We start from the raw sequence: 243,793 nt of genomic DNA on the forward strand, positions 1-243,793 counted from the left end.
TTGCAGGGTTTGTATTTTTACAGTAGGTAGCAAAACTTTTTTTAATTTAGGCATTTTGTGGAGGTGTTTACGTGGTGCTGTGCTAGATACAAAAGATATACGCAATAACAATTAAGTACAATTTAGCCGTGAAAACGGTTTCCTTTTTCAATTAACTGTACCTAACCTACATTTATATTTCGAAATGCTTTGAAATAAATAAATACAATAGTCTATTGAGTTGGTAATAACCTAACCGACAACCCCCGACTTGGTCACTTCAAAGTTCAATATCTTAAAAACGGCTTAACAGATTTTGATAAAACATATCTAAGAACCATCGATAGAAAACCTGCTTTCAAATAAAAAAAACGCATTCAAATCGGTCTACCCGTTTAAGAACTACGGTGCCACAGACAGACAGACAGACTTACTGAGTGTTATGGTACCAGGCATTCAGTTCTTGTCTTCTGTCATTTCAGCCAATTTTTTTTTGCACTTTCCTAGAAGGGCGGAGTATACCTACACGAGGACAGATGTCTACACTAATATTGATTAATTCAAGCGTTATTGCGCAGAGGTCCTTATTAATGAACTAGCTAGAACATTAACTTTACTTCTCCATTTTCAACCATGTAAGTACCACAGCTACATAGGTATGTTAACATGCAGAACCTACCTTCCTCATTTATATTTATAAGACCAAGTTTACATGTCTAAAGCAAAATAAACTATTTCATTTCATTTAACATCCTCCTCTTCCACATAAAACAATACATATGCCAAATAAATGACGTTTTGTTTGGCAACAGATGTGTGCTCGGTGTTGGTAGCTTTAAGAATGATGTCGTAGAGAGTTTGAAATGCGTCAGCGTTTTATGTGTTGTTTGTGGTAGTTGGGCCTGTGTGGCACATGTATTGTTAATGGAAGCGGAAGATGGTGGGTTTTGCGTGTTAACTAAAACATAGTAGCTGTGGTACACGATTAGTAGCAAAAATCAACGTAAGGATATTGTAAGACTACACTTTTTTTACGTTCCTATACAAACCCGTACCAAAACAAATCCCTTACAGAGGAGAGAGCGCGTTACTATCTCCTGTTATAGGCGCTTCATGAATCAGTCTATAACTGAAAACGTTAGAATTATTTACTGCTGAGATGTGTCTAACTATGTAGTTCTATAATTTAATCAAGTATCGACCAAATACAAGGAGCAATTAGTAATAACCGCGGTGATTGTAGTCGCCGTTTGTAACGCGCCGACGCTGCCGAGGCGTCTGCGCCAGGATCTGTTTGAGTGGTTTGATTGACGGGTTCTTTACAGGCAATTATCTGGCGGGGAGCTGATGACTTAAGTTCTTAGGGCGGCTTTCCAGCATAAGGCTTTTCCACCATAGAGCTAAACTGCGCAACTGAGGCTGTATAAAATATGCACCTGTTATATAGAATCCTTTATGCTAGACGTTTCATTCAGACTAGTAAACGAATAAAGACAGAAAGAAAGAAGTCATTTATTCGTGACAACGTACGAAGAAATAAAATAAAAAGAAATTAAAATTTAAAACACTACTACTAGTACTACTAGTACTACTACATGTGATATAACCCTTACAGACGTAACGCGTAATGGTTTTTTATTGTGTTGTTTAGGAAAAGTGCATAGCTATTTATCGTGCTCTCTCAATTACCTTCAGTAGGTAGCCATCGTAGAGTCGTATGGTGACAGGCACCAATATTTGTCACAAAAAAGCGTGCATAAATATCTGATACGACTCTCATTTCTAGGTCCGGTAGGACGTGTCAAAGAGAATATAACCACTATGTTTTAAGAGGCGGGACTCCCATACTAGCGAATGGAACAAAGTTTGTACTTATTGAGTTTGCATGGCAAACCATTACCAACAGTACGCCAAAGATCCGTCAAACGTCAAAGAACAATACTACCACCATAACAGACTTCAATAGTGTAGCATGCTAAACGCTTGCGTTTTTCATCGATATCTATAAAATGGTGAAGGTTGAAATATAGGCTCAAGTTAACAATTTTTGACATCAAAATTAGGATAAGATCGAGTCCACATATAAGTTGTATGTCATAGTGTTGGACTTAAATGTAGACCCAAAATAAAATAAAAGGTTTCTGTTGATTTCCTTTATTTTTTTTCTAAGCTCTGTTTTCAAAGTGATCTTCACGTATGTATTTAATACATGTAATTTTTCTATGGAAACGTACACCAAATCTTCTTTCCGCACTAGTTAGAGCCCTGCATCTGAAAACATTTTATCGTTAAAACAGACGTATATACTTTTTAAATTTACGATTAAAATCTTATAATCACTAAACTCAAAAAAGTTGACATAATTTATACAGGCTGTGTGTGTCTTGTCTACCCATGATCATGATACTTGCAACTGCGTCGAAATATCGGAAGCTTGAAAATGCCAATAATTATGGTCATATTGCATGCAAGTTGTCATAAAATTCCGCTTTTTCTTCTTCTTATGTAAAGTAATATTAGTTGCACTGATAAACAAATAAGCCTACAGTTATCGATAGGTGTAGTACACATCCCTAGTGGACAATGATAAGGATATTAAATATCTATTTTCCTTTGTTTATTTGGCTTGCTCCTACAAAATATGGCTAAAAGTATCTAAGGCAATACTTACCGGTTCTCGCCAAAGGGAAATTTTGCCATAAAAATCCTTTTTTCGTGATTATGTCGACTAGTTCGATTTCCACAAATTTCACATGTTATAAACCGTCTTTTCGGTGCCAATTTCACAAAATATGTTTACGTCAGTCACGTGTCACTACCATAGAAAACAATCTAAACAAATTAACGAAGAAAGTATGCGAACCGCAATCACAAGCTAAGCAACATGGCTGACATGACACTCATGACAGTTGACTTGACAGATAAACTGTACTGTCGTTTTAGTTTAGTATTATGGTACTTACTGATTTGCCATGCAAAGTCCATACAAAAGTTTTTTGTTCCTAGTTGCGCGAGACTGGGACGTGTCAGATATTTTGCACGCTCTGCTGTGACAGATATTAATGCAGGTGACTGTCCATTATTCATTTTGACATTTGACACTAAATAATAAACTATAATAGTCACTCATTTAAAATAAAAATAATTGACTGACACTTGAGGTAACGCGTATTCCGATTGTGACCCATTTTCCGATGGAAAGATTAGTCCTTAGCTATGCAGTTTAGCATATCTCTAATGGATGAAGATTTAAAAAAATGCTCCAACTTCATACAAATCGATTTTAAAACAAAATGTACAAAAAAAATAGCTAAATTGAGAAAAGCATTTCCATGTCAAACCCATTCCATGTTTCGACCAGATGGCCTAGTGGTTAGGGAACCTGACTACAAAGCTGAGGTCCCCGGGTGCCATTCCCGTGTCGGGGCAGATATTTGTATGAACAATACGAATGTTTGTTCTCGGGTCTTGGGTGTTTAATATGTATTTAAGCATGTATCTATCTATATAATTATATTTATCCATTGCTTAGCACCCATAACACAAGCTTTGCTAAGCTGACTTTGGGACTAGGTCAATTGGTGTGAACTGTCCCGTGATATATATTTATTTATTTATGTCAAAGTCTTTATGAAATTGGCATAAGATTGATTTTGACTTGTCCTGTGTAAAAACTTTTTCATCACACTTGCTCGTAAACAGTGTCGTAACATGCAGGCCACCTTAGTTGCAACCCCCCAAATAAAACCCTCGACCTTAATGTGCTTGTCATGAAACCCGTGGTCGGTAAATGAGTCATTGCGCGTACAAATTTTCTTGCCATGAAGCCCAAGGTCGGTAAATGAGTCCGCGCCCGTACTGATGGCGCTGCGCAAGCTGCTGCAGGACTACATGGACCACCACATGCACACGCACGTTGCGGCGCATGCCGAAGGAGGTAGAGGGCGACGCTGCCAAGAGCACAGCCTAAGGTATCGCCAATATTTGGAAGAATTATATTTTTTCTTTTACAAATATAAAATTTTACTTGCAAATGTGATGAAAAACATTGTATGTCGCACGGGCGGTACTAGAATTACGAACATCGACTCATTAAAGCTCTCAGTCTTCGACTTAGGGCTCCCAAAAAGACTCTCGTTCGTAATTCCTTATTTACCGCCCTTAAGACACAATGTACTATTTCACTACATCTATACTTACCTCTGTTTTTTTTTTTCAAATCTAATGAGACAAAACGAGACGTAACCCTCCCAAACAAAAAGTTTTTTTTCCAAATTGGTTCATAAATGGCGGAGTTCTGAGACAACTGAAATAAAAAGAATATAATATGTAATCTAATTGAGAACCTATTCCTTTTTAAGTCGGTCTTTCATATACATCCCACTGCTGGACACAGGCCTCCTCTGAGAAGAAGAAGGCTTAGGCCGCAGTTCCCACGCTTTTTTTTAGGTCTCCTCACGATGTTTTGTTTCACCGTAAAGCACGTGGTAAATTTCAAATGTAATTTCCCACGTGAATTTCGAAAATTAAGAGATACAAGGCCCGCATTTAAACCCGTCATCTGCATGCCGCCAAACCACTAAGTACCACCACGCCTTTTAAGCTTTTTTAAATCGATTAATAGAAACCTTTGGAAAGTTGTGGGCTACTAGATATAGACTGGTATGCATCATGCATGATAAGAATCGTCAATCGGCGTGTGATTCTCTCAAGCACGTAAATAGCTTTGTCAAAAGTTATTTCTTCATATGCGACTCTACTTGAACAGCTGCCTTAGGTACTTGCTACCTAATACAGTAGTACGTTTCGTATCTACCTAATATATCTCGTTTTAAATAGTTATAAATACAAGCGGGTTAAAAATTTGATCAAGTCATTTGGTAAGTACAAACCTAGGTGTGTCGATGGGTGTTTTGCTTTTAGTTAGCGGGTCCAAGCTAACCGCCGGGGCTAACTCCAAGTATGTAGTTAATGTAATATGATTGTAGATGTTTATGCGAGTTTTTCACGAGGCGATTTTAGTTGATCAACTTTTAATTGATTAAGAAAAATCGATACGAATTGCGTTCTCACCGATAATCGGACCGAACGGGCAGTTGCTTTAAAATGGCGTCAAACAATATTGTGCGAACACGTCTCCGCGAAATTAGAAATGTTTTAATTGACGAACTGAGACTTAGGGTAGACCGGGACAGTTGAAACAATTTTCACTTAGCCTGGTGTAAATTAGATATCTATTGTATTTACAAAGATGTTACTGGTATTTGTTTAAAGATAGACTATCAGGCTCCTAATTAAAACACACAATAAGGCTCCAGCTCATATAGGAAACCTAAAATAATTGCATAAAGAGGACGGGGCAGAGTGGTTCAATTGACCTAGTACTGAGGACGATTGAACCAGCGTGTAGGGACAATTGAAACACTAATATAATATCAAAACAAGGAAATATCTTTATTCAGCCTCTACAGTTTTTACTACTATTAAACGTAATGAGTGAGATCGTTAATCATTTGTTAACATAAAATGTATTTATTAAATGTATACTATAATAAAGATTTGGTTTCATGTCATCACCAATATTTTATGTCTAAGTTTCCTTCAGTTATTTTAACCATCTTATGTTATAATCTTTTGACGATAAATATATTTCCAGTTTGATATAACATTATAATTGCAAAATAGTATCTTAAACAACAAAAAGTTATTGTCATACAAAAACAACTGTTTCAATCATCACAATGTTTCAATCATAACTTTCAGTTTAACCACCTTGATAAAAGTGAGAAATTAATTAGACCGAAGGAGTTCTACAACATTTGAAAAATAACGTTATTTTAGATATTTATTCATCCCTTTTTAGGGTTCCGGAGCCAAAATGGCAAAAACGGAACCCTTAGTTTCGCCATGTCTGTCTGTCTGTCTGTGTCTGTCTGTCTGTCTGTCCGTCCGTGGCTTTGCTCAGGGACTATCAATGCTAGAAAGCCGTAATTTTGCAAGGATATAAGATAAACTATGCCGACAAATTACAATTAAAAATTTTAAAAAAAAAATTTTTAGGGTACCTCCCATAGACTTAAAGCGGGGTGATTTTTTTTTTCTCATCCAACCCTATAGTGTGGGGTATCGTTGATAGGTCTTTTAAAACCATTAGAGGTTCGCTAAGACGATTTTTAGGTTCAGTGATTTGATTGTGAAATATTCAACTTTAAAGTGAAAATTTCATTAAAATCGAGCGTCGTCCCCTGGTAATCTCTTACCATCAGGAGAACCACTTGCTCGTTTTCCATCCAGTCGAATAAAAAAAACATTTATTAAAATCGGTCCAATTGTTTAGGAACTAGAGTGGAACATCTGATTTTCGGTCACATACATACATGCATATATATTGACATATATACATACTTACATACCTAGACTTAATCAGACTACCCTTCTTTTTGCTTCCCCCAGTCGGGTAATAAAAGCTGGTAGTAAACATGTAAACTAAGGTTGGGGACGTTTGAAGCAACAGGACGATTGAAACGTTTCAACCGTCACCAGACCAGTTGTTTCAAATGTACCCATTCGACACTTTCTACTTCAAGGTCAAAAATAAGTAACTTACATCGTCATTTTTACTAGTCAAATTAAATATAAATACTTATTAATAACTACAGAATAGGACACCATTTAAGTATATACACTAATAAAGAAGATTTATTAGGTATAACAAAAGAAAGACGATGTAAATACTTACTTTTGAGTCTGAAAATCGAAAAAGGATCCCCAACACGACTATGTCGCTCGCCGGCGCGCGCGCTACTGAAGACAGGTTCCGACCAGTCCGAGCCACGTTCAAGCGCCGCGTACCGTTCGTAGGTATTACAGTATTCGAGAAAATTGAGATGTTTCAATCATAACGTGTTTCAATTGTCCCCGGTCTACCCTACCTATTTTGCGGAAGGAAATATTAAGAACAAAACGCTGATTTTGGGAGAGGGCTTGGATCTCAAGAAGGAATCAATATGGAGCATCACAAACGCTTTTATTCGGGGGTTGGTGCTAAAAATTTTCAAAATTGGTGTGACGTATAGATACCGTAAGGTCGGGGTACTTTGGCCCAGAAGGGTAACTTTGGCCCATGGGATTAACTCAGTCATAGTTTTATTATTGCTTTGAGAATATGGCTCTTTGCCATGTGGTTGGTGTTAATTGATCGATCACATTTTTATGTTTTTAATTAGTGTTTTCTTTTACGTTTTTATATGGTTTTTATGTGGGCCTAATTAACCCTCCAATGGCTCCTTATTTGTTTAAAGAAAATAATCAAACAACGCAATACATCATCAAATGGAGTCTACAGCCAACTGCCACGTATTTAACACAATACCATTGAAACAGATGAACAAATGCGTCTGAAAACAAATTGCTCGCACTCACACAAAGAAAAAGTGCACCAAAGTTTTATCTTTCTGCGACGAAACGAGCGAGTTGGGGAACAAAAACTATAAATGTAGCTAGGGGCCCTCACGGCCCGCTGACTTGTCGGTGCGTTCCGTTTGATAATTTCCGTGTTCGGGCAGCTTTAATCGAATGAGTGTATCCCGCGCGGCGGCCGCCCGGGGCGCAAAATTGTTCACCTCGATTATCACGAACAACGAAGACTGCAGGCATTTGGGAAACAACACGTGTAAACAATGACAGGATTTTTTGGAATAATAAAACGATTCCGTCGTGTAAAAATGTTCATTTAAATGTATCAACCCAAGCGTCAATATTACGCGTAGGTAGAGTTATGTCGTAGGTACAGTCACAAACGTTAATTTTGGACCCACTTAAGGTCGTATGACAATTCAAATATTTTTTTGGAGAAATGGGTCCTCGTGACCGTACCCATTATGTGGGTCATATGTATATTATGCAGATTCTTAGAAACATATCTTTTTGTGAAATTACTCATCCGATTACTGTGCATCTGCAATACCCCTGGTGTTGCAGATGTTTATGGGCGGTGGTGATCTCCTACCACCAGAAGACCCACTTGCTCGTTTGCCTTCCAGTCGAATAAAAAAAAATTGTCCTTGGGGCTAATAATATTATATTTTTGCTCACGCAAATAATTAAATGATAAAAGGTGCATTCGGGTAATTCCGAATGAATTTTAGACGAGTTCACAATATGTTATTTTTATCGTCTAGTCAAAATTTGGAAGAGTTTATTTTACCAAGTATAAAATTAGTGGGTCTTCAATGAAATAAACTAAAATATAAACTTAAGACATTAAGAAAAAAAACTATCCTTTCAGTAGCAATAAATGTTTTCAAAAGTAGGTTTAATTTAATAAATAAATAATACAATTTTTTCACTCGAGTCTAATTCTGATGCATGTTCGGGTAATTCCAAATGACATTAACAATTGAGTTTTACTGGCTTATAGCATTATTACTTTTTCATTCGAAATTACTCTCCCAACAAAAATATCTTGGTGTGGGTGCACTGAGTTGCGTAAAGCGAATTATGGTATTCTTTTATTTCGGAATTAACCGACAAGAAGGCAGAAGTTCTCAAAGTTAGGTTATTGCTAAGAAAACAATTTCAAATAATATGGCCTATGTCCAGCAGTGGCGGTAGCATCTTTCGGCTGACATGATGATGAATTTGAAATAAAAGTGTATGAGAAAGGATAAAGGTTTATTTCAAACGGGTGCTCCTTGAGACCTTAAGACCAGCGCCAGCTCTTGAGCGGCATTATGCTGAGGTGGGTCCGTTTCGTGAACAGTAACACTGTTTTCTTTGTCTTACTTTTATGTAATTATTATGTCACTGTTCCGAATAAATGTATTTTCTTTCTTTCCTTGAAATGTTGACAAACTTTTTACTTATTGAATTGAAGTCGGAGATTTTATTCGAATAAAGATGCAGGTGCAGGGAAAAAAAACAATAAGCCATTACGGAAACCTATTTAAACCATGCCATAGCACTAAGTACTTAGTGGCGCTGCGCCCCAAAACAGAGGACGCACAGTTTCTGGCACGCACACATTGAGATGACGTTTACAGGTATTCTCAGGTAGTCTTAAGTACAAATAGAGCACGCTAATAGCGTTTTTCCACCGCCGTCGTAACCGTGACGTCGACGAAAACCAACTAATGATTCAAAAATGGCAGCAGCTTGTCCGAGAATTAGTGGATGTTATTATTTTTTACTGGATCTTGTATAGATTTAAACCAAAAAAAATTTTTTTTTGCACATTGTAAAATGTTTACAAAAATATTATTGAAATAATACTACTTATATAACATTACTGTAAAAAAAAATGACATTTTTTTCACGCGAAACAATGTTGAGAGCCGCTGACCTTTTGTATGGAAAATAAATTTCGGAAAATTCCGAACTATTTCTCATACGGAATTACCCTCGTCGGCTAATTCCGGAAAATAAAAATTTCTTGAGCTACACAGTAACTTATTCAACATTACACAAAAACGAAAAACTACCGAAAACAAAACAATCAACTAAACTTATTATTTTTTTGTTTTTATAACAACAAAAAGTGGACCTAATTGAAGGCATTCCTAGACGAACGCAAAAAAAAACAAATCGGATCATTTATAAATGACGGAGTTCTAAGGTAACAAACATAAAAAAAATACAACCGAATATACCTATATAATCTCCTTTTTTGAAGTCGGTTAAAAATAATGGCGAGTTTGGTAAATTTGAGACTATTAGAATTGAATTGAATGCACCTAACTAAGATTAATAACGTAAAACACGAAGTGATTTTTATATACCTGTCTACTGATTAAATTCTGTTTTTGACAAAGTTTGCAGGTTAATAGAGTGCTAAAAATCATCACCTTTTCCGGCTCTGCCACTGTAGGGTTTAAACATTGATCCATTTAGACTTCTTACTATGTATAAGGAAAGAACTATAGCTAACAAAAGTCAAAGCTCTTCCACGTGAGGTTAACACATGTGATGACTCCTAATGTAGGTAAGTCCATTAATGTAAGCTGTTGTAAACACGTACACTACTGCGATTCGAACAGATAGCATCGTAAACCTTAATCCTGCGGGTTGGCTGTGAGTCAAATGCGATAGTTAGGTAAGTAATAGTACATTGTAACTTGCTTTGGCCATCTGCGTTTATAAAGAGGACTAACGGGATTCATGGAGACAAATTGCATCAAGAATAGTTTATATAACAACCCATTAAGCACTACCTACCTAATAGAGTATAATTTAGACATTAGAATCATCTAAATACAACCATGCACCACAAAGAAACATAAACCTATTTATTTTTAGGGTTCTGTAACTCAAAAAGAAGACTGAATCCTTAATAGGATCACTTTGTTGTCTATCTGTCTGTTGGTTTATCTGTTATGACCATTTTTGTGAGGAACACGTTGAGTTATCAAATTTATATCAATTAGGTACTCAGATCTGCTACCCCTTGAAGTAGTGAAAACCAAACTTCTAATTTAACGTAATCAAAAGATACAGTCTTTAAAAATGTTTCCAAAACTTCGGTAATCAATAAATCTATTGGGTATTTCCGGTTGTCCTAGAAACTTGATATTTGGTATACTTAAGGGCATCTCTTACAGCACCTATTAAATAGTCTAAAATCTAATTTGTTTGTATCTATCTTTTAATGTACCACCATCTAAAACAATCAACCTCTAATATCAACCATCTATAATAACCTGACACGGTTAAACATTTTGCTTAGGAATAGGGTTCATAGATACCTACTTATTTTTACGGAACTCTCGGCGTGCGGGTCTCATTTGGCCGGTTTTTAGATTTAAGAGCGATCTGCTTATGACACACTTAATACCAAACAAACAATAAACAATTATTATGGCAAAATCAAAAAACATGACTTACTTAGTCGGACTTACCATATCCGATTACCACTATCCTTCTAATTATTATTTTATTATATATCTGTTCATTGACATCTATGTACTAGACTGCATGTTTCTTACTTCAAAACAGCGCACAAAAACAGTTCACTATAGTCTGTTGACATCCGTGACACCGGTTGTGTCAAAGTAATATTGATGATTGATGCGCCGCCTTAGAGCAACGCGGGCTTCCTACCGTACCGGTTTCCGTAGGAAGCCCGCGTTGCTTTAAGTGCGCCGCGCGTTTTGTTTCAAACAGCCAGTCTAGTGCCGTATGGTACATAGATGTCGAATTATCTGTTAAAGTTTTTCTCAGTGAAGAGAGTTCCAAAAGCACAAATATTTATAACTAGCTTTTGCCCGCGGCTTCGCCCGCGTGGAATTCGGCTATCGTGCGCTGTTCCCTCGGGAACTGTGCATTTTTCCGAGATAAAAAATAGCCTATGTCACTCTCTGGTCCATATACTATCTCTATGTAAAAAAACACGTCGATCCGTCGCTCCGTTTCGACGTGAAAGACGAACAAACATACAAACACACATACTTTCGCATTTAAGTATAATATTAGTATGGATGGATTGCTCCACAAGGGCGACACTACATCTGTGATGAACTCGTAAATATGGGTGAAAACCAAAACGCACCACCTTAACGCAGGTAGTTAGAATTACCTACTACTTACCTACTTATTTATTTTTAGCTCGAGTCAGATACCATCATACGGTGCTTTTTTTTTTTTTTTTTTTATAAAGCGCTTATAAGGTGCTTTATTACATTACAATCTAGCCTATCTAGGCTAATAAGCAATTTATCTTTAAAAAATTTAATGTAAGAAAATGTCCATTGGCAGTTCTTAGTTCCTTAAGGGGAAGACACTATGTTCATGTGTTCTTTTGTGCTTTATTTATTTGAACAAACAATATGATAGGCCATGAAGCATCACATAGGGACTTTGCACGCAAGTAAACCTGCCCTTGCCTCGCTCCATTAAAAACGAAATATTAAGTAGGTACTTATATTTCATTTCGTTAATTACAGACATCTGAATGTAATGTACTCCAACCTATTTGTGGTCGAGAACTCTTTATGTAGTTTTTAAAACAGTCTTAAGTTTTGCCTTCTTGCTGAAGACAATTATTTTGCTTTGATATCAAGGTGTACTTACATTTCATTTTAGGTATTCATAAAGCAAAACATCGCAGATTATTTTTATCTGAGTGGAGTCTTAGCGGTAAGTAGATATTTGTAAAGGTAGACGCCTAATGGATGCTGTAAGGATACTTTTTACGTTATTTTTTCTCGTTTTAGATCCTTTCTACGCAGTACGCACTAGTACTTATAGGCGGTGGTGTACGTCGTTTCGGCAAAATATTCGCCAAATTTCACTTCCCAAATAACTTATCGCAGTAGTTTCATTTCCCAAAACGAATCTTTAGCATATTCACCTATCCTCACTTTTACTTTTACGCACACTGGCGAGCGCACACACTCACACCCACAAACACACACACACACACACACACACACACACACACACACACACACACACACCAACACACAAACACACACACACACACACACACACATACATACATACATACATACAGTTGCATACACACCTACTGTTTTGGTTTAACCAACCCTCCCCCCCTGTTTTGTCACTACCTATTTAAGTTTTTTCTCTTCTTTTTTTGAAATTACCCAGTGTGTTTAAATTTTAAATTTTAAGTTTTAAGCTAAATCATGTAAAGAGTTTAGCCTAGCCTATAGCCTATAGCCTAGTGTGGGACCAACGGCAATGCAATTTTGTAATGCGATACTTTTTCAATAAACTATTTTTATTTTTATTTATTTTATTTTTATTTTATTTACATTTCGCATTTTATTAATTTGGTTTAATTATCATTTGGCATAATTTTACTTTGTCAAATTTTATTACGACAAACGTTTATTAAGCAAAATACGTTTTATTTTGGCTAATATTGTATTCCAAAAAATGTTTGTTCAAAATGACATTTCGCACAAACCAACTGCTACCAGAAAAATAGGTTAGGTTAGGTTAGAACTTAGAACTGCGTCTTCTACAGAAACGAACTGCTATCAGAAAAGTAGACGAGGATAGACTGCGTCCCCTGCAGAAACGAAATGCTACCAGAAAAGTAGGTTAGGTTAGGTTAAAACTGCGTCCCCCGCAAAAAGGAACTGCTATCAGAAAATTAGGTTAGGTAATAACAAACAGAAGAACAAACCCCACAGAAACAAACTGCTCCTAGAAAAGTAGGTTATTATGTCATGCAATATTTTGGGAAGAATACGTTATGCCAAACGATACATCTAACTAAATAATACTTGTTAATAATATGAAACATGACTAAGGTAATTATTTGTGAAACAATAATTTGCCAAAAAAAATATTAATTAACTGTAAAATTGCGATAAGTTTTTTAAATGATAATTTGAGTAAAATATTTTGGGATGTGATACTTTGGGAAAAGTTTTTTGCCCATACATTAGTAATATTACCTAACTAAAATACCTAATAAATACGATTTTTATTTCATGTGTAATCCCAGTGCCGCTTCCCCCATCCTAATGGTGAAATGAAAAAACGAGTTGACTTTTTGGACTGATTTACGATATTTCGCTAAATAGGTTCAGGTATTGATCAAATGACTGATTTTATTCTAATGGAATTGGAATGGATTCGCCATTATTATATGTATATACCTATAACATCCTGTATAACTTGGTCATATCCCTTAGATATTTGTTCAAATTTGTTTTGGCCATTTCCTTGCGGCAATACCCGTGCAATATGTTGATATGAGACCGATCTAAACTTGTCTCGCTACCAACATAACGATTTATAAAACAATTAAGCTGTGGACGTCGAAATTAAGCCCCGAGGCAGCACTGCATCCGTCGTAATAAAACGCATGCAAAGTTTTTCTTTGCTAAGCGTAGAATGGCCCCAGCAAACGGAAGCGAAGCAACAGGCTTGATTAAAACACGTGTTTACAGTACGCAGTCCGTACCGACGTGTCCTCCCCGGCCAAACGCAAGCAATATAATCACCAGTCCGCAGTTGAGCTAACGCCGTACCGTATTCCTGCTTGACCTATAGTTGCCTATATTTCATTTTAGTTAAAGATAGATAAATTTTACTGTAGGTACCTTACGTACCACGTAGCTCCGCGACGCGTGATGTTAGATTAAGAGCGGTTACGCACTACGTCCGATCCGAATCCGTGAAAATACAGTCCGCCGTAGTCGTACGTAGGAACTTTTGTATGGTATTGTGCGCACTGCATCGGAGAGAAATCAGATGACGGACGGAACCATACAAATAGTTCTACAGCTACTCTGTGCCCTTAGTGTAAGTTTTCGGTTACAAAATACGTCTCGATCGATTTTGTAACGAAAACTTACACTAGGGGTACTGGACCGTATTTTCACGGATTCGGATCGGACGTATTGCGAAACCGGTCTAAGTTGGTGTGGTTATTAGATTAATTGACAGAGATACTTGTCGATATTAGTTAGTAACACAAAGGTATAGTTGACATTATTCGCAGCCTTACTCTAGGACCTAGAGTCTGGGTGTAATTTAGTAGTACGCAGACAATTATTTATTTGGAGGAGAGGAGACCTTAAAATTCGTTTTGCACTGTCCGAAATGGGTGATCTTGAACGTCTCAAAACTATTAATTTTCTTTAACTTATCAAAGTTTAAGAATTTTAAATAATGTTTATTTGCTGATTTTAAATTTCTATTTTTTAGATACCTAATGTATTTTTAGGTAGGTAGGTGCATAATCTGTAATTGTTGCTTATAAAAGGTACTAAGTATATAATAAAGGTAATAAGTAATATTCATTGTAAATATTTTTTTTATCAGACCTCCCGTTTTGGAAACAGCTTACATCCGTAACTTTTCGCGGAACCGCTTCTTTAGGAAAAATACCAATTTCTCAGTTCACATCTTGGTACGTAACACATAAGTTGGCGCATTTTTACGTCTGTAAATTATACTTTTACGATCGAAAATCATTTTTATGTTTTCGGAGGAATTTAATATCACGCCAGCTATGCTCTGCACATTCGCTCTTTTATTGCGCTGTAATTTTATTGTTTTCTCAATTTTTATTAACTATCAACTACCTACTTAGGTTTTGTTATGGCAGATCGATAAGCTTTTACTGCATGCGCCTAATACCTATACTTACGACCGCTGTTTTAATTTAAAAGCTTCGTTTTACGCAGGCAAAGATAATAAAGAATACCTCCTGCATAAAATTACAAAGAAAACAGATAATTGCTTAAAGAGTTTCCCACCGCAGTTCTTTAGGAATAATTTCAAAGGAGTTTTATACACGATGCTTAACCTATACATTGTGTTCTAAAGCTTTGCTATTAAATCATTTGTTCGTTTTATAAACTAAAGTAATTTCCGTTCCGAGCATTTACTTACACTATTTTTAGCCCGCGGCTTTATTCGTATTGGTTTTTCGACTGCAAACAATGTTTTTGGAATAAATAAAGAGTGGCGTGCGTGATGCAATCCATGTTAGCGCCCCGTTATTGAGTTCTATCCGATTATAAACGTATGCATTTATAAACATGCTAGTCCTTTGCGTCACTCATCTATCGCAAAGACAGTTAATTGGTAGGTAATTTGTTAATGTTCCGAAAGTGTGAAATAAATAGGGGCCGAAAAAAGACGCTCGCTATACTCGGATATTGGACGTTAAGCGTTTGTAGGTTATATCTACCTAGTAATCATTTCGCCAGGAGTGGGTACGGGACTACGGGGCAACCACGCTAGAGTTTAATAGGGGAGCAAAATGGATGAGATTGTCCCAGATAGACCCAATTGCAATTGCATGTTTGCATTAGGTATTTATATTAATCGGACGAATGATGAAGTAGGATTTTCGCTGCCAAACTCTATGACGAACACAATTTTAACGCGAGTTGAAATATAAAACCATCTACCGAACAACGGCTAAACTGATACACAGAAAGGAAAAAGTTCTCTAGTCAAGTAAACTTACTTCAGTCAAGATATTTCCTGTTTCCTATATAAGGAAAATAGAAAATACTCGGAGTAAGATATAAAATGTTTCAAAGTAGGTATATTTTTTAAATGAACCAATATAATATTTGAGACAAAAGCATGTTCTCTCGTTTTAAAAAAAATAATTATTGAATCCAAGAGCGCAACAGTTTTGGTTTAAAAAAAATATTTACATTTCATTTGTACCGTTTTCAAGATAAAAATTATTGACTCTTGATTTTACTTATTTTCATTCTTAGCTTGAAAAACTTTAGATAGAGAGAGGTCACATTCTTGCAACAAAACTTCTTATTTCTTGATTAGGACATGATCTTTTTTGATTTAATATTTAAGTGTTTATTTTAAGATCTCTATGATTTTGTGACCAAATATACAGTACTTGACAGCATTGATGTCATTTCTTGGCTTAAATATGTGGCTAATTCATTCTAACTGTTTTTTTTTATTATTTAAGCCAAGCTCTTTAAATTCTTTGTATTAAGAGTAATAGTTACTTGATATAAAAGAGTCTGTTGTTTTAATTGAAAATTACAATGCTTTGATTGAAATATTTATTATACTATAGTGTCTTTTCCAACCTTAGGGTGAGAAAATTAACAAAATCATGGGAAAAAATACATGTAGTTTTGAAAATTGGTACAGTTATACCTTACGGTATCCAGATGAACATATCTACTAAAAGTCCTCAATGGCTTCTATGGCTATGGCTTCCGATGTTGATGTTACACACCCTGTAGCTCCTAAAGTTTTGATCGTAGAGCTACCTACGTCGTAGACCAAAATAAAGAGGACCAAATTTGTCGGACATTTTATGTAGAAACTTTTGTCTGAAGTAATCATAATTCTATTCGAACAAATATTCGAGATATGAGCAAAAACCTCAAAAAAGGTACCTTCAACCCCCCCTCCCCCCTCTACACCCACAGCACAGCCCCCACACTTGAGGACTTTTAGTATGTTCTTCTGGATACCGCAAGGTATAATGTACCAATTTTCAAAACTACACGAGTTTTTCCCCTGATTGCCCATATTCGGCTTTATTTGATCCTATTACCTCGAAATTGGCGCAATCATCGATAGTATCGATGGAGCTATACTTTCAAGAATTGAATTGAATGAAAACCTGGCCTAACTCCAATATATTTGAAACAATGAAACACAAAAAATTCAAAATCTCATAAATCATTTGTTTTAACAGAATTGAATTTTGTACAGTATGTATCTACTTAGGTAATTTTATTGGGTTTCGGGTGACATTATATATACAGTATTTTTAGGAATGTCATAAAAAATTAAAAAGTAAAAATGGGAAATGTTTCACTGTGTCCACAGTGGTGTACAGAATGAAACATTAAGGGCCTGTTTCACCACTTGTCGACTAACTTTAAGTGTCAGATAAAAGTAATGCCGTCTTTGTTTATTCGGACAAAACAAACAGAGACGGCATCACTGATATCCGTCACTTAAAGTTAGTTGACAAGTGGTGAAACAGGCCTTAAATATAATTATTTGGGCATTTTTAAAAAAATTGTGCCTACCCATTATTTTTTTTTAAATTTTGGAAAAAATATGTTTTTCCCTACTCAGAATCAAGAGAACAATCGATTTCGATAGTTTAAAAAAAAGTCCCCAAAAAATTACAGTTTTGCGATGTTTTTTTCATACACTCAGTATGGGCGTGACAAAACTCACAAAATTTTGTATGAAAAAAAGGGGACATTTTTTTATAAACGATCGGAACTGATTGCGCTCTTGATTCTTAGTAGGAAAAACCATATTTTTCCAAAATTTGAAAAAAAAGCAAGGGTACACTTTTTTTTAAAACGCCCATATAACAATGAAACGTGAAAACTGAAAACTAATTTAATATGTTTCAAAAGTTCAAGCAAGACGTATTTAATTTATGTAAAACGTATTTATGTAAATGCACGAATATAATCAAAACAGTTTTAATTACTTTATCTTTAATCAGCCTCATTAAATGTCCCATGCGTAAATGTTTCATTGTTGACTACCTAAGGTATTTTATATTAACCTCGAATTTTTACCTGCTAAATTGTGATTGGTTTTTTGGAATCTTTGTGTATTTTTTATTTCAATTCTAAATTTTTACTTTTACGGTCATCCCGTAAAACCTAAATTGAAAGTACAAACTGAAACATAGATGCACAGAAAAACCAGAAAAATAAATTGCGTCACAAAATCTCTAAATTTGCCCCTAATCCAATCTATCCCAAATCCTAATCTGTCTCTAAGTCTGCTAAATTGTGTCACTTTTACACGTGATCTCCACGATAATCTACGAAATATGTTTAATGTTAGGAAAGTATCAAATATATTGAATTTCTAACCATAATTTAATGAAAAATCTACAAAAAATGCTAAAAATATTTACTTTTGTGCCAATAATACTGAAAAAGCTCCGTAGACACGTGTTCCTCCACGTGACGGCGATGCAACCTGGATTACAGTGGGGGGTTCTCAAGGGTGGCCTTACGCGATATAGTGTACGATCTGGCAACATGGCACTTTAGAAATATCGCAATGTTTCACTGTGTACCTAAGTTTCATTGTTGGACACATAACCCTACTTGTGACAGTTTGTGACTAAAACAAATCATTCCTCAATTGCCTAGCAACGATGGAAGCAAAGTCAACTTCACAATCTGTCATGGCAACAAAACAGCTTTAGGTAGTGCGTTTATTTATTATACAATTATTATTGATTTATTTAGTATTTACTTGATATTTTTATAAGATGGACGGGAAAAAGAACGTGGGAATCGCTCCAAATTCAGATTGCGTGAAAGGTGTGGTCGCGTGCCAGTGTGAATTGGGGCGAGAAAAATTACTGACGGCACCTCCTCCGTACAAGCGGCTTTCCAGCTCGCCCACCGCCGATGATATGGTGCGAATAGCCACGGCTCCCTGCACCAGAGACCTAGAACTCTACAAATGCCCAATCAGTCATATCCTCGTCACTTTTAAGTCGCCCCTCCATCCCAACGAAGTGTTCAGCAAAGTTTTTCCTTCGACTACACCGGTAAAGTTCGTTAAACGCAAACTAGCCAAATTATTATGCGTGTCAAACAATAATCTCCTGCTCACCAAAAACAGAAACGTTTTAAAAGAAACAAGCCTCCTCTCCGATCTGAAGACTGACGCACTTGGGAATTTGTTCATTGATGTGTTCACGAAAGATTCGGAGCCATTCGCTCTCTCGTCTATACCAGTGGAATATTATGTTCATGAACTTCTACAGGCTTTTGGCCCAAAAAAACGAACGATACCGTTTATTGCCATTAAGTTTCGTGTCCGTAATCAAAATGGAACATTTACTCGTTCATACCATTCAATTATGAAAGTGCATGAGATCAAAAAGAACTTGGGTGGTCTTTTTCAAATTGATCCCGATAACTTGGTCCTGCTGAGAGGGGAACGTCCTCTAAACGATCGTATGGCCCTGTTGGACCTCGACTACGATAAATACGGAATCGTGGAGGTAGAGTTACTTACAAAAAACAACGAGCTGCTGAACTTGGATAAGTTGTACAAAGAAATGCCAATCAACGACGTATTATCGGTCGAAGTATGTCTAGGCAGCACTACAAAGCAAGTAAATGTAGAAATATTTTCACTACCAATGGAGAAACCCTATCTGGGTGGCTACAAAAATATTTATACAGGTGATAATCGGACTTTCATTTAATTTATTATTTTATTACCTACCTAAAAGTTATTTAAAAAATATAGCTATGTTAAATAGTTAAGATGCAAGTAATTGAATAGCTAGGTAGCACTTCAGATTTGTTTAACAAATAAATTTTAATATACCTTGTTGAGTTTTCGCCGGGTTTTTCCGAACTGGTGGTAGATTTTTTGACAATCACAAGTGCTGGTTATATCTTATGAAATAAATTTATTTGGACTTTGAATTATTTCTTACTTTAACAGGTTCCCGGTCCCATGAGGCACATGTGCCTCATGCGTGACTTTACTGCTACGTCCATAAGGCACATGTGCCTCATGGCCAGTGATCTAAAACAATCTAAATCTTAAATATTTTCTTTAGTTAATCTTGTTTTTTTTTGTATTTATTCTTGAACCACATTTAGATAGGTAACCAATGAAAATTACTATGGGGACGTTACATTGGGGATATTACATTACTTTATCATCCTATGGGGGCGTGTCAAAAGAATGCTGCACATTGCTTCGGGACAGGGAACCTACCTGTTAAATGAATTTTCTATGATTTCAGGAACGATTTACCATCATGCATACACACAGACACCACAAAAACCGGAAAAGTTGCCGCCTGAAAAAAAATCCTGCCGGGACACGCAGACAGCTGAGGAGAAGGAAAAGATTTATGTAAGCACCATGATCAAGTTACCTCAAAACCTTTAACATCAATCTATAAAAACTTGTACTTACCTTCTCCACTCTTCCAGGACACTCCGTACAGTCGGGCGACGCAGATGCACTCCGACCACGCTAACATTCCGAACGTTACCGACAAAATCATAGTGCCCAAGCCCTACGAAACGTTCGAAGAGATGAAGATCCGTCTTAACCACGACCACTACGCAACCGTAATCCAACGCACATTCAGACACTACCAGTTCAGGCAGAAAGTAGAGCGGTGGCTCAGAGAATGCATGTCAGTATCTTATTCTTTCAGCCGATGACCGTTTTCGTTTTCATTTTAATATGTATACCCAGGTAGGTATAGTCCACCAACTGCTCTGTACGCCACAGAAAAACCAGTGACAAATAAATAATAAATGTCATGGGACAATTTACACCAATTGATCTAATCCCAAACTAAGCAAAGCTTGGACTATGGGAACTTAGGCAACGGATGAACAGACCTACCAGTATATAGATAATTGTATACTTAAATACATATTAAACACCTAAGATTCGAGAACAAACACTCGTATTAATACAAAAATCTGCCCCGACCAGTACCACTACCATTTGTAGATCTACAAATAATTTACGCCGTCGCTATCGAGTACGGTCACTGTCAACTCATGGTAGTGGTACTGCTGGTTACCAAAGTACTCGTAAAAACGAATCAAACGAGTCCAGACTCGATGCGGTCGTATCTAATATGCAGTCTTCTTTTTAAAAACGTCATGTCTACAAGGATAAATAATAATTTTAAAACCAATATTGTGTCCAGGGAAAGAATAGCAAGAATGAAGGAAGAGGATAGGCTCGAGTACGAGGCCATGGAGAGACGACTACGAAAAGACCTGATTACTAAAACCTTCCCAAAGACACGAGAAGATTTTGATCAACTTTACGCTATGGTAAGTTCCCTTCAAACCATCATTAAACCGAATTCTGATATCTTCTGATATCTGATATTGTACTTACTCACCTATTACTTTTGTTGACTTTTAAAGTACCTAATTTCAGGTCGACCGATGGAAGCACGATGAAATATCCAGAATTTCGCAGTTGCATTCAAAAGGGCCTAAAATAGCTGAATTTACTCTTTTACTAGACAAAGAGGTCGAGCTACTCCGTTGCATCGATGCTTACAGAGTTAAAATAAAAGAGGACAGCCGGAAGATCAAAGAAAAACAATTCTTAGATGAAATATCCAAGCCTATCGCATGGTTCGGCAAAGATGACAAATTGATCACGATGGAAACTATCGAAATACAGCGAGCAAGAAAACTAAAAGAGCTTTACAACTCATTTCTTCGCGAGGATATGGAAATAAAAGAGCGCATGGAACTTTTAGTGGACATGAAATTTGCTTTGAATGAATTTCGTCACCCACTAGCTGAGGATATTATCACTCTACTAGATAGAGAGTGCGATCTCCTCGTGAGAAGGTGCAACGACCAACAACTTGAGTTTTTAAGACGAAGAATCGCAGCGAGTGTGTTTCAATTCATCAAAACATCTGAATTGAACTCCGGTGTCACTAAATGTAAGGACATCAGGGACTACAGGAAGATGGAAAACACGAGGCTTCACTACTGCGAGATGTGTAACCAAGTAAAGCCGTACATGGATTTCCCTCTTGATGCAAAGATGAGTTGGTTCCTTGTTTGCAAGTCTTGTTCTTGGAAGGACGTTAATGAACGCCTTTGGGTGGATATGACACCATACAAGTTCATTCTGAGATCGGTTCAACGGGAAGAACGTCGTTACAAATGCTGGGGCTCATTGGCATTTGTTCTACATGAGAAAGACATATTCTTTATCGTGGAGAAACTCTGGCATTCACATTCGGCAATCAGCGAATGCAGTGACGTTACGGAGCTGAGGTTATGTCGCTGGGACATCAATCAGGACTGGTCGCCATGGAACTGCTTTCTGGTGACGGTGCAGGAAATGAAAGCGCACTTGAAGTTAGAAGCGCCGGAAGAGGTGTACGATGAAGAATTGGTGCAGAAGGTTCGTAATAAGCATAAACTGGCGAAGGCAAACTTTGAGCAACTATTGAAGGTGAACAAGCGTTATACGGAGACTGCGACGTGGCAGACCGTTCGGGCGCCCGCCGTCGCTCACGTCGACGCCGTCGAAAGAATATGAAACCTTTTAGAACACCATTTTTTTATGTCAATGTGAATCATGGTTAATCTAGTAGGTACTAATTTTTAATATTGTTGCACGCTTCTAGTGTTCTTATTTATTTATTGTCGTTACACATTTTGTGCTAGAGCACGCTAAATGTTTGTTTTTTACTTAGAAATGGCTTAAAATATGGTATTTTCTATAAGTCAGGTTGTTGTTTTTAATGTTTTCGTTAAAAGGGCGACAATGGCTATGCAAGAAAGTTTAAAATGTCAAGCTGTACCTAAAGACGAAATGTAGTTTTAACAAATAAACATGTTTACTTGTGTTTTTTTTTTTAATATCACGAAAAAAAAATAAAAGATGGTCCCTCCCGCTCGCCGCCTTAATGAAACAAAGGTTTATTTATTTTGGGTCAACGTTCGGCTACTACCTACCGTGTTTTTCTTGATTTCCATTAACTTCGACAAATGGCTCAGTTCATTGATAGAAACAACCTGGTTATTCATTGTTGCCCGAAGTTATATAAAAGAAAAAAATGCATAACGTAAGTTCAGCCATTGTTAATAGGCAAGTTGTAAAAATCACAAACTTAAATTCTTGACCTTTTTTTTTGATTAAATCCGTATGAATCAGTTTCGGACTTTGAAAAGGCGTCGTAAATTAAGAGCTTTTTACATTAAACAGTAACAGTTACGCCACTAGAGTCTATGAGAAATTAACTTCATTTGACGTATTGAATGTTCCCTTTAAAGTTAACGGAATTCAAAAAAAACACTTTAAAATATTATCTAACTAAGGTTGCAAAGGAATAATTCTTCAACTGAAGGTTTAATACAATAAGCATAGCAGGCGTGTTGGACAGTCAAAATAAAATTAGCAAATTTAAATTGTCCTTGTTTTAATAATTACACGTAATACTTTATAACATAATTACACATTACATATACAATAATAATTTCTCAAGATATCAAACTCTCGTGGTATTCTAAAACAACATTACTATATTTAAAACCCAAGTGTGATAAAGGTATATTTTATAACGAAATGCATTTTAAAAGCTACGCTTAGACAATACATACATACATGTGGTCAATAAATTACGTAAATATAATTTAGGCAATCTGTACAACAAACAATGCTCCTATTGTTAAATAAAACGTTATCAAAAGGAGAATAAAACGATATCATCTAGAGAGCGGCATCAGGCCAAACTCCAAAGATCGACATTCTTAAAAATGAAATAAAGCTGTCTGAATTCTGGATTCATATTAACGTGTTCATCACTCTTTACGATCTTCCTAAAATGTAGCAAGGTGTATCTGGTTTTTCAAACTGTAACCACTTTGGCGTATTCGCCTGCCTGCAATGAACTTGGTTTGGTACATACAGTTGAGGAACAAAAAGACAGCCCCCTTCAGTCACCCGCAAAATGTATATTTTTTGCATTGGCAATGGGGCTTTCTTTTAGTTTTCAAACTGTAGACGAAAACGTTCGTGGTCAAGTGGGTGCGCTAGACAGATTAGTCGTCAGGATTATGGTTTCAGACTGGTAAATCACTAGAATTTGTATAGGTACCTTTTCTGTTTTTGGTGAAATATAGTGCCTTCAGATTATAGGCCAAATTATTGTGGTATAGTCGAGTTCATATCATAAACTTGTGAGCAAAATTTGATCAAAAATATCTGAACACGATTCTACGCCGTTAGCAATAGTCGTGTTCAGATATTTTTGATCAAATTTTTGAACTCGACTGTAACAAATGAAATCAGAATGAATAAAGATTCGGACATAGTATTAAAATGCAATGCTTGTGACACCATCTGACGCGTGTGAGTACTAAACAGTCCCATATATTTATTATAGTCAGTTGCAGATAGAGACATGGATCGGACGACGTGGTGTGGCGTCGCATTTTAATAGTGTGTTAGACTTATGTTAATGGTAATAGAATAGTAGCATGGTACGTTATTTTAATTGTATTCGTACATTCCATGATAGTATTGAAACAAGCAAAGAATGCGATTCCGTGTAGGTGGTGGGGTTATTAAAATTTACAGTTTTGATGTTGATGACAAATTTTCGTAGAGACGCGCCTTTTCAATCTAAATATTCTGTAAAATTCTGCGGGACTTCGTACATTGAAGTGTAAAAGAATACATATTTTTGAGTGGTTCGAATATACACAAAATTTTACACTTGACTGCATCAACTACGCGAGATTGAGATTTCAAACTAGCAGTAAGCGGAAGTAAATTCATGTGACAATCACGTTAAAATCAGCCCTATCTTAACATAACTCATTATCTTTACAAACATTTCATGGTGAATTGATGGAGTCATTTTATTACATAAAAATACATTATTTACGCATTAATATATTTAAAATGTGCCTTCATAATTTCAAGAGCAAAACTAATTAAAAATTAAGTATTCGGTGCGCTTTAGCAGCTGATCATTTTATAAAAATATTAACCTAGCCGTCAAATTTTGGAAACCTAATTTCCAGTCTAAATGTAGGTAGTCAGTTATAAGATTTCAAAATGAAAAAAAATGAAGGAATAACATCACCCATTGGCTGCAGTTAGTGCTACCCGCTAGTGTTTAAGTCCGACGGTATAGTTTTCTATCTAAGAAAGTATTGCTTCTCTTATCTGGGGGCAATAACAACAAGTGTTTGTACATCGATTGTTCGCCGCCGCGTCGCTGCGCCCGCGCCACTCAACCTCATACATTTCGTTACAAATAACCGTGCCTACTCTAATTTAGTCAACAGAGACCGAACTATTGGATCTAGTCAAAACTATTTACAATAAAGGATTGTGCCTCGGTAGTACGATACTTTATATTATAAATTTGTAACTCTCTCGGAGCAGTATAATACAAAAAGTGCAGACACAATATTCACAAAAAAGGAATACAATATTATTATACACTTACTGTACTATTTTTGCACTTTTATATTGCCAGTTCAGTGGCTTAAACTCGGAATATCTCAATTTAATTAAGACTCCATAACCCATATACTGATCAACGTAACTAACTATACCTTAACAGTCTGCGAATTATATTTACACAATATTTTAGAGAAGGGAAAGATATCAATACAAAAAGTTGAGGTACTATAGCCGTGTGCAATCCACCTAACGTAGGTATGTTACTATTACAAATGGCATACTCTAATATTAATGGTTTACAATATACAACGATTTTATTCACTTTTCTACTCTTTATACAATGACGACTTGCACGGAAAAACGCTCTGTTATCTATAACACCTAAACAAAAATTACAAAAAATTGTTCGACTATGGACATAACATTTTAAAGGCAACGGCTGTTTTTCAGTGGAACACGGTTTAATTTATCGCTATTCTACATAAAATCTAATATGGTGGAAATTGAACTAGCCGAGATCCTTTATATTCGTCAATGTGCTTTAACTCCATTCAAAAACATCGCACGGTTCAACAACTGTAAGTAACTTCGGTAAACTAATCCACTCGGTGCGTTACGTTCAAAGGAGCATTACTAATTTGATTTCCACCCTACAAACGTCATGTAAACTAATAAAACTCAACTTTTTTTAGACACTCCTCACGCACTTTTGAGCCGCCCTAGAATGTCAGGATTCACGAGGACATTCTGTCGGGATTGGCGTAGTTTATGCTGTAGTTTAAGTTGCTGAGGGACATATCTTGGGGCACGTCGGAGGGCGAGGTGTCGTAGTAACTATTGGGGAAGGCGGTGGAATAGGGCGCGGGCGGCTGAGACGGGCCCTCCGGGGTGGCCTCTTTGTCACTCTCCTCCATGAACTTGATGATGCGATGCGTCGCCTTCACGTGAGCCACGATCACTGCTTCCGCCTGGAAATTGCAATCGTAAACAGTTCAAGTTTTATGAGTGTCATACTGTGCCAAGTTATTTTTGAAGTTTCAGTGAGATAAATTAAGTTAACCTCAAAATTTAAAATAGCTAAGATCGATTATGATGGCAAATTGACAAAAAAAAACTCCCTTTAATGTTCCAATGAAACGTTTGCTTGTGATTGTAGACAAACGTTTCGCAGAATTTGCGAGTCACAGGGTTTTTTCGGGTGAATTCAAAATATTTCAGCAGATGGTGGCAGCAGCAGGTTAGTGGACTTGCTGCGTCAGATAAGTATTTGGCACAACAACAAACAACAAGTTCACCAATGTGCTGTTGACTGAACTAGTACAATCTACTATTGTTTATGTCCAAAATCACGGTACTCAATACTCAATAATTTATTTAAATAAAAAAGCGTCCAGTGTTTAGATAGTAAAAAAAAAATCTGTACTTACACTGGCAGTGAGTGACAGGAACGTGTAATATTTGTTGAGAGTGGGCAGCAGCGGCGCGTAGCTGGGCACGCGCGAGCGCACCGTGGCGCCGTGCGCGGGACACACCACGGCCATGTGCCCCAGCAGCAGCGCGATGTACGCGCCCACCATTGTGTGCTCCATGTGGGTCCCCGCGCGCGCTAACACTGCGCAGACCAACAAAACATCGGTCAAGTGCGACTGCGTACATGAAGGGTACCGTACCTCCGTACAATGTTTTTGAAACTATTCAGTAATAAGTTTTGTTAACAATTGTAATATAAGTTCTTTTGGCCCCTGGTTACCAAAGTAATCGTCAAGACGAATCAAGTAAGTGCAAACTCGATGCGGTCGTGCGTGTCGTGTTATTATGGAGTTCTTATGGCCACCCCCTAGCTTCATCAGAACAGCTCCATGTCTTATATTATCGAAGGTTTTATGAAACAATACTAAAGTCGCAAACTTATAGGTGGGTAAACATTAAAACAAATAGGGTCTAGCAACTGCTGGCTGTCACTTTAGCCGCCTAACAACGCCAAGCAACCAAAAACATCTCGCTACATAGTTTGATATCTTTAAATGTACCGAAGCACGTTATGTCATCCAGTGTTATAGTATCAGTCGTAGGCATTCCGTCTTCATCTATCATCCATCACGGAAACGTCGAACCGTCAAAGTGCAAGTGTAGCACCAGACAATTGTTTTAAGTAAATTAAAAAAATTATAACCATATTTTAATATACTTACGCTTCGCAACGGTTTCGTCGATATCGTCTTGTGACGATTGCTTTTTCTTGTCAGTCTCGTCGTCAGATTCTTTCTCACCATCTAGTAAGGCGTCCGTATTTTCTTCAGCTCTCCTGCAATTTTCATGAAAGTTAATATAAATTTGGCAAAAAAAAAAACAATTCAAAGTCCACTATCCGATTTGGTAAATGATGGTAATTATATTATACTTGATTAAATCCGGTTCTGTTAGTAGTAAAAAGACGTAAGCGCACTTGCCATCAAACGAAACTAAACTAAAAAAGCAATATGCCATTAAATAATGGCAATTGGCTTTATATGGAATTTACTAATAGCAATTATAACCAAAGGTTAAGATATGGTAATAATAAGTTTTATTTTTATTTTACAATGTTTTTGCTGCGACTTCGTGTGCATAGAATTCGGTTATTGCTATCCCTCGGGAATTGTAATTTTGTGGGAGGACAAGTATCCTTTGTGCGTCTCTGGAAGGTCTAACTAAATGAAAAATTTCATCTAAACATGTTCATCCATTTCATCATCATCATCATCATCATCAGCCTATAGCAGTCCACTGCTGGACATAGGCGTACCCCAATGAGCGCCCCATTGTGCCCTGTCTTCCGCTAGACGCATTCAGCTTCTACCAGCAGCCTTTCGCAGATCGTCACTCCACCTGGCCGGAGGGCGTCCCACACTACGTTTGCCAAGACACGGTCTCCGCTCAAGAACTCGTTTACTCCAGCGGTTCAGCCATTTACGTATTCTTAAGTTATTAATAAAGTTACAAGTAAGTGTGTCGCTTACTATTTGTGGTGTACAATAGAGTCATTGTATTCTATTGTACAAGCTTTCACATTTATAGCAGGAGTACTGGGCCAGTGCGACTAGGATTTTATTAACGACTCAAGATGACCTTCGTTGCTACTATTACCAAACGTAATATCATGCGAGTTGCGTATCACTTATAAGTCGAAATGCTGCGCCCCTTGTATCGTAACAAAACTAGCAATATATTTCTGGCATTAACCCTTAATAAGGTAGATGCGGTTTAGCGACCACTTGCATGGAGTTGGAAACTGCACCTTACTAATTTCATAATACGTCACAATTTCCCTTGTAATTATTGAAAATATGACTAGCTTTAAAAATATTCTTTGTTTGGTATGTATTCGATAGCTGCTTTTAATTCTGTGGTAGTATGCTGCAATAAATGGGGCCTTATTAAGGGTTAAGCTATTATTACCTGGCCAAGTCCACCCGTTTGTAGAACAGATCAACTATAAGGTCGAGTGCAGAGACGCTTCGTGATATGACGTCGCCATCGCTGTCCATTCGGACCCGCACATTGAGCAGACGCTGTGTGTTCACCTCGTTATTTTGGACCAAGTTTATCAACAGCAAGAGGACCTGAAAGAGAAGAAACATAGAATAGAATAATAATCTTATTCAGTGACAAAAACAGTATCCAGCTGTGGATAATAAGCTTTATACTTACACAGACACTGAACTCGAAGTTTTTGCTATCTGGTATAATGTTGCCGTGGTTGTTCAGAATTACTAAGCAGATGTCCATCACGCCAGGCTGTTCGCCCACTATTTGTGCTCCCGGTGACACTGTTAAGATAAAATCAGCTAATTACTATGGCAAAATTCTAGTTGGTTTCTAAGATATCTAGTTGACTTGACGAACAAGATATTGAGTTCCAAATTAAGGCTATAACAAGCACTTGTGTCAAAAAATCTACCACAGTTTCGAAAAAACCTCGATCGGTTATCGTTTCTGTATTAAGAAGAAAATTTTTAACAAAAAATTAAAACCAACTCCAAAAGAACAACAAAAAATGGAACCGACTACAAAACCCTTGAAAATATTTTTCTAGATACCTACTAGCTCGAAGTCGGTGCCTTAGCACTAGCGCAGGAGTGGAACAATAGTCGTCTACCTCACCTACTATGGGTTTCAATCCATCCTGCTGGGTACCTAGAAAAATATTTTCAAGGGTTCGTAGTCGGTTCCATTTTTTGTTATTTTTTTGGAGTCGGTTTTACTTTTTTGTTAAAAAATTCTTTAAGTATTTCTCACTTTTTAGTGATTTGTAGCCAAAGTACATCTCACAACGATTCCATCAAGCCCAAACACAACTTAGTTACGTTGTTTTATAACAGAGTTCTGTTGCCTACCTTCTGGCTTCAGCATCAGATCAGTTCGAAAGAATCAATAACTTAAAGCTTCTTCTTATTCGCTTATCTAGGTATATTAATCATGATCGTTTATAGACGAGCGAGCATTACTTAGCTTTAACGAGTTCCATTGGTCATCTATGGTCTCCTTCATCAGGTCCAGGTTACCAAATGATACTTTCTGAATGTAAATGATTATCTTAATGCTAAAAATGCCAAAATCGCTATAGGTGTGCCTATAAAATTTGAGGTTTGCTCTCGATTTCCCCAGGATCCCAACGTCAGATCTTGACTTGGTGACAATGGGACCACCCCAGAAGAATACTCTTTCGAATAAAAAAATAATTTTGAAAATCGGTCCACAATTGACGGAGTAATCGGTGAACATACATAATTAAAAAAAAGCAAACATTGGAACATAGAACCCCCTCCTTTTCTGAAGTCGGTTAAAAATAGTACATCATTGCAGAAGCCAGCACAAGCGTTAGAAGCCCGAGCGTGAGCAAGGCCGTCTATTTATTACACGAGTCAGCAATAGCCTTTCCGGCCGAGGTTTATATACTTAGTGCTGTCCTCAAATACTATTAAATTAAAGGTTTTTTCTTTTCGCTTATTATGCTAGGTTGTATTTTCTTGTTGACATTATAATTTGTAGTTGGCAAATATTTCCATACTAGATGAAAACCCGGCTTCGCACATTTTTTTCCAGTGTAAAGACTGTCGTACCTACTTATCGAAAAATCTGACGTATATTCCCAGCCTTAATATTATCACAAACGTACTTTCACAGCTAACCTACGTATCGGCATTTCACTAGTAGATATTTCTCCTAAATCTTATTTGCCCAAATAACTATGATGTCTCTGTCTCATAATCAAAGAAATTAGACCTAAAGGGCCCCTAAAGGGTAAAAATATACGGTACGTTTCGTCTGTACGATCGATCTGACGAAAATCGACGAATCGTAACGTGTGTGGGGCCCTTAAGAGGTCACGATCACAATGGAGAACGAAATGCAAACCAGACACCTGTGACATGTGATGACGTTGGATCTCCATAGTCCAAGCGTGACACTAACGCCACTTTGATGTGATGACATTGACATGTTTACTTCGCAACGCCAATACTTAGTAATTATTCAAGTTTATATTGAAAATACTCGATAATCCGAATTTTCCGCCTACAAGTTGTCGACTCGGATTGACTATTTTTTTACGCTCTTCAATTTGATGTGCATTTCGTTCGAGTCTACCGTAGACCGGTACGAAATTATATTTCCACTAGATGAAAACCCGGCTTCGCTCGGGTAAAATGTAGACTCATAATATTGTCTGAATTTTTTTTTTGCCAGTGTAAAGACTGTCGTACGTACTTATCGAAAAATCTGACATATATTCCCAGCCTTAATATTATCACAAACGTACTTTCACAGCTAACCTACGTATCGGTATTTCACGTAGATATTTCTCCTAAATCTTATTTGCCCAAATAACTATGATGTCTCCGTCTTATAATCAACCCATATACGGTACGATTCGTCTGTACGATCGATCTGATGAAAATCGACGAATCGTACCGTGTGTGGGGCCTTTAAGAGGTCACAATGGAGAACGAAATACGAACCTGTGACACGTGATGACGTGACACTAACGCCACTTTGATGTGATGACTTTGACATGTTTACTTCGCAACGCCATTATATACTTAGTAATTTATTCAAGTTTATATTGAAAATACTCCATAATCCGAATTTTCCGCCTACAAGTTGTCGACTCGGATTGACTATTTTTTTACGCTCTTCAATTTGATGTGCATTTCGTTCAAGTCTACCGTACCCCTTGACGAAATTATTAATATAGATACATTTACCGACGTTTAACAAATTGAAGACCTAACTAAGCCTCTAATCACGAAATATTGCAGAAGAATTTGAAGATACCCTTAATATATATTGAATGTTTAACCCGAGAGTAAACATTCCTATCACACGGATCAAACTCAGGATCTTATGTTTTGAAGCCAGGTTATTGCCCCCCTGAGAGCCTTCGACATCCACAAGCGGATGTCATCGCCTGAGATCCTATCGTGCAAGCAGGACAGAGGCACTGACCATTATGCGAGAAGGAGTGCGACAGGTTGACGAGCACTTTGACGGCGGGCAGCGCGGCGTCGAGCAGCGCGGCGCGCAGGCGCGGGGCGGCCGCGCGCGCCTCGCCCGCGCAGCGCCGGAACAGCGCGCAGAACGTCCGCGCAGCACCGAGTGACTCGCCCACGAGGTACAGTTGGTTGTCTTCGTTTTGCTGAGTCACCTGAGAAGTCATTATTGAGTCAGGCGTTACTTTGTTACGGATCCATATCGGCTCGCATACTTGTTGAAAGTCTGAATGTTATGTTTGTCAGAATGATCGTTTGTCATAAATCTTTTTTCTCTGAATCCAATAATTGTTTAGAATTATTATAAAACAAACCTAATCTAACCTACAGATTTCTATCGGATAACCATTTTAAAAATTTCTGAAAAATGTTAGGTTTCAGTCGGGAAAAAATTATGATAAACAATGATTCGGACAAATATAACGGTATGAGTAGCGAAAAATATGCGAAATTTGGTGCTCCCCTTTGTGTTCAGCACACCCACACTGTACGAACACACACAAATCACACAAACCCATCTATCACCACCACCATACTACACTGACGCGTTATGAACTCAACCAGAGCTCATCTTCAGAGCAACACAACCGCTCACCGTGCTACCAGATGTTGGACATCTAACACCTGGGAAGGTTTGGATGTCGTGCTGACAAATCAAAATTATCAATCAAAATTATCGCTAGTGCTGCTGCATAAGTAGCGTAGTAGAAATAAGCAACCTGAGATATGTATGCATAGGAAAAATTCGTGTCTAGATTCCTGTCCAGCGGTGGTGTATGGGTTATAGCACGCAGCACGGATTGCTGAGGACCTGGGTTCGATTCCCAGCGCTGGTCTTTTTTTGGTTTTTCTGTGCATCCATGTCTCAGTTTGTATTTTAGATAAAATTATCAAAACAAATTCGCACGCGTAAGTTATACATGCGGCAATAAGACTAAAACTCTGAGATTTACTATTCTCGTGGGAATTCACAAAACTATATCGTGATTCTCATTGTTGTTGCACTTAAAACAATCGTGCCAAATTACAGGACTAAGCCCATTGTTTGAGTTTTTATGATTACATCCCGATCCCGTGGGAATATCGGGATAAAAAGTAGCCAAATTTCATATTTAATCGGAATCCGCATGTAGGCGCTTTAGCATGAAAGAGTAGCAAACACGCACACACGCATGCACGCAACTATAATGAAATCCACGATGTTATTTTTGTGAATTCCCATGGGAATTTAGCACAATCCGGAACTTCAATTCAACTGCTGGATCTAAGCGGGGTAAAATATATAATAAAATTTTAAAAACCACTCATTTAGTCTAACTAACAACGCTTACATTCTCCAACACTCTTAAGCATCGATCTGCCTTCCGAAGCACGTCGACATCGGCGCTGGTCCAGGATGCGGATGGTGCTTCCAGCCGCGCCGCGCAGTCTTGTATCGTGCGCACTATGTGATCCACGCCACCCAAAACCCGCAGTTCTTCCTTGAACCACTCGCCTGCACGCTTCGAAGTTAGAGAGAGCAAGGTCTCCATGGCTAAGTGACCGACCTATGGAAATAACAAAGGTATAATATAAATATCATGGCCATGCGTCCCGTTTTAGCCCTTAATTTGGCAGTGTACAGTACATTGGACACAATTTAAGGCTCGCTTTTTGTTTTTTTTTCGGAAAAGGTAACTATCGAGCCTACTGCCTAGTGGGCAGTAGCACGCTCTTCTGCCAACATCCAACTCCGGACACCAGCACTGCAGTGTGGAAAGCAAGGGGAAATAAATAACCAGACTATTTTCCCATGAAAATCGCCGTTTTTCTTACTAATATCACTGACGACCACCAAGCCAAGAGCGTACCGACTTAAAAGAAAAAAATATTATTTGTTCACTACAATTAACAGTCCTGTTACAGAGACAATCATGGACAGGACAAAAAATGTAGTTGTGTTAAATAGTTGTGATGTATCATTAAATACTTCTAGTTGTAAAATAGTTAAGTTGGTTAGACTAATCATTAAATATCATTGTATTTGTGTAGATCTGTTTTGAAAATATATAGTTCTAAACAGATCCTTCTCAACAGAGGTTGTTACGAACTAGTGGTAGATTTTCACATAGAAAAGTGCTTGTCATAGCCTAAATTCAATAAAGGACGCTTAAGACCTGCTGAGCTGGCAACGTTGCATTTTTGTTAGTTTTTCTACATTAACTTATATAATAATATTAAGAATAGTTCTATCAGACCACATTTTAAATTTTCATTCAATACTTATGGAATAAACGAGAAAAGCTAACAAAAATGCAACATTGCCAGCTCAGCAGGTATAAACGCTCTTAATAGAACCTTGACTTAGCATAATGCAAGTAGTGCTGTATTTCAGTTAGGCTCCAGAAAAAATTAAGTAAAGCTTTGAAACTTTATAAGCACAGGTCATGTAATTTTTCGAGATTTATAGAGATTCATTCCAGACTGGACATTGCCCATATTATTACACAGATTTGTTATTGTAAACAAATTATGCAATGCAAGTTAATTTTTACTTGTTTGTAGTGGTTGGACTGATGTAATTAACATTAGAAGCGATGTGTATTTAGATCTAGATGACAATATAATAAAAGGTGTAAGGTAAACGTCCAGTTGATGAGATGCTGTCATCTCTTTCGCCAATGACATAAGATTATAAATGCCAACTATTGGGACAGTGACGAGCACTCGTACATTTACCTTATGTTTTACAAAAACGCACGCTCTAGAAACTTACCGTAATGTTATCCAAATCTAAATGCTTCGCTTTTCCTTGACTTTTGATTTCTGCGCACAACTCTCGCACCCGTTCTTGTGTTTTTGCCAACTGAGCTGACGTGAGGCCGCAGTCGTCAAGAGCATTTCTGTTAGAAAACCAAATTTCATTTCTGTTAATTTAATTAACAAAATAACAGTACCTAACCTATTAAGTAAAGATAAACAAAGATAAAGCATAAACATGTAATTTATAAACAAGATTTGTAAACTCAAACAAACATGTTTGTTCTCGGGTCTTGGGTGTTTACTATGTATTTAAGTATATATCTATCTATATAATTATATTTATCCGTTGCTTAGTACCCATAACACAAGCTTTGCTAAGCTTACTTTGGGACTAGGTCAATTGGTGTGAATTGTCCCGTGATATTTATTTTATTTATTTATTTTAAACTAGGATCTCTAAATCAATTAAAGAAACAACTTTTAAGTAGGTATGCAGTATCATGGACACAAGAAATTTCAACTTACTTATGTGAAACATCGGATTCTAGTAGATTTAGCATAAGCTCCAGAGACTCTCGATCTAAATCCATGTTGAGTCGATCCTGGGACAACACAAACATGACCGTCGCTGTGCATAGGCCCAAACTCTGAAATCAAAAATTGTATAAAATTTATATACTGATTTGATTATGATTAACCAACATAGTATAAAGTCAACCTAGTTACTAACAAAAATTTGGATTGAATTGTCTGAAATAAATGTTTTTTTTATTATTATTATTTATATATTGCATACTAAAATCTATTAAATATACAAGATCAGATTGATAGACAAAACTGAGGGCTATTAGGTCAAGATATGCTCAATAGATGGCAGCACCTACGATTATAGCATAATGTAGGTCACATAACAGTCGTAACCGCGATAAATTGACGTAGTAGGTGCATTTTGTATAAGTTGAATTTAATGAGTGCAGAGCAACAATCAAGCTACAGCAGATTTTAAACTGAGGCCACAGTATTTTTTTTACTGATTGTTCTACATGTTGTTCTACATCTATCATCGTTCTCCACTTTATTTCATTGGGATAAAAATGTGCACATTTTTATTTTTGACCACATTGAACATAGGTTATGCTGTTTTAAGATGATGTACATCAGCTGAGAAATTTCCCAGGTTACATTAAAAAAAATAGGTAATTAATACTGGCTAACTTAATTGACGAGTGGAGAGATTAAATACACATTGAGCACGTAATGCCATATCTGCTGTTTTCTCCCGCCTAAAGCCTTATTAACACGGTGGTAGAAATAGAATTTTGTTTCGTTACTCTGCGGGGCCGCGCAGCTATGGATTTGGAAGTAATCGATAACCAACCGCAGTGTAGCGCCTATTTCTCGCCTCTTCTAAATATAGCTTTACGCCTTCAGCTATCAATTAAGTTGGACGACTATAATTCTATTTGTTCTTCAATATTTAGGTACCTGGTCATTGGTGGCGTCATGCAGTGCGCTGAAGAACTTTTGCACGGTGCCATGCGCCCGGAGATGCATCCGGAACGCAGGCGCAGTGCATTTGCTCGCAAGCGTGATCGCCGATAAACAGCGAGTTGATATGGGGTTGTTGTCCTGAGGAAAATAGCTTGGTCACAAAATACAGTCAAAACCGTTTATAGCGACACCAGTTATGTTTAATGGTTAACCAACACATTGTTTGTTTGTTTTATAACAATATATCACCAAGAAAAAATCTATATTGTATGTATAATGACATTTAACCACCAAAAATTGTTCTCACTTCGATATCGTTTTAAGGGTTGTGTCTGGAGTCTAATAATTTCTAACAGTGCCCACTGTCTAACTGCCTACAAATCAGTTTAGTCCCGGCGCGTACGAAGGTCACAGGAACTGTAGCCTATGAATGTTTCTTGACGGGCAAAACATAGGCAATATAGCTGAATGGTTTTAGTATCGAGAGGTTGGTTGATGTTACAATCCTGCTTGCGATTAGCCAATCTAAATGAGCCCATTTAGTTATCCAATCACAAGCGTGTCAAACGTCAAAGTCGTCCAACGAATCTCACGTAACTAGCGCCAACTAACCTATTATAGAAACTCTCATTAGCATTATGAGACGGCGACCAGTCCTCTGCACTACAAAAATTACAAGTGCTACAAAGTGACATGATTGTTAACTTTCTCATATAAAAAAGAAACAATTTGTGTAAAGTTGTAGTACTTGTAATAAGTGTTGGTGGTATAGGGGCGAAGCCAGCGCCGCAACATACCGCGTAGTTACCTAGTGACCCTGGATTACCTAAGCAGTTGTTATTATTACGCCATGGTTTTATCTTGAAGGAGTACAGACTAATTACCTCATGTCTTTCATTATGACACCACTAGGCATAAGTAACTAAAATACATAACTGCGTTGTTGGTGCTTTAGTGAGAATGTTTTCAAGTCTGTGGTAAAGGAATAAAGTTCATTGAATGGGTTTTGATTTGCCCATATATAAATATAATCAACCAAGTAGTTTTTTTTTAATGACAGCAAATGTTGCTATTCAAATGTTTGAAGAGTTAAATTTCCCACAATAAAAATCATAATATTGTGCATATAACTATGAGCTTTTACTATAACAAAACAACCAATGAATTACCTGTAATGCGTCCAGAAGATACTCCACATCATCATTAAATTCCTGGAACTCGCCAATCTCTTGAATTTGATGAGCCTTCTTAACATTTCTTACTACCGTATAATACTGTAAGAAAAAAAATAAGATTAATTTAGTAGATATTTCACATTTTATTTATAGTTAGCATATACTCTATGATATGGCAATGACGCAACAGCTGAGTTACATCATTCAGTGCACAATATTTAAATATCTCAAGATATAAGATAGGGAACTTGCAGAAATATTAGTTTAAAACTGCAGGTTGCCTGAAGTGATAATTCTAAACATCTCTCTCCCTACATATTTGTTTAAATATAAAAATGACTTACATTAAGCAAAACTGGTTTATACTTATCATGTCATTACTTGAGATTTGCATTTAGATTGCAAAACAAGCACATAACATAAAAAAACAAGCTGCAAAAAAGAAGGCATTACCACTTCCTATCCTATCATAGACCTCTGTGCTTGTTAGAGTTTATTGGAGTTATCATTATGATGTGACCCACTTCCAACAGACCTCAATCGAGATATTCCCTCGATTGTTTTCCTATAAAAATATTGTTAAAGTACTCAATCCAATTAGTCTGACTATGTAACACTCACTAGTGCTTGAAAACTAATAGGAAACTTTAACACATACAACTATTTAAGCCCTATGATAGCCACACTTTTCAACATTGTAAATAATTTGCCTATAATAAGCATTTTTGATTACCTCCTTAGCCTCTTTAGCGCACTTAACACTAGTGTAGGGCTTGACTGCTTCTGCGGAAGTGGGATCATCCACAATTGGGTCGGGTGCTCTATATCTTGTGACTCGGGTCAGTTCTTGAGGCACCTGGGTGGTGGGATTCCTTACTTCAGGATTCTCAGGCTGTTCTGGTCTGGGAGTCTCATTACCTTTCTGTAAAATATCATTAAGTTCCTCAGTTTATGTAAATAATGATATTATAGTTAACGGTCTTGTTCAGTGATAGATCAGAAGAATCTACACATCTTTGGAAATTTTATGGTATCCATTCATTTTGCAACTATTGTTTAGCAACCTGATTCATTTCACAAACTCTAAAACTGTAATTATTTCAGGATTTATTTCAGGGCCATCATCTAGAACCCCTAAGATTAGGTTAGGTTAGTTTTACAAAAAATCCTTAAATATTTAGTTTCAGAAATATTAAACAGTTGCAAAATGAATCGGGTTGCCAAATGTTAGTTTTTACACATTAGTGAACCAAATTTTACACCATAAATATCACATCTTACTAGCACACTCACAGATATTACACAGAATTATTATAAGCCTAGATTTGTACTATTGCAATTTTGATTGTACATATGACTTAGCAAACTGTAATCTCACTTTTTGTTTCAATACAAAATCCACAAATTTACACAAAATAAAGATAAAAAAGTTCAAAGAATGCATCTTCAATTTGAATGTTTAATTTGTGTTTGATAAACTTGACCTTTTGTTTTGATAGTACCAAAGAAATTATAAACAAATTTACTTACATCATTAGCCCATTCATGTTTGTACAAATGGCGTCGCTTTCTAGCTGGCAGTGGGGATGGATTATCATTGACTAGTGATTTACTCTTGAAAATGGAACCCTTCTTTTTTGTTATAACTAGTTTCACACTTGGCTTATCCTCAACATGATCGTCATCAATGCCATGTGGAGATTTAAAAACATCTTCATGGTGATTCTTTTGTGACTCTTCTTCAGAGAATTCTGTGGGGCAACTGTTGTAATCTGAATCTGTGGCTTGAGTCCCTGGGTTGAGATTGCCAGTATCATTGATGTTTAGATCAGATGCAGTGTCTATCGGTTCATCCTCCAAAGGCATCTCCGTTTCATTATCTTCTTGGTCTTGTATATTTTCATCTTGGGATAGTTCTGCTCCATAATCAGGGCTAGAGTGTTTATTCTGCAATTTCTTGGCTTTTTGCTTCTTATGCAGTTTTATTTCAGGTTTACTATCATTATTTTCTCCAGATAAAATGTCAATCAAATCATTCTTTTCCACATGAGATTCAACTTTTTCTTCAGGCAATTCTGCTTCCAATGCTGATGCTGCAACAGCCTCTAAAACAGCTGCTTCATGTTTCTTTCTTCCTTTCCTACCTTCTTTTTTGAGGTCGCTTACGGTTTTTGAACTTGGCTTGCCTGAACGGACAGAAGTCACAGAATCCATAAAGTCGTCATTTTCATTGTAATTAATGACTTGCCTTGCTCTCCTAGCTCGCCCTGTAGAGCCCTCTGGGGGTTTAGGCTCTGGTGGAGGCTCTGTAGACTGGACATCAGACTTAGGAGATTTGTGTACTGAGCCAGTAGAATCTAGTTTAGCTAGCTGCATCTCAATTTCATCTTCTGCAGATTGAGTTTTATTTTTGAGTTCTTTATCACTGTCATGAGCTGGGGAAGCAAGAGTTTTATAAAGTTCATATGCATCTGAACCAGGCAAAGGTGATGATGGTTTTTTGACTTCCTCATCTGTATTTTTGTGATGTTTTTTATGTGATTTATGATCTTTTTTATCTTTTTTCTTCTCTTTCTTGCTATCTTGGGCATGACCACCAAATTTAATTGTTACTTTTATGCCTTCATGCTTTGGTGAGCAAATTGTTTCCATAGAAGGGCTCTTTTTTTGGTCCAAACCCAGATCTGAATGCATATCCATGGAAGAATGTCTATCAGACCCTGGTGATGTGAAGCCTTCATTGGAATCAGTACTGACAATTCTGGATGTACCTTTAGATATTCGTAGCACAATAGGAGGTGGTTTTCGTTCTTCATTACTATCTTTGCTAGTAGAAGGGCTGACTACCTCTTTACTTTTAGAAGGACTGGCAACATCAACTTTGGGTGGTACTGGACTTGCCACTAGTGGGCTTGTTTTTGGAGATGTAACTCTTGGTGCTAATGATTCATACCGTGAAAACTCTGGAATAGGACTATTACTGCCATCTTCAGCATAGTTTATTATTTTATCACGATTCCGAACCAAGTATCTTTTACTCCTTGGTTCAGCATTTTCAGGTAACGATTCCTCTTTTTTGGAGGCCTTTGTAGCCACTGAATTTTTTCTTGCTTTTGCCTTTTCTGAATTACGTCGAGGCAATTCAGGTGATGAAGAATCTCTATTATAAACCCTACTTCTTTTGGTAGCTTTCTTTTCTTTACTATTTGATGGGTGCTCTGGGGAAAGGGGAGCAGCAGGTACTGGTGGTGCATATGTGATTTGAGGAACAGGCGGATAAGGGTCTGCATTGCGTGACTTGAAGAATTTCTTAGGTTTTGGTGGTGGTTGGTCTGTTTCCACTGCTGGCACTGTCAGCGGACTGTTCTGGTCTTGAACAGGTTTTTTAAGAACATTACTTGTGTATGCTGGAAAGCAAAGATAATTTTAAAGATATATTGTTTACAACAATAAGAATAAGTAAGAACATAAAGTTAGATGCCTAATCTAGAGATAATTGTACCAAGTATGTAGATGTGAAAGTAAGTTAAATTGAGCAATTTGGGGCTTAATTACATCTCTGAAGGTAAGTAGTTCAACTAAAATCCGAAACGTAGATATTGCACAATTTCTGTAATTCACAACAAATGTTTTGAACTTGATAAGCAAAGGGAACATAGCAATAATTCTTACCGTAAGGAGCGCTCCTAATTGAAGTAAAGCTTGTGATTCCCCACTTGCCCACTGTGCCCGCAGAGCGAGCGGCTGTCGGGCAGTTACTATTCTCTCTAAACAGGGCACTGTCAAGCGGCACGGCCACGCTGCCGCCTCGGCCTCTGCCCCAGCGCGACATACTGATAATTTCATTAATAACGATGACACCTGCACCGTTTCTCCGGAATCAATCACCTCTTCAAATGTCAAAACACCAAGCTACAAGACATGTTGTCCTATCATACACAATAAACTTCACTTTTATTCATATAATTGTAACAATCGGTCCAAACCTATTCTTTTACTTTCTCCAAATGATATGAAAACACAATCCGTAAAGATACACCCGCCATTTTTACGGGAACTAAGTACTTCACTCACAGGTCTCAGAAGGACGCATTCGATTGGGTGATCATTTACAAACGTGGCACGATTATGCAACTACCATTACAATTACCGATTTTCTTTGAACGTGTGAGGTAGATAAATTATGCCGACTATAACAATTGATTATGACAAATACGACACAAACTGCGATGTTGTCATCTCAAAGCACAGACGGCGCCATATTGGCAAAACAAGGTGAAGTGAAGTAAGAATTCAGCCAATAGGGCGATGGCGAAATGAATACAAACTTGAAATCGGCTGTCTATGGATGAGCTACATAGACAACACAGACTATAGACAAGTAAAGGTACACTGGAACTTTTCTTGTGGTCGCCCTCAGTGTTCGCCAATATTTTGTGTGCTCGAAAGAGATGCACTATTTCCTTTTCTAAGCTTTTATTTAGTTTCGTGTGGACTGGAGGTTTCATTCATGGTTTCACCTGTCCCGTTGTCCGTCTGTTTGTCTTACTATCTGTAATGAAAGTAATGAAATCATTCAAGTCAAATTTTTAAATTTGACCAACTTCCAGCAGTCACATTGACTTGAAATTTGGAATACCTACTTATCGACGGTTAAAAGGCTATTTGATTCAAGCGCTATTTTGAAAACTACAAGAGAGCGTTTTACGTGAGGTCTCCGAAATGTCAAATCTCATAGTTTTTGGGTGAGCTAAGCGGGTTTATTTATAATTAGAATAATTTTGTGAATATTTTGCATTACTTACCTGAAATTAATTATGGCAATTATGCGTTTTTGTTCTCGGCGTTTTGAACAAAACGCAACAACTCGATATTTTTTTAAGGTGTATTAAATATGATTATATTCTTAACTTTGATTTTACGCCAGTAATAACAGACTTTGAATTGATCTAGTCCTAAACTAAGCAAATGAGGGCTATCGTTTTTTGTCTCACTAGATGGCGTTCTGTTGCGTGAGGTTTTTAAGTAAGTACTTATGGCTTTCAAAGTCTGTTTTACGGGCGTGAAAACAAAGATTAGATTAAAAATCATATTTAATACACCTTAAAACCGCACCATAAAAATATCGACCATGCCACGGTGTTGCATAGTCCCTGTTTTGTTCGGAAAAAGGGAGGACAAAGGTTTCCGAAAGACAAAACTGTCGCAAAACACAGACATTCATTGCCCCGGAACGCATATTTGCCATAATTAATTTCAGATATTACAAAATATTCACAAAATTATTCTAATTATAAATAAACCCGCGTAGCTCACCCAAAAACTATGAGATTTGACATTTCGGAGACCTCACGCTACACTAGCGCCTCTAGTGGCGAATTCCGTCATCCGTTTGTGTTTGTTTGGTCCTGTATTGATTTTTTTCATTCAATTCTGTTAGCTTTTGATTATTTAATTTTTTTCGTCTTGTTGCGATCTTTTCAGTTCATTTTACCTTAACAACTGTTAGGTATATTTTGCAGGCGGGTTTTTTTGATTTTTTAAATTATTATTTTTATTTACTTCTTTTCAATTAAATTATTTACTAGTTCCGTGAACAATTTCATTTTAAAAAGACGGATTCATGAAATTATCAACGACTCTATATTCAACTAACGAAATGAATGCGTCGGTTCGGCACGAGTTTTTGATACTCGTAGCTATAGGACGAAGCCTAAATTATGAGTTGAGTAATTATTTGAGCGTTTCAACCGCTTCATTTTTCTCATCACATTTTTTTCGAATTGGCTGTAGATTTTGATTGTTTGTTAGAGTTCCGTATTTCAACCAGATAACTAAAGAACTAATAACAGAATATTCAGCCATTTTGTGATAGAAAAGCGCCCAGAAACGCTCGAATATCGCCCAGCTATTAGTGTTTCCACCGTATTTAACAGCGTCGCCCTGACGGTGGAAGGCGTGCTCGGCGACAGTCGGTACGAGTACAACCGTTTCTAGTTTATTTGTAGTTGAGGGTCTGGGTCGCTTTGTCCAGTCGGCGAGTGCTCATTCCTTGGCAATAAACATTCATAGAGCTACCCCAGAAAGCTTTGAAGGCTGATAGGCCTATAACTGGAGAGGTTGGCCCGAGGCTTATCGGGTTAGAGGGAAAATGGGAATTTTATAAGGCTGCATTAAAAATTGTGACAAGGAGGGGGATGATGGCCTCTGATAGTGGTAGTTCAAACACCCGGATGGAGACACCCCGCTGCCAGAAGCTTTCAGGTTTTTAAGCTGGTCTCTAATCTCGTCCGCAGTAACAAAAGCGAGACGCGGGTCCGTGGGGTGTTAATTTTGCAGCCTATTTACTTCAGCATCCAAGTATTCGACGTGGGTTTAATTAATAAAATAATAGATTGCTTGCGGTACATTAAGACTCTAGTGGGTTAGCTAAGTATTCTGCCATTTCCTCGTCATCAAATGCTGGACCAGAGTTACCAGGACGGTTCAGCGGGAGCATAGTGGAGAAAGTGTCGAATTTTAGGAACGTTCCCCCATTCTTGTCCCAGTAGGCTAAATTGTTTCATGTGATATCAGATGGGAGTTTAATCCAGGACTCAGGACTCTTCCTGGACTCACACACGCGGTTCTTTGTTTCGTTTTGTGAGGTTCTAAGTATTGTCACGTTGTCTTAATGTCTGGTATTTGGAGTAGGCTCTCTAGTCGCAGCGTTTTTTTCTATTATTACTTAGTAACCTAAGTTCGTCTGGGAGTGGTTGTTTTTTTGTCATTCATGTCCGGTATTACCTCGGAAGCGTTAGTTGTAGTGGTCTTTAGGTATTTTGTTGGGCTGTATCTGATCGTTCCACTGAATCACCACTTTAGATTTATTTATTGACCTTGTGGCGACTGTATTTCCGTTTCCGCTTTTATCTTGAATATTGCGCATGTGCGGATTTTGACGTTGACTTTTTCATTTCGAATTGATACCCATAAATAAATATAATTCCTTTAAAATTTGTAATTATTCCCATAACCTAATTGTTTCCTAAATCACATTGTTCTGTTTTACATAACTATACTAGATAGGTAACACATTATAGGTACAAAAACCGGCCAAGAGCGTATCGGACACGCCCAGGATAGGATGCCGTAGCCGTCAAAATCAAACTTAACATATTAAACAAAGTAATATATATTCTAAGGACTTTGTATTTTGTACGGCATATTGAAAGTAAGTATATTTTACAAGTTAGCGTGCTATACCTATAATGTTCAAGACTGTAACTACTAAGAATTCTCAAACTTCTTCGGAAATCTGTAGTTTGTGGAACGATGGTGGAACGGACTCGTTTAAAAAAATATCACAACAGGAAAAATTTAAAGAAATAAAATCATCGGGAGGGGTGACACTACTAACCGGCCAGGATAGTACCGATATGGAAATACCTACTCGATTATTCGTGTACACGCCCATACAAACTCGTGTCAAAATCGGGTCGGTATTTCCATGTTGGTATTATCCGGGCCGATAATAGTTTTATTTGTGATACGAGGTTGGTAAGTTAGGTTTTACAAATGAGTTGAGTGATAAACCCGAGCCGCAAGGCAACTGTTATTCATCGTCACGAGTTTGTTAAACATTGCCAACCGTGAATCATACGACGTTTTTCAATACATTTGTGAGAAAATAGGCAATTAATAAAAACAAAACAATGCAAAGTTTATTACAAAAATGGCGCGTCCGCAATTCGTATGCGTAAGTTTTGTTTTTAATTAAGTAGGTTAACTAAAATTATAAGGCAAAGTTTCGACGCGCTCAGCCACTGAGATTTTTTTGAATAAATAAAAGGTGGTAATCATTAAAATTTGAGGTAATTAAATCACAGTTACAATAAATTTTGCAAATTCATTACTTAGTTTTGTATATTTATACATTTTCCTACGTATACTTTTTATTTTTGTCATTTAAACTGCTTGTAAACTTTTAAAATGGAGAATCAAAGTAGTATATTTTTTATCGAGGGACTAAAATAAGCCAATATATACTCGAGGTTGGTAGGCACCCGAGCTTTAGCTTTTTTATCCGAGGGTTTATATTGACTTTTAGTCTCAAAGTAAAAACTCTATTTTTCACTTCGATTGCGAGAAATAAATATTCATTTCTGTGAAAGAATTAATGCGTTTCTTATTCCTCCAGTCCATAAATCTTTCATAGGTTTTTAAAAAAAATCTTTCTAGATTTAGGCGGCAAAAGATTATCAATTAGGTATTGTCTTTTGCTCTTTGCTTGACATCATAATTTTCACTAGCACTTGACGACATTATGAGAATAATCAATTTATTTTAATCGTTTATGATTTACGCTCTACAACAATTTTAAAGTTTTCGCGGTGAGTATTTTTTCTAACCAGATACAGATACCTATAAAAAAATTACATCGGGGAAATGGTCCCACACACAAACTGGAATAAATGGAATGGCGTCACTTTCTATGCGGAAAAAGCATAGAACTAAGACCACGTAGACTAAGAACGTAACATTTTCGTCTTGAAAATGTTCCACACACCATCTTATTTTATGCCAAAAACTAAGCAAGTACTAGCTGTTTGAGTTTATCTAAGTCACTCGAAGTAAATAAAAAAATTAATTGCTTTTACTCCCTAGGGACTAAAGTACTCACTTTACTCCCGCCTTGTAAGGCTATATGCCTACTTTTAGAGCATGAGAAGTGAAAAAAACTGTAAAAAATCGCACTAGTGCGGTAAAATGAGTTTACGTGCCATGTATATGTCGGCGGCCGATCGATTCCTGGGTATTTCGTGAAATGGCGCCATTTCATGAATTGGCTAAGGGATATCCACCATATTGTTAAAAACTCACCGTTTAACGATTTGCCTAGTGACGTTTATGAAATTCCTAGGCATATTATCATGAAACGCCGCCATTTCATGATTTGGCCAGTTTAGGCAGATCATGAAATTTCCAGGCATGTCATGAAACGCCGCCATATGGGTTCTGGCATTTCGCCGGCCGCTGCCGCGGCACGCTTGCTTCGCTGGCTAGGCTCGTGCGTTGTGGTCACTTCATACTAACCACTCCTCGCATCGCTCGTCGTACATAAAATTTTCTTTTTAGGGTACCGGAGCCAAAATGGCAAAAACGGAACCCTTATAGTTTCGCCATGTCTGTCTGTCTGTCTGTCTGTCCGTCCGCGGCTTTGCTCAAGGACTATCAATGCTAGAAAGCTGTAATTTTGCACGGATGTATAAGTAAACTATGCCGACAAAATGGTACAATTAAAAATTCAAAAAAAATTTTTTTTTAGGGTACATCCCATAGACGTACAGTGGGGGTGATTTTTTTTTCTCATCCAACCCTATAGTGTGGGGTATAATTGGATAGGTATTTTAAAACCATTAGGGGGTTGCTATCACGATTTTTCGATTCAGTGATTTGTTTGCGAAATATTCAACTTTAAGTGCAAATTTTCATTAAAATCGAGCGTCCCCCCCCCCTCTAAAATCTAAACCGGTGGGTGGAAGTATTTAAAAAAAAACAGGATGGTAGTAAGTATATCAAACTTTCAAGGAAAACTATAACGGCTAAGTTTGCTTGAGAATTATTAGTAGTTTATGAGTAAATAGCAGCCTAAGGTATAATATATACCTAAACTTGGATGATTCCGTATAAAATACGAAATCCTTAGAAAAATATTACTTAATTTTTTCGTAATGGCTACGGAACCCTATTTTGGGCGTGTTCGACACGCTCTAGGCCGGATTTTTTCGGCATATCACGATGTGCCCGGTGTAGAGCTAGGAATATCGACGAATGTGTTGCTCTAATCGATCTGCCGTAGTGTCTCAGGCACATCGTGGTATGCCTTGCCACTATTAGGCATGTCAAGAAATTATTCTTTTCCTTTGACAGTGGATTTTCGAGCAAATGTATTTAAAAGAGTGCTACACAGCGGGAGCAACGCAGCGCAGTCATTGGATTGTTATTATTTGTTTTGTGGTAAATATTTTTTAAGTCCTGTAGTGATCGTGAAAAGCACAATGTAAGTCTCGGCTAAAAGTGCAATAGATGAACTCGTATTATCAAACTAACTGGTTCATCTATTGCTTACTTCCCAGCCTCTACAACAATGTATTATTTTTACAAGCTTTTATTTAGTTTCACCTGTCCCGTTGTCTGTCGGTCTGTCTGTCTGTAATCAAATCTTGCAAGTTAAATTCGACCACCAACCACCAACTCTTCCACGGTTCATGGCATCGACTTGAAATTTTGTATGCAAATGTAATTTGGGTGACAATACAAGTACAGTCAACAAAAAGTACAGTCAGCAAAAAAAGCTTGTATTAAAAATGTTTTTTTTTACCAAAAACTTAGGTTATATAAATAATAATATTACTACTTAAAAAATATTTTACATTTTAAATGTACATATTTAGAAAAGGGAAATAATAAGTGTAGCGACTAAAGTTTTATTTAGCATCCGCAACGGAACACCTGTTTTTGTATGTAAGCAACGGGTTAATAGAACAGCTTCTATTAAAATAATATGCCATCTTTACAATACCAGCAAATTAATTATGCAAAATTGAGCGACAATTTACAAACAACAAATAATATAGCTCGGCTACCGATAAATATATTATCTTCAAAATTGATGATTTGGCGACTAATATTGTAAGTCAGCTACTTTATTTATTTTTGAGCTTGAATATCTGTCTACTATTTTAATCAAAATCAACCCCCAATAAAGAGCATCGTAAATAATGACTTAGCGACTAAATTAATAATTCGTCTTCTTTTTTAAGGCGCGCTTATAGAAGAATTTTCGGTATTTGAGGGGGTGAAGCAGACGACGCGGTGGACGCGAATGCGGGGCGCCTCGCGCGTCTGTCACGCAGCCCGTTGACGGCCTTATTCTGTTTGTATCCGTATTCTGGTTAATATGAATTCGGGATTTTTCCTTTAAATTATAATAACACATTTTTTTGGTTTAATTAAGAAAATCTTCGTTTAATATGAATAGTCTTGGTAATAAACAAATTATTTATGCCTCTTCATGCCCACAGTTAGCAACACACCTCGTGGTGCGCTGCGCGGGAACGAGAGCGCGCACGCGCCGTAACCGGCCGGCCTGCCAATGAGCGTGATGCATTCGGAACACCGCAACGAGTCGTATTTGTTTACAATTAGACAAGATTTAGAAGTGAACGTCTTTAACAAAAATACACTCATTTTTTCATAATAGGTTCGTTTGTTACCTTTTGAACCTCAGAGTAGAAAATAGAAGCGGGGCTTTGTCGACTTTCTGGCGGGTCGCTTTTGCCTTGATACACAACACAACACAGAAGAAATGATGGGTTCGGTTCGGTCGTTGCATTTTGTACCTCAAAGCAGAAAATAGAAGCCCCGCCATAGCGGGGCGTAGTGGAGGAAGCGGAGCGGAGCGGATGCAGCGCAGCGGAAGCAGCGCAGCGGAGGCAGCGGAGTAAAGCGGAGACAGCGAAGCGGAGCGGAGTACCACGGAACGGAGCAGAGGCATTGGAGTGGAGGCAGCGGAGCAGAGGCAGTAGAGCGGAGTGGATGTAGTGGAGCGGTGTGGAGGCAGCGGAGTAAAGCGGAGACAGCAGAGCGGAGCGGAGGTTGCGGAGCGGAGGCATTGGCGTGGCGGCAGTGGAGTGGAGTGGAGGCTGCGGAGCGGAGGCAGCGGAGTGAATGCAGCAGAGCAGAGGCTGCGGAGTGGAACGTAGGCAGCGGAGCGGACGCAGCGGAGCTCCGCTCCACTCCGTTGCCTCCGCTTTACTCCACTACCTCCGCTACACTCCACTGCCTCCGCTTCACTCCACTACTTTCGATCTGCTGCTTCCGCTGCATTGTCTATCGCCACTCCGTTGCCTCCGCTTTACTCCACTGCCTCTACTCCGCTCCACTACCTCCACTCCGCTGCCTCCACTCCGTTTTCTCCACTCCGCTCCGTTGCCTCCGCTCCGCTGCCTCCACTCCAATCTGCAGCCTCCGCTCCGCTGCGCAGTCTCCGCTCTGCTCCGCTGCCTCTGCTCCGTGGTACTCCGCTCCGCTGTCTCCACTTTACTCCACTGTATCCTCTTCGCTACCTCCGCTCCGCTGCCTCCACCCCGCTCCGCTGCCTCCACGTTTTACGTTGACGACGCCGTATAACGTGCACGGCACGGCACCGTGCTGCATCGGCCACCGCGCCGTTGTACGTTCACGACGCCGTATAACGTGCACCGCGTGGCACCGTGACGCGTCGCGAGCCGCGCCGTTTTACGTTGACGACGCCGCAACGTGGACATGTGGCCGGGCCCTTAGTCGCTCATTATTTAAATTCTAACGTATAAAATAGTGGACGTTACGAGTATATAAAATTATATAACAAATTTAGTTGCTATATAACAATCGTCATGCCGATTTATTAAAACGTAGCTCGGATTATGTACACAATTTACAGTCGCTTGAAAATTTATTAGGCGCTTAAAATTAGTCGCTGATTTCTTAATTCAGAAGAAGACAAATAATTAAATTTGAAGCCAAAAATTACAGTTTAAAGAAGCTGCGTTAATTACAACCCTTTATAAAACTATAAATCTTTGTCTTTTACATGGTAAATTAGAAGGTCTCTACAAGGCTCTACGAATATCAACTCGATACCAGTAATTTTTGAATAAGCTTCTTTCTTATTTTAATCTCGCCGAATTATTTATTTTATGACAAATCCCATTGTTGTCGTAATAAAACCATAAATTATTACCATCCAACAATTTCGAAAAAGCAATTTTGCCGCACATAAAACGTTGAGTGCGTACCGTAGGCAAGCATTATGCAAGACATGCAATTTTCTTCCCGGAGTTTTATTCTTTTTTTTATGGCGTCTACTTGAGTAATGAAAAACTATTAAAATGGTCGCGTGGGGATAAACCGAGGGTCGTTGGGACCTTGCCGGTTTACGATGGCCCGGCGAATGGGGACTGAGCTATTTTTACAACCCTGCCAATTTTATGGCTCGCAAAAGATGGCCACGGATGTTGTACCGAAAAAGGAATTTTTAGCTATAGTAGATATTATGTAGAAATATAATACATCTTCGTTCTGGAATATGGATTATAGTTTAAATTGTGTTTTCCAGGAAAAGAAGCTTTTCAAAACGTTTAGTTAGTTAGGTAACTGAAATAGGTGTGTATTATTCATTTAATTTATACTATCTTGAATTTTGAGCTGTGACCAGATAATTTGCTGAATTTTGTTAACCGACTTCAAAAAAGGAGGAGGTTATCAATTCTAATGTATTTTTTTTATGTTTGTTACCTCAAAACTCCGTCATTTATGAACCGCTTCGAAATTTTTTTTTTCGTTCGTCTAGGAATGCTTTCAATTAGGTTAGCACCAAATCAGGATGTGATGGTTGGATCCCAAGGAAATCGGGAAAACTCTTCAAATATTGTGGGAACGCCTAGTGTATTTTCGATATATTTAGGAGTAAGTCGTGCATTTGCTCTTGAAAATCATCATTTAGAGAAGTGGAACTGATGATGAAGACCAAATTTGACCAATGGAGCGACTACTCAATAACAAGTACTTCACGGGTTGAATTTCAATTAATTTAACGCAGTTGCTAGTTGTTGTTGTTGTAAGAATATAAGCTCATCGTAATTCATATGGTGAAATGGAACGGGTGATAAAGCACCAGGACTCCTCAATAATGAACGTTTCTGCATCGGAAAAAGCAATTTTTCGTAAAAGGTGACGAGCAATTGATATTAAACTATTGTATCTTAGATCTTTAACACTAAAAAGCGTGAAAATTTTATAACGAAAAATAGAACCGACTACAAAAAAACATGAAAATAATTTTCTATCAGTCTGAAGTCGGTGCCTCAGCACGAGCCAGCAGGAGTGATTGAAGCCCAAAATACTTGTATAGTTGTAGGTGAGGTAGACGATTATAGGTCTAGTCCTGCTGGCTCGTGCTGAGGCACCGACTTCACAGTGGTAGAAAATTATTTTCATGTTTTTTTGTAGTCGTTTCTGTTTTTTGTTATATATTTTTTTTATATCTGTATCTGACTACGGATTAGGATTTAAAAATAAAATGAAAATCTTCTTAGTGGGTGTCAAGACACACGCAGTGTCGGGTTCCGAACTAATATACGAAAAAAATAAGATTGACATGGTTTGGACCTTCTGCCCAGGAATGAAAATACCTCTAAAGAGTTCCTTGCCTTACTTTCTATTAAAAACATCATATATTTTCAAAATTGACGATAACTACTGAATTAACTAAATGACGATTAGCACTCTCCTATTACTTAGTACTTTGACCAGGTGCTCTTCGCATGATCTAAAGTTTATATGCCCTAAAAATTTTTGCTTATTAATTTTTCGAAGCGGAGCTCCGCCGACTTTGCCTCAGTCGACAAGCCAACAGAACTGGCGAGCAGTATTACCGTGTGTAATTTTACCCGAACCATTTGGAGCCACTTTTGACCCCCTCATAACTCAAAAACTACTTATTTCACATAAACGTGTCAAATTTGGCTCATTTATTAAAACTTATGAGATACATATGTGCTCTAAATTTCATAAACGCACCTTTAACAGTTATTTAGATATTAACATCCAAAAACCGTATTTTTTATCACTGACTCACCTATATTTAGATCAAAATTTTAATCCAGTTCTAGATGACCTAGAAAGTTCAAATTTGGCTTCCAGATAGGTAGTAGCTTTTTAATTAAACTATTTCTGTACAAAAAGTAATGATATCCCATCAAAACATAAATGTGAAATGAGAGCCAAATTCAACATTATGATAATATGCCTTTATTGTTGACTTTAACGACATAAGAAATCTAAGTGGGTGCCATGTGCCAAGGTGCCAAGTTCAATGGTCAGTCCTGATATTCATACAAATCAGTCCAGCCGTTTCAGCGTGAAGGAGTAACAAAAATTTCGCATTTATAATACTTGTGTTTACCCGCGGCTTCGCACACGTTAATCATTAGAACCAGCAGCTGAATTCAAATTTAAGGATTTTTAAAAATTCCCGTGGGAGTTCCCAAAAATTAAATCATGGTTTTCATTGACGTTATATTAAAAACAATCATGTCAAATTCCAACCAAATTTCATGACTCTAAGCTCAGTGATTGTTATTTCCAGATTTTATCCCTATTCCGTGGGAATATCGGAATAAAAAGTAGCTTATGTCATCCGTTTCCAAGTAGTTTCAACGTGAAGGAGTATCAAACATAGTCACTCACAAACTTTCGGAATTATAATATTAAGTAGGATTACAACGTGTCAGTACTTAATCACGAAAAACTTTTTCACGAAAAAACTTTATCACGAATGAACTTTATCACGAAAAGACCATATCACGAAAACTATTTCACGAAAACTTTTTCACGAACGACTTTATCACGAAAACTAAATCACGAATAGACTATATCACGAATAGACTTTATCACGAAAAAACTTTATCACGAAAACTATATCACGAATAGACTTTATCACGAAAAATGTTTGAAACTTCTTCACGCTGAAACGGCTCGAGAGATTTGGATGAAATTTGGCAAAAAGTTAGTTTATAATCTGGATTAAAACATAGAATACTTTGCGGTTTTCACAAGTTTCTTGCGGCGCCTTCTTCTTGGCAATGATGGTCTTTCTGAAAGTGCTGCTTGATTTGTACGAGCGAGCGAAGCGAGCGAGCAACACGGTTCGGAGCAGAAGCGACTCGGATAGGTTAGGTTCAGAAGGCTAAGGCGGGAGCGAAGCGCAGCGTAGCTCCCGCCTTAGCCTTCGCTGTTAGGTTTTTTTTTATAGCAGCCCGGATAATAAAGGAAATAGATAGATTAATAACAGAAAAAAGCAATTTTAATCAATAATCGCAATGTAACTTGTCAATAACACTATTTAGTATGGATTATGTATTTAGATATTATATGTAAGTATTACATAAAGAAAACGGATGAACTAAAACAATTACCTACTTTTGCTCACCTGCGACCTTTATGATAGCTACGTTTATGCAAAAATGTGTGTTCATGCAGTTCCTCCAACTTCACACTGCAAGAACACACACAAATCACACAAATCCATCTAACTCAAGCAGAGCTCATCTTCAAATTCAAATTAATTTATTAGCGAAACAGCAATTCATAGCTAAATATAGAACAAAAATTGGTCAAGTGCGAGTCGATTTTTCTAGTGTTAAAAACAATAGGCAAACATAGTGATGACAGTGCAAATTTGACGAGCGCTTTATTAAAGTTGGCTTCATTGAGGTTTGTGGTTCATTAATTTGGCACAAAAACGAATAAATTAGACAGTCACTAATTGTACTATCGAAACTTTTATAAAACATCATTAAAATCGCAAACCTAAAAGTAGGTAAATATTCAAACGACATAGCTAGCCGTTGCTAGGCGACTCGGCCGCCGACAGACAGACAGACAGACAGCGGAGTCTCAGTAATAGGGTCCCGTTGGCACCCTTTAGGTACGGAACCCTAAAAAAGGAGAAGGCAATAGGAAAACTGCAATGATGTCTCAAAAACCGTTGTTTTCACTTTAAAAAAAATAGAAAAAAAGCGTGTTTTTGCAGGCGGATGGAAAGATCAGCAAAGTAGGTAAGCTTTACAAGTTAACGAGTAAGTTTTCTAATACGTTTTTTCGACTCGTGTAGGTACTTTAATCCGCACATTATAAATACTATTATATATTTATACATAATACCTACCACTGTATCTTTAGATACGTTTTGTACTTTAAGTTGAATAAACGAGGAATACTGATTTATGGTTTAATCCACAAAAAAAACTCGATCATTATCAATCTATCTATAGTTATTCTATGGAGGTATATATCGATAATAATGGCAAAAATTGCATTCATCACAAGATGCTTGTTTGATTTATCGTGCGGTCAAAGTCATGCGCTTTGTCACAGCATGTCCAAACAATTCCTGATTTACGACTAACAGTAAATCTCGAATTAGTGGTTTATGTTCATTTTACGAGGCGTCCCGTAAACCAGAACTAATCAGTTTATCCTGTCCATATCGTCGCTCGGCAGGCAAAAGTACTAAAGCGACACTTTGTCAACTTTACAGGAGAGCGATTTAAAGTTTTTTTTTACGAAAAAAAATCATAACTTTTTAACCAGACAACCAATTTTGAAATTTCCAGGAATATATGACACATAATTTAATAGACTATAATAAGGTTTTAATAATTCAACGCAAAACCCACTGGTTTAGGAGATAAGTGTCGCTTTAGTAAATTGTCCACTAGTCATCGAGCAAATGCAATCAGGCAAAAAGACTAAACGTAAAAATTGACCTCAAACGTCATATTTCAAATTAACTAAAGTGATTTTACTTCTCAATAAATTTAGTATGTTTTTACTAACAACACACATTTTTTTCTTATCAAACTGTTCGTAATGCTGATTTACCAAATCGCAAGGAAAAAAAAAATTCCAAAGTACCTACTGAACAGAAATTATATAAATAATATTAATTAATTATAATAAATATTAATCATCTATGCTAAAATTTCAATAACTAACTTTAACTGTTACTAACACTAGACTTTTGATAATATTATAAGGTAATTAATCACAAAGGCACCATCTGATTTATAACTAAATGCACAAAAGGTTTTTTTTTCACTATTATTTTTTGAGGTATTTATTATTATCATGTCCTAGTATGTTTTGGTGTATATACAAAGCATACGCTTAGGTTTAAGGATGAAATAATACGTAAAATACCTTAATTTATTCTGTAGGTAATAACTTTAATTAGCATTTCAACAAAAAATTCAGAACAATTTTTCTATGTTATACAAATAAATCATTCATTCAACATTATAGTACTTATTAGTACCTAATAAGTAAGAAACCTGAGTAACAAACTGATGCGTCATGGTTGCTATAGCAACTTTAGATATAATATTGGTCTATATAACGATTAAGAAATATAATGCACTATTGGTACAACAACATTTGTTATTTTCTCATGATCTAACTATCCGGTATCATGGACTTGTAATATACCAAACTATTAATATACTAAGGGGCTGTTTCACCGTCCATTGATTAGTGTTAACTGGTGGTTAGGTGTGATGCCGTCTCTATTTGTTTTGTTCGAATAGACGGAGACGGCATCACATTTAACCGTCGGTTTAACGCTAATCAATGGATGGTGAAACAGCCCCTAACAGTAATATGGTATAATGCCAAATGAAACGTCGTGAGACCTTTGCTGAGATTTAAGGACTGCGTTAAGTGAGACATGGCCGTCTTCAAAATTGACCACCTAGACTGAGAAAAGCTGGCGGAAAAATGCAGTGATTGGCACAGACGTGTGTTGGAGGGCCGCAAGTATTGCGATGAAGGCTTGCCTGGCTCAATGCATTTGTTGACAAGAGACAGAAACGACACCAAGGCCGTTCTGCACCAACATTCGCAGACTTCGCTTGTCAGAGATGTGGACGGACATGTCGCTCTCGCATCGGTCTAGTCAGCCACCAAAGACGTTGTGCACAGGCAACACGCCAAAATTCGTCTGGAACAGACGCGCAGGCCTGATTGATGGTATAATGTATGTGATATAACCTATGTTCGATATAACGTTCAGTGGGTATAATGAATTACTAGTATTTATGCCAAATATCTTTTATATCTAGTGAAAGTATATCTAAAGTTGTTATACTGGTCATAACACACCCTGATGGTCATTCGGTTCCACCATGGAGCCGCAGCTGCATTTATGAGGCACGCAAAAATCGCAGCCCAGGCGGAGAGCTACTGCCACCCGCAATGAGTCGTTGTCCAAGAGTGTTCCCAAATAAGGAACAGGCAACGCCTAACCACGTTCCCGCTTTGACTTTTGATGCCGACTTCAGCCTGGCCAAACCCACCCCAGTGGTTACACCCACAGGCCGTGCCAGAGCGTCTCTAGCCACCCTCGTCATCCCAATCTCATTGTATCTGCGGATCCACATACGAAATGGTATTGGTAACCTTTATGAGATTTAAAAATTTAAGAGATAAGGCCATCAACTCCATGTGCCGATCCGAGGAACGCTGGCAAGCCCACATCCGCCGCACGCCGCAAACCGAGACCACCGTTACATATGGCCAAGGACGCTTGGACCCATTGCTCATCCGCAAGGGACACGTTCAATACAGTCTCCTTGTATCTCTCAACGTGACGTCAAAAGAAGAAGTTTACCCGAACACAACCATTGGATGTGGTTTTCAAAAAATAGGTTACTTTTGGAACTGCGAAACACAGTCAAGATGAGATGGGTATTAATACTCTTCAAACGTTACTGGGCGAGCAAAATAGACGCTTCCGGTCTCTAGTGCACTAGAAATGGCCTCTTGGAAAATAGAAGAACCCAAGAGGGTAAAGGTCTCGTGTAAAGCCCTCGCCCTTTGAGACCAGGAAGAAAGATCTTAAAGAAGTTAAAGAAGGAGAACAGGCGGGTTAGCAGCAGTAAACCTGTCCCATATTCGCCTTTAGTCCTATACCTCTCAGTGGGGAATAAGGAAAGCCAATTCCTGCTTTACGACCTTAGGTTTCCCCTCTTAGGTGCCATCATCTAAATACCAAATATTAAGAGGTGATTTTCGAGACGACAGTGCTTCGTGAATAGCAAGACTGAAGGTAAGCGGTCCAAGCTGATCTCCTTGCTGCGCAGGCGCACCCACCTGCGAAAGAATTTGAGAATCGCCGTAGACAAGGTAAGAAGGAGAATGATAGACCTGGTGTAAAAAGGTACAGGTGGGAATGTATTTTTCCACTTCGCCTAACAGAACATCCCTCTCGCCAGTATTGGACGCGTTCTTGAGATCCTACTTCAAGACGACACAGTCTGGATTTCCGGGTTCCGTGACGAAAGTGCGTGTTGTGGATCGTGACCTCACACCCCCTCAGTGTTCCAAAACCCAGCTGAAAATGAGCTGGTCAATTTCGTCTAAGCCCACGGCTGACCCATTATGGAATGACCCTAGTGCTCGCACCACATCCTCCAAGTTTACCGGCAAGGCTTGAATGGACCGATCCGGCTCCCGAGGGAAATTTAACGTGTGGGACGCGGGAGGATGCTTCGTACGCAAGAACACAAGCGTCTCAAGACCCGGAGGTGCTACCGAGTGATCTGATATTAGCACGCGAACGGCCCCCCCACACACCGGCCTCATATACTTTGGACGTTTGGACTCTATAGTCTTAAGGACAGAATGCGACCTGGAGGAAGCCTGCCCGTCACTACTAAATTCAACCAAGTCCCATGTTCAAGTTTGGTCTTAGTTTGCGGCGTGTGGGAGAATGTGGGCTTGCCAGTCTTCCTCGCATCAGCACATGGAGTTATTATAGTGGCCTTGTCTCTTAAAATTAAAATTTTCATGAAACCCCATCGGGTTACCATTCCGTTTGTGCATGGTGCACTGGCGAGGTGGACGGCTCGACACCTAATAGCGTCGCTGCCTCGGGCTCCGCTGATATAACGGGTTTGGGATGACGTGGGGGCTAGAGACGCTCTGGCACTTGTGGGTGGGTGTGCCACTAGGGTGGATTTAGCCAGGCTGAAGTCGGTATCAAAAATCAAAGCGGGAGCGTGGTTATGGGCTTTGCTTGCTCCTTATTTGGAAATACTTCTGGACAACGACTCATTGTGGGTGGCAGTAGCTCTCCGCCTGGGCTGCGATGTTTGTGTGCCTCATAAATGCATCTGCGGCTCCATGGTGGAAGCAAATGGCCATCAGGGCTTAAGATGATCGGTATAACAAATAACACATAATTTCACAATATTATGCTATAAGTATTTAGTAGTATAATGTGTAGATATAATTTAGTTTTCTTTATGAAATCGTTGGAGTTGCAATTCTAACCTAACCTAGTTTTCGGCAGTTTCGTTTCTTGATAGGGTCGCAATTCTAACCAAACCTACTTTTTTTGGCATAACACATTATTATTATAATAGTATTACGTATTCCAGATTATACCAATAATTCATTATACCCACTGAAAGTTATATCGACCAATAATATATCTAAAGTTGTTATACCTAGCCACCGGTACGCACCCTGGCCATTTCACGCGTTGAGTTCTTGTCGGTGTTCAGGAAAATTTCCGCGCCACTACGCTCTCTTTGACATGCTGAAGAGGGCTTTAATATCCGCCAACATCCTCTGCGTTCTGGAGCCTCCGGTCCTCTGTACGAACCGACAGCAAAAGGCCAGATGGGCTTAACTTTAGTGCCATGGCAGAACGGGAAGTGTTTGCTGTCGGACGTTACGTGCGTCAGTACTTTCGCCGCCTCGCACCTCAGCTGAACAGTCCGCGGCAATCCGCGGTGGATTTTGCGGTCAAAAAACGGCACTGGTAACTATTATTTTTGTTCCTCTTGCGTTGAGCTATTGTTTACATTCGGGAAGTGGGACGTCGAATTACGGAATGGGGTCTCACGCTCACGCTCGCGCGGATTCGTACCCTGGTGCAAAGATTGTCTATCGCCATTCAACGTGGTAATGCGGCCAGTTTGATGGCTACCTTTGCGCCAGGGACAACTCGAGGGGGCCTTCTGGACTAAACTTAAGCTATTTATGTAACATTAATAAAAACAAATTAAAACTTCTTACTTAAATTTCAAATACTTAGGGCCGAACATCATCTTTATTCGATGCAAACAGAACCGTAGCGATCAAATTATAATACAAAATTTTGAAATAGATTTACTATTGAGGTTGCCTGGTAGAGATCCCTTAAAGGGATAAGTCCGCCTTTGTACAAGTATCTCAAAGTTGTCAATTGTGTTGTGTTTCTTTTCTTTTGTACAATTAAGAGTTTACATACATACATACTATTTTCTTTTATCCTTTGGCAACATAAAAAGAACTTTAAGTTTTAAGGATAATAATATTATAATTTATAAATAAAGTTATAAATCTTAAGAAAATATGATGTTTCTATATACCAAACATCGAATTGCAATGATATTTTACTACGTATATATACTAAAACTTTTTTAATACACGATAAAGGTCAAGAGTAATGACTAATTCACCAAATCTATAATATTTCGTGAAGTTTTTTGCTAATCCTATTTTGTATGCTTTTGTATATGTTAAAATGGCTAAATGCCAAACGTATGTTTTAGTTTTTAAGAACAAATAGCTAAATTCTTATAATGAATTCTTATCAATACAACCAAAACGACTAAGTGTATAAAACTTCAACTCGGGAGGGCATAATTACTAAAGTGACAAAGGTATTTTTCTTTTTTTGCACAAAATACTAAACGTCCAACATTTGCAAACTAGAAAATGGCAAAAGACTGAACGACAGTAAATCGAAAAATGGCAAAAAGGTAACAGTACTAAAATGAAATAATGAAAGTGATGCTGCATTAAGTAATTGCTTCCCAAATTTAAGCGTTTTTTGAAAGACTAAAGCGCCAAAAAAAAGTTAAATTTTGCTCCAATCACTTTGAAACCTAGACAGTTGATGCAGAAAAATTCGCTGATTCTGGTGATATGCATAACTCATTTTAGCCCAAAGTGTCGCTTTAGTACTTTTGCCTGCCGAGCGACGATATTTCTTCATTCGATCCAGACCCTCCAATGTTTATGTAGGTACTAGGTATGTGGATTACATAATATAAGGGAGAGAATTGGGGACCGTCGTGAAATAGTAGGTAAGTGCAAGACGTGATGGTTACAAATTCGGGGTTTGAGGGTGAGGCCAAACGAACGTAATTTTTTGAGTTATAAGCGGCGTATTTTCGGTTGCGTAATTTCTGCTGCATTCTGTTTTAGACAAAGGTTCAGTTTGTGCCACACGGCGACGCAAAATGAGTTTTATACAAATAATATTTTTGTATGAAACCATAATTACGCGACTCTCAACTCAAAAAATAGCGTTCAGTTGGCCAGGGTTGGCGTCATCCTAAATAGTTGGGGTATTGATTCTTGATTACTTTGTTTTTCGAAACTTAATGAAGGCAATCGACTGTGTTTTCATTGATACAGAGAAAACAACCACCATAATACATAGAAGAACTATTCAGCTAACAAAAATACTACTAAATAGATACTAGTTAATATTAATTAATAAAAAAGCCGTGTACTTATCATTTTAATGGTTATCTAGTCGTTTTTATAAAGTCCTCACTGTTGACCCCGAGTATGGGGTAGGTTGTCCTACCAGCTAGCAGCTAGGACAACCTACAGTAATTACCGTAATTACCTACCTAGTAATTACCAAATTACTACGACGATTGAAAGCGGATTAATCCTACTAATATTATAAATGTGAAAGTTTGTGAGTGAGTGAGTGAGTATGTGAGTGTGTGAGTGAGTATGTTTGTTACTTCTTCACGCTGAAACGGCTGGACGGATTTGGATGAAATTTGGCGAAAAGTTAGTTTATAACCTGGATTAAAACATAGGATACTTTCTATCCCGGTATTCCCACGGGATAGGGATAAAATCTCGAAATAACAACCTCTGTGTATGTAGGTAGCTGGACCTCTGGAACAACACACAGGCTCATTTTTATCCCGATATTCCCACGGGTTAGGGATAAAATCATGAAATAATAACCGCTGGGCTTAGAGTCATGAAATTTGGTATGTAGGTAGCTAGACGTCTGGAATAACACATAAGCAACTTTTTGACCCGATATTCCCACGGGATACCTAGGGAGAAAATCTCGAAATAACAACCACTGGGTTTAGAGCCATGAAATTTGGTATGTAGGTAGCCGTATGTCTGGAATAACACATAAGTACGCTACTTTTTATCCCGATATTCCCACGGTATAGTTTTGTAACTAAGGGACCCCATACATCCCTGTATTATTATTATTATTATTTCGTATTTTTTTCTTTAATTGTATACTGTAGTTTTTAAGTATTTTTTTGTAATTATTTTATTTTGAAAAAATTACTTTCTGCCAAGTTTCTTGCGGCGCATTCTTCTTGGCAATGATGGTCTTTCCGAAAGCGCTGGTAGTATAAAAATGACGTGTAAAAGTGCCCATTGTGGCCTATTTACTGAATAAATGATTTGAATTTGAATTTTGCATTTGAATTTGGATAGGGAAAAATTTTGAAACTTCAGCACTGGGTTTAGAGTCTTGAATTTTGTACAGTTATTCACAACACAACCTTAATGAAGACCACGATATAAATATTGGAAATTTCCAGGGGAATTTTGTAAAATCCCGAAAATTTCAATTGCAGCTACCACACCGAATAGTTTACGCGTGCGAAGCCGCGGGTAAAAGCTAGTATAAAATACTTAACAGATGTTTGTGTTATTATTGCGCCTTATTGTAATAGGTAATACCTTTATTAACCCTTAAAAAGGTAGAGGCGATTTAGCGACCACATGCATTGATTTGTAAATTCTACCTTATTCTTATAGTAATAAGTTAAAATTTTCATTGTAATTATTGAAAATACTACTAGCTTTAAAATCATCATTTGATAGGTATGTATGTATAGCTGCTTTTGATTCTGTGATAGTATGTTCCAATAAATGGGGCCTTATAAAGGGTTAAAAAATAAGCTTTTCAAATAATTTAAGCTTCAAATGGGATTTTTCGCCATCACTAAGTATTTGCCTATTTTTTATGTATCACACCGTATTCAAGCTTAAATCAGCTCTTAGATTGTAAAGATTGTGTGGCAAGCTCTTTCCAAGATGTCTTTTGGTGCATCATCTCTTGCGATTTTTCTTATGTATGTTCGCATGTTAGTCCAGCCCTAGAACTAGCCCAGGGGCCATTTCGGATTTCTGCTGCATGGCTAGCCTAAACGCTGATGCTGACTTGGAAGTAATGCTATGTAATATAAAGAAAATCTATGACACTAATGTTTGAAATACCAATAACATTGTTTCAATTAAATATACAGGTGCTATAATAATAAAAATATGAAAGCAAAAAATTGCTTATAAAGGTCAAAAATACGGTATCCAATCATTTGGCAACAAACGTTTAAACAAATATTCATTTAACAAACAACGTTTCGCCAACTTTTGTTTCACAAAGTAATCGTTTTATAACGGGTCTATATTGGAATCCCTAATATCTTTTGTCCTAATTGTATGTTCCTTAATAACTTTGGTCATAATGATCTTTTGCCATAACAACGTATTCCCTAATGTAAGTGCCATAACTTTTTTTCCCTAGTTTTGTATGTCCTAATACTTATGTGCACTATCGTCTTTAGTACTTATGTTCATATGTCCTAATAGTTATATATTCTAATAGTGAATGCCATAATCATGGGTCTATATTGGAATCGCTAATTTCTTTTGTCCTAATTGTATTTTTCCTAATAACTTTAGTCATAATGATCTCTTGCCATAACGACGTTTGCCCTAAACACTATTTGTCATAAAATATACTTAACGTTTACTCTAAGATTTAACACTAGTAACAGTTCGATTGCTTTGGGGACTCAGTTCTAACCTAACTAACTAGAGGTGAGGCGGAATTGCGGGTTACTCATATTTGCATGTCAGGTTCTGCGGGGTGAGTCGGACTGTCCCGAGCTGGTGGCTCAACTTGTGAGGTTGTATGCCCGGATATTCCGAAAATAAGGCTCAGGCCACGACGGCGCGATTTGCTGGCAGTGCCGGCGGCGCGTACGGGTCACGTAGGAACTCGCCTTTACTCCGTGTCCTAACACAGCTTAACGCGTTGCTGGCATCGACACCTGAGTGCGACCTGCTAGCGTGGAGATGGACGGCTGTGCGTGCTGAATGCTTGCGGTTTTGTGAGTTTTTAGATGATAGGATTTCGACTGTCCCAATTTGAACCTCTTATTATTATAATAAGTTTAAACCTAAGTTTAGTTAGTATGTTCAGTGTAAGTTTAAATAATAGATTTCGTTTTCGTGGTGCATTAGTGTAAACTGTCATGCCACGTGAACATAGTTTTTACAATAAATAATAAATAATAAATAAATATTATGGCTAAAGTATTTAGGTATTTTGGTATTAGGTCATGTTATATTAAGGCTAAAGTAATTAGTTATTTTGAGCATTAGGTAATGTTATATTATGGCTTATGATTCTTAGGTCATAAGAAACATTATGGCTTATAATCTTTATGACTAATGAACGATATGTCAAGAGCGTTTAGGACAAAATTGGTATGGCACTTGACTTTAGGACATACGACGGTATGGATCGGGACCGAGACCCTTTTATAACACCACATATTATGTCATAAATTGATAATTTCACAAACTGTTTATTTGACAAACCATCATAACTTGGCAAACTATTCATTTATCATTTTTGTCATTTGGCAAAAGCACGTTTGTCAAATCAACGTTTGGCAAAAAAACGTTTAATAAAATGTATCATTAATATTATTTAGTTAAGTTCTTTTAGGTTAGTTATTTTTGTAGTCTTGTTAATTTTTAATTTCATGTGTTTATGTACAATTATTAAAAAATATATCCTCGGGGTAGCCTGATTCCCTAGAGGACGCCTCCCCAGGTGGCGGATAGGGGAATGCTCGATGGAGGGTAACACCTCCATAGGGTAGGAGGGAAATAAAATACCTCCCGCGGACCACAAGGCCGGAATACAAGGCAAGGATACTCTGTATTAAGTATTTAAGAGAACATTCAACAGGTCAAATTAAGATGTTTAACCCAGTTTCAGAAAAGGACGGACCTCTCTTCACGTGGGTGATGTAAAAGACGCCTACGAGTAAGAGACCTGAGATCTGAGAGCAGCAGTGCTCTCTATTGTCAACTACGAACTCCGGAGTCCTTCACTGTGGTGTGGAAGGCCATGCAAAACCATCGCACTATTTTCCCAAGAAAGCCATCATGACCTTACTTATATGGTAAGCCAAAAGTCGGGTATAGTTATGTTTGCTGACGACACGTCTTTACTGTTCAAGGTTAGTAGAAAAGATACCGACTTCATTGAGCCCAATGAAACCCTGTCCGTGATATCCGCATGGTTTGCTGCCAATAATTTGTTACTAAATCCTAAGAAAACTAAATGTATTAAATTCTCGTTGATAAATTCATCTAGTTCGAATTCAGTTTCTAATATAAAGTTAAATGGTTAAACTATTGAATTTGTAAAATCAACAGTATTTTTAGGAATAACGCTCGATTCTAAACTACAGTGGGGACCTCACGTCACAGCAATCGCGGGTAGATTGAGCTCTGCTGCTTTTGCAGTTTGGAAAATACGGCAGCTAACCGATGTGGCGACGGCACGGTTGGTGTATTTTGCTTACTTTAATAGCATTATTTCGTACGGCCTTATTTTATGGGGATCTGCTGCAGACATTGAGTCAATTTTTATCTTACAAAAGAGAGCAATTAGAGCAATTTATAATTTGAAGACGCGTGAATCTTTAAGATCTTTTTTTAAGGAAACAGATATCCTAACCCTGCCGTCGCTTTATGTTTTTGAAATAATCATGTATGTTAGGAAGAACATATGTGATTTTCCCACTAACGTCGATAAGCCAAAGGCTACTAGAAACACAGGGAAGCTTAAAGTTTCATCTTACAGACTGGCTAAAACCAAAAAGTCTTTTCTGGGAAATTGCATACGTTTTTATAATAAAATTCCAAAAAATATTATTAATGAAACGGATACACAATTCAGATCTATTGTCAAGAAGACATTAATATCAAAGTCGTTATAAAGTTAATGATTATGTCATGGACAGGGATATTTGGAAATAATTCCGATCCGCATTAGCGATCCCTTCAAATAGCGAACCTACTGTGTTAAAAATAAAGTTGTGTTAAATACTTTGTGATGTATACATATCATTTAATAATATTGTAAATCTGTTTTAAAAAAAATATATACCTCGTTGAGTTTCTTGCCGGATTCTTCTCAGCAGAGGTTTTTCCGAACCGGTGGTAGATTTTTTTTTGACATTCATAAGTGCTTAAATTGTTATAGCCTAAATTGAATAAAGATATTTTGACTTTGACTTTGACTTTGAAGGGATATTGGTCATCAACCGACGCCCACGACCACATGTCAAGAGAAGAGTGTAAAAAGTTGCAATAGAGAGTTAAGAAACTTTCCTCTCCATTTTAAGAAGCGTAGTAGGCAAGTCGTAAATGTTAGGTACATTTACGATCACGTGTTATATTACTTTTTAGGTATCTGAACCAGTCTGCTAGACTCAGCAAAGAGTGTAATAAAACGAAATGAATGGGATACGTTTTTATGGGGGTCGTTCGTATTGCTTTTTTATTTTTACTGCGTACGTGTTTTGCTTGCTACTGGCTACGATATAGAAGTATTAAAAAACTTTGGCCTATGTTTGTTTGCCGCTTCTAGATACTATTTTTAATAGGTGGGTACTTATGTAAGTATACTTATTTAATAAATAACACGCAATATATACCATAATTAACACAAAGAAATAAAAATAAAACTAAAATGAGCTTTATCCAAACCAAAAATCTATTTTTAAAAATATCACCAAGTTGCTGCTATTGGGCAGGGTGCTCATAAGATTGGCTGCATTTCCTTTGCACGCGTAAACTATTCGATCTGTTACAATGAAATTCCGGGATATTACAAAATTCCTCTGGGAATTCCCAAACTTTATATCATGGTCTAAACCCGGCAGTTGAAATTTGAAGATTTTATCCCTATCCTGTGGGAATATCGGGATAATAAGTAGCCTATGTGTTATTACAGACGTCCAGCTATCTATATACCAAATTTCATCCCAATCCCAGCAACAAAATTATCCTATAGTGCACACTTTATAGGCCTGCAGCACTAATAATGGTCTCTTAGTGGTTTTAGAATTTGCTGCTCCGCTTATTATAGCATGCACGGAGTCTAGTTATTCTTGTAGTACATCCGTCCTTATACGTTAACTTATTACCGCTTATAGACCTAAATTATTTAACAGTCTCTACCATTATTAGTAGGCCTACACTATAAGATAATTTTGATTGGGACACGTCTCTAGGCTACTTATTATCCCGAGGACTTCAAATTTCAACTAGTGTACAGTAGGGTAGGAATTTCATAACAGATAATAGTTTACGCGTTGCAGCTTAAGCTAAGATGTCCTATAAAAGTACTGCAATTTTTATAGAGACAAGGATTAATGGAACACTTGGTAACATTACAACAGAAAAATTTCAACACGAAATTGAAAAAAAAAAAAACTGAACTGAAATTATTACATTAGAAATCGTTATCCATTCATTGTTCATTGTATATATCTATTTCACATTTTCAACTGCTCGAAAGTTAATTGGAGCAGATAGCTCTTTAACTTAAGGCCACCTGTTGTTTACCTCTACTTTTGATCTTCTTTAGTACCTATGTTGTGTATCAATATATGTGTGCGCCTATATGGGAAGTCGATTAGTGAGATGTCACTATGACAGGTCAAATAATGCCATGAAAATTCGCTCTCTGCTGATGATACATAACGAACCTAACCTACCTATTAATGTGTAACTAAGGGGTACCGATTCGTTAGAATAATGATTTCGAGTAAAATATCTAACAAACCGGACTATATTATACCTACTGGTAATAGATGCGACTGATAAAATAATGCACAGGTAGAACAAGCGAAAAAATAAACCCGAGCATTAAAAAGCGCTTCATGAAATTTTAATACAACTGCTACCTACCTGGATCTAGACTTAACGCATGTGACATACATACTCGTAATATAGATACTTTGACAAACTTGCTGCTTCCAATCCTTTCATTTTATATTGGTAAGTTAGGTAGGTACCTAAATATGTTAAATCCCACGCATGACTGAACAAAAATATTGCCTTTAAAATCTATCCCATGCTATTGGTAGAAACGCGAACTATGTACCAAGACGCCAGCTTCATCGATCTGTAATCGCCCCACACGAATCCTGGCACACCGCCCTTGGAGCGATGGCGGCTAAAATACTCGACGCTGATTGGTCAGTATTTCCGTGCTTTCTCCCGAGATCACGCATGCGAACATCCAGCTGTCAATTATTGCAAATGGCTGCACCTTTCGAAAGTGCATCGGATAGAAGTTAGGTAAGTTGCTTTGTATTGGTGTTTATTAAAAACAGTTGAAAATGATAGACAAGATCGGGCTAGATTTCTCTTTATAGATATGTAATTATGCTGGGGAAATGTACATATTCCTAGATAATGATAATGTGAATAACGTTGACACTCACTCAGCTTAATTTGTAGTGTGACCAAAGAGGAAGGAGAGACAACAGAAAACGAATGACAAAGTGACTAAATTTTCTCATACGAAATTGTTGCCATGTTTAATCACTTTACATAAAAAATAACTCCCTAACATAACCCTAATATACAAAATTGCACAATCACTTAGGTAGGTACTTTCCATTCTTTTAGTCGTTAATCTATAGATTAGTACATACAATACTTTGGTTTTAAACAGGGATTAATTAAGAAGTGGATGACCTGTGCTTTCCTGCCAAAAACGAACTAGTTTCTACTACTTAGATACCTTACCTATTTTTAGACGTTGTATTTACCGCCCCATACTGCGGTAGGCAGGCACGTAGGTACTCATTTACTTACCTTGTTGGTTGATATTGTATAATTTCGACTGCAGAATCCTTATTCATCAGCGGCTCTATCCAGTCGTAATCGTCGTCGTAATTTCGTACAGGAAATTTGTTGTTATTTTAGTTTACTTTAACAATCACATTACAATGCTACAGGTGCCTATCTATAGTAGGTAGATTAGTAGGCATTGTTCCTAATTATCACGTTTTAAAATTTATTCGCACATCAATCACTTAATTCGAACACTCCACTACCTACTACAACACTTCACTGCTATAGGTACTTCATGGGTTACCTAGTTAGGTACGTCAGCCCTTGGGGATTTCAAAATGACACTGAGTTAACTTGACGCCTTTTGGAATTTGTTTGGTATCCAATAAGAACAACATTATAACAATTAAACATAGAGCTTAAATAATAGTAAATAAATTGTACCTCAATAAAACGAGAACTCAAAAATTCGCTAGTAAACGCACAATAAAATCATCACCAGGGACGGATTGAGTGCTATAAAACAGTATTTAAAACTTTGCTTCAAGCTTCTTAATGAAAAAGTTAATTATTCCATTTCAAAATATTATAAAGATTTTGAATCGAACACAATTGACGAATAAAACTTTATTGACAAATATCTAATCTAAACTGTGAAAATAATCCTGTATATATTTTTGAGACTACTCTTTTTTGTTGAGTTTAGTCTATAAAGTGTATTTTATCGAGTATTGTTGATCGCTACTTCGTCTGTGTCTACTACGTTACGTACAGGTACGCCGATAATATACATGTAGCTCTCCATTTTAAGTTTATGTTTTATTATGTTTGTTTTAACAATAAAACTATTGTTTATCCTTATTAATATTACTTTGGATGAACTTTACTACGTACCTATTTAGGAAGTGAATTTTTATTGAACAACATAAAAATAACGGAACAAAGTACCTAGAACGTATTGAAAAGTTACAAGATACCTAGGCTCTATCAATAGACGGTTTTTTTCGCTCCATAATGTTATTATCCAAGCAACCATGCTGGTAGATAATGTTTTTTTCTCAAAAATGTCCGTAAAAGTTGACATTATTCTTTACATATCAGAAGGTGAAGTGCATAGTTTATGGTCAGCGAAAAATTAAAAAGTTAAAAAGATTGCAGGCGCGCTAGCTCGACAATAATGAATTAGCGTGCCTGCAATCAGTCACATTTTTTTTAAGTTAAAAAGGTCATAGAAATGTTGGCACAAGTCGTATACAGCCAAGTCTAATAACCGGTATCAGATATTTTGTAGGAACTCCGAACTTTTTCTATTGGGTCTGAAATAGCTTGTGGTGTTTTCGGTGGAAAAATACACCTGCAGTTTATTTCTAATGAAAAAAGGCGGGAAAGCATAAGAAAAATATTGGAATAAAATTAAATTTTATAATATATTTTGAGAAAAAGTTTATTCTATTTCAGAATTATTCACCATTTTTGAGAAAAGCTTTATATTAGTCTCGGCTGGAATAGCAATTGCTGGCTTCGTATTAGTTAAACGGACTCGCAAGCTCGTCCGTTTAATACTCATACTCAGCCAGCAATTGCCTACTTCCAGGCCACGACAATAATCTACTATTATTTCGCGCCATATATTTTTACACAATTTCGGATGCGGCTCTGTAATTTGTACACAAAACGAGTTGTTTACCCTTTTCATACGATTTCGGTTAGGTAGGGAATTCATTCTTGCCATGAATGTGCCTTGGGGACAATGACTACAAAGATGGTTCATAATCACGCTGCATTCGAAAGAGTTATGACCCAAATAAAGTTTCGGACAATGGACAGTTTTGGACAAAGGGTTGCATTACAAAAAAAGTGCCTTGGAAGAGAAGATAAGATTATTTTTAAATAGAGAAGACGTGTATAATTAAATTAAAACGGTTTTAAATACAAATACGAAGAGTTTAGGTAGGTATTTCCAAAAATATTAAAACACAGTTACTGTATTTATGCTGAACCCCACACCAACAGGCGTGGCCTGTCCTGTGGGGTAAATGACATTACGATTATTTTATTTCTAAAGTAGACTATACTACATGTTGCTTTGGCTATTAATTACCATTATTAGTCAGAAGACGTCCAATGCTAAAAAAAAATCTACTAAACTAGTCGGTGCCTCAGCACGAGCCAGGAGGAGTGATAGAAGCCCATCAGGTATGAGTAGATTTCAAACTGGTACGTAGATTAAGGTTAAATAAAAAAGATTTATTATTTGTTGCTTTTCAGTTTTTTCGGTTGTTAATTTTCTGTTAAAAAGTTTTTATTTTTTAATTTTTTTACCCTTTGGGTATGATTTTTTTTCCAAATTTATATCGAACTAATTTTGAGGTATATCCTATCCAATAAAAAAAAAACAAAATCGGACTACTCTGTAAAAAAATATGCGTGGTCACATACATTACCTCTACAATCAGTGAGTGAACAATCAATTATCCCCTGTTTTCCTACCCTTAAGGTTGGAATTTTTCTTCAAAATTTATATGAAACTAGCTCCAGGGTATAACCCTTTACAATAAAAAAAAGAGTTATCAAAATCGGACTACTCTTTAAAAAGTTATGCCTGGTCATACATAAAAAAATATACCTACGCGTCGACTTGAGAACCTCCTCCGTTTTTTTTGTCGGTAAAAAAAGCTAGGTTTCTCTCTAAGGACGCCACAAGGAACGACAGCTTGCCACATACGAGTATATCCACCGGTTTCCCGCGACTATTACGTCATCTCGTCCGTCCCAGCGTCGGCTCTAGCCCTTGAATTTGTCTATACCGAGCGAGATGTGTACACCGCTTCCGTGCCTCTCAAAAGGTGCCATCCTAATTTTATTTTACACTGGAAACTGGAAAATGGCACCCCTTGCCATCTAGGGCGGGCTTCTACGAAATTCGAAAATCGAAGTTCGTTTCGTACCTACCGTCCCTCCCACTCTCGTATTAAATAATATTAGCGTCAGCGGGACGGTAAGATACGAAGTTCGAATTTTGCTTTTCGTGGTATTGAGCCTGGCCGCACATGGCCGTCGCCCATGGCCGTCCCGGTCCCCCGGCCGGGCGGAATGCGAAACTGCAGTGCTACTACGAAACTTGAAACTCGAAGTTCGTATCGTACCGTCCCTTTCGCTCTCGTATTAAATAGTATGTGTCAGAGGGACCGCACGACACGAACTTCGAGTTTCGAGTTTTCGTAGTAGCCCTGCTGCATTTTCACCCCGAAAAAAAAAGGGCCGGCGTCGGTTTGCCCCCATAGTGAGGAGGTCTGCCAACTCTGTATCCTCCGGTTCTTGATCGCCACTTGAGAACTCAGGTTTTCAAAATAATTACTACTTTATGTTACTTGTTCATTTCAGTTGTTAAAAATATTCCCTAATGAGGGGGATGCTATTTGTTATTGAGAAAATATCGCCTAATGACATTTAGTTTTGCGAAGTTAGTTTAAACTTTCTTCACTTTCCTGGCCTTCATACTCGTATTATTATAACCACCATACAGGCGTAAGCGCGTCCATAGTTCACTTACATAATATCTATAGCAAGCAATTCCTATCAATCTATCTCTTTCTTGCTAGACCCACAAAAGCAGTTGTGCGAAAGAAACCGATAGAAACCTTTTTTTATAATGCCACAGTTACTTGCCAAGTTAGCAACAGAGGGTGTCTCCCAACGCACAAAAAGGAGCCCCTCCGTGGTAAGAAAGAGACGGTGAATCTATTGATATTACTTCCGTCATGGCTGCTATAACAATACCTAAATGGGGGACTTCGATGTGGATTGTCAGACAAAGAGTATCTACAATGTAATAATTATAGATACATTACATAGTGATAATGTGGTAGAAGGTAAGAATGTATCTAGTTAAGTTTCGTACCAACGGAATCAAGGTAGGTAAACGACGGAGAAAAAGGGATAAGGCTTGAAGGTAAGGTAGAAAGGTAGCAAGACTAAGATATTTTTAAAAGAGAAGTTCTATAGTACAATAGGTATTATTAAACTACGGTGAGATAAAGAATGGAACTGACAGTTATATCCCATAAATAGACGTGTATGTAATGATAGATATTTCCATTCCATCCAGAGAAGTTGTAAAACATTCTGCAAAAACTTTTAAACTGATTATCAAGTTAAATTCACAATACGGACATAGCTATAGGCTGCAGATGTTCCACCACGACGGTGGCGCCATTTGCAACTTTTTTAGAGCTCTCTATACTAGTGCCATCCACGAAGAAATTTGTTAAAATTAGACATTAATGACATTGTAATACGAACCACGGCGCGCGTCATACGCGTCGTGAACGACTACCTTTTACCTTATTACAACAATGTCTCTACCAGTCTTCTAAGCTACGTCAACCAAAGCTTAGCTAGCTATTGTGTAGTCAAATAGTTTACGTTTTAGCTTAGTAGTTTCTACAAACTGCGCTAGGTGTCGCTGCTGCAAGTGTTTGACGTGGCTTCATGTAAGCTCCCTTGGGAGGCATGAAGCTCCGCTCGACGATGTAGTGCGAAGCGTTTCTCATAGATGGCGCTGAATTGCGTGCTGTGAATATTGCAGTAACTGTATTATAGACTAAGTGGTACAGTCACCAGCACCAATATCTGACACAACAAGCGTGCATAAATATCTGATTCGACTCTATTTCTAGGGCCGGAAGGACGTGTCAGATATTTTTGCACGCTTCGCTGTGGCAGATATTAATCACCCTAAAGTTGATAATAGTTTGCATGTCACAAAACAATAATGCCAATAGACGTGTCTGTCAACCTGAAAGTTTGACTTTAGCGACATATCCATTTGATAGGAACTTTTTAAAAAATTCGTAGAACACTTATTTGGCTGATAGTACATTCATCTCGTCAGATTTTTTTCATTTTGTGTTTTTTACGTCGTCAATTTACGGCCCTCAATTTGACCGTCATAGAGATGCCAGTGGTGTGGCGTCACCACCTTCTTTGAGAAAATATGTAAGTCTCATTCATGATGTAAAAATTCTCATCCAACCCTATAGTGTGGGGTATCATTGGATAGGTATTTTAAAACCATTACGGGGTTGCTATCACGATTTTTCGATTCAGTGATTTCTTTGCGAAATATTCAACTTTAAAGTGCAAATTTTCATTAAATTCGTGCGTCCCCCCCTCTAAAATCTAAACCGGTTGGTGAAAAAATTTGAAAAAATTTAAGATGGTAGTAAGTTTATATCAATCTTACAAGGAAAAACTATAACGGTTAAGTTTTCTTGAGAATTATTAGTAGTTTAAGAGTAAATAGCAGCCTAAGGTATAAAATATACCTAAACTTGGAATATTCCGTACAAAATACGAAATCCTGAGAAAAATATAACCAGTTTCGTTATGATTTCTTTGGCAGATGTATGGGATGTCAAAATAACATTAGTAGTAGGTATTACACCCTACATACCTACGTGAATCGGTTTGCTTGACGGTACATTTCTGTACGCACTCATAGATAATAGTAGATCGGTACTTATTATATTTACCGAGCAGATTTTGAGTTCAAGATTATGACAAAACTTTTTATTTTATAGGTTAGGCTTGGTTAGTTTTTTTCTAGCATTAATCAAAACATAAAAAATGCCTTGAGTAAATACTTACTTAGATTGTTTTTGTACATACATTCAGGGTCAGAACTCACCATACATAATAGGCATTTCATCGCATTTATTCATACTTAGCCTATATTTAATGCTGCGTTTATTTCACTCTCCATGCCTTTCGAAAACCTTTCACTCTACGCTATCTAAGTACCTACTACAGTCGAGTTCGTAAACTTCTGAGCAAAAATTTGATCAAATTATCTGAACACGCTTCTAAGCCGTTAACAATAGAGTCGTATTCACATATTTATGATCAAATTTCGACTGTACGCAGGTAACCCTACGGGATAATGTATGGGCAAAAAACTTTTCCCAAAGTATTTTACTCAAATTATCATTTGGCAAAAAATCATTTGTCAAAAACACTTATCGCAATTTTACAGTTAATATTTTTTTTTGACAAATTATTGTTTCACAAATAATTACTTGGTCATGTTTTCATATTACCAAGTATTATTTAGTCAAATGTATCGTTTGGCATAACATACTCTTCCCAAAATATCGCATGACATAATAACCTACTTTTCTGGAAGCAGTTTCTGTGGGGTGGCAGTTCTAACCTAACCTAAACTACTTTCTGATCGCAGTTCGTTTTTGCGGGGACGCATTTTTAACCTAATATAACCTACTTTTCTACTTTTCTGATAGCAGTTTATTTCTGCGGAAGACGCAGGCTACTGCGATAAGTTTTTTAGGAAGTGAAATTTGGCGAAAAATATTTAGCCGAAACGGCAGTACACCAACCCTACGGTTACCAAAGGGATAAGTCCACTAGACTTCCACATAAATTTCGAGCCTTTGGTCGTTATACAAAATTAACTCGGCCTAGCCGCAAGGACTGGCTTGAGAACAGTGTAATGGGCCGTAAAACTCTTTATGAAGGGACGCCGACAGGTGGACTCGAAGGCTTCAAAGGCTATTGGGTAGCTCAGTTTAATTAAGGATCTCTTAGGGGAGTTTAAAATGGGATTCGATTACCTTTCTATATAATACTAGCTGGCACCTGTGGCTTCGTCTGAGCGGAACTCCCAGCGTTGTACAATTTGGAAAATTACCTAATAGGGGAGAAAGGGGTAATGGGGGTCACTTAAGCGAGAATGGAAATAATAGAACAAATTGAAACAAAATCATTATTGCAACCGCCTCATAACAAAATTTACTTAATTGGCTATCATTAGGACAAATAATCATCACATTAGTACCCAATTTTGGAAAATATGAGAGGTTAAAAAAACAGTTTTGACTCCCATTACACTGAGGTAAGGGTAATTGGTCACCTTGTGGGTCATGAAGATCAGACACAAATCTCCCAACCGGTGCAATCTGCGTGAGACCCTAAATCATATGAGGTGCACCTATACCACGTCATTATTTACGCCGAATGCGTTGCTGATTAAGCAATTATTTCCTGCGTCATCAGCATCATATAGCTCATCACTTTGGCATAAATAATCAGTATACCCATGTCTGATATCGTTTGATTCCTGAAGAACTTTCCTATTTACTCTCTCCGGCCTCTTCTTCGGAAATTTAGTCTTTTTCTTCGGCTTTTCAAAGGTTTTATTTTTCCTTTAAATTTATTTATTAGCTAAAATACTCAGCGGCACAAAATTTGGCCCACTCTACATACAAAATTACCTATTACTGCATACATTTGAGGGCCAGATTTTTAGCCACTCAGTATATTTCAAATTCGTGTTAGAGCGCCTTGTCGATACCTACGAGTACAAGTATACCTAATGTGCTTCGATTTTCATTTGGTTTTAGTTCAGTTTTAATTTTATTGATTATTATTTTGTACCTTTATTATCATTATCACTTGGTTTAGGTACTGTTGCCAACACTTTTAAGTGTTTATTCGTAGCGTTAACATAATATACTGAGCGGCAAAAAATCTGGCCCTCAAATATATGCCAGTAATAGGGTAGAGTGGGCCAAATTTTGTGCCGCTGAGTATATTTACCAGCTAGTAAAGTATATGCTGAGTCTAAGCATATAGTAAGTACGCCGTGGTAGTCTAGCGGTTTAACTTATGGTCTCTCAATCAAAGGATTGTGGGATCGAACCTAGGCTCGCTTCTCTGAGTTTTTTTAAAATTATTGTGCGAATTTACATTGGACATTTACCATGAGCTTTACAGTGAAGGAAAACATCGAGTAACTTGCACACTGCCGCCAGGATATTCAATGGAGAGTGAAGGTCATAATGCGCACAGGGCTTGGGAAGGAACTACCACCTAAATCGTCTTATTCTGACAAGAGGTCTGTGCCCTACCACTGGGGGCACGCCGCGGTATTGCACCTGCCACGACGAAAAAAAGAAGGACGGGGCACTAGCTAAGTACTTTTCTCGAACCGTTTCGTCGTATTTTCAAACCCTCATAACATCGTCCCAGTTGACACCAGAGAGCCCAAATTATATGTACAGGCGATGATGATGGCAGATGATGAAGCGTAATACCTGAGTAACAAAATTATCAGCTGATTACTTCACTGGATTGCCGGGGTTCAAACTGAATTTCGTATCACATTAGTTGTCCCTCGTTCCAACTCTTGGTAACCCTAAACTTAATTATGTAAAAGGTCCCTAAGTCAAATATTGCAATATCAGCAAGGGGTCAGCATCAGCACGTTCTCAGGGGTGGGGTTAAATCTACTGTGTATTAATAGCAACGGAGGGTTGAAATGACCGTCCATCCGAGAACTTCCTACGTCATTAGATAAGGCACGTTTCCAACTGAACCCTTCGTATAAATCAGAGAGGGTACCTCAGTACGTGATTTCTTCCGCATGGTTTGTATTAAGGGAACTCATGCGTCCATTTTAATGAGATCCATTTTGTTAGGGTTTGATTTGCGGTAAAGGTGTCAAGTAAAACTAGACACTTAGAATGAGGGTGTGGTTGGCAGGACCCTAATAAATGCGTATATGTCCATCTTATTTGAATAAGGAATTGCATGTGGGGTATTTGCATTAATGAATAAACATTGCAGTGCTTTCATATTAAATGGCACGAGTTTTATTGACAGCTTTTAAGGATAACGAGAGCAAAGAAAGAAAATTATCCGAGACCATATTAGATTTGAGCAGTTCTCGTAACTTGGGCTTCTTTAAATAAATAAGTACAAAATTGTCGTAAAGAAACAGGAGATTTCAGTGATTTACAGTAATACTAAATGTAATAGGTAGGTACAGTCTACGTCATAAATATGTGATCACTTTGTACCTTGTCACTTTAACGACATGTTTGAAAAGCCATACGAAGTTGCGTAACGACTGAAAGCGACAAGGTACAGAAATGATTACTTATTTATGACGTCGACTTTACCTACCATAAGGAGTTTAATTCATTGGCCACCATGGAACCATTTCTCAGTAAACGTCATAGTGACATCGCATCAATTAACAAGGAAAGTCGTTATGACTTTTCCTTTGAAAAGGTTCCATGGTGGCCCATGAATTAAATTCCTTGACTGGACCATCAGTTGTTTGTAATTTTGATACAGCTAGTTCGTACCTATGTTACATAAAGTGTAAAAATTTGGTTTTCAGGATATTTAAAAATGACATCTTAAAGAACGCGGCAGCGGTTATGTTAGTTTGCCAACAATTCTGTAAAAAAAGGAGTCAGAAATAAAACACTTCACGACATACGAGTATGAAAATTATGACAGACAGTCATATTCATATTCATATTTACTTATTCGTTGCAACCATGGTATTATAAGATGACAAATAAATATTACAGTGCTACATGGGCCCTGCTAGGGCAAAGCAACAACTTATCCTTAACTTATTCTATGATTGATGCTAATATTAATAAGTATTCTTACTTAATTACATAATGTCATAAAATCAAATCACACAAATTACATTAGATCATAGTAGATTATTACACCAGATAAATAAAACAAAATGTCAAACTAAATAAAAAATAATGTAAATATTAGTATTTTTATTTAATCTTAATAATACTCAACAATATAATTATGTTACTTGATTTAAGTCTTCCATATATTCCTTTACAGTATATAAAAACATTTTATCATTAAAAACTTCTTAGTACATTCGGAACATCAATTTTATTGCACTAAAGAAAAACTCAACTATATGCGGCAATACCTACTAGCTTGTCAGTAGGCCTATATCTACCTACGTACCTACACGATTTGAGTTGGAGTAAACATCTCTGTAAAAATTTTGATCGGATATTTTGGTGGCATACTTCGAATATCAATCAATATTATGGAAACGATTAAGATTATTAATCATGATTACCTACAAAATACAGAAAATCAATTACAAAAATGTCCAAGTTAACAAATCAAACAATTACATAATCTTAAAACAACTTGCATATTTGCTTTATAAATTTCGCACTGTAGAATTTTAATATAAACGTACAAAAAATATGTGTACATAGATCCACAATTCTACATACATTTGCTCTAGTATAGCGTAAACCGACAAGAAACCATATCCATTACCGCTACCTATTACTCGGGCCATAACTATCCGAGTGGTAGGTATAATTAACAGCGGAGATGAAAGTAATCATTAAAACGGTAGTGCTCGCTAATCAACGGATTAATGGAGGCTCTCCAGGTTGTGTGGGTAAATAGAGCGAAGTTGGAAAATATTTTATTTTCTTAATTTACGGCAAGCTAAGTAATTTCTGGTCCCATTTATTAAAACGTGGAGAAAACGATCAGTGTAATGAAAAAATTATATATGCACATGAAACAGTAGGTAATAAGATTTATAGATACCGAATGGGGGGATCCCATGTGAATTTTACCTACAATCTTCATCAACCTAACTCACACGGTTACAAGGAAGATGATTATCAATAACCTAACCATGAAAAAATCGTTTTTCATACAATATTTTTTGCTGACTGTACTTTTTGTTGACTGTACTAGCATTTCCACCAAAACTACATTTGCGTACCAAATTTCAAGTCAATGCTATTAACCGTTGAAGAGTTCCGTCCTGCGGAGACGATCCTAGCTGGACTACCAGGATGTCACTATTAGATTATTGTATTGTCACGCGGTTTACATAAGTATTCCAAATTTCAAGTCAATCTGACTACTGGAAGTTCGTCAAATTTAGCTTGCAAGATTTGATTACAGACAGACAGACAACGGGACAGGTGAAACTAAATAAAAGCTTGTAAAATGTACAGCATTTTACAGGGTCCTTTAGATAGTTTGGTATAGACTTGGTTTCCTTCAATAGAAAGTTCAACAGAAAATCAGCCCTGTGATTTGTTGCAGTAAAATGTGCTATGTGGATCCTACATAGTTTGGCATTGGTATGTAAATAGGTAGTAAAATGCTGAATATTTTGTTTGTATTTTAAATGTTGTTTAATGTCGTGGAATTTTATTGCTGTAAAATGAAGAATTTACAAAAAAATACGAGTACAAGCATTATAAGATACTACTTATGGAAGATAGATGAAAAGAGAGAAGATATCATAAGATAGTAGATACCTAGGTACTATCGTTAATTCAATTTGATCGGATTTTAAGCTCTACCTCTACTTTATAATAAAATCAAAGTAAACTTTGTCTTTTGTTTCAGATTTTCTTGGATCGTTTTCTTCATAGAATAAGAAGTGTACTTCAAGTCACTGAAAAATTAAACTACTCAAACTGTGTTTTTTTTTTCTCTCTAATTCTAGTGAAAAAAGCATCAACTAGTTTAATTGCAAAAATTTTATTTTTCTTTAAAAAAAAAACAAGCAAAACAAATAAAAAACCTTCCATACTTGAACCACTATTGATTGCAATCCCAACGAAAATTTACCCTAAAATAAAATTCGTCTCATTTCACTACACCGACCCCATCCCCATCCACCCTGCGGAAACGGGGTGCCTATGCTCAGCATCCGCCATTTTTTACGACGTGCAAATGGGACAAACATATAAAGCTCTAAAAGAACAACAGAGATAGCTTACAGTGCGACAGAGAGGTGCTGCGCTCGCGTTTGGTTCCTTAGAGAGACAGAGATGGAGATAAAGGGTGAGCAGTTCCTTGATGAAAATCTTGAACGATTTGAATGATTCTTGGAATTGGATCGGTTGGCGTTGCTTTGCGAATCGTTGTGCGGCATGTGTGAAATGAAATACGGTACCCAATTTATTTATGGTGATTAAAATAGGCTGAGACTATGAATATCTACCTATTTTAAACAAAGTGGCGGCGTTTAAAAAAAATAGACCCAATGAGGTGTTGTTTAATTTCATAATTAGGTATTTTAACTATTAAAATAACTATTCCAGCGGCTTCATCTGCGAAGAATTCGTTTATTGCTATTGAATAGGAATTATACCTACGATATCTCGGGATAAGAACTGGGATCACAAAATCTTTGAGTAGACTAAATAGATAAATGTTCAAATTGTTGTAGGTATCTAAGTGTACCTACAGTCAATTGCAAAAATAGTATCTTTTCGAACTTCTCAAAATTATGTTACTACAGCCTTGTTACCTCAGAATAAGAGTGTGGTACAGTCACCAGCATTAATATTTGCCATAGCGGAGCGTGCAAAAGTATCTGACACGCCCTTCCGGTCTTAGAAATAGAGTCTTATCAGATATTTATGCACGCTTGTTGTATCAGATATTGGTGCTGGTGACTGTAGGTACCGACATATTAAAAAATCATTCTACTTCCTCTACTTACTTCAAAGCGCTTTCGCACCCTTCCAAAAAGCACTCAAGTGAAATTTCCTGCAAGTCAAGTTGACACAAAAGTTTACGACCCTCGTTATCAGGACCGTTACTGCACGTTATTCGATCACATTAGGGGTGGCTATGCGTTTATATTAGTAGGTGTATATAGAGGAAATGGATTGATTAAACACAATTTGGTTTTATTTGGCGGAAGAGCGGAAGTATGTAGATAATTATGCACTGAGCAAAAGAACGTATTTTTAGTATTATTTATGATAACATAAGCCAAAATAAAATAACAGAAGCTGCATGTAATAGCCTCTAATAAAGAGTAATAATACATGACCACATAGAATTAAGTACCCAAATTATAGATTACCCACAATTATAATACAAATTTCGGCCAAAGAAATAGCTTTAATTACCACCCTAAGGATCAGTCTTGTACACGCGTTCATATTAGTACAATATAATAATTAAGATTGACCTTATTTAAAAAAATAATAATCAGGCTAAAAATAATAAGAAATTTCTTGGTTAATTTTTACATTATGGAAATGAAAATGAAAAAGTGTTTATAAATTCCAATAGTTATTTTACAAAAGAGTTACAACTAAGGGTCTTGTGCTAGGATGCCCTGTCTCACACAGGGCCCTATACATAACTTCGTATGCGCCTGTCGGGAAATTTTGACTCCCGGGTCGAAAGGTTTAGTTAGTCAGGCATTTAAACACTCCTACTTCTATCAGTGAAAACATATTTAGCCGGTACAGTAGTTCCAGCGATTAGCTACCCTTAAATTCATACACATGTACAAATAAAGTACATATTATAGACCTATATATGTACCTGTACCTATTTATCATAAAGTATTTCGATCTTTATTTACCCTTCTTACACACATATTACATATGCAAAAAGCTTAAGCTATAAGCTTAGGTACGTACCTAATTACAATCTTGTGTGTTAATTAACGACTAGGTGATCAACTTCAATTCCGTTATTGTCTTTATATCTAGCTATTTAAACGGCACGTGCTCATAATTTACATCTCAAAGAGATTAAGCTCCCTTTATTTCGAAAATTTATCTTAATTACAAATTAAATTTGGTTTGATAATCAAATTATGACATATGCGGGTGGGTCTGGGTCTATCCATTTATGCATGAATTATTCATGAGTTAATGACTTTGGTATAAAATGTATAATTTGCCTTCACTAATGTGTAGTTTTCGCTCATTCAAAATGTGTTTCTGAAATAGAACTTTTGATAGGTACATTTGTAAAGCAACATGAATAATTTTTCCTTAAATCTTTCTCTTGAAATTACTTCTCACTCAATAATCATCAACACACTCAATGGGCCATTCGTGAAAATGATTGTAACTTGACAAATCGTAGAAATGGTCGATTAAGAGCATTTAACAATTGTAAATAAGTATGGGGTAGGTACAGAGACTTAATCATCACTACACTTGTTGATATTACTACAGTAGTATCATATACAGTAGTATCTTAAAAGTTTCCCCTGGACTAGTCCTCATGTCCCACTCCTCGATGGTGAAACACCCATACCTGAAATTGAAAAAAAAAAAAAATATTATACTTATACAATTCAGTAAAATTCATCTAAGAACCAATAAAATTGAACCTGACTTTCAAAGTGTCAACTTCAATAAGTATCAGTAATAAATTTATGCAAACTTTAAAACCAGTAAAGTTCCTAGCCACCCGCTACGAAAACTACTTTGCGTAAGATCGTTTTCCCCTTTACGAGTCTGCCGGCTTCTACGCGGCATAGACCAGTTAGTAAGTAAGTACGGTAATCCTATACAGTATCCAAAAACAAAAAGGGCATAAGGTCATATTAAATAGGGTTGTCTTCGGTTCTTCTAGTTTGGCGGTGGAACACGTACGTATGGTAAGTGTGTAGGTAATGGCCATGTCGAGTCTCAGGCAGTCCTTTAATGGCCTCGTAATGCGGGACTGAAATTAAGTGTTATTTTTATGGTGATTTCTATACTACTACTAAGTTGCTTTAAGTAGGCGTAAAGCTTTTTATTAATTGAAATAATCGCGCGGGTGATTGTTATTGGAATTATTATTGGCTGTTAAATTACAGGGTGTATGATCCTTTTTAAAGTGTCGAAGTTATTTTTAAAAGCTATTTCAAGTATGTACATATTTTTACTCTACGGCCAAGGACGTAAACATATTATACTTACATTAAGATAAGTTCTAAAGATGTAAAAAATATTTAGGTATGTATGTAGGTACACGTTTATTCTACTAACCATTAGGTCGGTGTATCCGAATATAATTGTATTTGATGCGATGGTTGAATAAATATTGTGACATCTACTGTTTGTTTCATTTTAGCATTAAGCTTTTCTTTGACGGACTTTAATTAATAACGCATAAAAAGTTATCATTATAATTAATTATCTTAACAACAATACAAACGACTCAAAAAAGTAAGTACCTTCTCCAACACCTTCAAAAGCCCATAAATTTAAAGTGATTTTTTATATTTATTCCTTTAAAAACTCTTACCTTTAAACCCTTCCAAGAACCTTAAAAATAAAGAAATTTGAATAAAAGCATTTAGATACCTGGTCCCAGCAAGGGTTAGCAGATATTTACAGCCTTAATACAGCTCGCGCATCGCGCATGTGCGAACTTGGCCCATAACCCATAAACCGGCGAGCCATAAATTATGTGCAACTTTGTGAGCCGTCGGGCTGATATCGAGCGTACCTCGTACCTCCCATATGGTTTCTTAATACAGAATTAGTCTATTAAAGATCAAATACGTAATATTGTATCCACTTTTTCTCCTGCATTCAATAGAAAAAAAATACCTTTGTACATAATATACATGCATGTCATAATTTTTTCCAGTCAACTGTACATATTAATATTTTTACAGTATAAACATGTACCTTTGTAGGTCAGGTATACGTATCCAACAATACAAATATTCTTTATTGATCACCACAAATCTCTACTCTACAGTAAGTTTATAAAAAAAGAGAGTTTAAATTATAATTTACACCTTGGTCTATCCTTATACAACGAATCTATCAGGGCTCTACGAAGTTAACAATCACTTGCTACAAGTATCGTTATATCGCTCAATATAGGGATAGCTGTGGAAATGTTGTAAACCAAGTAATGCGATCTATCTTTACAACAAGACCGGAACAACAATTCCATCCCTACATCAAAGGAAAACATTATCCTTTCTTCCAACCGCCATTAAACCTTATCTGAGAGAAAGCAACGCGAGCGAGCTCCGCAATCTACATAGAGCTGATAATGGCGAACCAGTTCAACTTGAGCCCTTCTCTTTCTTCGGGGCAGTGACGAAAACGTGAGCCTTAATGAAAAGTCAGAGATCAAATTTCCCTGGTAGCGATATAAGTAATCTTGGAGGAGCGGAGTGGGCGTTTTACGACCCCGGGAGGGAAAGCTTTTATATTTATTAAGTAAGTTGGGCTTTCGGTAGCATTAATCCACCTTTATTGAGGGCATCCAGGCGCCTGCCTTGGATTTGGGGCTGAAAGGTTTCCCTAAATTCAATAAAAGGAGTTGCAAACTTACGCATCTTAAATTGGATGCGAATAATCACTAAAACGCGCTTTCAAATTAAGGGGAATTAAACTTACAGCGCGATGGATGATACGGTGTCTAAAAGGGTCGCAAAGTACCTAATAAAGTGTATCTGAATTCAAAGACGACTGCACTGAGGACGCAAGGAAAGGAAATACGCATGATAACGTGTCCACGGCTTGTAAGTAAACATATTAGGAAGATTTTACAGGTTTTAGTAGGTATTGTTCCTTACTTCCATCCGCATTAAATAAAAAAGAAACGATGTTTGTCTGTTACATCTTCACGCAGCTGTACCGATTTACATTAAATTTGGTGTATAGTTTGAAATTCTAGAAAGGGCATAGGATATTTTAATCCCGGAAAATTACATAATTCCTGCGGAAAACCAATAAACGAATTCTGCACTAATTTCACATTTGATATCTCATACACAAACAGATATCAGAACAACAGGAAGATAATATATGTCAATTTCGCTTCGAATAGGGTAAGTCCGGGGTAGATGGCCATGGTTTTTATTAAAAACAATTTAAAAAAAATTATGCGCTACAATGGAAGTGTATATAATTAATTACAGTTTAAAATATAATTAACCTTGGAATGTCAAGCCAGTAAGTCACAATTTCTAATAAAATCGTTATGAAATATGAGTTTAAAAAAATCACAGTTGGCCATCTCTCCCGAAGTGCCCGGGTGTGATGGCCATAGCAGTAGGGGTAAGATGGCCATATCGCAATTCTAGGTTTAGCGTAGTTTTTGGTCTATATTTTAATATCTTTTTTTATTAGGTTAACGTGTCGCCAAACCTAGTATAATTTTCATGTGTCCAAATCTAGCACTCTTTGCATTGAAGCCAGTCTTTGACGAGAACTATTTTTAAAATTGTTTTGCTATACCCATGAATAATCTCACTGTCATTTACCTTCTGTTTCCCCAAAATGTTGGCTATACCGTAGCTTCCCACCCATGGTAGAAACTGAACTTAACGGTAACTGGCGGCGTAAAGTCGGCGCTTCTATGAATTATTACGATTGGCCATCTCTCCCTTATGGCCATCAACCCCGGAATTACCCTAACAACTACTACAGAAACAGTTTGTGCCATGCAATATTGATGGTATGTGCGCATGAACTGTTTCATTGTAACCGTCGATAATTATTTTCCTATCAATTGATTCAGGTGGTACTTTGTGGAAGGTGTAGTTATTTAAATATCTATCGTACTGATAAAATGTCATGTTTGTAACGCTTTGAACAACGTGCCCAAAACCAAAGGTGGCAAAATCCATGAAATTGTAAATGGCAGGCTCATAGCAGGTCGCTGGGGCCATATAATCCGCAATTCCATTAACTTATCTGGAGAGGTGAACGCGTTTACGGCCGCCCCCAGCACGCAAATGTACCCGAAACATGCCCCAATTAGCTACATTTTCCCTTCAACTCAATTTGTTTATGGATTTCTTGGAAATTAAGTAGCTGAAGACACGTGACGGTAGGTAATAGTTGGAGAATAGGAAGTGGGTTAACGGTTTCGAATCCTGTCGGCTGAAATACTTATGCCAATTTTCAGGATTTTCATTAATAATTACAACTTTATTGGATGTTCAAAATCAAAAAAAGGTAAGTGTACATTTTAAAAACTAATTACGATGACTACGGTAATGGAATTACAATAAAATAAATGAATACCTGGGCTGTAGATACAGATAACTATTTATTTTGAACAATACCTACCTACACATAATTTTATTTGCATGTACACTAATGTGAAATTGCTGAGACCTGATTTTTTTATGCCAAATACGAATTGTACCTATTTCTAACTTTTATCAAAGATTTTTTCTATAATCCGTTAGCAGAATAGGCTAACTTTTCCTCTCAATTCTTTACAACTCGCAAAAAAAAATCTGCACGCCTTGGAGATCATTTAGGTAACATATCAGCCCGCTAATTAATTTTTAAACTAGATGTTATTCAATTAATGCGTTTAACAGTCCTTATCTTCTGCTGAATTTCACTTTCAATCTAACGAAATTTTACCTCGGAGCGTGCTTCGTTCACACAAGGTGGAGTGATACGTGGACGTTATCATATTTTTATAGGCTACGTGAAAACGTGCGGTTTTTATTAGGGGGGTTTTATTAGGTATTCTAGATTAGAAGTGGGGCGGGTGGAAGAAGGAAATTCCTGAGCTGCCGCGTCAGGTTATCGTCGGAAATATAGCTGACGTTTAAACTATATCCGTAGATTGATTTAATTATATTCGTCACATGAAGCGCAAGGATCAGGTAACAGAGGAGTATCAAATTTAAAATTTATTAGAAAGTTTTCGAAAGTAAAATGTACCTATGATGAATCATATCTCAAAAAACAGTAGTACCTTCACAGCTTTGAACTAAAGGCTCTTTAGAAATTAACTGCTACATATTTTGAACAAAGAAGAGTTTGAAACGAAGTAACAGCAACAATATTTTTGACCAAGACGTATTTAGTCGACACTTAAGGTTTTATTTATCACAAGCCAGAAGAAGCTGTAACAATAATTTATATTGTACAATTACATAAGATCCTGTTGATGTAACCGTTACTATGTGGTTACTATGTATGTTTAAGATTACGACGCATCTTCCAAAATTCGGTAGGGCCGGAAAAGCCATCAGCGTTATGAAGCGTGAAGGAATCGGTCCTTATTTATGGGAAAAGTTATTGTTTGAAACGTCTAAGTCGTAATTCAGGGACATAAACTCGCAGGCTTCACTTCGGACCCCCTCCCCCCCACTCTCTGGGATGCTGTTTTTCCAGCGCGAAATGGCTCGTTTGAAATTGTTGTTTTATGGAAGTTTTTAGTAGTTGACTTTGCTCGGAGGAAATATAGAAGCAATCTTTGGATAGCTATACTTAGGTTGGGGCTGACAAAGCGTTGTGATACAAAGTTAACAGTTTAGGTACTGATTTAATCTATAAAGGCAACATTTTTGAAATCGTTAACTACGAACTATTACCGTTCTAACTCGTAGGTATATTGAAAAGTAGAATTATATTTCACAAAATAAATGGTGACTTCAAAAAAATAAAATTCGAAAAACGGTTTTTGTAGGTGTTGTACATGATTTATATAAGATTGTATCACAATGTACCTAGATTAACTGATCAAAATAACTTAGTCTATACTAATATTATAAAAAAGAAAGAATGTTTGTTTGTTAACTTGCATTGAATAGGCTCCGAAACTACTGGACCGATTCTAAAAAATCCTTCACCGTTGGGAAGCTACACTACCTATCCCCGAGTGACATAGACTATATTATATTTTCAAAAAAATTAGGGATCCTTTATAAAATCCTTCATCATCATCCCAGCCTATATACGTCCCACTGCTGGGCACAGGCCTCCTCTCAGAACAAGAGGGCTTGGCCATAGTTCCCACGCGGGCCCAGTGCGGATAAAATCCTTACATATAAAAATTCCTTACATCGCGTGCGCTGCGAAAACTATTGATGATAGAACAAAATAAGTAATGTACTTAGTACGACTTTGCAGAACACATTATTATCTACAAAAAGTGACGCGAGAGCAAAATGTCTAACTGTTATTGTTAGCCGACCGGATGGCCAAGTGGTTAGAGAGCCTGACTACGAAGCTTGAGGCTCGATTCCCGGCCAGGGCAGATATTTGACTAAATAATACGATATGTTTGTTAAATTTAAGTATGTATTTATCTATATAAGTATGTTTATCCGTTGCCTAGTACCCATAGTACAAGCTTTGCTTAGTTTGGGACTAGGTCAATTGGTGTCAAGTGTCCCATGATAGTTATATTTATTTATAGTTACTTATGTTATGTCTCAATAGTGTTCCTTTATTATTGAAAAATGCTTCCGCTAGAAAAGACACTTTATTTGTACCTTGGTATTTATCAATTTCAATACCTTCATATAACTTCTTGAATTATTAAATTCGGACATTCCATTCAAAAGATATCACGACTTTAAAAATGTAAGTATTAGAAAAAAGTCGTGTGGTCGCCACGCACCTCGCCCCGCTCGGTTAGCTAGGCAGCATTGTGTTATAATTATACAATGTAGTTGTAGGCGACACGCACTGCAGTACCACTACCATGAGTTTACAGTGACCGTACTCGATAGCGACGGCGTAAATTATTTGTATGGAGAATTGTACAGGGCCTCTACAAATAATTTACACCGCCGCTATCGAGTTCGGTCACTGTAAACTCATGGTAGTGGTACAGGGCTACTACGAAACTCGAAACTCGAAGTTCGTATCGTACCGTCCTCTCGCTCTCTTTTAAATAGTATAAGTGTCAGAGGGACCGCACGACACGAACTTCGAGTTTTGTAGTAGCCCTGCTGGGGTACGGGAGGGAAAACAATTTTATAAAAATGAAGTGTCAAAATAATCCAAACTTTCTTTATAATTAGTACTCTTTTTAACCCGACGTAAAATAAGGGTGTATGTGTGTTAAAATAATATAATTTTTGATTTTATTATAAAAATACCCTCGCGAAGCCGAGGCGAGCCGCTATTTGAAATAAAAAAAATAACAAAAAAAAATCTTTACAAGGGCTTTACAAACTTTCTTTACAAAAAGAAGGGTGTATGTATGTGAGTATGCGTGTCATAATTTATAATTTTTTTTTTATTAAATACTCTTGCGAAGCCGGGGCGGGCCGTTATTAGAAATAAAAATAAAATAATCAAATAAAAATTAATAATAATGCAAACTTTCTTTACAATTCTACTCTTTTTTAACCCGACGCAAAAAGAAGGGTGTAGATATGTGTGGTGTGTTTGTTTGTGTTAAATTTTATAATTAAAGAAAAATAATTAAATAACCGTGCAAAGCCGGGGCGGGCCGCTATTAGAAATAAAAATAAAATAATGAAATATTAAAAAATAACAAAAACATTACAATGATAATATCCAAAACAACAATGCAAAATATAAACGTGTTTTTAATCTGAAATTTTTAACATGGTGTTATATAGAAATGATTGTGACGTGTGTGTGGGTTAACCCAATTTATAATTTCTGAAATTTTTGTTTTAAATAGGTACCCATGCGAAGCCGGGACGGGCCGCTAGTTATATATTGAAATAGCACTCAATGCTGAGAACACACATAGACCAGACACGGTTAATTGCTAAGGAACCCTAGAAGTCTGACGGAATTCTTCAAAAACACTGACGCGTAAACCGATACAAACCAAGTAGTAAGCAACACTTTAACTCCCAAAGTTCAATCACTTCAAAATTCAAAGAACCTCAAACATCGTCTTCGTTATCTCGAAAAATATTGAAAGCACGGGCCGATAAAAATTCAAAATAACGACCTGTCACAAAATAATATACAATGAAAATTATCTCTTCCATTTTTAAAGGAACCCTCGTTCTTGAACGCTATTGGCTGGCTCTTGACAGCTGGGTAAATTTATGCCGTTTCGGCGAGCTCGCGCGCAGCGGGTAACAAACATGGCTCCACTAAAGTCCCCTAATGAAATTAAATTCCACACGTTTTAGATTTGCCCATAAAAAACGCGAGTATCTAATCCGCTGACTAACAAATGACGGAAACTTTAATTTTGAAGCGGTTTCCATTAAGGAGACCTTGCTAATTTAAATTAAAGCCAATAATCGATTGAAATACGAGCCGATTAAAGGACGCGTATAATTACAGTAAAGCAGGTTTTGCGCTTATTTTGTTTAAATTTGACTTCTAATAAAATATTTTTTGTTAGTGTAACAATAAAATTAAACCTTAAAATTAAATTTTTGAATTAAAATAAGCAGAAACCGTGTTATGTTACACAGAGTATTTTAACATTTATCTGAAATTTAAGATTTAAATTGCAGTCAAGATTTTGACAAGCTACATTTTAAACATCGATTAATGTATGGAAACATTTTTCAACTACAGTAAAAACCTAAAGAACATTTAGGTTAGGTTAGGTAACAAACGAAACTATCTGCTTAAATATTTCGGTTTTATTTTAGAACATCTTATATAAATGAACGTTAACATCAACAGACGGGCATAACAACAATAAATATTCGACGATTACACGACATATTTATGACAGTAAATAGCTTACAAATCACAGCTATCTTTATTTGGAAAATCCTTCGCTAAGCACGCAGGCTCGAATGTCGGAGATAGGAACGTCTTAGCACTTTAAAAGCATCACAGATAAAGATAAAACCGTCGTGTGTCATCTCATAGGCATCTGAATCGCCGTTTATAGACACAATATCGTATCAGGGTTACCAGGAATTTTTACACCGAACTTTTTTTATTTACCTACTGACGGACAGTGGTTTGTTTTGGTTTCTGATTTTCAAAGTACTATTTTATTTTCTCCGTTCTTTCATTTACACCGCCAAAGCTATTAACCAATATTTAGCCGTTTGGGTAAGAAATTCTGTTCGTTGCTTTCAGTAGCAGCCTATCCTTCAGGTCAGAATTTAGCTCACGACTAGGTACCTATTTTGTCAATTTTATAGAAATTGCTGTTACTCAGGATGCGCTCATTAAAACAGCACTCTTGTTAAAGACCTTCAAATTTAAATCGTTTATTCTGAATGTTTGACAACCGGGCAAGTGGTTAGAGAAACTGACTACGAAGCTTGGTCCCAGGATCGATTCCCGGCCGGGGCAAATATTGGTATGAATAATACGAATGTTTGTTCTCGGGTCTTGGATGTTTAATATGTATTTAAGTATGTATTTCTCTAGAGGTATGTTAATCCGTTGCCTGGTATCTATAGTACAAGCTAAGCTAAGCTTAGTTTGGGACTAGGTGTCAAGTGCCCCATGATATTTATTTATTTATGTAGGCCGCAAGGGGCTCTTTTTAAACTACCAGCGCTTTTAAAGACCATCATTGCTAAGAAGAATATAAACCGTTAGCGTTCGGGTACGGGAGAAATCCAGAGGCCTTATTGTCTAACACACTTGTCACAATCGCACTACATCACAAGGCATAAGATTAGAAAGTTTAATCTCATCCGTGAGGAAATCCGGGGACTCCGTTCTTTAATTACTACCGATTACCAAGGGGTAGAAGACCGATCATTTGCTAATTGAAGAATAAACCTGTTACGTTCGATATCAAATCTGTTCCGTTAACACTCACTTCACCGAATCGTTTTCACTATCTTCTTAGTCTAGTCGACACATAAGATGAGGGTAGAAAGAGATTGTGAATGCGATCACAAACACCAGCGCGTTAGACAATACGGCCTCAGCTCTCATCTCTAAAAGCCAATTCGAATCCGTAATAGTACATTATGATTATGAAACGACAACCCTAACAATAATGTAAAGAAACCTCACATTCATCACTAAAGAACTGGTTTATGTGCCTGATGATTTAGTGTGTGCATTCCTCAAGGCCATCGTCCGCTCCTTATGGCCGATGTAAATGTTCGAGATAAAGCGACGAGTAATACTGCGGTTGCTACTTTGCAATATACCTCGTAAATAATATTGTATATGGAGTTTTTTAATTAGCTTTTCGTAAACGATGCCTAAACTATTCATTAACACCCTGTGATATACTTCAGCAAATCAGTATGATAAATTTGTTAATTTATGTTCTGAATTAGCCGTTACCCGCGACTCCGTCAGCGTAGAATTTGTTATCGCAATCTCGTGGGAACTATGCAATTTCCCGGGATAAAAACTATCCTATGTAAGGACATAGGATAACCAAGGCCCCGGGACTCAAACTATCTGTATACCGAATTTTATCTAAATCAGTTCAGCGGTTTAGGCGTGATGAAGTAACAAACAGACAAACAGACTTACAAACTTTCGTATTTATTATATTAGTGGGATGTACCTATGGCTTAAAAAATCCGTGGTGTGACTGTACAGTGTCGAAATGAGTGTAGTATTTATTTACTGTTTTACAAATTTATGTAATATTTATAGACGACCGGATGGCCAAGTGGTTGAAGAACCTGACTACGAAGCTTGAGGTCCCGGGTTCGATTCCCGGCCGGGGCAGATATTTGTGTGAATAACGCGAATGTTTGTTCTCGGGTCTTGGATGTTTAATATCTATTTAAGTATGTATTTATCTATATAAGTATGTTTATTCGTTGCCTAGTATCCATAGTACAGGCTTTGCTTAGTTTGGGACTAGGTCAATTGGTGTCAAGTGTCCCATGATATTTATTATTTACATAAATACATAAAAAATAGAAAAAATAGGTATACATTGGCTCGAGCAGTTCGCAGTGTTGCAATTCACGACGTCCCAATTATTTATGATCGTCTCAGTCAAGCATCCCAACAAAGTTTCAGCCCACCCATGCTTATAATAATAAAACGCGAGCCGTCCCGACTATAAGGCATAAATTAGTTAAGGAAACCGATATATTCTCGTCGACTATCGTAAATTAAATATTTTAATAACAAAGCTTAAAACAAAATACATTAACGAGGCGCGGTACAGCCGGCTTCGCCCCGAATCCTACTGAGTACAGATTAAGGCGCCGAATGTAACGTGAGTGGGTAATTTATGAACCTGGTATAATTTACACGAGGGATCGTGATCCACCCAAGAAGCCACGGCCTTCTGTATCCCTCGACCGGTTCCCAATTTAAAAGTTTATTGAAGACACCTACCACATTTACATAACTTTGGGAGATTATATCTTTCCATTCTATCGGTGGATAAATTAAACAGATAACATTTCAAATTTAAATCCTATTGTACTGGTGTTCTCAAATACATAAAAATTAAATAAATAATGAAGCGTATTATTTACAGCGCCGTAATTTTGACTTAAAAGTATTAAATCATAGACGTTTTGAATTGTTGCTTATAATTTTAAATGTATAAAAGTTAACGTAAAAGCTTAAGCGTGTTAGTAGATAAGTAGGTTTTAGACTTGTATACGTACCTATATGTTTATGTAAAGCTTAGACGTTTCTACTGCCTACTCAAGTATTTACAAAAACATTATACGGGACAAAAACCATAAATAAAGTATATTTTATTCCAATGATATTTGTTTTCTTAGGAAGTTAAATTAAAACCATTTCATCATCATCATCATTCAACTGAAAAACGTTTACTTTTCAACAAAGACCTTCCTTTTTAGAACGCCACAACGAACGACAACTCGCCACTTGCATACACCGGTTGCCCGCAACTCTCCCGATGTGGAGCGGGGGCCTTATAAAAAAATCAATGGAATTATTTTTAGAAAAATATATCTTCTTAACGCTTACTACTAGGAGTCCCATTGAGTTGTAAACTGTATCGATGTAAACCCAGAGTTATTGCCGAGATTCATAAATACAACCATCGTCATGGTTTCAATAGCTCTATCTATTTCTGTAGCTATTCAAATCTCAATCGTCACATCATATCTGTCTTCATAAAACATATTTCAGAGAGTTTTCAATATCTCCGCGCCACATGCTCCGATTCCGCGGGTCTCAATTTACGATCCAATATTTTTATGCAAAGTGTGTCGCCAAATGTGCCGCGTCGGTGAAAAAATACACAGTCACGTCCTTTCGCACGTAAAAAAGGATGCGACAGAATAAATATACACGGAGCCACCCTTTTTGTCCATTAAACGAGCGCAGGTTTTTTCTGATGCCGCAGTAAAATGTGCCCCAATAAATATGTAAATCAGTCGGGGAAAAAACGCTTCGCTCTGCATACCGCCGTCCGGTCGAGTTTCACTTTCTGTCAGTTAATTGGTACAAATGTAATGTAACGTTGAATAGGATCCATGTCTATGACGTTCTTGCTTTTGTCGTTGGACTGGCTTGATGGTATAACGAAGGTTTAAAAATCAAACAACGAGCTACGTTTCCTGAGCTTCGTTTTATTAAACGAGAATGAATACAAAGCTAACATGTTTAAATACATACTCACCTCTTATCTATCATAATTCAATTAAAGATCTTTTCTAGAATTTTGTTTTTTTGCTTTAAAAAATTTGTGCGACTAGAACTTGTTCATAGCGTGCCTCCGCTTTTAACTAAGTGGAAAAAGTCATCGATCGACAACCCAACAAGAGCTTTTTTCATTTTTCTCTCAACACTTGTATGAACAAACTAAACCATATCTTTTAATACAAATGGTTTAAGCTAGAAAGCAGCGAGTATTATGGTTGTGCTTCGTTCAAGACCAAAACGGAACAGGGTGAGCGACGAGCCCGCTGCATCGATCGGCCCGGGCGCGCTGCAGAGGGTCGCTCCACTTCCTTTCTTTATTTATACACCTACACACTTAGATATAAGTATAGAACATTATTTCAAGACAAAGGGGAACATAATGGTGGAAACGTTCATTCGTTGTTCCGGGTTTTTGTAAATTCCCTATAAGAGAAGAGGCGGCTAGCAGATTTTGTATCTATCTGTACAAGTTCGGTGATATAAAACATTTTACTCGTAAACACAGGTACTGAAAAGTCAAACTTGTACCTACGGCCCGTTTTTTAGCAGCCACTAACTGTATAATTGCAAAGTAAAGTAAATTGTCTTCTGACAGTAGTTGTAAATCTTCAAGCGTCCCAAGCATCACGATTTCAACAAAAAATACTAAATACTCGCTGAAATCCAAAGGATTTCCTTAATGAACGGTATCGATCACGCTGCAGCCATAAGAGAATAATTTACGACCAAGCGTCCCGGCGAGATCGCGTGCAGCCCCCAAGGTGTGTTATTTATACCCCCTTTTTATTTATGCCCCCTTTTTTCGCAGCTCGTAACGGCGGCTATAAAGGGGACGTAATTTTAATTTCATGATTGGAAAGCTCGATTGGCCGGTTACGTGGTTTAATGAGTTTACGACAGGAATGAGTGCGGTAACGGTCGTGGGACGCTGTTCGAAGGTTCAAGGGCGGACGGTGATTTTTAGGCTATCTAGTGAAGGTAGAAGCTCATGTCAGTTTCTATGGGCGAATACATGAAAAACAGGGTCGGTATTTCCACGTCAGTATTATTCGGCCCGGTAAAGAGTGTCACCTGTTAAGACGATCGAGTCAAAGACACAAATTATTTTTTAATGATTTTTATTGTGGACTATGGAGCAACCCGTAACCGACTGGACTGTCGTAATTTGGTGGTAAAGAATACTCTTTCATAATTTAAAATTAATTGATGCTGCTTTAAAATCTGATATTTTTTTCTGTTAATTAGAAAGGTTATTCCTATTGATATAAAAAGTTTCAAGCATTTCTAAATTTTTCAGACATTCCCGATTGACGTGTTGCCACTACACACACACTACAATACACGTAACATATGAATGATATATATATTTTGCGTACCTATGACTGGTGATTGTGGTGGTATTTGTGTTTTTAAACATTTTTAGGGCTATGTACCTCAGTTGACAAATACGGAACCCTTATAGGATCACTTTGTTGTCCGTCTGTCTGTCTGTGTATCTGTCAGTCTTTCCGTCAATCCATCCTTCTGTCAAGACCCTTTTTCTCAGGAACCTGTGGAGGTTCACGAGAAATTAACTTCAAATATTCACTTTTACCTCTTGGAACAGTGAAAAAATCAAACTTGCAAGTCAATGCAATCAAAAGATACAGTTATTATATTAAAAAGGTATTTCCATACAAATAAAAACCAACATAATAGGATTACCTACCTAGCTTCTTCCGGTTGTCCTAGAAACTTTTGGTGTGGAGTTAGCTCTTTTAGCACAACCAAAAAAAAAGTCTAAAGGTATAATAAGGAAAAATAAGGTTTTTTTATGTTTGTGTATCTATATAGATATCAGTAATCGTCTAAAATTCCACAATGCGTTATATTTTGCTCTGCTATCACTGAATATTCATTCATAGACACCAACGATTTTGTACGGAACGGTGCGCGATTCCAACTCGCCCTTGGCTGGTTTTTTAACGTTATCTTCAAGCAAAATTTTTAATGCACGTAATTACTGCGATACCTTCGACTCAGAATAACTCAAATTAAACCGTGGCTTCATAAATAAAATCCACTTGAACGTTGGGATTTGGATGAAAAAAATGCGCCGGCGCACAGACCTTCGTTCCCACCGAGCGGGGAAGATAAATCTTCGGCTCACTCCGCCCTCCGCACGGACCATTAACCTCCAACTTTTTTGCACTTATGTGATAAGTATATAAGCATACCTTGTAAGATTGTATTGTGCTTATGTAGATAGTTGCAACGAGTTTTCGTGTAGATACTTAACAGGATTGTATTTTTTTGTAATTTGATTAAGATACCTATTTATGACAGTTGGACGAACACAATAGTGGAATACATAAATACACACAAACATCACGCCTGTATTCCCAAATGGGGTAGGCAGAGCACACGAAACGTTACCGCTTCGGAGCCACTTTTAGCAATTTTAGGTTTTAAGTTTGACAAAAACAGTACAATAGTGACAGGTTGCTAGCCTGTTGCCTACGGTATATCTTAACCTATATCCTCAGTTACCTCTTACGACATTCACGGAAGAAATGGAGAGGTGTAATTCTAACCCGACACCACAAGAGTACATACAGATTTGTTAATTATGATTTAATGCTCTACATTATACATATCTTTGGAAATGTTTCTCTAATTAAGTAGGTTAGCCGGAAGAGAGCCCTTTGTAAGAAATAAGTTCGTCTTTGTACTACTTCTTTCTGTGTAGGTTATATATTCTATTTTTCATTTTTTATGCGATAAAGAGTTTAAAAATAAACAATCACGTCTTGGTTGAAGGAGGTTAAGGTTAAGGTTAATACCTAAACGTTGATATTTCCTAAACTATAAACCAATGTTCCATTGAAAATTGCCGTATAATTATTGTGACTCATCTATTGTTAAAATCATGCAGGTTATTATTTTTGTTTTGTGTTTAAAAGACGTAAGTACCGAAGCATAAAAGATAGGTTTCTAAGACTTCTTACAAACATATGTCAACAGCAAAACAAAAGCAACCTTCACATTTATTTTCAAATGCCTGCTTACTTACAAAGTATCCCTCAATACACACCTGAGACTCTAGGTTCGCGAGTATGAATATTACTCACGCACTTGTCTTTATAACATTATCCAATACCTACAGTTAGATTTTAAAAAAGTTTTGAGCTCTGGCATAAAAGCAGAAACATTTGATTTATTAGGTACCTATCGCCTTTAGAGCGGGAGTTATGACCACTCTTACATTTTTTATTCCCTTTATTATTCGCAACATTGTTACATACCTACGGGCCGAGTCACTTAACGAAATATGGCGTATTAAATCGCATAAAGAAAACAGTGTTTTCGCAAAATAGTTGGAGATAAAGGAAAGTTGTAAGAGCGTCGTAACTTGGGGTATAAAGTCGGTGAATGGTTTGAAAAGAATCTATGGCGGGAGAATTGTTAATAAAGATATAGAGCGGGCATGTATCACAGGACATTAGTGTCATTTTACGACGAGAATGATGTGATCCCTGAATGCACCCGTATGCCGAACTGCCGCTAGCCTTTCATCGCGGCCATCGCCAAAGAATGAAATATCGTTGCGACATGATCATTAAGATATTAAATTATAGTGTGAAAAGTTTGAAATCAGTTGAATGGACATCGGACTGAAAAATAGATACAAAAAAGTTTTATAGGCAGTTTGTTACTAATGTAAAGTAAATCATTATGTTTAAGATACATTGTACTGACTATTAAATATTTATATACCTAAGGTAAAATGACAAAGTATTCTAATATTTAAGTATTAGGTACCTAATTACCTACTTGTTATTAGTGTACATTGGTACTTTAATTAATATATCCCTTTTAAATCACTGTTTTACATTCGATACACAGCCGAAACTAGGTATATCTATTACACTTAAATAGTTAGTTATGTATTTAACTTTCCTTCAAAAGTATTTTAAGTTAGACCTAAGATCATTCATTTGATAAATAAACGTTATTTTACGAAAGGGTACATTTTATTTCCTCGCTATCTCATACATAAAGAACCTAAGTATAAGGGTCTAGAAATGATTCCCCGGTACCTATATCTCGTAGCGGCCATAAATGTCTTGACCGGGATAATATTTTACGACGGCTCACGTGAGAGGCGGAGGCCTTATCGCATACACATGTGCAGTGACATCCAAATTTATCGACTTAAAAATACCCACCAAGATTAAAAGATAGGCCCCCATCCGCTCGGCATTATAAAATATTATTTTTAGACCCAAACTTATGTAAGTATTTATGGAGGAATAAATTTTATGTTGAGATAAGTATTAATTTAAAATCTGACAACACAACTAATGGGTCTTGGTCGTTTTTGTCATTGTATTGGTAATTTTACTGGAAAATTAGAATATTTCAAATTTTTTTCAACTATAAGTACTTAATTGTACGTATCAATTTTTCCGCTAGAAAGTTAAACGAAGGCCTACAAGCAGATGCTGTAATAATTCTGATTAATTTATGCTTATTTGCAATTCCATTTGAAAGCTGTAAAATTCTTGGTACCTGCCGCGATAAATCCATAGCAATGATGTGCATACGTAAGTACCTCCCTAGCATTTAGCGGAAGGTTAATAAACGAAATTGAGTCTAATTATGACTGTTATATGCACTTACCGGTTTAACCAGGAAGTTAAAATTCAATCCGCCTACTGTTCGAATAATATATAAATAAGTAAGTAAATACTTGTTTCGTGTCAGCGAAACTCGTCAGTGGTCGCTGAACACGACTTCTCGAGCAAACGACAACCGGCTAGTAAAACAACGAGCTAGACTGTTACCATGTGATAAGAATACATAAATTGCGAAATAAGAAGCTAAAATGCTGTTAAAAGTAGGTTGACACATCCTGGTTTCAGTCACAACCTGTTTATCCTAATTTTGTTGAACGTGTGAGGAAATATTACAATCGCCTGTTTCGTCTTCCCTCATTTAAGAGTGTGAGACAAAACTACTTATTTAAGTAAGCGTGTGCTTAGTTTTTCTAAATCCTACTGTAGCTAGGTATTATATTTTCCCAAAAGATGTCTTCAACTTTCTGACAAATGAGATATATGTCATAAGTACTTAATCTTAAGTTAAAAGTTTGTACTCGTACCTACTTATTAAGTTCAAAAAGTTAAAAGTTATTTATTTTTTTCGCTTGCTTTGCTTGCTATTATGTATTGAACATTTATTTTCTTTAAAAAAATAACGGAAATTTTAATTCACACAATATAACAGTAGTCTCATTTACCAATCTAGTCTTTGATAACTATTACACATTGATCCCTTATTTACTTTTTCAAACTCGTGAAACTTCTTGACTATACGGTTTACAATTGTATTTTTTACTTAGGTATATATGTAACAACATGTAGGAGACAAGAGAAAAGAGAAACAAGAAATAGCACTCAGCCACTCCACATCGATAGATGGGAATGCTCTGTCACCATTAAGATAGATAAGTTTCTAAATTGAAATCCTCTCGACACAACATGTGTTTTAAACTGAGTGACGACGCCTGCCGACGCCATTTTGTAAAACCGAGTTGGTAATTTATTTATATTTAATCTTGTGGTACCTTGTTTGAGACTGGTTTGACAACCTAAAGGTGCAACAACTTTAAAGAAAATTTCCAAACTTGTTTACTGTCGAATTTAGTTATGTAGTTTTAATCTTTCCCACACGCAATCTGATACTACTGAAGTAATTATTGTTTAAGTACTTCAGTATTATCTATGTAGTACACGAACTATGAAAGTGAAAACTAGAAGTTACCTATTTGAAAACTTGTTTTTAGTCAGATTATTGACTGTATGTAAAGGAAACGGTTGTAGGAATTACCTACATTTTGTTATTTTTGGGCCCAAGCCCTCTTGTTCTGAGAGGAGGCCTGTGCCCAGCAGTGGGACGTATATAGGCTGGGATGATGATGATGATGATGTTATTTTTTAGTGCCTCAAAAGAACAATAGATTTAGAGAACAAAAAACAACAGGCGAATGTTGAACCTCGTCCTTTTTATAATAATTAGGGAGTTACATAAAAATGTTTTTTTTTTCATCATCTAGTAGGTAAAGCACTCGCTTTTGCCGGTGATGTCGCGTACAGAACTACATATAGTAAGTAATTCACTAAAGAGGTACCTACTCTATTAGTTGAGGATACAAACCGTTTTATTCCAAATTTCATACAAAGCTATTAACAATAGATTAGAATCAAGAAATACTACTTAAATATTGGTGTAAAATGTCTATCTTATTTTTGTACACAATTAAACGTTTGACTTTATTGTATTAGGTAAGAACCTAACTCTATCTGTACAACCAAGTCATAAGACGTTGTCATTGACATTAATAGCATAATCATACAACTGTATGACCTGCCTAGGTACGTTATAAACACAATTATAAATGCGCCTTCAATGTTTAGATACAAGGTAAATAAATTTATTGAATGTTATTCCTATTTTACGGTTTGATAAATTAACCTTATAACGAACTGTAATCAATTATATTACCTACTACTTTGCGAGCACATGTGTGTGAGAGCGACGTTGTACAACACAACTAGGCGTATACATTGTGGAGATATGTTTTCGTATCGGATTCATTGATACCATCACAGAGTAACGCTTGTTCAATTTTATTAGTCCAGACATAGGTATATGTAGTGTACTAACTACAATTAAAAAAAAAAATCTTCCGCGACGTTTAACACATCTCTAAGTGTCACTACCATCACTTTCATAAAACCTGTAAGTCTCTATTGAATTTAAAAGCCACGCTATACGCCACGGATTCATACGGATTTTGTTTGTTTACTACGTGGCTTGTAGGAAGTATTTTACGTCGGTCCTCTCGGTAGCTCACGGTGACCGCTGGGGCTTGAATGATTCAGTAAGGATAAGATCCACCAGTGAGTCCTTTATGGCCCGAATAGAAAATATTTATTTTGCATTTGGAATTTAACGTGTTTGTAAAAATATTATTAAATTCTTTGATACAAATACAATTGTTTGGGCACTAAGTGTACACCTACCGTACTTCACCGCGTTACTGCCATCTTTTTTCAGGATTTTGTAACTGCACAAACACTGCACTAAAACAAACCATTTTTCTGACGTTTTCGTCAACCCAGCGACTTGGACTGCACTCAAATGAGTTTAAAATTGGACTAACAGAGTGAGCTCGTCGGCTACGTTATATGAGACGCCAATAAACCAAACCGCATCTATTATGGCACTCCGTAGCTGGCCTTGCCAGGACAGCTGACGTGGAATATTAAACGTTTATGACCATACATTTGGGTCCGGTGACCTTAAACCAGTGGTTTTAATTAGACTTTGGACTGGGCTTTGATGTTCGAAACGGTACGTTTGACTCCCTTGTTTAAAAAAAAACCTCAAACCTATGATAGAGAAGCAAGATACCGGGCTTTTTGGAAGGAGCATCATTGTAGTTATATATAATTTGGTCAAAAGAAAACCACTATAAAACTTTTACCTAGAATCAAATCCATGTGTTTTTTAACCAATGCAAATGTTTCTACTTCGCCCTTTGGCTAGTTACCAAAAAGTACGCAGTTGATCAAAAGTCATAAGTAGTTTTCAAGTAAATGACACTGCAAATAACTTCTGCATCGTAGTAGAAAGTCAGTCGATATTGTTAAAATCGACACGTTAATGCGAAGTGTCTCACACGCCGACCACAAAAAATGAACAATAAACCAATATTTAACGGCAAATATCGGTCCTAAAGTCTCATACACACTAAATATTGGAACTTGGGTTCGTTAAGCCGGCTAAAACTGATGTAACAAAGTGTGCAAACAGAACGTGTGTATTCGACTTATTAACAGATCCTCACCAAGCGCTCACAATAGTAACGAAATGTCATAAAACCTCGAAACCCTTTCAGTGTAAATGATATTCTTTACCAGTTCAGTAGAGTTGTTTTTATATTGTTTCTATATCTATTTTTAAATTGCATGCAGATGATCCGGTCAGCGTTTATTGCACCCACAGGCAATTCATCCCGAGTTAACGTTTGACTAATTTGTGAAGTATTATGGAGGCATCGTAAAATCAAACTACGTAACGGGCGATCAGCTGATTGACGTAGTATTTATGATTGTGACGATCAGCCTAGACGATCATCGAAAGTGGTTGGAATCAAGTTTATAGATACGCACAATTCTACAGAAAACGATATACAGAATTAAAGAAGAACGGATACAAAATTTCATAAGGCGCATAATGAGTGAGAGCATTAATGACAGGTAGGGAAACTCTGTAACTTAACTGTTTGTAGAAACTATAATTTATAATTAGTCTGGAGAAAAGAATGTTCTAACACGATAGTGATGATAAAATGTAATGCAATTCAACAAATCAATCCCTTGGAAGCATGGCCCACTATATATGTTTTTGCTGTAAATATCATTATGATCTTCCTTGTCAGATACCTAAGTATTTTATGATCGGCACGAGATTTATTGAGAAGAGATTGGTTGATACGTCACGATTTATTTAATTTTATGATAAGAGATGCGATGGAAAGCAAGGGTTCTAAGAATCTTAACATGCAACAAAAAGTGAGAAGCAGTGTACCTACAGTATAACTATAAATTTACCTACCATCTTTGAAGCGTTCACTCAGAGTTGTGAACAGATTCCCACGCTTTAGATCCCAGAACCACATCACCTTTCTTCACTTTAAACCACCAGCATCACGTGCTGTGCTACAGAAACCAAATCACCAACTGGCCAGCCCCCACCCGTTCACCTTGAACCTCGTTTTCACTTTTCGCGTTCAAATAAACCGACGTTTTATTGTTTTTGCTTAGTGTTATGCAAATGAGAATTGCCAACAGTAGCTTGTTTATGAAAGGGTTTCCTAAAAACGAAAAGAATCGAGAGTGAAAGACAACTGCAGGCACATTGTTGGGCCCGTCACGCTTGCACTGGACGGTTCAACAGATAAATATTTACGTTACGGCATGCAAAAGAAGTTTTTACTAAGCGCGGCTACCGAATTGCCTTTGTTATTCAAAATAACAACCCTTTTGGCAGCTTTCGGCGGATTTATTTGTTTATTGTTGCTCCTGACAAAAACCGAGCGATGTGTCAAATTGGATGTTTAAACATAGTTTGGAATGATATCTGTTAATATAAACAATTTGGTAGAAACTACAAGTTAGTTTAAATGTCAATAAATAAATCAGAATTCTCATGTTTGATTATTCAATTATAAGTATAAATAAGGGGATGAAAGGAAGGCCCCTGTCATGGCTGCTACTAGCTGCACAACACGAGTCATTTTGCTTTGGGCCAGAGGTCATTGTTTCGTTTCGGCAACTAATAAAATCCATGATAATGATGAATTGACAGCATGAACCATATACCTATAAGATTGGCAATAAAATTTAAATTTCAGGATTCAACCTTATAAGAATAAGCAATGATTATTTTCCAAAAACCGTTAAAATATGAAGAACACGTGAAAATTTATAATAAGTATCTCTAGACTTAGCAGTTCAGATTATGCGATTTTGCGGAATAAAAAGTAGCTTTTGTGTTATTCCCTACTCACGCTTCTCGCATTCTCAGGGTTGTTTAACAAAAATGTCCACTCCACGCCCCTGCTACATACTAGATTTCATGTAAATCAGTTGTGCAGTTTCGCGCACACACATTTGCAACATTTAACTTTTATAATCTGTAGGTTATCCTAGTAGGATTGATCTAACAAACAACTAAGTCTTATCTCAGATACAAATGTATTTAAATAACCGTCAAAAATTCAAAGTATGGCAACCGAAATGATGCGAAATACAGACAGTGCGGTAGCTGGTAGTATTAAAGTTTACGACGGGGATACGAGGCGTCATAAACCTCGAGATAAATCCAATCAGAGACCCAAGAAAAACAATCCACTTCGTTTGGAAATTACTTTTTGTAAGAATATCGGTTGTTGTGATGAGTTAGGTACCTACATTTTGTTGTAGATAAGCTTATACAACTCCCAAACAACTATTTCGTTGCCGTGTAGGAGTTGTTTTTTAACATAAGCAGTAACAGTTACTACGTATTGCCCAAACTGATTGTAGCGGGCTAGCGGGACGTATGACTGTGAATCGATAATCGATTTAACTGTCGAACATACTCTTGATGTTAAACTACGTTGAACGCTGCCTAAAAAACTATCATAATTATCATCAACATAACTCTTTGTAATACTGACTATAATATTTCATATTTATATTTGTTGTGAGCAAGCAAGGTAGGTACTTGAAAACTCATGTTCAGTGCTTTAAGTACTTTTATCCGGTGCAAGTTCTACAATTTCTATATACTGTAGGTACATACTGTAAATTTTCAAAGTGTTTGTAATAAGAGTAGGTATATATAATTAATGTCTTGAGACTTGATTTGTATCTAAGTACCTACACAATAAAGTTTTTTAGTAAACAGCTTAATATTGTACAGTCCCGGTGGTCTAAATTAACAAAAAACTCCTTAAGTATAATGAGCCACACTTGCACATAAAGAATTTTCGTGTTATATTTGTCCTTATACAGGTCGAGCGTATACTTGGACAACATTTTTTCTTCCAACTATGCTTTAATTTCATCATAACCGCACTAAATACCCAGCACAAAGCAGGACTTTTCTGGTCTAGAGCAGAAAAAAATGTATGAAAATCCTTTATTGCATTGTTTTAGATTTTTTTTAAATTACACCACCAAAGACGTAACACAAGTATTTTTGCTATAAAATTAGCCTATATAGTGTAAAAAAATCTAGTGTTAGGTTGGTCAACCTGACGGTCTTATGAAATTTGACAGATTGCACTGTTGTGTTTCGGCGTGGAGAGTAAGACAGCCGCTGAAATTACTGGCACTTGAGGTATCCATCTTAGGCCTCTAGATTGGCAATTGCAGATGCTTATGGGCGGTGGTGATCTCTTACCATCAGGGGACCTATTTGCTCGTTTGCCATCCAGTAGAATAAAAAAAAAGGTTCCCGTTATCACCGTGGGCTCGTAACCCTAAAAACTTTCTGTACAAAACAAGTTGCCAACTTACTTATTCCCACTATACTTAAGTTGCAAGTTGTAGGTATGCACGAGTGCAAGATCAGCTGAAAGCAACGTCGCGTCAGCCATTAGCGGTGCAATCGCAAACAAACCTCCCGCGTCCCAGTCTCGTGTTGAATTAACTACCGACAGACCCAGCAACGTCTTTTTATTAATAGAGTGTATTTTTTTAAATTAAATGAATAGGGATACTGTCAGCATTAATCAGCTGACATACCTTTTATGAGCCGTCAAAAGATTTCTTCCATAGATTTTGCATGGCAATAGCTAGTTATGTATAGACAAAATGGACAAAAGATGCTGATAGTTTTTCATTTCTGTACAGCAATATTCATTTAAAGGATAAGGGTAAGTAAGTTTAAGAGCCCCCCCCTTCAATATTTATTTTATTCTGTTTTTAACTATTTGTTGTTATAGCGGTCACAGTAATACATAATCTGTGAAAATGTTTAAGTTCAAGTGTTTAACTATTACGGCTCAAGAGATAGAGCCATGTGACAGACGGACAGCAGCCTCAGTAATAGGGTTCCGTTGGCACCTTTTGGATACGGAACTCTAAAAAAGGAATATTTAACCAGCTCCCCAGACGGGCCTTCCAAAATACCAGCAGATATAAAATCGATGCATTGTGATATAACTAGAACAAAGTTAAGCACAGTGATAACGATTCTATTATAAAGCCAGTTTTGTTTTTTGATCCATGTAAAAAATATATACGTCTGGTGTACAAGCTTTATAGGGGCTTTAAACAGTTTCTGAAATTATTACTCCGTATTTATTCGTTAAGCATTTGAATGAAAATGCCCGTCAGCACATGGTTTAGTTGTAAGACTGTTAATCTCATTACTGTTAAACGGTTTAAGCGGGCTAGCTCTAACTGTAAAGAAGATTTAAATGCCACTTTATTATGTTCATTACAAAACATGTAAAATATTTAGTCTGATTAAAAGCTAGATTTTTTTCCTTTTAATTGATCAATAGATTTCGTTGACGGATGCACCAGATATCTTCATACCTTGACGAAAATTGGATGTGTTCATTATGCTTGACAGTTTGACCTTGTAGTTAAAGTTTTTTTTATTGTAAAATAGGTACATGAAATTAACATGAGATGAGATAAATAAAGTATATTAGGACATTAAATTTGGATTAAAAACAAAGTAATTTAAAATTATATTACTATAAATAAAATAGTTATTAGTTACTTTTGTTTTACTTTTAGTGATAAGTTTGTATTTGATATTGACTGGAAGCTTTTTATGTTGCTTATAGACCGGTCTCTAATAATAACCCATCAACTAGAACTAGATACATATCCAAAGCACCGTGAAAATATTTTTCAGGAAAATATTTGATTTTCTGTCGGTACCTACTTGGAGTAGCATACATTGTGTCTGAAGCGTTCTTCGAGTCAATACTCACGGAGGAATGTGGCACGCGCACACTACCACCACTGTGTTAGCTGTTGGCAGGCTACAGGCTTCACCATAACTGTTCGTGAACCAAAACAATTCGTCAATCGTGTCATAAATAAATAATGAATACCTGGGCAATCAAGTTTTTTTTAATATTGTTCTTTTTTTGGATAAAATAGATAAGTTTTCAAATAAGTAATTTATTGAATCAGGCGTTACTTCGCGAAGGTCCATTATCAATGAACTGAAACAATTACTTTGCTCACCCGTGACCTGGGTCGACTTGGTCGCGGGTGGGCAAAGCATTTTTTTCAGTTTAAATTTAAATAAGCATTAAAAGCAAAATGTAAACTAAATAAAGACCCGGATAACTCACGTCTTAAATCGAGTTTAGCTCGACATGTTTCGGGCTAATCCGTAGCCCTTCGTCTTCGGAGCAACGCGACTCAGCGGCTGCTGCAACACGCGCACTGCGCGCCGCCGCTCTGCTCGCGCGACTACCCGACGAAACTGACACCGGCTCACAACTACCCGCGTTTTCATCATCATTACAACTGTCAAATGTAGGGTAGCACACAACACTAACAACATCGCTCTGTAAAGGTACGTTCACACACACCGATGACGTGACGTGACGTGACGTAGACGTGAGTTATCCGGGTCATTATATTTAATATGAGTGAGTCTCACGGTAGTTTCATGTTCAAAATAGTAAACTAAATAAATTTATGTATAAAAATATAATGAAAAATACCAAGTTACGTAAATAAACTTAAGCTCTAAGAATAATAAATTGTGCCTTTTAATGAAACTAAATTGAAATGATTTGGGAAACGTTGGTACGGCCGGTGCTCTAGTTTATGTGTCCACTGTTTCATACTAGTTACATAGAAAACGAGATACTTATGTCAGGACACCCACAGCACATAAATTAGCGATTGTTAGGTACCAATAAAATAAAGCATTGAGTAAATTGAACTTCAAAAATTCTTAAGCTTCTTAAAAATTAGCGTGAACATACCTTGAAGTATCAAGTATAAATACCTACGCAGGAATCTCAGCCGACGGAAATTCGTATCCTGTCTCATTTAAAACTCTAATTAATTAGAACATAATTTATTATCCAAACAAACAGCAATAAATCGAACAAAATGGCCGGGAATTGTCGACGGAGTTTTATTCAAATTTTATTGGCCTACAAATTGACGGCTGAAAAAACCACAAAAATTAAACCGCTCAGTGTATAGGCAATGTTTTTATTCATACTAAATGAAGCAACGCTTATGATATTGTACCAACTAATCACACGGCAGTTAATCGTTTAATTTCAAGGGGTGTTAAAACTAGTGCTCAAGTACTTAAACTAATACTAACAGCCACAATAAACCTGTTAAATATAACCACCAAGTCAAGAGGGCCACAAAAAAGCAACAGTTGCGTTCCAAAGTAATTTTGTTATCCTGAATGCATTATAAAGTAATTAAACGTGGGTGCGCCATTAAGTCATTATAACAAAAGCGCACAATTAAATTTTAAAAGTAAATAAACAGTACCTATATAAGAGGTCTTGGCATGCGAGATAACAATGGTTTTATTCCCACCCGCAATTATATTAAATGGCTCGCTACCGCATGTTTAAGTAGTTAACCAGCCAGCACTAATGCTCCTCGAAAACCGACATTTTAAATTATTTTCATATTAAAATGCCTCCATTAAAATACTACCAAATTGATAGCACGATTATTGCACGAAAAAGAACCTCGTATAAATTTGACGTCCCTTGCTTCAGTTTAATATACTGCCAAAGGTCTACTAAGGCCAAGCGTTAATGTATGCTTTAATTATTATTGCTTCACGCCGCTTTGTTATTACAATCGTTGAGGCACGGAAGCATAGTTTAACTAAGTCCATACTTGCCTTTTTATTTGGTTATATTATAATCAATACTCTAAAATGCTTTGCGGTACTTACTCGAAGTCATAGAGTTTTTTGAAGGTTCTTTATTGCTATCGACTCAAACAATTTTAATTGGCATTTTCATAATTTTTAATCGCCTTTATCAGGGTAATTAATTAAGAAGACGCTGCCCGTTTTAATTTGCGTTATCTTGGAATTTAAATGAGCCCGTGCGAATTAGTTTGACAATTGAGTTGAAATGTGAAGATTTCGAAGGGTCGATGCATTTCCCTTGGTAGAGGGCACAAACCCGACTCGTCGCGCCATGTGTATGAGATGAAAGACGAGGGACTAGTAGGGCTGTCACTAGGTTAGGTATGTATGTGTAGCCGTAAGATCTTCAGGTTTTGTATGACCTAATGAAAAATAATACACATTGTTACACCACTAAATAGGCTTAGTTTAGTAGTTTATTCGATAATATAAAATGATAAATTATGCAATAATAGGAAAATGACAGCAGGCATGTTATAATATGCAATGAAGCTATGTAAATTCTTTACCAGCTAGAATAATTTTAAAGCCATTAAAATTGTCAGAACATCAATATTTGCAATGTTTATTTCTTAATTTTAAAACTAAAACACTAACCCCCTTATTCATAAACGACAATCAAACCTATTTTAGTTAAAATGCCGCTAAAATTCGTTTGTCCTTATCTGTCACTTCGACATTTGTATTTGTTAGAAAGGGACAAAGCATTTGTTAGTTAACATAGGCTTGTTAAGTTTTATGAATAAGGAGGTAAGAATATAAAGCCAATAATAATATTTTATAATAATAAATAAAACAAAGCGCACTCGTGCCAACGTCACCCTTGTTCATTACGATCATTGTTGCACTGTAGTTACGCAATGAGGGCTATCGCGTATGAATTCGCCGCTAGAGGCGCTAGTGTAGCGTGAGGTCTCCGAAATGTCAAATCTCGTAGTTTTTGGGTGAGCTAGGCGGGTTTATTTATAATTAGAATAATTTTGTGAATATTTTGCATTATCTGAAATTAATTATGGCAATTAAAGGATAAGGAGCAATTAATGTCTGTGTTTTGAGACAGTTTTGTCTTTCGAAAACTTTTGTCCTCCCTTTTTTTCCGAACAAAACGGGACTACGCAAGACTGTGGTTGCTCGATATTTTTATGGTACGGTTTTAAGATGTATTAAATATGATTTTAATCTAAACTTTATTTTCACGCTCGTAATAACAGACTTTGAAAGCCATACTTAAAAACCTTACACAACAGTGGCGCCATCTAGCAAGACAAAAAACGATAGCCCTCATTGTAAAATGGTCGTCTTCCCAGTATCAATCTAGTTGAGCTGAGGCCAGAAATCAAACAAAGCTTTCTTGCATCCTGCCAACCCTGCCGCGCGAACCGGCGCGCGCTTATCCCAGCAGGCCGGGTCCGCCCGCCCAGCCAACAACCGCACTACGTCGCCCGACGCCGCCGCGGCAGCCCGCGCTCGCTCGCACCATAAACTATTAGTGCACATAATTAATTTACAACACAGTAAAAGTGATGATACCAGTTTATCGACTATAAATCTGTGGTGTGTTGTGATCGCGTGTCGCAGGTAAGTGATAATTGCTCAGTCGTTGCCGCTGTTTGCGCACGGTGACTCGAAGCGCTGTTGGAAAACAATGCGGCGGCAACCCTTTGGCTGTCGGTCGCGTTTGTTTGACTTTTGACAGTTTGTGTGCTTATTATGCGCCGTGCCCGGTTTACGTTATTTTTAGAGATATTATACACAGTGATTGAGTAACTTAACGTGACATTGAAAATAGTTTACAATTGGAAATTCAATGTGATGGCAAAGTTTTTTTTTCCTCGTTCTGTGTTAGTACAGAATTAAATAGGTAGGTCGTAGGTCATTTTAAGCATCCTTCAAAAAAATACGAGGTTTTTTTCGATTGGTTTATTTAAAATAAAGCGTAGTTGGATGGAATTAATTTCAGTGTTGAATAACGTAAATACCTATTCTTCCTGTAGAGTAAACAGGTCGGAGTAAAGCTGTTCACAGTAACAGTTTTACCTGCTTACCTACAGTCTTACGGCTTTGCTGATCCATTGTTCTTATGTGATCTTAATCAGAATAAAGTTGACACCATCTCTTACTTAGGCGAGTGATAATTCGATGTTAGTTCATACAATTATTTAAATTTTCATCACGTCTTCAAATAGAGCTAAAAGTCTACGTTATTGGTTTTAAAACATTGATATATAACATATCATATTTATTGCGATTTATTTTATTTTATTCACTGATATATGGTAGGTACGTACATTTTTATGCGTGTGATTTTATTTATATCTGACAAGCCGCCTTTTTTGGGTTACGAAGGCATAGAATAGATTGTCATGTTTTCTTGCATCGTATTTCTAAAGCCGTCGGCGGTATTTCCAGGCATTTTATCTTCTTAATTTTAGAAACAATTTTACTTTATATGAACTCAAAGCATTATTTTATGTATAAAAAAAACTGGATACCACTACCAATCATTTTGATAGATTCAATTATCAGCAAGTTTTTTAAAGCCACTCGTTGAAGTCTAATGAATTAAATAGAGCAGAAGTCATCCGTTTTCGCGCTCCTCTAAGACAATTCTACCTACCTAATTGAAAATACCTTTATTTAGATTTAAGTAGGTAGATATAAGTTTTATGAATAATATAATGAAGGCAGAGTGTTCTTTAGTTGTCTGTTTTATTTAATGAAATTGTACTAATCACATGACAAAAAGTAGAGTCCATAATTAATTAAAATTTGATCACACTTTTCCTTCTCTTATGACTAGGTTGACCCAAATCTATCCACCTATGTAACATCATAGCAAAAAATGCAAAAACCTTTATCCCATGATTCATAAAAAAATAGAAACCTGTCATAAAAAATGACAGAATGGTTGATAACAACATATTATTATATATGTTAATAAAAGATGTTAAAAGTTAAACGATCGCTCACAAATAAGAGAGAAATACTTTGCTTTTGTATCCACTGAATTAATATGGCGTGATTAGTAGGTATCATCATCATCATATATTTAAGCACCTTTACTTGCCCGAATTTCATTTGCCCGAATTTTACTTGCCATACCAACATTTGCCATAAAATATATAGAACCGTGCTGTTTTCAGGATTTTTTTTAATGTAACAGAAGTTTAGGTTAATTTAATATCAATTCTGAAGAAAATACTATTTCAGAAATAAATTACTTTATGACAATGAAAATTATGGAAAACGATAGATTATGGCTTATAAAATTCGGGCAAACGATAGACAACCTTATTTAAGAGCCTAGTTATTGTCGGTGGAGTAATCGTCATTCTATACCTCTCTCTGCCAATGCTTTGAGCTCCTGATACGACATTACATTGACCTTCTCTTTGGCTTGATCCATAAACGCACGTCTCGGTCTTCCCCTGCCTCTCCTGCCCTCTATTTTCTCTTCAATTATTGATTATTTAGTAGGTACCTATATGATTCTAAATTTTAATATGTGACTATTATACATTCTGCGTACCGTTACCAGTAAATAGATCGTCATGAAACTCGAAACACTTTACATACTTACCCTCTATTACTATAGCAGTAACGTCATAAGTGGATAATTTTGAGCACAACAGCTGTTCATCCACTTCAGCTGCTAACTCTACTTACATAAAATAAGATGAAAATATTTTGCCTGGACGAAAATGTAGAATAGCCTGTTGATTGTAACACCCTGATTATTTTTAAAGTGTAAATATTTGTAATTCTGTCCGCGACCCGTCCAAGACATCATAATATCTGGCTGGTAGAAATCTCTTTGATCTCAGTCCGGTGTTCACTCGGGAGTGATTCAACGCTTTCATTAATAAAATGAGACGGACTTTATATTAATAAAAACGATTTATTATCACGAGTCTGCTTTCAGTGATCTTTATTTAAAAATCAGTCAATGTTTACTTGAAATTTACGAGTGTAAATAGGTATGATTAAGTGTTTGACGATTTCCATAGGCTCATTTTGTTGGGTTATTTGAGGCAATATAGAAATAAGTATTGTATCGCTCTTCTCAAGATTTTGAAAAATTAGAGTTCAATATTACATCCTTTATAATAAGAAATTATCAATTGGTATAATTTCAAACTGGGCAAAGGTAAAACATACCTACTTGTAGGTATCTATAGATAAACACAAAAGACTTCCATGACTCGCAGCAAAATTCGTACCTACTCATCAGTTCAGTAAAGGCCGGATAAACATCTCCGGATTGGTCGAAGGTTATTTTCAGGAGGGGGGGGCCTGGCCTGGATATTTGTGTGAAGATATCAGAATTATAAAATTTTGAATCAGTAGCCCAACATCCTGGGGTGGGCACGAACCACCCAGCCCCCCTCTTTATACGCCTATTGTTTAAAGTTGAAATAATGATAGCTAACTAAAATCACGCACTACAGGGACATAATATACACGTGTCGTGACTTTAGAAGTCTCGTGTGCAAAGTCCGCAAATAAATACCTGACTTGTTGATAATTTAGCTCAAAACTATAGGTAGGTAGGTACTTAGTCAATACCCAAGGGCATTTTATTTGAATAAAGATGAAGATGTAATCTGTAATTTTATTTTCGTTTTATAGTCGCTAATAGCTGACATCTAGGCTTTAACTCTAAAATTAATATACTGCAAATTTGAAATACTGCTGCGTGTAATTTACAGGTACTTAGTAGGTACTTAGTTGTGTTTAATGTTCATGTAAACATAAAATATCTTAACGTAGGTATCTACAAGTATAATTAGAGCTTTTCTATTACCGTCCGTTTACTTCCGTATCTTAAGAGGAAAAAATTGACCAATATCCTTGTCCGACTATCTATTTCTCTGTTAAGTTGTAGTTATGATCCTTTTTCGCATGAATGTGTGGAGGTGTTTGCGATATGTAGTTGGATTTGTGTGATACGAGTATAATTATGTAAAAACTCGCTCCTCCACTTCCATATAAATCAGCAAAGGAGGAGGGATTTCTTAATGAAAACTAACATGTGTCGCACAGCCGTAGCTATTTTATACGTGTAGTTGTGCAGCAGTAAAATAAAAGGTTAGTTTATTCTCACAAAGTTGCAATACATCTACCTACGACAATAAACTGAAGTAGATATTGTAGGTTCGGTCTTCAAGTTCATTATTTCAGAGATCATAAAGATCATTAGACATCTACCAACTTCTATTTACTTACCTAAGCCCCGTTTACATGTTACGCTTGTTAAAAACAAATCGTAAACCCATTCTACTTTTGAAATTGACCTCTGGCCCTTTAAATTTACAGCTTCAATGTTGTGCAACGTTAACTCAGATTTAAACTAATCCACTACTTGGGTGTCTGTTTTTATGTACCCATATAAAGAGTGCGTAATAAACCAAATACTAATTGTTTCTGTGAAACTGTGAATTGTTCTGTTCTGACCCGAATATCGTTTGTAATAAGAACGTTGGCTAGTTTTTTGGATGTCATGGCACTCTGGCGTTCGTGGGTGAATCGCGCTCAGCTATTATTGGTTTATGACGGGTGTCATTCATTTAGCGAATCGTGATGGACGGATTGTAATGAATTACTTTTTTAAATACAATGTAGGCCTAAACGTACCTTAAAAGCGAAAGTAGGTAGGAATTGCCAGGATAAATAGCTTTATTATTTTTATCTGTCTACCTAATGGTTTTTCAGATTATTTATGGGTCTGATGACATAGATAGGTATTATTTACATTTATATAGGCGTGAATACTTGTATTCATATTTTGTATGAATTTTGTACGTTTTATTGTGGGGTCTACGTCATCAGACTTAAGTTATTAAGTCCAATCAATACTTATTCATTACGTAATTTAATTTGGTTACAACTTTTATTGGTTCAAACGAAAAGTAGAAATTGCCGGTTGAATTCCGGTTGAAGGTAATTAGGAAACAGAATTCATTTAAATTGAAGAACAAAATTGTTGAGTAATTCTTGCTTACTTAGGTTTAAAAAATCAAGTAGGTGCTGTATAACCTAAATTTAATTAGGTAAATCCAATTACGTACCTAATTATTTATTACCTAATCATGATAATTTATAGCGTCAAATGCAGTCATGTATGCCTACGTAAAGTTAACTCTAGTTTTGCTTATTTCTCGTGGTTGTACCTACGTACATATTTAGGTATCAGGTAGAATGAAACTTTTTTTTTAAACTTCTGAACCCGACTTACCTTTGGATACCTACTGCTAATAAAAATAAATAGAGTTATGTATTTTTTTTTAATGAAAAAGTAACCACGAACTAATAACATATTTCATTGAACTGATTATTTTAAAAATATGTAGGTCAGTCTTTCATTGAGATATTGTGTATCTTGATTAACAATCTGTTATATCATTATTATACTGAATTAATCCATCTGGATATTGATCCACTGAGCTCCTCGAAGTCCACTTTCAAGCTACCTATTGCTCATTCAAAAATGTAGCCATAATACAATGTTTGCTTTAATCAAAACAACCGATAAATCCACCGAAGAGTAATTACATTCGCATAGTGAGTGTAAATTTGCGGTGGCACGATGTTTCGGGAAAGAATGGCCGTTTAAACAAGTGAAACGGTTTCTAATCAATATCCAATCAGTGGTCGCAGTAAAGTTAACTAAGCGAGAAATTAACTGCGCGGGGAACTGTCTACGTGCGTATGCTTGGAAACAGGCATTTTTTCAAAGAGTATGTGAAAGCTTGCGTCGTGCTGTGAAATTTTCTGATGATACCTGGTAGTTAGATGGATAAGATAATTGACTGTAGGAATTGCTTATAACTGGGAAATGTCGCTGGCATAAATATAGATGTTTAGATAATTTATTACTGGGTAGGTAATTAATATCTGCCACAGCGGAGCATGCAAAAATATCTGACACGTCCTTGCGGTCCTAGAGATAGAGTCGTATCAGATATTTATGCACGCTTGTTGTGTCAGAATTGGTGCTGGTGACTGTACCTATCTATAATAGGCTGGTTGGCATGTTTAAATGAATGAACAATAATTACCTTCTTTGAAGATCATTTTTTGATTGGAGAAGAGTAGCCTTATATAAATTAACGAAATTGTTTGTTTTCGGGTCTTAATAACATATTATTCACAAGCCTTTGGTAATTTTTCTTCTTGAAATAATTAATAAATTAAGTAATTCCTGTGTCATTTTCCTCGATATAGTTTTATTAATTAAGTACCTATAAATACCTATCAACTGATGAAATATCTAAAGACAAGTTATTACAGGACAGAAAAAGTGCTAAAAGTTAATTGGTATCTACTAAATATCTACCTAACCAAGGAATGAAATAGGTAAATATTATGGTAGGTGCTTTAGAAGTACGAGTAAGTAGATACAGAGTATTTGAATAATTGATTATTAATAAAGGTAGACAAATACACCAACTTAGGTACAAAGAGAAAAGAGTGAAAGCCATACAAAACGGAGAAAGGGCGCTAATGAACTAGTCTACACTTTGCACTAGTGGTTTACTTAGTGTTGCATGTTACTTTAGGCTTGGCGAGGCTTGGCGTGGTTCTCCATCATATATAAATAGTAATCTACTTATAGGTAGGTAGGTACCTATTTGCAATCAATTGCTGAAAAATATCTTAGACCCTCAGACCTAGGTAGTTTTCAGTTAATTAAAGGACGTAAGGGTGAAGACCAAAAAGTTACACACCGTTAAAGCTGCGTTAACAGGTAGTTAAAATTTCCATTAACTTTTTCCATTGTGACACTAAAATTAATCATACATTTGTGTGGATAATTTTCGTGTTACAATGAAAAAAATAATAATAATTATAAATACCTGCTAGCGCAGCTTTAACGGTTTGCCATTTTTGGTCTTCACCCGTAATTATATCAATGAATGGTTGTTAGGTACCTAGGTATAGGTACGAGTATATAATTTATTAAATAACAAAACACATCCAATTTTTGTGTCTCTAATACCTATCACAGCATTCTAATTACATCCAAACCCAAGTCACATATCGGTTGTCCACGTGGCACGGTAAGTAGGTGCACAAATCACCACAGTGAGCTAACTGCCAATAATTCTTATGTTATGAACTTTTGAGTCCATAAATCGAGTTAACGGCCTCAGCGCTTGTTATTTCTCGTAAACGGTTACAAATGGACACTAAACCAGTCCGGTGACGGGCTATCACAGATTGTAAATGTTCAGTTGAACGTCTTAGCAATTGGTAGTTAGTTTACTTTCGATTACCTACCCATTTAACCCTGTTTACCTACTTTATTGCAATGGATATTTATATTCATGATGTCCTCCATGTCGTGCCCAACAAAGGCGAACCTTTAGGCTTGTTTATTATGTGCCCGAATATGGCTGGCAAAGCTAAACTTTATTTTATAGGTACTATTACCTGGTTCGCAATGTAATTGACCACTATCATTTTTAATATATGTGTACCTAAGTGTAGGAAGGTCTCGGGCTGGTCTTTCTATTCATAACGTGGAGGCGTATGTGTTAATGAACGAAATTATGTGGCTTTTGAAAAAATAGGTTTAATTAGTTTCCTTCTTAGACTTTTCTCCACAATTTTATATACCTATTTAACTGACAGTTTTGGAATGTTTTTTCCAAAAAGTTTTTGAACCATTCAGATTCAAGGCTAATACGTATGTACTAATAGTATTTGATGAATGGATAGAAGAGTGGATAGATAACCTGACTGCAAAACTTGATATCTGGGTTCGACTCTGCTTGGGGCAGATATTTGTATGCACAATACCTACAATAAACGTTCTCGAGTCTTGGGTGTTTATTATGTATTTGATTATGTCAGTTGCACTCCCTAATAATACAACTTTTGCTCACTTTGGGAGTAAGTAGGGCAATTGGTGTGAAGTCCGTACAATAATTTAGGTAATTTATTGAATCAGGCGTTAATTGCGGAGGCCCATATCGATGAACCGAAACAATTACTTTCTTAACCCGCGACCTTAAGACCTTGACCGCGACCTCGGGTAAGCAAAGTAATATGTAGGTACCATTTTTAGGGTTTTATAGGTACTTCATTTAGCAAAAACCATATAGGACCACTTTATTGTCCCTCTGTCTATTAATCTGTCTGTCTATCCGTCCATCAAGACCCTTTTTATCAGGAACACGTAGAGAGGTATCAAGCGAAATAAATATCAAGTAAAAAAATTAACTTCTAAAGGTATTTCCATACAAATTAATTAAATAATTAAACCTATGGGGTACATATTATTTAATTAGGTACCTACTTCCATTTGTTATAACATTTTGTGAATTGAATGTAGGTAGAGCTCTTAGGGAGAATAAGTATTTACGTCTACTCATCTGATAGACAGGTAGGTATATAAATTATAAACAGCCTAGGAAAAATAATAAAGTCAACATAATTCCATTTTTGCAAGCTGATACAACATTAAACCAAACCTTGAACTCTGTTTCTTTTTCAAGCAAAAATTGTTGGAATCCGCGAGCCTTTCTCTTTTTTGTTGGCATCTCATTTGTCATCCATGTCGATTGCGAGTCTTCCAATTGATCTCTTTGATTTCATTTCTGTAGCCACTCCCCCGCTCTAAGATTGGTTGTCTCAAAAGATGGCAGCAGCAGAGGCGGGCTCTCCTTGAGCGGTATTTAGGGGCGTGGCTCGAGTTGCCCGGCCCTTTACAAATGGCGCCCAATTCTGACCAATACCGTGACTGACAATGCCTTCCATTTTTAAATAAGTCACTGTCCTGACAGATTCTTAATTTGTTGGTTGCCAGGGTTATTTTTTATTCTGTTTTTTAAATGAAAATTAACTCAGAAATTAGGGCAACGCCATTATCTTTTCGTCATTGAGGTTTTCAAAAATAATTTGCTAACAAAAGTTATTAGAATAAAAATTTTAAAGAGCCAATTTTTTAAACTCTACCTACCAATATTTCAAGATGCAAAATAATCAGCTGACTGAATTGAATAGTAAAAGTTGACACCTATACACTTTTATTGGTTTATTCATAAATAGTTATCACGTGTCTCTACAATAATTTAATTCCATCTTTACACGGCTTACACCTAAAGATGCTATTTGATGTTGTAGCTTATGTGTCCCTTTCTAAAAACACCTGCATAAAAGAGACACACTAAATAGCGAAGAAGCAGCTAATAATGAACCAATACAATACCAACCTAACAACGCCTAATTTAAAAATATAGAGCTTCGTACCCTCTGCAAGATGTTTGGAAAACTTCCATAAGATGTCACTACCGGTAACAATGATACCAGTTTTGTTACACATCCTAATAGATGGCGCTATTGTACTTAAATTTGGTGTCCTGAGTAAGACCATACTTAATGTTAAGATTTCATACGAGATGTCTCTTTTAGGAAAAAAAAAGTGATTCAAAGAAAAAAAACTCTATCATAATTTAAGATTTCCGTGTACCTCTAGCTACAAGTTTATTTTTATGTTGCCGAAAATATTGTTACCTTGTGCTCTATTTAATTTAGTCTTTATGCAACATCTTGCCCATTCTTTTGACTGTTCACGCTCGCTGTGTGATCTAAGAACACTGTGTGTGTAGGTAACTTAGTACGCTAAGTTTTACACAGATGGCGCTGTGAACTCAAAATCAAAATCGTCTGCTATAGGTTGATCTCATTTTGATGGAGAACCGTCAGATGTCACTAGTTGGTTCGTAGTAGTAAGGTTGATCTTTTGGTAGAGTAATTTTTCGGGAGACCTCTGTGAACCTGTGATATAGATACATGTTATTGCAAAGTACCCAAAAAGACGCTATTTTTTAGCCAAATGTTTAGTTATTATTTTTTTTTACAAGGAACCTAATACCAACGTAACAACGCTTAATTTAAAAATGTAGAGCTTTGTACTATAGGTACTTTGTACCACAGGTGCTATCGTAAAAATACTATACCTAATTAAAATTTGAAGATCTATAAATGGTAATAATTAATGATGTACAGGTCGTATTAAATATATTGACCCGGATAACTCACGTCTTAAATCGAGTTTAGCTCGACATGTTTCGGGCTAATTCGGGTAGCAATTATACAAGAATCTTTTAAAGACTTGGCGGGGTGGGGCGAAGGGCATTGTCGTTATCGGTTGTTATAAGTAGCCCTAATACATTAATCTCCAGTCAAAAATACTTGGAAGTATTGACTATGTTTCTCGTCCTTATACGAATGCAGCAGATAAATCAGACTCAACTTAGACGTACTCCTGTACACCTGTACGTACTTACCTGTCCAAAACTAACAATTCGGCTGTAAATCCAAATCCAAATCAAATCCAAAGCAAATAAAATGTAATAATATCAGGACCTACTCGTATCACAAAATAAATCTGGTAGGTAGGGTTACTAGAGAAAAATTTAAAAGTCCAAAAAAAGCCTGATTTTATTAAAAAAATATTGAGGTAGGTATAGGTACCTAAGATAACCCTACCGATATAAGTATATTTCAGCTAATGGTTCGATAAGTTTACCTGAAGATCCTTGTGAACAACTTTAAGTACTTATTCTTAATTGAGTACTCAGGTACTTTTCTTAAAAGTGGTGTTAAAATTTTCCATCCTGTGTACCGAAATGTGTGTATGTGCCGAATAAAGTGGAACCTAGACATCTCATCTAGACATAATATAACTCTACATAGTAGGTATCGAATATTTTTTTATACTAATGGAATAAATAGATATTTACCTATGACTATTCAAATCATATTTAAACAAAAAAAAAAAATTTTCCGACTTAATGTAGAGCTTTTTTATTTACTCGTTTGTCAGACAACACGTTTATATTTTGCAAAATGCAACAAAGTTTTTTTTTATTCGACTGGATGGCTAACGAGCAAGTGGGTCTCCTGATGGTAAGAGATCACCACCACCCATAAACATCTGCAACACCTGGGTATTGCAGATGCGTTGCCAACCTAGAGATCTAAGATGGGATACCTCAAGTGCCAACACGGCAGGATTAGCGAGCAAGATTGTGGTAGCAATCCGGGCGGACCTTGCACAAGGTCCTACCACCTGCAAACGTATGCCAAACACGCAGATTCTGAAAGGTATTAACCTAAATAGGAAGGTAGGTACCTATGTGCACTATAATCTCATATCATAACTATTGTAGTGACGAATCAGAAAAAACTATTAAAATAAAATCTACCTACCTAATAATCCAAAAGATGCATAAAGGTACCTAGGTATAAGTAGATACCTGCCTAGGTACTTTGGTTACATGCTCTTATTTTGCATCTTAAATCAGGTAGAGATGCCCAGATATAGATAACAATCATTTACATACTCGTACTACATTTAATAATATCAAGATCGATTATATAATCGATTATATAATTGATCTTGATATTGGTAAGTAAATATGAGCTTTACCTATGATAAATAGCACAGAGGTACCTATCATTTTTATTATCACGAGTACCTACCTATCTACAAAGAAATCAACAAACAAATAAGTAGGTTATTACATATCACTTAAGGTAAAAACACAAATTAGATACACAATAATATACATGCGTTCTAGCTGGATCACCAGCAACAGAGTCTTTAGCAGTAAGACAGTACATTTTTGAGTGACAACTATCAAATAGAGCGGAGGGCAACAATACCAGTGTCAAAGTACCCTGTTTATAATATTAATAATAATAATCCTTATTCTAAGTAACTGTGACTCATTTTGTCAGTAGACAGGCTTATTTCTAGAGTTAGTAATAGAATGAAATGACACGAAATTGAAAATACAATTTTTACACAGAAGTGTGGAGTTGCATTCACTTTTTCAACAGCGGCGAGTCCCACCGCTCAGTCAGTGCGCTTAGGAATCTATTTGGGCTGATGCGGTTACGGTTTATTCAACTAAACAAACTTCAAATACCTAACTCACTTGTCACTACATAAAAATTAGTTTAGGTTTACCCACCATAGTTACTGAACTGTGTCAGTGGCTAGTCCGTCGTGCCTAGTTAGTTAGTACTTACAAACAAGTTTAAAGCTGTGACGAAAGTGCTAAATGCCTACATTAATATTACATATTTAATAGGCAAGCAGCCTTGCTAACCTATTCATCTACTAACTAGGTACTCCATCCATGTCAAAGAAATTATAACCGTTGCAGAACGACCAACGACGAGAGATAATACCTATTTAATATATAATAATAATGCATACAGAAAACAATATTGATTGCCTAATTTACACGTCAGCGAGATTTTTATCTAATTAACTGATACGGAGAGAAAATATTTGATTGTTTGTTTATTTGGAATGGATAAACTCAAAAGCCATGAAAACGATTAAAAAAATCTCCTACCTGTAGAAAGCTAAATTTAGTACCTACCATTTATGATCGTGTAACATAGGATGTACTTATTTTATTTAGGAAACATGTAAACTAATACATACAGCGGAATACAGGCAAAGTTGCGAGAAACAGCTAGTAGTTAGGTAAGTATTTTATAAATTAATTAATCAGATCTTCGATAGTAATAGTGATATCGCAACCTTCAAATGTTTTCATCCGTTTGGTTCAGAACATACTTACAGTCCCTCTCCTATATACACCTACAATTCTAAAACAAATAAAGAACAGTTACGAGTATCTACAATAAATACAACGCTATCTAGCTAGGTATGGACTTATAGATGGAAGTAAAATGTGCTTTCTGACAAAAACGTATACCACCTACCTAAACCTACATCTAAGTGCAAAGATTTATCTCTTCAATTTGTTTTCTAAGCCCTTAGCTCTGAGCACTAGAGGCTACAATTGCCTGTAACTTTGAACAACAGAAGTCACGTAGATAGGGAGGAGGGTGGTTGGTATTGATCGTCAGCCATGTTTGTCGCGCATGCGTCGAAAATTACCAGCAAGGAAGGCCTCAAATATTTTTTCGTGGTTCATGTCCCTTTCCAACTGACCTATTAAAATAAGGACACACTGAGTGATGAGCTAGAAGCAGGCGAGGGTGCTAGTGGCCCAGACTGTGGCGCCGGTTTCGGGGATAGTTCCCGAGATGGCGCTGTCAATTTAATGCAATTTGGTTTAGAATAGATAATCCCACCCTAGTTATCTTGGGTTATTTTTGTTTTGTTCAAAACACAAAGACAGTAATGATGTGGGTACAAAAGGTTGTAGTAACCCTTTCGTTCTTTTAACGAAGAATTGTTAGCTCTATTTAACTTGCAACTCCAATGCAATGAGTAGGTTTTTGGAAATTGTGTTTATCGTATACCTACTCGTAGGTATGGAATTCGTATTTTACGTATTTTTTCTGAAAGTCTTATTATGTTTTCAAATTTTTATTGCTTTAGATATACTTAATCAGATCAGATACATAGTCAGATTGCTATCAGTATTACTCATTGAAGACTTTGTTTTTGGAATTTTACTTGAATCACATGGAAATATCAAGATGAAAATAAGAGTACCTATCCAAATTTCATCCAAATCCGTCCACAGTCGCTTTAACTTGAAGGGGAGGAGTAACAAGCACACACACGCACGCGCATAAACTTGTAAACTTTTACATTTATAATTTCAGTACAATTTAGGTATGAGTAAGAACTTAATATACCTACAGCAAGAAAATTCCTGATTGACGGATACAGTAGGTAATGAAACTTGGCGTACCTAGTGGCTATACTTTTTTCCGATATGTAGATCATGCGTAAGGACGCATTAAGCAAAACTTTAAGGAGATTAAAAGTTCTGTGACGTTAGCGAAGTCACACACCCGAGTTATATATAGGTCAAATAAATGCAGCATGATGTGATTTCAGTGAGACATGTCCAGACTAGACTGCTATACTTTAACAAATTTTTATGTTACTCAGACTTTTACTAGAACATATGGTGCGTAGCTCGTAGCATCGGCGTAGCACCCAGGTGCTGTCGCGCCGTCGGCGACCATTTGCCGTCGGCGAAAATTGTGAGCTTTGAATTTATTAAAACCAAATGTGTTGGCCAGTAAACAAAATCAATATTACATGGATAAATAAATATTGAACGCAAAGAAGTATCAAATGTGCAAAGGCGTGTTTACCGTTTTAACTTAAATATAGGCAAAATGTATTTCCGTAAAAACATTAAAAATGATATTAAAAAGTATAACCAAGACACCTTAAAATCCCTTATTAGATAAATAAGTTTATTTTTATACGTACATAAAGTAACAGATTTTTAATTTATTTGGGGATTGATTTCGAAAACGAAACTAGTCCCAATGAACGATCTAAATTATGTTACGTAATTATTAACGAAAAAGATATACAAATAGTTATCGTTTTACTTTCTCGGTTATATATAAGTAGGTTAGTATACCTACTGAATCTTATTTGTATGTACTCCTATCCTTCGAACGTATGTACCATCAGCCAAACAAGCAGTCTACAAATTTTTAAACAAGTTCCTATCAAATGAATACGTCGCTAGTCGAACTTTCAAGTTGACAGACACGTCTATTGGCATTATTGTTTTATGACATGCAAACGATTATCAACTTTAGTGTGGTAGACCACATATTTGGCTGGTGGTACATAGCTAGATCACGAGATCCAGAGGGAATTAACTATGGAAAATAAATTTAGTTAGATTTATTTAACAGTTTACCGAAAGTAATCTGGAATCTTTTGCAATTATCCATCACTGAGGTGTAGGTATCTTAAACTATTCAAGCGAAAAATATGTCAGAACGTAACATTAAAATCACCAACATTTTTCTGCCTAAATCACAGGAATATCTCGAAACTAGCCATAACCATGTACCCGTCATATCAGAGGGGTTATGAATACGCCCCGGGCACGGTCAGGGATGTTCCGTCCCCCGGGACGACCTTTTTGTTACGCATAAAATTACGACCCGACCTAACTACGAGTAGATGTAGAGTACGACTCGGTTTGGGAAAGATACCTTAAGTCTTTTACTAAGTAAGGTAATAAAAATTATGAATTCAATTTTAAAATTGAATTGCAATATATTGTGAACAACTTTTAATTCTAGTTTAGGTAAGTACCTAACCTTTTTGCATGAATTAGCCTGATTTTTGTGACATTATGTGTCAGAGTGAGGTTAGAGTGATGAATACTTCTCATACTACCATACTGCTAAGTAAAACATAAGTACCTACAGATGTAGTGAATAATGTTTTGCCATCGTATTTTGTCGGAAAAAATCGTATTTATCTTCCTAGCTTAGTGGAGTTTACTGGAGCTAATTGAGATAGCAAGATAAATACAAAGTTATACGAAAAAATACGACGGAAAAACATTATTCAATAGATCTGTAAGTACCTACCTAAACTTACTCAGCTAGGTACTCGTACTTTTAAAAATAGCTGCTTCAGTTTGTAAGTTACTGTAGACTTAATGTTTTACTAAAAATATTGTAGTTCACTGACAAAGACCTCTGCATTTTTTTTTCTAAATTTTAAATATTTATGAAACCCCCGAGCACTCTCCTTACCTCCTTACTCTTGAAATAGGGCTAAAAATTACTAAGTAAAACAGAAGAGGAGACACGGCATCATCCGTTCGTCGCCCTCGTTGTAAAAATACACCAACCAGACGCCGGCGCGGCGCGGGCGCAGCGAATACGCCTTTAGCTATATTTGTAACATAAGGATAGTCGAAGTAGTTGTATTAGGTATGCCTATAAGATTTATGCCAGTAAGGATACATTTCGTACTTTCGTCAGAATAAGATCATAGTTCCACTTTTTGTTAATTAACTAATTTTACGATTTTTGGTAATAAATCGCTTATACCTAATACTGAAGGTACGATTTTAAATTAAAAAAAAAAACTGCTATAAATAATCATTTAAACAACCATCGGGTTAACTCTATAACGTGCTCATACTCGTCCATATTCAAAATATTTATCTTTTATTACACGTCATTTTGTTAAAATATTTTATTTTTACATTGTGAACACACGAAAGGACTATGGACTGTGTTTCGAGAAGCCAGTTTTGAATGGAACCTAAGTAATTGTTTCGGGTACCTACAGTATTGCTATCGAAGTGTTTATAAAATTGAAACAATCCATTAAGGATTACATATATTGATGCGTAATATCGATACGTAGCTATCACACCGTAGGCGCGAATTAAAGTGAGAACAAATAAATTTCTAGCTAACTAGATTCGATTACAACATGCAAGTTGTAATACATTGCCGACAATGATAGATAACTTATAAATACAGTAGCAGTTGTCCGCGGCTTTACTCGCGTTTTTTTTTCTAACGTACACAATATCTTCAGAACTTAATTTATTTTACATGCATTGGTTCAGTAGTTACGGCCTGTAAGGGAAATAAACAAGCACATAAATACACAATCTTTTTTTCGTGCTTATAATACTATTATATAGTAATTATAGCTGCGCGGTTCCCCAAATGTAACAAAACTCGCACGATATTTCTCTTACCGTGTAAATAAGGCCTTACTGCAGAAGTACCTACTAAATCATTCACTGTGCAGCATCAATGCACGCCAACGCTTGCCCAAAGGCACCGTAGCGTGGATAACAGACCTGTCTTTTCGACATGAGCTAATTGTCATTGTTTGCACGCGTTCACGTATGAAATAGGCAATAAATAAAATGGTTGATTAATCATGTGATCTAGGATCGATTTACTAGATTTATTCATGATGTTATGATAGCTAATCTTTGTATACTTATATAAAAAAAAACTAATTTAAAGCCGTGCAAGAAAAATCGTGCAAGTTGCATTACATTGCGAGGCCGTAAAGCCAACGAGTTTTTAGTGGCCAATCGAGCGCTGCAAAGTACCTATGAAAAAAATGTTTTCAGACAAATTTATTGAAGTTTTGGTATAGGTATTATGTAGATTTTTTCTTATATAAAATTAATAGGGGTGCAAGCACCACAAATGACTAGTTTAGTATAGGAAAGATCAGACTACTGATTTTTTACGAGTACCTACTTCGCACAGGTGCACATTAATTAGGTACCTTATAGAATTAAATAATTTAAGAACTAGTAATTTGTGGTAGGTACCTACTTACGCTCATATTCAATTATAACAAGGAACTTAAAATTACCTTTTTTTTAATTCGCTGCTGGGTTCTTTAGTAAGTACATAGTTTTTTTGTAAATATAAGTGCACTAAGAGGTTTTCCGAAATTTAGTTCTATAGTTCTGCTAGTAAATTAATAAATTTCCCAAAGAAATATCAACTCTAATAAATTCTAATATAAAGGTCTAACAGTATACGAACATTGACACTCGTATTTTGTCTAGACGTGCATGTGGACCTTCTGGAATTTTAAACACACAGTTGCATATTTATTCCTTCTACGTAAAACAAACACAATAACCGCGTACCTAGGAGAATTCAAAGGTCCCGTGTCACGTGCAGTAATAAAAGTCAGCCTTGCTATCTGAGGGAGACTCTTCTTATACCTACTTTCTTTTTATTTTTACGCGCCCTCTGGGAGGAAGACGTGACGTCTCATGGAATTCAGATTATTTCAAAAGATAAGGTCCCAGCAATATTTCTTCGAGGAAAAAATAATGAAGGAAATTAAATAGGTCACTTAGAGGCTTAACAGGTAGGTATGTAAGACTTTCAGTTACTTTTTTAAGTGTGAGTCTTAACAATAACTTAGGCAAGGGAAATTATTTTAAGCATTAAAACTTTTGTACTTCTGGCGTATGAGGGCAATATCTAGATATTGATGTTTGCGCAGACTACGTTTTGCGACAGTTACATTCATAGTAAGTTTTGCAGGGCTCTGCGGGAAAAAAAACTGTATTTTTATAAAATAATGAAATATAAATTATTCTCTTTCACTCATTCATTCATTAATCATGTAATCTTCTAGTAACATGACTAAGGCCTAAGGCAACCTATTTACCTAACGCTCAAACAGTGCGATCACGAAACGAAAAAAAGTAATGGTTTTAGAAACTCTAAATGTATCAATAAAATGTTTTGTGTTCTGTTCGCCCAGATACCGTGTAAAGTAAATACCTACCTAATTAAGTAAATTACCCACCCAAAAAACATTCAACTTTTCGAAGTGTCTCACTGCGGTTTGATAAACAATCTTTATAACTTTTGATCGTATTTATCTACAGGTACCTAAAGCAATATCATTTAAATTCCTCACCCGAAAACTTCGTTAAGCCGGAGACTCGAAATTTTGTTGAAATTCAAATCGGTTACCCTTTTACGAGAAACACGGCGGTGGGTCGCGATAATTAAAACCTTACATCGAGTGACATTTACGCTGATGCTGGGGTTCTGGCTTAATGAGATCGGCGGCGCTTTATCCTGTCCTTGATTAGTATTTCTTAGATACCTACCCACATTGGAGAAATAAAATATATTCATTATAATGCCCATTTTCTAAAACACTAGTAACACTAGTAAAATTGAAGAACAAAATATTTCCAAAACAGACGTTAGATTCCAAACCTGTCGTCGTCGTTTTGAAACACTATTTCTTTTTCTATCTTTTTCAAGCAATTCTTGTACCTATATATATTTCGGGGCTCTCGGAAACGGTTACAACGATTTCGATGACATTTGGTATGTAACCCCTTAGGGGATGAAAAATCGATCTAACTTGGTCTTATCTCTGGGAAAATGCTTGTTAACGAATTTCCGCCCGAGCAAAGCTCGGTCGCCCAGGTACTTTTGTTAATAAGCACATGTTTTAAAAACTTCCCAAAATTAATTATCCAAAACCTTCCATGTCCGACATAGATATGTTGTCCAAAATAAAATGTCAGTTTTTCAGACAAAAGGTCGTTGTTTACAGTTTATCTTTTTACAGGTTTACAGGTTCTTGTGAGGCCAAGATAATGTTTGACACGTTTGCGTCATATATTTTTTAAAGATTCTATTACTAAATAAATATTTTATATTATGTAGGTATATTCAAAATTAAAAGTCATACCTTTGTTGCCAGTATCAAGATATAGAAAGTACCTATAGGAACTAATTCCTCCTGTTTTTTTTTATACTTGCCTTTGACTAGAACTACGAGTACGTCTGCATCGTTTCTTTGCATCCGCGGCTGCAATTACCTAATATGTGCAACTGTATGACTTAATATATAGTTACCTAGATTATTAAAAAATTATACACATATTTTTTCTTTTGTCAATCAAACCAAAAATTATTAAATTAGGTATAGTCTGTAACTATGGGCCCCCACTACCGAACCTATATGTACAATATTTTTTTGAAAAAATACGCCTCTGATATTTTCGATATTTCTACCGACGGCCTAATTGCAATAGGTACCTATAATATATATATTTACCCAAGACACTACCCAATGATCAGGTTACGATAATATGTTGGACCTTAAGAAAAGTAAGCCTTATTTTTGTTACAGAAGTAAATAAGAGGTGAAGATAAGTCGATTCTTAATACTTCCCATGATAATAAACTGTTTAAACGTCATTGAATTTATTCAGACAGCGGCTAAAGCTCGAGCAATAAACGGGGATCGTCATATATCATTAAATAACCTTTTAATAGCTTTTAAAATATCTCTATTTGTAGCAGATTAAACGTAGCGAAAAGAAATCAAAACTCAATGACGGCTATAAAATTTTATAATATAGATAGTCACAAAATAGAGCGCGCGAGGGGGCCGTTTTTTCTGCATGTGCTTGGCTAATGATATTTTATTGCAATACAAAAATAAATTGTAAGAGTAAGTATGGGAACTGATGATTTTACCATCAAAGTCAAATTTTTAAATTAAGTTACCTAGCTCAAAACGATTTAACCTTAATAACCTTACCGGTGTAATTATGCAACAGCAAGGATTAACGAGATAAAAAACTGACAGTATTCTTTGATTGGTGTGAAGGTTATCGAGTAAGAACCACGATCCGGTGGCTACAGCGCCGGTTTGCATCTAATAAGATGTTCATGACCTAATTAAGCGTTACTCACCTTACGGAGGTTCATATCAAAGAACTACAATATCGTAACCTTGTTTTCTTCGCTGCTAATACCAATTATTGAAGAAGAAGCCAGGTGTTGGTTCGCTGATTGGTAAACTAGTACTATTTTTGAATTATTTAATCAGAAAAAGGTACATTGAGTAATAATGCGCATCATACTTACGTATGATGGCCGCGTACCGCTGTAGCAATTAAAGGGATAGAGGCTGTGCTCGACTCGCGACACTGCTAGATTGATCAACAAAATTAGACTCTAGTTGAAAAAATCAGTCACTATCATGATACAGAAGTATCTTTTTATTCTGTAGGCGTTTCTTTTTATTTTTACCTAATAAAACCTAACTACGTCAGAAGAACCTCAATTTTTGAACTTGAATATCTAACAAAGCATACCTGTCTGGCTTACAATAGCTGGATACCAGTACATGTGCTGACATGTCTATAGACAGAGCGGCCAAGAGTTCCTGTTTCCCGTTCATAATTTCACATTCATTATTTTATTTATATCGGGTAGCAGCAACTTAGGTTATCGTTAGCGATTCGGAAGGTACATTCAAGGACTTTAATTCATGATCCATGAACCCTTTCAAAGGAAAAGTCATTACGATTTTCATTGTTAACTAATGCGATGTCACTATGACGTTTACTGTGAAATAGTTCCATGGTGGCTCATGAATAAGTCCATTACCGTAAAGAATACAGAAATCCGAGTTCTGAACGCTCAACTTCGTACTCTAGACCAAACGGTCTAACAAAGTCTACTAAACGCTGTTTCCCTGAGTCTAGTGTTTCACGAGTCAACTATTTCTTAAAATGTCCACGATCTATCATCTCTCTGAAAAATCCAGCGTAATACGTTGACTGTCCCGATTTTCAAGATGAAATTCCTTTCATGTTCGTCCAAAGTACCTATAAACCATTTTCACACAACTTTAATTATAAATATGTAATAACCTTTAAACGAGCAATTCTTGTATATTTAAATACTGGGGATCTCGGAAACGGCTTCTACGATTTCGATGAAATTTGGTAGGTATTTAGAGGTTTTCGGGTTTTAGCTCGCCCAGGTACTGGGTATGGAAGTGCGGATGTTAAAGCAAATGGAACCTTAAATATTAGAATATTATGAAAATAGGTCTTTCAGGATGCAAATACCATGGGAAACTGGACATCTAGATTTTGAATGATGTGGAAAACGGATTCTAGGATTTGAATATTTGATCAATCAAACAGGTATTGGCAGTTTCACCAGTCTCCTGATTCAAAAGACAAAAATCTTAACTTAGATTTTCTATCTAAGTTTGTGAGTCATGGCTAGGGGCTCAACAAACCTTTGTTGCACCTGTACTGGCATATTATCATTCGTAAGAGCTCAGAATGGCAGATAGTTGTGTTCAATCTAGATTAAAAGTGTGTGCATTGGGACTTCGTGGTGTAAACACATTACCATGACAAGAAAAATGAAATATTTCACTCTGGATTTCGCAAATTTAAGCTGTATAGCCGACCAAATAAGTGCTTTTATATATTAGGATATAGCAAATTCGGGAGTTGTCAAATACAGTATTTTGGACAGAAACTAAAATAACAAGTACAAAGTATATAATTAAAAAAAAGTTATTCTAACATGACACTAACAGTACAATAGATACACACACTATACGCATAAGCATATCTACGATTTCGGCAACAGCGCATGATTTTCGGGCGAGAATGCTTGTAGTTGCTCTGGCGTGAATGCTTTGGCATGTTCTGGTGTAAACTCTTTTACTTGTTCGGGTTTGAATGCATGTATTTGTTTAGGCGTTAGAGCTTGTATATGTTCTGAAGTAAATGCTTTGATTTGTGCAGGCTTTAATTCTCTTATGCAATCCGGTGGTAATAGTTTCACATCTTCCAATTTTATGGCTTTTAGAGTTGATGGCGATAATTCTTGAACTTTTTCTGGCTGTAATGTTTTTATAACATCAGACGATAGTGGTTCTTCTTTGTGTGGCAATAGTTTTTCTGGGTGTGAAAGCAGTGAAACTATTGAGGTTCTATGTGGCGGTACGGCCGATGGGGCTCGTTGTGGCGGTAGAGCTGTTGGGGCTCTTTGAGGCGGCAAAGCCGATGGGGCTCTTTGAGGTACTGATACTGATGGAGCTCTTTGAGGCTGTAAAGCCGAAGGGGCTCGTTGTGATGGCAAAGCTGATGGGGCTCTTTGAGGCGGTAAAGCCGATGGGGTTCGTTGTGACGGTAGAGCTGATGGGGCTCTTTGAGATGGTGGTGCTGAGGGAGCTCTCTGTGGCACTAAAGACGATGGGGCTGGTTGTGGTGGTAAAGCTGATGGGGCTCTTTGAGGTGGTAAAGCAGATGGTGCCTTTTCTGGTGGCAAAGCTGATGGTGCTCTTTCTGGTGGCAAAGCAAATGGTTCTTTTTCTGGTGGTAAAGCTGATGGGGCTCTTTGATGCGGTAAAGCAGATGGTGCCTTTTCTGGTGGCAAAGCTGATGGTTCTTTCTCTGGTGGTGGAACTGATATGACATTTTCTGCCCCTAAAGCCGATGGTTCTTTTCCTGGCAGTGAAGCTGATGGCACTTTTTCTGGTGGCAAAGCTGATGGCTCTTTTTCTGTTGGTGGAACTGATGGGACATTTTCTGCCGCTAAAGCAGATGGTTCTTTTCCTGGCGGTGAAGCTGATGGCTCTTTTTCTGGTGGTAAAGCCGATGGAATCTTTTCTGGTGGTAAAACCAATGGCTCCGTTTCTGGTGGCAAAGCTGATGCGTCTTCCGGAGTCAATGCTGTGGCATCTGTTGGGATTGTTGTAGTTGGAGCTGTAGGTTCAGTTGTCACTACAGTTTTCGTATCCGACTCCTTATTTTTTGATTTCTTATCCTTCTTATCCTTTTTTTGTTTTGGTGACTTCGGTGGTTTTGGTTCTTTTGCCGGTTTCGGGGCCTTTGGTTTCTTTGGCGATTTTGGAGGTTTTGGTGATTTTGGAGGTTTTGGCGTTTTAGGCGGTTTCGGGGTTTTAGGTGGTTTTGGTTTCTTTACCTTCTTTTCACCCTTACGTCTACAACAGAATATTCTACCACATAGTCGTCTCGTGGCCCTAATGCATTTCCCAAGTTTCGTTGTCGGTTCTCTGGGAGTCTTCTTTACCTCTGGTAATTTTTTAGCGAACGTAGTATCATTTTTACCTTTTAGATCTTTGTAAGAATTGACAATAATCATATAGTATATCATTACTGGAAAAGATTATCAAATATAAAACTTAAACTTATAAAATCACCCATGACTTGATTACTGCAGACGGACAGTTCAACGGCAATCAGTAAATCAGCGGTAAATTCAGAATTTTGGTTTGAAGGGAAGATATTTGGGGCTTGAATCCATCGAGGGTAGATTTTGTAGAGGTCAAAACTAATTTTGCCTATCGCGTAGAGAACTTAAGTCCACCTACACCCGCTGGATCCATCACTGAGTCACATAAAATGCCAACTGGTGTAAATAGATGACTATTTAGGCTAAAAACGAATTATATTTTTCACACCTCTCCTTCAGAAAAGTAACGTTTCCTCCCTGACGAGAGGGAGCAAAGTGCAACTTTTCTGTTCAAGGCTTTTTTCTAAGTGGCTTATTGCAAATGCCATTTTTGTAAGTTGATAATTGTAAAGCCACGCCATTTTCTATGCTGGTTGTTCTTTAATAATATTTAGATTATTTTTTTCAAGTTTCTTAATGCTCGGTGTGAAAAGTTCTATGAGCCACTCGAGAGCAAAATTATTTTAATCTTGGGCGTTAACACTTGAATCCCTCATTACGCTCAGGATTCTACTTTATAATCCCTTTGCTACGCTCAGGATTTTATTGTAGAATCCTTCGCTACATTCTGGATTCAATGTATGCCCTCGCCGTAAATACACCATTTTGCTCCCTTGTGACATAAATAACTATAAAATTTGGAGCGTGTGCATCTGCTAGAAGTATCTTAGAATTATGATGATCGTGAGTCAGTGAGTATGTCAGTGACAAAACTAAGGAACTTTAACATGTAGTTCTTAATCTACATGTTCAAATTGAATGTTATTGATAATATACTGAGCGACAAAAATTTGGCCCCCAAATGTATGCAGAATTAAGTAGTTTTGTATGGAGAGTGGGCCCAATTTTGTGCCGCTGAGTATATATCTAAGTCCCATTAAGCCCCATAGGTAACTGAAAGTTCAGGGTTCTAGCTTTAGCCATAACAAAATTACAGGATGTTGAAAATAGCCTGAACGGCTTCGAGAAAAGTACAAGTATGGTAGGTACGACCGTGCCTTTGTTTTTGTTTTACTTGACTTGGCGGGGGCACTGCCTTGCCCCTAGATATACTTAATATACGTATTATATTGTCTCTTAACAAGCCAAAGACTGGCAAAAGATTAATTAATGTACTCGTAGTAACGCAACGAGGATGCATGTTTTCGGAGGCTTAGATCGTTTTCGGGAGGCAAGTCAACTATTACGTACATTTTATCAACGTAAGACGTATATAGGTTTAATAATACCAAGGTTCTTACATGGTGCGTACACAAAACATGCGATGATGTCACTATGGTTCACACAATCACAATTGACCATGTGCAACATCTCTAGATCGGCTAGGGTTATTGCTAGTCCCGCCCACACTAAGCCACAGAAAACCATGAAATCCCTCGCAATGTAACGACAACATTGTCGGGGCACCTGAAAATATACAAGATTAGTTAGTTATAGGTAGAGTCATTCACGATGACGCGTGCCGTGGTTCTTATTACAATGTCATTAATGTCTAATTTTGACAAAATCACGCGTCTTCGTGGTTGGCACTAGGTATATCTACAGGTGAAGATGACTGTGTTATTGACTCTGTGCACGACGCCAGCGCCACCTAGCGTGCGCAACTTTTTTGGCTCTGATGCTCTGACGTTTCGCAATTTCATCGCGACATTGTCACAAAAATCAAACCTATAACGTATTAATTTATAATACAAAATTACTGTGATACCCTGATTTGGGTGGACAAAAGGTTGTAAATTCATTTTTGTTCATTAAAATTAAATGAGGTAAGTAAAATTTATTCAAAAAGTGTGTTTTATTTTCGTTATGTCAGGGTTTGTTTACTTCATGTTTAGTTGTACTTTTACTGTAAAACGCAAAGATAAAGCTAATTGGGATGCACCAAAAAAAATAACCTATAGTTTTTATTTTTATTTAATGGAAGAATAGGATATTTTTAAAATACCATTTTCATCGATTTTGAATTTGGATGAGTATTTTATTTTTTAATATTTTTTTACGAAATACGCTGGATGACGTCACAGTGAGACAGCCACGTTCCATTGCCTGGAAAAAATCAGGTCGTACATTATTATAATCTGTGGCATTACAATGTGACAAAAATACAAGCACGGCTTAGGATCCTAAATGAACCATGACAAATAGTTTTATTTATTTCTCTTCTTTTAGCTTCGATTATTCCTATGTTTGTTTAATTGTGAAATAGTAAATAGATATTTTTTATTAAAATCTGATATTTAAATTCTTTTATATTTACTTGTAACGTAGTAATTTATAATTTAATTTGTAAAAATTCATTGGAAATACTCGTATACATTTCGGACTTTACGATAAATGACAACTGTTTAAAGCGGGGTGCGCATCATGTGATTAAAGTTCTGTCTTGTCACTCTTTGCTATTATAAGCAGGACAGCAACATTTAAAACTGGCAATTTGCTTTAGAGTGTAGACCTGCTTTAGAACTGCCTTTGTGACGAGACACTGCAGGGGTCAAATGAAGGTCATTACTTAGATTTTGTTTATTTAATTCAGTTTATCATATTTTTGGAGTCTGATTTCTGAAAACGCTTCACAAAGCCTATTTCTCCAAACGGTTTTTGATTTATTATACGTTGTCAAAAATTGGGACATCCAAATATCGTTTTCAGATCAAAATGAGTACCTACCTATCATTTTGAAGACCGGTTTTGTGAGTATCACTCAATATAAAATTTCAATCACAAACCGTTTCACAAGGAAAATTATTGCTGGACATGTCCGAGATGTAGAGGAATTAAGAACAAAACAGGGACAGTGTTCAATAATTCAAGCTCGCATCATAACACAAACATCTGATTCTATTACTAAAATTAGGTAGTTAAAGTCTATAGAAATTGCTTTGTTAATGACAGATTCATATGAGTATGACAGATGACAGAGCCTAGATTATTTCTTCTTTTGGCCACTATGAGCGCTGCGATAGATTTCAATACCCCCACCTAGTACTTCGCACCCTCCCAGTAGCAAAAACGAAACATTTACCGTTAGCTAATTTTGACCAGTTTTTCATGTCGTCATAAAAACTTGGTTTGTAGGTTTCGTTCTCTTTATAATAATTTAGATACTTAAAAAATACTTGCATTGTTTTGAAATAAAAACGCATCTTTATAAAAATTACAATCACGTAGTCGAAACTGTTATCACTTTAGAGTCTAAAGCGATAAAAAAGTTTAGACGACCGGATGGCCAAGTGGTTAGAGAACCTGACTACGAAGCTTGAGGTCCCGGGTTCGATTCCCGGCCGGGGCAAATATTTGTATGAATAATACGAATGTTTGTTCTCGGGTCTTGAATGTATTTATCTATATATGTATATTTATCTATTGCCTAGTATCCATAGTACAAGGTTTGTTTAGTTTGGGACTAGGTCAATTGGTGTCAAGTGTCCCATGATATTATTATTATTATTTATTATCTCCTCAAAATATTGAACTACGTTAAGGCGTTACGTTGCAGTGTTCCATAACAATAATAATGAACTACACTATTTTCACCTTACTTACTTTTTTATGTTTTTGAAATTAGGAAGGAGGGAGGGGAGAGGAGGGTATGTAGGTAAGAAAGAACGTATGTAATTTTCCCACTAACGTCGATAAGCCAAAGGCTACTAGAAACACAGGGAAGCTTAAAGTTCCATCTTACAGACTGGCTAAAACCAAAAAGTCGTTTCTGGGAAATTGCATACGTTTTTAAAATAAAATTCCAAAAAATATTACTAATGAAAGTCAAGAAGACATTAATATCTAAGGCGTATTATAAAGTTAATGATTATATCATGGACAGGGATATTTGGAAATAATTCCGATCCGCATTAGCGATCCCTTCAAATAGCGAACCTACTGTGTTAAAAATAAAGTTGTGTTAAATACTTGTGATGTATAGATAATCATTTAATAGAATTGTAAATCTGTTTAAAAAAAATACCTCGTTGAGTTTCTTGCTGGATTCTTCTCAACAGAGGTTTTCCCGTAACGGTGGTAGTTTTTTTTGACATTCATAAGTGCTTGTTATAGCATAAATTGAAGAAAGATATTTTGACTTTGACTTTGACTTGGTTAAAATAAGTAGTACTTAATAGCTGAGAGATTAATATTCTGCAGTTGAGGATTTCTTTACATGTTTATTGGTTAGTTATGCCATTAGTTTTGTGTGGCGGCAGATTATTGGTCGGGTAAATTTGGAGTGAAAAAGCAAGGTAAGAATAGTGTATGTACTCGTAAGTAATTGTAAATACTATTTTGAACGTGGGCACCTTTACACACATTAGTTTGAATACTGACTGGCTCCCACGTTATTATTTATTAATGTCATTGGCAGCACTCACAATTCTAGTTTTATAGCCAATATGAAGCCTGCGTGAGCATGAAATCAATGATCCGTCACTTGGTACACCTCCATGTATTTCTCCATGGCTATCACTGTACTCTCCACTCATTAATATAAATACTAGAAGCTCTAGAATATAGTCAGGTACCTAACCCAAAGGTGTGTCTTTTACGCTCATCCTTGATTATGTTCATTTTTGTCAGTTGATACTGGAAAACGTAACTATTCTGTGACTGCTACCAAAATTGTCGGCGATGGGCCGGCCAATAAGTAAATACTTCTATAACCTGTCAAGTGCGTTATTGTTCATCTCGATAGTGGCAACAATCAGCGATCAACTATTAATAATATTTGTCTCTACATTGATACGGGATCAAAATACATCTTTTGCGCGTCTTTTCGAATAATCTTTCTTGTCGTTGATAGCTAGTTGTTTCCTCGTCAGCATTAGGACGGCTGCCTAAAGCGAACGCTTACCTTAAAGATAGCCAGTAATAAGAAAAAATTGCTAACAAGGAGCAATATAGTCCAGCCGAAAAAAGCCCACATTATAACAAGAAGAAGTTCAAATATTTCGTCATCTGATTCATTATCCTCATCAAAGATGTCTTCACATGCTGGTGCCATAAACATTTTAAATGAATGAGCACCTACGAACTAAACAAAGTGAAAATAAATAAGTATTTGTTAAAAAAAAACATTTTTAAGGTTCCGCGCTCAAATGGTGGCAAACGGAACCTCTAGTCAAGCGAACAATTCTACAGTAGAACGAAAATACAAACTTAGACATGGATGCACAGAAAACCAGAAAAAGAGACCAGCGCTGGGAATCGAACCCAGGTCCTCAGCAATCCGTGCTGCGTGCTATAACCCCTACACCACCGCTGGACAGGAATTTAGACACGAATTTTTCCTATGCATACATATCTCAGGTTGCTTATTTCTACTACGCTACTTATGCAGCAGCACTAGCGACATCTATGTTTCGCGCTCTCATCGGAGACGTCACATTCTTTCGGAACCAACCGCTCACCCAGACAAGAGATGTCGCTACTAAGCAATCAAATTATGATTGGTTATTTGGAGTCTTTTGTATTTTCGATATGGTTTCACGGGATACCCGTAAAAGTAACAAATTTGGAGTTGAAATAAAAATACAAAAATACTCCAAATAACCAATCTACAGTAGAAATCCTGAGCACAGCGAGAGATTCTAAAGTAGAATCGCGAGCGTAACCATCGATTCTAAATAACCTACTCGAGGAAAAAATATTTTGTTGCTGAGTTAGGTACATAATTATACGTCCTACTTTTTATCTTCCCTATGAGATTAATATTTTCCCGGGACTTAGCTGACAGCCTACTACATTTTTTGCGCCACTTTTAACACTTTAAGATTAGTTATCCTATCCAGTGAATCACTTACTGAAGTTTATACCTACTCGTAGTTCCAGACACCTGGATAATTAATTATATTATGTCCTATATTTATAATTATTTAACTAAGTTAGTCTTGTATAATATTGATCGTCATCATCAATTTGAATAGGCCTTCACTGCTGAATTGCAGCAGATGGCTACTTATAGAAAAAAAAACAATAAAATCTTTTACCACAACTTACCATTATAAAAATACTGATTAGAACGCAAGCAACCCTCAGCTTTCTGGTGCAAAAGCAACACCGCCTAAGTCTTGGAATACAGAACCAAAGCCCCATAGTTCAGCGTTGAATCGACTGAACTTAAAATAAGAAATATTAAGCCACATAGACTCACATTTTTATAATTACACAAACAACCGTAACAGTACTTTGGAGGTTACTTTGTTATGACATTTGTGACAGAAAATTATAGAAAGAAGTTCATTCAGATGAAGGTTAACTTACTTGTAGTGTAGATATTTAAACATACGAGTATATATATATATATATATATATATATATATATATATATATATATATATGCTTGTTTTATTTCATTATTGGATCTCCTGTTCTTCTTCTTCTTTCTCAGGCTTTATCTATCCACTGCTGGATGTAACCCTCTCCTAATCTCCTCCACTCCGTCCTATTCTCCGTCTTCCTGAGCCAGTACGGATACCTAATAATAATAGTAATTATTGGATACCTTCGCTAAAATGCATAGGATAGAAACAACCGTGTTTGTAAAGTAAGATTTCGGAGGTTCAGCTTTTTATGTAGCGTAAAATGTAAACTTGAACATGTAGGTACCTACTATATTATTATCGTAGCGCGCCCGGGTAATACACACGAGTTTAAACGCATAAAACTATGCAAATACGAAAAACACAGAGGTACAGTCAAGGGCAAAGATATCAACACGGCCAAAGTTGCAAAATATGTATACACGGCCTTAACGTTAAGTGCATTAAGTCGTGTATACATATTTTTGTAACTTTGGCCGTATCGATATCTTTGCCCTTGACTGTACCTTCACGCCAAAAAAAAACCCAAATTTTCTCTTACTTTGTTGAAACCTATCGAAAGTTACTAAGTTGAAGTACAATACAACTCCAATGAAGCGATTGTTTTTAAGCAAAAGTAGTATAAGTACTCGAAGAAACTGAATCAAATAAAGTGGAACCTTTTCATAATCGATTTCATTATGATTTCTCAGGCAAATGTATGGGATGTCGGGGATGTCAAAGTAGAACAAAGGTACCCTGGTGCGTGATTCAGTTTTCTCGCGACTGTAATTATGGCTTAGTTTCATATGCGATCGTCCGCTATTCTTTTCTATCTCTTCTGATTCAATCGGCAAATGACATTTAATTGCAATGAAATGTAGTCTCACAGAAACAAATAAAACAAAGTTAACAAATCGTATAACATTATATTAATTAAACATCACCTTATAAAGTAGCAAAAAAACATAATAAACTTTTCTCAAAACAAACTTAGCTATACTGTAGTGACTGAACAACTAGGTAAACATATTATAGGTAAGTAGTTTCATTCACTTTTGTATTATGGATTTTCTGCCGGTACCTTCAGATTTCAGTAAACTTAACACTAGAGGACGTCAGACTCCTATTTTACAAACACAAAAGGCGACAGATAATAATGACAATTCGGTATAAATCGCTAGTACACGTTTTTCTATTGTCAAGTGATCAAATAGATTTTGAAATGTCGACCGATTTATCAAATTGTCACCTGTAGCCTGCTGTGTTTTAAATAGTAGTCTCAAAATAGTTTTTTGATCACGCGCAAGCCGCATTTGGCGATGGTAGGTCTTGTCTGTAGGAATTAATGACAATCATAAAGTACGTCCACACTGAAAATGCAAATAAAACATTAAAATATATTTTGGGCTAGAAACGACAAGTAAACGGCAGAAGAAAATCTTAAAATATCTTATTTTTTACAGAAATTCTCACGTTTTATGATTTACTGTTATTTAAGTTAGTGCAAATGGAAAATAGAAAACTCGAAATTATACGTCAAAGCAATGAAAATTTGAAATACAACAATGCAAGGAAAATTGACCATCTTGAATATAGTCGAAAATTAAATCTTGTCCTATGTAAAATTGACAAATTTGAGGTACGCTGAAAAAAAAACGACCACTTTTATTTACCTACACTACATATGACGAATTGTAAATGTTCCACCCGAAATCATTTGTTTTGGCCCTACACATCAAGCTATTTCTTGATTTAGACAACATTAATTTATTGCTTATTTCATTTTGCTCATACTTTATAATGGACAATATTCCATTTGGGTTTAATTAATTTACAACAAAAATAAATTTGGTTGTAAATATTTTTCAGCACAATTATATATCCACAAAATTCACTTTGGATGGTTTATTCAAGTGGACGATTTTTCATTTGCACCGAAGGACAGTAAATCTGAACTTCATGTAAGTAGGTATGAACATTAGATAAGGACCTATTATACAAATAATCTTCATTTCTGATTACTGTGAGGATGTTACTATCGTAAAATAGCGGCATGGAATGAAAAAAATCATTAGGCAACTCGGAAAGTGAGAGAAGTGTGAGTTGGGTGGGAGTGTCTTCGAATGCAACTTCCACGAGCTTTGCCAACTTGTCATCATTGACGTCATGTAAAAAAAACTAGGAAATCCGGTAACTAGGAAACTAGGAAACGCGCCGCTATCGTACAAGTATAATAGTGATAAATATGTGAATATATCTACAGTAATAAGCACTACCACTTACATGAAAAGTCGAAGAATGAAAAAAATAATTCGAAAAGAGGCAAAGAACCTCCTAGTTTTATGCAAGCAATCACGTACAACAACCCGTAGATACATGAGAAAAGTATAGCAAAGAAGACAGAGAACATAAACGCTGTAGCCAATGAACGGGACGGCCTCTGGAATATTAAAAAAATATTACAAAAAAAAGTGAAGAGAAAGCCTTGTTTTCATATTTTAACGTGAAATCGTTTTTAGATTTGTTCAAGTTCAGTTCTCAAATAAAATAAATAGCAAAGAAGTCTGACCGGTAAAACTACTGGATTGTGATGATGATGATTTATATTTTCTGTGAATAATAAGTAAACAAAACGAACACACAGTCGAACATTGTGAACGACGGCAAGGTACCTACCTTAAAAATTGAAGCTAGGAATAACCCACTTATAATTACGAGTATGATGTCGGCACTCATCACAACCCAGCCGAAATACTTGGTGGTTCGGATGAACTCTGAGTCAGCTGGATCTTGCATCGTGCGTAATACTTGTTTGAGAACCGATGTTGAGTTCCTGGTCATGCATGAAGGCCCCAGGCCGGCATTTACACCGAACCCGAAACTGACCTGAAATATTAAATACAGATAAATCAGCTACAGATTCCAGTCAAATTGTTAAACATCTTTCGATTTAAACACTTTCTATTTGCATACCTTTTAAAATCTTCATCACAAAATTTAACGCCATAAAGAGTTGGACTAGATTTAATAAAATAATTGACTACAAAAATTCTACGGCAGCCATTATGATGTCAAATGATTTGACTAAAAACTCGAATAAGAAGGTGTTCTACCCTATGGTGAATACAGACATGAAATGTATGTAAATGCTTCCAGTCTATAAGGATTTTGTGCAAAGTGATACATTAGCGCAGTGTGGACAGCAAATTCTTTCATTAAATGCATGTCACATTAAGTAACATTTGAATGGTCTGTACCTACGAGTACCTACATTAAAAGAAACCATATTTTCAGCTCAGTGATTATTTCAGTAAGGCATGTTGTTTAATTAAATATGTAGATTACAGATAGCTTAGGTACTATTGAATACACTTACGATGTTATTGAGGGTTAGATCTAAGACATCGACGCGGTTGCTGGCAGTTGTGACATAGCAAGCGACTCGTACTGCGTACGAGTGTCTGATCAGTGACCAGGCGACGACCGGACTGGTGATCTGCAATCAAACGGACTTCAAGTGATTAACTGATTCAGGCGTTACTTTACGAAGGTCCATTTCAATAAGCTACAATCTTTTACCTCGCTACTCCACAGGTCGGTAGTTCTATACCACGAGATTGAATTTGAATTCTAGGAGCGAAGTGGCAAGGTAAAAGTTTCACTTCAAACTATTAAAGTATTACTGGAGCTGGTGAATAAGTTAAGTTATTATCATCGTGCTTTTTTATTCTTTTATCTATTTGTTTACTAACAATTGCAATGACACATATAATAGCTGCAGCTGTCTTAAGATCCGTTACACAGCCACAACATGAATCTACGTCTGGAAACATTTTGAATAACGGCATTATAAAAATAAATTATTTCTAAAACAAACAGTGACCAAAAATAATTACAAACAGTATGACAGATCACGTCACCTACGTTAGTCGTTGACTTTCCAAAGACAATATTTAATTTTTATTTAGGTAGATCTAAAAAGTTAGGTGTACCGACTACTGGCTGCCATAATATAATCCGTGCCATATTCGGGACAAAGAATTTTCATGCATGTGTAGGCAGACCGGATTAAATGAAATTGCATATTTTTAAGTGCAGTTACATATCGTCACTACTTAAAAAAAAAAACTCGTAGCTCAAAATAGATATTTTTTCTGAGTGAACTTTATAGACATTAATCTGTCATCTCCCAGGATAACAGGATCAAAGAAATTTGGGCACAAATTTGTGCCTCTAGGAGAGGACAGGTTAAATCAAGGTTCAATTTTGTTGACATATTGATTTTAGATACGAGATTTTTTCAAAGTCGTGACGATATTTAACCCAATTTCGTCAGTTATTGCATATTTTACCTAAAAACTAGCGATGTTTCTGCTTCAGTGGGTAATGATAATTGCTAGACCAGAAACAGTAAGTGATACCATAGCATCCAAATTCAAATACTGTACCTACAGTTAGTTACTTTAGCGGATGTGTACCTTATGATCTTTTTGCTTTTAAATATAAAAATATTTTCAAATGATCGCAGGCACAATTTTAGCACCAAAAATTTGGAAATTACAAAACTAACTATAATCATCCACTCAAAGGATCACTAGTAGTGATCCCTTAAAGGGGATAAGTCCACCTTTGTTCAAGTATCTCAAAGTTTGTCAATTGTGTTTTGTTTCTTTTACAATGAAGAGTTTACGTACATACATATTATAAGAATATAAAATGTTAAATACTCAACTATTATATAAGTACCCACCTACACTGTCGACACCATACCAATGGTTTCTGATTTTAAAATAAATAGAAACTAAAAACTACAATTTAATTTTTATTTATTTATTTGATGTGGCATACCTATTTTATTAACAGTTTTCATTTATATATTGGATGTTTAGTTTTGACGACAATGCCACGCAAGTACAACCAGCAAAAAAAAGCTTTTATGAAAAAGAAAATTTTAACGTAAACTTTTTTCATTATCCATTTGCCAGTACCACTTAAGTACATCAACTAAAGGTGTAAACATACTAATTTCACTAAAAATTCCTCCGTAATACATGGCTTAGTTTAAGCGCCAAACCCGGGATCTCAGCCTTATTGCCAGGGGTGCGAGCTGTGATGCGGGGTGCTATTAGGGTTGCTACATCACAAGCCAGATAATAAAAAAAAAGTGTTCCATACCTTAAAAGGAAAACTTAAACCTATAAGATCACTTCATTATCCGTCTGTCAAGACCATTTTGCTTAGGAACCCATGGAAGTATCATGCTGAAATTATATCAAATACTCATCTCTGCTCCCCTTGAAGCAGCCAAAAAATTAAAAGGGTATTTCCATACAAATTATTGAGTATTCAAAGCTTTTAGGGTACTTGCAATTGTCATAGAAACATTTTTTTTTTCATTTCGGTATGAAGTACTTTTAACAAATCCCATAAGAAAAATCTGAAAAACTAAATCTTTTTAAGATTAAAATAAAACAGCTCATTGGTAATCACGTCTTTTTAAATATTTATATACGGTATAAGAAGCTCTGTGAAGTGTAATTTATGATTTATAATATTACTATTTCATTTTAAACTAGGAGAGAATAACAAAGGCGTTTGAAAATGTGATGAGATTGAGCAAAAACTCCTTAATAAGAGTTGTTGCGTAAAACAAAAGGCACTGAAACAAACAAAATAAGCAACCCTAGTCCACAAGGCCTCTTAACAAGATTACATTGGAGATAAAACCGGGCAAATAATAGCGGACGAGTAAGCCCAGCCGAGCCGGGCTCTAAAACAAAATTAAAATTGGACGAAAACACCAAGTTTCGTTAAGATATACGCCAGCCTAGATATTATTTTCATTACCGTTGGCTTTGCAAAGGCGGATGGCGGGTTTTCCCTTTTATTGTATTCTGAAAACTCAGCTTTCGTAAAAAAGTGCTATATTAAACAACTCTGCTGCCTAGAATTTGGACGTTTCATAAGGCATACATACATAATCGTTTTTTTTTTGTTTTACAGAAAGCTCTCTACTTAGCACTCATCCTAAAAACCGGCCAAGAAAACCTCTGAACAAAGCTCTGTCGTCCAGGTATACTCGTATCTTAACTATCTCCGTCTTATTTTACGTGTCAGTTGTGAACATAACCTACCTACTAGTTTTTACAGTCTTATTCCACCAACAATATATATCGCTTCTTCAAACACCGCTGTTTGTGTAGGGTAGATATTGATCCGTTGCCGTTTTGGAATTCAATTCGCAGAGTGGAATTACAACTGCCGTTTATCTTGGCCCCGTATCACCTGCGCCGATACGTGGACTGAATGTTCAGTTCCAATTTCAGATACCATCTACGTTTGGAATTATTTCTTTTTATTTCTATAAAAGCTTTAGGAAGTATAATGTTATTTAAATATAAGGTAGGAACCGCCGTTATATTTATACGGCAATTTATATTGCATTAAAAGGCTAAATACATTAAATCTACAAAATTAAATGACCACCGTGGCCAGTGTTGTCACATACAATTTTGGAAAAACGGTAGAACAGGATACAAAAATTAGTAGAAATTGGTAGAATTTGAAATGGAAAATAGGTAGATCTACCAACTCAAGGTTAATCCATTTTTAATGATTAAAAATCGCATATTTTTTTTTTAATTATTTATTCGTGATGTTTAGTTTATCCATATTCTTATTAAATAATCTCAAATGTTCCGAGTTAGGATCTCCACTTGATTAACCCGTTCCGTTTTAAGTGCTGAAATTACAAGATACGCTAAATCCGATAGTAAGTAAGTAACATTTCATTACACGCGTGGTAAATTGTTTACTATCGTAAAATTTTGAAAAATAGGTAGGTAGATTTGAGGCCAAGGGTGGTAGATAGGTAGAACGGAGGCGAAATAGGTAGATCGACCAAAAAGTTAGTAGGTGACAACACTGACCGTGGCGTTGTGCGTTGTGCCCAAAGAGCTAACAGCGTTCTCTCGTTGAAAAGCCATGCTAATTATTTGAGAGAGATAGCTGCCAGCCCTTTGATCAACCAAATCATTTTGAAAATCTCTCCAGCAGCTTTGCATTATCTACAGCGGTAGCCGGGACTGCGATTCTGAGACCAACCTACGATTAAACCACGGTATATCGGATGCTGTTGACTTTAAGGCTGAAAACTTGTCCATTCCTTACGCTGTAATGTACATACATCAATATCACTTTAATGCGTTGATAAGAATGGAATTCTAGTTGACGCCAGACGAATTATTTCCAGTAGTTATATACTTTGTTTTAGTAGGTATCTATCTACTATAATGATTAACAACTGAATTAGCTCCAATTAAGCACTCGATTTTTCATTCAGTTTTCTGTTGCTATTTTCGTCTCTTATTGCGTTTAAGCTGTTAGTTTTAAATTACTGCATAGGTAGGCAATATTTTTTTACATGAACTTAGAAAAGTTACATGTTTTTCTCGCCTCTAAGGTAAAGCCCTTCTAACGCAAAGTTAGTTCCACGAAGGAACACCCGTGTGCCCGCCCAAGCACGACGTATACCGGGAACTGTCAAAATATTTCACACAAAAACTTCTCTGTAAATATGAGAGGCGGACCGCAATAGATGATATATATCTCTATTTTTTACTGCCACCGTTCTTATCCTTCGTTCGGTCATGTAGCAAAAACACGCCGCGGGCTCGAGTCACGAATCGCAATATGGGCCTCGTGATAAATCTTCACGAATTCCAGTTTTATTTATTAAGTTGTAGGTGGTTTTACGATCCCGCCGCGGGGGCCCTCATTACGGGCCTCCTCCGACGTGATGAAAAAACTTTTGCCAACGAAATCTTCCTTGCAACATTAATTACGCGAGTCGAAACTTTCTTCGCATTTCCTCTCCCTACCCTGTATAAGTGTATACTTATGTAGATACATTTCGTTCCTCCCTTTCCGACTCAAAAACTTTATGATAACGTTGTCAAAAGGGACCTAGTTCCATCGTAGAACTGATAAGAATATAGCAAACAATATATAGGCAGTAAAAAACTGAAGACATCACGTAGAAACAGGTCCACGGAGTTTTATGTCGGCAATTCGGGGCTTGCACAAAAGAAGTGCGGACTTAGCAAAGAACGTGCCGAGCTGTGGACCCAATAGCCTACCTACCTATCCATCTATAGGATGAGAATTAGATTCAACGCTGTTTTATATTTAAAAAAAAACTTTCGTAGTTTCTACGTTATTTAATGAGACGGCTATACTGTGCTCGAAAGAAGTTTAAAATTTACCTAGTCAAATAACCTGAAGTAAATTATCTTTAACTTTTAATTTAATTGAAGTAGACTTATGTTATGTAGTCAAATAACTAAAGAAGGCGTATCTTGTGCAGTAAATTTATGCTACAATAACTCAGTCAGACAGCCGGTCAATAGGTAATTTAGACGTTGCGAGCAACTTTGTAGTAATGAGAGCGAACCTTTTCAGGCGAGGTTTATAGGCGCTCGAGGGACGAGCAAGTGGGTGCGCTGATGAGCTTGTAGGTTTTTCAATACTTTACACTTCATTTTATCATTCTCGATCCAACAACACCAAGAACAAGAGCTAAACTTAAGCTCCAATCTGAGCAACCTTTTTATAAATTACAATCCCAAAACCCGTTCACCTAAGTGCTCCGAAGTCAATACTTCCACATACCTTGGCATGTAATTACAGTTAAATGATGCGACCAGAGATTTTTTATATTTTTACATCAACTTGATTCAGTTGAGTGGGATAATTGACCTTAAATGCTCTGAGTTGAACAGCGACAGTTGATTGCACGTAATTCCCTTAAACCCGTCTTTAAGTCTTGCGGGCAATTCAAGCTTAAACGAAAAAGCTCATAATATACACAAGATACGGCTACATGTGGCAGTTTGTTATGAATTTTATTGGGAAGCCAACACGGTTCTAGTTACAGGGCTTATTGAGAAAAAAAAGCGGCGGTCTCGAGTGTTATGTGTAATATTTTAGAAGATTGAATCGCTCCGCGTTTTTAAGTTATAATATTTTGAACGAAAACAGATACATTACGAGTAGTAATTGGATAGTAACAGATTCAACTTTTATGACACGTAGGTGGATGTACCGCTAGGTATGATAATCGCTTTGGGAAATATGGAACGACGCCGGAATGTTATTAAAGAATTTTATTAAAGTTTCAGTCGTAAAGCAGATCATACGGAACGATTTCACGGGTTAACTCTTTATAATGATGCTGGTACTATCATTTGTTCAACACCTTTCAAAGCCTTTATAGTTTTTTTTATTACTGACGTTGGACGATGTCTTAGTTGGAATACTTAATTAATGGGGCTGCAATGTGGCATTATTATGTAGGCAGCTATGAATTGTAATTGCCGTTGTTTCATATCAAAAAGTAAATAAATAAATATCCCGGGACAATTCACACCAATTGACCTAGTCCCAAAGTAAGCTTAGCAAAGCTTGTGTTATGGGTACTAAGCAACGGATAAATATAATTATATAGATAGATACATACTTAAATACATAGAAAACACCCAAGACCCGAGAACAAACATTCGTATTTTTCATACAAATATCTGCCCCGACACGGGAATCGAACCCGGGACCTCAAGCTTCGTAGTCAGGTTCTCTAACCACTAGGCCATCTGGTCGTCAAGTCAAAAGTTTACAAACCATATACCAGAATATCAGTTAATTTGTCGAATCATAATTTTTAAATTTATCGATTTTATGTCGAATTAATTATATTAAAATAATGAGTTATAAAAATAATCATTGCGTGAGATTTATTGGTTTTGTAAAAATTTGACAAATTTGGCTTTTAGCTGTAAGTATAGTATAACTTTATAATCCTATGCTTATGCATCCACGTCGCTTCTTTAAGTATACGCGCTAAACAAACTGTCCACTATGTGTTTTCCCCATTAGCGAATTTTACATTCTTAAATAAGAGAAAATAAACATCTTAAATCTAAACATAATCTTAGTATAAATGAGGTTTGACACTAACTATACCATTACACCTTTGCGCCTGAACAGCTTTTCTTTTCATCGTAATATTATTACAAGTCTGATAAAATACGTTCCTTATCATTTATATGTTGGTTTTTAGACACTTATTTAAAATCTCTGGTCATTTGAGGAGGAGGTCGGGGCGGGGTGCAGGTGTGCTCGTAAAATGTACATTTTATGGAAATATAAGATCCTTGTCGGGCGCAGTGCGCGCGGCGACCGTATTCTTGAAACACGACGTAGGTAGGTAGGTGTGAAATTTACTGGTTTCTATATCGAATTAAAAAAAGAAGCTTAATTCAAGATTATACTTTATTTATGAAATAAAGCTAGTTGTCAAGAACTACAACTGAATAATACTTAAGACAATATTGCCGACTTTATACGGTTTTGTAGAGTTGGAAGTGCAAGCATGACTTATTGATAAAATAAATCTAAAATAACAAGGAGTTATAGTTATTATCCCAATAAGGTTTCAACTACTTTATATATTTTTGATCACTTTACACGAGGTCTCTAAATTTTGTTGCAGTTTCTTATTCCGAATAGGTGTGCAGGGTCTTCTGCCCCCTTTCTGATGATGTAGGTATAAGACTAAAATTACGTATGCATGTATTCCTTACAAGTCGGTGTCTAAATATTATGCATAAAGCTGTACAATATTGCTACTAAATTTTTTCATTACTGCATCGGTTTGCAGTGCATTTTTATTTTAGGATGATATCTAATAAAGTAGTCTGAGTAAACTGTGATACTAGTTATTGTAGCTAATTTGCTGTGTCAGTTGAAGTAAACATTTAAGTTTAAAGTGTTTAGGAATTTCAAAAAATAGCTTGTCGCTTTAGTGCCAAGCAAAATAATGAAATTTCGGCATGCATACTGGCTCTTATCAGATAGAAGACGGTAACAGGCACAGCTGGTTCCTGATGTATCGTGGCTACATAACATTTATGTTACTTACATTCATAAGCAAGTAGGTTGTAAACGTTATCCTAAATACGACGTTTACCTATCTCGAGCAATCAAATTTGATAGCGATCGAATACGAACGAATCTATTTATCGAAATAGCCGAGTTAACTTCCGAATTCTACAGCGAGCGCACAGAATCGATACTCGATGCCTATAAAACAGCATCGATTCGCTAACACATAAAACGGATTCAAGTCTTGCTCTCTATATAAAGCTAGGAGAGAAGGGTTCCCACTTTTATTGCAAGGAATTTGCATATAAAGTAACCATTGAAGAAAAGCGATCTCCGTTTGGCTTCGTGTTTTTTTCGTATTCATTGTTGTGAAGGCCGCGTATTCGCGCACATTCCGTTTTATGGTCCATGATGCTTTCTTAGCGTTTAAATAAATAAAAGCATCAACAGTTTTTTAGGCCCGTTGATTTATTTTGGGAAAATATTTTTATGTTGCGAGTTGTGAAATTTGTAGTTTTTGGATATAATAATTATGCGCGACGCAAGAAGAGATTAGTTATTATAAATTCTGTGTTTAAAGTTGTTATTTTTGTTGCAGGTTCAGGAGCAATAGGCAGACTTCGCGGTTATGGATCAATAAAATCGGTAAAAAGATTAATATTTTGTGTACAAGCTGACCTTATGACTACGGCGGGACAGGCTGGATAAAATTCAAGGCTCATGAGATTATGATACGTGAAAAAAAAAGTAAGTATTGACCACGGGGCGTTTCCGAGGATTCCTAATAAAAATGGTATTTAATTGAAGTCGATAAGCGTCGTGGTGAGAGGGCTAATAAAGTGCCTTTATTATTATCGTGTTAGGTCGCCGGGCGATAAACTAAACACTATCTCGGCTTTGGGCCGTGTAACCGGCGAAATAATGATCTCTGGGATTTTGTTGCGCATAAGTATCCAGAGAGGGTTAAGTTTTTTTTAATGCTTTCACGGAAACAGGTCGTTCTGACGTTAGATCCTTGTTAGAATGGAATAACAAATCATTTAGTTTTATACTTCTCTCAGTACTAAATATATTTAAAAAAGTCTCATCGTCGTCTCAACGTCACAAAATAACACACTTACTTAAATACGACTTGGGTACTTTATTTTTGTAACAATAGAGATACAAAGCTAACATCGCAAGGAAGATGGCTTTTTCCGATTATTATGTATGAGTGGTTAAGTTTATTAAAAGTAATCTGTAACTGTTCCAATTAATTTTATTACAATTTCCATATTATTATTATTTAAGAAACAGCAGACAATAAAAAAATTAGCTTTAATTTGATCTGAATTTTAATATTGGAAATAGATACTAATGCTCCCAACGATCATCATGAAAGATGTAGATGGTTTGAAATCTTGGCAAGGTTAAATGATATTTTTTATCTAGGAACACTTTTCTGTGAGATACCGATAAACTGATCTTCGCCATAAGAAGTCACGGACAGCAGCTAGCTTAAATAGGTATAGTAAATGTCGCAACAGGTTAGTTTTATAAATTTCTGTTTAATGAGTTAGTTATGAATAAGTAAGTAATTTATAGATTTTTCAGAGCCGGTCTCAGCGCACTCAGTGTCAACTGGTCAATAAAATAAATTAATGTCTATTAGATATAAAATACCTCTTTTTGAAATAAACAGGGATTATTAAAACCAGAGTGTTGGTAGATAAATTAAAAAGTGTTACGATTATTATTATTTTCTGCATTCTACTCGTCGTAATATACAATTTTATATTGCTAGTTAGCAATGATTAAAAGTTGGGGTTTTCTAGTTTTCTATGTACTACTAAGTAATTCTAGTGTAGCTAATAACGTAAAAAATGGCGTTCCTATTTAATTTCGCTTTTCAATGTCGCACTCTATTACACTTCTTATTTACCTTTAATCAATGACATGAAAGTTGCATCTATTTTAGTACAAAATCATGCACTACTTAGTTGCAGTTTTCGTCGGTAGTGCAAGATAAAAGGCGGTCCCAAGCACAATGGCGTTTAAGTGATAGTTATGGCAGTTTTTATAGGCAGTTAGATTTATTTTTACTGCACTGTTTGTTTTAATGCGTTTTTCGCGAGTCGAGAGGTCGCGACAACTGCTCGCGTCGCTTATCGGTTTTATCTCGCTGTAACTAGCTTTGAGAGTTAGGTAGTTAATAACAGGGTATTAATAATTACCAGGTTTTACAGTACTTAATGCGAAATAGCGACACATTAGTTTGCTACTTGGCGAGTGTTAGTGTTAAGTGCAATTAATTTATATTTTATTTTTGATATTTCATTAGCGCGATTTAATGAACTGCAAGTACCTAAAAACACTCAAAGCGTATAAAATTAAATACTTATTGTACAGGTTTTGATTTCAAGAAATAATTGATAATATATTTGCTACACAGCGAAAGTGCACCCAAGTATTTTCACATTCACAGGAAGAATAATTAATTAATGGAAAATTAGACGAATTTAAGTTAAACAATGATCTTACAAAACTATACTCTTTTTGTCTATACTGTTTTTGTTTGTATTCCTACATTTACCTATTCAACACATATCAATCAAACAAATGCGTTCTAAATTCGTATTACATGCTCAAATTTTTACAGGGTGAGTTAAATACGAGAGTTTAAGCACCTATTTATGTTGGTAAATTCAACAATCATTGGGGCATTTATTAGTGCGGTGCGGAGGTTAGTGGAGTGCGCATAATCAGGAAATATAGGGCAATAAAGTTACCGGGGGCTGACATGATCGAATGGACAAGACAGAGCGTTGTGTTTCCGTACACGTAACTTATTAGATTACCTATTTTCTTTTACGAAGGAAATTACAAGGACATACTCGAGTAAAGCTCGGGTGTGATCTCGACAAGGTATTACGATGTAGAGATATTTAAGGGCGGTCAGATTGTAACGTTCAAGGAACACAGGTGCAGGCAGAGGAGCCCAATTCTTAGGTGTCTAATGAATAAAGGATGAGGGAAACCGCTGTGTATGAATTTTAAGGATGCTGACAATATAAAAGTGAAGACCCCGCCGACTTCTGGTCAACCCGTGGAAGAAAGAAGCCGGTAGAATGAGGTGCGCAATTCCAATGCATTCTCCCCAAAATTTAACCAGGCTGTAAAATACCGATACCTACTCAAGCAACATTTCTACTGTAGCGTAGTTTTTCATCGACAATGTAAAAAGTAATTAAAAGTCAAGTAATTGTAATTTTCTCTGTGTACCTATTTTCTGTATCGCTTACTATTTCTGGTGTACAATAAAGAGTAATTGTATTGTATTGTATTGTAACACGTAACACTTAAAAACGCGAGCAAAAGATAGATAGAGATAGAGTGATTAAATGCCTTAACATACGAATTCACATACGAATGTTAGCAACAGTTACACTAAATTGTTTTCAGGAGGGGAAAAGGGTGATTTTAAAGTAAACTTAAATCAGTAGGTAGTATTGCAAGACAATACGATACTCAAAATAGTTTTGCTCCAAAATCGCCCTCGTTATCCCAAAACAAAGATCTCATCAAAAATTCACCATGTGACTCTCGGGATGTATCCAATAAATCAGTTTTACAGCATTCCCGTGTCATTTCAGTCGTCGAACGGCATAAAATGATAATTTTACTGCGCTCCCCTTCCGTCTCCAGGAGTTTACGACAATTGTGAAATGTATCGACAGTTCGGGTGTCACCTCTAAGGTGGTCAGATGGGAGAAGCTATTAAAAAAACCATTTTCCCAATTTCAACAGTAAGACGGAGGAGAATCGCTTACGTGTAGCATTTTCCTCCCGCAGATGGTAACTTGGTTCATGGAGCATATGGTACCCCCATCCCGCTCACGGATCTACTTCTGGTATTTTGGGAGAGATGCTCCTTAAACCATCAATCTTTCAGGTGACTTTAAAAGTAATGAATTATGGTTATGTAACGGGGAAGGTAAGTATTTTCAGAGTTCGTTCATAAATCTTGGGGATACGAAATCATTAACGATTTTTTCCAAGCTTATAGCTGATAGGTATAGCATAGGTCATCATCATCATCCCAGCCTATATACGTCCCACTGCTGAGCACAGGCCTCCTCTCAGAACAAGAGGGCTTGGGCCATAGTTCCCACGCCGGCCCAGTGCGGCATAGCATAGGTACATCCATACTATTATTATAAAAATAAATATGAGCAGGTATGTTCGGGAAGTGAAGGAATTTTCAAAATCGTTTTTGTAATTTTGAAATTTCCCTTTAGGGTAGGAATACGACAAAAACACTATAATTTTTTTATCTAAATATAATTTAGATATACTATATATTGGGAAAAAAGTGACACAGTAGTAATGTTATATTTAGGTAGGTAATAGTTAATCTTAAAAGAACACCTTTTTAACTGACTTTATAAATCAATCAATTCTATAGATATGTAATTAACAATTGAAGCAGAGTCATGTTTAAAAGATTTCAAAGTACAGTATTTACCGCCGTATAAATCCACTAATTCCCCGTAGCCAAGGGTCGTCAATAAATTACCGCCAACCCTTTATATTTATTGCTGACTTAACAAAGCCTTCACATAATCAATGACAAACATTCGGGAACAATAGATAATTGATACTCATCGATCTATAATTTATGCAAATTAACACAAACATGATCATGTTGCTTGACGATTTCACAAAAACTCGGTTTTGTGTTCACTCACGCTCCATTCTGTCCATTGAAATAGAACGGTTTATGACCATTCTTAACAAATTTCCATGTAGGTAGACTTAAGTTGTTTTATGATTGGTTTTTGTATGCCATGCAATTATTAATATTGAACAGACATTCTCGTAGTTTCCACTTTCTCTGTGAGCAGTCAGTAAATTATCATAGGTAGATATTTTACATTGAAATTAGTTCAAGTATCTACCTATTAAGCATGAGTTAGACTAAACTACTAGCTGTATTTTATGCTGTCTATTATTGATTTAGTGTGTGACGGCTTAGTGACGTGCAATAAATAAGAAATTCAATAAAAAAATAGAGCTTTACTCACACTTGTTTTTTAATTTGTCAATTTTGCTGGTAAACCGAAGCTACTTTATTGTTGGTACACTTATCGACTATTACTCGTAGATCATCTATTAATTTCTAAACATGTACCTAGATCACGACTTTCTATTAATTGAAATTATTATATCCCCTATGTCTACCAAATCAGAATTTGGATGCTATGGGATACGGATCTTCTGAGATTTGGATATCTTAGGATTTAGTTTATTCTTGGATTTTGATGTTTTAAGAAACTGATCTCTCGTGCCTAAGCGAAACCAGTGATGACAAATTTGAAATTTGGCAGATACATTTTTGAATATCATAGAAACGCATTAAGAGATTTTTTGGAATTGTCACGAGAGGGGGCTTTTTAGGGTTGCGGAGCCAAAATGCCAAAAAGGAACCCTTTTAGTTTCGTCAAGTCCATCTGTCTGGCTGTCTGTCCGTCCGTCCGTATGTCACAGGCATTTTACTCAAAAACTACAAGATGTATATCAATGAAATTTGGAGTACAGATGTCTTGTCAAAGCCGCTATTTAGTTTTGTAGTTAAATTACAAAAATAAATATTTATAGGGGGGGCACTCCATACACGTAACAGAAATTGAAAAAAATAAATAACTCGCATCAACGTGTGGCACATAGTTCGACAGAACTTTTGAAAAGATAGTAATTACAAATAAACGTTTTATCTATCTATCAAAAATTGTACCCCCCCCTCTATCTTGTAAACCGTTTGTCCAAAAATATGCAAAAATATGGAATACTTATAAATAAATATGGAAATATGGATACTTTCAACGAAAATTGGTTTTAACATGATCGGATATACCGTTTTTGATTTATTGCCGAAAAACTGCGCTTCTCAACAAAAGGACGTAAGTGTCGTGAAGATACGCTCTTTTTGGTAATAGATTTTAAGATTGTTGTAAGTGTTTTAATTGTGTTATAACGCACATAATATTACTTCATTTTTTTCGTAATGGCTACGGAACCCTATCATGGGCGTGTCCGACACGCTCTTGGCCGGTTTTTTCTCACCTAAGTTTGAAGCTGCCAGCATAAACTACATACTTAGTTAACCACATCACCTCTCCATTGCCACACATGACTATAGACTTTAGGTTGACCAGCACTTATTGACGCCCATTACTTATTATGACCATAGTGTGACCTACTACAGAAAAGAGCGATGAATCATTCCGTTCAGTTTTTGCGAAGGCCCGCTTCAGTTTTACACGTCGTAGCCTGGAAATGAACCTCGACCGTTAACAAGGCTGCGACAATTGCCCGGTTTACAACTCCGTTTCACTTTTACTGCTATAAACGTTCTCTATAAAACTTTAACCGTTTTGCTACATCATCGTCGCGATACAGACTTTAAGTTGTCAACTGAGGTTTAACTTCTTTTACAGTTTTAACGTCTTTGAACTGTCGAACTGGAACTAGGAAAGCTTTCTTTTAATTTTATGTAAACTTTTATTAAAGCCGATTATACCTTATCATTTATTTCCACTACATCCAGAGAAATACAACTCAAAGCCTTTATTATCGTCCTAGAATCCCTTCGAAATTACAATTCCGCACAACGTGCAAACCCTTCTTGAAGTCTTCGTATAATGGGAGGAAGCGTTCTAATGATGGGGATTAAGACGTAAAGATAGTAGGCTCCCATTACGGCCTAATGCCTCATGCATCTATGGAGGACTTTCATTAGGGAGATAGGTACGTTAATGCCCCTGCCCGAATCTAATGGGAAGTAAGTAGCTATCAAGTGAGTAATGCGGGGTAGAATGCGACTGGAAATTCATTACGTGGGCTTTGTTTACTTCGTTATGTTAGATTGTAGAACCACCAAACCTATTCTTACGAAAGGTTAAATTAAGTTAAGAATAGTAGCATTCTTTATAAAATTAAGTAGATCACTTAAAATGAAACCACAGCTCAATTTAAGACAGTTTCAGACAATGTCCGACACTGCATATTCGAAATCATCAATCAATTGCCATAGTTTTTATGAGCTGTCAAAACGTGATTTCGTCATGTATTTGGCAACATAATTGACAAACTAAAAGCAGCTTAAAATCAAAGTAGCTAAAAAACCAATTTAATAGTAGGTAAGTTGAAAATTGAATCTTGTTTTCAGGGCTGAAATAAAGTGTTACTTTTACAATTGTGTTTTTATTAAGTAATTCCATTAAGTGCTCTAGTTTATTTTACAATTTCGGAATCATTTGTACACTCCACAAACGGCGTTACGTCACGATACTAGGGCTGTACAAGACCGGTCGGGTCACGCACACAGGCGCGAGTATGGATTAACGCGGCCTGCTGTGCGGCGAACGGCGAACGTCACAAAATGGCTGCCGTAAAAGCAAGTTTAGTGAAGAGTGAGTTACGGTCCGGGTAGATGGGGGCAGGGTGGGCCGGGCCAATGGCGTCTCGCTGAGCGAGCACGTTGCGCCCGCCAACTCTGCTCTTTCTTTTATAGTCGTCGTTGTTTTTCTCTGGCGCGCTTTTTCCTGATTTTTTGCGGAAAAGTGTTTTGTTTGCTTTGTAAGGAACGTGAACACAATGTATATTTAAGTGGTTTTCCCTGTCTGCAGAATGTACCTATGAAATAAATCGTGCTAACGTAGATTAGGACGGACAGGGGTTGATGATCAGAATATTTTACGGAGAGACAAAAAGGGTTTTTAAAATTAAAATACTTACCTAATTTTAATGTATAAAGATTGTTATTTATAGTTTTATCATCTGTTCATCTGTATTAGGTATTCATAAGATTCATAAGAAGTAGAGACTAATAGATATCATTTAATTATGATTTAATGAGATAATTATCGATACCCAGCCTATAAAAGTAGGCGCATTCCACTGGCTGGGAACAGGCCTCTTCTTAGAATGAGAGGGCTTGGGCCGTAGTTCCCACAAGGGCCCAGTGGTATGAGTACCAGAATGAATTTATTAGTTGAGGTACCAATGTTTTGTAATAAGGCTAATGTAATTGCAATCGTGACGAACAGCTTGACTGAAGCTAATTAGAAAAGGTCGGTGATTACTTTAATTGCAATAATTACTTTTCATTTATCTTAGTTAAGATCTTAGTCGAATCAATTATGAAGCCAGTTACACAAAACGACCATGTATTAAAAGAAAGTTTAACAGGTAATTTATTTTACCACATAAGATATCTAACCAATAAATATGTATTTACAGTCTCACCACAAAAATATACCATTTAGACTATTGGCATTTTGTCACGCCACAAACTGGCTAAACTTTCCACTTAACCTCAAAATACCAACGCTCTTGTGTCTGTCTACTTTCCGCCCCGAGCGTGCTAACCCTAAATAAATTGAAATTCCACTTTGTAACTGGATCCAGGCACGCATATCGATAAGGTTCGGCCTTGCCAGCCTTCGTACCCACTTACATAAAAATTAATATCCAACAAATTCATGTAATTCAAAATTTACATACCTACCTACCTGACTTTTATTAGTAAAGGTGAACTGCGTTTCCTGAATCTGATGATTTAAAGGTTAAAGAGAACTTAAGCTTTGATTTTTCTTGCTATCGAATATTTATTGTACTTACTTTAGTAGGTACACAAGATAGGCAAATTATAGCTCTGTAAATACTCATTTATTTACCCCCTTCATAAACTTATAAGTATTAAAACTTTTTTTTCTGTGTTTTTTTTTACTGTCAATATCATATATATTTCAATGTTTGTCAATTGTGTTTGTTAACTTATTTTGTACAATAAAGAGTTTACATACATACATACATAGGTACTGTCATATTTGTGATTTTGAAATTTGTTTTGACAGACAGATAAAAATACTTTACTTTTTGCTATCACATAATGTAACGTTTTATAATTGCGGGTACCTTAGGTACACCTTTCTATCGTACTAACGCAAAATGGGGTATGAATTTAATACGAGTAGTATTGCTTATTTTTTTTAGCCTAGTGGTCAATTTTATTACATTGATATTATCTACGAATATAATGTTTTTATTTATTTTTCATTGCTTATAATTAGGTAGGTACCTATATTCGTTTTATCTAACTTTATTTAAGCTCTTTTGTTTTCAGTAAATAATCAGGCACTATTTTTAAAGAAAGCATATTAATCGTCGTGAAATAATCTACAAAGATATCTTACTACAAATAGCGAGGCTAATAAAATGTTAAAAGTTATTACTGGGAGCGAACTCATCAGCAAAAGTTGCGAAGTAATAATTTACTAAGACGTTGCCCACGTCTCAGCGTCATGTAATATCTTCTCCTGACATATTTATTGTCTTGAGGGGTGAACCTTCTCCGAAGGGGAAGCCGAGCCATTGGACCGCAGCCAAATCGTACCTACAAAAAAATAAGATACAAAAACACCTTGATATTAATATAAATCGTTTCTTGTTAAAAGTTTTGTAAATTAAAGATTCTACGTTATCAGATTGATATAAATAAAAGACTCGATAAAGACGTTGGCTGGGTCTTTATAGTAATTATTTTCTGAATGTTTCTTTATTTACGGGGAGAGCAATGATAGCCGATGAATTTTACGAGTTGTGATATAGATCTGTTGACGAAATGTGTGCGACGGAGAAATGAGCTTGTCACAGTAATGAGGTAAATATTTTTGGTCACGTTTTGATATTTATGGAGGTGTTCGGAGTGTGGGCGAAACTAGGATAATAAAACGTGACAAAATTCTGTGACGAAAATATTTTCCCGATACACAAACGTCATCAAGTTTGTTCTATACAAATTGCTTTGGTATTAATATATAAATTGGTTTCGATTTTAGATATAACATTATCTACAGCTGTTAAATACAAATATAATTATTATGTCTACACAAAACTTACTGTTTTAGTGTCGATGAAAATGAGACCATGACGTTTTGCGGGAAATAAAACTCTTTTTTTTAAGTTAAAATGTGGTTCATCTCAATTTATTTCATGATTGTATATAATGACTTTCATAATTAATACCATGATATCGATGTAAATCGTTTTAGATTATATAAGTTATGATTTTCCGGACATATCCGGATTTCAGCTTTACTAGGTGAAAAACAAAGACGTTTTAATCAGGCGCATTCTCCAGTATCCAATATAAAATGTTCGGTTTAAAAAAATAGTTTTTTTGCACAACATTGAAATGACAATCCTATGTTACTTAAATATAATTAATTCAATTTCACATTGTTAGTGTGGGCCTGCTGCCAGGTGCAGGTTCAATGTAATAACTAATAAGTTTTGATGATTATTGTTTACTTTTTTTTGACATTCTTAAGTGCTTTTTTGAACATGAAACTACCGTGAGACTCACTCATATTAAATATAATGACCCGGATAACTCACGTCTTAAATCGAGTTAAACATAAAAAAATCGAGTTAACATGTCGAGCTAAACTCGATTTAAGACGTGAGTTATCCGGGTCATTATATTTAATATTCTTAAGTGCTTGTTATAGCCTAAATTAAATAAAGATACTTTGACTTTCACTTTACTTTTTAGTAATTACTTATAGTAAAATATTTGCCGCCTTTTACATCACTTAATCCCTTCTTAATCTTTTACCTAACTAAATAAGGAAAATCACTCAACTAATCTGTGCGTTGTCTAACAAGCAGACAAGAAGTACGGGGGTAGTTGTGTTTATTCAGGCTGCTGTCAGCTGCGAAGCAAAATTAAAAAGCGGACGCGGCGGTGTTCAGGGACGCACTTACCAGTATGAAATTTAAATTTAAGAACTGAATAATTAATACGAGTAAGAACAGAGTAACAATGAATAGCGATCTGAGCTACATTTGCAAATATTGGTATATAGGTTTAAATTTAGTTCATTTTATTCTTTTTTTCGTTTTTTTAATATCATTTGAGGGTCATGTGAAGTGTGTAAATAAATCCTAAATCCGTGAAAAAAGAATAAACCCCTGTGAATTTTCTAATACTTATATTTTTATTACTATTAAAGTTCTATTAATTAATTATGATTATTGCCATAATGATGTTGATGATATAATAAAAACAAATCACCAAACTCAGTTACAAAGGAACAAAATCTAGGTATACCATTTAAAATACGCTTTATCTTAAATTGTGCAATTTTGCAAAAGCTGATAAAAAGAAAATTTTGAAATAACCATTGAGGCAACTAGATGTTGTCTTGAAACTAGTCCGTAATATTTCAGCAAGTTGGATGAAAGAACATCCCTGTTACAAGATTGTGGTGTACAAGTTTTTTTTAATTATGATTAACAAATGTTTCCATACTTACATTGATTGATGTTGAAAGTATAGGTAGGTACGACGTCAAGCGTGTGACTTTATCTTTTCAGAGGGTTTCAGTCAAAGTTACTGTTAATGAAGTAAAACATTGCGGCTTTTACCCGACATTATATTCCCAATGCGATCGAAATATCCCCAATTACTGTTATGACACTTTGTACTTGTGTTATCAGTAGCTAGGTACAGTAGAGTTCATAAACTTGTGAGCAAACATTTGATCAAAAATATCTGAACACGCTTCTACGCCGTTAACAATCCGTCGTGTTCAGATATTTTTGATCAAAAATTTACTCACAAGTTTATGAACTCGACTGTATATACATACAATGCAGACGCCCAGTGAGAATCTAAAATTAGAAATGCAGATTATTAAGAGGTCTTGTTGATTAAAAGGGAAATTAAGGGGGATTAAAAAATCTACCACACAAAAATTTTGGTACAGAAATTATATAATAATCAGGTCATTATTATTTTACCAACAAGAAGCAAGATTAAATCTTAGCCCTTGCCAGATGAAAGAGAAGTAAAATTAAAATTATCTTATTTCTCGATTAAAATAATGCTGTGGAAAACCATAAAAAGCGCCAACTCCCATTTTTCCTTTACTGTAGGATTTTGAAAAAACTTTGTTTTTTTGTCATTTTCCCAAAAAAATGGTTAAGAACATTTGATGCAATGATCTTGTTATCCATGCTTTTTTTCTCTTGTGCTTGTGCTGGCAACCCTAAAAACGGAGAGACCGCTGGCTGGGGCGGGGTCGTCGACCGCCGCCCGCGCTCGCTCAGAAATATCGCCTTGCAATATCTCGCCCGGCTTAATCCCGCTCTGCAAACTAAACCTTACCCACGTAAATGGTATTATAATTATAATAAAAGATAAATGTTAAAGGTAATATATTTTTTTATCCTTCACTCCTAAGAAAACTAAATTCTATCTCTACATTACACTCTTGAGTAAACTTTTGAATCGTTTATGAAACGTACCTATTTACTTATTTTGGGATTGAGTTTGCAAATGGTCTTCTAAATTACAACCTGGGGAGAATTTGTTGCGGTTTTTGTATAAAAAAAAAAAATTATGCTACAGTGGCTTATGATAGGTAAGACCATATTAATAGGTACTAAACTTTTTCATGACTTCCTATTTAATTTTATATAGTGGGAATCTATGTTTAAGCTTTTTAGTAAAATACTGTTTGTTACTTGTTTGCCAAATATAAGACTAGCAATTAAATCCTCATAATTTATGTGGGTATGATTTCCATACATTACAAGTATTTAATTAGATGAGAGCCTCTTACTTAACATGTTTAAATGACTTTTTCACAAACCACTCCAACCAATTGCCTAATTTGGTAGAATATAAGATATTTGATGAGAATTAATTAACTTAAATGAGAAATATTATACATTCCAAGACATAGGATTTTTCATGAATTGGTATAAAAGCAAGCACAATAGTTATTTGTGTCACAAGGGAGCAAAATGGTGTATTTACGGCGAGGGCGTACATTGAATCCAGAATGTAGCGAAGGATTCTGCAATAAAATCCTGAGCGTAGCAAGGGATTATAAAGCAGAATCCTGAGCGTAATGAGGGATTTCAGTGGTAACGCCCAAGATGAAAATAATTTTGCTCCCGAGTGGCTCATACAACTTTTCACACCGAGCATTAAGAAACTTGAAAAAAAAATCTAAATATTATTATAGAACAACCAGCATAGTAAAATGGCTTGGCTTTACAATTATCAACTTCAAAAATGGCATTTGCAATAAAATACTTAGAAAAGCATTGAACAGAAAAGTTGCACTTTGCTTCCACGCGTCAGGGAGAAAAAGTTACTTTTCTGAAGGAGAGGTGTGAAAAAAATATTTCAAAGTAGAGGAAGTTGACGGCATAAAGAGCTTGTTCAGATAAGTTATGTGAATATTTAACTTCATACGACAGACGGAACGATTTTGTCATGCACAGCTCCTTTTATTAAGTTATTTTAATTTTGAAATCAAGATTTGAGGTACGCTTATCGACTCTAGGTAATAAACATTCGTAATGAGTTGAATTGGTATTTTTAACGTCTTCTTTGCAAGCACCCATGATTTGCCGGTTGTTAAGTTTGTTATAGTTTTAATACGAGTGTGGATAATTATAACAAATAATAAGTTGCCTAGTAATGCCATGGTAAGATAATACAGACATTAGGTCAGGTTAGATTAGTACATTTTGACAGTCATGTCAGTCATTCAATTGCATCCGGCGGGTGATTCCAGTAAACATTCGATTCCTTAACATATTTTTCTCTTGCTTAGGTAAGCATAGTAGGTATTATTAAAGTTTATTTTGCTCAATATTTTAGATTATTTTTCGCTTAAAGCGCCTATCAGTAACAAAAACAATCCGCCTCCCTTCGAATGCTAAGAAATAATACATTCAGTCTTATCTTCTATGACATTTTTGAGCTCCTTGAATAGCTTATAGATAACCCTTATCTTGTGAACTATGCATGCCTTAAACCAGTAGGTTGTCGTATTTTTATTTAGTTTGAAGGAACTAATTTTTATTTTAGTTTTAATTAGAGTAATATTGTATTTGCTAAATGACTAAATATTAAAAAAACAATTACAAAACTAAAACTAAATATAAACTAAACTAATTTTACAAAGAATAAATGTAGTCTACATTTACTGCCACAGGCATTGACCCCAAGGTACAAAGCGCGCCAAACCTCCATAGCCTCCGTCAAGTACGGGCCACCAACATCAACAGAGTTGGAAACGTTTAGAATCTGTCTGATGAGTGGCACCGAAGTGTTAACGGAGGATAAGAAGGCTGGGAACACTGTGCTTGAAGTTGTTCTTTAGCCAAGCCAACCCAATTTTATTAGAAGTGAAGCTTGGGCCCAACAGCAATCGTCAAAGATACTGTTAAGTATTTTCAATACCGTTTCTCGCAGTAAGGCGTCAACGTCTACGGTAAGGTGCGGATAACTTAACTAAGCATTTAATTTCTCTTTTTTGTAATATTTTTGTGTAATTTCTTCTTTTTATTTAGTTCTTGTCCATTTGAGATTGTTTTTGTTTTGTTTAACAAGTGTACATAATTGTCCTCTTGAGATTCACTTGACTTACAAAAAGACTTTCAATAGGTAATTAAATTGTCAATAGTTTTTTCTATAACTGTAGAACTAAGATTTCCTCTTAGGAAGCAAGGACTTGGGAATACAATGTAGGTCAGGCGCTCTAGCATCAAATACCTACCCGAGATTATAGGTATAAGTTTAATTTTATTTACAAGTCAACAATAATTCGAGCCGTAGTGCAATATTTATAAAGTGGCGAGTGGGTAATCCGGGGGCGATTTTTTTATTAAATTACATTTGTGAAAATACCATTAAAAATAGATAATTTAAGCTTTATTTAAGTTGGTCAATCACGCCAAAATGTTTAGTTTCATAGTAATAAGTAGGTAAATAGGTACATTTTTAAGTCTTTCAAAATTAAATTTTCACGGATCTTATTTATTATGTTTTGATAAACTGTATAGAACACGAAACGCAAAATACAAAATCAATGAATATAAATCATGCAGGTGTACTTATTAAGTTATAGATTTAGATTACTTAACCATGCGGTGACCGGCAGAATTTGATTCTGAAAGCTATCGTTTTAATTAAGACGTTTCACAGACCACAAGCGCTATATTGGACCCAGTCCTGCCAATAGGTATTTACCTACATAGCTAACCTATAAATAGCGGCCTCACGCACACACGTACGCAAAATGACGTTGTTTTAACTTTATTTTATTTTTACACTCGCTCGCGGCCGAGAGCGCGCAGCCTGTAATTTCGCGTTGGTCGCGGCGCACAGGCGCGCACGCACCGATCAAAATGGCCGCGCTCTCCATGTTTAAAATTTAATATTATAGAAAAGTCGTTTTCGCGCGATAAAACAACGTAGACGCAACAATTTGTTATTTCCATGGGAAATCAGTGTGACGCGAGAAACGTGTGCCGCAATCCTTGTGTTATCGGCAGACGGATTTAGTTTTTGCACATTGGCTTTGTAACTCCGGTTTATAACAGTGACTTAAGACTTTAATTATGTTCCGCACTGTTTAAGAGATTGTTTATAATATACGTAAGTATCTTATTTGATAACTTAGACCTAGCATTCCTGAACAGTCTTTTCAGATTTTTTTTTAAAGAAAAACATCATCTCTACCTTCAGCGGTTTCTCTCGAGGTTTAGTGAGGTGTAATACAAAATACTAAATAAGTATCCTCTTTGTCGCTAACTAAGCTACGTGTCAATACTTATACTTTCTTTAACATTTTGTTGTTCATTGTCATAGCTAGTCTCTGCTAATCAAAATGTACAGGATTATCATAAAAGGCCTTGTGCTCAGTTCCTCGACACGTTCCAGCTCGATTCAACTGCTGATTATTCATTAACTTCACATCAAAAATTTACACCTGGCAAAGATTTTCTTGGTATAAAGCCGAGTTTAGACTTGCAAGAATAATCGTACAAGTTGCATTACATTGCGGCGCTCGATTGAGCGCTACAAACTCGTTGTTTTTACGGCCTCGCAATGTAATGCAACTTGCACAATTATTGTTGCAAGTTTGAAACTCGGCTTAAAGCCTCAGTTATTCAGAAACCTACTTACTTCTCCCCAGAACTTAATAGCATGACTACATAGGAGCATCACAATGCGCACGACCTCGCCGTAACAGAGGTCGGCGAGTCTTCCATCTGCTTATTTATAGTTAGACAACGTTTGTCGATGCGTAAGCGCTCAGATATGTGTGATCCTAGTCAATACTGAAACAGTTTAGAAGTTTTTTGAAAGCTTCGCGCGGAACGATCCTTGTACTCGTATCGTAGTTGACAAAGAGCAGCCAACGGGACAGCGGATGCCGCGGTTGCACTGTACCAAATAGAAGTAATTTGTTATATTGACATGGATAAAGATATGTAGCTCTACTGATTCTTTTAGCAAATGGCATATACATTTGTTAGGGTTTCTTAGTTCTACATGGAACTCTTATAGTTATTCATAATAAAAAAAAGCTCTTATACTTTGGGCGTTGCCCGTCTGTACGCGGTTTAGCTTCAAGAGTGATAGAGCTAGGAAGCTATAATTTGCGTAACTATGATATGAGTACATACCTTTGTTACCCCCCGACAATATTTTAAAATTAAATTTAGAAAAGGCTAAGAATTTTAGAGCACCTACACTGAAAAAAATAGATTTTCTAACAGTAACAAAAACATTTTTTTACAAGCAACAATTTTTTTTGTTATTGTTAGAAAATCTTTTTTTGGCTAAACGTCAAGTAGCCAAACTAGTTCAGCTATCTTTTTTTGCAGTGTACCTACCTACTTTCCCTACACGTAAACTGGGGATGTTTTTTTTTCGTGTAAACACTCTAAATTAGTCTAACCGTCTACACATATGGGGTATCGTTGGACAGGTTTTTCAAGAATTATTTTGCTAACACGATTTAGAGGTCCGTTTGCAAAATATACTTCACCCACCACAAGCTAAACCGTTGACTTGAACAAACAAAACGAAAACTATTATAACTTAACTTAGGGATAAGTTTGCCTTTGTACATATATCTCAATGTCTGTCTATTGTGTTTGTTACATATTTTGTACAATAAAGAGTTTACATACATACTTACATACCTATCGAATAATGATCGATGAATATTTTAACATTGAATATTTGCCGCTTGTTGCGTTGCCACATTGTGCCGCACGTACTTGGCCAGTTTTTGTCTATTTAGTATAAAATAATTTTTTTTTTTCATGAAGTTTCTTGGCAATAATGATATTTCTGAGAGCGCTGGAAGTTTAAAAATGTGAGATGTTGAAGAGCCCTTAGCTGCCTACTTACTGAACTACTACTAAACGTTTTGATTTGGTGCGGCTAAGATGCTAAGAAATATGTGAACAGTATCTAATCTTTTTTTCCAGCGCAACAATACGTGGTTTGAATACATATCACAACTGGTGTTTTTTATGCCATCGTTGTACTTATTCTAACCAGCTAACATTTATAATGTTTAAAACTTTCGTGATTTTCACTCATAATTAAAATACCACAAACGGGACTTATCACGCTGAACACACGGACCCGATCCGACCTGACGAGTGTCTCTCGTGTGTTTAGCGTGATAAGTCCCGTTCGTGGTATTTTAATTATCACTTGACGGAGAGGAGAAGCAAGCTGGGCACCATTTATTTCAATAATATTTTTTTGACCTATGAATGCTGGTATTTCCAGGCTTCTGAAAATATAGTTTGGCCATATCAAAAGCTAAAAGAATTATTTTCTATAAGTTAGGTAGGTATTTATTATCAGTTCATGGTATTCATGCATAAGTGGAAAATACCCTTAAAATATGTCTATTTCAATGTAAAAAATACTTAACCATGAAAATCGGGGCATGTTAGTCTGTTATAATTTTAATGAAGCTTTTTTTTGTATTTGGTAAGTATGATATAGCACGAGTTTTATGTCATAGCAATAGAGGTAATAACGGCGTAATCTATTGGGCATTCGCATGTCCAACACTAGGTATTTACATTACGAGTATAGGTAGTTTGAAAATATGGTGTTGTGCTCCAGTGTGTGTAGAGTCCATGTAGGAGCCTCAAGCCATAATGTCAAATATAGCTTATTGAACACAGACTTGATCCCAGTTGGATCATGTTAAGTATTCATCAGAGACAGACAAAATGAGCGTATTCTTCTCTCGTTTATTTATGGTTCATTGAAGTAAGGTTGAATTGAAGTTTGAGGCAATAAGTGTAAAGTCAGGGATAATTTTACTCCACTCTCATTGTTCATGGAATTTATATTCGTTTTTCTTCTTATGTGCGCAGAATTTAATAAAAAATATTTTCTTCATATAATTTATGTACGTGAAATTGACTTGAAATTATGAAATTAAAATAGCTACCAAAATAAAACTGGTATAATGAGATGCTAAATATATAATAATAAAAAATATTTTACGAGTAGTTATATACTTACTCTGAGTTTTGCAATGAAATTTTTGATTTAAAGTATAGTCTACGCCTTTAAACCGGTACGCTTTGAACATTGATATAGGTATTGAAAAAAATAATTTTATGAATTACAACTTTAAAAAATAAATAAATAAAAATTATAAAGGTTTTTAGTTAATCGATCTAACCCCAGCAGCCCGTGAAAATTTTCCGCATGTATTTTAAAACACCTTGTATAACTTTAGTTCCGGCAGAAATTCTACGTACCTAGGTAGATGAATGTAGGTAGGTAGGTACTAAAGTAATATTATCATCAACGAAGCTACTTAAAACAACTAGTAGGTAGGTGCAATTTTCGTGACTGCTAACTGATAACTTTCATGTGTTTCTTCTCCACGACCGGTGTTCGTGAGTTTCTGAAACTTCGTGGCACACGTTTGCCGATGTGCGTGATATGAACACAAGTAATTTATGGGTGCGAGGGTAGGTTCGCGTAGCAATATTGATGTTTAAATAATGTTAGTTTACGAATGAGTACTCGTAAACTGAATTTTCTCGATGACTAATAACAGATAACTCTTGTACTTTTATTAGCAATACAGAAAACAAATATTTACCTGACTAATATCATAAAAAACAATAAGATTTTTTTTTTAACTGTAGGTAGATAGTTAGTATTAAGTTAATAAGCGGGCATAGGGCATATCATTTAAAAACCTTTTACCGCATAGTAAACTATTAGAAAACTATAAGCTAAACTAAAATTACAAAGTAAAAAAGTCGTCAAGATTTTCTGCCATAGATAGGCATTGACCCCAAGACACTGGCCGCATTAACTTCCCTGAACTGAACTGTTATTCCTAATCTTTGCGAGACGTAAGTGCTCTAGTACTTATAATGTTTTTTGTAGCTTATTATATTAACAACAACGGCTTTAAACAATATTGTATCCCATATTTACTTGAAAGTTCATTGTCTTCGAGACATTTGGCATCAAAGTTGAACAATTTTAGGCCAAAAAACTGGTTTTCTGGCCATAACTTTTGTGTTAATTAGTTTCAAATGAAAACTCTAGTTCAGTTTTTAGAGACGTCAAAGACGTAGATTGATGAGAGATGTAGATTTCGTATATATTAGATCTTTCTCGTCAATAGAGATACGAAATAAGTGTTTTTTCAGACAATAATTAAAAAAATCAAACAAAATTAAGTATTAATTTTTGTTTGAAATCCGGTAAACAAAAATGGAGATAAAAGATTGGAGAACCGATAGCCGTTTGACTAATAATTCTATATGTAGTGCAAAAGTAGGAGATATGATTCAAAAGTTGTCAAAAATCGATAAAAACCTCGGGTACCCCCTTAAGTGGTTAAATTCTTTTAACTTTTTATTTCTATTTAAGTTTAAAAAAAATGTAGTGCGATTTGATGAATTAGGCTTCGTTTCTACCAAAGATGTGCGTGGATGTGTTCCGAGGAATGTGTTTTTCATGAACCAATAGAAACGCTTCATTTACACATCGTCGCAAAGCACATCTCTGGTGGAAACAGCTGAGAGGAGCGGGGCGAGGTAAATGAAGCGTTTCTAATGGTGAATGAAAAACACATTCCTCGGAACACATCCTCGCACATCTCTGGCGGAAACGGACGGAGCCTAATTGGGTAGGTGTACCTAATTTTCTAAAGCTAAATCTAGAACTGAAAACTGTGTTCTTTTATTTGAGACAATACTCCACAGGAATAACTTTATTTGAAAATAAAATCAAGAGGTTACTTTACTACGGCACTGTACCTGTTTGGGCAGTTACTCCGAGTAGGTTCAAGTACGTACCAGTCTGGTGCTGTCATATACAACGGAGTGTATACCAACCTACCTACGTGCTCCTTGGAATGGCAAAATTTTTATCGCATGCCCGTTATCGTGGTCGATCATAAATCTGTTTTCAAATCGTGAGTCGCCATTGCTGCCTTGGCGTCGCTGCAAGCCGATATTACCAAGCCCCACCATACCAAACCATACCGTTCCCAACAGTATTAAAGTATAATTTACGGTGTCTAGTGATCTGTATTTATCACGATTCGGAATGTAATAGGGTTTATTGTCGCATTGTACCTAAGTATTTGCCAATGCACGTAAAATACTAGGCGAGGTTCTCAAAATGCCAGACTTATTTACGGTCTACGAACGTCGTCTTTCGAGGCGACCGAAGCTCTGAAAGATAATGGCTATCGTTGAATTATATCCTGAAACGTTTGCTAGATACAGCACGTAAAATACAAACCGAACTGGCTGAAAGAAAACTGTGTTTTATAGCGACATAAATTTTAAAACTAATCGGAATTATTTCTGGCCATTTAATAAGGAAAATAAATTTTAAAATTATGTTCACCTCGCGTTGTTTTAGATCTCTTGAAATGCTTCAAATCAAAGGTTACGTGAAAATTCAAATTACTTTCTGGTTTATTCTAAATCATACTGACTGGCTACCTTAAATATAATTAGACATTTGATTCAGATTCATACGGAAACGCTATTGGTTTCTTTCAACCGATGTACCAAGTTAATGAATAAAGCTAGTCGTCGAACTTTGTACCGGAAAACCAGTCACTATAGACCTACTATACCTATAGATAAACCTATATTATAGCTACACTGAGTCAGTTTATTGGCACACTCAATAATCATTTATAGCTTTCTCAGCAAGAGTCAATTATGTTAGATTAACTCTCCAATGATTCCAAGTGTGAAATGGATACAGGAAGGCTTTATTTAAAAACAATATAGAGGTGACTATCATATCGTAGGGGATAGAAGTGGAAGTTTGAATATTACTTTCATGTTCATTCTGATTTTATTGACAAATCTGGTTGAGCCTTCTTCATAAAAAAGTAAATATGTTTTTGCAGTGCTGTTTTTTAATATTTTGTATTTTATCTAAGTCTAACTTTCTTCACCATGTTGATACAGGAACGTGGCTTTCATAAATGTAATAAGTAAATATAAAACATTTATGGAGTTGATTTAGCAGAAACAGGCAATAACCGTTGTTTGCTACAGCAATTAAACAGCGGAATTGGATTGATAATGAAACGAATACGTATGTATTACAATGCAAAATGTACGTTAATGAAATGTAATCAAGCGGTAAATTAAAACGATTCATATCAGTTTTCGTTTAAGTAAGAACACTTTCCTTTAAACCTCTAAAGAACATGCTCGACTAGTGCTCGTGCAATGGATGTCTGTTTTTTACATTATATTAAGTAATATTGTAGAGAATAAGTATTTAACCAGTAACTTTTAATTAAGTTTATTTGCAGCGCGTCGGTAGCTGTAAAAAGTAAACCTACGAGTTTATATCTAACAAAAGAAAAGCTACCGCATAAATCAAACTTTTAAAGCTATTGTATCGATACACAAGTTCTCGATAACAGCACGTCATAATTTCAAACAAATGCTATGACTAGCTTGTGTACTTTTCAAGTTCCTACGTGCTGGTAAAGTGTATGTTTAAGTTTTTCTCGTGTTTGGAATTAGGTACACGCTCTAAAGCATTAAAAAAAATTTTTTTCGTTACAAAAGTCGCAAATTCACTTCTTGGAATGGAAAACCTCTACAGCATTATTAAACCCAAATTTCCTACAAAACTGGCCCTCCCAAATTATTTGATTTATGATTATAAAGAATCTAGCAATTAGAGAGAGGCTGCGGGCTCTGCGGGTCTGATTTATGATGATTCGCTGTAATCATGGACTGTGATCCGTCAGAGTAATTCTATTTTATGTCAGTTTCTGATGAATGGCTGCGGTTTGACGCCATCTTAGATTGAGCTATGTAATTGCGGTCGCGTTCTGGGTATTATGTGCAGATAAAATAGATAAAAGTGTCATGGGAAGAGCAGCAGCTGAAGTTCTTTAAGCTAGTTTTGATGAAGAGCTCTATTGACCACAGGATTTTAAGTTATACTTAAGATGTTTTCTGTGGCTGGTTATAGGTATCTAGAACCACAAAAGTTTTAGGTGCTTTACTAGTAAAATCCCCTTCTTTTTCTAAAATGTCATTTCTACAATTTTCTAAAATTTCATTACAGCGGGTCTATATCGGAGGGCATACAATTTTATTATTAGTCCTATCGTTGTGACGCATAACGTCTTTTGTCCTAATAACGTATGGCATACACTTTGTTCCGCATATTTTTGATTGTCCAAAATTGTTGCTCCTATTATCGCTTAACCTAAATATTATTTGTCCTATCGTTTGATGTGGCTAAGTTTCAGCTGTCGAATGATTGATGTGCATAATTGTAATTGTTATATTATAGTAGGGATCGTTTAGGGATGATAAAAAAAAATAACCTCGAAGCCTCGAAACCTTCTAACCTAACCTATCCGAGTCGGGGTGCGCCGGATGGCCTTGCTGGCTCGCTTCGCTCGCTCGCTTCAACATATGGGTTTTAGGAGGTTTTATGTTAGGAATATTATGCTTTAGGTAATTAGATTTTAGAGTTATCAATATTAGGACAAACTTGCTTTAGGACTTTAAATGAGTATACGCAAAAATTATTAGGACAAACGTGTAGTATGCCATTCAACATTATGCCAAACATTTTTAGGACAAAAAACGTTATGCGATACGACGGGCACCCCATTACAGCACATTAACTAACCCTACTAACAGTAAACGTAAGTACAAGGTTACAAAATAGTTTTTTTTTATTCTACTTGATGACAAACAAGCAAGTGGGTCTCCTGATGGTAAGAGATCATCACCGCTCATAAACTTTTGCAACACCAGGGGTATTGCAGATGCGTTGCCAACCTAGAGGCCTAAGATGGGATACCTCAAGTGCCAGTAATTTCACCGGCTGTCTTACTCTCCACGCCGAAACACAACAGTGCAAGCACTGCTGCTTCACGGCAGGATTAGCGAGCAAGATGGTGGTAGTAATCCTGCATTGTAGCACCTGCATTGGCATTTTAGCATAAATATTTTTGTTTTGCAAATAAGATTGACTAGGAAAATGGAATGCAAGTAGACAGACAATAATTATAGTTATGGCTTAAATTTACCGACTAAGCAATAAATTAGCCACCTACCACAAATTTTAATCTACTTAATGTCAATTTTGGAAAAAAGCCAATTGTCACGAAACTGTTTAAGAGTTCTGGCCCACATCAAAGGTTTCCAAATTTATAGTTTAATAAACTAACGCTATTTTAAACACAGTCATTCGTAAAGGTAGATAAATATTTAGTAAATTCATATGAAACATGAATCCCTACTAAGTATATATTATAATAATATTATAAATGCGAAAGTAACTCTGTCTGTCTGTCTCTTACGCTTCAACGTCGAAACCACTGAACCGATTATGATGAAATTTGGTATATAGGTAGTTTGAACCCTGAAGATCAACATAGGATACCTTTTACCTACCACAAGGTTTAATGTAACGACAATTTCGTAAAGTGACCCAAAACTTTTCGGATTCCTTATTCGGAGTTGAAAAAAAAGACTTAACAAATTAACGTTATTTTAACATATTAACGCTATTTTAACAAATAAATACATTAATACAATATTTTGAAAATTTTATTAAACATAACATCTCAAATATTTGACTGATACAATAAATAAAATGAATAAATGGTTGATAAATCATACAAAATTCTTGATCAGTTTTTTTGATCTTTTTTTTATACGTGAAATGTAAAGGGGTTTCAAGCTTTTGAAGGACTCAATTTAAAATAATGTCGTAGGCAACTATGAAATATTGTTTAATTCGTGTAAAAAGTACTGAATACTTTTGTTGTTACTGCATATGGAAATCTTAGTCTGTCATGTAATGTTACATGTTAATATTGACGAGACTCTTCAAGTAGGTATCTTACACAAAAATAAATAAATACTATTTCAAAACTAAATCATGCCAGCAGATAAAGTATCTATACCTATAGCTTTCAAGGGGTACTTCGCATGTCCTTACCCCATATAGACTCCGTCACCACGTCGGCTACAGAAGGCAATAAATAGGACAATAAACGTAACACTTACCTTAACATAAAGAGATCGACGTTACATACAGCGATACCGCGTCATCGGCTGTCGTCGCCTCGGCGTACCCGCGCGATAAACAAATCGTCGACTCCACTCAGCGTACCCTCTATCGTGACCATAAAAACTTAACTATCCGGTAACACGAACACACCTGAATATAAATCACGACAAATAGTATGTACTTATCAAAATATGTACGACACGATCGCACCGAAAGCCACACTTGAAGAAAAACTAACGATAATGCTCTCATACCACGCTAAGCCCACTCGCTTCAAACACTCGAAGCGAACTAAAGAAAGTGTAAAATTGAAAGTAACGTTTACCGCAAACCCCAAAAATATTTGTCCAAAAGAATCAATTGCGACGTTATGCAAATTCCACCCTATGAATACAGAAACCTATGAGAAGGACAATGAGCGCAATATTATCGGGCAATTTTTGAACCGCTCTTCAACCGGTTCAGTGGGACTGTTCGAGCTCAACGTTGTCTTACAAAAAGAATTCATAATTTGCCTAATGCGTATCGATAATTTATGTAAACGTTACGCAAGCCAGGCTTTTGTCAGCCGTACCTACACTTTCGGTTTCAGCGTAGTCATTTGCATAAGAGGGTGCGCACAATGCTCGGACGGGCGTCCCTTTAACAATCCTTTTCGTTTCACTTTTAGCGTGTATTGTTGATATTTTTTGCGGGTACCCAATAAATAAATCAAGCCAATTTGTACGGTCCGACACTACGTGGCCTGCGCCCTATCGGGCCACTTTGTTGCCTATGTAAACAGGTTCGTGTTAAATTATGTAGCTGACGTTTATGTAAATTACAGGTATGTTGTATGAAAAATTGTAATTGATGTTGAACTTTTCAAAGGTTTATATCCTTAACCGTGAGAAATTTGCTGAGAAATCCTGCCTTTAGAGCCTCGGGCGGGAAAATCGATAGTTACCTACCTACAACTGGTAACATCGTCTACTTAGACGACGCTAAGCCCAAGGCCAACAAACATTGTTTTATTGTATGTGACTAATTTGTTTTAATTAAACAATAATCATAAACATTGAATCAATGGCAAATGATGGTAGAATGTTTGAAATAAACGCCAATAACACACGTCATTATAGCGTGTAATATCGCTTTACAACTTTAAGGCAATAAATAAATTGACTGCCGTTTGTAAATTTTATTACGATTTAAAAGTTGATGACTGTTTGAAACGAAATAATTGATTTATGCGGGTATTAATACTTAATTTGATCTGCGCTAAGAGTTGGTTAGTTGCCGGTTGCTGTTGCTAATTAATGACTAATTTCGAAGCTTCAAGTTCACAACCTCTAGTTAAGCTATACTAAATCTTAAATATTATAAACACATTACTTCATCCACAATATGTGTATTTAATTTTAAAACTTACTTAATCTGTAAATAATTATGATTATAAAATGCAATTCCCCGGTCATGCCTCTTTATTTATGAACATTTAATAAACATACTCACTTAAAATACCGATAGCAACTTGGCATAACTATATCGAATCAAGGTTCAGCTTGAACTAGCTAAATTATGTTTCTAAATATGTTATTGATACGGTAAAATTTTACTTACAATGAGCTATTTTTACTTTTAAACTAGCTGTTACCCACGGCTACGTTTGCGAATAATTCGTTTAGCGTGTGCCCGAGGGAATAACATGATGGACCATGATAAAGCTATCCTATGTCCTTCTCTGAGTCTCAAACTATCTCCATACTAAATAACTGTGGCCCGCGACTTTTCGCGAATTCGTTATACCACGTCCACGGGAACTGTACAATTTTATGGGATAAAATATCCTATGTCATATCTAGGGTCTCATATCTCCATACCACATTGCATCACGATTGGTTAAATACTTTAAATAAACATAGTCGGGTAAAGACCAATAAGTTGCACACCTTAACGGGAGAATTGTCCATAGAAATGTATGATAAATTTTCGTGACACAAGGGAAAATAATAATAATTCTAGCTACCCGCGTTAAGGTGTGTAACTTTTTGGTCTTAACCCACTTTCGGACTTGTAATATTAGTAAGGATAGTAAGAAAATAAAAAAGCTCTACATTATAAAATGTAAACCAATGTATCTACCCACAGCGAGTAAAACATTTTGTTTACTTTGCTACTAAACTAAAATAATTGATACAACTTAAATCTCACATGTAAAAATAATACTTCGGTCTTCAGTTATGAATAATAATAATAAATATTACGGGATACTTGACACCAATTGACCTCGTCCCAAACTAAGTAAAGCTTGTACCTAATATGGACTCTAGGCTACGGATAAACATACTTATACAGATAAATACAATCTTAAATACATATTAAACATCCAAGACTCGAGAACAGGCATTCGTATGACTGAAAAAAAAGGATAGCTGAACTAGTTTGGCTACTTGACGTTTAGCCAAAATTTACTAATTAGGAACCAAACATGCTATTACTAGCTTTTGCCCACGGCTTCGCCCACGTGGAATTCAGTTATCGCGCACTGTTCCCTCGAAAACTGTGCATTTTCCGGCATTAAAAGTAGCCTATATCACTCTTTGGCCCATAAATTATCTCTTTGCCAAAAATCACGTCGATCCGTCGCTCCGTTTCGACGCGAAAAACGGGCAAACGAACAAACGCAGCACTTTCGCATTCATAATATTAGTATGGATTGCAAAACTGGTTTTGTAAGATATCTCCTAACTTTTAGCTACTAGTAGGCCTTAGTTTTGTGGTCACTCGAGTTATGTTACAAGCAACATTTTTTTTGTTGCTGTTAGCAAATCTTTTTTTTTCAGTGCTATTCATACAAATATCTACCCCGGCCGGGAATCGAACCCGGGACCTCAAGCTTGCTAGTCAGGTTCTATAACCGCTTGGTCATCCGTTCGAACATAAATGAATGAAAACTTATAACACTGGTCCAATTCATAATGTCCCTGGTACTATGTCTAGTCTACAGTCTCAAATTATAATATAATCTCTTAGAAACATTTAAGTACTGGTAATCAACGTCAATAGTTCGACAGTCAATGAGTGGGAAATAATCCATATCAATGAAACAGATTTACGATAGCACCTGTTAGTGGCAAGCTAATCATCATAAGCATTATAAAATAATCGTAGTAACATTTTAGTATCGCCATAACCCGTGCAGTAAGGACAGTAGTCCATCACACCATGATGTTAATGGTCGGGCTTTTCTACAAATGTTTCAGTATTTTAACATGTGTTAATAATCAATAAAAACGTTTTAATGGTACATAAAAAGTTGAGATTTACTACGATTAGGCTCTGTATTATGATTGGTCGGAACGTGCCAGTTTTACAATGTTATTAAAATTACGCTTAAGTTTCATTGACTTTCGCTGTTTCTTTGCTATTATGATGTCACAATCAAAGTTAATGACTTATGCAAATCATTCGCTACTTTTAATACGGGCGTAAAATACGCGTTTGCGTTTAACGTGGCGTTCAAATAATCATAATATTCAAATGAAAACGTTCACTTCGACGAGTGAATTGGTTTTAAAATTGCCGCGACTTAAAAAATGCTCTTACTTTTTTCTATTTAATGAACGCTCAGCTATTATAAGAGTAGAAAAAGATACTTTATCTAAATATGTAAATCCATTTAAAATAAATCTGGATTGAAATGAGTTTCGTGTTAGGGCAGTAACTTACGAGTCAATTCTGTAATGGCTTTCACCGCAGGTAGGCTGCATTCAAGGCGAGGTTCATTAGGCAACCACTTATAATGTATCAATAAATTAACGGTTCCACTACGATTACAAACAATTATATAAAAAAATCGTATTCGTAATCGTAATCCTATTCATATTAAACGCTTTCTACTTTTACGTTACAGCAGGTGTACCTACTATAATTAATTATAATTTGGTATGAGTACTAATATGATGGAAAATGTTTTAAGTGGGTAAAATACCTATAGATTAAATTTTAAATTAATTTAGTGATAGAATTTTTACTAATATTTTTGTAGTTTATGGAAATGTAGGTATCTAACTCATGATCTAGTTCTACCTTCTTCAATATAAAGTGGTCTACCTACAGTAGTATAGTTTCCTACCTATCTCATTTTATTTTACTGAAATAGTGATTACCTATTCTGCCTTTTTTGAGAACGTTCAACTATTGAAACTTTTCAAACATCAAGAATATTAAAGGGCTGTTTCAGCATCCATTGATTAGTGTTAATTGACGGTTAAATGTGATGCCGTCTCTATTTGTTTTGTTCGAATAGACGGACACGGCATCACATTTAACCGTCAGTTAACACTAATCAATGGATGGTGAAACATCCATTAAATGTGTCATATCATGAATAATCTCACCTAGAATACCTAAGTGGCTGGGCATTGGTCTAAGAAAAGCACGTTTTAGGTATTTATAAAAAACTAGCGGACCCGGCAGACGTTGTCCTGCCCAAAAAAACTACATTAATATTATGATAATTAACATACAAACAACAGCGCCATCTAGCGAGTCCAATTTCATTTCCAAACCATCAACCAACGTTGTTTTGCTATATCAATTATCAACCGACTTCAAAAAGGAGGAGGTTCTCAATTCGGGTGTATGTTTTTTTGTATGTTTGTTACGCGATAACTCCGCCAATTTTGGGCCGAATTTCAAAATTATTTATTAGTTCTAAAGGACATACCAATTCAGGATCTGATGATGGAATCCTAGAGAAATCGAGGGCAACCCTCGAATGTTTAAAGCACACCTATAGTGATTTTGGCATTTTTAACACCAAGTCAAGTATTTACTTTCAGAAAGTATCATTTGGTGAACTGGACCTGATGATGAAGACCGTAGGCACCGGTACTCTGTTATAAAATAATATAAATATGCCGTGATTGAGCTTAATAGAATCGTTGTGAGATGTACTTTGGCTACAAATCACTAAAAACTATGAAAAAAAAATAACAAAAAATGGAACCGACTTCAAAAACCTTGAAAATAATTTTCTACTAGTTTGAAGTCGGTGCCTCAGCACGAGTCAGCAGGAGTGATTTAAGTCAAATATATATTATGTAGGTGAGGTAGACGACTACTCCTGGTGGCGCGTGCTGAGGCACCGACTTTTTGAAGTCGGTTCCATTTTTTTTTTAAATATTTAATCTTTTTTTTTTATATTTTTCTAGGCAAATATAAAATAAATATAACTTATTGTAAGTGTGTGGGGATCAAGTCTATAACTGACAGTTACGAAACCCATGAATATTTTGTATGGAAAAATGTATTTTGTTTTATTTTATTTTTTCGACAATTTTTCAATGTTTTTAATACTTATTATCCTATTCCTTACGGAGACAAATCCAAAAACACAAAAATTATAAAAATTGGTCCAGCCGTTCTCGAGTTATAAATGGTTTAACTAATACAACTTCGTTTTATGTTATAAATAAATAAAAATAAATGTACCTACCTACACTCATAAGTACATTTTGCTAAAAAGAGTAAATTTTGACAAAAAATAATCAAATCTGACTTCCAAAACTTACATTATAAGTTACTTTCATACAATCACAACTTTTGATATGGGATCCACTTTAATTAGGTATGTCATATTAATTGTCATGACTGTACTGTTAGTAAGATTTCGGTACCTAGTAAAAGAGTGTTAAAAATAATAATTTCACTTAATTTATTTCACTGAATGACAAAAATCTTTCACTAAGATTCTAATCTTAATTTTTTAAGATTTTTACGAATCTAATTATCGTTAGTAAGTCTAATTTTTTACCGACACTAATTGTTGGATATACTAATCAGAACGGCTGCTTATCAGCATTTTTTATAAGTGTTTATCAATTGCTTTCCATTTTTGTTTTGTATTGATTCATAATTATTAAATCGTGTAAAACTTAATTTAATTTTACCATTACACCGTTATCTGCGAATAACCTCTTTTAGTGACTGTTTACCTAAGCATGTCTCAATGTCTTATTTATACATATTATTATGTAGACAGATAAAATACATATTATATTAACTCTTTTTCCCTTTGTTAAAAACACAGCATGTTTTAATATCAAAACCCGCATCGATATTAAATCGTCCCACTCGACCGGAGGGTCCGTGGCGTGGGAGCGGCCAGTCGTAAACACACGGTTTTAGACGGGATGGGTTAAATTTAGACAAATCTGTAGCCAGTCCTTCTGTACTTCGTAAAGAGAACTGAATTGATTTAAAATGTCAGCAGACTTAATGGTATAGAAATTTGTCGGCTTGCGTAAATTTCTGTGACGCTATTTAGTTAACATTAGGTAAATACGTAAATACAGTGGAATTTACTCGCTGCAGTATAAAAAGTTCGACTAGAGCTCTATTTTTATTTATTTATATTTGAGCGTTTTATTTTTTGATTTTCTTCTTTTATATCTATTTGAACTTTTTTAAACATCTTTTAGGTAGGTTCCCACACTTAGGACACATATTTTTTATTTAAGGAATATTAAAGTTTCTTTGGTTTTTATCATTGATACGTCTTACCACTAATTATGCTGTCAAAGAACGCTCCGCAAAATCATTTTATCTCAATCGTTAGGAAACTTTACTATATTTTGCTAGTTTCTTGATTACAGAAAGGCTTAGGTATTATTGTCATAAGTATCTCCGCTGCCCGTCATTTAAAAGAACCGTTTTCTAAACTAAATCTCTTTTAATCACACTTAACGCTGTCACCACTCCTGTAACACATTCAGCCAGTTGAATTACAGCTTCGTAACGAATATTCAGGCTGTTTAATTAAAGCCCTAATGAGTTTTCATTTCGTTCCCACCCCGCCGTCTCCAGCGACCAATTATAGAGATTACACGCACCCGGAGCTGTTTAAACTTTTCCCATCAACCCATCACTCTTAAATTAAAACATAGGACACCCCTATCTCAGATCTGCCTTTGACGATTGTTTTGGTGTGGAATTGTACGGAAATTGGGTAGGGGTAAAAAATTGATCGAGATTTTTATTAAATTTAAATGTTAAAATCTTCGGCATGGTAAATACTTTTAGGGCTTATTTTTAAATCCTCTGGCTAATAATTACATATATACCTAAACTAATAGTAATAAATAATATCTATACCTAGGAGCTAAACATGCTTTGTTTTTTTCAATATTTCATTGAATTTTAATACAATTATAGGACATGTTTTAAAATTCAAATGAACTGTAAAATTATGGCGAGAAGAAAATATTACAAACTCAATAAGCGAAAGGTACTCGTAACAACATACATAGGTATTGCACGCGTATTAGTTACATCTCCATAAATCCCTACTACATACTATCGAATTTGATACCAATGACATTTATTTGTAACCTCTTATTCCTGGTAGTACCACCAACTTGTTTCACCAGTGCGTCGAAAATGAATTGTCTTTTCTCGTGATACCACTGAATAATAATTGTTGCTCTACTTAAAACTTAGGAGAGTTATAAAGATGTTAGTATTGACTGACTTTTACAACTTGCAAAATAATATATTTTCAAATTTCTTCGGTTTCGCTGGTTACCATAAAGTCAAAACAACCGGACAATAAAACTCAAGAGGAGGTCTCATAGATAGCTTCCATGAATAATGCATGAAAAGCTGAAAGGAAACTTTAGCCACAGACCATTTCCCCGGAACTATGGACCAGCCGAAATTGTATCAAGGGGAGACTTTTTTTTATTATTTATGTAATATTTTGCAATTTTTTAAATCAGAAGGGTGGATCCCCTTGCTAAAGGGTGGGCTCTGAATGAATTTATAGTTCTTTGTAGATAAACATATCAATTTGTTAGTGTTTTGTTAAGTATGTGAAGCATTGTTGGTCCTACGTGGACTCAGTTGGGCTGATGACTCCGATGGCTAGAGACGGAATTAAGAGTGACTTTATGTTTTATGTCTCGTTGTTGCGGGCATACATTGTGAGTGGCATGCCAAGTGAACTCGTGTAATAAGTTGCAGCCTTTTCAGGTCAGTGCCTAAGTACTGTGATCAATTGTTCAAAGATTTTACTAATTTAACAAAAGCATACAATTTGATAAGTTATTATTGATTTAATTTTGCCTAACTGAATGTAGCTACGAATGTCACATGCCTTAGATTGTCTTGGAGTTATAGTATTGTGGTCAGCTCGTAGAGCAATTTATTGACAACAAACTGCTGCCTAACTGCCTAAACAGCCAACATCATTATTTTGAAATTTACTCGCAAAAATGTAGGCTAAATTATTACACGAACAAATGACACTTCGTATTATGTAAATAAGCAGTATCACTAAATAATTTGCAAAAGCTTATGATAGAGCTTTAATTTACAGATTCTACAAGTTTTTATTTAGTTTCACCTGTCCTGTTGTCTGTCTGTCTGTCTGTAATCAAATCTTGCAAGTTAAATTCGACCAACTTCCAGTAGTTAGATTGAATTAAAATTTGGTATAATTATGTAAATTGTGTGACAATTTAATAATCTGGTAGTGACATCCTGAAGTCCGGCCAGGATCGTCTCCACTGGACGGAACTCTCCAACGGTTAATGGCATCGACTTGAAATTTGGTATGCAAATGTAGTTTGGGTGACAATACAAGTACAGTTAACAAAAAGTACAGTAAGCAAAAAAAGCTTGTATTAAAAATTATTGACCAGGCTTTTCGGCTTCAAATACATACTTGAATATTTCGGTTCAACAGTTGAATATTGTTCAACAGTTTTTGTTCAATTGTTTTACATCAATTGAAATCTCTTTTTATTTTTCTGGCGCACATAGAGTTGGGCGGTTTCCGAACGCCACATTCCTTCATCTTCCTGTGACGTTCATCACGGATAGAAGAAGCTCCTATTTAAAGAGATAAACAAGCTAGTGTTTATAACGATCCGTTGTTTACCACCATTCTCGTTCGACCGTATCCGCTAACCACTTCCTGTGAAAAAATCAGAGCAACCGCCTTGCGTAATCCAATACCATTCCGAGCAACTTTGCTTCTGAATCGATTGGAAAGCAAGCGAATAAAATCGATTTTCCCCCAAATTGAATAGTCGTAAAATGTAGGCAGCAGTTTTAATGTTCGGATTGTTTACACCGTGGCGTCGCGAGTGTAAACGCTTGTCGATAATTGATGATTTGATTTACAGCAACACTAAACAACCGGTGTTTAGGCAATCGCGATATGTACGCCTTTGAATAATATCGAGAGATAAAATACCCTGAGATAATTACACATATCTATATCTTATACTTCTTTTGTATTTAACATGGCCTAAACTTAATGTTTTTTGTAAATATTATACTTAATTTAAAAATAAGTAATTATTTTAAGGGATAACACGGAATGCAATGAAAAAAATAAAGGTTCAAGCTCGATATGAACAACAACAAGGTTCGATAAACTTCAGAAGGAAAAATAATTTTCGAAAGTAAACAAAACCATTGCAGGTTCCTGCCTACATATAAGTCATGTAACAAAGCCAGCCTTCAAACAAAAGCCTGCGCCGGAGTCGTTCCGCTTCAGCGGTCGCGGCGCTGAATTACAAAGAAATATTCACACTCGCACAAACTCAGTCGGTTTCCATACGTCACCCATTAAAAAACCGTAATTATCCGATTTAGAGTTCAACGCTCGTATAACTGCTGTGCTCATAAACGGAAGGTAGCACCTATAAATTTTATACGATAAACAAAGAAACAATTGCAGTTGTAATGACAAACTTTTGCGGTAGGTTATGGAGCATTGTCGGCCTTCCGTGTGTTTTTAAGATTTTATGCAAGGTTCGTTGGAACACCGAGTTTAAGAGTAGATTTATAAGCTGGCTGGAAATAAAGTTCAACGTTCTGCTTTAAGATCCGTAAAGTTCCTTAATAGGTATTCAAGAGACAGGGTTGTAATACCGCTTTTGGTGTCAACGTTCATTTTGATTTTAATTTCCCCTAAAGGGGAAGTTAGGTACTAATTTATGTAGAATATCTAACGAGGAATAGCTAAACGTACCTGAATTATAACAAATAAGGTCATTAAGATTAGCAAAGAGTCATAAATAGTCCACGTAAAAAATAATGTTAGAATGCGGAATCTTTCTAGTTTACTATATTTGCATCCACTGTATACCTAATTGGAACATGAACTTTTTAAAATTACACTAATTTCGTCAATATTATAAATAGTACCTAATAGGTTAGCCTTGAAAATTATACTTATTTTAACTTAGTCAATGTGTTCTTGATTATTTTGAGTACGACGATATGAGTGTTATTTCAAAAAGTTCATATTCCAATGACATTTGACATCGTTAAATTTAACGATGTCAACTCGATATTGACGTGACTGATTCGTGATTTAAGTAGCAACAGAGTGAAATAGCCATTTCATTGTGGATAAATCCACGACAAATATATAGGTATTTATTATTTAACAAGAGCTTTGACTGGCCCATTGCTTTCACGCAGGGATAGAAAACATTTTGACACATAAATAATTATTAATATCCCATAATAAGCATAATTTATTTGTACCCCGTCTCGGGCCGCGAGCACAAACGCGCGTTACGATAGTAATAAACTTTTATCGCTTGTTCTTTCAAGTATTATTTGACAGTGTTGATGCGTTAAATCGCGATTAATAGATGATTAGCCATTCGGCGCGAGTTAACAGCCATCTTGTAATAAATTGTGTTTATTAGGAATCAATCACGATACGGAAGGACGTCCCTTCTACACTTGACCTCTGGGTATGAGCTGTAAATTATTTTTATCGACCGCATCTTAATGGCTTTAATGCGTTGTACTGGCTGCTGGTGTAAATTATATGCAACTATGTGCATGGCTAAGCGTTTAAGGTTATCGCTGCTTAGGAATTTCTACTTTTTGTTGAACACAGGAAGGGTCTCGTTATTATTATTAATTATTGTAAGCCTAATTCTTGTGGTATCCTCAAACTAAATTAAACCAAAAAGTTTAGCAAAATTCCGTGTAAAATAAACATTAGGTACTTGGCTCCACATGCTCTTTCTTCATTCGTTACTCGTTGTTACCAACTAGGTATACTCATAGCTTAAAACATCTAGTTTAGTTGACTATGCAATTAAACTAGATTTTTTAAGCTATGAGTATAAATAGGTACTTACACAAGAGGTCCTGTAGTATTATCAAACTTAACAAAACTTACGACATTCCACATACAATATCTGTTATTCCGCTTATCCTTAATTCGTTACCCGTTACCAGTGCATAGTAGCAACGTGTATATAATATATGACTTTAAGTTTTGGTTTACCCATTTTTTAAAGATGCGTTTTAAGCATGCATGTTAAGAAAGTTAAATTTAAAATACACGAGACACTCCAACATTTTAATCGTCTGTTAATGTTGTCTGTCATAACTTATAATTATCATTTATAACTTATCAACACCATTTGCAAATAACATACCTCTAGGTACTTTAACGCATATAATATATCTCTTCTTCAATAAACCTGCACTTAGTAAAGATTATCTCTGTAGTTGTAAATAATGCGTTACTGCACCTCTGACTAATTTACGAGTGGCACGTAAGAGCATGTGCACGCACGCAACTAACTGAGGCAAAATTGTAAGATATTTTACTGCCTACTTGTTTTTTAATGGTTGTTTTAAGGCTTATTAAGGGATGATGGATGATTGTAAGGATAGAAAAACATGTGTTTTCTTGTTTTCGTTATCCGTGGCATGTGTCTTTCGTGAGGTTTAAAGAAATGTTTTTATTACGTATAAGACGTTGTTTAAAATATTTACGAACAAGATAACAAACATTTTGTAAGAAAAAAAACCGGCTAAGTGCACCTTTTTAGATTTTTCAAGCAAACAGTTTAGCTGACAGAGGGAGCGTTTTACTTAGCTCTAGCAAATACAAGCAATTTAAATATAAATCCTTTTCAAAGATACCTATCCCTGAATAAAAAATAATAATAATAATAAACCTGGAAATATTTAGGGGAAGGCGAGGGAAAAAAATCATCCACACATCAACCATCATGAGCGAATTTTCTAAACATTTATATTTTTTTTTTGTGATAGAGTTATCTGACTTCTTCTTTGCATTGTTACAGATCTTGTCAAGATGGTGTGAATTAAGGAAATTGAAAACATTGCCAAAACGTCTCCTTAGAGGTCAGTGTTTTGATGTCACTAGATATGACAAACTTTATAGAAATAGAAAAATCACACACGACGTAGCGCCGGCACTGCAAAGTTAAAAATTACCTGTCTATGCATTTTTAGTAGGATTCTTGCTACTCTATGTACGAGATGGTAAGTATCTAAGTACTTTAATAAAATCCGATTTTCTGTTCAGTAACATTTACATAATATATCCCTCCGTAGGTATTCCGTCCATCGTTTTTTTTCTAAAAAAAAATAGGTACTTAGTAAGGATATAAGTCATGAACACGTCGGAAGGATGGTCATCTCAACTTCACCTTTGGCTTAAATACTACCGAGAGCAGTTGTAGATAGAGCATTTAGATATCTCAAAGAATCGTAGTTGCAACTTCATCAAGTGTTTTTTTGTTTCTGATAAATGAAAGCTAAATGACGTAAAAAACATACCGCATTTTAATTGTGGAACAAGATTTCTACATCTTGATAAGTTCTCATTTTGAAAGATATCGTGCCAAAAATTCGATTTTATTAATTATTTTTGTATCGCTCTCCATTAATAAATATTTTTACTGTAGGTATTTGAATAAATACCTATATTTACTAGAAAGTATGAATGAAATAATAGACTAACTTAGCCGGTTTGTAAGCAAGTGAACATTTCTCCAACCAGTTTTGACTCTCCGTCACCCGAAACCCGCCATACTTCTTTTTTTAATTTTTCATTCCCCTTCTCGAATCGAAAGAACGCTCTGCGATTTGCTAACAGCTCTTTCGTCCCTGTTCCGGCAGTATAAAAGAGATAGCAATAAAAACGCGTTTTCACGCGGCATACGGCAGCTTACACGCGAGTAACAGAGAGAGATGGCAAACTAACATGGCGTCAGACATTCGGTGGCTGATATGGCAACTAAAAATGTTTTGGCACACAGCTGTGATGTCGCACGTGTGTGCATTTTCTTGTGTTGTGATAGGAAAGGTGCCAGTGCTCAGATGTTGACAACTTTTGGAAGAAGAATAGATAATCAGATAATCTGAAAATAAGGGTTTTAATAGCCATTTAAAAAAAAAGTATTTTTCAAAACAATCCTTTGTGCTTGAAAACATTAGTTTTGAATGGAAAACTCATAAGCGAAATAGAATTATTTTTTTTAGTATATTTTATGTTTATTTTTTTATCAAATAACTTATGGCTCGTCAAAAGAGCTTTAATTATTTTATGTGTATAAATAATTAGAAAAATTAGCATTGACTACAACTATTTCATTACCATATTTATTTGTATATATGATAGTTCATTTTATAAATACATGCCTAATGAAGGAAGTTTATAATTTATTCCTCACAAAATATTAAAATTACAATTCAACCATAATTAACAATGAAATAATAACTAAGATCAGAATCAAAATTTAAAATAAATTAAATTATTTAAATCTATTTATATTAACTAAAGATATCAGTGATACAAAATTTTGAATGCTAGTGCCAACTTACCAGCATTAGGTGTTGTGGTGGGAAACATAATCGAAACAATCTGTTTTTGATGCCGCACTTCGCTGATATTTTTAGATTTTGGCCTGAAATTGTACATATCTTCGTTAAATATATTTTGTCATAAATATTTTTCGATAGAACCATCAATTTTACTGCAGCCACATAATAGTTTTTTTTTACCTTCTGCAACATTTAATCTGAAAATAGTAAAATTTAAAATAAATTAAATTATTTAAATCCATTTATATTAACTAAAGATATCAGTGATACAAAATTTTGAATGCTAGTGCCAACTTACCAGCATTAGGTGTTGTGGTGGGAAACATAATCGAAACAATCTGTTTTTGATGCCGCACTTCGCTGATATTTTTAGATTTTGGCCTGAAATTGTACATATCTTCGTTAAATATATTTTGTCATAAATATTTTTCGATAAAACCATCAATTTTACTGCAGCCACATAATAGTTTTTTTTTTTACCTTCTGCAACATTTAATCTGAAAATAGTAAATATCTAGACACTGTACTATAAATATCCGTATTGGCAGAATAATAATTTAATTACTTATCATTTATTGTGAAAGTGGTATTTGTTGTGTCACTAATTCATATCATTAAATTATTTTTCCTACGAATCTTTATGTTAAAAAAAACTTTAACCAACTTTGCAGTCTTGTTGCTTTTGTTCTTTGCCTTCTACATAATTATATGCATGTAAGCATTATCTCTTTATTCTATAGGTACATTTCTTCACTAAAACCAAAACTTAAATTTGAATACGTATTATTGCTCCAAAGGTTCCCAACTAATGCCATTCCACGTCCAGTCCACGCTATATTAGTTCAAGCAAAATCTTTAAGATGGCGCTGAAATCAATTCTGACTGAAGACCACGGAAAGCTTTTCTAATGTCCTTTTCCTGTTCCTTTTAGTCTTGGTTATCAATCAAAAATAATTTTAATCGATTAGTTTATATGCAACTTTCTTGAGCAAAAAATCTGAACTTAAACTAGAAACGATACTACAGAGTATAATCTGTTTGACATATAATCATTTTACTCTTTTTTACTCTCATACAGGTATACCCGAAACATGTGAAGCTAATGTCTCACGACGCTTAAGAGTTATAAAATATAGTACATAAAACAAAGAAAATATAGTGAAAGTAAATAATACAGTCTGTAAAATCTCATCTCAACTCAAACTCGTTCCTGCAGTATCACTACCTACGAATTAGCTTTCAAAGCTTTTGACTCTACAACTTAATTCCTAGCAACAACGATAGATGGCGCTGAAATCAATTTCAGATAACATTTCATTACCAAATTCATTGAATTTAAATTATGTATTTTATACAGAGTTACAGAACTAGTTTTTTAGTTATGTAGATATATAATAATGTAGATAAAACTATTGTTTGAGTTCTTGAGCAATAAACCTGAAGTCTTTATAGTTAAGATCAATCTCGTTTCTACCTACTTATTTACTTATTAGGTACCTAGGCTAGCTGCCTACTTTATGAATATTAACGTACCTATTAGTAGATGCATAAAAGTAGGAAGATATCTAGGTAATATAATTGGCAATTTATTTAAATTTAATTACTTATAAAATGCTACAAAGTGGCAAGAAGACAGATCCTATGCCAAAATTCATTGCAGCCGCAGCAGAATCGCATTAACAGTGGAATCGACAATTGTATGACAGTATTTACATCCGAAAAAAAACAATGAGGCTAATAGCATATTGACCGGTACTTATTTGAAAATCTTTGATATCACACGAATGACATTAAACCTTAGAGTAGCAGGTAAAGGAATTTCTAGGTCAACCCATAATAGATGTGAAACAGTGTAAAATCAAAATTTTGTATAACAATGGTTTAAATCTATGAATTTCTTTTCACATGTGTAATAACAGTGCTGATTGTACCTAGGCATCTCTGCGGTGTGTTTGAAGATATCAATAGTAAAAAAAAAAAACCTTCTTCTGTTACTTTAATACAACAAAATCCTTTAGCAAGTAACTTTACAATCAAGAAACAATAACAGATTTTAACTTTAAAAGCAACTAGCTAATAAATATTCATGAGGACGGACGGACATTTCGTCTAAGGACAGTCTTTTGTCCCCACTACTACAAAGCTTCTAAAATTGACCTACTTTTCTATAAAAATTCAAATGAGTTTTTTGCTAAGAGAAAGCTAGTCAGCACTGCACAATCAGTATCGTGTGGGTCTCAAGTCGAGAAAGGAGTGTGCATCGCACGAAATGTTGCAATTTGGAAGAAAAATATAAATTGTTTGTAGAAGAAAAAGGAAAATGCGTGCGAGCATGCCTTTAACGCGCTGGGAGGTTCCCACGAGTGCGGAGAGATGGCGTTGGAAGAGGTATTTATTTCTCAACTCTACATTATTATAACAAATAAACGGCGTGTCGTTCCGACTTCGCCGCACAGGTACTATTTATTTTAAATTTTGATTGTTTTTTAATTCATGTAAACTTTGTCCAGCAAGGCAAATGGGTCCAGCTGTTTTTAAATTTTGCGCTTGTGAACAAATTTAGTCATTAATGTTTATTTTGAAAGACTTGTGCGTTCTCAAGAGTTAAATGTCCATTATATATTTATGTATTTGGTTAGTACACTCAAGCTAAGAAATTGAGATATCGTCGTGTATCGAATTGTAGAATATTTATTAAAAAAACTCTGATTGTTAAGTGATTCGACCTAGATATATGCCTTCTCAAGCAGAGGACAGTGGTATGTTTAATTCAAGGCTTGAGCCTCTGAGTTTTACGAAATTCATGTGCGAAATTGCATTTGTAATTTACCACGAGCTTTAAGTGAAAGACATTATAATAATGATACCTGAAAAGTAATTCAGAAACGTGTGTGACTTTCTCATCCCACACCGGGCCCGCATGGGAACTACAGCCCATGACCTTAGATTAATAAAGAGGTGTAGGCCTAGCTATGAGACGTATATTTATTGACCTAGATGATAACTTTTAACCTTGGATGTGTCTGTGACCTTTGAAAATTTGTATAGATAATTCCAAGTTACCTATTAAAAAATGACAGTAATATACCTAATAACAATCAAACTGTGTACATATTCATATAATGTATTTACTTTTTTCTGTCACACTATTAGACATTTTGAGTTTTCATAACCTTATTATTTATTGTATTTAAAAGCGCAAAACAAATTGTCAGGCGTATCTCACAAATAAAAATAGTTATTTACCTCATGATATTTCCATATTAGGTACGTAATTCCAAGTAAGTATTGCACCTGCCTGTCTACATAAGTTGTAATCATTGGTTATAATTTATGAAACAAAACGGCCGGTTACACCACAGTGTGTGGTCTGTCTGATAGAGTTTTTTTTATACATACCAAGCGAAGTCTTTACGCTATAGTAACTTAATTTATCGCAAATGCTTGCTCAGGCGCAGCAGCATGATACGTGTAATAATCGAAACTTAGGAAGTACGAGGCGACAGCACACGATTTTACAGCTTCAGTTTAACTACGTTTTTATACAATTCGCTTATTTAATGAACTAAAGGCAATTATGAAGGAGTATGCGTTAGTACGTCTACCATTCGAGTGGCAAACGGTCGTGATCTTTATATGTGAAGATAACTCGTATTTGTATTCGCAACGCGTCAAGTGTTTACGAGTAGTTTGGTGATGGTGACAGGTTATGTGTAATTTGGTGGGAGTTGGGAGTGCTTTGCTTGATGATACACACGAGCTTCACGGATGCAGCAGTCTTACACATACGAGTATGGCCCTGTAGTTACAAGGTAATTGGTAGGTTCTATATTATTGATATGAATGATGAAACTTACATAATAATGTGTAATGCATTGCCTCGTAGGTATCTTAGCTACTCCGTGAAATGTGAGATTGAATCATGTAAAATAACCGCGCTCGTGTTGAATATTTTTAATGTACCAATACGGTTAGTTTACCCACTATATAAAATAAAATAATTGAGGCGTGGCATGGCGTGGGGTAATTTTTCTTTCAATAATATATTGTGAGCAAAGTAGGTAAAGTATTTGAAAGATCTGGTAGGTCTGCGGCCTCGTTCAAGGATAGATTGAAGATACTATGGAAGTAATCGTGTTATTTTTATCTATATGTATTGTTTATTCATAATGTGCAAGTGTGTATCGTGTCCAGGTAAATAGTAAGTATATTATATATATATCATACTAATTGTTGTTTATTTAGTGTTATATGTTAATTATATTTCTTTCTTCTCACTGTGCATAAATTACTGTTCGCCTACTTATCTTGAGAGACAAGTTCGCCTTTGTACTCTTTTTGTTTTGTTGTTTTCTTTTGTATTATTTTGTGTTTTATGTGCACTAAAATATTTATATACATACATACATAAGTATTGTTATTCTTCATCACGTATTTTAGCGAATTAAAAGTTGGGAACACAATCAGTGCAAAATGTCCCGATTGAATTAATCTTCAAAATTACGTACCTATTTTGTGACTAATAATTTACCTATGTATAAAAATTCATAGTACAAAATTTTCAAGAATGATAATAATACTATTTATGTATTTATAAAATAAGGATAAATCAATATATTCAGTTTACTTTTTATGATTGATTTAAAACCTTTGCTGCATAAGATTTTTTAATCCCTGACATAAAAAGAAAGTGTTATAAGTTTGACCGCTTTGTGTGTTTGCGCGTCTGTGTGTCTCGGAGTGTGTGTGTGTCTGCATGTGGCACCGTAGCTCTTAAACGGTTGGATCGATTTAAATGCGTTTTTTTTTAATTTGAATCAGATATTTTAGCGTTGGTTCTTAGACATGTTTCATCAAAGTTGTTTTTGAGATATTGAACTTTGAAGTGACAACGTCAGGGGTTTTACTTTTAAAGCTCTCTTATGTTAAGCATATTAGTATATGGGCGTAGTTAGCGCTTGAAATTATTATTTTTTTAATGCAAACGCACGCACAAAACGTGATAGACGGAGTTTCAAGAACTTTTCTTACCCCAGCTCTCACTATCATCAGCCTATAGCAGTCCACAGCTGGACATAGGCCTCCCCCAATGAGCCCAGCTTTATTTTCCTCCAATTAATAAAACAAAAAATATTAGTTAAATAAGTATCGATAATGATAGGAAGCAGTAGTGGCCGAGTGGTTTCACCTATGGCCTCTTAAGCAGAGGATCGTGGGTTCAAATCCCGGCTCGCACCTCTGAGTTTTTCGACATTCATGTGCGGGATTACATTTGAAATTTACCACGAATTATACGGTGAAGGAAAACATATGTGAGGAAACCTGCAAAAACCTGCGAAGTAATTCAATGGTGTGTGTGAAGTTCCCAATCCGCACTGGGCCCGCGTGGAAACTAAGGCCCAAGCCCTCTCATTCTAAAAGAGGAGGCCTGTGCCCAGCAGTGGGACGTATATAGGTTGGGATGAGAAGAATCGATAACGTTTCATTTCTTCGCGGGTGTTCTCAGTAAATTATGCGTCCGCTAACACCGACCCACGAATGCATTTATCGCCTCGTTGACGCCAATAAGCGTCGGCAGTCACTCACTGACTCATGTATAACCTAGAAACGATGCTAAAGCAATGCATGTTACATACATTACGCGTTTCAGAAATACATCTTTTTGAAGAGCTTCTTTCAAAAGGAGAGATACACTGACGAGCCAAAATAATGTTTCCTGTTATACCTACCTAATATGTATTTTTAAATTCAATCAGATAATGCAAATTAATTTCTACCAGAGATGTTCACGTGCCTTATTAAAGATAATTTTTCAATGAATAAATTGTACCTAGCTTGCAGACAGCGAATTTAATGAGTAAGGCAAAGTTAGATTGTTTGAGACCACATTGTTTTTTTTAATTTCTGACGCACTCTTATATTGGCAGTCATCAGTCAGTGTGAGGATACTTCGAAAGTAATTTCAATACCTTCCTAGCTAAATAGAAAACATTATAAAACTTCGACCAATTTAATACGAATATCTTAGCCAGATTTTATGGCGTTTCCTCATAAGAGGGGTGTAAGTGAAAACATGTTCGGAAGCAGGGAAATCCATGCAATAACAATAACTCATACAGTACCGAGCCCCCCCGCTAGATGGCGAGGCATGGACACAAGTAATCCATTTATTCTCGGGGCGAGCTTTATGTTGCTAACTCCTAAGCACTGCTGTATATTGTTTTATATTATTATTTATAAATATCGGTAGTTCGTGCCCCAGGATGTACCTCAGGGATTACAGAAGAGAGTTCCCCTGTGTCTTAATCAGCTATTTTAAGGATCTTGGGTAAAAAATGTTAAGAATGAGGTGTAGGTACTCCTCCCTCAACATCAAGTAGGTATGCAACATGTTAACATGTATCTATAGTTAGGGTTGCTACGTATATATAACCCTTGACAATTACGCTGAATTTCTATAAAATTGAACAGCATAATCTAGTGGAAAACAGGTTAAACAATGAACTTAAAACTAAAACCTTATCGGACTCTCATTACCAATCTACCAAATAATTATCCATCATAGTCCCATCCCAGCCTACATACGTCCCACTGCTGGGCACAGGCCTCCTCTCAGAACGAGAGGGCTATCTATCGAATGTATCTATAGTCTAAGCTCTTTTCAACATAGGTTTTACGATTTTTGTTTCCTTAATTTCTTAATTACATTCACTCAACTCTCATATTTTAACGCGTTTATTAGTGTTATGATAACGGGAAGACTAAAAGCATTGCATTCTGTAGAAAATACGTGTAATGTAATTTCTATTAAATGATCTTATAATTCTAATCCTATGTGCAACTAACCGGATATATTTAAAACTCTAGGACACCTATACTTTAACATACAAAAGCATGCCGGAGTCAAAACTGTATCTACCTGCTAATAATCCTAAGCTCACACGTCGATGATACTGCGAGTTCTTAATTAGTTACGTTTACAATGCCTTACGTTAAAGCTCCGAGAAAGTTTTTTCGAACAATGAAACGGTGCTGGAGGCGTTCGTAACTTATTAAAGCCGCAGCGCTTCGCATTCCTCTCCGTGAATAAGAAACTTTTGCGAGACGGCGTTATCCGAAGAATGTGAGTCTGCTATTACAGGCTGCTATCCTAAAGGGGGAATCTCAAAGTTCCCGACCCCGTGGAATTTTGCGGATGAATGTTTTAATTGCAACCTCGCGAGAATATTTTGTAATTGCGCGCCTTCACTCGGAGATATTATTGTTATAACGTCACTGGTTAAATTAAATGTTTAGGCGAGCGTTTTAACGCTTGCAATGATTATAAAAATCAGAGCTTGAGCCACTATATTATTGCAACTGTCATATGTATTGTTGCTTAAATCAAATTGATTCATAACCCGCGCATAACGGGAACCGATTTAGTACACTTCGAATTTCTCCCTAAAACAACTGAAAAGTTCTTCATCTAAATCTACAAAAAATCTACATGTTTTGCTCAGTATGTTTTGTTTTGTGAAAACAAAAATGAGGCAAATAAGCAAAGAATGTTGATTTTAATTATGAAATTATACTTTTTTGGTCCATACAAAATAATCGCTTTGATAAGACAAAGAGGTAGACGGCAACTGGAAAATTGATAATAGTTATACTTATAGTCCTTTTTTTGGAATGGCTAGCAAGTTAAGTAGAACTGAGCTAAGCATAAACTTAAAAAAAATCTATGAATTACCTACCTACATTTCCTCAATTTATCCTTCTCTTTTCTACTCTACCTATTTAATGTTGATTCTTAATCTCGGATCAGTATGCAAAACATAATCGATAACTTATAATGAACGCGTATCAGTCTAAAACTCCAAATATTAAAAGATGATTATCTTAAACTCGATTTTAAAAGTTACGTCAACTTTAGGTAGGTACCTAATGAATACTTCCCGAGCAAGATTTAATCTACTTGCCTTTGGTTCGTAATAAATGTCCTTTCAGCGAGAGTTTCCAGTAATCTCGCTTGAAATACTTTCGTAAGTACGAAAGAGTTCGCCCGATAGTATCAGACTGGTAACAAAGAAAGTTTTTATTGTACAAGTTCCCATTCCCTGTCGGCGGACGGCGTCTGCTTTTCCAATTTAAGAAAAAGCTAGTAAAACCTTACATTAGGTCCGGCATTCTGTATATACCTATTAAAAGTTAGACTTTGATTAGATTGGTCTTAATTTCTACGCAGCGATGATCGTGTGCAACGAATAATTCTTCGTTTTAAGCTTTCACCTCAACTGGTAGGGTCTGAATTCTCTTAGCATAGGTACTACAATTTTACTTATAGCGTGCTTTAGCAAAATGAAGTTTCCATTTACTACGAGAGCCTTCGCCTGTTCAAACTAATTTAGGTTCTCGATCAGTTTTTCCTCTAATAAACTTGAATATCGAGTAGTAAATCTTCCTTCAGCTTTGCTATTTGTGTTGAAATTATGAGGATATATCACGAATATTTCAGAATTACTAAGCCTGTAATTTGTGCCATGCTAGGTAGGTATTATAGTTTGATTTATGTGTCGTGCTAGTATGTAGGTACCCTAGCGATAGACTAAAACGAAGTTTTCTTACGTCAATTGTGCTTCATTGATTTTTACACGGATATTAGTTACGTAAACTTATGACGCGTTTTGGCTTCAGCTTTTTTTGCACTAGGTACCTTTTTACTCTAAAGTTACAAAAAATTAGGTACGTTTGTACTATACCTACCTATTCTTAAACCAGGAAACTTTAAAAATATGATACAACCTACAACTAAATATTTTGCGCGACTGATGTCATATTTTATGCTGTAATTTTTTTTGAGAAAAAAATAAATTATAATAAATTTGAATGTACTCGTAAAGAAACATGTCATAATTATAGTGTAATACTTTTAACATGTTTAATTACAAGTAAGTATATGTGTTTAAACTTACTTCTTTGGATACTCGATATTTTGTAAAACCTTTATTTACCTTGCTTCAACTACCTAGGCATTAAACTATTGACTCGAGTTTATTTTCAGCTTCTCACTGAACCGGTTATTCGATACAATATAATCCGTAGCATTCTCAATACGGCAGCCAACTTTATGTTTGAATTTAAATGGGTACATTTTATAATAATGTCTTTGAACCGCGCCGCACTCCCTCAGGGTATTTCTTTTACTCTTTTTATAATGTAATTTTCTTAAATCACCTTGGCCCTCCTCGCTCCCTATTGTCGTGAAATTATACCTACATCTGAAGTGAACAAAAGATTTTTTGTTCGCATAAAAATGGTTTTTTGCCAGGGAGATGATGCAGTGTCCTCTCATAATTATTCTATAAAAAAATATACTCCAGGATTTTCCACTTCAGACTACATAAATAAAATATAAATAAGTACATACCTACATTTCACACCAATCGATCTAGTTTCAAATTAAACAAAGTATCTAACTATTATGGATTAAAGGAGTACTAGATAAAAATATACACAACATTGCATGTATTATTGAAATATATTAAAACTCCATCCATAATATGGACACACACATCTACAGATGCAAATCATCCTAACGTTTTCGAACCCGGAACCTCAAGTTTCATAGTCAGGGCCACTAAACAAAGCTATCCGGTTGTTTATACAATGATAGCAATTTTCCTGTTTTTTGTGAAATAAAAAACATATTATCTAACCCGATTACGAAGCTAAGTAGCCATATGTTTGCAACAAATCAATCCTTAAATTCATCTACCTACTTCATTCTTAGAGAACAATGGATGACCATTCAATATCTTAAAACTCAAGGACTAATATGCTTCGTATTAAATATGCTACGACTTTCCTTAATTAACTTGTATGAAATGTACCTTATTATATGATTTGTAGGCACCGGCGTGGTTTCTGTTGCCCGCTGTTAATTAACAGGAAGCGATTATAGTCTGTGTCTAAACGATACTTTTTTATTCTAATTATAATACTCGTTATTTATTGACATGGGGCGTTTGAGGAGAGTTAATTTTACTAAGCAAGTTTTGTCTATTATAATATAATGGTTTGTACTCACCGAATTATAATTAATCAAGGGACATATAAACTTGCGTGTTATTTTTCCGATCACTTCATTTAAAAATAATAATTCGATGCTCACAATATCATTATTATATATTCGTAGCTCATAATTAAGTCATGTAGAAATTATTTGACTATTTATTTAATTATTAACTATCCTAAACAATGAGTTATTTAGACAGAATGAGTTTTAATTAAGCTATTCAAAGAAGGAACGCTGCCAGCATCTTCAAAATCTTGCCTAAGGGCATTCTTTTTAACTTTTTATTTTATTTGTATACTTTGAATATAAGGTTGAGTATAAATTTGTATAAAAGTAGTTTTAATGAAGTCTTGAAATATCAAATATATAATTTTCGGGTCACGAGTTTGTAACCAAACTTCTCTGAAACGACTAGATCGATTTTTATGATTTTTTGTGTGTATATTCGGTAGATCTGGGAATAGGACTTAAGCTATTTTTATACCCCTAAGTGTTAAGGGTAGGCCACCCCTAAATTGTTTTTTTATATTTTAGACTTAAAAAAAATATTTTTATTTTTTTATGATTTGGCTTTAAAAATACATACCACCCTAATTTTCATCTTTCTACCACTAAGCCCCATTTTTATAATATTAGTACTTACTTTAATAATTTTTGAATCCTTGGTGGTCGATAACTGATGATGATCAATTATCACTCGATTAGTTAACCCCGCCAGGCGTCTACCGGTGTCACTTCTCACCCAGTAAACAGCACGGAGTAGGGATGAGAACGAAGCCGGTCTCCTGTCTTTCTCACACAATAAGCTTTCTCTCACTCTCTAAACCTTATGTACTTTTCTTTAATTAAATACAAGCTATTTATTACCAACTGTAATGCGTGTATTTGAAGACAAAAATATAGGGTACTTTTTACCCAAGTACCCAAAAAAGGAGGGTAATGTTTTAGTTCATCTAATAAACTGCGGGTAGTACCTACGCGACGTAATACCATCTCAAATACAACTGTCTAATTGGTTGGTTTCAATCATTCCAGATCATCCGGTCAATTTTAGTACCATCCCTCAAAATCTGTCTAGCCATTCTTGAGTTATATCTATAATAATGGTGTCCTAACCTGACTTTGTTTTATTAAGCCTCATTATTCTAAGTAATAAACTATTAACTTAATATTATTTTGTACTCATTTAATTACATTATTGAAATCCTACAATGTAGGACCTACATTCAAAGTTTAGCTAAAATTTAACAAGACATGTATTGATTGTCTGTTAAGTACGCGGTACGAAGTTCGCCGGGACAGCTAGTTTAAATATAAAATTCAAATTAAGAAGAGATTAAGAAAAGTTCTCAGGTTGAAAATGAAGTAGGCGTCGCGTAAATGTAACTACACACTACGTACGAAGCATCCCATTTTTACGCTAGCTTTACATGGTACCAAAGTAAGACAGAACTTTGCTTAAGCCATCCAGCTCTAATTACTTGTAGGCATCTTGGCCACAGATACTGACTGTACACTGAGGTAGGAAAGAGTAGGTTAGAGTAAGACAGAAACAAATTTGAAAAATTCTAACCAGGTGTGTCGGTACCCCATGTTGTATGACAACACCGAGGTTGAGGTTAAATACGGACATCGTAACAGCCAAAGCCCGCCCGAGTTGGTAAATCAATCATCAGCAAATGCATCGCATCGGCCAAGTGTCATTCACCCCAACATCTGTTCCCATATTTATGTCGCACACTTATCGTACGCTCTTGAATTTAAATATCGTGTGCGACATGTTATCTAGCCAGTAATGAGATTCAATTCGAGCCATTTATATGTGTTACAAGTTGAGTGGTGATTGGAAAGAGATTGGTTGGAATAAGTCAGTGATTTAAATTCAAATTAGTTGAACTTGAAACTCTGCTCTACGACACAAGATGGGCTAAAGCTGTTAAGTAAATGAGAAGATCTTTACTATTTTTATATGTTTTATTGTATTTCCTATACCGTAACAAGAAATTATTACGACATAGCTGCACAGGAGGTACCTACTCCTATGAGAGATATCTCAGTATCGACCGAAAAATTAATAGGTATTACAACCTACTCGTATTTTCTACAGAGTAGGAAGTATTTTTATTAATTTTAATGGACATCTGCGGGAATAGCTACATGAAGTAAAACGTTGTTGTAAACTATATTATGTATTGCATTTTATCTAGAGGTAGGTATAAAATATTTTCGGTTACATTCTGTACACTTACTTCTTATAAAGCGTGGCCAGTTGTAAAACATCTCATAGCTAATAATAACTCTGTTTACGTTAAGTCTGAATCGATTCCCACTCTCGTCTAAAATTATCGTCCACACGTCCGTTCTCCCCGCTGGCAGACATAATAATGGGGATTGATATGCCCGCTAGTTATCCGCCATATTTTCTCCAGCGATAGCCGCTTTGTGATTGGCCGGGGCGGCAACATGGTTGCCACGTGTTTGTAAAAAAATATTTGTAATTCGAACTAAGAATGGGGAGCGCTATCACGAAGCAGTGCCCAGTCAGAACAAAGCTATCCATTTTTAGTTTAATTTCTGCATAGAGATGGCTCTGTACGTTCAATTTGGTCAATATATTTTAGAACGAAACATGTATTATTAAGTGGATTTGCCTTTCGATTCTGTATGACCTTACTAATGAAACAAGTACAGTGCCAAGATATTTCTCCTTCATGAATAAAAAGCATATCTTCAGAGAGCATTCACTTTGAGTTCTTTACGTAGCGGTCGTCATGTCGCGTATTTTCATCCAGCGGTAGCGTAACTTACGAAGATTTACGATCAATTTGGACGCTCAGCGATTCAGCACTTTCAGCCGGCAAACACATCTGACAATTGACGACATTTAATTTAGTTCGCTCATCTAATTTTATAACATAGTTTTTTTGTTGAAAATAAACTAAGGTAGCATAAATTAAGATTGGTTTTTGGAGTCTTTTTGTATTTTTTATTTCAATTCCAATTTTTTTTGTTACTTTTACGGTCATCCCGTAAAACCCATATCGATTCAAAAACAAAAAAACAATCATATTAAAGTCTTAAGAAGCTGTACTTATTTATATATTCTAAACTTTATTTTATACATTTGTTCTCAGCTATCTAGTAGGTATCGACCTCTTCAGGGACTTACTCTATCTAATATTGCTTATCTGCCAACGTCTAAAGACTCTAGAGGGTGCAGAGATATAAAACAATTCTAGTAGCTAATATCAAGCAAAAGTAATTCGCAGAGTTTCAGTTTTGCGGTAACGGATTAACTCGTCACGGAGAGGTTTACTGAGACAGCGTTGCGTTGCTCTTTTACGCTGAACCAGCCCCTTCAACGTACGCCACTTGAATCATTTTCAACCGTATTACGGATTGATTGAGGTTCAATGTTGTGAGGTTAAAATAAACTATTTGGTCGGTTTCAGTTTGTTATCGCGTTTGTTCAGAGTAAGTTATTTAGTTCGGCTTAGATGACGTTTCCGGAGCTGTGGCTTTCGTATTCCATTGGTTGCGATTTCAATTTCACCTATGTGCTTTGTACCTATTTACATGTCTATAAGAAATTCTTTGTCTTGTATTGTCTTGCCTTTGGACCGTGACTTCTGTAATTTTCAATCATGTTTGTAGTGAATAAAATTGATAAGAATTAACGTAAATATAATTCCCAACTATATTTACGTTTCCAAAGCTTTCCTGAGTAGGCAAACTCTACTATTTTTGAGATATTGATGAATCAGGTTTTTTTACAATAAAGTGAAATTGTTGCCAACAAAATACAACTAGCACAAAGGTGGTGTTGAAATCGCAACTCATATGAGGCTACCCCTAATAAGAGTTAGGTAGGTAACTGCCTACCTAAATAGGAGGCCGTGGTTGAGTCCGTTTTGAGGATCCCTTGCGCAAGGTAATTTAATATATAGCCTCGGGGTAACAATCCGGGAAACCTTTGGGAAAATTAAGAATTAAGTAACTCTGGGGAACTTTTACTAACGTACAATTAGGAGTGTATATTCACAGGTAGTTCGTTTACAATGCTAAAAATACTGGTCGGCTAGAAAGAAAATCATTTCAATGCTGACGTTTGTGCCTCCAAAATATACCGTTTGAATGTGGTGGAAAGTAGTTTGACCTAAGCGCTCTCAAGCAGAAGGCCGCGGGTTCAAGCACGGGCTCTTTATGTTGGAAATTTACCATGACAATTACGGTGAAGGAGAACATCGTAAAGAAATGTACACACCTGCGAATACATTAAATGGTTGAATTCTCAATCTGCATTAGGCCCGCATAGCAACTATGCCCCAAGCCCTCTCATTTGGAGCTACGAGTATAATACTAGGGCGCTATGTTATGATACTGAAAAATCGATTTATTTGTAAAAAGCTGACTTGAAGATTTTTTTAACTATTTGGTAAAAAGATGTACTCGTAGAGATCTAATTTTCTATTAAGTAGGTATACTCTGCTCATATTTGAAATCCAACTGATTTTTTTTTCAACTTTTGAATTGTAGCTTCACAAATAATATTTCAAAAAAAGGCCCCCTGTGGCAAAAATTCTTCGTGTATATTAACAACCACTTGCTCGGGTATCTCTTCAATTACCATAGTACATTATTATAAACGGATGCATAATTAAATAGCTTTATAAAATATGGAAAGAGACGATGAAACCTGCTTTTCTACATTTTACGTGCCCAGCCTTGTAATGTACCTACCTACCCTTTTTTGAGATAGAGGTGCCTATGTTTTAACGCAGAAAACAATCCATATATAGTTTTTGTGACTATACCTACATACATCGACTACAGCAGTTTATTTTTTTTTGTTTTGCTCAGGGACTATCAATGTTAGAAAGCTGTAATTTTGCACGGATATATATGTAAACTATGCCAACAAAATGCTACAATAAAAAACTAAAAAAAATTTTTTTAGGGTACCTCTCATAGATGTAAAGTTGGGGTGATTTTTTGTCTCATCTTACCCTATAGTGTGGGGTATCGTTGGATAGTTTTTTTAAAACCATTAGGGGTTTGCTAAGACGACTTTTCGATTCATTCATATTTTTCCGATATATTCAACTTTAAAGCGCAAATTTTCATTAAAATCGAGCGTCCCCCCCTCTCTAAAATCAAACTTTCAAGGAAAACTATGAAGGCTATGTTTGCTTGAGAATTATTAGTAGTTTTACTCTTAAATGGCAGCCTAAGGTATAAAATATATATACGAAATCCTTGGAAAAATATTACTTAATTTTTTCGTAATGGCTACGGAACCCTATTTTGGGCGTGTCCGACACGCTCTTGGCCGGTTTTTTTCTAATTCTCTTTTAGCAATTAACATAACACTGGAGCTTTCTTCGTGAAAGCGGAATAATTTGTCCAATAAGATAGCAAAAAATATGTTAATAAGCCATTTCTTTGGCAGCGTGGCCCAATTTCACCAAACAACCCATTCATATTCATATCCATTCACCCTTTGTCTGTAGGTATTGTTACGCAGCGCCGCAACGTCGCCTTTTGTTTTTTTTTTTGTTAATTTATCTTTTATTGTCGTTTTAACGCTTTGGGGACAATTTCCTTCTTTGTAAATAATCCTTTGACATTTTAAATTGAAATTTTGTAAGAACCTGTCAAAATATTCACTGACGCAATTTTGGATCAAACTTAAGCTTTTGGTCATGCTTGGTAAACGATCAATCGAATGATAGAGTTTAATGCTGTAAATTGAGTGGTTATGTGTGACGTCGGAAAAGATTTGCAAGTGCATGGTAGAACATTGTGCAAGGTCCGCCCGGATTGCTACCATCATCTTGCTCGCTAATCCTGCCGTGAAGCAGCAGTGCTTGCACTGTTGTGTTTCGGCGTGGATAGCAAGACAGCCGGTGAAATTACTGGCACTTGAGACATCCCATCTTAGGCCTCTAGGTTGGCAACGCATCTGCAATCCCCCGGTGTTGCAGGTGTCTATGGGCGGTGGTGATCTCTTACCATCAGGAGACCCACTTGCTCGTTTGCCATCCAATCGAATAAAAAAAGAAAAAAAAATAGATACTTACATAAGTTTATTGAAAATTTTAAAGTGTCGCCTAGTTAACCCGTTATTTAATGGTAGGTTCTTCAAAAGGAAGACGTTTTATTATTTTTATGTACGTGATACATTGTTTAAAATAACACCTGAATATATTTGCGTACGAGTACCATTAATAGGTACAGTTTTTATTTCAATTTAAAAGTAAAATACTTAACTATAAATCGATTTACATGACTAATCAGAACTGATTAAGTATACAACGCCCCCGCTGTGGCCATAAAAATGTCAACAGCTGTATCTCTATTATTGTACCGCCAATTTTAGGTATTTAATGTTTTTTTAAACATTCGCGATTTTCACACATTAAAAAGTACTAACAATATTTAAATGATTAGTTCTTGGAAGTTTAATAAATTGAGCAATGCTTTTATCAAGAAAAAACATTTCGTCCTTTACGAGAGTATAGATAAAGGCCCCGCTGAGTGGAGAATTCTCTTCGAACATAGCTGATTTACATGCAAATGTTAATAACTTGATCTCAAGTATCTCAAGGCGTCCCTTGCTGCAAACTCGTTTAAGTCTTAAGGCTGTGTCTGTACAGACTTGGAGCCTTTCGGGTATACATAAAGACATTTTAAAGCACTTTATTGTCCGCTTTAAGAGGATCGAGAGTCAAATACTCAGTTGGCATGATTTTGAATAAACACAACACCAAAACTTAAAAGAAATTCGCCGTATTTAAATAAAAAATAAACTTTATTTTCTAAACCACTATGATACTGACCGGTTTTTGCTAGCAAAAAATTTGTAACTATAGACACCAGATTCATAGACTAGGCTTATGTTAGTGAATATTATTTTGGCCACAGAAAGATGTCTATCCCTTTTATATTTTCCCTTTGTAGAAAGGGACGACACATAATAATAACAATAATAATTAATAATAACATTTAATATCGGCTAACACTAGGTTTAATTATGTATTTATATATTTATTAGACATGCCAACAGTACATGAACAAGATATTTAAATTAATGTAAATTATAAGTTGTAAGACTAATAACACAAAAAATGGATTTTTGTGATCTGAATTAAAGTATTTTTTTTTATAATTTTACTTTAGGTTAGGTAGTAGCGGTTGCTGATTTTTTATTCAATGAGAATGTTATGTGTTGGAGAAATCAAAACTGTATTTTTGTCCTCATGAAATTGTGTTAGGCTATCCTCTTAAAAACTTACGTAGTTGTTAATGGTTAATTATGGTCGCTTGCCTCTGCATTACTCGAATGAAGCCATATAAAGGCTACATGACGGTCACATTTACCGAGATAATTATACCAGAGCGCAATGCAGGCTAAGATAAGGACAAAGTAGGTAAATAGGTACCTAAAGCTATGCAGTATATTCGTGGTTGAAGACAAGTAGATAGGTGCATATATTATAACATATGAATATAGTATATTTTAGACTAAGTTATAGTTTTAGCTGTCTTTTTAGCGTTATAATTTGTAATTTATAATTGCTAGCGTTATTACATGATCTCGGGAGCTCATCAAGGTAATCGCTGCCTACACAATCCTGTGTAAAATATGTCTATTGTAATGTAATTAACCAAGAAACATTTAAATCTGCTTTGGTTCCTTTAGTTTCATCATTCTCCGCGTTGTTTCATAAAAATATAAGTACCCGCGCATTTGAAACACATTGAAAGAAAATAGAGTGCAGCAAAAGGAAATATTAAACGACTGAATCAAAACGCAATCGTTAAATTGCAGGTATGTTTTTCACGCGTCAAATAAGTATAATTTCCATTTTGGTTTCTGTATTTATGTAGCTTTTAAGTCTTTGGTAAATGATAAAAGCTCGTGAGCACAAGAAATGTTTTGAGAATTAACATATTTTGTTAAGTGTAAATTTAAATTTCGTTGCATTATAATTATAAAGAACCGACCGAGGGCCGGCCCCTCTGTGAGGGAGGGCGCTTTGAGATTCATATTACTTGAAATTTATGCAAAATATCATACAATTTCGTGAAAATAAACTCAGTACCATCTCTTAAGGAATAAAATTAACTCTGCTTAGGTAGTTCTGTTTTGGGTAGGCCGGCGAATATTTGAATGATCATAAAATTCAGTTACATATTAACATTACCTGCTGTTTATGAATTTGAAATAATTATTAGTTCAAGCCCTAACCGCCTTGATACTTAGACATGACCCTAAAGTTTACCATTATGGGCGCTGCGCAGACTAACTATTATTAGGTAGGTAACTATGACTACGCTCTAACTGTCCATTTATTTCCGGGATCCTTTGAACTCTCTACGCTGAATAAAGTTTTGCGAGCGCACATATTTTTGTCATCATACATGTCGTCAGGGCCCACAAACTTCATGAATCCCAATGTCCCGGAAAATATAACAAGGCCATTTATATTCCGGACCGGTCCCGGTCCGCCCGTTTTTCTATCATAGAAATCTGGATCGAGCTGTGCGCCCACCGTAAAATATTGAAGGCCTTATTGGGGATATGTGTAGCATGTGGAATTAGATCGATTGATTGCCTTCGGAGATTACGTTTTATTCGTTTTTTTTTTTCTAAGAGTTTGGTAACTAAGTTATTTTTAAATCTTATTGTGTATTGGATAAATTTTGATTCCAGTCACACCTGCAAGTGTAATTTTGACATTGCTGAGTGATCAAAGGTGTTGATATCGTCGATAATAAAATATAATAATCGAGTACCTAGTAGATTATTAGGCATTCTTTTGTCAAGCTCTAGGTATGTTTATTAAACATTCTGAAATTCATTTGTTCACAATTCGTAACAATAATAAAAGATAATCTCCACACAAATAACAATTGACAAAATATACCTCCCAGTTTGAAGTTTTGTAAGTTTTTTAGTTAAATACCTACATAGTTTATTTGTTATTCAATCACGCACACAGCTGCATGAATGTAATTAAATAAATATTTTGCATAAAAATTGACGGTGACCTGAAGACAATCGAAATACCCCTGCGATATAGTGACAGCCGAATAAAATATATATGAGTGAGGCAGGACATTTGGTGTTCCTTCATTTGATATGTTACTTAAACCGTGTGTTTCTAGTGAGACGACATGTATGTTATGGTATTTGCGGTCTAAACTTAAATTTTCAATCACGCAGAACGGTTGCATCCTGCGGCGACGCGGGCCCCGAATGCCAAGAGGGTGGTAACGAAATAAGTCCCATTAGCTGCCGGGACGCCGAGACAAAGGTTTTCGTTAAGGGACGCGTTATTTTTATACGCCACGGCCTCTGAATAACAACTCACCCGATTTTTCTACGTAAAATATCTTCATACAACACGGAATTACGCGATTACATTCTGATCATGCGCTCTCGGCTTCCTCCCTTTCCGAAACGTCAACAGATTGTTTTAGGTTTTGATTTACGTTTATGCGCTAACAAGATTTATGTCCGTTTAAAAGGATACTTCGATACGTAATGGCGTTAAACCGCGCAACGTAATAAAATATTTGTGTTGAATTTAATTAGGAAAAGTCGGACTGTCGTCGTGGAATAAATTGTCCTTTCTTACGGACCTTTTTATATTTCCTTACATCTCTGTATTCACTTCAAACTTAATTAGACTTTATAGAGCGTTCCTTCCCAATTTCGTTTTACTCGCGCGTCTGACGAAGTCTGAGACTTATTCATTGGAGTGATGGTGTCTGAGGGGGTGCGGGGAGGCCGGGGGAGGGGTGGCTTGGCCCGAAATAGCAAATAAATGAGACGAAAATGTAAATGTTGCGCTTCAGAGATGAAAAGCGCGCCCGCCGCTCGCCTGCTCTTGTTAAGCTCATCGCAAATGTACCAGAATTAGGAGCGCGGCTAAAATAATTTTCAGCGCAGATGCGACGAGGTTGTACTGGATACATAAACAACCGCACTGGAAATAACCACGTTTACATGAAGGTATCGGAGCTGCTGATCTCTAATAAACCCGTAGAGAGATTACCGGTGCTTCCCGCTCCTGCCGTGTCTATTATTTTCGCCTTTATTTTAGTAACGTTGCATAACTTAAACTTATCTATGTACAGTTTCAAGACTTATAAAATAAACCTATAATATAAAATTTACTCGATCTCAAGTATGAACCCTTTAGCTGTATCAATGACCGCTTCAGACGCAATCTTTCTTATTTGAAAATTTTGCAGACATTGTTAATCAAGATAGGGTCAGCCGTTTACAAAATACATAATTATTAAAGTGGCTCGGAGGTTTAGTTCAGAGCCTGGCGATCACCAAAGATCTTTTACGGTAGCTACTTAAATGTTTCAGAATATATACATACAATTTTATTTGATACCATTCGTAAAACAAAAATGTATAACGCTCATTGCGCACTGTTGTTTAATAAAATAATGGACACATTAAAAAAAAAACAAAAATAACCTTTTCACCAACTTCTAATATATCCTTATAATTATGATGTGAATTCAGGCGTAGGTTTGTATACACCGTGGGCTCTAAAAATCAGAAAGATTGTAATAGCATATTCCTGACGATAGTATTATTAGTATAATGTTATGTCAACATAGGCGTAATTATGTTTCTTAACATAATATTATTTTCGAACAAAAGTACTTAACCAATTAAGTTTATCATCACTCTGCATAACTAAAGGAAGGTGTAGAATGTATTCTGAATGCTAGGAAACGTAACTCGTCTCCTTTCCTGGTATCGATCACGTTCTGAGATGCGTTTGATATTAGAATCACGTGCTCAACGGAAACAATATACGAATTTATATCTACTCGGTATATACCTACTCACTTAACGAGAAGTGACAAAGGGTTATCTACCTTAACCAACTTAGGTACAAAGGTAGATTTAGCAACTTCATCAGACTATAGAAGTTAGACCAGGAAAATGTTTTTTTTTTTCACTCAAACATCTTCGTCCAATTTCAGTTATTGCGAGATGAAATAAAGCCACGACCACACAAGGGGAGCCGCCCCACCCGCTGCAATGATTCAGTATAATCCGAGTCGACATATGTCGTCCGCGAGTTATGTGGACTTATATTAAATGCAGTTATTTGGAAAAACAACGTGGGATGTCTCGTGTCCCGGCTATGTCCTAGATAGAGATATTGCAAGTGTGGACCCAGCTTTAATTTATCGGGCGGAATTTGCTTTTGGGTAGGGACCAACTTTTTAACTACGCTATAGATTCTCGTTAGTTATAAATATTTTGACATTTGAATCTGCAGAATAGATATATTTCAGTAGGTAATTTATGTATTGTTTTATTTAATCACGTGGTTTGTGAATATTTGACAATAGACTCTAATTAATTAACAGCCAACTGTGGCAGAGCCAAAAGAGATTTAATATTTCTCGATTGTTAGACAAATGTATAAAAAGTTTTGATGGTTTTCGCTTTTGCAGGTTAACATGTGAACACCTTTATTGGTATTTTAATATTGTACTGTAAGTACTGTAATGTTACCCAACAAGTTTTCTGACGTACGTGTTTCTACAAGAGCATAATGTATTTTTCATCCCAGTTTCATGTTTAAAATTACCATGACCACCGTTTCCCCGTACCACTCTCAACTTGATTGACACAACAAATACATAATACATGCATTTACCTATTCGCGATCACAGCCGAATATAGTACCTATTTCACCAACATACAGTCACACATACCTACGTACAGACGCGCTATAAAATCCGGCATAAACACGAAACAAAAGAGATGCATCACCTCCACTCCCTAAATATGATATGTCACATAAACCCTGATGCACTGGCATGCACGTATATATCTTTAAAGGTAACTTGAATTACTGTATACGTTCAATAGGAGCTTTTTGTCATGGTCAGAAGTGAATGGGTGGATATAAGGATGGATGAAACGTTTGAAGTGATTCGACATTTTCTTTTTCGATTTTGAAACGAAATTAAATGATATGAAATATTTTATTAATTAATAGTGGGTTTCCATCAAGGTCTTAGAGTTAGAGTCATAAGATCGCCACATCTTGAAAATATTTAGAAAGAAAGAAAGAAAGAAAATACATTTATTCGGAAAAGTAACAAACTTGAACGATTACATAAATAAATAACACAGACAAGGAAAGCAGTTACCATTCACGAAACGAACCCACCTCAGCATAAGCATTTAGCATTTATCTACACCTCCACCTTTTTTATACAGGTACTTAACCCTTAAATTGATAGCGATTAAATTGGTAGTGATTAAATTGTTAGTGTACATCACAGTGACCATGATTCTAGACTATATTTTTGTATTTCTTTTTAACGTACTATTTTTTGGATTAAGGTACCAACGTGGTTTGAATCATAAACTTTTTTCAATTTTGTCAATTTAATTCAAAACAACAGATTGTTCTTTTTCACCGGTACCGGTATCTTTATATTAGTGTAAGTAGGTACATTCTCAGATAACTTCAGAAATTGTGCATATTTAATGTAGTCCTACGTAGGTAACAGTTGTCGCTGTATATGTAGCTATACCAATACCTAAGAGTAAAGTTATCAAGTCCTTTAATTGATCCTGGAAAAGTTTCATTACAATTTACTACATTTTGATGTGCACCTGAAGCGACAGTTATAGTTTATGTATGTAAACAAACATGTTTTCTTTCATTATATTCTGATTTATTGTAATGTCTCGATATTTTAGCCGTATAAACATACATTTTGTAATCAACATCTTGTTTTTATGTTGAAATGCATATGAAATTCAAAAGTATTTTAGTAGGTAGATATGTACGCAAATTCTTGAACCATTTGAATATCAATAAGCATTGTCGATATCGATAACTATTATCTTACATTACAATGATTATCATAAACTTTACATCTGTTATAGTCCAATGGTTGCAACGCAGCAAAAGGCTACGCATGGCTCTGTCCCATAATTTCCAGATTAAACAGGCTAAATCGCCACAGAAATTACTCTCAAACGAGTTAGACTAAACATTTACAAACCCCGGAAACATCGATGATCGTTCGAAGACCTCCGTTTATTTTTTCTTACACATATCAAATTTCTGTCGTGCCCGCTCGCTATCGCCACGATCGCACTTGCTGGGATAAAATCTCTTAAACCTGTCTCATTACGTGAATGTATATGTGCATAAGCATATATTAAAGTTATTTAGTCGGTATGTATGATGCGTCGTATCTGGGAGTGCATCGTTGCATCCGCCGCGTGTAACGACTGGCTGCAAGATCACTGATATTGCGCTTCTTAGAACCACTCGAGTGCGATGGACGGGATTACTTTTTGCATTGCATACAAGACGAACCTATTAAGATGCTAATGTCTTCACAGGTATATCTTAATATAGCTGCTAATATCTAGATATTTACATATTTTAATTAAAAACGTCGAAGCACTTCGCGACGGATACGTTTTAATATTTTAGTATCAATTCGCTTTACCGTAGGCAATGCTTAATAGAATTGTAAAAATGCTATCAATATTTCATTTGCCCCCGGTATTAATGTTCTACTTATAAAATTGTGCTCGCCTGAAATATTGTTTGTTCATGAAAATGAATTAATTTGTCCGAGTGGAAAACGGGGACGAACCAATCCACTCCTGAATTCATCCAAACCCCGTAAATATTTTATTGCCGAAGAAAAAATACGCGGAAAATTACCGGGGAATATCGGGAACATTTTTCAATCTTATTCCTTAAGTGGTACAAGCGATGAAAATAAATTTAGCGCTTGTGGGCATTTATTGCTGAGATTTCTAGAGCTTTCTCAGCGGTATGTTCAGCTCCCCTAATGGGGGAACGCAGTTGATAGCGGCACACGTTTCTTTAAAGTGCCTGCTTATTTAGTGGAATTCTTATTGTTTTATTTTTAAAATGCTCTTTTAGTGAAATACGTTTTTTACTTATACTCGCAGGATTTTTCATTTTATACTTAGCATCGTAGATACCTATCTACTTATTTATCTTCATTGTACACACACCCTAACCATTTAGATAATCCCAATAGAGGTAAAGGAAACCATAGATAGGTTAGGCAAATAGATGCCAACATTTTTTTTAAATGCGTTGTTAAAATTCCTCAGTAGTGGTTTAGAAAAGAATTCGTTTTAAATCTAAAAATGTTCTATAAATAAAACCAACCATGCGTGGGAAGTCAGCAATTCAAATGCCTCGGATTTTTTATAGGCAACACAAATCACGATATCTCAACGTAGTATGAGGTGTTGACATGACTTATCGCGAGAGATTCGAATAGATATGTTAAAAACATTAGTTTTATATATGTAATTGCTGTTTCTCGCGGCTCCGTCCACGAAGAATTCGTATATCACTATTTTGCCGGATCTATGCAATTTTTCGAAATAAAAAAATACCTCTGCCCTTTTTAGGGTCTCAAAGTATCTCCATGCCAAATTTCATCAAATCGTTTCAGCCAGCGGTTTAAACGCGAAGAGGACAAAAGACAGACATAAAGAAAAGGACAATTCTGCATTTTGATATAATATTATATTAGTACCTAATGAAATAAGAACATACGCGTACATTACCTTTTTTGTCTTAAGGATGCCAAAGTTAGTTTATTTTAATACTTAACATTAAATCATAATGCAGAACACATGTATCTCTATCTAAGTAGATTAGCTACTTATTCGTATACTTTGTTCTGAGTTGATTGACGTAGTGTACTTGTGCTTGATTAGTAGGTATTCCCTTCCTTATTTATATTAAATTTTGATAGTTAATATTTATTGAATGGCTCTACAAAAGGCTTTGTAAGATTAAACCTATATTATGTTTACATTGCATAGTCACAGTACTGCAGTGTTTGTGACCAAACTCCTCCGAAATGGCTTGACCGATTTTTGATTTTTTTTTGCGTATAATCGGTAGGTCTGAGAATAGGACATAAACTACTTTTCATAGTTCTACGCGGTCATAGTCGCTTGGAAGTATGTAAATTAGATCAATATAAACACTAGACTGTCATAAATTATATTTACTCTTATTAAATGATATTATAACGGATAACTCACGTCTTAAACCGAGTTTATATTTACTCTATCTCAAATCCTCATTTTGGGCTAAATGTACCTATTCCAGTATTAAATTACTCAATGTCAGTTTTTGAAAGAACCCATTCATAGCTTTTAATACATAAATAATTTGAAGATAAAACTACAACAATGAAACTCTTACATAACGAGTTTCAAAATGGTTTCAAATTACAAAGCCACGAATTATGTCACGTTTTTGAAGTCACAGAAACAAGAATACAACACAATTGTTTTTGTCAATACATACAATGTATCACAAAGAGGACCTTTCGAACTTTTTTACTGTAAATCTGTACTTTAAACGGGGTTTCGGTAAATTATGTTATTTATTAGAGTTCTTATTTACTTTTATGGAATAAATAAAGTTACATGGAACGGGTTGTTGGCGTTTTATTACTAAGTAAAACGATTATGTTACCTACCTATTATGTTCTCCTAATTTGTTGTATTCTTAACTTAAAGAGTAGCTTTCTTTAACTTAAAAAGTTTAGCTGTTTATTATAAGTAAACTGTAGATGAAGTGCTTTACTTTATTTTTACGTAGTAGTTACATACTCAAGCAAGATTAGATTCCTAGTAAAATTACCAAACATTTTTACTTTTACAATACAATACAAATTAACAGATTAAACCAATAGGTACTGTAATATGAATAGGTAGGATGGAAGGGCCTTGATCTTAAAAAAAATCTAAATCTTGTCTATCCTCCGCCGGTCGGTATGACTGTGAATTCGAATAACGTCGAAATAGAAGCCTTATATTTAAGGATACATGAACAAGAATAGCTAACTTTGTTTAGTGTCTTTGTGGTGTGAGAAATCCCAACTTATCATTGAACTTTTACTGTAAAGTCTCTAGCTAAAACGAATTGCTCGGATGAAAACGTCGTAACACACCCAATCAGCACGAGTGATTATCCTCTTCTCTCACATACGTATAAAGTATATTTTAAAGTAAAGACTGATGGACTTTGTTCTTTTTGGTTTCAGGCGAGTAGCTGGTAAGGTTCGGGCGCGGTTTGGACGCGGTCGACCTTACAAACAGGTGAGGCGGCGCCGCCAAGCAGATCATGATACTAAGGTTGGAATTTGAACATTATACGTATTGAAATAAAAAAAATTTCGCTTGGATAATTGCTAGTATTTAACTTGAGTGGAAACTTCTTAATTAACCGTAAGTTTATTACTTTATTGGCAAATTACATATCTGTTATTTTCCGTGCATTCAAATTCTACCATAACAAACAGTGAGTGAGGGATATTACAGAGTTTTCTTGATCTAAGAGAAAAAGGTTTGCTGTTTGAGTAACTAAAAAGTTTGAAACACTTAATTAATAGGTTCCTGTAGGTACAAGTATGCTTCTAAAAGGAAAATAAAAAAAAACTGGCCAGACAAACAACAGCGTTATTTTTACGATGAAAATGTTGAAACCACTAACTGCACTGGCCGGCAACAAAAATTCCAAATTCAAAACTCGCGAAAAAATGTCACAAGAAAACCTGCACTTTTTTTCTGTTTCTCACGTTCAGTTACGTGAAACGTGACAACAGGATATTAAGTCAAATGCCTACACAATGTGCATTCGCGATCGCAAAACGCATTAACATTTTTATAGGGGCCCTTGTCCGGTCCAAATTGTGCATTATATATCACTGCATCTTGTTTCGCATGCATTGTAGTGTAATAACATATCGTTAGCTTTTGATGTGGTAATTATTGCTAAGTGGTGATGTCGGTTGATTTAAAGGCCATTCGACTGTTAATGAAGTTTATAAGACGCAAAAATTTGATTTCTAGTAGAGTCTTTTATTTTATTTATTTATGACGATATTATTGTAAAAATCGCTCTCTTTAAAGATAATATTAGGAACAAACATTTTATTTTTAGTTTTTGTTACTGATACTTGTGTCACAAAATAATCGTCAAAGAAATTAATTATAAATAGTGGCACATTAAAAACGGTTGCCATATCTCGCACAGTTTTAAGATGAATATTGAATACAAAGATACACCTACATAATAACCCATTATTTGTTTTATTCTCAATTGTAATGAAGCTTTTACAAAAACCTACCAACCATATAAAAACAAACCATATTAAGTATAAAGCTATGAGTTTAGTGCAAGAATTAATAAAAGAAATAAATGCCGTCAAGCTTAGCCGCCATTTTGAAATCCCACACCTGCGTCTCCCTAAGCTCTTCGATTCGCCGCCCTGTCATATTTATAATTCCACATCTTTATTTATCGACCTGCAAATTATCATGTTTAATACAAGAATGTCACATTGTTACAAAGTTTCTTTGTATATTGATTCGCGACAAGCTAATGGGGACTTTAAAGTTTTTTATCGTACTATAATCCTGAGATGTAAAATAGCCGTAAGGAAAGTATATAATTCGTATCTAAAAACCGCTGGCCGTACGGTGTCGAAATCGGATTCGTTTGTTAACTAGTCGCCACCTAACCCACGCTGTACTAAAACTTACTCTCCATTAGCTAAGTAAATAATATACCTACCCTATGCCAATGTATGGTGAATTGTGTTGATCTAAACTCATTTTTTGTAACATCATTTGTACCATAATTCGAGCAAATAAAACTTTGAACTTTGAACTTTTAAGTTTATTTTACTTGGGTAGGTATTTCTGTTCTTTGAGGATACGGCTACTAAAGAATTAAGAAAGGTGCGAGCTTTAGGCAGCTGTCTCACCGCCGGCGAGGAAACGATTGGCTATCGACTATTTTCTCGCTCAAGAAACGAACAAAAGATATAAGATCCTGTGTGAGTAAAAAATACATATATATTAATAGTTGATCGCTGGCGGTTCACACTGCCGGCGAGAACTCGCTCTTACATCTTTTGTCGCAGCGACAAGAGCTATAAAACTCGCTGAGCTAGTTTTATAGCTCAGCGAGTTTTATAGCTCTTGTCGCTGCTGTGATACTCGCTCAGCGCTATTACCTTGGCGGCCGCCCGGCTCGAGCGAGTGGAGCGAGTAATCGCCCGTCGTGCTCGAACACTCGCTTTTCACTGCTCGCCCACTCGTTTCTAGTTACTCGCTCTGCTCGCTTCTCGCTCATCGTCGGCGGTGGGACAAGTGCCTTACATCAAAAACTACAATTTCAAGATGATAGCTACCTACTCACTCGTTTAGAAGGCATAGGGTTACAAAGTTACGCAGATACCTACCGATTGACTGAGTGATCTGTCATCATCAGTAAAATATAACGCCATAACGTAACATAATCACTTTTGGCATTTCATCTTACAGTCATGGTATGCATTTAATTATAATGGCGCCTTTGTCCAAATGTAGACTGCGTTAATTAAGATACACAATACGAAATCCTTAGAAAAATATTACTTAATTTTTCGTAATGGCTACGGAACCCAATCTTGGGCGTGTCCAACACGCTCATGGCCGGTTTTTTCTAAAGCAAAAGTAGGAACGTACATACATACCAATTAAGTATATCACCATGAGTCGAGAGAGAATGTTTTCTTTGCTGACACTACTGTCTGCGACTATTGGTTTTTTGATTGAATATTGTAATCAGAAAAGTTTCCGTGAGAAAATGTATTCACTGCTAAGATTCCACGCAAGGGGAGACGAGACTACACAGGTAGGTATACAGAGCGATCGACCCGATCTCGGTTAGGAGGAGTTTAAATACAGACGTTGTGACTAACATGCTTTCTTAGTAAAAATGATTTCCGTAATTTAACTATAATAAAAAAAAAATTTTTACGTAAAACTGACTAAAAATTTAATAAAATATGGAAAGTTTATCTAAAAAAGGTTAAGTATTAAAAAAAGAGGATAAATATGTGTATGTAAAAGTAGCCCAATATCGAAGATATACCTTAGGTAATATTTATGTTAATTATATAAGTGAATATGGCTTGATAATTATATCCAAATAAAGACCGACAGTCATTGATTTAGTCTGTAAAGGATTTATTTAACTAGTAATCTTCGTGTATAATAAAGTTATCTCCCGATCTTGGAAGTCGAATTTCACCCAGTTCCAGTGATAAAATTTACTTGAAATTTGTTGAAAATATGTACCTAAGTAGGTAGATCAGATGACAATGAAAGTAGGTACAATCAACAACAAAGCTTATATCCGACATGAACATTTTAACCTTTTTTAAAATGTTCATTTCGGATATAAGCTATGAAGATATGTCTTTACATATTTCTATTTCAATGTGTCTTACAACGCACTATAGGTACCTATAACCACCTAGGTACCAAGATCATTTATGCATCAAGATTCAGATCTCGGCGAAGTAAAGTTAGGAGTAAATCTTTTGGTTAAGAATATTTTATGCCTTTCTAACCTGTAATCATTCTTTTTATGTTTCATCGCTTGTCGATTTGGTTCAGAAAAGTTTTTGATTAAGAATATAAAGAAATTACCTATTGTTAAAAAGCTTAACAAGTTATAAGAGAACGTTCAAGCATTTAATCAATATCTTTAACTTTGTGGTTGAACTTTAAGCGGATGTAGTTTAATAACTTTCAATATAGCTTGCTTAAACAACTCTTCTTTGTCAAAGTCAAACTCAAAATATCTTTATTCAATTTAGGCTATAACAAGCACTTATGAATGTCAAAAAAATCTACCACCGGTTCGGAAAAACCTCTGTTGAAAGAATCCGGCAAGAAACTCAACGAGGTATACCTTATAGGTATTACTTATAAGTATATGTTTTTTTAAACAGATTTACAATATTATTAAATGATATCTATACATCACAAGTATTTAACACAACTTCATTTTTAATACATTTGTTGCAAATTATGCGAAGGCAGGTGACAGTAGGTGTGATGCTTAGTACCTCCCACATGAAACGTGCATAACTCATAGATAGGTATACTACTCGTACCTATGAGTTCCTCGTCTGTATCTGCAGGGCGATCTATTCTGAGTGAGCGTCGAATCACAATGTATGTCCTTGACGATAGCATCGGCTGAATCGAATACACAATGACAGAGACCACCTATCGATCACAGACAACGTGTTACGTGACCAAATGCCTTAAGGAATGAAAATAGAACTGCGATGGCACCAACTCGACTTTGAAGTACTTATGTACCTAAGGTATTTTGGGGAAAGATCTGAAGAGTTACAGTCGTTGTCCATTTATTTCCGATTATAACTGGAGTCAGCTTACGAATTTATTTCGTGCCAAGCGCTATTATCGCAATTTATCTACATTTTTTTTTATAAAATGTCGAGGTGATAAAAAGTAAAATACCAAATCCTATTGTAGCAAAACTAAATAATAACCTGTAAAATTTTAAGAAGGTATTTATTCTGAATTCCTTTGCACTACTGTATTGCTTCGTCCAAAGGGACTTTATCGATCGCTGAACTACCAACTCGTATGTAATACGTGACTCAAAGCTTTAAGGACCTACTTTAGTTAATACAAGTACCTACATCCTACATGTCAAACTGAAATGGAGTACGCAGGCTTCAATTGTTTCCAATTAATCGTCTTCCCATGGGAAATGTACGTCGATAAGACAAAACACACGCTGAAAAAATACATTGCATGTTCTCAATTAATAGTAAACAATAGGTACTCAATACGTCCTATATTAGTGAATACATCAAGCACATTAATAGTCATAAATGGCGAAGAAGACAAAAGTTAAACAATTATGAAAAAACACATAACAGAAAGTTGCTTCATTACACGATTGAGTATATTAGTATTTAACTAGTTTGTGCTCGTAGCATTGTTTGCAGAACGTCGTACCTATCCCAGCATGAACATCCTACAACAGCCATCCTTTTTAATCTCTAGGTACATTATAAAGAAAATCTCTACGAAAAATATAGATTTCTAACTTAAAAATTAGACGGGGTGGGTTCGAGGTTGCGCTTGTGTAGATACTTACCTATTACTTAATCGAGCACTTTCATTTTTGAAAGAAAATCAACAGTTTCCTTTTGGCCTTTTGCTGAGAACAGCGGAATGTAAAAGCTTGCAAACAGATCCCAAAGGACTTAAATGAAAGTCTATCGATGGTTCGTCGCCGGACAATCGCAGCCGAACCGTTCTTAGTCACATTTAGAATTGCAAATGAATCGGCCGTTTACTCTCGTGTCGTAAACCCCGGGATATGATCCAGTCAGTTTTCGCGCCATTAACCTTTTAGACCTCCTCCCACTCCTAGGGGAAGTTGTTGTTGTAGGTAAATAACTCTGTGAAGCATAGATGCACAATTGTATAGATCAGTTGTTGTTGATTTACGTTTTTTTACCTCTTTGCTACATACATGTGATGGGATCAAAAAGAGCCTCAATCTCAACAGTGTTAAAATTGTAATTTTTAAATCAAGCTTTTTTTTTATTGGTCTTTCTGTGAATGTAGGTTGTCATTACAACTGCATTTCCTTGCCAAATTTCAAGTCGATGAGAGTTGGAAGAGCTGGATCGACTACCAGAATTTCAGTATCAGATTATTTTATTATGACCCGACTTACATAAAGGTGCCAAATTCACGTCAATCTACCCACTGGAAGTGGGTCAAATTTTACTTCTAAGATTTGATTACGGACTACAGGAGAAACTAAATAAAATCTTTTAAAAAACTTAATGTTCTGTTCACATATCTTATGACTCCGATTCTTTCTCGTAATACGATATATATAATACCAACTCTGAGCTATCGATACTGAATATTCCCGAACCGTCGTTTTACCCAGCCAACCGTGGGAGCCTCGCCCTAGTATCACCAAGTACTTGTAGCGTAGATAACGCAACTTGACAGCTTGTTATGTGCGTCCAAACTCGTCCTGTCACTGAGGCTATTGAAAAAACTGCCCAGTCAAAACTAAAAGAGCTCTCAAACTACATTCCCTAACGGCTTTGCTCTTGTTTTTGGGCATTGTGTAGGAGGGCGGAGTAGGTCTAATTAAGCTGGTATTAGGAAACACCCGTTCGACCAGCCTATGCTTGGGAAGTTGGGATTGAGTCGTAAATGTCGGCTCGAGTGCCCTCTGCCATCGCTTTGGTGCTCAATTTACTTATAGTTGTCGAATAAAAAGTTAAACAGAACTCACGTCACGACGCTTCGTCTTTAGGAATGTTAAATCCTTTAGGTCAGTCAAGTGTACGAATTTATGCAGAAATGTTATTCAAATTGTGTTGAACTAATCCGTTATCTTTTCCATCGCGTGTTTTTTCTATTACATATTATGCCATTGACACGATGTTAATACTCGTCTATATGATTAATATAAGTTAAGTATTTTATGTGTTAATATTCCATGCTCCGATAAAGAAGCATCTACCGTAGTAAATAACAAAATATTATACAGGTCTCATGTGGGTATCGCGCCATTTCGTCACGACAAATAACATATTGTTGTTCGAAATCAATCGTTGAGCACCATGAAAATATTGTTACGTAACACTAAACAGAATTTATGATCCCCTGTAGATCTCGGATAACCCGCAATCGTTACAAGAAAAAAGTCTGTAAACATGTTTTTTCTCTGTTTTCATAATTCGAGGGTAGGTAGTGTGCTACGCCCCAAAAAGAAACGCGGGAAAAAATCGTGGCGTTCGGTGCAAATCACCTATTTTATGTAAACTTCGTGACTTTGCGCCGTATCGAATGACTTAGAAAGGATTATTTACATTCATATCGAAAGAGGCTAGGAAATAAAAATTGAAACCATAGAAGTTTGTCAATGGCCCTCTTGTAGTTGCCGCATGGGTTTGTTTTAAAAATAAACTGAGTTATGTGTTTAGCGGTGGCGTTTACCGCCGTCCGATGATTTAAACGTAGTTCCAAGGGCCTGTTAGTCACGTCATTATTTTGAGACAGACAGACGGTTAACTCAATGTATTCTAGTAACTTAGAAATCCAATTCTATAATGTCTTAACTTATTATCTATAGTGGGTAACCTACTATAAGCATGTTTTGAAAGCAGGTGGTACATAATTAAACTAGGTAGTAGTTTGGTCTTAAAATTAATTTGATCCCTTTTATAATAATATTTATATTTACAATATTTAGGTGGATTGTTATACATTAATAGGAAAACTGCAATAATTTTTAATTGAACTAAACCTTTTTCCTTATCACATTATAAGCTATATTTACCACAGAAAAACGCTTCTAAAATTATGCAATATACTACTCACAAAGTGACACGGAATATAACTATTAAATAAAAGCAAATTTTTATCTAATAATTAAAAACCTTAATGTAGCTTGGCCATGGCAATTAACGTATTAATTAAGGCAGCGTTCCACTCAGGGCCCAATGCTTATTTCCATTGATTGGACACACCTGACCCCGCCCGTAATTATACCATTGTAGGTATCGTATTATCGTATTTTACTTTAATTTTATGTATATGTACCTACTATATAATTATTCTGTGTAATTCCATTGCAGATTGCCGTGCCCTTTTACTCAGACGTCGCTAGCGAGTTTACGACAAGGTGATTATCTATATAAAAATTCTCCTTTTACAGCTATTTTCTTATACATAATTAATAATGGAAGTGTTCTAAGAACTAACTAATGGTTTAATTAGAGTTACTTTCTGTGTCCAGCATTCAATTCTCATTGTCATCATAAAACAATGCAGAAAAAAATCAACGATCAGTCACTGATATTATAATACATCATCTTTTTAAAATTCTCATCAAGCATCAAAGATGTTTAGGTGACCTCAGACAAAAAAATACAGAAATTTACTATATAATCACAGATACCGTTTCAAATTTTACATCTTTAAAATCGCAATATAATTTCAAGTTGATGACTGTTTTCACAAAACCATAAATTAAGCTTCAACGGTAACATACAGATCTGCGTCTTCGGTCAATTATTTACAGCTCAAGTCCAGTTAAGAGAAAGCCGAGCTCACTTCGTTGCAATCAACCTCCGACGGGTTTTTGAATTGGGACATGTATATACACCTACCCACGTATGTAGGTACATGTATAGTGTAAGTTATTCATTTGTCTCTTCTTTGTTTTTTTACTCATCCGGCATACTTTTTCTTTCAAGCGCTCATTGTTATCCGTACATTTCCACTTATTATGATCTCGTAGCAGATTGCACTTAAATCGATAATTTCAGTCGATTTTGGCAAATTGTTAGGTATATATAGGGTAGGCTATATATAGGTAGCTATTTTGTTCTATATAAATCATAGAAGAAATCGCAACATTTATCTATTAATGTCGGGATTCAATTTTTAAACTAAAACCAATTTGAAATCTGTAGTTGCATTTTCAGTTAAATATTGCATTTAGCCATGACACAGACTGTTGCAACACGAAACGTCGAGGTAAATAAAACACACGTCTTACGCGACCGAGTCCCGTTTTACTATAAGTGAAAATGGCGAAAGTTCAATACAATATGGGCATAAATAATATACAAAATCACCTTCTCTGTGACCGGCAGTCTTGAGCAATTTTGTATCGGTGTTAAATTAACTTTGCCGATACACGTAATATATGTTCATAGGCATAAATATAAGCGGCTCGCTCCAATCCCCGTTTGCGCAATGCGCGCACATGTTCGAGATAAGAAAGCGTACTTTTATTTAGGTGCGCTCTATGGCCGACCATTGGCCTGAAGTTTCCTAACGTAAATATTTATAGACGCAGCCGTCTCAGGCGCACACTTGTTCCTATGTTTGTTTCTGTCATTCAACGCGCCTGAAGCTCGTCTGATGGTGCTGGAGATAATTTAACTTTCATTTTGAAACATTTAATCTTCTATTTTTCTTGTATATATTCGAAACATTCAAAATTTAGTAGAGTAGGTTGAGCTAGTATGATTTACTATACAAGCAATTCGATTGTTATCTGAAAATGTGTTTGGCGTAACCTAAATTCTATTTCTTGATTGTTTTCGGTGAGTTGAGGCTTTTCTATTGAATGTTTATCGCTTAACTGAGTAATATTTTTAACATTGTTGTCGATGTCGTTTCCGCCAGAATTTTCTCTGTGACTACCATCCTTCTCTGCTGTCTTTACGAATTATAAGAGTACATACGCATTAAATTTACACAAAAAGATAGGGGTGGATCTGGTTTGACTTCAAAAGTCATTAAATCAGCACCAAGGTTTACTTTGCGTAGCTATTTACATGTGTACCTACCCATTGTTCGTTGACGTGATTACTGGTTATTTATACAAATCCCTAACAAAGTCGGCAAGAATTTATCGACGCCGAATCTTTAATTTAATTCTGTTGACACGTCCACAATCGTAGCAAGATTTATCGCTACACATTTTGTCTATTGTCGTACAATAAATACATAGCGCACTCAGTGGCTAAGTGTGGGAAATTAGCTTTTTAACCTATGTTCCACTTTGTATTCTATTTTGACAATTCGGTTTCTATTATGATCTTGCCATTTTGTCATGTTAACAGGCTGGAATTAGTAAGCGTATAATGCTATATATGTTTTTCTTTTGTTCGTTTGATACATTTTATTGCCGTGTCTTGTGTAAACAGAAATACTGTCTATAGAGTGGAACTAGAGGTGTGAATTGTATAGCTTTATTGGTTGTACGACGCATTGTTTCCATCAACTGGGTGCGAGCGTGTAAGAAGGGTGTAGTGTGAGGGTTTGCCCGTAAAATAGCTTCCGTGTACAGAGAAATTGGCTAGAAATTCGATGGAGATTTGTCTTGTGATAGCTACTCTCTAAGACACATAATATCTGAAAATTAGTTTCTGCAGGGCGAAAATAAGTTGCTACCGAGAACTGTGCCTTGAGAGACTCCTGTGGCTGATAGTGACTTAATGATGACATTAGTAATTGAAAAGTCAGTAATAATGAAGTAGTCAACAGTCAAAAATTATAGTAAACACTAAACTACTACCAATGAAAATGTAAGTCATTTGAACATGACCGTGGCCATTGACATTAGCAATAAAACATTACATAATTCAATCTAGTAGGTGCCTAGTATTATTTGTGGTGAAATTAACAGACGATAAAATTAAGTTTATATTCACAATAAAATGTGAGTGAGTTGCCGTCATAAAGTCTCGCGTTTTTTATTGGTGGCAACACCGACACTGGTCGAGTGACGCTTGCAGTTTAGTTAAACGGCAGTTTATGGCTATTTTGCCTCCTTTAATCGCTTTACTACGCATTCGCGCCTCGGCTTCCAACAACCCTTCGGCCCTTAGATTTATTCGTGTGTGGGTGTCGTATTGAAAATTGTTGAGTCATTCTCTTTTAATGGCTGTTTGTTCGTGAATTGTTTACTAGTAAATTACGATAGTAGTTAACTTTTAATCTTTTTTTTCTATTTTTTTTAAATAAATGATTTATGAACATCATATAAATTCAATTAGATCGTCTATCTACATGTAGTTGCGCTTTCACTGCTCCGGTTTCTCGTTATTAGTTGTAGGAAGGACCGTCGTTTAGAACTTTCCTCAAAATTTGGGGACCTCATGAAAGTGAGGAGCGATGAGGGCGCGATGGGCGGGCGTTCGTGCGGTGCGGGGCTAGTTCCGCCGCCCGTCACTAGATGGCGCTTATCGGTAGCGGTCGGCGTGTGTGTGCAGAGCGCCTCGACCCGACACACTTGGATAGCCGCCGCCACTCCGCGCCCGACTGCGCCGCTGATCGCGCGCTCCGCGTTACTTCGCCGTCGCTACCCCGATACACACGCGATAACCACGTAACGTGATACTTATAAATAAATAAAAAAATCTACAAAACAACAAATAAAGTAAAAAAGTTAGCGTAAAAGGACTACGTGGACGCTGAAAAAAAAAAAACAACTTTTCACGTTTATGGACTTAGCTGAGGTTAAGAGCTTATCATATCAGTGACTGTTCGGTGCATCTGAAAACTTTGAACTGATTTTTTTTCCGTGCCGGCTGGACTGAAGTTGCGGTCGCCCCGTCCGGTGAGCTAGCTAAATCGGGAATCGCGTTTTAATTTTCATGTGCCGCCTGCGGTACGCGTGTGTGCGCGGTGCGATGTGCCCGCGGCGCGCGTGAACCGGCCGTGTCGTGCGCTCTCCCCCGTGGCTTGCCCGGCCGCCACCCTGTACCCTGACAACCATGTCGGGGGCCTCGGCGCGCCCTGTGACGCGGCCGCCGTGTCGCCAGCGCCCGCCTCCGGCCACTCCGCCGGCCCGGCGTGGTGGACCATGATGAACGGCGTCGGCGGCGCGCTCTACGAGGAGCCGCACGCGTCGCCGCCCGGGGGCTCGCCGCCTTCCGCTCCGGCCGCCGCGCCGCCGTCCGCCTCCAGCGCCTCCCCCGCCTCCGTGGGCTCCAATCCGCCGCAGCCTCTCCACATCCCGGCCAAGCGCTACGACCCCGAGCCTGGCGTCATCCGGCATGCTCAGCAACCTTGGGGATACCCCCCAGATGCGCCTACCTCTTTCAACCACGAGTACCCCACTGGTGCACCGACCTACTACAACCTTCCGGTCGAAAGAGAGCGCAAATCGACGCTTCCCTTCTGGCCAGCGAGCTCCGGAGAGTACAAGCCTTACACTGATGGAGGCTGCCACCAAGGATTCTCGCAGCCCTGTTGGAACTACGCGTACGGAGCGCCGCGTGGAGACCAGCCCCTTTCCTACGTCGGAGGAGACGAGCGGCGGACCGCAGTCTCCGAGGCGTCAGGGTTCTCACACGACGCATACGGGCTTCGAAACTACGGTCCTGAGTCCGTTTCCGGAGCACCTTACCCGCCTCCTGGCTCCCTACCCGGTCAGTACAACTTCACTGCATTAACAACAGAGTCCCATAACCCTCCGATCACGTTGCTAACGTCCGGCTATAACAGCTGTTTGTAATCTTAGCCGAACTTATCGCCGACTCGAGAACCAAACATTATCGTGATGCAAAACATTTACAGAAATTTATAAACAAATACAAAGTTACGTTCGCAACGGGATGCCCATAGGGCTCTGTAAATTTTACTATAGTAAAATACTTTATATTAGTTTTTATGATGTTTCATGTAAAATTGTTTAAAATGAGAATACGATTACGGGTTTGTCAACCTTGACCCGAGCGGATGCCGCTTGCCGCTAGATGGCGGTGCTCGGCGCACACAGACGCACGCCGTCTGCATGTGTGCGTGGCTCGCACACATCGCGGCGACCGCCCGCCTCGCGTGCTGTGAGAAATGTCACGGTTGCAATTCCTGCAAGTGATTGCACGCCCCGCCATCAAATAATAGACATTTATTTCCAAGACGATAGAGCCCATTTTTCAGTGACGCGTTTCGCATGATTTTGTAATTAACATACAATGTTGATTAATTTCTTTATCCTGTCCCATAGATTCTCAGGTGTACTCATAAACTAATTGGAAACGAATTCCGTTCCGTTTATCTTTATCGTTCCATTGTTAATTTTGTAAAAAAAAAACACATTAATCCGAGCATCTAATGACGTGTATGAATTTTACAAAGATTTAATATGAGCTTTTTATATTCAGACAGCGTAGTCGTCCCCTACAGCCTAGCACCCTGTACTGTACAGAGTACGTAGATCGCAGACAGCGCGAGTAGTTAGTTACATTACAAAGCGCACGAGTCGATCGATCGCGCATGGCGCGAGACGATAAAGCCGGTAAGCTAAACAACTGCCCGAAGCCTCCGGCCGAACGCTCCAATCAAAACATTTTCCCACACACCACCATAAATTTGATGAATGAACGAAACACGTGCTACAAATGTTTAAAAACGAACCATAAGCACCATTTTATAGGCAATGTAAAACGGTGGCGCTATACAACCGACATAAATTAAAGTTTACGTAAAATAAAGCGCCAATAAAAATGTATAACTAATAAATAAACACGATACCTGAGCTTCGAGACAATAAACCGACGATCTTTGAGTAGAAGCAATAAACGAAATATTGCTACAATAAACATATTACCTCTGATGAGATGATAAAAACTAGGTGCGAGCGGGACGGTAGACTTGCATGCGGGTTGATTCATTACGCGTCTCCTACAGACCTATATCACTTTTACGATATCATAAAAACCGCGACGACATTCATAGACATGCAATATTACGGGTTTCTTTCCGAAATCGCGCCAGTAAGTAGTTGGCGGGTAATTACGGGGCTACTGCCGCCATGTCAATACTATGAGGGCAATAAAAAGGCTTCATTCATAAACTCGGCGCTAGTTCACTTTCGATCGCCGCCTAACCATAAAGATGGGTTTATCGCGCCACTGTTACGGCAGAGGTGTAACTTGACATAATTTTGCGTAAAACGCGCATATAATGGGCCATTAAAAGGTAACAATTGTTGAAAAAGTTATACGAGTGCTCACGTCACTTTATGATTGTATGTTTACAGCCCACCTGAGGTTGACATTGACTTTGATTTGTGAATTTACGGCTTAGTAAACGGTTTGAGATATGGCTCCGTTAGTGATCCAGCTCGTAGTTACGGACTTGGGTGCTGCGGTTTCTTTTTAATGGGTCAAAACATTTACTGCTGAGCCAATCCTTGCACCAATCATCATAATGCTCATAATCATCGAAGCGTCATTGCATTATTTTATCAGTTAAACGGCAAATTTGCTGGTTTACAAAAAATAATACCTTCATCTAAGTTTCGACTCTATGGCCATGCGAATACAATAGTATCTGAGGTTCCACGGACTGAATTTATCCCGCGGTCGGTAGGTAAAGTTTTATGGGCGAAGAACCCGCACTTTTACTGCCACTACGGCCACTGATCGCTACCTCTCGTCCCCTCATAATTGACAAGTCGACTTGTCATTATGTCCTCTTTAAACAATCGCTTTTACAAAGAATCGAGTCCAGTATCACTGGCTGGAAATGGCTTAAGAAAATAACACTACTAACAATAAGTTTTACGTAAAAACGAGTTTTTAGATTGTTGATATTGGTTTTAAAATTCAAAGAACTTAAAGGTAGCTACAAATTTACAATCGAAGAGAAAATTAAATAGATTGTTTTAATTTCGACTTTATTACAATACCTACTTCATATTACAATTAATTTATCACTTTTTACAATGATAGAGTTCAATCCTAACAACAGCTGTCACACTTTTTATTAAAGAATTTGATGAAGCGATTAATTTGCTTTTTTATGTCTCATGCTTTTGATTGGTCTAATTTACTCAACTGCTCCGACTAGCCTTAGTTTGAATAACAGTCATATATGTGGTAGTAGAAAATGTGTTGCATAGCGTAACGCAACTTCAAACTTATAAACTTGCGGTAGGGCAGTTTTATGTCAGTAGCCCGTACAACTAATGCTCGGTTGAGTAAGTCTGCTGAATAAAATTAGCAATAAACTGCTCCATTTATAATTCAAGTAACTAAAAAGCGCACGAATAAGGTGCTCTCAAGTCCACAATAATTAATGACTTCTATGAGTAAAAAAGTAGTAAAATTGTCTAGATGCAAATTAACAATGTCGGCTTTACTACACGAGTAAAATAAATGTCCAAATAATATGTCTTGTATATTTATTAAGTAGGCTTCCTTTCTAAACTAAACTATCCATTTACCAGCGAGCAAGCTCATAGCAAAAATATCACGTCCAAAGTAATAAATCTCTAACGTCAAATAAATACCGATCATTAACCGATGTTTTATGTAAGTCACTCACTTCGAGGCTTACGACACCAGCTTTCGCATTCGGACTCTAGACAATAAGGCATCTATTTCACAACGTCCGTGGACCGTCAAGAATAATAGGAAATAGTGCAGTGTGTTGCATGCATCCAGTGTTGAGAAGGTCGTGGGCCGCATACAATATTACGTCGGTGATCTCATCAAAGGGACCGCTCACATAAATCGCGCTATATCCAACTTCTAACGTACCATTCGCCGGCCCGCCATTGTTTCTATGAACGCCGCGTGGAAATAGCCAGTTAAATGCAAACTGTACCAACTGCGAATTGCACTTTGAAATTGCTCCACGTCGCAGTTGATTAAAATTTTGTTGGCTAACGAAGTCTCAAGAAACGATTACATTGATTCCAAAATAACGCTTCCATAATTATGATCCAGAGTCCAGAATGCAGTAAAGTCAAAATTACTAGTCGGAGCTAAAAATACGACATTCCGAGAACCGTTCGCTTGAACCCTATCTGCGTCTAAACGTGCCAACAGATATTTACGCTTTCGACACAGATAGATGTGATACTGTACGAACTCTAAAATACCTAACACGTTCTTGTAAAGAAGTTGTGATTAGATTAATAATATATTGCTAAAACATACTTTTTCCTCAGGTTCCCTATCGATGTCGGTGGGAGTCGGGGTCGGCTGCGGCTCCGCAAACCCCCTGGACTGGACCGGTCAAGTGACAGTGCGTAAAAAACGCAAACCTTATTCAAAGTTCCAGACACTCGAATTAGAGAAAGAGTTCCTCTTCAACGCTTACGTATCAAAACAAAAGCGATGGGAGCTCGCGCGAAATCTGAACCTGACTGAGAGGCAGGTGAAAATATGGTTCCAGAACAGAAGGATGAAGAACAAGAAAAACTCGCAGCGGCAAGCGGCGCAAGCGGCGCAGAACAACAACAACAACTCCAATGCGAACAACCACAACCACCACAGCGGGCACCACCTCGCGCCGCACCACTCGGCGCTGCACCACGCCCCTCCCGCCAAACACCATCAGTGACCCGCGCCCTTCTCTGGGACTTACCCACTTCACCACGGTATAGCCAGTTAAATGAAGCAGGGAATCAGTTCCATCAGACTATTTGGAAGTGACTTGTACTTAAAGGTTCCGAGAGATCTGTTACGTCCATGTTCGTTACCCTATACAGTGAGGAACGCGTATACCGTTCGTAGTAAAGCATCGAGGACGCTAGCCGGCTTGTGCGCCGGTCGCGCCGTGTCCCAGAGAATCTCGTACTCTAGTAACATAATGTGTTGTCGATTTGTGTATAGTATTAAATTACGAAGTTATGTTCGGTAATTGTAACGAGACTAAGTACGTGAGTAGATAACGATTCCTGATATTAATAATGTCTAGTGTAGCGCTAATAATGTATTTGAAATTATTTAAGTATCTACGAAATACGAATATTAAAGACGTCACCGATGAATAGTTTCTAGATAGTTTATTGAAAATAAATTTTGTATAAATATTTTGTGAGACTGCTTATTGTTGTACTCGTATTGCTGTTCAAAGGGTGTTCAGGTTAGTTTCGTTACCAAGTTGTTGGGCCTCGGCAGCTCGGCGGCAGCGGCAGTTCCGCGCGCTGTCGCCTCTCTTACGGCAGCAATATTCAGCTAGGTACTATTACCGACTACATGTCCTAATTCTCTATTTATTTTACACTTAGGTAGAGATAGAGACCGCAACATGATCAAATATTTATTAATTTCTTATCTCCTAAATCGTAAATTTTGTTATTTAAATTATGGATTTCTGATAAAGCTTTAACTCGGTTCCAGTAGAATTTTACATTAAGTTACTGTTATGACTTTTTTAAATATTGAAGTTGATGTTATAATCAATTAAATTAGGTGATATGGGCAAGTGCATTAATATTGTCCTCTATTGATTCATTGTACTGTTCGCTTTAGCCTGTCTTATTACTTTTATTTTTGTTTTAGTTGAATATTTTATTATTTATTTTATACCTGACTGTAACTAAAACCCTAATAATGTTTAATGTTTTACTCGCGTCTTTCTCTTCATGTTATACGACGTGTTATATATTATTTAAAAAAAACACGTTTTTTAAATATTGTAAGTTACTAAGTGATCTACAAAGAGAATCATCCCCGTTTTAGGATAATATTGTAATACTTCTTAGCTACCAACATCTTTCCTACTTTACAAAAACAAGTATAATTATTATATATGTAATAAATGTTTTATTGTAAACTTAGTAGTTTATCTACTCTGAACTAATTCATTAAATCTGTATTGTCGTAATTTTGTAGTGAATAAAATAAATTAGGTGTTTTTGTACAAAATGGCGACCTCGTCTAGGTAACCGAATTTCTATTTTTATTGCAAGGCATCTCATAGATACCTGTACCTACCGCATACCTACATACCTACATTATAAAACGAAGCAACGATTTGTATGTATAACTTAGGCATCGTCCTGTATATGGTTATAAGAAACGTCAATATTTTTTGAGTAGGTAGTTGCTTAATTTAGTCTGAAAAACTTAATCCTGTAACATTATTAATTTGGTAATTTACTTTACAGAACTTCCTATTTTCTTTAATTTCTGGGGTATTTCATTTTGGGAAATAAGAATTCACAACCATGCCTATTTTTGTTATAATATTATGTACAATCTTATCGTCTTAAATTGAATAAATTTTGTAACAGATACTTCCATATTCCAACAAAAACCAGATATTTGTTTAAAGGTCTTCTGTAATGGTTATTCAGACAAGAAATTTTCTCACCGTTCCCAGTTTGCTTCTCCAATACTTATTACAATCAACGATTGCAGTAGTTACTACTACTTATAATAAAATCATAAACTATAATATACCTAATTGTAATAATTAAAGGTCTCGTAATTATTATTGTACAGTTAAATTAATGTAGTTAATCGCGCCAGAAATGTGAGGATTTGTTAAGTATAATGTAATAATTAAAAATAAAATGAATGTGCTCTCGACAGTTTTATGACGAATTTAGAAAAGAATGTATGAAAGGGGAAAAAATTAAATATTTCGTCGTGTCTTGGATTCTTTTTTTGTTGCTTTGCCACCTTCCTCAGTTTTGCTAAGTTTTTATCAACAAGACACTGCAGTTCGCAAAATAAATTGACAATGGAGTCAACATATATTTATGTATAGTTAACCTTTTGAGATTAAATCAACCATCATGGTTCAACGTGTCATGGGCAACTTGCTGTTGCCCGCGGCTTCAGTCGTCTTAAATGAGTTTTTTTTACGGATATAGCACTGAGGTACCTGTTCACTTACCCTTTTATATTTGTTATCAACTCTGAAATTTTAACATTTTGCTGCAGGACCTGCTAAAGTTTAAATTTACCCAAACACATTTGACTTTTTTGTCTTGCTATTTTGGATCATACTCTTCATTTCATTATTAATTGGTACTATCGAACCATAAGACTTCTGATCCATCGTAGAACGTTCCTGCAGTAGATAAGCTTCAGTAGGTACGACGTCATTATGACTTTCTATGAACGAAGCCTTATTGTTTAGCGCACTCGTAATCGCTTTCATCATTTCTTTCTGTCGCATAATATAGGATGAAGGTAGAACAAGACGGTGACGCGAGCACCTATGCGTTAGATAATACGGCCTGTTCCACATTGAGTCATAATCCAGTTGGTTTAAATGCTGACTTTGTCCTAGAAGAAAAAAAAACAGACATGCAACAATCATAAGCTGACTAGCAAACTCTGTTTCAGTGTTATTTGCGAAGATAGGTATGTATATACGTGGTGATAAGTTACATGGTGGTAAACTTTGATTAAATAAGTAAAACATAATGCTATATAAAGACATGGATAATTTTTATTGGGTACCACTGCAATTTTTGAAAAATGTTTCTATTGAATTTCTTAGGACTAACTGTGGAAACCTTACCTACATTGGTATCACGATTGGTTCATTTATCTATTTACTCTTTTCATCGTCAAAATATAGTATTTTATGAAATGTAAGAAATAATTTCCGGGTAAGTACTTAGATCAATAATTAATCTCGTTAATCTTTATTTCCCTTTTTTCTTATTTATACGGTTACCCGTTGAGAATCATTTTTCATTTCAATAAATTGTACCTAACTAGAACACATTGAAAAAAACTACAAATGATTATAAGCTATAGTCGGGGATCGAACCCAAATATCGTCACTACTTTGAAAATATCTCGTATCTAAAATCAATATGTCAACAAAATTGAACCTTGACATAATATTTATAAAGTTCACTCAGAATTATTATCTATTTTGAGGTACGAGTTTTTTTTAAAGTAGTGACGATATCTATCATTCCTAATACTTACGTATTTATCATATACGCCAACTATAGTGTCTAAAACCCTCAATATAATCATTCATATTGTTAATGGACATGTAGATCATGGTGAAAAATACGAAGATACTAAGTGCCGATACACCTCGTAGAAATACCACGTATAATGCATGCATATATCCCTCGCATAGTTATACAAGGTAAAGTGACATACCCACTTTGATTGATTGAACTATTTACCGAAGGTACATAATAAAGTGTTCCATATTCTCCTATACCCACTTAACGGGAAGAGAAAGGGAGAGTACATAATACATATTTATATATGAATGAGTTGACACAGTGGTGCCCTGAATTAATGAAACAAACGAAAAAGGAAAGAGTATATTGTAAGTTTTTATGCAATAATAAAACCATAATAATACATCATACAAGGAAGGCGATTAAATGATGTTTTTTTTGTCAGAATCTTACATTAGAGTACAAGGTAAGTTACATGTAAAAATTAAAACTATCTGATCCAAAATGTCTTTTTAGTTCAGAAAATATAGCATGAACCCTATAATAGCTGTTATTTCCAACCACAAATGGTACGGAAAGAGTTGCCATAGTTTTCAGGTTATACTGTCTGAACTTCTTTGATGACAAATATTATTATTATTATATTTAGCCTATAACTGTGTCCCACTGTCCCACAATATTATATTAAAGTACAAATACTCAGATGTAATAGTTAGTGTTTATTATTAAAATGCAGACTCAGTAGGCATATTAAATGTTTTGCATAATGCTCGTTTCACAGACTAGAGATACCTAGTCATAGGTAGTTCTATTAGCTGGAGATGCTTACGGCCTTTGGTATTAAATAAATTTTTTTTTTTTTGAAACCAAAGTTCTTATAACCAACAAAAAGTTGGAAAACTCTCGACTTTGTCACTTCAAAGTTCAATATCGCAAAAACGGCTGAACTGATTTTGATGAAACATATCTAAGAACCATCACTAGAAAACCTGCTTTCAATAAAAAAACTGCATTCAAATCGGTCCACCCGTTTAAAAGCTACGGTGCCACAGACAGACACATAGCGGTCAAACTCATAACACTTGCGTCGGGGGTTAAAAATTATTTTTGTTTCAGCTAGAGTTTTAAATAAGATATGCGAAATTATAACAAGATAGAACAAGTAATTGTACCTGATACAAAGAACTCTCGTACAAGTCACGCTTAACATAAAATCACGTACATACCTAATATTTCTTAATTTTTACATAAATTTGGGTAGTGAGCTTCTGATCATTAGGTAACATATTTTACGTGTAGTCGTATTATCTTGCGTAATGCCGCCAGGTAGTTACTTAAACTCAATTAGCATGGCTAAATCTACCTACGAAGGCACTAAATACTTATAAGTGAACAAAATATGTGTCCGTATCTACGTACAAGAAAAACTTCGAGAAGGAACAGCAAGTAAGTGTGGAAGTGTATGTGTGTGTGTGTGTGTGTGTGCAAAGCAAGTAACAGCAAGCAAGTAAGTGTAGCGGTTTCTGTTAATTTCGGCGAGACAGTTGCGCAAGCAAATCAGCGCTTACGCTTGCCAGCTCCGTCCGCCCCGCGCATCTTTCAGTCCCCCGCAATATTTTCTTCTGTACTTCTGCGCATTAACGTCATCGCTACATTACGTTTACGTGCTGCAATCTGTAATAGGGTGTAGTGTGTTGGCTATAACTGTACTACAACAGCCAAGGAAACTGTACGTACAATTACAGTAACACAATCGGTTTCACGATCATTTCTTTGGCAGAGGTATACTAGAATGTCAATACGATATAGATCAGCAGCAGAAATATCATCACTACTTTGTAATAATCTCGAATATAAATCAACAAAATTGAACCGTGACATAAAGTTTATAAAGTTCACTCAGAAAAAGTATCTATTTTCAGGTAAGAGTTTTTCTTTTTAAGTAGTGACGATGTGCCGTTGAGGTTTTTTGTGACAGGCTATTTAACAATAGAATCCTAAGGTCTGTTTGACAATTTGACATTTGCGTTACTTTTGAGATTATTTAAATAACTAAACGGATCTCTCGATACTCACGCCATCTATCGATATTTCTCCTGTGCCAAGAAATCCTCCTTAGAAACCAGTGATTTTTGTGCTTCAATTAATAAGGTAAGTCTAACTTTGACACAACAAAATTAGGAGTACAATAATTATAATAGTGTATAGTTTATGAAAATGTAGTCATTGAAAACTGAAACGTTTTACAAAATTTAAACCATAGTCATGTACCTATGTAGTATTTAATGGGAATTTAAAAGCTTAAAGGTACCAAAAACAACTTTAATTGGATTACTTGACAGGTCTGATTCATTTGACTTACAGTTATGATTGTCCAACGGTTGGCGTTCTGCAGAACCAACCGCAACCCTGTCATTGTAACTGACATAGGCCCCAGCCCTGAGGCAGCCATTAAGGGGAATAATAATAATACAGTTATTGTTATATTATTTATTCTATTATATATCACAAGAAACTTAAAGATATTGGAATTAACATTTTAGTTACATGGCATAATTGGTTATTCCAATTTCGTAAAATTTCTTACAACGTTGAAGGAAGGACCCATTCGTTTTTCTTTTCATGTCTAATGGAGTGGTCAGCGCCATCTACTCGTAGTTTGACGAAAGTAAATTAGGCTTCATGAACATGGTTACCAGAAAAGTTGGAAGTACACGTACTACACGTGTACACGTTGCATATTGTAAGTACATATAGTGCTAATAAAAACTATGAATGTAAATGTTTTCATCGATATTTTTGTTCAGTTCAGGAATACCTACCTTTTAACGTATCCGTATCTCTTCTGCCAGATTATGCGTAAAAGGAAGTTGTCAAACGGGTAAGAAATAAAAATAAAAATGAATGTTAAAATGTTATCCTAATTAGGATTATTAGCATACTAATACTATGAATGAAAAAGTAACTCCAAACCGATTCAGATGAAGCTTGATATGTAGATAGTAACTTATAAGACCCTGGTAAAGACAAAAGATAGTTTTTATCCTTGAAAATCGCAAAGTTCCCGCGGGATAGCGCTAAACGGATTCTTGTCAGGCGGAGTTGTGGGCAACAGCTCGTTGAAAATATTTATACGTTTTCCAGGTGACTGCTGGCGGTCTTTTAAATAAATATCATAGGACAGTTGACACCAATTGAAACTAAGCAAAGCTTGTACTATGGATACTAGGCAACGGATAAACATACTTATATAGATAAATACAATACTTAAATACATATTAAACATCCAAGACCCAATAACAAACATTCGTGTTATTTACACAAATATCTGCCCCGGCCGGGAATCAAACCCGGGACCTCAAGCTTCGTAGTCAAGTTCTCCAACCACTTGGCCATCCGGTCGCATAGTTTTTATGTGCGACAGGCAACAAGTGATAATTATTTATGTCAATGCGAAACACAGCTCTGACTTGAGATATTCTGATTAAATTAGCTGCCAAATTTGGACCGAAATGTCAGTAACACGAGTCTTCTGTCGAGTTTATGAAATAGGAGACTGGTTTTCAGCTATGGCAATTTAATAATTATCAAACAATTTTTAAATATGCTCCTGTCGGCCATTAATTAAGTTGAGGTATATATAATTGAATATTTAATTGGCTTCAAACTTTTGTATTGCACCGCACCGATCTCAGTAAGGGTGCACTTCTATTGAGACGAAGCGGATACGTGCAAAATCCAGCGATTACATTACAAGAGGAAGCGTGAGACTAATGAATGAGTAAGTATTTTATTATGTTCGTAGCCGCGGATTTTTTCTTGCGTGCGTTGCCCAAGTAGGTCTGGTATGTTATTGTTGATATTTTAAGATTCCACACAAAATCCCGTGGGGATTTCTAAATTTCTGCATGTGTTTCCAAAATGTATATCATGGTCTGCTTTGAAACTGCATAAAAAATACCCGTTGGCAAATAAAATATGTCTCTGAGCTCAGCAGATAAAATTTCGAGACTTTGTCCCGAACCCAGAGGTCCAGCTATTATAGAGGTCCAGCTTTTAACATAACAAATTTCATTGAAATCTGTCAAGTAATACGAGTATGTGGCACTTTCATCTTGACAATGATATTCATTCCAAAACCAATTGAAGCATAGAAAAAATATATACATACTTAACAAATTTAATGGAGTGACTCTATAGCTTTGTTAGCTTACAAACAAAGTCACTTTATTTAAAGCATAAAATGTCTAGGTAAATAAATAGATACATAAAAGTTAAAACTTACCTTATTAAAGCTGAGGAATTTAGAATATTTGCTTGGAAAATGCACTTTTGAGGTTAAAACGGTATGCAAGCAACATCGATGCGGCTGCGTCTCTACCGGTTATTCTTAAGCGAGCCGCCTCCCTCACTGATTAGCATATAAATGAACTAAACCAAGACGACTTTATATTAATCCACCATTTTAAAAAGACCTTCCCTTTCTCCCTGTGCAAAGAATAACTAGATGAAATCGCGGTTCAATGCCAAACCCGAGAGATCTTATTAAGCTGGACTCCTTAAAGTTCACAGCGTAAACTTGTCTGCTATTGGAGGAGATCAACCCTACAATGCGCGCGCGCATTGCTGTGTCAATAATTACGATAAAATATCGACAATATTTTACACCTACAAATGTATTTTTTATTTTGCCCTGATATCTTAAGCAATGATATTAAGGCAACATTGTTGCAGTCGGCGTGGGATATAAAGTAAGTAAATATGCGGCTGTAATGAAATAAGAGGTTTAAGGTTATTGAGGCTGCATCATTATGGGTATGTTAGCCTCAGCATTAAGTGGTAAATTGCCTTTATTATTTTTTACACGGTACATCTATATGCCTGTACCCGCTGGATGTTTATATTTATATGCTCCACTATATCTCTATACAATATTTAAAATGAATCCGGAATGTTCTGGCAGGTATTTTGACGATTTTAATTACCACATTTGTATTTTTTCAAGATTTTAATACAATAGTTCTCTATAATATTCCATATACACTACTTGATATCTAACTAAAATGTACCGCGTTAAATGCCCACCTTATAGTAAAAAAATATAACTGGAAGAGACGAAAATAACGGACTGAGCGAGGACTGGCTTAACAAAGCTTATGACTTTTCATTCAGTTGAAGAACATATACTCGTATGCGTACAGTTCGCCATTGTGAGTTAACGCATTCACTGCCACCGACACATATATGCGTTTTTGGGACTTCACCTAGTGCCGCTGTCATAATTATTCATACATTTTGAACGCACATGTGCGTCGGTGGCACCTGTGGAAGTCAGGTGGCAGTGAATGCGTTAAACGGACACCAAACGTTGCCCGCTCCGCTTGCTGTGGAAGGTTGGCACTAGTTGGCATTACCGGGGTATCCAGTCAAACTATCCCAACCATGTGCCAAAATTTACCAGATAATAAACAAAAAGTTTATAAGTACAATACAAGAGGTAAGTACCTACAATGGCCATTGTACATCACATAGAAAACAAAAGTTATAGAAAAACAGATAGGTATATGTAGAAAATATATAAGGTGAGCAATAATTGGCCTTACTGTTTCAGAATGATCTCTTCCAGGCAATTTTTTATAACGGAGAGAAAGTAAGGAATAAATTTGAGCAGGTGATGCAATTTAGAACAAATAGTAGCTAAACAAAATTATAATAAGTAGGAAGCAACTATACAGACAACCTACCTACCTAACCTTTCTAAGTAGGATGATGTTGTTCTAATTAAGCTTCCCGTATTACTTTTTGAGTGAATTTAAGTAATTTTCACTAGCTGTGTGAAGTAAAGAAATAACACTTAGTTACTAACACAACGACCAACGTTGTCGATACCACCACAGGGGTATCTCAAAGTCGTCAAGTTGATTTAAGATGATTCATACATTAATTTAAGTTTGTTGATAGTATTGTAACTTATTGTGAAAAAATATAATTTAAGTTACTTCAGTTTAAATTACAGATTTGTACTCACACGGATTATTTACATTTGAACTTATCGAATTGGCAGGGCATGGTTTCCGCAACTATGTTAATTAAATTAGGCGATTAATTATTGATTATTAGATTTTTATAGACAATACTGGCAAAGATAGGTATTTAACGGAAATATGAAAACCAATTTTGTTTTGTAACATTACTTGCCGGCTGTATACGTTTTTTTTTTAATTTCAAATTTAACGGTCAAAATTGCATATACTTTTTTAAATAAAATTAAGCCATCATAAATTATACTCCAGTGTTACTTATCCGTGAATTGAACTTTATGGTATCCTATTTGCACAAAAGCAATCTACATGTTCTGATTTATGTTATAAGCAAAAATAGTATATATTAGTAGGTATGCAAATAAATGAGTAACTTACATCACGAGACCAGACGGAAAAGTGTATTCCGTTCGTCGAGGCTCTGTTATTATTTACTTCGCCTCAAGCAATGCATAAAACATCAAACTTATTGCAAAAGCGACGGAAATAGTCTCAAAGCACGACATGTTCAAGTAAATTGAAAACATGCGCATGGTTGATGACTGTAAATTAAAATAATTGCTTTAATAATTTACGGCGACATACGTACTCGTACCGTACCTGCAAAAGATGGCTGATACAGAACAGAGCGGTACATAGCCAGCCTCTAGTTGAATTATATATACATCGCGGCTTTGCTTAAAGATACGTTGCACTTCGATTGCTTATTGGCAGTAGAAAGTTGCTATTTTGCAAGTAAAAAAAAAATACTTTACCACAGTGAGCGGTCTCGTTCAATAAGGTCTTGTCAAAATAAGGCAGATTTTCTTAATTTTTTTTCCATTTTGGAATCCATTTGCGAAATATTAAGCTTTAAAATGCTAACTTTTGTAGAGCCATAAGTGTCCGCTTAACTGTTATCTTGACAAAATAAAATATCAAGCCTAAAACGAAAACTATCGTTACTTAGAATGATTCACGAATGAGTTTATTACGATTTATGAACGAGTAATAGTCTAGAACACAACAACACCAATACAAATAAAGTTAATTTGAATTTGAATTTAGAAAATAAAACGGAATATTTTCTGCATATTATAATGGCGCATATCACACAGCTCGTGGCCCGACCTGCACTTGGCCGGTGTTTTATTCATAGTAACAGGTAATAAATTAAATTAAAAATGTCCGTAGAATACGAGCGTAAAAACACGCCGGCGGTTGAAAGTAAAAAAAAAGTCACAACGTAAATTTTCAAAGGGAAATACGAAGGAAAATTCCGGGCTCCTAACCGTTTATCAGATAATGTAATTATGTACAGAGTGTTCCGGGACACCTCGACTCACTCTACGTAATTGAGTGCGCCCTCCCTCACGCCGGCTATTAGGCAAATCGAATCTTGTCCCTCCTTACCCCCTGCCCTCCCAGTTGGATGATATGTGAACGAGCTTCCTCTTGGCGCAGAACCAAGGATTCAATTTAGGCGAATGTAAATAAAATGCCCCGTTTGAGTTGCGCATTCCGGCTCGTGTGAGATTCAATTTATTTGTATACCCTTTAGGTATGTAGCGATATAAAGGCGGATAATTAAAGTAAAACCCTCAATTGATAAAAAAAGGTTTATCGCTCATACCTACTTTTTAAGTATTTAGCTGTGAGCTACCTAGCTTTTAATGTTTTGCTTCAGAGTTCCGCACGAATCGAAGTTGTGCTCATGCTAATTGAAAACAGCAGAAATAGTTGTCGTTAGTAAAAAGTACCACTACTTTAAAAGTTTCTATTCAATTAGCAATGTCTGCTTGTATGTTTTGTTGATGTCAAATTTCTTAAGTCAAATTTCATAAAATGGTAAAGCTGATTGATTAGAAATTTTACATACTTTGACATACGTTCTGGAGTCAACAAAAAAAACCTGCACTCAGCAAAAAACACGTAAGTATAAATTCGTTTTACAATTTCTAAGACAATTATGTCCTACTGTTTTCTTTTTTATATTTTTTTCGCCCTATTAGGACAGTTTCGACTCAAATTGGCAAAATTTTACGAAAAATAAACGAATACGAAAAACAAAACGGTAAATAGATACTAGGTATTTACCTTCTGAAATATTAAAATGAAAAGCTATGATCTTTTTGACCGGAATATGAATAAATAGGTAGGCATTGTAATCACATTAAAAGCTAGTCAAATAAATCATTCAACATTATTATAACATGAATGCTGAATATAACTAATCCAGACTGTATCCAGTATGAAGGCTCTATGAAATTTGTACTCGTGTTGTCATATGCGAGTGTGTAAGGGTATCTATAAAGGACATAAAGCTTGAGTCTAGACGATTGTCATAGAGCATATCAGCGACGCAGTCTAGCGTTGTCCATAAACTAGTGAAACTTTGTCGCTGGCGCACGCTTCGATCCAAATGTTTGTTTATCTAGAAAATAATAAAAGTGCAAAATATGTTGTTAACTCTGTTACGCTTATATTTTTGTCTCTGTCTGTGGCCGGGAGCCGTCGGCACGTCCGGGAGCCATAACGCCGTTTGATGGTCTGCTCTCCAATGCTAGCCGAGGCGATATAAAGCAAGATGTACGGCTGCGCTCTGGGCGACGCCTATATTTCCTAAACATCTTTTGGGCTTATAATTCTGAATGCTGTGGTCTTGTTGTGGGGTAACATTTTATTATTTTTTGGTTCATAGATACGCGTTTCGTTAAATGTCTTATGTCTTATGCCTTTGATTACAAATACGTACAAGGTAATGGTGGCGGTGGTAATGTGTATGGTGGTGCGGCAAGCAAATAATGTAAAAAAAATGTTACCTAGTAAATTTCTGTGCTAATTGAAAACATTGAAAACATTAAGTAGATTCACTGTTTTTGTTTTTTAATACATACATACATACATATAATAACTTTATTCACGTGTTAACGTTGGCACTAGTAAAACTTGCATTTTTTATTATGGACTAAAGCATAAACATTTGAAACCAAAATGAAAAACTTGGAAAAAATTAACAAACGTAGTAGCGAAATATGTATCAATTAATGATATTGATACCATACAATACAGGCGAGAAACTTTTAACACAAATAAAATATTAAAAGTTCAAAGCACTGTAATTGAAGGTGGGAAGGAGGAATTCGTAGACAATTAGGGAAATACATGGTTTTACGGAACAATAGCGGAATGGCGTGTTGAATCCCCGTAAATTTGTTTCCTGCGCAGCTAAATGGCGTAGTTTATAAGTAAATGGTGGTCGATAATAGGTTGTTTTGTTTTACAACAACATAAACGTTGTAGTTGTTCGTACTTATATAGAACTTTGGTTTTGAGAGACTACCCAGTTTCTATCAGTAAACTAATCTGCCTGTTAAAGTTTATGAAAATCAACAAAAACATGGTGAATAATAATAAGGAGCCATCAAATGGACTAAATAGAACGAATATAATACTAAACCAAATGTGAAAGTAACTCTGTTTGTCTATCTGTTACCTTTGCGTAAAACGCTGAAGCTAGATCGCTAGAAATACATATATATACAAGAATTGCTCGTTTAAAGGTATAGTAATATCTAGTGAAATAGGTAGGCGAGTTAGGTACATTCCAGTTACACATCTCCATTTAATCGATCTATGGTATTGACTATTGATCAGATTCAAATAAAATTATGAGGCATGTCGAATTTAATTTGTCATTAAATTATGCATTAGGAAATTATCCAATGAGGAATAAATAGCTAGGGCTAAATACAATAATATTGTTCGCAATTAAATTAATAAACTAAATAAGTAGGTAGGTGTTCAACTGATTTAAAAAAATATTTAACCTACATCAAGTGGTTTTATAAGTAAGTAAATAACACCAACTACATTTTTTTCCAGGAACGTGTAAGCTTCCCGTGGGAGGTTGACCAGTTGCAAGCAACAGCTAGTAAATAATACGTCAAAACATGATTAAATTAATAATTACCGATCATGCTTTCCTAAGTTTCGCTTTATTGACAATTGAAAACAACCCTTTCTTCAGCGTGAGTTTTTTACTAGCAAGCCGCATCCAGTTTTTACTATCAGAGTTTTTAATTAGCAGTTAGATTGAATTCACTTAACCGTTATATTGCGACCTAACCCAACCCTACGTTTGAAATCTGTGGTAATTCAGCCGCATAAGCAATTTAAATAGAGATAACCTCGGAAACAATGATAATACTGGAAACTCATGTAGACCTTTGTTATGGCATTCTTATATTTATCTCGAACGTGTCATATTTAGTATTTCGTTTCTACGTCTTAAGATATTCAATGTCAAAGGTCACAAAAGTAGGTTTTTTACAAATATCTCGCTTCCTTTTATAACTGTATATATAAAAAAATAGCTGTATTTTTTCTAAAAAAAACTGTATAGATTACGTATTTCTTACGTTTAACTTTTTTTGAGCTGGCAACGTGGAGCACGCATCATTTAGTTTTCTTGTTTTCCTCTTTATTTTTTATCCTATAGGAATTTTGAGAAATTCTGAAAATCGTTTTTAGACACCAAATATGCCAATTACGAAGTCTCTAATCATTATAAATACGGAGATAGTCCAAAAAAAACATGAAACTAA

The 243,793-nt window shown here is 36.0% G+C and overlaps 5 protein-coding genes across 13 annotated transcripts; 2 read left to right on the forward strand and 3 right to left on the reverse strand.

Moving 5' to 3' along the window:
• The first annotated feature begins 18,538 nt into the window (after positions 1–18,538).
• LOC141434081 (IQ motif and ubiquitin-like domain-containing protein) lies at positions 18,539–22,825 on the forward strand. The gene is made up of 5 exons (XM_074096355.1): positions 18,539–19,640; positions 20,216–20,328; positions 20,409–20,617; positions 21,146–21,275; positions 21,385–22,825. The coding sequence occupies exons 1-5, from the start codon at positions 18,713–18,715 to the stop codon at positions 22,513–22,515; spliced, it is 2,511 nt and encodes an 836-aa protein (XP_073952456.1). The 5' UTR covers positions 18,539–18,712; the 3' UTR covers positions 22,516–22,825.
• Positions 22,826–23,381: 556 nt separating this feature from the next.
• Positions 23,382–41,626, reverse strand: wapl (cohesin release factor wings apart-like). The gene is made up of 14 exons (XM_074096354.1): positions 41,006–41,626; positions 38,864–40,740; positions 38,067–38,255; positions 37,328–37,432; positions 36,153–36,296; positions 35,193–35,314; positions 34,681–34,807; positions 33,257–33,472; positions 31,882–32,080; positions 29,086–29,204; positions 28,834–28,997; positions 27,588–27,700; positions 26,823–27,007; positions 23,382–26,363 (listed from the first exon to the last, which is right to left on the reverse strand). Exons 1-14 carry the CDS (start codon positions 41,163–41,165, stop codon positions 26,130–26,132), a joined length of 3,954 nt encoding a protein of 1,317 aa, XP_073952455.1. The 5' UTR covers positions 41,166–41,626; the 3' UTR covers positions 23,382–26,129.
• A 68,123-nt stretch (positions 41,627–109,749) lies between these two features.
• On the forward strand, positions 109,750–231,879 carry LOC141434082 (homeobox protein abdominal-B-like). Of its 6 annotated transcripts, XM_074096356.1 has the most exons (7): positions 109,750–109,878; positions 150,451–150,497; positions 186,420–186,480; positions 214,154–214,244; positions 221,600–221,646; positions 225,305–225,913; positions 229,444–231,879. In XM_074096356.1, exons 4-7 carry the CDS (start codon positions 214,234–214,236, stop codon positions 229,836–229,838), a joined length of 1,062 nt encoding a protein of 353 aa, XP_073952457.1. In that variant the 5' UTR covers positions 109,750–109,878; positions 150,451–150,497; positions 186,420–186,480; positions 214,154–214,233; the 3' UTR covers positions 229,839–231,879. The 6 variants fall into 6 exon arrangements, with proteins under 6 accessions (XP_073952457.1, XP_073952459.1, XP_073952458.1 ...); XM_074096358.1 differs by lacking the exons at positions 109,750–109,878; positions 150,451–150,497 and adding an exon at positions 150,511–150,599; XM_074096357.1 differs by lacking the exons at positions 109,750–109,878; positions 150,451–150,497 and adding an exon at positions 165,077–165,357.
• LOC141434490 (uncharacterized) lies at positions 130,993–138,776 on the reverse strand. Its single transcript, XM_074096910.1, has 4 exons — positions 138,610–138,776; positions 137,465–137,644; positions 133,863–134,028; positions 130,993–132,545 (listed from the first exon to the last, which is right to left on the reverse strand). The coding sequence occupies exons 1-4, from the start codon at positions 138,703–138,705 to the stop codon at positions 130,993–130,995; spliced, it is 1,995 nt and encodes a 664-aa protein (XP_073953011.1). The 5' UTR covers positions 138,706–138,776.
• LOC141434386 (uncharacterized) lies at positions 139,840–142,810 on the reverse strand. Of its 4 annotated transcripts, none has more exons than XM_074096805.1 (5): positions 142,667–142,810; positions 142,291–142,410; positions 141,620–141,800; positions 141,198–141,354; positions 139,840–140,284 (listed from the first exon to the last, which is right to left on the reverse strand). In XM_074096805.1, exons 1-5 carry the CDS (start codon positions 142,760–142,762, stop codon positions 140,257–140,259), a joined length of 582 nt encoding a protein of 193 aa, XP_073952906.1. In that variant the 5' UTR covers positions 142,763–142,810; the 3' UTR covers positions 139,840–140,256. The 4 variants fall into 4 exon arrangements, with proteins under 4 accessions (XP_073952906.1, XP_073952905.1, XP_073952907.1 ...); XM_074096804.1 differs by having other exon boundaries at positions 141,591–141,800; XM_074096806.1 differs by lacking the exon at positions 141,198–141,354.
• Positions 231,880–243,793: the final 11,914 nt, after the last annotated feature.

The sequence above is a fragment of the Choristoneura fumiferana genome, chromosome 13 (assembly GCF_025370935.1).
Source record: "Choristoneura fumiferana chromosome 13, NRCan_CFum_1, whole genome shotgun sequence".
NCBI lineage: Eukaryota > Metazoa > Arthropoda > Insecta > Lepidoptera > Tortricidae > Choristoneura > Choristoneura fumiferana.

Excerpts from the sequence above, each read along its gene's own strand:
- LOC141434081 (XM_074096355.1), top strand. The coding sequence starts at position 18,713 with ATGGACGGGAAAAAGAACGTGGGAATCGCTCCAAATTCAGATTGCGTG. Across the intron at positions 19,641-20,215 it reads CTACAAAAATATTTATACAG|GAACGATTTACCATCATGCA; the intron begins GTGATAATCGGA and ends CTATGATTTCAG. Across the intron at positions 21,276-21,384 it reads TTGATCAACTTTACGCTATG|GTCGACCGATGGAAGCACGA; the intron begins GTAAGTTCCCTT and ends ACCTAATTTCAG.
- wapl (XM_074096354.1), bottom strand. The coding sequence starts at position 41,165 with ATGTCGCGCTGGGGCAGAGGCCGAGGCGGCAGCGTGGCCGTGCCGCTT. Across the intron at positions 38,256-38,863 it reads AACATGAATGGGCTAATGAT|AAAGGTAATGAGACTCCCAG; the intron begins GTAAGTAAATTT and ends GATATTTTACAG. Across the intron at positions 33,473-34,680 it reads TAGATTTGGATAACATTACG|GTCGGTCACTTAGCCATGGA; the intron begins GTAAGTTTCTAG and ends TTATTTCCATAG.
- LOC141434490 (XM_074096910.1), bottom strand. The coding sequence starts at position 138,705 with ATGGGGCTTTGGTTCTGTATTCCAAGACTTAGGCGGTGTTGCTTTTGC. Across the intron at positions 134,029-137,464 it reads TATTACTGGCTATCTTTAAG|GTGCCCCGACAATGTTGTCG; the intron begins GTAAGCGTTCGC and ends GTATATTTTCAG. Across the intron at positions 132,546-133,862 it reads ATGTTTTGTGTACGCACCAT|TAATGATATACTATATGATT; the intron begins GTAAGAACCTTG and ends AATCTTTTCCAG.
- LOC141434386 (XM_074096804.1), bottom strand. The coding sequence starts at position 142,762 with ATGCCGTTATTCAAAATGTTTCCAGACGTAGATTCATGTTGTGGCTGT. Across the intron at positions 142,411-142,666 it reads TTATATGTGTCATTGCAATT|ATCACCAGTCCGGTCGTCGC; the intron begins GTTAGTAAACAA and ends GTTTGATTGCAG. Across the intron at positions 140,285-141,197 it reads TTCATTCTTCGACTTTTCAT|TGTGGACGTACTTTATGATT; the intron begins GTAAGTGGTAGT and ends TTGCATTTTCAG.
- LOC141434082 (XM_074096356.1), top strand. Across the intron at positions 221,647-225,304 it reads GCTAGCGAGTTTACGACAAG|CGCCCGCCTCCGGCCACTCC; the intron begins GTGATTATCTAT and ends CCGTGTCGCCAG. Across the intron at positions 225,914-229,443 it reads GCCTCCTGGCTCCCTACCCG|GTTCCCTATCGATGTCGGTG; the intron begins GTCAGTACAACT and ends CTTTTTCCTCAG.